This window comes from Ptychodera flava, chromosome 20, assembly GCF_041260155.1.
Source record: "Ptychodera flava strain L36383 chromosome 20, AS_Pfla_20210202, whole genome shotgun sequence".
NCBI lineage: Eukaryota > Metazoa > Hemichordata > Enteropneusta > Ptychoderidae > Ptychodera > Ptychodera flava.
The window spans coordinates 424,543-650,885 of NC_091947.1; the positions used below are offsets into that span (position 1 = coordinate 424,543).

Consider the following 226,343-nt stretch of genomic DNA (forward strand, 5'->3'; position numbering starts at 1 on the left):
ATTGTGTACAACCAGCGTGACCGCTCGCGATCAAACCCATTTGTTCACTGTGACTGCGTACGGTGCAGTAAACTCAGCGACATAATGTGCCGAGTGTAGTCTCCCAACATTCGTAGCCTTACATGAGTTTATAGATAGAAATACACCACTGAAGTTCGTTTCCGATCTTAATATTTTACTATTGCATGATGTTGAGTCTTATAAAGGCGTTAACAAAGTGGGGGGGCCGCTCCAATCTCACTCAGATTGAAGTTGAAAAGACTTATGTTTACAAAAATTAATGTTTATCAACAAAAAAATTGCGCACGCGCAGTGCGACGACCACTGCGCTTTAAATTTTTTGTGAAGCAAAATATTCTACACCATGGTTTGGCCCCAAACCAGTAGTTACCAGTGGTGATTGTGGACCTGTTTAATGGCAACTGGGCATGTATGTATTTTCAAAGAAAAACAACTTCCTGGGGTTGAGTTTTTGAGATGAATATTAACTTACACTGTTAAGGGACCCTGGCCCTAGGCCGAGTAAAAATAAACAGACCACTCTCAATCAAAGTTTTGTGTCCGCTGATTAAGCTTGTTTTTTATTTCACTGGATGAAATGAACACAATGTAAAGAGGAATGCATTGACACAAAACTCACAACTGGTGGTGGCAATGTCACATCTGCGATGATGGTATTAAACATTGTTAGGACAAAAAAAAAGTAACAAACCCTATGAAAACAACAACGTAATGAAAAAAGTGGAATAAATAATTGTTGAGATATGTGATACACTGTCTCACAACATGAATCCATTCAAATGAACCAACATCACTGGCTACTCTGTACATTTGAACAACCACGGGTTGTATTCCGTTCCTATTTACAATCTAAAGAACCGTTTTCCATGAAAATTTCCACAAGAATTCTGTTCTCTCTCCAGCTCTGGGAATTCTCTCCCCACTGCCATGAATTGTGTCTTTGCATAGAAATTTTGACTTTCAATTTCTATTCCTGCAGTTCTGATTACAAAATATTGGTTTACATTCTCTGTTTAATGCATACAGAGTAATATGAAAATTGCATGACTAACCTATCATTGCCACGTAGCCTTGAATTTGGCTTTCCTTTTTTTTTATTTACGTAATACAGGGAGGTCAAGATTAAAATAATAAATTCAAAAAAATGAACCTCACCCACTACATACTTACTACTGCCCTGTGTTGTAAATGAAAACAATATCGTATTTTTTGTTTCCAACTGGGATGAAACTACAGTGTGTAGTGATGTCTGGAATAAATTTTTGGATTCGACATGAAATAGAAAGATCGTCGCACAATACTGGTATGTGGTAAATTACACGTATCATCACACATCAGTGATGGTTTGATTACAGTACAAATAACAAAAATTTCATGTTCAAGATCAGTGTGTAGAACTCGGATGTCAAGAATTTAGCATACAGAATTGACGACTGTAACACTCGAAAGACAACTCATTTACTGACCCATTGTAGAAGTCAAATATCCAATGATATTAACTAATTAACAAAAGTAGTTGAAAATTTATGAAAATGCGTCCATTTTTGTCACTTACATGATCAAAATAAGAAAACAAGCAGATGAGCTGATTTCATTGGTAGTCTGGAAATACGGTGCTACTCATTGAGTGTTAACAAACGGTGATCAAACCTGTCCATGCAAATATTCACAGGGATTTAATTTGTCAGATATACCAAGCCAACCACCATTTCCTTCAGTAGCGAAAATCATTATTCCCTTTCTATCATATCTGTACCTGGACACTGTCCCATTTTCCAAGCTGCTATAGATTTTGCTCCAAATCAAACAGTTGGCTTTCTTCACAAAGATTAGAGCGACATAACAACATATAGGATAATTTTGACATCACATGAAAACTTGCCAGCATAATTTCAAGAAAGCTGTCATCATCCACATATGCAGTGATACAGTGACATCCACTGTATTCCTATTAAGTATCCGCTTCATGAATAAACAACATATGCAAAAAAACTTTAGAGTATCAATTTACTTAAAGAAAACTTATCACAGGGCGAGTGTTTATTATAACTTGCACTGTCTGAATCTCAATAATAGGATGATCTAAAATCAGATCGCGTTACAGAATATAAATAATTTTGATAACTACTGTATTGTGTTCATTACTGAAAGACATGACAGAATTGTTTACCTAGGGGTTCTATTTTGCAACAAGAAAATTGTTTACTAGGGGGTTCGTTTTTTCCACTAAGACTATTAAAGCACAGATACTTCTCAGGAACAAGCAAGCACCAGAAAATAAACAGACTTCCAAACCAAGTTTCATGCATATGACATGAAGCTTTCAAAATACAACTAAACCAACGAATGTTTGTGACAGACTGGTTTTAAACATTTTCCTAGACAATATGTGGAGTCATATGTAAAAATGGGGAAAAAATATTTTATCAGCAATTCATACTTGAAAAAAATTCATTTTCATTCTGTTCAACTTGTATAAACTTAGGAAAAAATGAGAAATATATCTCACAAGCACTAAAGGGAATCATTATTTTTGAGATTATATTCTTTAATCTTTCATTCAAGTCTGTCATTGTAGACTCAATCAGTGTGATACACACATTTGAAAAACAATAGTTCATTACCCCCAACACATTGCAAATGTCCTTGACTCATGCAATCATTGTAGCCATTATCAAGATAAAGGATTCTGTTGACAATGACGGAACACAAATAAAACACGGCCAGCAAATATGGCACTCATAACTCACTGGATCTCAGGATCCAAACTTCATAACAATCTGTTGCCACTTGCCTCGTAGCGTTATGACCTGACCTAATTCTGACCTGACCTCATTCTGACCCGACTTCTGACCTGACCTCAACAGCAGAACATATTTTGAGACCTACAGTGTGCATTCTTTGAAAAATCACAATATGCTTTAGAAAAAAGGAAACATTATTTCCGGAGAGGAAAAAAATTACACTCAACTCTCTTGAAATTTTTGTGAGATGAGTTTTTTGGTTTAAATATTTGTAAATTTGACAAATTAATATTAAAATATAGTACAATATCAAGGTATTTTTGCTGATTAGTGAGGAGGGTGATTAAAATGACAAAATATGGCTGCTTTTATCATTGTTCACCCTCCATTTTTGTTCCATTATAACTCATACTGAAGACTAATTTGTTCCTATCTAGTATACCTGGCTCGTAATTCTAAATCAAAATGAGTAAATATCGGTAGACTTGTTCTGCGTACACTTTCTATATGAAAACCCATCAGTAGAAATGCATCGGGGATGAAACTGATGGTTCTGCCCATTAATGCTGTGTTTACAACAGTCCATTGATGTATGCGTATTTGAGATTATAGACTCTTGGTGTTCGGGGTATAGCTTGAGTAGAGATCAGGATTAATCTGGAGTTGTGACGCTGTTTGCTTGTGTCAATGCTTCCACATCTTCCTTGGTTGCAGTGTTCCGCTTTGGTTGTTCCTCTTTTTGTGGAGATGCCGGTGTGCTATTGCCCACACCGTTACCAGCCTGGACAGTGCGCGGTGAAGATGGACTGGCGTAAAATCTTTCCTGATCTGCTATCTGTTTTGCAAAGTCCTCTTCCAAAGTCTGCAAAATAATGGATGAAAACATTGGATACACATCTTAAACTTCCTCTCCTCTGACCAAAAACTATTCTTTAAGGATGGATGTTTGTAATAAAAGAATAAGATATGCTGGCGTGAGTAGTTTTTCATTACTACATTGACTAATGCATTTCGGAAATGAAACAATAATTTACCAATGCTCTGACGACACAGGTCCTAAAATTCATTCATCTTCAATCACTGAGCAGTACACTATCCTGCTCAATGGTCTATGCACTGTACTGTGATTCATCATAATGTCTGTGGGGCAATCCTGAGCTATATGTTTGACTGTCAGACTGAAGACTGACACTATGACCGTTGCATTTTTGAATTTTCACATCCTAAAAGAGGAGTTACAAGGCAACCTAGAGCAGCTTACAAAAAACCCAGATTCCAAAGATTTTGATTCAATCTGCCAAGCTGATGCACTGAAATGATCATACCATCAAATTATGCATCCATTCTATTTTGATTTTTCTAACAATCAAAGTTTCCTTTCACTGAATTTGCACCATCTCCTGAGTGTATGTGATTTATCATAAGAAGTTACTGCATTATTACATTGTCAAAACCAAGGCAGAAAATGAAATGAAATTTGAGTGAATTTTACTAACTTGCCGACCAGATGATAAATTTGCAAGGGAAATATTGAGTTATTGTTTCTCTAGTACCAAATTTTTCAAGGTGACCCCTGATTTTTATTCTTTATTTTGAAAAGGAATGGCCCACAGTTTCCTGAGGAAGTTTGAGTATCAAGTCTTTTAATTTTAAAACAGCTGCTACCTAAACACATGCTTACACTACATATTTGAGAGGTGATCTTACAAGCTTCTTCAACACTTGCAAAAATGGAATGCTAGAGATTGGAGTTCTTTTCTCATTTAGCATTCTAGTGGATGGACAGAAGATTGCACAAAGGTAAATAAATATACAAGGAAATGCTTAAACACACCACACTACCAGAGACATCAAAGTGACCGGCATCCAATACACTCAAAGAACCACTGCATACAAAAACCCAGCTTACCTTCTTCCTAGGCCTTAGACTCTCTCTCCATTCTTTGATTTCTTTCTGGTGGTGCTCGTCTTTCTCCTTCAGTTTCTGGGTTTCAAGCTCGATCAGTGTCTTGCGTTTTTCATTCTGTGTTAAAGGGAGAAACATTCGAAATGTTTAAAAGAAGCTAGATGTATTCAGAACCATTCCATTGTTCTGTGAAGGTGAGAATACCGTCATAGTGATGTATGCTAGCTACAGGTCTACGCACTCAAAAATCACATAAAATTCCAGGACTTCCAAGGATATTTTTCAGCAATTTTCAAGGATGTTTTGAGGTCAAAAATACCATTTTCATGATCTCATTTTTACAAGATAACACTTTCATGTATCATATCATACCAGTATGTTGATGGCACAAATACAGTGATCTGATTGGTCAAGATGTGAAAATAACCATACTATATAATTGCAATGTAGCAGGGTTGGCACATGCACATGAATCAGGAAACAGATATAGGGCAATATCTATACACATGACCTCATCAGAAAATAAAACATCTACGCAAATATACAATATCATATCAATCATTTTACATTTTCACCAGAACGGTATGATTTACAAGGTGATTTCAATAATAAAGTACAGATGACGCCATCCTTACATGGATTTGTAGAAGTTCCTGCATTGAAGCTTCATGGTTACTTTTCAGTTCTTCCAACTGTCTTGCATGTTTCATTTCCAACTTCATCTGCTCTGCCTTGTATCGCTTGGTTTCACCGCTTTGGAACTGTGAAGTAATATAAACACAGGGCATGTATGTTGTGAGACACAGCACAAATCCAATGTATTGCTCTCCAAATCTCTAAGAAATTTCTTGACACTCTGCACAAATTTTGGCTTGCTTGTAACATATCCAATAAGCCTGCACTGGAATACACTGTTGCACTCGGACTACTACAGTGCTCTATGAAAAATGGAAGCTGAAGATGCTAAATTATAGCGGTCAAAAAAAAACCCCCATGGATAGATGCTTGGTATGGAATACACATATTTCTTACTCTGTTTCTGCATGTGGTTTTATTTGTACCAATGATCCATTCAAATTGAGGATTTATCGCATTGAAGGCTTATTATATTTCAACATTACCCTGGGGAGTCAGGATAAATTTAGCCCCCTAAGCAAGCCGTATTTCTATTGTAAGAAAGACTTGGTTTAGTTTTCTTTACTTGTGCTACAAATTCTACCTCAGTTCTAAAAAAGTGAAACGTATCAAGCGCAAAGTCTAGAGTGAAGGACAACCTACATTTAATGTGTGATTATTTTCAGATAGGGGTCATCAAAGATCATTTAAGAATATAACGACTCTATACCTGTCTGAGTTTGTCTCTCTCTTCATCTTGGGATATGGCATTGCCAATTTTTAAACTCTTTTTGTAAATGTTAAACCTGGTCTTTCCCTCTGCCTTCTGTGTCTTAGGGAGTCTCTTCTTTTGTTGTGTCTGTTTCAGGGCCAATTCCTGCTCTTCCTTGTCCTGCGCTCTTTTGACTTGCTCCACTTCCTGCAAAGACAGATGAGAAAGAAAGTAATCAACCTGACATACCTACTCTGTGTTGACATCATACCCGAACCTGTCTGTGATTACTATATGAGTGGACTGATTCAAGACGAAGCACTGCATAGGTCTCCATATAAATCAGACAAATATTCAGTATGACCATTCCTGGGGCCCTTCTGTTGAATTTCAAACTGAATGCTGCAAAAGTTATGTGGTGGGGTTTTTTGTAGGTATGTGATTTATTATGAAGTGTTGGGTACATGTGTGTTGTTCTAACCAATGTTGTCTATAGTGGTGAGTCAGTGCTCACCTTGACAATGAATTTATCATGTCTTGTTTTAAACATAGACACACGGATAGCACTGCTAAAGTACAGTGCATTTGTTTCCTTACATTCATAAACATTGTATCAGATAGATTTATCAAATAGAAGACTACCTTGTACAAATACACTACAATCATATGGCACTGACCAATACATGCAAACTGAGAAATAATGCACACATTCAAATGAGTGGGTACTCTTTAACAAAACAGTCATATTTTGGACACCTGGATTGAATTCAAGGCTGTTATTATAGTCCAACCATGTAAATCTTTTGTATAGACTAACCTTTTCTTGTCTTGCAAGCATATGGTGTCTTTGCAGAAAGAACATATCCTTGAGTTGTTTTTTGCTTTGTTGGTGTTTCTCATGCATCTGTTTCTCTTCTAGTTCCCATATTGCAGACTCACGGGCTGTGAAAGACACAGAATGATATGATTTACTTATGTGCTGGTTTGGAGACTCAAAGAGTTCAACAACCTTGAAAATGCAATGGAAATGGGAAGGACCATTCATGATGTGGATGGGGTGGGGGAGGTCGACCAATGACGTTCCTATGGACTAGTGAAAATGCTGGAGTGACTAGAGAGCAGAGGCTGGAGAAAGACTGCTGATTTGCAAGCATAATTCTGTCAAAGACACACACAGAGTTCATATCCGTACTTTTATCACTCAAATTCCCAGGACTTTCCAGGAGATTTTCCTGTGGTTTTTCTCGAACTACTTGAGGTCAAAAATATTATTTCCACAAGTGATTACGAAGATTAAATTATGCATCAACATGCTTTAACAATAGTAGACATTGCACACCAGCAAGGATGGCCTCAATTCCAAGATTTTTATGAACTTTCCAAGTGTGTTTGTAAAATATAACATTCAAGGTCTTTCAAGGAGCATGAGACCTCTTCAGATACTTTTTTGCAACTATGACAAGATGTAATAATTCATGAGGACTCTGACTGTATCCTACAGGTCAAGAGGTTAAACACAGAAATACCCACTTGCAAAGTAATATACGAAAGTCTTTATCAAGGACAACAGATTAATAAGAAATATCTTGTTCATGACAAATACAAACATTTGATGAATTCAAAAGCTGACACATATCTGATGATTAAGAATGATGTTATTTCAGTGTCTTTACCTCCCCTACACAGCATGCTGTGACTTCTGACTCTTTGTGTTTTTATGAGGAGTTTGAACCAACACATTTGACATAGGGGTGAAAGGATTAACGTAATTATGAATTTTAATGGACTATCAAATTTAAGTATTTCACTTTTTTACTGCTTGGTTTATCCATCAATTTCAGGTCATGTTCATGAAAACCAGAGTAGGAGAACATGATCCATTGTAAGTTAGTATGAATGACTTGACTGAGTGAAGACCACTAAAAAGATAGATAACCACCATGCTTTTCACTGACTTGTCAACTTAAATAGACTTGGTAATTTTTACTGATCTGACTTGATAGTATATGAGACAGCGATCTCCTGGATGCTTTGATTTTTATGCTGATTTAGGACAAGTTACCTTCAAGGGCAATACCAAGTTGAAGTTTGTATTACAGAATGTGTGTATGTGTGTGTCTTATATGAATGTGTTTCTGGGTACTAACAGCACTGCATTCAACTCATGAAAGTGTACACATAGTGCAAAATTCCTGACTTATGGTGGATCATAATTTATCATTTTAATAGCACAAACCTGACCTTGTACCACATTAATCAGTACTAAAAATGTCCCACTTATTTATTCAAAAAATGCTAGCATGTTGAGAGCACTTCTATTTTATACGTGTGTGTTTTAAATGTGTGCTGATGAGCATAAGCAGAATATGCGTGGAGTCAGAATGTTTTTTGTGAATGTAATGAATGAGTGTAGTTCTATTTATATATGTGAACTATTTGATATCACATAGCATATAGGATTTCTTTGTATGTGTGCATAATCTTTATACGCATGAGAGTTTGTGTATGTCTGTGTGTCTGTGTCTATGGGTGTCTGTGTATGTGGGTGTGCTTACAACTTGTGCAAACCCTTTGCCAGAATGATTGTGTCTCTGAGTGGAAATCAAACAGTGTGTACCTAATGACAGCCTATTTCTTTGTTAAGATGATCTTGTAATATACCTCATCTACACACAGACTCAGTGTTACCAGCACATTTACTTCTGTCCCTGTCATTTTCAAACATGGAGAGAGTCATATTCAAAGAATGGTTCATATGTCCAGAGATTGGTCCATGGTGTCGGCTGATAGTTTTGTCAACGTACCAAATTGTATACGTCACACTTGCATGAGAATAAAATGCAAAATGCATCAATTCTCACCTCTTAGAAGTTGATGTTTATCCATTAAGAACTTCTTTTCCAAAGAAGCAATTTTACTTTTGTGTATTTCAGACATATTTTTCATGGTGGTTTCCATATCTTTCTGTTGCTTTGCCCGGAAATCTCTCTCCTTCTCTTCCATCTTCATGTCAATTTCTTCCTTCTTCCGTTTGCTGTCTCTTCCATTGCCGCACTTTGCCTTCATTTCCTTGGATTCCTTTCTGTGATTATCCCTGAAGTGTTTCAGTTCACGCTCCTACAGGGAAGAGAAAGGAAGACAATATGATATCAGTGTCAAGTCAGAGTATTATATTTAATAACTATTGAAATTTGTTTTATACATATATCTTTCAATCATGTGTAGTGTGAGTGACATTGTTGAGGAGACTTAGAACCATGATTGTACTTTGGTTGAAAAAAGAAATGCAATCTTCATCGTAACACTATAACAGGTAACACTGAAATAGGGTGGAAGTAGACTTCTGTCTCCTCCAAAATGAAAGCTCCATATTTCTGTCCCAAGTTTACGGCGTTATCCTTTCACACTACTGTACATGGATAAATCATCTGATTTTCATCACCTGACACAACATCGTTTGTGATGGAGAAAGAGAAATCGCAATTTCACGAAGCAAAACCAATCACTGGAAACCCACATTTGACAAACCAGCAAACAAATGGATAAAAATTGTGACAGTCAACACAGCACTGCACATAATCTGTTTTATTGCTTCGGCATGTTGCCATAACAAGTCAATATTGAAATATGATACGAGCTTGCAAAAATTCAAAGTAGGATACAGATTTTATGAAATGAAATTTCAACAGAGTTGGATTGCGTCTATGTAAGGCATGTAGCTACACACAGTGAAATGAAGTTAAGCTGGCTCACAAACAGTAGACACACTGAACACAAACAAAAAATTAGATTAACCTGATCTCCTCTGACTTTCTTGGCAGCCATCTTGGACTCCAGCCCCTGAGAGATTTCCAATTTTTCAACCTGCTGTTTCTGAGTCTTGTTGAGTATTTCTACGTCTGTGTCATACTTCTTTGTCATATTCTGTTGAACGAGAACGTGATCAAAACAAAAATTATCATGAAATGGAACCTCCATTGCAAGGATTATCACCCATACATCAAGACATGACAGTTTTATTGTTGATAGAATTACTGTGTGTGCATTCCATTCAACAAAATTCATAGATATCATTTATGTGAATGGACCATACAAAGTATTAAGTCATGACTGAGTGCATCTGTTTAACCTGAATACTTCAACTGACCTTTCAGAAATATCACTCAACTATTATACACCGCACAGTTATCACTGAAAAATTTGAAAATCCTTAGAATTTAATTCTAGAAATAGTCCACTGATGAACTTCCATGGTAATCACAATCTAGGTAGTATTTCAGTCTTTCTCCAGCCTGGTTTTGAGATGTCCAATGTAGATAGTGTGTATGTCAGCTGTTTTTTTATGGTGTTCTCTGACATCTACACTGAACACTGAGTATCAAGTGATGCTGCAACAACTAATATATAATTTTACACGATTACTTGTTGAAATATAGTAGTTGAATGGGTGTGGCTGACTGGTGCTTGTGACTGTTACTTAACTATGTACATAAATGTGTATGTACATTGTATAATGAATGTACATACATACATATATACACACACACACTTACATACACACACACACATATACGTACCTACATACATACAAACATACTTACATACTAACAAACACACAAAAGCATGTATATATATATATATATATATACATAAATTCATGCATATATACATACATAAACATGCATACATACACACCAACACATACATACCTACACACATACATACACACATATATACATTTATATACATGCAACACACAGGGCGTAGAGAACAGAAAACAGTCAAAATACTAAAAAGTCAATGAAACAGATAAATGCTTGTGTGCGCAAAAGGTTGAAAACTAAGAGAGAGAGAGAGAGAGAGAGAGAGAGAGAGAGAGAGAGAGAGAGAGAGAGAGAGAGAGAGAGAGACATGGCAAAGTTAGAGAAGGGCATTATCCTCTTACCTGCATCTCAAGTTTCTGTCTGGTCAACATCTGTTCTGTCTGAAGCAGAATCTTAGATGCCAATGTATTGAATTGTTTATTCTCATCCTTCTGCATCATCTTCAGTTCACGTAGATCATTCTTCCTGTCGGTCACAACACAAACACATCAAATCCATCAAGATGGGCAAACATTTTTGTCGAGACACTTTTTAGATTCGGAAAGACATGCTGTTTTTTCCCGAACACTCCTCATTTGGTGATGGAACGTTGACAAATGAGAGAAGTAAAAAGCTCGCATAATATTGACTGTTAAAGAGACACATGTCATGGGTATCACTTTACAGAGTATATAACTAGCATTAACATTAGCGCATCCTGTCCCCGCACACGTCTTGTGACCCAGTGAAATTCATCTGTGTGACCTTTGATCTCAAGTTGACTTATGAGCTGACCTCTGACCTCATATCATCTATCAAGGAAATAAAAATAGGAGAAACTTTTAACAGCGGTTGCTGTTTTTAGGACGCTTTCACTCATCAATATTATTGTCAGTCTACACGGTTCACATCTGATGTTCTCTTCAAAGAATTCAGGCCTTTGCATCTCTCAATGTGTTCTCATTTCAACCATTGCTTACCTCTCAATGTGTTGCTGTTTAACCCTGTTTTCTTGCCCAGTTTGCACAACTTTCTGCGTTGTCAGTGTCACCACTTTCCCATCAATGAGGAACTTACGAGTTTTCTTCAGAGTTTTATACTGGCTTTTTGCTTCCTGCAAGGCAAGTACAAACAGTCACATTGTATTTGTAGCTGCCCCTATGATTCTAAAACATCATAAAGTGTACTACAGATAAAAAATTTACAGGTAACAATATTATAAGCTTGATAAATAATTGTGATTCTCTCTGAAATCTCTCAGCCTCTTTTTCTTCAGTCTTTACTAATATTACATTGACCAATATTATACACATCTTTGAAGGCATGTTATCATTTAAATTTATGATTCACGATTAGCTAGGGGAGGACGAACATCTAACTTTGGTATCAATCCTTTTGATGTGAAACTGACGCTATCATATGTGATCTAAACAGCATTGTTTAAATGACCAGCCCACTAGCTGTTACTTTTCATGATTTTTTTTCATGTCAGGCAGACTTTCTTGTTCTACTCCCCTAAGCACATTAGTATACACAGTTATTGTTGACAAGTGAATTCTGGTCTGGACTAAAATTCCAATGTGAACAATAGCACTGCATTTGACATGTTTAAGGTAGAACGCACCTCGGGGACAGACATTCGGACTCTCAAACTTTTACAATTCTCTTCTGATATACCAAATGTCGGGGTTCATTTTAAAGCTCTTGGTGAAAGAAAACTTTTCACCGGCTTAGTTTTTCGAAATTCGAAAATTTTTATTTTTCTCCATAGAGTTAACACAGGGATGGCGGCCATTTTGAATTTCTAGTATCGGTAAATCTTGGATAATTTGTTTCTCTGGTACCAAAATTTGCACGGTGACCCCCTATTTTTATTCTTGATTTTGAAAGAAAATGATTGAAAGATTCTTTGAGGAAAGTTAGAGCAAAAGTTTAAGTCTTTCACTTTCGAGGTGCATATTGCCTTAAACGCTATGTTTGCAAGCAAAATAGTAGGTATTTCTGCATGCTTTGGCAGTAGAATAAAAACTTACTATGGACGTACAAGACAAAAACAGTGATAAAAATGATCAAAAGTTAAAGCTACTGGCCCTTTAACCTTACATGCCCTGGCAACTCCAAAGAAAGTGCATCTAGAATTTCATTCAGCACCCATGAAAACAGAAATCATGAAATTTATGGATTGAATGGTATATCTCTATATCCAATGGTTCAAGGAAGAATGTGCCTTGGGGACACATATTCAGACTCTCAAACTTTTACAATACATTTTTGGCCTACCACTTGTGGGGGCTCATTTTGAAACTCATGGAGTTGATAAAGTCTTTGGCGGCTTACTTTTGTGAGAGTTGAAAATTTCATTTTTCCACAGAGTTAACACAGGGATGGCGGCCATTTTGAATTTCAAATATTAGTAAATATTAGGTAATATGTTTCTCTTAAACAAAATTGTGCACAGTGACCCCTGATTTTTATTCTTTTTCAAAAGCTAATTGTTTAAAGTTTCCATATGGTAAGTTTGAACAAATGTTTGAGTCTATCAATTTTTGAGGTGCAAAAGCTGAGAAACTGACTTCAATTCTTTAGTTTCAGAAAACATTATAGTTAATGTATTATGTTACACAGTGTTGTTACAAGGCAAATGAAGCAAGTCAATGACTCCGTGAACACTGTACTTTGCTCTACAAAATCCAACACCAATGAGATACTGTCAACTTCTTCAACCATTGCAAAAGAATGTTTCTGGATGTAAAACTTTGTGTCTAAATATAAAGTTGAAACTTCGTTATAGATTGCGATGCTACTTTGGATCATCAAATGCTACAACTGAGCTATGGCCAGTAGTTGGTAAAAATGCACGTTTCACATTGTTGAAGCTATCGTGCTATGGGGAGTTGTATGCCATTGTACATTATAGAACCCAAACGTGTAAGGCAAACGTGCATGACTAAAAACTGTAAAAGTCTGCACGTTAGACATTTTAGACACGTTAGGTCCGTACACGTTAGGTTTGCACAATACACGATAGGTTTGCATGATTGGCATGATAGAAATTGGAGTCATGTGGAGAACCTAAAATGACGTACACGTTAGACATTTTAGACACGTTAGGTCCGTACACGTTAGGTTTGCACGATACACGATAGGTTTGCACGATTGGCATGATAGATTTTGACTCATGTGGAGAACCTAAAATGACATGCACGTTAGACATTTTAGACACGTTAGGTCCGTACACGTTAGGTTTGCACCATACACGATAGGTTTGCACGATTGGCATGATAGATTTTGACTCATGATGGAAACCTAAAATGACATGCACGTTGGACATTTTAGACACGTTAGGTCCGTACACGTTAGGTCTGCACGATACAAGATAGGTTTGCACGATTGGCATGATAGAGTTAGACCTTACCGTGTTTGTAGGCCATCACGTGAATCTTGAGACATATCGTATAACGTGCCGACCTAAGATTTACGGAGCTAACGTGTCTAAAATGTCTAACGTGTATGTCATTTTAGGTTGTCCACGAGTCAAAGTCTATCATGCCAATCGTGCAAACTTATCGTGTATCGTACATATAAGCTTAACTAACGAGCACGGATCTAACGTGTCCAAAATGTCTAACGTGTATGTCAATTTAGGGTCTCCAGATAAGTTGAATGGTACAGTCATGATATACACGATAGACATTTCAGACACGTTAGGTCCGTACACGTTAGGTTTGCACCATACGCGATAGGTTTGCACGATTGGCATGATAGATTTTGACTCATGATGAAAACCTAAAATGACATGCACGTTAGACATTTTAGACACGTTAGGTCCGTACACGTTAGGCGTGCACGATACACGATAGGTTTGCACGATTGGCTTTTTGGTCACGTTAGTTCCGACCTAACATGTCAAACATGCACTACTAAAATGTAAAAATGTCTAAAATGAAAAAATCCCGACTTCTGGCCATGGATTCAAATGCTACAACTGATGCTTTGTGGGTAATCTTTCCTACTTACTAAGACATTTAATACATAATTGATAATTTAGTTTAGGGAGTAAGTGGGGCTTTAACTAGGGCTTGTAGTGTACACACACGGATACTTTCCAATTTTAGCATTTGAATTTCAGTAAGTGTAGTTGCAATAAAACATCTAGTAAGTGTAATTGAAACCAACTGAGGGGCCATACACGGAGGTTAGCAAAGAGCCATCTTCTATGAACATGAACAAATGTGGCAGCTTTTTGTTTACTTGGAAGAAATTTAGTAAATGCTGAAAAAATTTGTGGTCTTTTTGACAGAAGAGCTAAATCATGTTACTGACGATGCAGATTTTTTGTCAGAAGCTACAACAAGAACAGAAGACTCACTTCGTTTGTTTTCCGTTTGTGTCTTCTAGATTCGTTGTCATTATCTTCTTTATTCTCTCCCTTTTCAGCACTTTCTAAACTATCCATTGTTGATATACTTTCAGAATCTGAAAGTCTACTGTCTGTTGACTTGTGACTTGATATTGAGCCATATTTCTCCTCTTCCTCTTTCAATCTTTCCTTGTGAGGATCTTTTTCAATCACCACTGGTGGCGCTGCTGGCACCTCAGCTTTTGCTTCATCTCCTGTCTCTTCTTCCTTGTCCTTTTGTTTTTCCTCTTCCTTTTCTCCCTCTTTTGCCTCCTCTTTTTCCCCTTCTTTCACCTCCTCTTGATCTTTCACCTCTTCTAACTGTTCTTTGAGTTCCTCCTTTCCTAAAGAGCGATTCAACACATCCTCAATGACCTCCTTGGCAGCTTCCAGAGCCTCTGTGGACTCGGCAGCCTCTGCTTCATCCTTTGTTGTGCTTGACACAGACGTATCCCCTGAAATGTCACTAGTCTTCTCAAACGCATTGATGAGTGCCGACACTCCTTTTGCTGAGTCATTGTCTTTTCCAGGTTCCGTGGGTGACAGATCCAGCACTGCTGCTTTCTCTGTATCGGAATGATCACTTCCGTTGCCTCCGATACCTTCATCGGATTGGTTGTCATCGTGATCTTGTGATTTCTCTTGCACGATCTGAAATCAAATGCATACAAGCAACATGAGGTGGATATCACATTGGTTTGATCAGTTTGGAAAAAGCCACTTGTGTGATCTATCACACATTTTTTCTATTGATTCACACAGATTTTAATCCATTCTGGAAAATACTCTCTAGGAAATCAGACTGCTATCAAAGGAGTAACCTGAGATGCTGCACAGGTACAGCTCCAAACCACATCCAGGGACACAAAGTTTCCGTACTTAGATACACTTCATTCCGAAAAAGTGTCATTTCAGTGAGTCTTTGCACCGCTCATGAGCACGCCTAGTTTTCCTTGAAAGGTTTTTTCTGTTGGAACCTAAAACAAAGTTCACCACAGATATCTCAAACATATACGTGACCCAAATCAAACAGTTAACTACAAATATCTCAAACATTGTTACTTCCCCTATGATATTTACATTGACTATATTCACATCAACAGCTGAAGTGCCAATGCAGTGGAGACGGATGACCTACACCCTACTCTTGCTCATGTTGCACTCATTATTTCTGACCTTTAAAACATTGGAACAAACCAAGCCATTGCAAAATGGTCAAATGATGCCTATGTCACCTTCACATCATGCAATGGCTGTTACGAACACAGATACCTTTGGAGAAATCAATTTAATTTACCAAGAGAATCACTTATGGTGGCCATATGTGAAGAGTTATTCGTGTCTTGTATAGTTTGTCCTCACTGACAAAGGTGTGATTGTAACATCTGTGATTTGATATTATCACTGTGATAAATTGATCATTGATCATGGAAATGTATACATTCTTAATGTACCAACAAAAGCAAGTATCATACCAATGATGATTACAAACATCTCTGATTAAAAAAAGCCATAGAATATACACTGCGCACAAAACTGCCGTCAACAACTACTTCTCTCCATGTAGTTTTTCAGCTCAACATCTCCTAATTTCACTTCATATACCAAATAACAAGCAAATATACAATACAGAGAACCTTTGCACAACACATCTGGGAAGTTTTCTGAACAGACTGCCCGCACATGAATCAAAGCACAAGACCTTGGCATTGAAAGACTAACAATGTAAAGTACTGTACCACTGTAAGCCGTGCCCTGGTTATGCTTCTTCTGATGCGCTGTTTACATCCGATAAAGAAACCCCAGAGTTCATAACTTTCTGTGTCTTCATCAAACTCCCTATGCATTTCTGTTCACAGACAGACCTCACTTTTGACAAATGCTTTCCAACGCACAAAAATTGGTAAAATTTTGTCTGGTGCCAAACATACTCCTGCCTTTGGTAATGATGCTTTCCTCTTTTGAGCAATTATCTTGTTCAGAATTTTATAATTGAATTAATAGACTGCGTTTAAATTAGCAGAGACCTTTTAATTGACAGATTTGTAAAGGCAAAGATCACATGACATGTAAAATGGCTCTCTGATACGTACAGGCACAAATTGTAGCCAACTGACATAATAGTTTATATTGATTGGTTTAATCTTTAAAATCCGTCAATATGTTCATCCTGACAGCAGATGCAATGGTAAAGGCAAATCATACTATAACATGGGGCCCGGGGGCACCGACGTCCTTTGTGCCTCCTTACTGTTTATTATTTGCCATAAATGTGAAATTTGGCAAAAAGTCAAATTGTTTGGACATAAATGAAAGTTAATATGAAAGTGAATCAAGAATAAGAGATGGAACTCAATAGGATCAACAATATCTAAAACAGGAAACGGTGAACTTATATGATACAGAAGGGGAGAAAATTTAGCCACAAACTATTGTAATATAATGGACAATGGCTAATCTAAACCAAATTACTTAAACTGGATTGTTGGCATTGATTACACATGTATTTATTGTCCATCAAATAGAAAATAAATTTGGGCCATTGACTAAAAAACATTTGCTTGTTACACTCACCACACTTGTACTTAGTATTTGGAGTGTACACCTATCTACAATACAATGATAAAAAGTTTGGACTCTGAAGGTCAACAGTGCATCTTTAATGTATGAGACTAAATAAGCTTACCCCTCAAGTATGTATAGGCCAAAAACAATATTTAATTTTGAATTATGTAGTGCAGGGAAGGACATAGAATATGGTGAAAAGCAAACTAAATATAAAAACTGAATATACAATTATATGGAAATGTTGTTTTACAGTCATGAGTATCTAGTGTGTGCCGAGAGACAAATATTAAAATTGGACAGTATCATCCTGACCAGAGTTTGTCTGAGTGGTTGTTTCCTTCTGATTTTCTGACACGGTGATAGGTACAAAATATTATGTTATTCACCATAGTTATGCAACATAGCTTGCATTTTGTTCACAGTAGAACTGAGTTTTACATGTAAGATAACTTTCTCATAAACTGTAAATTCTGGCTTGTGGCAGCTCAAACATCGCAATACTACATTTTTTGATATGATATGGAGTGACTTGCACACATATGCAATATGCAGTGACAGTCGATATATTCATAGTAAGAGTCTACTACATTCAAGCATAGTGATGTTGACAACTACATGCATGCAGTGCACGATTTCAAAGTAGCCAGGAGGAAATTCTAATGGTCTTTTAGTGGAAATATAGGTATTAAACGACAGTGAAACAAACAACATTAGTTATCGTGACCTTGCTAAAGTGCAATCTCGGATCATGTATGATCTGATGATCATGCCAAATTACCATGTCGGATTATGCCGTGATTCTGAAGTGCGCGTAAATCGGTCAACAAAAGCACACATAGACTCTCGCCAGTCGCTTGTACTGCTTGGTCTCACGTAGCTTTCGGTATTTATACAAGCTCGTGAGTTCGGCACTCGACCTTGCGCCTTCGGCGCTCGATCACCTACGTTGGATACTACCGCAAGTGACTCCGGATCCGGTCAAAAGAAGGCACGAGGACTGTCGACAGTCCAAAGCACACACTGTCTTCAACAATGATGTCAAAATCAATGCACAACTGTCGAAATTACCCAAAATAAGCAACAGAAAACTTAAAATTATCGCTGTGTCGAAAGGACAGTACATCAACATAAAACGACGCTAGTTTGTTATGACATGGAGGTAGGAGGACAGAGCAAATTCCCTCGCTCTCACCCAGCTATTACTAACGGGCCGCCGGTGGGATTGCCTCGCTAAAGCAATGGATTCGCCGGTAACGAAGGAGCGTTTCGTGCCAAAAAAATACATGACAGCAACAAAAATACAATCACTGTGAACTTCATATTTACAAAATATCATCAATAAACGCTAAAAGCTTCAAAACGTCAAAATTCGCACAAGACCGAGAAACAAGACAGCGTCGGTTTGATTTTTCAAAGTCCTTGCCAGGAGCAGCTAGCTGGTCCTTGCAAAACAACGCTAACTTGTTATATGCGCATGCGCATATTAAGGGGAGACCCATTTGATTTCGGGGGGGGGGGGGTATGCAGGAAGTGGGCATGGGAACTTTTTTTGTCAGAGAGACAGCATTTTTTAATTTCAACTGTCACACCTGCATCAATTTTTTTTATCAAATGGAGTAGCAGTGCAATTTTTCAAATTTAAGCCAGTGTTTCACATATCACAGGATGGTTTTATATATTCATTTTACATTCCAACGAATGAAAACAAAATGGAAAGTCTAGTATATATACAACTTTAAATTATAGAACACTTTTTGGCAAATCAACAGTGATCAGTACTATACCTGCTTTTCTTTATAACAGTCAATTCCTTTTAAGTTCTCAGGGAGATGTTATCTTTTGTGGTCAGAGAAACAAGGCTCACACATTGTATTTCATTATATTTGTTGTTCCTCAATTTTTCTTTGACAACTTGTAATCTTTCTAACATATTTATGTTGAGAGAATAATATATTGGTTTTTACACTAGTTTATTGACTCCTGTCTTGTGTTTTAAATTTTCACAATGTACAGAAGTCAAATAGTCCCATCTAGATATTGCCTGTACCATTGAGATATTGCAACAGAAATCCTGAAACATGATTTCTTGGGTCAGAAAAGGGAAGGAAAACATCGAGTTCACTGAGGTGTAAAGTAGTGAATGCTTATATCATAAGTGCTGGGAAAAAAAAACACATGAGAATTGCTTGTGGTAAAAACATTTGCGCTGCCTATGGCAGCATGCTAGCAAAGAACACATGAGAATGAAGTTTCCAAAATTTTGCTCATTTCAACTGCATTATGACAATTCCTTTTTTATTTCTGTCTGTTATGAGAATTTTTTTTCTCAAGCCATTACAGGCTTATTTTTTTCTTTTATTTCACCTGGTGACAATTTTTTTTTCTCAAAATCCTCCATACCCCCCCCCCCCCCCCAGAAATCAAGTGGTTCTCCCTTAAGTGAGTCCCTGACCTATGCGGGCCAGTGGATTACTTCCTCAGTAGAACTGATATGCCTGCCGGTACCATCATTCTTCAGTCGATCAAAGGCGCCTTTCGTACCAAAAATACACGACAGCCGCAAAAGTGCATCACTGTCAACTTCATAACTATAGAACATATTGAAATACACAGTGAAACGTTCAAAAAGTAAAAAATGTGCCCAGATCGAGAAACAAGATGGCGTCCGATTCGATTCTTCAACTCAGATTTTGTCCTAGAGTTGTGCGCATGCGCAGACGGTAGCTTTAACGAAAGCGAGTCAAAATCAAGTAAATATAAAATAAAAATGGATAAAAATATTGTTTAAAAATAATACAAGGCATTTATCACCAAATTTTGAACATTTCTGACGGCATTTCAACTATACGAACACCCATGCCAAATATCACAATAATCAAATCAGTGGTTTTGAGGAAAAATTGAAAATAGTGGTTTTCACAAAAAGCTAAAAAAGTGACTTTAAAATGATTCAATCAAAAAAAAGAAAAAAGACCGTTTGAGATACATGCCAAAGTGACCACCAGACCAAATTTCAGAAAAAGTTACTGAAGCGTTTCTGAGATACCTGCGTCCACAGCATACGGCCCACTGTATGCAACAACAGAGGCCGCGTCATCACATTAGTACTTTGGGCCAAAGGCCCAAAGGACTAATAATTGATTATCGTTAAAAAGATAATATTTCACTAGATTTCATTTCCAAGTTTTGAGGTATTCCATATTACATTTCAAGAGGCCAATTTAATTTTGATACACCAGGTGTCTTGTTGTTACTCTTTTGAACAATATTGTCATAAAACTGAGAATAATGCATTTATCAGTTATGTACAAATTGTCAAGTATGTACAAAATCAATATCAATTTATGAAAAACCTGACATGAAAGCCTGACAAAATATTGACGTCCAATAGAGATAACCAGTAGTTGTTGTCAGAGCCTCTAGAGGGCAGTAATGAAATCCAAACAGACACACTCAATCAATTTACTTCTATTTTAAAGGCTTCTCACTGGCAATCCATCTTCTACTTTTCACATCTGGGGCACTGCATTGCATTTTTTCTCAAGTTGTATACTTACAATGATGGAATACATAGAATATTCCATGGCTCAGCATACAATAGAGAGCTATCCGAACACAGGCACAAACCATGAAACCCACACATAAATGTCATGGTTTACCACACAAGGAAATAATGCACATTATAATTGTTGACTACTGTGTGCCATCCATTGTTAAAACGCTTCCTGAGGGCGCTGGCTGTTCTCATGAGGTTATATGAGCATGGCAAATCACGACATCTATACACATTCCAATAACACTTCCATACATTTTGAGAGAGCTCATCAAAACGCTACGTTCAAATATCAGAAAGTTTGAAGGGTCCATTCTTCTCTGACATGATAATATCCTGAAGGCAATTATTACAGAACATGGTTATGTACATCTTATCTTTAACCCTGTAAGTGCCAAGTCTATTTTTGGTCGGCAGCAAAGAACATAACACACACAAATTTTTTCAGATCAAGACAATCATTTTTCAGATTTTCCTCAACTTTTTAATCAAAAACTGTAGTCAATGAAAATTTATGTCCATTAGGTCCAAAATTATCAAAACAATTAAAGAAAAAATCGTAAAAATTGCTAAAATGTTGCACTGAAATTTTGGAGGGAAAAATTACAGCACTAAAAGTGTTAATGCAGTCTCCACACAACAGATAACCTTGCCAGCTCAATAAAATGACACGCCACACACCAGAATGAGACATTCTTACCTGATCTGGTTTTCCGTGTATAACAATTCCAGAAGGTTCAACTCCCTCTTCCTTCTTCTCTTTTTCTTCCGAAGTCTCTGCCGTCTTTTCATCTTTTTTCTCCTTACTTTCTGTTGGTTCCGTTGGGCTTGGTTCAGCCTCTTCCTCCGTGATCCCTGGCAAGTCATTGCTACCTTCCTGGCTGTTCAAACTCTCATCGGCACTGACACTCCTCTCAATGGCCTGTCAAGTTAAGATGAAAAACAACTATTGTTGTTGCACGAGCAGTCAACTGTTATGTCCTACTGTAATATTGAAATACTGAATTCAATATTGGGGGGGGGGGGGGCGTGTAAAAACTGGTTAGTTGTCAAGAAAGACTTTTCGAGAAGTAACTTGTCTTCTTTAATATTTGTTTATGAAATTGTTCATATCCATATCAAAGTACATAAAAAAGGAAAAGATCTATTCCCTCACAGTCTTACTCTCAGACCTGACTTCCTTTACAGTGAAGTGTATCACTCGCAAAGTTTATGAAGAAGTTGAGGGATGAATATTTAAAGATTACAGTCAACTGATTGATGGATTAAGACTGATTAGAATTGAAATCTCCATGGAACAGATCACTTACAGATAATTGGTCTTCTGGTACTTCTTCTTCTTCTACCATGACTTCTGCTTTGGCTTCACACAGAAGATCTCGAAGTGGTTTGTTCTCTGTGGCATTCACGACAAATGGATGCTAAGAGATAAAAACAAACAAAACACAAGGGGAAAAATGAACAAAACAAATCTACAGAATACCCCACCACAGTCCCTCCATCGATGTGACGGACTGTGACATGTACAAACACTGTCATATTTGCAGAGTTTGCCGAGTAATGATTCTATTAAAAGTTTATTGGCAACATTATATATAATCAGCAAATTTCAGGTTCAGGGATTGCGCTTCATGACCTGTCTCTTCTTAACCTCTAAAATTTGATTTTTCACCGTGAGGTGATCAACAGTACAACCTCTATATGTATGTTGTGGTAGTTAAGTTCATCAATGTAAGGTAAGCGACATCAACCATCAACTGGTGATGGGATCACTGCATGACACCATCCACACGAAGACTGCATCCATATCCTGTATCTTGGAAATTTACATTACCACTGCATGGTTATACCGGTATACTGAAACCTAACTTCATTTCTATACAGAGATTGCTTTCAAAGGAACAGCAGACTTACTTTAAGGAGATCGGTCGCTGTTGGCCTTTTCTCAACATCTTTCGTGAGGCACTGTCTGACAAAATCATTGAAATCTTTGGTCCATCTTGAAGGGGCCAGTAGATGAGGTGGATCACCTTTAGGTATCTTGATGAGCACCCTCATAGGGTGAAGATCATGGTATGGAGGTTCCATCTGGGCCATTTCTATGCAGGTGATGCCAAGTGACCAGATATCTGCTTTGTAGTCGTATGGGTCATCTTTCAGAGTTTCACATAGGACTACTTCTGGTGCCATCCTGACACATGAAAACACAAAATACTAACATCAACACTTGTACATAAGATTCATCTGACACTTGCAAATTAAATTACAAATGCACTGTCTGTAATATTGATTGATGGAGCAACAACAATGGCAAAATATAATGTCACGTGAACGCAACTTGATCAAAAGAAGAGAAATTAGAGAGTTCACTATGTCTTTGAATAGGAAGCATATTGTGTACAATAGACCCAATTTATTGGTATTTTATGCTTGGACAAGGCTGGGCGCTGGGATCGAGGCATTCCATGTACAGCACTGTAGCTGTGGTCATAGCTGGTTCCTCAGCTTCCTGCCAGGGTGTTTTGATACATTTTTTGAAAATCAAATACATAGAGGTTCATAGAAGGGACATCACTCCACCCTTCATGGGTAAAGAACATTTTTATGTGAAAATGCCAATCAGTTTGTCTTGTATTTTTGAGCTAAAAATTAACATACTTGACATTACACATAATTTATTTCTCTCTAACTTACACGGTCTTTCTCTCTGTGTATGTAAATTTTCAGCACTTACCAGTACGGTGTTCCTATAAAAGAATCCCTCTTTTGATTGGTTTTTGAGTTCTTGGCTGAAACACCAAAATCAGCTGAAATGACAAGGAGAATAGCAATGAATGATAGACACAGAAAGTTTGCAGTCTGTCCTCCATTATTTATCACAGTATCAGAGACAGCTTTGAAGAAAAGTTCAAGTTAGGCAAGTGAAGTACTAATTCAAATCATGATGAAAATTCACAGTGTGTGGGATCCATAATAGTTTCATGATAAGAATATCACTCAATCACATGAGTAACAAACAAACTGGAGAGAGAGTTAGTAATATGAAATGGCTTTCAAACTTGGCATGTCAGATTGTAGGGACGACTTCCCTCACATGACAAAATTTGCATTTCCTATTTTTGAGGCAAGTTTCTCATTTCTGGTAAAAATATCCTTTCTCTGAAACTAACTGTAAAATAATTTTGAAATGTTATTTGTAGGTTTCTGGGAATGATCGCATTAAATGATTTCAAAACAATTAAAAAATTTTGTTAAGTTTTGGGGTCAAACTTTTTCACTTTTCGTCAAAATATCATTTTCTCTGAAATCAATTGTCTGAAACACTGGAACATATCCAGTTCACCTCAATACCTCAATACTGCTGTATTGGAATCTTTCTAAAGTACGGGATAAATTACACAGGTGTTGTTGAGATAAAAACTGCCAAGTCTGCAAACAATCCTCCTGGGATAATTTGGGTGATATAGGCATCCTGTTTTATGACTACTTGGATGATAGCAGACAAGGTCAAATTTTTGATTTTGTGACTTTCCATGGTGATCAGAGAGGGGGGTCAAATACCTATTAGGGTGATTTATGACAGTGTTTCCTCTGGCTAATTTTTTCTGTTAGCCATACTGGCTAATTAGCATCAAAACTGATTAGCCACCATTTTGCAACCAAAATGTTTCAGTATGAGCGTGACCCACAGAGTTTTCCCAGGGAAAAAATCATATAGTGGCTAATTTGCATAACAATACAGGTAATTGTTATGGTAATGTGTTTTTAATGTTTTTAATGCTCTGGGGAGAACACAGTGGTATATTTCAAAGAAAACAACATACACATGTTCACACACATATTTTTAACACAGTCATGTGAACAACGTTTTATTTCTCGTTCGTCAAGATACTGTATCCACACATTGTTGAACACTGTCCCCATACTGACAGATCATCAAGGTACTTTCTTGGACAGACCTAGAGTCAGTGATTCACTTTCACAATCCATGATCTCTCTAAAAGCATTCAGCTTTTCCACAAGTATACTTGATGATTCATGTTCATTTAGTTTACAAAGTACATCAGAACAAAATATTCTTCTGTCTTTCATATTTGACCAAACAGTGAAAGCTCTGTTTTGAAAGTCAAATTGCTCTAAAATCAGGGCCTACAATTGCAATCCTCATTAATCTGTCGACATTTTTTGCTTTGGGGCTTTACAGTTTACTGGCCAGTCTGTGCCCTGCCCTGCAGTGCGTTCATGTTTGGTGAAGTTGTCTTTTTTAAAAACTTCATGATAATGACCGACCAGATGTCAAAATATTGTTCTGCCCTGCTGATTGGCACACTTTACAGAAAAACATTTGTTTGTCTTTCTCAAAAATCAACCAAGGGAATTCGACAAACCATTCCTCCTGTAATTTACGTTTCTTCTCAACACTGCCCTTGGTCACGTTTTCTAGCGTTTCTTGCTGCTTTCACTTGTACAGGCAGTGGAGCTCGCCAGTGACTGAGAGTTTACCGGTAGCAATTCAGGGTCTCTGGCTATCGGGTTGCATTCAGCTGGCCCTATTGAACTTTGATCAGTGTCGGCTGCTTTTCTGTCCGTACTAAGAGGTCATTATGTAAGCGAGCCGTCAATGCACCACGCGTGCTATTCTAATCAATCATGGCTGGTCATTAAAAACGTTTTAGCTACGTTCAGCTTAAACCCCCTAGACTACGTTTAAAAGTCAACAGAGCGTGCGCAATACCACCCATTTTTAAACCCCTTAGGCCAAGAGGGAAAACAGTGGCAATGACTCAACACTTCCGCATTAGGAATTTGGATTCGCCAGGCTGGCGAACTGGCCTTCAAAAAAATTCGCCAAATGGACATTCCATTCGCCAATTGCCTAATTGGCGAACGGCAGCGGAAACACTGTATGAGATGTTGTCAAGGAGGTTCAAATATCTACGCTGTTGATACAATTATTGACCAATACAGAACCTGCATGGCTAAATTTCTAAAAAAAACTAGGGTCTAAGTCATTACTGGAGAATTTCAGCAATTGTCCAATTCTGCAACATAAAATCAAACCACTGAAATTAAGATGTTTTTTCTCAAAAATAGACTTTGACTATGCAGACATATTCTCAGCAGTGCTTGAAAACAGATATTTCACGTAGTAAACCAGGGCAGACACTTTGGCAGTTTTAAGACTAACACAACAATGATAGCTGATATTTCTGTTCAAATGAAAATGATCATTTTACCATTTGCAAGTTACAGGATAAACCCTCACAGCATGAAAACTGTTTATTCATCCAATCTGACACTTTATGCACCAATGACTCTGAATTCTACTTTTACACTCACTATATTCTTAAAACCCTGGAAGAAATAACCTGAACTGTGAGAGGTAAACATCTCCAGGATTAATGTCTCCTTTCTAATTTTCAACAAAACATTACTTCATTGTTTTGAAGTTTCATGAAGGGAGGGGCAGGGGAATTTTGACAAAATGGTAGATTGTCTGAAAAGAAATGGCCACTTTTGTCTAAAAAGAGATAACACCTAAATAGTAACATTTTTCAAAATGCCAAAGAACGACTGCACACTGCCAACAATACAAATACCGTTATATTATGGTTTACCTAACATTTGATACAAAACAAATCAGCTCAAGTTATTTGCCCTAGACATGTGTTTCAGCTTGTGCAGTAGAGAATTCATTTCCTCTCTCTCATAAAACTAGTAAACAGAGACAGGTTACTTGATTGATTACACTGCGGAAGTAAAAATCAATATGACTACACCCACTGTGTCAATATCTCATACACGACTATTTGAAAAATTGCTGAATACATATTACAGTATGCCGGATTAAATTTTTGTAAATCAAATGACCACACAAACAGTTGTCTTGCAGACTTGTTAGAAGATTTCACTCACAAACTGCATGCTTGCTGATACCTGCCTGTTCATTTCATCTTTTTTTCAAAATATTCAAAGCCCTACAAATAGTATAGATTACCTTCTACCGGTAACTTTAAATACACACTGAGCTCATATTGCTGAAAAACACTTCAAATTTGTTTCAATGAAAGTAAAAACATTTTTAACAAACCTAGGTTTTTACGAAGTTGTTATTGAAGGTAGTACTGAGTATTTTGAACAGAAAGCTGAATGTGAACATTTTGTCATCATTTTAGAACCTCTGAATGAGATCACCCATAGAAACCTGCTGACAAAATTTTAAAGTTATCGGAAATAATGATTTTTTTGGAAGTTGATATTTTGATTATAAATAAGAAGACCATTTTAAATTTGCATTGTCATCAGCTGTACACATTTGGGTAAAGCCATTGTAACATGTCACTATCTATGCAATGTAAAAAAAAAATTGGCCCTAAAATCTACAATTTAGTACAAGTGCAAAGTTTGTGGTCATGAGCACATAATATTATATCAGTGGTCATATAAGGGGTTAGCTCAAAATTCAGTAAGTATGCATATCATGCTAAATATGCAAGCCTTACTAACTTTAAACTTGTTTCAATTCTCCTGGCAGGTTAATCTGATCTTCAATTTTTGAGACATTATGTTCACAGACAGACACACACACAGGCAGACAGGCAAACAAACAGACAATGGTACTACCAGTACATCAGTTCCTGTGTGTGTGACAATGGGAGACAGCGTGATTTTGTTCTGCTTTGTGACCTTTGACTCCATAAGAACTGCACAACTTTGGGATACCTGGATAATAACTGCAAGTAAAGTCAACCCCAGCTAATCACCTCACAGTCAGTGAATACACCTTGTACAGATCTTGCATAACTTACAAACCAGAACTTTCAGGTTCAAACTCACTTCACTGATAAGAATCTTACATAAAACTGCATTGACAAACCATTGTGGCATCATGCTGGCCATGAGACGAGTCTATGTGGCCATTCTTACATGGTGAATGCAGGCATAAACCCTTGTATAGTGAGTGTAAGATAAGAGTTAGCATTTGAAGTATGTGCGTTGCCCTAACATTTAATGACCCCGTTTTCTTTAGACACAGACAAAAGTTTACTGAACCATGAAACCTGTTGATCCCAGACTTCTAGGCTCACTATCTCACCAAGTGTTTTTACCATACCAAGAACAAGCAGATCCTGAGGTGAAAGTGCAAATATTTCTGTAAAGCTATTTAACGTATTGAACAAGACAGAGTGCTTCTCCATTTTGTTTATAATGGGAAAACATGAACCAATCACACATATCCATTCTAAAAATCACATAATGAATTTGTAATGCACTTGTTGATTGGCCATTCTATTTTGATTGACAAAGTGACATGATAGAATTTTTGCAACAGCGTTATAAGGTTATCACTGAATATTCCTCCAACAGTCTTGATACAATTTTGCTGTTTTCAACAGATTACAGTGAACAACTTTAATACTTTTTCAAGGTAGCAAAATCCTTCCTACAAGAGTTTAGAGCGGCATTGCATAACTGCAGACTTACCTAGCCTAATCTCTCCATCCATTGTCAATAAAATGTTTCCTGCCTTTAAATCCCTGTGTATGACTTTCATACTGTGTATATATTCCAGGGCTTCCAGCATTTCCCGAGATATGACTTGGATTTGTTTTTCAGTGAGGGGTTTCTCAAGGTCAAGCATGATGTCATCCACTGCTCCACCTTCACAGAATTCTATAAATAACTGCAGAGTAAGAGAGCGGAGTTTTATTCCACATGCGACATATGTTGAAATGAAACAAATTCTATTCTGAAATAACCTTGTACAGGTGGAAATGTCACTTGGAATTTATAAACACTGTCCATACACTCACCATTTTCCAGATATCATTTTTATGATACACTTTTTATAAATCATTTTAGACATCATTTTATGATACACTTTTTATAAATCATTTTAGACATCATTTTAACAATAAAATGACTGATTATCTGGTCATTTTTGAAAATTGTGGGTGAATTATCAATTTTCCACGACTCAATTACATTTTCCAGAACTTTTCAGGAGACTTTAAAAATTCATGAACTTTCAAGGACTCTCAGGGAGCATATGGACCCTGCACATAACTGTGTAACATCACTATTTATACAAATACCACAGATTGAAGGTTAAGTCAGGGAGGCTGTCATCTTCACTGAGTTATCACAATTCTCAGTCAACCAACATCTCTGACATGATTCAAATATGATTTGGATGGAATAATTGGGCATCAAATCATAACTGTTGTGGTTTCATGTTAGCATATTTATGTCTGCTGCTGAATATTGTCATCCATGAACTGGACACTTGAGAGCACCTTGTATGATTTATGATATCATCCTTGTTGTAACAAATGAATTACTTGATTTTACTGATGTACATAACAAGTGTTGAGCTTTTCTTCATTATGACAACACTTTGCGTTTCTTTGTGGAATGTACAGCCTTGTAAAAAACACAGAGGACCTGATGTGTGAAATTGTAGAATCACATTTGAAACTGAAATCCTGAGTTTCATGATTGCTAAAGGCTGTGCTCGTGTAATTTAACATATGTAGAATTCTTTCTGCATTGCCTAATTGTGTTGTGTATAAACGGAAACAGGCATGGAATCCCGCCTTGGCTTCATTACTAATGCAAGCTTGTTGTCTAAGGATGTGAAGTGCTTTGTATGTTACTGAAAATGTGAGCAACCTGCAAACACAAATTAGGAGGTATCATTCTTTGGAAGATGTATAATCTCAAACTGAAAAATCTCTGGTAAAATCTGATAGCTAAATTTCACCTGAAATACAGAAAATGCACAGAAAAAGTTATGAAAATGCATACCGGTATAAGCTTTAAGAAAATGTTATGAAAATGCAAACTTACCGTAAGTCTATAATCATAGTAATATGCTTCTAATAGCTTGACAATATATTTATGATCACATTCTGATAAGATATCAATTTCTACAATGTAATCATCTAGTTCCTCTTCATTTTGATTTCTACTACTTTACTTGCAGATAACTTCCCTGTTTCTTTGTGTTTGCACTGCAAGAGAGAACACGGAAGAATCTGTCAAAATCAAGTGTTGAGTAAATTGGCAGGTCAAGTACAGCGCCCTCTATAGAGCAAGAGTAGGAAGGCTATCTCCCTGGGTGACCCAAAAACTAATTGCAGCTCATTGAAGCTAACTTCATCAAATTCTGATCTCACTTGCGTGTGAATTGAAAACGTTGGTTCAGGGAATTCATACTAATCAGATTCTTACCAAAGGAAACAGCAATGTGCCTGCACTGACTATCTTTGAAAACATTACATCATAATATGTGAGGAAATTCTAGACATCAAAAGAATCATTCATTGATATGCCATGGTTTACCTTATTATGCATTCAAGCGACATCTCAAGAACAATTTTTTTTCATGTTCCTGATCAACATGCCCAGACTTGCTGATCCTTTGAACACCACCACAATTATTTGTTGCTGTATTTTTGTTTTCATTCTGATTTCTAAACTTTGAAGATCATTGCCTGGACACACTGACTTTGGCAAGGAATCCAGTATTACAGCAAGCAATGTACCTGTGCCCCCAATTTGAGGAGGAACAGAAATCCTTGTAAACATTGTGGATGGAGCGGGGTCAGAACAAATGAAAAGTTACAGATTAACAAGGCCAGCCATGTGATACCAATAGCATTTACACTACAGAAGATTCCAAATAATAAATCAATCCAAAAATATTTAATCCCAGATTACTACAGCTATGATTCATGTCAGTTAATTTGATACATTTGGTGAACACCCAGTCATTACACGTGTAAGTGAATTCATTACAAATATTTACATCAATGCTTGGGATGAAATTGGAGTAGTAAGTGTGTGCAAACAATATATTCATTCATTCATACATCCTCCTCATGAAGATGTGTACAATTTCATTTTGGCATACTGTGTTTCCCATAACAACAGTGTATTTCATGGTGTATTTAGTCATTTGTTATGTTTGTTCATTTGTTTCTCAGAAGGGAGTGCGTTTGTGGTGTAGAAAATTTTAAAGTAAACTACATTGTCAACACTCGGTTCACTTTCCAGGCTACATGAATATTTTCATGTTTACAAAGAATCCTGAACGGACATATTGAAAAACTTTCTCCTTTGCACAAAATATTAGCATTTTCTTGCAGGTTACAACATGTTCTGTATATTGTCACAAAAAGTGAAGAGAAACTACAGAAATATTCTAACTGTCACTTTTCTGAGACTGTCTATATGAGATAGTGCAGAACAGAGAAAAGTGTGTGTGTGTGCACCTATACATAAATGGAAACTTGTTCTATATATTTTTTGCATTGCATATATAATGAATGCTACATTGAGAATACCTGAAGACATCTTTCACTAAAATTATTCTACATGAATGAACAGTACAATTTTTCTTTCAAGTCCTGACATCAAAATGTCCAAAAAATAAAAATAAAAGATAGGAGCAGCTTAGAAGAACTGAGCCACTTCAAACTAATCAAGGGATTTTTTAGTATTATTGTGTACTGCTTTTCCATCCATATAATGTTTGTTGTTTCTTTTCTCTGCATATTTACCTGCCAGTCACTTGTGTGCAAGTACAATGTAGTCATTCACACAGGGCTTCAGTGTACCTCAAATCCAATGCTAGTCTTGTTTTCATTCAACATCAAATTAATATCTTACCAATTTCTCAGAATAGCAGCCAACATCAAACTTATTTATTATGAAAATTATAATGATAATAATCAGTGACTATCCTTAATGGTTGAAAAGTAAAACCTTATCTGCAAGCAAAATGTGATATCCACTGACAAGATCTATTCTGGCATCGCAACTGCAATACAGCATCATCAACAACTTGGCATTTGAAGTTAACTTGGCATTTGAAGTCAACACATCACAACTTTTTTACATCCTCGTACATCTTATTGTAAAGTAAACAACTCTCTAGTTGACAGACAGTTTTGTTTATGAATCACGATACAACAACTGATGAAGGACAAATATTCAGCTTATCAGGTAGCTACACTGTACCACTGCAATGAGGCTCACACATTTTTCACCTAGACTTTGTTGGTTATATAATCACAGATTTCACAAATCCTGTGTCTGCTTGATTTGATCACACACATGAATTTGTCAATGTGCAATGTTGAAAGGTGAACGACCATCTCCACAGCAGCATCACTCATTTTCTATCAATAGCCTTCACAATATATTCTGCTTTTCAGGCCAATAGCACACACTTGTGTAAAGGAGATACATTCAAGTATGTACACGTGTATGTGAATATACGTCTATCATTCACTGACTGACAGCTGAGGATGATTTCCCGAGGTATATTAGGTATAGTAGCAGCAATGAAAATACAACTATTTATATCCGTTTTTGATACATGATTATGGGCCCTGTGTTTGATACACATGTCAAACTTCCCTATATAATTAATTTCCAGGTTTATTTATGGCAATCACGATGCATGCAGATCTGTTTTTGAAAACCAATATTGGATTGGTTAATCTAGAATTATGGATGGCAATTGTACATGAAAATTACTACACGCTGAAGCCAGCAACCATTATTAGGCAAACACTGTGTAGCCATAATTCATATAATTTATTCTACACTCATAATCTATTGTACGGGGAATACTTGACAACTGCTGTTACTATTAAAACTGCCGATAAACACTTTAAACATGGGGCCTTTGAATAACATGAATATGTTACCTACCGGTATAAAAACATTAGCATAGAGCTGACATCCAACTTCTACACATAAATACTAGTAATTTCACCAGGATTTCCATTTCAATACACAGGCTTCATTTTTACATTATTTAAAATTTAATAACAATGGTTTCAACATGCTTTTGTAGGTATAACTCCCTTGCATGTACTATGTCTATACACATGGGAAAATATTCACCTGAAAGGATCCTACCAGGGTTAACAAGCTAACTTCTCTGTTTTTCTGTTATTTTGGTTATGTCTACGCCACAAGAGAAACCCTTTATTTTGCCTCTACTTACATAAACAGAGAGGTTGAGTTTTATAGAACCACCACCTTCACGTGATTTAGTTGAGTGACATACAATGCACAGGGGATAACGGTGGAATTTTCATGAGAAATATAAAATGCATGTAAAAGTAGAACAGTTCAAATCAAACACAAAGGCAGGGGGCAATATTCTCTTACCAAAGCATAGGATACTGCATGGAACAAACACACTTTTTAACTTCCTGCACATTAACAAACAGACTGCACTGACGTCACCTACTCAATAATGGCAACTTTCAGCTGTTTGATCCTCTACAAAATACACTAACGCAAAAATTAATTTATTATTTGTGAAATATTTGGTTTAATTTTTGGAAATGACCGATGTTTTATTTAAGACACATTAAATCATGAAATGAATATTAATTTGCTAATAATATCTGCATAGATTATCAAAACAATGAGAGGCAGATGGTTTTAATCTGCCTCCTGTGCAATGTGAACAGTAATATTAAAATACTGAATAATAATTTTACCTTTCATGCCAAATTTACACCATGTTCACAAAAACAACACAACAATAAGACAAAATGGTATAAAAGTAGTTATTGTTGTTGAGAGTGTATTGTAAAAGAACGACTTCCCTTTCAAAGTTTACAACTTCCCAATTTAGAGAATGACAGTATTATGGTATGGATCGTGATGTGTGCTACTTAGCGCAGCCACAAAGTCATGCAATTTTGTCCTTAAAATATACAATTTTCAAGTATTTCTGCACTCATTCCATCTTATCACTACATCTTTTCTTGGGATGATTTTTTTCTGAACAGATTTTTTGCGGGTAAGTGGTACTACTGGAGCAAAATGATTTTGACAACTCTCATCAATGAAATAACCCGGGGTCAGAGGTCAAGCAAGAGAAAAACAAGTTAACCTCAGATGCTAAGAATAGATGAACGATATATGTATACAGAAAAAGAACCCACTTCCTAGTCAGCTGCTGTATTCACCATTTCTTTAAAATAAAATGTGTGACTAATCACTTTGATAATCCTATCATTTGCAGAGGGCAAATAACATCTATTTAATTGATTTTTTTAATAATCTTCAGGGATATAACGATCCGGCAGCAAAACAGGTGATATGTATGCAAAATTGGTGATGAAGCCGGCTTGATTGGCCTTCATCACTTCTCTGGCATGGCCTACCTTTGATGAGTGCTTCTACTCAAACACAGCCTTGAAGGTACTTGTCAACTTTATGTACACTCAGTGCTTTTCAATTCTGATTCAACAAGGGTTCCAGACAGTCTCTCGTAGGAAAAAATTCAAAAATTTATGAGCAATAACCTGATCCTATCAGCTCTATTATTCATAACACTACAGAGTGTTGTTAAACATGTCAGAGTCTGCATTTGTATTTGTAACACTGATATTCAACATTTATGAAGGCATAACAACAGGTGAAATATCATTGAAAAGGCTGCAGTGGAGTTTACCCACTCAAAGATAGCTACATCTTGTAGCTATCACTGTCCTAGGTTCAATAACAGACCCACTGACTGCATCCTTCAACCATTCAATCACTGATCAAAAATATTTCTATTTCATAAAAAGCAAAGGTCATAGTTCTATGAATGATATACCAAGAACAACTGCAGTGATTGGAAATTCACATCACAACCTAACCCCTACTTTGTAATTTACTCTGAGCAGATTCATGGAAGACAATAATCCCAACCAATTACTAATTCTGAATTAGAATGACCTAAACATTTTCCTCCTGTCCATCATAATTAAAGTGTGGAAAGAGACCTTCCACAAAAAGACCATTTTAGCCCTGGCCATGCCCTGCTTGTGTCTGCAAAATGCATACTAAACCAGCATCGCAGACACTTTAAATACAATAAAATTCTTTCAATGAAGTACCAATGGTTTTTTCTGTTTAGAGAAAGGTTTGTGCACAATAAACAAGAGCAGGTGTTTTGTGAAGTACCTGAGTTTCTGACTTGTATGAGTCAATTTGTGAATAATTACAAGAATTCCACTATGGGATGATTTCAGTATCAAGTACATACAAAGTTGAATTTCAAATACATTCAGTGATGACAAACTTTGAGACAATGGAATCAAATGTATTAGAAATAGCTGTCATGATATACAAACGTTCTTTATTTATAACTCACAAACCAAATAGATATTTATGGTGTGAATATTCATGCAATTCACCATATTATTGGTGACATGTTCTTTGACTCACCAACGTCTGTGTGTCCATGGACAAACTTTGTACTGGATCATTGATTAAACTAAAGTTTGTCTCTTTGAAAGTTTTCTTCCAAGTTGAACTGATTATTCAAACGTATAGGATAAAATGTATGATAATAAGATGAAAATACTGCAAAGGAGTCCAATAACTTTGACTGAGAGTCCAATAACTCTGGGTGTTATTGGATGCTATTTGGACTTTACAAGTTTTATGTCAACACTAGTAAAACAAGACAAGATTCACAATTTTTTCCCCAAAAAATATATATCTGACAATCAGTAAATCATGCAGTGGATGACAGCCTATAAAGAGTTTTGAGTTTATTTGAAATCCATTCTTTTGAACTATAATTTTTTCAAGGTGCACTGCACTGCACCAGTTGAATTTTCATTCTCTACGCTTAGCAGATGCACTTCATGAGTTCCTACTCTGCATATGATTGCCTCAGGCAATTTATGATATGACAGGGCATTTTGAAAATACAATACTTAGACTTGCCTTGTAAAATTCAACTTTAAAATTTGTATAATAACAAGGTTATTTTACAAAATACAGGGATTGATGTCCTTATATATAAAATGCTTTGGTATTGTCCTTGCCGCTACACATCTCAGACAATACCTTCGTTGTAAGATGTACTTGGACATAAATCCCATTTTTTTAAAAATTAACCTTATACATGTATTATTCACAACCCAAGAATAGCACAACTGTCATGCAGTTAGAGAGAAAAGCATACATTTTAAATTTTTTATAAGTGTATCATCTTTTATCCGTAAAAGTTAATGGCATAAAAGAGAAACCATCCACTGCAACCTGTACAAACAATAGGACCTTATACCCTATTCTACAACAAGAACCAGCCCTGAAGATCAGACTGCTGCCTATCCATATTCAAATAGCTGTGTAGAATAAAATGACACATACACATGACATTTGTTGCTGGAATTTATATTAATATTATTATATTATATAATGCAATTCCCATTCTGCTCACAATAATATTCACTTCAAACAAGTTCCAGTGATGTTGCAATGCACAAATACGGATGCATACAGCAGTATATGCACGTGCACCTATGGTATTCAAGTCTAGTTCCACATGTCTGTAACATGTTATTACTCTATATGTCTAAATTGTACGGCATCAGTCAGTATGCTGTTAGAAGTACAGCATATTAAAACTTAGTAACAAGCATTGCATATCAAATGGTGTTCTGTCTAAATTGAACATAACAAATCGTGAGAAGTTTAAAATGACAAATGATGATAATACAATTGCTAAGTTTTTTCTACCAGTAAAAACATTAATTCATATCACTGTCTGTGCATGTGCAAAGAAAATAACTAATTCATTAGAAGGAAATAGCTTACATGGGTGTTCCTGGCATACAAAAATAAATTTGCTATATCTATCCACTTTTTGAAAAGAAGATTTATTTGCTCAACATTTCATTAATGATTTACATGAATTTTATTTTTAATCATGACATTTTACATTGTACTCCTGCAATAAATTATATCTAATTCAGAAAATGGTTCACTCATAATAATTAAGAAAATGTTTGTCCATGCGGACAACAAAGCTGAGTGAACCAGTAGCCTTGCCTTGTTTGGCTACATTGCACCTAACAAAGGGCTGTAAAAGTCTAAGGGGTATAAATCATACGCCTCCAGTAGCATAGCCTAGAATCCTATTCCGTCCGCCTGCCTCCGTACCTCCGTGGGTCGGAGGTGCGGAGGCAAGCGGACGGAATAGGATTCTAGGCTACCAGTAGCATAGACCTTTGTGGAATGTTTAAAGGGCCAGTAACTTTTGATTATTTTTTTCACTATTTTCATTTTAACATTTAACACAATGTCATGATGAAGGTTACATTCTCAGGTAGTGTTTTCATTCCAGACAGCCTATCACCAAAAGCAGTAAATCCATCCATTATTTCCAATTATCACGTCCATTTGAAATGATCAACTGGTCTTCACTGAAGAGGTATCATTTTCATTTTAACAGCAAGTTCTTGTTCGGTTTTCCAAAGAATGTTGAAACATCAACTACTTACTTAGTAGTCTTTTACTGCAGCGCCCATACTGTAAAATGCACTGGTGTTGTTTACATTTGAATTCTAGTGCGGATCAGAATTCACTTGTCAACAATAACAATGTAGTCTACACATATGCAGGTTGCACTGACACACTGAATGATGTGTACCTCAACATACTTTGTGGAGTACAAGACAGTGGTTGAAACAAAAAAATTGTGAAAAAAAAAATCATTGACAGTTACAGCTACTGGCTCTTTATAATTAACTGGTTCAAGTGAAAGAGTTAGCAAGCCCAGAACATTAACCCAGTGAATTTGCCCAGCCCTTGGGCCCTGGTGATGACACGACATATAAGCTATAAGTGTAAGATAAAACAAAAGACAGCTGCACAATGCCAAAAACAGTGATGTGATCAGACAACAATATCACTTTAAGTTGTAATTAGAGCTGTTATGTAATTTGAATGTGCTGCCAAATGACTTCTTGATCTCATTTTCTGATGACCTCATTGTAAGCTTTCAATTACTCAAAATGTGAAAATGTCAGACCAACAGCTGCTGGACATTAGATTTCACATGATATGCAAAGAGCATATATGAACACTTTTCAGCGCTCACTAACATCCTAAAGTTGACTATGAATTTCTCGGAAGGGACATGACATTGTTGGATTTAGCATGGAATCCTATAAAACCATATCAAGATGTCTATTGTAGCTTGTGAAATCTCTGCTGAAGCTTAGAACTCTGCTTTACACTTACAGTATGTTTACAATATGCCTAAGGTATGTATAGACCAAAGATTATTTGGTTTTTGATTGCTTCCATGGTTAAATGATTGTCATGACATAGGGTAATGCCCACTGGAGGTCAAAGGTCATGCCATGGACAACATGCTACATGATGCTGAGAAGAAAGAGTTGGGATTGAGTTACAGTAACACTGTAAGACTGATGTCAATATCCTTGCATTACAAAAACAAGTTACAATTTGACATGTGCTAAACCTATCAGACACCCAATATAAGGAGGTTTCTGAAAGGTCACCATAAGGTCATATCATTGCTGGTCCATTTACTCTGCTTAAGCACCACACCCAATGTTGAACAATTTCATGAAATGTGTTCCACATCATGACAACCATGAAGTCATGCCCTGTGTATAAATGGTTAATTATTGCCTATTTAATCTTCCTACTACAAGTACATGAAACAAAATTCCTGTCTGAGGTACAGAATCACAGCAGTCTGTCTGCAGCTTTTTAATGTGGCTGCTTTCGTGGGTTGATCATTTGAAAAGAAAATATTCTAAATTGAGGTAGGCCTTTGTTATGTGGTGTGCTATGAACTGTGATAGAGTGTATGTATGTATAGAGTCACTTTTCTGTTACTTTGCTATTTCTTGTAGTGAAGTCTGACAAGGGTGCCACTGCACATGAGATGACAAGATATTCTGCAAAGAAATTTATATACAGAGTATTATCCATATAAATTATTGTCATAAATATTTATTCCTTGTCATTGGTTTTACCAACAGATAGTGAGTGATCTCTCCGAATACATACACTATGAGACTCTCCAGCCACGAATCTCCACAATCGCTGAAATTTGAGTGACAGTTTCAAACCCTGTCTCCGACAAAAACACAGACTATACAACTTACAACTGTACAGTGCAACTTACACAGGAGATACGGTATTATGAAGTGATTCACCATGTTTGATGCACAGTCTTTTCACATTCCTCAAATCTAAATGAAGAATTTATCTGATCATGGCCTGCACATCCAGGTACAAGAAAATGAACGAAAGGAATTCTCGAGAAGCCAAAATAGATAACTGGAATACACAATACATGGACTGTGTACAATGTTGCCATCAATTCTTTTTAAAAGAATGTCACAGATATGTATGGGCATGACCACGTTGGGTAAACCACCTGTATTCTGGAGCTAGATTACAAAAGTCTTTGTGGCTTCTTTTCATTCTGTAAATATTTCATGGTGCATGGTGCAGGTTTGCAAATAAAGGAAGAATGAAATTCAAAGATCATTACCTATGTAAATGCCTGAATACATCATGTTTATTCTATGTTAGCTGCACCCTTGAAATATGAGTGATGGCTTACAACACAGAAACACAAAGCAAGCTGCTAATTCTGTGTCTGTTTGTGTTATTTCGCAGGAAGTGCACGACAGCACTTCCCTCTTAGCAAAATCCGTAACCATGGAAATGACGTAGCCTGCTGTGCTTTCACGTCAGAGAGAGCTGTTGCAGTCTCACCTTTAGGCTGGTGTTTTAGCATGAAGCAGACACACCAACATTTGTACAATTTTATTAGCACCACAAGACCCCTTTGTGGGGAATAGACACCTGCCGAGAATTCCTGTTTCACAGTGCCCAATATCACAGAACAATTTCCCAAACCGAAAGAACACTTATCATCTGTTGGGGCTTTCTGTAAATCTCTGACAAAAGCCCGTCATGATAAGTGAAAGTAATATTGAGAGGTGGTTAACACAGCCAGCAATACAGATTGACCATGTATTTCAAAAAGTGAATGAAATCCTTGCAAAATATCCTTAAGTTTCCTGGTGATTTCTGACAAACAGCAACCCAAAATCTACTGAACCATGTCTTAATTAGCCTTCATGACCTACAGAAAAAATTCAATGTCCTAAAACTTTTTGTTTTTGAAGACATATGTCCGAGCAATTTTCTCTCTGGCAGAAAGTGACTGAAATTTTTTACATAAAAATTTGTAATTTTGATGTGAAAAGTTACTACCTGCATGATAGCACTTGCATTTTAAATTACTGGCACATGGTAAGTTTTTATAATCTGTGGTAAATCTCCAACAATTTCAAACAAACACTGAAACAGACAAGTGACAACATGAAATATTGTGTGATGTCTCTGCCATACACGTGTCTGGTCACTGTTCATCTTTTGTTTCAACACTGCGTCATGTATATGTAGTTGCCATTTGATAGATATCTGTTGTAATGTTTAGAGCAATCAGGGTGACTACCTGACCATATACATAGTAGTGAGGTTCACACTACACAACATGATTAGGACCCGACTGAGTGTAGGGTTTTGTTCAGAGTGGATATGCAACATAATAAACCAGGGTCCAACTAGTTTGGTCAGGGTGTGAGAGTGGTTTTGCCGACTAATATTCATGCGAGTTACATGGGCCCTGGTCTCCACTTGGGGGAGGGCACCATGTGTATCAAACTATTCACATTTATGGCAGTTCAAGATCACAAGCACTGTTGCCATGGTAATTGTGTCACGCCCTGAGCCACACTGACTTCAAGCAATCCTGTATGGCCATTGACCACAAGACCACAATTTATTCACCAAGGATTATTGTCTAGACTTCATCCAGGTAGAATAATTACATCAGTGCACAGCACTAAATCGTGCTGTCACATAGTAATGTGGTAAAACAGTTGCGGCTGAAGGTTACATGAATTTAAAAGTAAATATTTGTTCAAAATTTTGTAAATTACTTGGAGGAGCTTGGGAATAGGAATGACCGTACTCAGAAAGTGCCATAAAAATGACCAAAATTTGTTTAATGTCTGCAGAAGTTCACATGAAAGGTAATCTTCTACCTGTCCAGAAAAACACATTCTAATTTTGCATAGCGATGAACAAATGTCAAAATTCCAGCCATGTTAATGACGGCATTATTTGGTTGATAAATTTGTGTTGTCTTGATGGTTACAGGTAAATACCAACAGCATTGTCTATACTGGCCTTCTGTGGAATGATTGGACAACCAGTCTGCTACAGTACAACGAGTCAACAGTGTGTCATCTCATGGCAATAGCAGTACTGACCACAGCTGGTGTGTATTCACATGTCCTGTACACTGTGGAATGGTACGGTGGGACAGCCATATGAATAGATACAAAATCACTGATGTGCATGAATTCAAGGAACCAAACCGTCATTCGTTTCACTCCAGGAAGGAATGACAAAATAGCCACACAGGTGAAAAGAATAGAACACTGATCGTTGTCATTCACAACGTGCACATGATCGTTATCACAAATCAACACACAGAGTGGCCTGGCACATGTCAACTACATGTGAGTTGGAAGTAGTCTTATGTAGTCTTGTCTTGGCACTGTGCTTCTGCCTGGGGTACATTGTGCATCCAGTAACAAATCATTAGCAGAGGTCAGATCAATGTTGAAGGTTGTGACAACATAAACACAGGCACTGATAATGATGATAACCTTTGTACACTTGTACCCTGCATTCAGCTGAAATCTCTTGATATTTTGACATAAACCTATCTACAATAGATCACAATCTTATGGATATTCATTGAACATACACTTTCTCTTGTTTCCTCCACCATTTCCTTGTTTAGCCATATTGGCAATTATCATGTTTGTCACAATTTTTGCCTTATTGTATCAAAATATCCCACCAAAGGAGGGATTGGTTGATATGTTATAGTCCTTTGCTACATCTATAACACTGTAATTGTGACATATCTCTCATTTTATAGCCCCATTAGTTGTATCTTTTTGCATTTTCTATTTGATGAGATTATGTGAAATCAAAAGCACTTTATGTAAATAAGCTTGTCCAAGTGTAACCACAGAACAAATCAAATATTGGTGATAAATATACAGTTTATCTCTTAAAAACATAATAATTAAATACTTTGAGTTGCAAGTCATATATGGCCACTGTGAGCAAGTACACACAACCACGAGCTGTAAACAATCAACCACATCCATCGCGATGGATAGTGACATTTTGAAAGACAATATGGCTTAAGAAAAGGAATCAAAAACAACTATTTGAAGACTGGATGGCATTTTTTTGTTAAGTAAAATACAAAAAGATAAAACTAAAGGAACTTTAACTATGTCTCTTCAATCAGTCTGAAATTTACATCATCAAGATTAAACCCATCCTATTCTAACTTGTTTTCATTTCCTTGTGGATGACCAATCACTGACAGTGTTTAGGGGTTTATCCATCTACATGGATTTGAAACTGCATCTTTATTCATTGTAGGTGTATTGTATAACCACCAGGAAATCACTGATAAATAGCGCAATGGGGAATTTCTACTTTTGGTGTTGTGGTTATTAATTAACATGACAATAGTGATGGTCAATGAACTATGACACACAATGTCATTGATGAAGGTTACATTCTCAGGTAGTGTTTTCATTCCAAACAGCCCATCACCAAAAGCAGTAAATCCATCCATTATTTCCAATTATCAAGTCCATTTGAAATGATCAACTGGTCTTCACCAAAGAGGTACCGTTCCATTCTTGTATGATTCTACAACGTAAGCAGGAATTTTACATGCAACTGTATGGAATGATGCAATACACACATATACACACCCACACATACAAGGTACAGTAAAGGTTTGGGTGTGGTTGTACACTTCATTCTGACTGGCCAAATTCAGTCTACTATAGCTGGAAAATACATGCACTTTACATGTGACCTTAAAAGATATGACAAGCACTGGGAATTTGTATGATATTAGATACACTGATACATGAAGCCCAACGATGGGTACAATACTATCGACACATAAGTTCACATAAGGTCATTTTCTCCTTTGCAGACATGCAATGATGGACCAGCATTATTACTTCTTCTCCTTAAGTGTATCTTTTAAACATTAACTTGTACTTATTTAAGTGCTTCACAGTACTTCAAAACTACACAAATTTGTCACTGTGGCAATCTTTCTTTACTTCTCAACACAGAAGGCCCCATCCAATGACTGAGGAGGAACCCAAGTGAGGAAAATTTATCTGGCTGATGCGATAAATCCAAACATGAGGAATTGCTGGGTAGGCTGGTCATGGTAATTACATGCCATTGCTATACTGCTGTGTGGATGTCATTAGCAATCCACTTACAAGTCGTGTACCCTTCACTGATGTAACGAATTTGAAATTTTAAAAGACAAAAACTGCAAATGTTGCAGTCATCCTGTGAGACTGTATCAATACGGTGACTCATCCACTCTCCTGAGAAGAAAGTGTTCTGTAAGTAGCCAATTAAGGCCTGGTGGGAGACTGTTAATAAGCAATTTATGAAGACAGACACAGTACCTGTCCTTCATAAATCAGATGGAATGACACTCTGTGTTTGCTGAAATCAGTGAACTTTCCCCTTGTGATAAAGAGAAGCAGGAAATGTTTGAAGAAATATTATGGCAATGTGGACAGAGGGAACACTTCACACTTCAACCACATGTAAATGAAGCCCTGCACACAACTCATGATTGTAAATGCACTTTGATTTCATGCAAGTCTCTCAACACATAAGTAATCCTTCCAGTGGGTCATGTTTATGAAAATAATTCCAAAGAGGATGTGTCAAAATGCTGTGATCTTCACCTGAGATCAAATGTACGAGATAGCAAAAATTCAAAAATATACTGAATAAATAAATTAATTCATGAATGAATGGATGAATAAATATTGAAATGCATTGAATGAACACTGTACTACAATATATGCCATAAGGAAATTTGATGATAGAGGCAATTGTTTACTGGGTTATTCATGCTTGATCACATGGACAGGAACTAGGTATGCCGGATTGACACTTGAACAACACAGGTATGTGAACACTGAAAAGAATTCACTTAACAGGGGATAATATCAGGTATAATGTTGACAATTCTTGTGGTAAAGATAGCATGAGACTTCTCTGTTCCGTACCAATGATGAGGTCAGTGATCACACTTTGAGCGATGAAGGTCAAGAGGTACTGGTAGGCAAAGCACGACAATGTGTGTAGCAATCAGGCGCCTACGTTTACAAAAATTTGGTGTGTCATGAAGGGCGGGAGAGAATCAGCTGTGATTGGAGAACAAAGCGGAAGTGAAGTGAGATGAAACTGCTATCAAATGTGAATGCATTCAGCTATCTGGTGTACCCACTTCTTATGAATTTCAAACAAAAAAAATTTCTGATTGTTGTAACTATAGAGAAACTGTATTAAAACAACTTGATATTTTTTAGTTTCATCTCTGAAAATCTGACAAATATATGTTTGTTTCCTCAGGAGCAGCATATATTACAGTGAACTTGATGCACTCTGTGGACTAGAACATGATCTTCATTCTGTAAAGTGCAATGATTAGATTATTATTCCTTGATTTGGTCACAGTCAGATGGTCAAATGTTTACTATCTTCGCAATCAAAGAACTTGCTGAACAAAACAATGGACTAATTTGAAATCCTGAACAATTTTTAATGAAATATAAAAATATTACATTTGACTGACATCCCTGTACATAAGTAGAATTCAGTAAATTTTTGAGCACAGTCAGGGACTGGATATGTTGGATGAAGACAAATACTAAACATCTGATGTAATTAGGATAGAATGGCCAGACACCTGTTATATCTCACTCCGTCCTCCTTCATATAATTCTGATTTTATATCAGGCATCTTATGCTCTTATAAAGTCTTCAATTATAATAATAACACTGAAGTTGCCATATTTTAAGATGAGAGTTAACAATTTTTCTATTAAAAACACTTCATACTCTGAGATAATATGACGTTTTCTGCAACTTCAGAACAAGTACATATACTTTTTCAATATACATAAATACCTATGGAGATTAAAACTTTGCTCGCTGGCCTAAGTATTATGGCCTAAGTATTATTGTGCATGATTACTATCATTATGAATATGCAAAATTTGATAAGGCGGCGGCTTGAGCTATTCAAAACACAGATACAAACTGATGTAAGACCTTGCCAGGGCAGTGAACTGTTACTTTGATGGTTTGCTGAAACCATTATTCCCACCCCTGACCAGGCTAGGGTCATTTGAAATATTACTTCACTGACCTTAGCCATGAGTGGACACTGAAAGATCAGCTTCGGGACTCCATGCTTTGTAAAATGGTTGACTTGTTAACACTACACAATGTAGTAGGGGTAACACTGGTGTCCATTACCAATCAAAGCTGACCTGTTCCACTAGACTATCAGACATCTGAAAATCAAAAAGTGCCTTAACCCTAAAAGACTCCGTTCCAGTACATGGCTCCAACTCTTTGCCATTGAATGAAATGAAGCGATTCACGTGGGAATTGAGTTTCCTTGCTTAAACTTTCAGTTAACTGCAGAGTCATTATTACCGGTATCAAGTTTCACTTTTTTGTTGACACATGTTGTGGAGTGAACTAGGCCATTTTTGATTGACACTCTGGGGAAAATTATTCCAACTCTAATTTATGACTTGTGTAAACATTGTATGTAGTCAAAGGCTGTAGGCGTCTTTTAACCCTACATCACATCCTTCTATGCTATGGTACAACATGGTAATTAAGATGGACCTATGGACAAAAAGGGAGACTTTGAAACACCAGCTCAGGTGGAAAGCTTCCTCCATGAATATTTACAGGGAAAAGTTGTCATAGTGACACTCTATTTTGGATATCTTTGTTTCTTGTGTACTACTCCTGTGACTGAGAGTATCTACTGAAGAACTTCTTACAGGCAATGACATCATTGGAGCAGATTTGTGCGACATTTTGGCACTGGATTAGAGCAGAGTTTTCATAGCAATGACTAGGCATATTTATTCAGCAGAATAGACCCTGTCATTTATCACTGATAGAGGAGAACCTATCAAGCACTGCTGACTTTATCTGTCCAATGTTCAGATATATGTACCATTTAATCAGTCCTAACACTGAACTGAACTGAAAGCAGTGACACACCAGTGACACTCCAGTGACACACCAGTGACACTCCAGTGACACACCAGTGACACACTAGTGCTCTCTGCTGATACCAGTGTTATGAAGCGGCTGTGCTGACTGGTATCTGCTTTGTCAGGAGGGACCCAACAAACACTGGCCCTGAGACAAATGCAGAATACTTACTTGGCAAATGATCAAAGAATATGAACATCACCTGTGTGCTTTGCAACCTTCACAGAGTAGTGCAAATTCTCCATTTCAGTTAGGCCATCACAAATTTTAGTAAATCCACTGGTCTGAGAGATCCAGGACACTAGTTCTTGAGCTAAAATCTGAAGATTTGCAATTCTAGAGGGATAACACATCATTGGATGGTTTGTTGCAACTACCGCATGACATCATATGAGTGCAAGACATATGGACTTTACAGTTATAATATTCCTTTACACTATCAAATAAATCAGTGAATTGCTTTACCCGTGCATTATATACAATTCAATCATGTATATAAATTCCGGTGTACAATCCCTGCCTTACTAACAAAAAGGCCTTGGTCTGACTCTCCCATTCAGTCATACCGGTATCACACAACAATTTTTCAAAACTCATATCCAAGTATACATCACACCCATGTGGGCACTACGACATGAATACAGTCAAAATATTGAGCTGACCTCCTTTTTGCATTTAAATAATGGAAAGTAAAGAAATGGATAAATGTCTTATCCTCCTTGACAGTGTATTTTAACAAAAAATCCACACTACACATATCTTACCATGCTTTTACCGTGTGTCTTAATATACCACATGGGAATAAAACCTTTATTGACTTGGTAATGATTTACACAGCCTTGGACATGTACATTACAGTACTTTATGTCCTGAGACTTGGTGCTCTTAAGCACTCATACAGCTACCTACATGTGAGACCATCACAGATGCATCCAGTTGATAAAAATATACCACGTAAATATACAGAATGTACCTGTCAAGGAAAAATATCACACTAATGTATCATATATCTCTTATGATTTATTTTGATATGCAAACAATAAATAACACTACACGGAATAAAGGATGCTCATAAAAATATCATTTAAACTGATAAATTGTTAGTGGACATGTGTATAGTGTAAAGTTGGAATGACTGAGTTTTCATGTGCAAATGTGTATCACGTTGAAAACTTCAAAAGAAAGTCTCTTTAGATGCATGCACTGTGTGTCTTCCTCACCACAAGGATTACTGTGTGTCCTTCAGAAAGTATCACCATTTGAATGGAATGATGGTGACACAATAGAAATGACAAAAGCACACTGGCTACAACAATGTAAATTTGGTGACATAATCTGAATTATGCATATTATTGTGGTTGGTAATGCCAAAATGTTGGTTATAATCTGAAACATCATCTAAAAACAGCTGCCAATCCAAAGTCAGTAGTAATAAGTATTGACTATGTGTTTATCATAGAGTCCACAACCATAGTGTTGTCCCTCACATTGACTCATGTATTTTCCATGCTCTTTTTATCTTTTCATGCACATAGACATTCACGATTTGTCCTACCGGGTAATCAATTTTAACATGATGAAGTGAAACCTCCATTGTGATCCTACAAAATGACTGGCTGTGCATGAGAGACTACCACTCCTCACATTTTCAACTCAGAAACCATATCACAGTAAACAGAGTCCAACCATGTGAAATCCTTTGATATTCCATGACTCCCCATGCTAACACTGCATGTTTAATAGCAAACATACCATCACATAGAAAACAACTCCAAAAGATCTTATCCATGAATCTCCATACTGTACACTGGCAATCATGCTGGGTTTTTTTCCCATTTGATAAACTACCTCTACATATGGATAACCAATTACATTTCCCTGGATATCCACATTGCTCATAATAGTGCGGAATCTATAATTTCCTGGAAAAGTAATAAATTGGGCAAAAGAATCCCTGTAAGTTCCTCTGTAATGATATGTGTATGTTTGTTTAGGGAAGTACTTCCTCAATCAATATTGCAGGCTTCACAGTGACAGTATAGCAATCACATTACAAAATACAAGAGAGGGATTATTACATGTACATGTACACTGTTCCCTAACAAATTTCAAATGGTAAAACATATGACAATCTAGTTTCTATTTTGTTATGCATGCATTCCACTATAAATCTGTGATTTTGAAAAGTTTCTTTTGTTTCCGTACTTTCATTTGTTTTGAAACAATAATTTTATTTGCATTTCCCTTCTTTTTTATCTGTTAGTGGCCCTGGCATGGCCTTGGCAAACAAACCAACAAATAAATAAATAAGTAAATAAATAAACAAATGTCTTTGACCAATTATTATGTTAATGAGTAAAGATTAAAGTCAAATATTACCACTGAATTTTTACTGAATAGAGCAATTTTTTTTAATTTGTCAACAATGAAGGAATGAAATAACTTATTAATGTATTTAATGTTAATCAAACACAGTGGAGCTGCAAAGGCCCTATGAATGCAAAGACGTCTTGAAATGACACAGCTTAGATGTAAATCTGTATGGGGAAAGAAGCAATTAGCAGGGTTTTGAAGAATGTCAATAATGTATGCAATAATTGTGAGGTTTTCCTACCTGTTCTTATACTTCTCCCAGTGAATAGTGCAATGTTTGATACACGGTATCTCCATGTACTTGTAAATACAATTCATATTCTGAGTACTGTCTAGATTCAAAATGTCCACTATGCAGTTACCGTAGCAATGGAAAATTGATAAACAAGTGCTGCAGTGTTGTCTTGTTGATCAATGGTTCATGGGTGACAACAAAAATCTGAACTATGTAGGGGGTGTTCTTGGGAATATAGCCTCTGATTTGACATTTCTGAATAAGTGAATCCAAATATGCACCAATAATGGCAACAATATATTCAAATGGGTGTCATGGTGAAATCAATGTTACATCATTGAGAATTGTCTTTGTTGAAATTATCTGTGATATTGGACCTACAACTCTTGAACATTGACTCAGTGACCTCAGTGACTCAACCACCCTAATTTTTCTCTCAATTCAAGCTTCATGTTTTCTGATGATACAGCCCAGCAAATTACAACATCAACACTTGACTTGTTGCTATAACATTACCTGGACTCTGCAAAACAGCACTCAAAACCTAGTAAACTACCTGGTAGCGAATTCAGGTTGACAACCTAATATTTAGGCAATAACATAGCCATGTCTAATTATAAGATGTTGAAAATCTATCCTATTGACCAAAGTGCAACTAAGAGTAAACAAGTAATATCTTGATAGATAAAAGTAGCTCTGCTAAATTTAGGACTGGCCTAGAATGAAATTTGATCAATACATGTTCAGGGTACAATGCACCAAAGTAATATGACATATGAACCTAAAATAAATCAACCCCGCACAGTTCTTGGAAATCAGTTTTTGTAAAGAACTACATGTGGGTCTGTCTCTGATTGATTTAATACATTTCACAATTTGTAATGGTTTGTTTGCCCTTTAAAATGAAGACATGAGAAGTATTAAAATATTTAGTGTTTCGTATCTAACTTGGACAATAACAAACATAGTAATCTGTTTATTGTTAAAAATATCACTAACTGCAAGTGAATTATAGTACCATACATATACATTAGGGGTAATATGTTTGGTGCAATGTTGTGTAAATATGTTGATAAAAATATGGTGAGCACTGCAGGGACGGGACTGCACCCAAACTTGTACAGCTGCATATATTGTAAATTCCATTTCCACCAAGGAAGATGGATTGCATTATGAACAGGGCGTGTTAACTACAGGGGTTTTATAATACTTCCTGAACACACATATACAACTTTTATTGGTGTTTCCTAAACTTGCTACTGGAATGTAGGATATGACATGCCGCTGGAACAAAACATTGAACTTGCTTCCATTCATTGACCTAGGAATTCAACTTTGAGAACCCAGATCACACATGTTATTTTTTGTTTCCTGTGTTTACAGTGAATGCCTATGAATTTGTCAATAGTGTTGATATAATAGACAGTTATACCAAACAGTGGGTTTTATGAATCACCACTTAGTGTATGGTCCTGGTAAATTGTTTTAAGAAACAAGAGTCAGAGCTTTTGTATTTGGTGATTGAACTCTGAAATGCTCCTTTCAATTCATGGAATGTACTGTATGCACACAGCCTCTTCAAACAAGCATAGTAATTCATGTTCACAAGTGATATAAATTACCATGGTACTTCCATACTCCCTGTGAAGTAGGCTATGGTAATACAGTGCGAACATCATTTTGGTATACCACACTGACTGGAAATTTTCATTCCCAATTCTGACCGTTTGTCAATGTAGAGAAGAATACAATTTAGGATATGGAGTCATTATTAAGAGCAGCTACTCTTCTTTCCACCCTTCCTTGTTATTGTTTGAAGGCAGAGTAATAAAATTGTCAGGTTACTGGGGAGGGGTTGATTCTGTTGTAGTAATAGTATCAGTGAAACGAGGGTGGAGACAAGGTGTAGAATCTTCCTCCCCGGAACAGAAATCTGCTTTCGTCATCAATCACCCTTACACATCTTGAAAATTTGCAAGAGGGGTACACACATTTCATAAATACGCAGTATAAAGGCTGAAATTACAACAGAAGTAATGAGTACCGTTTGAAATTATTTCCATCATTAATTAAACTACGACAGTTAAAGTGGGATATTGTCTGTCACAGTGTACTTTACCTAGCACTACATGAAGCCGACAGACATAAAGGCTTCACATGAGGAAGTCTACGAAAATTCAAACCATTTTGTGTAGATGAAGCCCAATGCATGCAAACCACAAATGTTTTGTTATGGTTTACACCGTGCACTCATTACATATATACAGGTAACTTCAGCGACATTGAGCTTTCCATCTTTCATTTGTTGGTAACATTACACACCGGAAGAGACAACTGTGAATTGAGGATACTTAATGGGCTTGCAGTTACGCACATTGTGGAAAGTGGCCTCCAACCCCAGAAGTCGGGTCGCAGCTGGCCGGCCACTGTTGGCAGACTAATAATTTTCTTACCTTATAAACTTTACCGAATGCACCATCGCCGAGCTCTCCTATTCGTTCCCAGTGGGCATACGGGTCTCTGTCCCTGATCAAGTTATTGTAACTCTTCGGCTTCTTCTTGTCAGTGCCGATTCTAAAAATCTTTTTGAAGAAAATCGACATAGTGCTAAAGCTGTTCGTTGGAAGCCACGAAATAGGCTTCCTTCTTCACAGAGAACAGGCTCCTCGCAGATCGAAATCAGCGGCACGGTACTCCGGCCAATCTCGCTCAGGAATCACAGCACTTGGTTTTGGCGAGTATGGATCATCCGTTTACCATATGCTTCGATACATATGTACTTTTGACATTAAGGGCGGCATGAAAGTTGAGAAAGTGAGGTGGGCTCTGACAAATGATGAATAAAAGAGCTCCTGTCACGAGATTCAACTCGAAAGTTCACTCACTTATTTGTTGTCGGCCATATTGAAATTTTACCACGCCTGCTCATGACGTCATCTAGACCATAATACCGTATTCCCTCGCATATTTTGAACACTGGCGGCGTTTCATATCCAAAACAAAGACCCCGTCAAAGTTCGCTCGCTCGACAAAGTCACTGCTATGTAGATGCCAGTTTGTTTGAATAAATTTATCTCTTTCATAAGAAATGAACAGACCGAATAATAACATTTTAAGGGCAAAAAAGTTTTTGAATTATCATTGGAAAGTCCGAAGAAATTCTGCGTAGTACACACTTTCAACTTATAATTTGGTAGTTTATCACATTTCCTTTTTTTCAAAGTATCACCAAGCTTTTTTATTATTTCAGATGGCACAATACGGAAGAACTATTTTTGAGTACCGTATAAAAAATTATATTAAAAGACAATGTTTGAAAATTGCAGAGTTTAACACGAAAGTTTTTACACTTGTGGACAGACCCTCATTTTTGGTTGTCAAAAGTGAAGTTTTGAGTCACACTCATATTTCTTGAAAACAGATTTTAATATTAATTTTTGTGGAAATAAAATGTCTTTTTTAATCAGCGGAAAGTTTCTCTGTAAAGGTAACATTATAATTTTTGACCACTTGATTGTGCAAATCATGGCATATGATCATCAGTGAAGTGGGAAGAAACAAAGAAAATGTTATCAAGATGTTTTTAAAAGAAAGGGCTGTCTTTCTGTCAACATTTAACTGTGTATTTCAAAACACGGTCCTTTGACATGTATTAGGTAAATAGAGGAATATAATTTACAATTTAAAACAACAACACATTATATAGTTCCAACATTGAATGTCTCAATAAGTTCAGTACGCATACAGCTTTCCCAAATGTAACTGATCAATACAAGCTGAAACTGAACAGTATTGAATTCTTGTTGGATAATATACCTGGTCAGCTGTTTTGGAGAGTTTGTTTGAAAATGTAGAGTGTTTTGTATTTAGAATATCTGACACAGCCCGTGTTTGGGATAAATAAAGTTCTATTGAATTGAATTGAACAGTGACCTGGAAGGACACATTGCACTTGTGAGGTAAACTGAAAATCTAAACTAGTTAATAGGTGTTTAAACTTTTTAACATGATAAAAAATCTTCAGAGAGGTAAGGCAGAAGCTGAATGCAAAAGGTTCCTGCTATGTGGACTTTTTCAGAAAGTGTTTTGGAGGTGATTTTTATCTTATTACTGAGTGAAGTAGATAAAGATACAGAGCCTTGTCCTCGTTTACAAAATCCCATCAGTTGAATTGTAGAATCAGAGTAACTGCAAGAAGTTCACCTACAATTTCAGTAATTACTACATAATGCCTTTAAAGTGTCAGACACAACTAAATTTCAGTTATCTCATTTTCAAAGTGTATCAAGACAATAAAGTTGATCACTCAATTACATAATCAGTTATAATAAAGCTAAACTAATTTACATGTGACTCATTTATAGTGTGCAAATGGCGGTGAAAGCACTCTGAATTTAAAAAACAAAAGGTATTCAAGTTTGCAGAACTTGACAACAGAGGGCTATATGGACAAATAGGATGGGAAATACACCAGATCAGATGGAGATGGTAACCTACCCACAAAGCGTCAACAGCTTCTATGTATTGCAAAGACAATGTCATCGTTCAATTGCCTCTTTGCACACAAGGACAACTCGACTGCATCTGATATTTTTATGCTGGCGTCCCAATGAGAATTCATTTTGAAATACGAATTCCTTGATGACATGCAATGATTCCGGAGTGAAAATAAGCATATTAATTACAAATTTATATTTGAAATTCATGCGGGATACCAGTAAAAACTTCTGGAAACAATTATCTGTGTTAAATATTAAAAGGGAGCACCAACATACTGGATAGCTAGCACACAAGTACTGTGAATAGAATTACAACATTTTCCCCTACATTTGTAGTCCAAGTAACTTGTATTTCTTGATTTCACTGAAGTACATATGATCTACTTTAATAGGAGTAATCTTTAATAAAACCTGATGCACTAGAAACCTATATCCTTTGTTTGGTGTCAGTGCGCCTTTCCCAGTCTGAAATTCCTTAATGCCACTTTAGTTTACTTTACTTTATTGCTCAACAACACACTCAAGGAGTGCGGTAAGGCAAAAATTACAAAGTTGGTTTCAAGAAAACTTTGTTTTTTATATTTGGAGAAATACCAACTGGTCTTTAACACACATGTTGTGCATAATCTACACATAAATATAGACAAAGACTTCATACAATTATACTTTTTCAATATGCCAACAAATGTGGTTTGATTATGAATACAATTTTCTTCATGACAGGACACACAACACAAGCAAACCACGAGAAGATATTTCAGAAAGTGTCGCTCTATCATGATTTTTCCTAGTATGAATGTATCAACGTGTCCAAAAAAATGCTTTTTATAATTGTGCAACAGACAGATCATTACTCACGGTCATGACTTGTAGCAGTTACATGTGTTGCAATTAAATTATCATTTTTGTTACGGTTTCAGAGTCCAAATTTTTAAAATTTGTTTTTACAGCAGAATCCTTATTGTGATTTTGACACTGGCAAAACAAATTCTTTTCTATCAAATGATGTCATAGCCCAGACCTCCATAGCCAGTCATGTGCATATTCAAATTTCTAGCTGACGTGCACTGCACTGTGCAGGCTATGACGTTGCTTTGCCCGTCACTTGGTAACGATAATGTTGTGGGTCACATGTCTAGATCACATGATTGATATTGAGAATTGAAGTGTTACACAACCCCTAAAACTAAGGAATCATTTCTAGTGCAGTCAACTTTTTTGATTGATGACCCCTGTATAGTCAGAAAAAGGAAATGAATACACAAATAATACATATACAAACATACATACATAAATATATACAGGTGTTGCAGCAAGGTCTCAAATGTTTCAAACACAGCATTTTTATCAGTTTTGACCATCAAAGAATGGAAATATTTTGCTGATGCAATTGATAGGTTTCTGATTCTAGAAATGTGTGTAGTACGTCAGTGTGAACAGATTTCCTGACTTTATCTGTGAGATGGAATAAGGAAACAAGTATTGAATAAAACAAATACACAGTTACAATCAGACAAGTACAGTACTTGATAACATACAACAGAATGACCTGCATATACACAGTCAGAATATTTAGCAAAATAAAACTGACTCAAACTAATACGTAGTATCTTATAAATACCTGTAGATTTTTATTTCTTGTGCTTGTAAAACAGTCTATTCAGTTTTGATTTTTTCATCTTTACACAGAGATCAAAATTAAAATTCACACAAGAACTGCCACAGAAAAAAATTAACAGGAAACCCAAAGTGACAGAACATGAAGTAAAAGTTGGTATCTTACATGTAACAGTTTGATACAGGTGAAAACAATACCGAGGGGTGGTCAAAGCATGGATACATCTGGGAAAATTCACCTTGTCCTGATGATCTGAATTCAGTATTCAAGATTTTCATGTAGACAGTATGGCACAGGAAACCTGTAAATAGAGATCTATCAAGATTTAGAAGAACTTATCTGACTAAATGGCTATCCAAATTATGGAATCCAGGGTTTGCAGAATACACAACTGTTAAGTAAATAAAAAAATATTACATAAAAATTGTACTGGGTACAAATCCACATTTTTTCTCGCCGGGCAAAAATCACTGTAAATTTCATCAAGATCATTACTTTTACTGAGAGGCTTAATTATTGGGGACAGACAACAAAGCCTCAATTGTGAACATATGCAAAAAGACAAAATATAAGCTCTTTTGGTATTTATATTCATACCAAATATGAGCTAAAAAACAACAAAGTGTGATCCTCATGGGTAAATAAACCAGAATTGATTGTGCACAATAGAAGTAAATTTTTGGAAATTAGAGTACAAGAGGTTGTAAAGATATGTTATAGCAGATGACAAAGTCCATTTCACTATGTATTTTTTAATGCACATATTTTGAAAATCTTTTCTGAGGTTTGTGTATCAGTACCTCATGCTACCAATTGGCAATTTTTCAGAAATTCATTATTTTCCTCGACACCTTGTTACTTATGAATGTTTCCTTTAATCATTATGGAGCCACACCTTTGAAAATCAATGCAGAAAGTGTTTTGTTTACAATTTTTTCTAGGAAAAGAATGAAAAATACTGTATGTCTCTCTTTTTTTTAAAGAAGTGTCAACTGGCCAGTGTCATATTTGACATATATACATGTGTTATGCAATTGTTACATCAACATTTGCAAACTTCATAATCTCTAAAAGCCATTGCCCTACAAGCAAGGACCTAAACAAGATCCCAATACCTGAAAACATGGCTGACTTCATTTGAACAATCACTACTCCGTTGGGAATATGAAGAGGCAAAGATACAGCATCTCTGTACACAGCTACTGCAAAGCAGAAAACTATGATGAATCTTTTCAAGTTGCTTATACACTGACTTAATCAGAATAAAACCTCACCACTCATTCTCAGTGACACCTTCACCTTGTTCCTTAGGTTCTCTCAGTTTACAATTTTTTAATTTCTCACCCAGAACTCATGGCTTAATGTTTTCACAACAGAGATCTATACTTTTGCACATCAATAATTACAGTGTGCTGTTCTAAGAGTTTTTCACATCACAAACTACTTCTACCACTCATTGCTCATCACATTATTTATTGCAGATGTGTTTTTGCACTAAGTTTGCAAGGGAATGTATGAATTTTGAATGCTCAACCATGATAACTCCTCAAAACTGATCCATCAATCTCTTCAACAATACCAGCCTGGTTCAATATCACATGCAAAAGAGTAAGATTAAGTATACAACACATAGGCTGCTGTAAAAAAATTCACTGATACTCCTTATACTTCCTTGGTTTTACTAACTCTACCGTCTGCCCAAAGTGCAATGATTTTTGCAAACTATCCCCTCCATCAGGTTCCTGGTCCCGCTGACCGCCATTGACACAAATGGGATTAAACTGCTCTTGAAATAAGGGGGGCTTGGCTTGGAAATGACTGTATCGCCTTTTTTTCAGAACTATTGGTATGGCAGATTGAAATCTTTAAAGAGCAACCGGTTTTGAAATTTGTTGCACTGGTCAAGAATGAAATTCTGCTAGTTACATATTGTTGCAAATAAACAGCTGGTATCCTCAAAATAACAACGCACAATAGACAGCATTGCAGAGATGACTCTAGGTTTCTGGTTTCTGTCTGGACACTTCAACATAATAGCTGGCACAAGAACTTATGATTTGGTGAATGATTATACTGACCAGTATTTTATTGAACTTTCAAATACAGGCTTCTAAATTTCAGTTTTCACCTCTCATCATCAGGTTTTACAATTATTGTTCATGAAATCTTCCATACTTTTATCAAAGCTTGGTACGAACCCCCAAGTTTAGCTTGTTGGCGGGTAGTTTTATGCATATGAATTGCCGATTGCAGGAGTGTATTCTCATTCTGAAAACATGTTTACAAACTGTAACTTCTAAACTATTATTCAATGTTTAACCTCTTGGCAGGTAGTTTTTATGCATTTATATCAATTGCTGATTGCGGGAGCGCATTCTCATCCTGAAAACATGTTTACAAACTGTTAACTTCTAAACTATTATTCGATGTTTAACTTTTTGGCTACCATATCAAATGTTACCCCTATACCAAAGATTATCTGAATATTCATATGATCTCCCCAGAATTTTTCTTCACTAAAGGTGTACAGTAATGCAATATGGCAGTAGTTCATTCAACATGGTAAAGATGTTAAAGAATAGACGATGTGGTTTTGCGTTGAACTACAGTACTACCTGCGACAGACTACTGAATGGTTTTATCAGAACTTTCCTTTTGGTAACCCTTGCAATAAATTTATGGAAAGTATGATCAAAAATTTCGCTGATGTTCGGTTATAATTGTAGTGTCTGCAGCTTCTTGATCTATAACGATTGATCAAAGAGAAGTTACACAATAATAAAAAATGTCTTCTACTACAGTAAACAGGATATCCTTGAAATTGTAAACTAAAACCTAACATAAATGATGACCTTCAACTGGGGATGTTGATATAAAAATATGGCACTCTTGTTGCAGCGGCATATCATGCTTTGTTATTGCATAAAAAAAATTTCCTGGCAACATTTGAAGCTGCTGTGCAACTGACGCTAGGTATATCCTGACAACTTTACAGGAGATCAAACATAGACCATAGCAGATTTGCATGTAAACAAATACCTGATATAATGTAGAATCCCCTCCTTGCCATGTGCAAGCATTGCACATTGATGATATTAAAGGTATACTGTCACCTGTTCCAATTTTGCCACAGTTACCATGGAAAGAGAAAATCTAACCAATCACAGATTTTAAGCGGGTGGCCGCTTTTTAAAAACAGCGCCCTCACATGGGCATTTTGAATACCAAGGAACGTCCCTTTGACCATATATGGGCATATTTAGATTACAGGTTACTGTATACCTTTAACACACACAGCTTTTAGTCCACAGCATCCCCTGCTTGACTTGGAGCTGCATGATGAAAATAACGGTTTTTGAAAACTCCTATGTATTGCTCTAATTGAACAGAACAGAAAACAGCAATGATTATGACCTTTAACCCCAATGCTGTTGGTCAAACCATGGGGGATCTGGGAAATTCATGCAACAATACACCAGAAACAGTATGGAAACTTTCCCTAACCAAACCTGGGTTGAATAGCAATAGGAAAATGCACTACAGTAGATCTGGAAATCTGTGAGATTGGTAGTCAGCTCATCTGAGGAGTACTTTCAGCAAATGTTTCTGATGTTAACTTATAATTTGACTGGTGACAATGCTGGTATTGAGTGGCAAAGGGTTGTTTACCAGGGAATCTGCAGCTTTATGTCCTGAGGTTAGCTTTGAAAGGTACAGAGTCTAGCAAGCAAGACCAAAGGTACTACACTGATGGTATTGTTGTGTAAACTCTCATCATAGAGGCTGGAGAATATTTCCAAGTACATAAATATTTTCTGTACATTATTTTCAAGGAATGCGGGAACAGCATCATCCATGACCTGCTGATTGCCAGCAAAATGCACTCGCTCTATAACACTGACGGAAAAAAAACTGCACAATTTCACATAATGCAGGTCAAGTCACAGTCCTTCAAAAAGGGAAGGACTCTGGTTGAGTACATGACTGGGAGTCATATGACAGGATGACAAAGCTGGGTAAGAAATCGAAGAAATAAAATCATGTAGATTGACAATACAGAGTCTCATGCGTCCCTTTAAAAATAGAATTAAAAACTAAATAAAGAATGACTCTGTTCTACACACTTTTCTACAAAGACTAAAGCACAGGAACACAAATTCTGATGACACTGGTCCCAACAACATAATCAAGTAAAAACTTTCACTTCAAAAAGTGAGACACTGACAAGAAACATGTTAATCTTATATTTTAAAAATCTCCACATTTACACATTAAATACGAGAATATTGTAGAGCTCTTGGAAGTTCAGTGCCTTTTCAATTTTGAAAGGAACGTCTCTTAAAAAGAACAGTGACATTTTAATTCAACTGTTGCATCATTACAAGTTCACATAGTACAAATACAAGAGGTTGTACACTGCAATCTTTTCAAGCAAGCTTTTAAGGGACGACTGATTATTCTGGGCAAACCGTTATTGTGTAGAGGCTCATGTAAAGACTCAGAGCAACTATTCACATATCACTTTTCACATACATATTACTTTCCCAAATAAATGCGGATGGACAGGTCCTCCTCAACATTAACTGTCATATATAGGCATATTGCTGAAATGTTAACATTTTGGATCACATTCGAGACTGTTAAGCAATCGTGTCAATCAACTGTTCAGTAAATCACTTGCCTTTACCAGATGAAGAAAAAAGGTTGAAGGAGTAAATCTCCATGGAAACTATTGGTACACAAATACCTTTTGTCAAACTTCATGGTGAAACTTCATAGTTTACAAGTAATTTCTCTTTGTGTACAAACCACTTGCTTTCATATATCCACATCCGGTAATAGATAAGAACAGAAAAGTCCTTACTGCTTTACGTTAGAAGAGGATACCAAAAAGCCAAATGCACCCTAAAACGATCACCACCATGGTTTGTCCCAAATCCATTGTTTTCTATGGTAAAGTTGGACCTGTACACAGGGAACTGGGGTGAAAGGGTTAAGACGAGCCCCACTGGTTGCTTGGCTTTTCTCTGGTGTATGGGATAGTTACCGGCAGTGGGTTTCACGTTCACCCCACCATCTACGCGACAGTCTGCCAAAGTATATTGCTTCAATGTTGCAACCACCTCACCACTAACATGACAGTCTGAAGTGCATTCCTTCAATGTACTATTTTGATATCTATAAAGCCTACAGATGTACCAAAGGGCAAGTCTGCATGGACCTCTGAAAACAAGTGGTTCTGGACATCAGTAAAAGTTAGCATCATTCCTACCGGTGTTCACTCAAAGAGATTAAAGCAGAGATAGGATTTACCTAAAAAATGCTACATTTCAGCTGAGGGGAATATCTTTTCTTTATTATAATCTTAATTAGGACTGTATGGTTGCCAGCTTTTGCTAGGCTGATCGGAAAAGCTATAGAAGATGTTCAACTCCAGGAACAAACAGACCGGTACAGTATGATCATCCACTGAATAATCTTTCTTTCCAGCTAAAATCCCCCCTTCCCCTTTAACCTTGCTTTTTTTAGACTGTACATTAAAACTACATATAATACTGCATAATAATCAAAATTGTTTGAAGGGATATGTTAGCATGTTGAACTAGCAGTACACCTGGTCAAAAGTCCACTATATGGTTCTCAGCTTTCAAAGCAATGCCAATTCTGTGCCTCCTGCAATCATTATATATTATGATTGGTTGGTACAAACAAGACACAAATTATCATCCATGTCATAATAAACAAATAAATTTATAAAAGAAAGAAAATTTCTTGGCTCACTATAACATGTTAATGCTAATAGTGCCAGAGATTGACAAGTGCACAATGAACAACATTGATAAGATAATTGACAAGATTACCGTGAAACAAATTCATGGTTTGGAATTTCTCACATTCAGTTCACTTTTTCATTTATTGAATAAAGAACTTCGCTTATGTACAACATAGTATAGTTTCAGAAACTTTCAGCTTGTTCTTTTAGGATTCACATTTTATCTTGTCAAATTTCACTTTACCATTTTAATTTTTTCTTTTGTTCTGTACACATTCAACGCAGCTGAAAATACAGGGCTTCTTGGGAAATTATCTTTGACGCATGGGCTTAAATTGCTCATTTTCTTTAAAAAAGCTAAACAAAACTTATCTCACTGCTTTTAGTTTCAAACCATGAATGGTGATTTGTTTCTTCCTGACCGAAAATTTACTCACAAATTCTCCTTTCAGCATGGATAGAGGGCACAGTACATACTGAAACATCTTTCAATCCAATTGGCAAAGGAGAACTTGGTATGTGCTGTATACTTGACATAAACAAAACATCAAAAAAGGGGGCATTCTTTCAAGGATTTGGGAAAACAATATGTAAACATCTATCATAAGTCTAAATTATGCTGATTATCAATTGGAGCCTTCAATGCACATCTCTGCTCTAATGGTATAAACTTTAAAAACATGACATCTGAAAAACAGAACTTCGGAAAAACTGTATGTCCTTCTAAGCTCAAACAGCATAGTATGAGCAGGAAGATCCTACAGTACACGCTATCAGAGAATATGTAGTTTTAATATACCTGTTGTTGACTTCAAGAAATTTCAAAAATCTGTTTTTCAAGAGCTGAATCCTATTTGCTTGAGACATCACTGACATGATTACAACACTGGCACTTCAACACTTGTGGCTCATTCCGTATTTCAAAGCCTACTTCAGATATTTAACACTGCATTAAACATTAAATGTACAACACTAATTCTGTGGCTTTCACTTTGTCACTGCTCATGTAAAGAATTTAAAATGTTATTGATGTAGCAAATAAGCTACATATTACACTCTGCCTGTGCCAATATTGCCCCTTGCACAGTGATATTGCCCTAGACAGTAGAAATAATACTGGCGACAACTATGCCATCTGTTCAAATATTATTACCTTACAAGGATATAAACTTTAATAGCATTGGTCACTGCATGAATCATATTTCTGTTTTCGGTTTAAGGGCCAGACCCGATTTTTTTTCAGGAGTATCATCTAAAGCAATACTGCCCTCTCATGTCAGTATTAGTGAGCCACTAACCAATACATGTGTGAGTTTTGTTCTTTCAATATTTTCCAATCTCAATATTGTAACATTGTAGCAGTGAATTCATTCCAGTAGCATACAATGTAGCAAATACTTTTGCAACAGTGTATCAAAATCAAGACCCAAATTTATCTTTTAGGATACTGTATACTGATATGCATTGACAATATCATTTTTGTACGAGGAAAAAATTTCATTTAATACAAAAAAAAATACTGAAAATTATCTTGTGTTCAAAAGTATGTGTTAGTAGCTCTCTAATCCAACCCTAAAATGCTGCTATCAGTTACGTTACCGTACAGACAAGATGGAACTGACATATCTCTTCTTCATACCAAGCAATGTATCAGCAAACTCTTGCCTATGTTTTGGAAACCTTACCAGCAGGCCAACATAGGCATCTGCAGGACAAGCTAATCTTCCTCAAAAGCAGATGGGACTCAATTATCAGGTACATGTTTCGACTTCTTAAAAGCCAAGCAAAACAACAGGAAGAATTAATGGCTCGATTCCACCCACTGAAGCTGGTGACTTCAAAACATACTTTGTGAACCAATCCAGTTGACGAATGAATCCACATGCAAAACAATTACAGTAACTTTGTAAATAACATTGATGTGCAATCTTGCTCTCAAAATTGCTAAAAGCGGATAATATCCATAGTCTCTCCCATTCATTTCCTAAATTCTTTTTTTTTCCTGGGCAACTTCATATGCCAGAAAAGAAGTGCTTTTCTTGATCAGATATGAGACACATCAACTGACACATATTATGTCGTACTATTCACAAGACTGTAGTCATCAAAGCTGAGACCTTGAAGATATCGTCCACTGGGCGATATATTAATTTATCCACCTTAAAAATATCGTCCACTGGGAGATATATTAATTTATCCACCTTAAAAGATATATTAATTTATCCACCCAATGGAATTTCTTTGCACCTCCACAGTGAGATGCATAATTATCCACTTGGAAATTTTATCGTTTATCCCCTGGGTGATGCATCAGTTGTCCACTGGAGTAGGATTTGAAGGAGCTACGACAACTTGAACAATAAATCCCTTTGGGATCTTGGCTTCTTCTATTTTAGTTTTATCGTTAAGTAGTCTTCCTGAGAAGAACCATCTCTGGCGTGATGGTTCAATGCCTTCTTCCGTGTGAATCCTACGTTTCACTTGTTGGACAGTTTCAGTGCTCCGTACAGTCATTTTCAAATCCTTGCCTGTTGACAGACGCAGCTTGACCGTGGTCTCAACGCCGCCAGTGCTGGCTGGTTCAAGATCTGCTGCATCGGACTCACTAGTTTCCTCAATCATATTGATGGGAGGGCTCAAGCAATAAACAGGTAGTACGTAACGGTTTCCTAGTTCATCATAGCAATCTTCCAATGTTCCTGAAAAGCGAGAGCAAGATGGCACAAATAAGGGGTAAGACTGACTGAGAAGTAAATACTTGAGGTTAAATACTCAGTAATTTGGGGAAATGAAATGTAATGTAATGTACAGACCACAAACATCATGTGATCCTATAAGCGCCTATTGCTGTGTATGTGACAAATGGAAGCCAAAAATCCCAAACTCAGTAATTTGGGGAGATGACATGTAACATACAGACAAAGCATATAATGAGATCCTATAAGTGTCTTATTGCCATACATGTACCAAACGGGAGCTAAAATAGCCAAACTCAGTAGATTGGGAGATGACATGTGGTGACCTTATAATGCTGTCTGCTTGTGCTTTCTTTAGATGTAGATTTCACATGCTTTGTTGAAAGAGTCAACTTTCGTCATCCGAGTAATTCCTACTTTCGGGGAAATATTGAAGAAACGATGCATGACATATGATAAGACACTTACCATTGGGACATGTTATGTTAGCCCCATCAATGATTGCCTGAGCCAGTGCATGGTCCCCACCTTCCAGGGCTTGTGCTGCCGCTTTTAAGGCGTCCCAGATTTCTTTTCTCCCTTCAAATGCTGGGGCAGTATCCCAGAATTCATCACGTTTGCTCCGTAGTTGTCCATCAGTCAGAGGTACATCACTTTTCCACTTCGGTTTTTCTGGTTTGAGAGGTTGGTTTCTGCCAAGTGGCACTGTGCATAGAAAAACATATACCGGTAAACAGTTGTAGGAAATCTGACCAAGAAGATACAGTATGTACTGAGTACAACAGACTGTAGGTGTGTGAAGTCTGCCTGGTTCTGCTGGCTGTTTCATTTGTGAAAGATTTTTGCAAGTACAGCTACTGTGTTCATTCTTGTCTTCACTTTCTAATGAATCACTGTGAAAGACACACAATAATTCATAACTTTTGAGCTAATTTACGGTAACTCCAAGAAAAACTCTGAGTACATGGAGTTGTTCATGCTGGAGAGGCAACACAGGCAGGTAGGATACTGGACTAGATGGTCAAAGGATGGCAACTTCAAGATCATGGGGTGTGGCTGGAGTAGCAAACTCACTTTAAATGGATATAGCCTGATGTTTGATCAAGGCATTTTACTACTCATTGCTCACTTGGGTAATTTTGGGTTAATGGGTTTAAGTATCTCATCCTGTAAATGGGCTCCTCACCTGTTGGATGTTGGAGTAATAATATACGTCATGACAAATAAATACTATATTGTTCAGATGTTATTTAGAAACAATGATTCTGATCAAGTTTTGACAGAATTGCTATAAACTATATTGCTGCCTTCGGAGAAGAAAATATACTGAGTTATTGGATTGAACTTACAGAGAACATAATACTGGTAGGCGGGAAAGGAGGGGAGGCAAAGAAGGGGGATGGAGATGGGGAGGGGGAGGGAGGCACTCATTGATATATATATAGTAACCAGATTAATATTCATGCCAAAATGCTATTATGATTATCAAAATTACACAATGCATTAAATGAGGTACAGAACTTGCAGCAAATAACTATATTCACTGTGTCACAAAACTAAAACACATGCCAGTACTCATACTCCAATATAATGGTACTCAATACATTCTCTTTGAATTTTATGGAACTGAAGGTGTAGGATATCCTGGTATTGCTATGAACATGGTAAAAAATAAAACAGGAAACCTTTACACAGTTGTTTAACAAAACAGCATGTAAACCATGGTCTTTTTTTCCCTACTTTGAAAGTAACTGAGATCGTGATCAGTCTATGATGATGATTGATGGAATGCAGCCATACAGAATGGCACAAAACCAATAGGACCCTTCCAACTTTGTCTTGAAAGCAAAGTAAGATCATAATTGAGGTATGGTGAAAAACCATCTCTGATAGGCAAGCCAAACTCTGTAAAAATAATGGCACTTAAGTAAAGCACAACACTTTCTTTATAAAGTAGTGCAAATTGAAAGCATTTTTCATAATGTACTAAACTGAGTATTGTTACACAGCATGATTGGTCATTGACTTACCGGTAAATACAACTTTTTCACGCAATTTTGATCAATACATCCATTTAGAGGTGAAATGTTACTTGACAAATTGTTTGAAAGGGCTGCTGCCATGGTTACTTCAAGCAGTTGAGCCACCAACAAAAACAATTGATTCGTTCTTGCCTTGTAAATGAGAAAATGAAGTAGATGTGGAAAAACTAGAAGTAGAAACAACGACTAGTTGGAACTGTGGTAATTTGCTTTTTTGAAACATTTCTCCACCCAAAGAAGCTGCTATGGACCAAATAATCAAATTGATAAATTCCTAAAACAGAGAGTAATATTATCTCCATTCCTTTCTCAATCTCAATGATTTCAGCACATATCAGAGTGTCACATGACAAGAACACAGCACTCCAATACCTCCAATACAAAAATTAAATTCCATTTGTATGCTAGGTATCAGCAAGAAGATAGCAAAGTTCATTTGTCTTCTGACATGCAGACATCTGAAACTGAATTATGCTATTGAAGGTTAGATCATGCTATGTGAGCATGATGGCAGATCAATAGATGTGTTCAAGCATTAAGAATCGAAGGAAAGATTCCCCAGATTAGATCCAAAGCCCATATGAGTTTTCGACAAAAAATTGCCTTTATTCTGAATTGAAACTCCACAGAGAGATGATTTGTGATTCATTGCCATGACAACAATCAGAACCATAGATTTTACATTTTTACATCGGAAACTCTGTTCGATGTCATTATATCAAAACATTGGGATAAATTTTTCCTGTGGAAAATAATTTTATATATGAGCATATAATCCATGGCTTACAAGAAAATACACTGTCATACATGTTTTTATAGATACCAGAGTACTTTCAAATACAGAATGTATATTTAATAATTTTTATCATTTTACGTACAGGCAAGGATTGTAAAGCTGTATGTACAGGCTTGTATTATATTTTCAAACTTTACGGTATATGAATAAATGCGACAATTTTATAAATTACCAACATGCAAAATTGAAATTATTTTAATATCAACATGATCTACAGTTTACTTGATGATTAAATGTCTTAATCAATGAATGAAACGAGCAACTATAGTAAAACATGGACAGTGCAGGTATTAATTACTGTTTACAAAAGTTTTTCAAAAACCACCAACAACACAACTGGTACACAAGTTCAGTATGCACAGAATTTCTGGATGTGGCCACATAATGAGGATATCTAATATCTGCTGCACCGAGAAATTGTCTTGAAAGTGTACACGATGTGACTGTTGATTCAAAGAGTGGAGGGTTCATGTGTGGATGACGGTAGATGCAATAAGCCTTACATATCAACTAAGTACCACACTGCTCACAAATAACAGGAAAAAACCTACCATCATCAGTGCAGAATGCATGATTGCAGAAACCAAGATATATTCCTGGCTTCCGATCTGAAGTGATAAAGTTCTGGTATGGCATTCAGGTGACACACCAGTATACATGAGCAGAATATTCAAACCTTTTGGCTCTAAAGGTAGAATGTGCCTAGGGTACTGATGTTTTTCTCAGCGTACTCTCAGTGTGACAGTTTTCGGACGACCTCAGTTTTCGGACATTTAGTGACATGCTGTTAGTTACACTCACTTCGCTCCGTATCGATAGCGTTTTACAGGTCATGTGACGTCATATTAAGTCAGGTGACACTGTTGTCCCGTTTTCGATAGTTTTTTTTGGTAGAAGCTATTGAGTTTGCTACGAGCGGCGGTCACAAATTGTCGTCTGACACCGCGTCAGTGATACTGTCAACATATTGCCGTCAGGTCACAGTAACTGAAATTTTGAATAAAGTCCTTATTTAGCATTGAATTTCGAATGTGGGGGAGAATAATGATTTTGAAAATATTCTTTCCATTGTTCGCTACGATTGCATGTAGTTTTAACGAAAACTGCGCAGTTGTTTCTAGAAAAAAAGTACATTTAATGAACGTATGAAGTGTACAAGTTTTCGGACAGACAATATTTAGCATAATTGTGTAAACGTAGTAAGTGACTTACCGCGTAAAAACTTGACAGGTAAATAATGTCGTACGATGAAATATACTCGCTATTTGTATTAAATAATGCCTGTGCGATTCTAATACAAACAAAATATGCAATGGAAACAATTATAAGTAATACTCACTGAACAAACTTAGCGAAGTTAGCCACACCGTACGATACAAGGTGCCGAAAGCAACACACACAGAGGCAGCCCGTGTCCGATATCTAGCGCTATACACGTCGAAATATAGTTGAGTCGTCCATGGATTAAACATAACTAATTATCATGAAATATTCTTATATACAGTTTACTAAACACATCGAAATTAAAAATTGGTGGTTTGAAGTTTCAAATTATCAATACTTAGCTCCTAATCACATTCCAAACACGACGTCCGATTTCTGGGATTGCAGTCCGATTACTACGCCATCGACATGGGGTCAAAACTTTGGCAACTTTGACCCCGAAATATCACTCCCGTCGTATCAACTGAGTTTGACAATAACCACAATAAAGTTTCGAAAGGTATGGTAATAAGATTTCTTATTGCTGGTCATTTACGAAACGACTTTAGGCGAAATTTACTACCCTGTCCGAATTCTGTCACACTGAGTGTACTCTCAGACAGAAATAAGTAAACTGGTCAGCCACTAACTTGGATTTCACAATCTCTCTGCTATTACACAATCAGACTGCTTTTAATGATTATAAGAATCCTACAGACCTGGGGTATATTACAGTACACTTGATATGAATCTATTGCTTAAGGTAGAACGCACCTCAGGGACAGACATTCGGACTCTCAAACTTTTACAATTCTCTTCTGATATACCACATGTGGGGGTTCATTTTAAAGCTCTTGGTGAAAGAAAACTTTCCACTGGCTTAGTTTTTTGAAATTCGAAATTTTTTATTTTCCTCCATAGAGTTAACACAGGGATGGCGGCCATTTTGAATTTCTAATATCGGTAAATCTTGGGTTATTTGTTTCTCTAGTACCAAAATTTGCATGGTGACCCCCTATTTTTATTCTTGATTTTGAAAGAGAATGATTGAAAGATTCCTTGAGGAAAGTTAGAGCAAAAGTTTAAGTCTTTCACTTTCGAGGTGCATATTACCTTTATGCATGTTGGCTTGACTGCATAAGGTTTTCCAAATTATTGGTATTACACTGAAAATGCTGTGAAGATTGAACCAGAGTGATTGAACAGATGTACCAGTTTGAAGTGTAAAAAAGTTTCTTGATAAAAATTCCCTCAAGGACAAGAGTTTGAAGGACAGCCTGATTGGCTGAATTACTTCCATGTACCAGCACAATATTCATACACACAAATGGCTATCTACTGAACCAATAGATTTAAAACTTTAATTAGTCAAGTTTCTAAGAAATATAGGATGCATTATTGTATTCTAAGGGAGTTGTGGTAGTTAGAATGACATGTTCGTGCACTTTTGAGCCCTCCCTACAGGATGTGCATGGGGTACTACGGCCTTGGATACCAAGAGTTGACAAAATTTCTTCTAAGAGCTCTCTGTGCAACATTAGGCAGCATAATGATACACTCTAAGTTCAAATGACACAATGCCGCAGGCTGAGACAATTGCATAACATGCATGGGAGCTTCTGCCTCAGGTAAAACGAGAAACAGGACTTTTTACAGTAGATGTAATGTCTTCTGAGATCCAATATTGCTGCAACTATTGAATGGTTCATGTTATTCTGTTATAATGTTGTATATGTATGATATCTGACTGTTTCCTGGTGTACATGAACAGTAATAATGTTAAAGGGCCAATGGCTGTAACTTTGATAATTTTTCTTACGATTTTTGTTTTTTAATGAAAATGACTGTTTCTTGTCCTACTCTCCATTTGCATATTGAGATACACAGTATTCAGCTTGTGAACTCAGCCCGCAGATGTACCCACTCCTTTACCAAAACTAGCTGTTGTACCGCAGTACCATTGTACACTGTTCATATGTAGTATTTTGGTAAGTATCACCATGTCATGATTTCAACTGTACACATATCGGCTAAACCTAATTGTTTCCACTGAATGACATTTCCTGATCTCAAGCAATATGACCACAGATGATGAAGATATTATAGTACAGAAATTGAACAGAAAGACCATTTCAAATTTACGACCATATTTTGTACCAATTTGCATTTTCACTGTCCAAGCAATCATTTCAGGGTAACCGTGCATGCAAGGGATAAAACTTTATTCCATCAGCACACACTCACTGTGAGTGTGACTGTGTCAGAACTGAACATATACCATCAGCCGTAAAGTCTAGTGAATCCATTTCATTTCAAAACTACAGGGATCATAGAGTTTACCGTATATCAGTACTAATTGCATTACATGTTTCACACTTTTCATTGCTCTTATTTACGTCTGTGTGTCTTTGTTTCAACTTTCATACAGGAGCTTGGTTCAAAGGCCAACTTATCAAAATATCATTGTGAAGGAATGATTACTGTTTATACTACCGTAGTTATATAACGGGTACTACAAGATAATAGCAGTACAACACAAAATTTTGGAAACAGTCACTCACAAAGACTTGCATGCTGAATAAAACCTCAAAAAAAATCATCCTTGTTTTTACATTGAACAGTTTCCACTGTGAGAATGAAAATGAACTTCATAAAAACAAAGTATATGTACATAAACATTCTAAGTGGCATATACAATGTTTCTCATTTGCAAAGGCCATGATTTGTGATGCCAAGAAATGCATCACAACTCACCTTTCAATCATTAAAGCCAGACTCATGTGTCACTTCTACTTATAGTACATCACCCGCACAAACATAAAACCCCAAAAAATTGGCTGAAAGACGACAGACTTGATAACACTATTGACTATCACTTACAAAGTACAATTTCTCTATCACCTCTGTTATAATCATGAAAGAATACTAAGCTTGTTCCACACATCTTCCATGTGCATTTCTAACAACTTTCTCTTTAACAAACTATATTTACAAATCTCTTTCACCTTACACTGTAGTACATACTGTGCCATCAATAAAAAGAACAATTTAAAATTTGCAGCAATACCATTCTTTTGAGAAATATTCAGGCCTTGATTGCGATGAAACAAAGATCACATTTAACCCACGATAAAGAAGCAAGTGCAACAAAATATGCATGGGACATTACTGTGTGGCATACAGAAGTGTGGTTTTTATTCCATAGAAACTTAAATGCCTTTTTGCAATCCCTGGGACCGCCTTTGTTCTAGTCTGTAGAGGGATTAGGGAGGTGTGACAACCTTTTGTTTTCCATTGAAATTGTAATTTAGTGGGTAAATTTTCTGAAGAGACGATCTGGTGCCAAAACAAGCCTTTAAAACTCTATCTGGTATTAAAAGCTGTCAAAGAATTCTTCACTGAAAGAACTATCACACACTCAACAACAATTTAGTGATACAGAAGCCTAGTAAATTGTAGTTTTCTTGTGTATTCATCTCTTGCCAGTTTATCATATGGGAATTCATAAACTCATCTGTATAAATTCACTGAAGTGAAAGGAAATAGTAAGCATCGTTTCACAAGTCATATCGGAGACCCTGAGGAAAACTATGATAGCTACTGGTACATCCATGTACTGACTTTAGATGACTTATCAAGCGATAGTGCTTACTAATATTAAGTAAGTGCAGAGACCCTAGCATTACTTTGCCCCTGGTATTAAATGAAAAAATTCAGCTGCTTTACAACTGAAACAACAGCACTACATGCATCCCTATTTTAAATTAGGCAAATTGACAATTTCCACTCTTACAAGTCAGTTTGCATGAACCTCTACTTAGGGCAAGTCAATTAAAGGGGCAGGTTTTTTATCAGCTTTATCTCTGAGCAAATTGACTAACTGTGCACAACTTTCAAAGGAGAACAGAGGACTAAATTCACATATTGTCAACGACCATGTATGCGAGACCCAGGGATTCAGGACTGCTCCTTTAAACTTCTTCAATTTGTATAGTTATCTGAAATTTTGTTTTAATGGTAGGATATTACTATAAGAGTGACACGAAATTTCAATATCTTTGGAATTGATGACACAATGCAGAAATGTTGTAGTAGTGGATCAGTTGATACACAGGCCAGCTGGAAATAATTTGCCTTTAGCACTTATGTTCGAGGAATGCTGTGATGACATTTTTTTTGCAATTTCCTAGTTTTTTTTAGGTTTTTCTCCCTCTAGTGTACAGACAAATATATTTCCCCAAATTTGGTCAGGCTTTAATGAAAATCTCTCTTTGCAATCAAATGGTTTATCCTTGAGCACTGTTCTTTCACCATTGGCTTCACAATTGTTGCATCAGAATTTCTTTCCTGCTGTAGCTTAACATGGCTATGGGCACATATTCTGGATGCAGAATATTTCCATTTTGGGATGTCAATCCTGTATTTTTACCCAATATTACATATCCTACCACTGTTCAAAATTACAGTGTTCTCCATAGTAAGGTGGCATTTGCACAACACTCTCCAATTCTGATCACTCATGAACTTTTGCCATCTGCTAAAAGACTACGGATGGCTGGTATATACTGTAACCAATCACAGGTTGTACTGACTGCTGCAGATGTTGCAGAGCCTGGGGTGTGCATACAGTGTATATATATATTATTAATCTGATCATATGAAATCTGTGGTAAACTCTTAATTAATGTTTATACTTCAAAGTGGTTACTATAAATTTATGAGAATATATTTAGGTTTTGTTTGTGTTGTGAATTTAAATTGCTAGGAAATCTCAAGGACGTTTATTAGTGCACAAGTGAACAAGATATGCCTTGGGTAACTTTTAATTGCAAACCTTAATCTTGTGGGATCTCTCCTGAACTGTGAACTAGCCTTTGTATTCACATTCTGTACATGAAATCATGTCACAATTGCCATCTATTCCACCTGATCTCTCGTTGATCATTCACGACATGAAGTCATTCTGATGAGTTGCTGAGACATCAGACACCACTTCAATAGGGAATGACATGAGAGTTTACACAACCAGCACTTCCTTAATATAGTAATCAGAACGTGTTAATTCATTTTTGATGCTTTCTATCTCAATGAAAGCAGACGATCAAACTAGAGCTTTCTAGCTTTGGTTGTCTGATTATACAGTAGGCAAATAAATGAACTGAATGAGTTAAGTTGGAGATAGATGCTATTAGAGACATTCTTGATTGCACTTCATGGTGGACATTTTAGGATGATATTACTCTAAACAATGTCAGCCTTTACCATAGTGGCAGCTAAGACAATCACAGTATTGCAGCCTGAGATATCCTCACAAATAAGTGCAATTGGTTCATGATACTCTTGTTCACAGAAGATTCTACTACCTTTACATATGAAAGAGTCTGAAGATTGATTTGTGTCTTTTAGCAACAATTCAAGTGAACTGTGAACACTAGTTGACAAAAACAGGGTGGAGAGTTGATTAATTTATCCTACAAGACACGCATACACATTACATTACCTATAGTATTTCTGGTGGAGTTGAACACAGTATAACATTTGACCTTTGGAAAAGTCTGTTTTGTTTCCATACTATATTCAGACTACATATTCACACAGACTACCTGTATATGTATGCATATATTATATTGATATTTTACGTTACATTGATAGGGGTGCATTACTATATGCAAGAAAAGGTAAAAGTGGGTTGCAGTTGTAATATTTGATCATAGTCCCTCCACACATCAGTTGGGAAATGCCTGGGTCCCTATTGTTACGATGCACCTTATGGTTTGATAAGATGTCTGTGTTTGTAATTGTGGTGCTTCATTTTGGTTTGAATACAATCCACCTCCACACCAAAATAAACACCACATTTCATGTGATACCTGTCGTAAAAGTTTATTTCAGGCACAATTTAGACTTGGATTACTCAGAAGAAGGCAGGCGAGCTACCGTAACCGCCATTTTTGCTCACGTGTTGACACACATGGGCATATGTCGCAGCGATGTCTGTCTGTCTGTGTGTCTGTCTGTCTGTGTGTCTGTCTGTCTGTCTGTCTGTCCGTCTGTCTGTCTGTGTGCTCAATATCTCAAAAACGGCTCATCAGATCAGAATCAAATCTGGTACATAGATTCAGTTTGCAAATGGCAAGAACTGATTAGTTTTTGGTGGGTGTGGCTTGCTTACTTTTTGCTCATTTGCATAATTAATGATTTTAGAAAAAACGGCTATACATTGAGACCGACTGCACACAATTTGATGAGATTTGCTACAAATGTTGATCACATCAAGATATATCAGCTGTGAAAGTTATTAAGGGGTGACGTGAAAGATAATGACTAATTTGCATATTTAATGAAATCTACTAATTAGGCATATATATCTGAATTTACCTGATCAAAATTGAGGAAACTTGGTATGCATATTGAGGATACTATGATTTAACATTACTGAAAGTCAATAAGCATATTTACTTCATCCAAATCCTAATTTGCATATTTAATGACCTTTTGAAATTAAGGATATATATTTGAATTTACATGACCAAATTGATGAAACTTGCTATGTACATTAAAGATACTATGATAGAACATTATTAAATGTCATTAAGCATTTTTACTTCAGCCAATTCCTAATTTGCATATTTTATGAACTTTCCTAATTAGGGGTTTTTATCTGTATTGACGAGACCAAAGTTGACGAAACTTGCTACGTACATAAAGATACTATGATACGACGTTACTGAAAGCCATTAAGCATTTTTACTTCATCCAGCTCCTAATTTGCATATTTAATGAATTTTTGAAATTAGGGATATATATTTGAATTTACATGACCAAAATTGATGAAACTTGCTATGTACATTAAAGATACTATGTAGGCTAACATTATTAAAAGGCATTAAGCATTTTTGCTTCAGCCAATTCCTAATTTGTGTATTTAATGAACTTTCCTAATTAGGGATATATACTTGGATTTATTTGATCAAAGTTGGCATAACATGCTATGTACAGGTATATTGATGATTATACCAGGTTAAACCAATATTGAAAATCATTTCGCACTTAAGTTTTCATGTCAGCTAATTTATAGTTTGCATATCTAATGAGCTTTCAAAGTTTGGAATATATAGTTTAGTATGTAGTTGAAGGACTTGACCAAAGGCAATTACACTTGCTATATAAAGTGGTGATACAATGACAGCAGTCAAAGAAATTAACTATTTCTATTTCAGCTAATTGCGTATTTGAATACTTAATGACCTATTAAGTTCATATCTGGTTTGAAATGGTTGACGCAGGCTTCACATATTAGAGTAAATATCATTGGTTCTTGGTAACAAATGTTCAAAAGAAAAACGCCATGAAAATGGGTATGAAATACAGATGCCAAACCATAATGCGCATACAATTCCTAATCCGGTACTTCACACGTTAAAACAATAGACGTTTCCCAACTGGTGTGTGGAGGGACTGTGGTTTGATTGAAGTACAGAAAAGTTCTCTTTTTCCACTGTGAATTAGCAAACAGACATATTTCAGTGGACAGTTAAATAATCACACTTAACACATTTTCTGTGACAATGAAACGTTCTCACACCTAGGGTTTGTTCAAACCTCCACATGTTTAAATGCCTGCATTTGGATTTTACTGTCAGATCAAGTGTGGACACTGATGAAGGACAAGTGATTTGTTCAAAACATTTCTGTTTGTTAATTCACAGTGGAAGAAGAGAATTTTTATGTACTTCAATGTCAATGCCTCCATGATGAACATACACAGTATTGTACTGTTTGATGTGCACTATTTCACAGTCATTTGTAGAATCAGAATCATCTGGCATGACAATGAATGATATCAACAAACAAAATGGTAAAAGGATTAGCTGAGCAGTGTACCGTACAATAAAACGTACAAGTAGTTGTTCTTTCACTTGCAATTATAAGAAATGGAAATGATATGAACAACAGGACACCCATGAAATGAAGATCTGGCTAGCCCCATCTTCACCCCTGCATAAAGATGAGGTTTGTTTTTGTGTAATTTTAGGCATCCTCAGTCATAAGTCTATCTTTTACATGAACTCCAAGTGTTCTCTAAAGCCTGGAAAAACAGAGGGGTGGCCAATTTACAATACATAATGTACATATATTTTTTTCATTAAAATGCATTGTTCTGTAGGGTTATTGATATTTCAATAGATTGTTTGAAAAACAGAGGGGTAGCGCACCCTTAAAATTCCCTTGTAGAAAACCCTGAGCTCTTGATAGAGTCTGATGTATCTATGCAGTACGGGTGATGGTAATACATTATCACCTTGCAGCGTACATCTTGCTGGAATCTTTGCTCTTACAGCTCCAACAGTAATTGACATTTCACAATAATATAAGGTCACACTGAGGTCAGAACAATTACAGCAATGTGATCGTCTTGGCTGACTTTATCAGTTTTTAATGCCTCTAGGGAATCATTCCCATGTGTTCATACTATTTTAGGTTGGCAAAGCCTGAATGAGCCGAACTGCTGTCAATTCATACCATCTCAGTTCACAGTCAGGTTACAATGCAATTTGATATGTATAAAATCATCCATATTATTAGTTTAGATCTGTCCCTTTTGCAACATAAATTATTTACACGTAGCTAATTTAATCCATACCTGCCACCCAATTAGTAACCATACACCAGTTAATTACAAATGCAATGAGTGAATGGACTTTATGGGTGTGATGGAAAACGCCACCAATCACTTGACCTGTATAATTGCATGATGGCTGTCTCCTTTAACAGCACATACAGAAAACAACTCCCATTGTATCTGGCATTATCCAATATGGCACATTTGGACCTGTCAGTCATCCTGGGCTCTTCAAAATGCACACACATTGTGTACAATCCTGTTTTCATATGATTAAATAATAACATTGAAACGCTACACGAACATGTGCAGAACATCTGGATACACCAAGGTTTTTAGGCTGATGTAGTAGTGTAGATAATGTTCATGTAATTTTACGTTAAAGCACCTCTATACAAGCCATGTATATTGCCTTGACACCTGTTTGACACCAATTAGACTACACAACTCAAAAGTTTGAGACCTGAGGTCTGTCAAACTGATAATCAATCTTGCCGGTGGACATGGCAATTAAAACTCAAAAATACAATTTTTGTGAAGCGAGTCTAATTCATGAAACATAGAAAGCACAAGTTTGACCAAAACTGAGATTTCCCCACATCTGCATTGAGCTGTGTTCATAATTTATGATTTAATGGGAGAAAAGATACAAATGACTGAGACAGTACAGGTGATGAATTCTTAGTCAACAAACAAGAAGAGAGGCCAGAGTAAGATATACAGTGAAGAATATACATGTTCTATATATCGATGAAGGACTCTCAGCTGATGTTTTGCATGGACTGATCAGTGCGTGACAATGTGCTGGTTAATTTGCTGACTTCGTAATAATTAATATTCCCATCATGAGAGATGAGTTATTTTCAACACAGCTTGAACGACAGCCCTCCAGAATGACTTCATTTGATCTTTCTATGGATGATACTGAAGAAAGAGATATTTTATCTATGGAACACTATTCAATATGCAAATTTCATTTCCATCACAGAGGGGTCAGCTTTCATTTTCGCTCAGTGACAAGCCATGCATGCATCTCCATTGTCAGCTGTGATCAGTATTTCTCTTACTGTCACTCACCTCATGGAAGAGAAGACGGTCATCTCTCAGCAAGTGGATGGGATTAAATTCAACTTCCAAAAACTCATTTACACATAATTTCATTTTTAATCAACCAAATTTTAGGAGAGTATGCACTAACAAGTACAGCAACTAAATAAATGTTGGTATTTTTGTAATTACATTGTGTCTACTTGTTGTTAAAGTTACATGCAGAGCGATTCTCAGAGATATACAATACACTGACAGTGGGCAGTTTTTTGGGCTATTGTCATCCAAGTCTGCAGTCACTTTGAATGATAAATGTAAAACTGCAACAACTCTTGATATTACGATAAAAACTTCTGCGAAAACTATTGAACATATCAATTGTAAATTATTGAAAAAGTGATGCTAATAACATCAGAGATATTAGCAAGATGAAGATAAATTTGCTACTTGGATGAAGTGTGATATTTCACTTGAGGAAATGAAAGACCCAGATTATTGTAAATGAAGCTATTGGTATATGAACCTTCAGTCGTATTTTGTACTTATGAAACCTGAATATGAAACTGCAATACATGTACTTTCTACCAAAATGGTTGCATTATGAAGCATACCACTACAGCTAGTGATAAGAACATGACTAGTACATTTGTTGCCGGACTGACAGACTGGTACACATGTCAAGACCAGATGCTTCACACCCATGATAGGGAATCTATTGGCCCTTTCAAAACAGTGGGGTGTTGAAAATAAAAAACAAGAAATTTGCATACCCATGTGAAATGTACACATGTTGAACTGTCACTTGTTGGTTAGAGCAAAGAATTTGATTTTCTGAATGTAATATTGTTATATTTGGTTTATATTCATGTGCATTGCAATCTAAGTCATGAAAAGAATACATGTTAAATTTTGATGGCTGTTCTTGTTGATTTGTTTGCTTTATTTTCTGTATGTATCCTACACTCGATTTTAATTTTGTAAATACTTTTGTTACTTTTTGTTTGGTGCTGGCTTGTTCAGTGTTTTTTTAACCGCTGAAAAATACCTGTACCAGATATACCAGCAATGGAACCATAACTGCCATAACTTTGTGAGAAAGAAGTTTAAGTCACTCACCCATTTGATATGCTCAAAGTTATTGAGAGTGAAGCTATACCTTTCCAGTACATGTATCTTTTACTGAACATTCACCACCATATTCAATGGACTGTGTACTGTTATTTTGTGGTAGAATACATGCAGCATGGTATATGCAGCATGCAAATTTATACATGCACTTTATTTAAAATGGTGTCCCCTGTAATACAGTGACAAAACTTATCCACAAAGAGTACAAATTACTTTTTTGAACTCAAGACCTGTGCAGAGAGAATGTTTTCGGAGCTAGTATGAAGCCATACAATTTTACTGCATGCCATTTCAAAGGTCCCAGAATTGTCAAAATTGTATGAAGTGATAAAGTATATGACTCACTATAATAAGTCAAAGCTGGGAATGCTGTCGCTAAACATTTGAGTGACCAAGGTGTCGTATTTGGCCGCAATGTCATCATATCTGTCATAGAACTTTTTGAAAGTCCTCACTAGTCTTTTTGGTCCTTGTCTCACTAGTTTTGATGCCAATGAGCTGTGTCTCATCTCATTTGAAAATCAGCATAGGAATTACAAACTCTACAATATCTGAGAAGTTGCGAAACGTATACACCCTAAGCAGGTGCAGACGGAATATTACTTGACGAGTGGGGATAATTTATAATTTCAAAATCGAAATTCTCCCTTTTGTCACACAGCTTAGTTTGTAGCCCATTAGTACCTACTTGTAGGAACAGATCAAGATAGGAAGCTGAGTTTTTACCCTCGGTTTCTTTTTTTATTTCCAACCCATCGGGATAAATATGATGTAAGAAATTCAGATCATCAATATATCTGTGTGCGTAGTTAAAACACCTTGCATGTTTTTTAGACCCTGCTTTGTAGAGAGATTGTAGGAACTCTGCTTCATATGAATACAGAAATAAGTCAGCAAGAAGGGTTGCATGTTCCCATTGGTATGCTGATAGATTGTTGAAATGTCATACCACCAAACTTAATAAATAGTTGTCAATCAAGAAATTAAGCATTTTGATAATTTCTTCATCTGTGTATTTGTGCTGTGCATCCATGTTGTTAGTAAAGTAAGCTGACCTATATTTGATGATAATGTATCAGGTACCTTCTACTGCCATTTTAATGCAGGAAAGCTTGTTTCACAAGAGATGACAGCCTTGTTTTTAGTTTATGGTGGGGAACTGTGGTGTATAATGTGGAAAAGTCAAATGTTAGGATTGACCTGTACTTGTTTTTCTTGACTTTTAAATCAAGCAACAATTCCTGTGAATTTTTTAGTGTCCACATTTGATACATTTGATACACTGTCACAATATCGAAGAGGGCCATTTTTGATGGTTGTTAGAATTATAGTCAATAATTGTGACACATGTTTTATAGTAGTGCATTTGCATGATACTGCGATCATCTGTTGTTTGTAAGGGTTCTTGTGCAGTTTTGGTATCCAATACAACATAGGCAGTGTTTTGTCCTTCTCTTTCAAAGGAATGCCAAATTCAGTAAGGACAGATGAATGGTTTGACATACTGTAGAGTGTGTCTGATGGTCAGCGTTCAGTATGTACAGTATGTTTGATGATGAATGCACCGAAACCTAGGAAGTCAACGCCTCCAATCGGTTAAATTTGTAAGTCACTGCGTAATAGGTGCAAAATCCAGTAGTATGATGGGCACACATGAAGTGTGTAAGTCAACTTGTTGGTGCCTGCATGTACCACCACAAGTCACCATATTACTGCTGGCATGGCAACGGCAGTGCCAATTTGTTCTGTGCTCAGAAAGTTGACATAAGGAAAGCGAGGAAAGCTTACTTTCTCAGCTGAGTAACCCACAGACAGATAGGTTTTAAAAATACAGTAAGAAGGGAATGTATTAAATTTTTACAAAGTGAACATCATGGATAGGAAATCATGAGGATTGAGTAGTCATTATCACTAACCACTATCACACTTTGTCCTTTCCTAAGAACTAATAAATTGATACAGAAGAGCCAGGATAAGAGTATTCTAAAGTGATTACACAGGTTATTTACACACCATACATTTCTTGTTATTAGTGTTGTATGACTGTAAGACTGGTAGGATGACCATTTTTAACAGTTGACAAATACTAACCTATCAATTTCTGAAATCAGGATCATTCACCTTTGACCCCTCCAATTCGGTCAACATGACACAACTCTGATTAAAGATAAGCTAAGCTACCAACTAAAACTTCTGATGCTTAGTCTTCTGGTAAATTATGATGGTGTGGTGCAACCTGTAATAATGATTAACAGTGAGCACTCTAGAAGTTAGCCATACTTCTCCTGTCAATGCAGTCATTTTTTCTGATTAAACAGATGCCTGTGCCCTCCACAAAATTATAAAAATATACACATACCAAACGTGAGCTAAAAATTATTTTCTATGAGATACCTTTGGATTACTTGTTGCACATAAATTGATGAAATTACTTTCATCTACTAAGATATAGCAAAAGGTACAAACTCAAATGTTGGGTAATTACTGCTTCAGAACAATGCTGTGATATTTAAAGATAACTACCAACCCTTGGCACATGAAAGAAATCTTATACTTGGGATGATCATGATAATTATAACATGATGCAACATGTTACTGTTCTACAATTCAATGCAAAACAAAATTTACTTACTTTATCATATGACTTTTTTAAAGGGGCCAGTAGCTTAATATCTTTTCATATTTTAACTGCTTTGCATTTCATTTGCAATTGCAAGTGCTTTTTTTTCTTCCTAAAGTATGCTCAAAGACGACTATTTAACTTGTCAATAGTGTCTACATGTGTAAATGCACAGTTATTGTTTACGTTTCAATTCCAGTCTGGACCGGAATTCACTTGTCAACGATGATGATACAGTTTACACATGTACACACTGAGCTGACAAACTGAATGCTGTATATTTCAATCTGCTATAGGGAGCTGAACAGGAAACTACTGTTGACATTGAAAATAATAACAGGGACAAAAATCATAAAAGTAACAGTTACAGGCCTTTTATGATATACTAGACATTTGTTTTCTCTCTAACCATTAATTATACATTGAGAAACTGAATAAATTGCACTGAGGTCTACTTAATGATACGTATTAACCATGTATTATTAATTATAGAAGAGGACAGATGGATGTAGCCTGGATTGTTACAGAATGATTTTTTTATCCCGTTCTTCATGTGTGATACTGACAGCAAAATATGCATTCACGCCATACAGTAGACTGAAACATATATTATAATGACAAGGTTGGTCACAACGGATGGATATAGAGGCTTATCTGAAGGATGTAATATTCTCCCAACACAAATCAGACAGATATGTTAAATAAAACCCAAGGCAGAACATAATCACATGGCTTCCCTCTCAGGCATTGGTTATATCCTGATGAAACCATTGTGACTTGCCAATACACATGCATTAAGTATGCATGGTTTGCTTGCAGCCATGTCCTGACTGTCCACCGTAGATAAAATCAAGTTCTGATTGCAGACTGAAAATGGGTGAATGTGATAGGGAGATACCAGAGAAATCAAAGCAGCAGAGTGTCATAGCTCTCATCATCAAAACCTTAAAATGGTCAATATTCTGGTCAGCTTAACGGTGTTCAAGGGCATCAGTGAGATAACATGAACCATTTTACAGGAGATATACCTGAAGTGATGTCCCTCAAAGCTTTCTCAATGTAGTTTGTGTCGAAGGGAAAAACAGTCCCTCCGAATGACTACATTGGGGAAAATTACCCTTTCGCTATCAGACTTTGGTATATTCCTCATGTTTTTAATAGGGAGGGTGGACCTATATACCAGGATATGGGGTGAAAGGATTAAGCAAAGGACAAAAATTACTGTAACTGGCACTACACTGATACATTTTGAAAATATGGATGTCAATGACTTCGGTTTTCCAGGTGATTGAATTTGCGTCAATTTCCCATCTGGAAGACTATTCACAAGTTTTTCATGTGGAACTTCAGTTGTTGGCAAAATTTACATGATGGCACTACCAATGATGCATATACATTGATATTTAAACGTTCAACAACAATCTACCATATCATATTTGGACTTAAGAATTATTACATGTTAATACTGATGTACATGCACATGCAAACTTAAATTTCAAAATAAGTCATGCTGTTTATTGAGAACAGGATATGAACAAGATACAACGACATTGTTCTGTGAATATCTTCTTCTTTGAGAGTTGATATCCTGGTAATATGATAGAAGTCTCAGTCAATGGCCATGTGCATACAGAGGACACTTCTTGATCATAACGTTGATTCGGCAAAGATGTTGATGCACACATCTTGTCAGAGCAAACTCCATGGACTGACACACTATCAATTACTGTACTATGAAAATTACTTGTTTCAGGGTTTTACTTGTACATGTACTTGCACTTCAGAAAATGTTTGTTTTCATTCATTCCATGTAGTAAATGGAAAGAAGACTTACTTTGGGGACTGGACAACAAAAAGGATTTGTAAAAATGTGGCACTGCCCAAACACAATAAATTATAAATCGACTACAAGCATCTGTATGGTTTTCTTGCAAAAGACTTGTCGCAATGTGTGGTTTTACGAGTGCGCAATATACTTTGATTTGATTGGATACCAGGATAATTGTCGTATCGTGATTGGTCGTTTTGTATTTTATATGTTGGTTGAATGTGCGCTGAGTGTTTGTCACATTTTCATCTGACTGACTTTCATTTAGCCATTCATTGTATCCATGTAAGAGCGGAACCGTGACAGACTACATCAATTTTCGTATAGCGACTCATGAAACAACACACAGGCCTCTCATTTTGTTTTTTTCACAAGAAATTTTTTTAAAGTTTTCCATAAAAAGCTAACATTAAAATGTTGTTTCAACAGCACGCTTTAAAAGATATTTCAAATTTCAACTGCTTTAGTTTGACATCTTAAATTCCCAATGACATAAATGTCATGTAGGCATACTATCCAGAGAAATGGAATAAGCATGAGGAATTTATTACATAGATCTTTCACACGTCACAGTCCCTACTATGAAAATAATTCTGGTAATGTCTTATTGAATTCTCCCTCCAGTGTGGCTGAATTCCATCGTAATTCATTGGGTAGCTTGCTAAAGAAACATTTTGTCCTGAACTAGTTGGATCATCACAAACAATGACTATATGTATTAACACTGACAGCACACAGACCACTATCAGCATCACAAAAATTCCACAAAATGACATATCTCACAGAAAATGTTTCTGTAAAATGAAGAGTCAGTATTGCCTTAGGTTTGTAATACATTACAAGATAGTTTCAGTGTTGGCTATTTCAGAGTTCTTGAATGAGAAAATCAGACCAAGAAATTACTTCTCAACTAAATTTCATTACACCGAGACTACTGGTAAAATTTCTACCATTCAGGTTTCAAAATAATTGCTACTGATATAAGTTCCATTTATACGTTTTTCCTAGTATTCCTGGCAGTGTGATTTGAGTACTGTGGTTTCACATGTAATGTCCTTGAATGCAATTAGATGTATCCTGTGACATCTAGATACAAAGGGACAGTGTCAAGGGCATACCTTTGGCATATACTTCGATAAACGTGCAGGAGCAAATATGTGGTAACTATATAAACATGTCTACATCATAAAATTAATTGTACTTGGCCAAAGGATGAAATGGCATGCTGAGTCTATCAGATTCTTTACCAGGCAAAGGCTATTGGAGGGCTATGGGTTACTAGTCTAGCCACAGTCCCTCCAAGACTGTGGTCTAGCTGATTTTACCTCAGGCAAGGGCTATTGGACAGCTATGAGCTACATATAGTCTGGCAACAGTCACTCAAAGACTGTGGTCCAGCTGATTCCATCCCACGCAAGGGCTATTGGAGGGCTATGAGTTACTAGTCTAGCCAAAGTCCCTCCAAGACTATGGTCTAGCTGATTTTATCCCAGGCAAGGGCTATTGGAGGGCTATGGGTTACTAGTCTAGCCACACTCCCTCCAAGACTGTGGTCTAGTTGATTTTATCCCAGGCAAGGGCTATTGGAGGGCTATGAGTTACTAGTCTAGCCACAGTCCCTCCAAGACTGTGGTCTAGTTGATTTTATCCCAGGCAAAGGCTATTGGAGGGCTATGGGTTACTAGTCTAGCCACAGTCCCTCCAAGACTGTGGTCTAGCTGATTTTACCTCAGGCAAGGGCTATTGGACAGCTATGAGCTACATATAGTCTGGCAACAGTCACTCAAAGGCTGTGGTCCAGCTGATTCCATCCCACGCAACAGCTATTACAGGGCTCGAAATTAACTTTTTTCCCTGGTAGTCCACTTGGGCTACCATTTTCTGAAGTTGGTAGCCAGTGACAAGGTCTGGTAGCCCATGCATATTTTAGTTTGGGGATTTTTTTATAACAAGAGAAGAAAAAGCTATTTTCAAGGTTCTGCCCATGAAGTGAATTTCTTAGTCATTTGATGTGAATACTTGCACACCTTTATTACCCAAAAGAAAACTGGTATAATTGACGACAGTGACACTAAAAAGTTTGGTGACCTATCATTGTATTGACAACCCGTTCCATTCTCAGAGTTGCATGCCAATTTTGATAGACGTCTTGGCAATGACCACAATCTCCTGAGCAGGGCTAAAACAGACCATGAGCTTTCTGTAGTAGGGAGGAGTTTGTGATTGATACAAAATGCAATGAGAATGCGTTTTCATTGGCCATCGTTTTCTGTGTTTGTCATCCAAGTACATCGGTTGAGATACTGAAACTTTGTTCCGAAGTTCCATCGCAAGTCGTCTTTGTAATTTGCAAACAAAGTCACAGTCCGACCTTACTGTGTCAAGCTGGGTTTGACTGCATTTTAGCTCGTCCAAAAGTGAAAGACCGGACATGACACGCCGAGTACTGACTGAATTTCATGTCCCAGGGCTTTGGTAGTCCATGTGGGCTACCATTTCATGGACTTTGGTAGCCCCAGGGAAAAGTTGGTAGTCTGTGGACGCGGGACTACCGCTAATTTCGAGCCCTGCTATTGCTTGGTCTAGCTTACATATCTAAAGCAAGGGTTATGGTTTCAGTAGAATTGATTCAATCTCAAGCAAAAGCTATAGGTTAGTCTAGGGCTAGCTAGCTGATTGTATCTAAAGCAAGTGCTATGTCATGTGTTCAGTCAAGCTGATTCTAGCTAGGGGTTGGTCTAGCTGATTCTACCATATTAGCAAAGGCTGAGGGTTAGTCCAGTTGATTCCATCTCAAACTAGGGCGATGGGATACTTTTTACTGCCACATTTGTTTTATTCATGGTACACATGCCTTTGACCAATTTCTTCTGACTTGTACATAAGATATCAAACTTTGACTTGTCTTTACTGATCCTGCGGTGTCTCCTCCATCACCACTACATGTAGATCAGCAAATATACTAGGATTAGCACAATCTGTATGCATAACTCTTGATGTGCACATTTAGAGGACAACAAAGTCACCTCCTTTTTAGGAGTTATCAACATCTTCATGGTTTCTTCTATGTGACTGATCAACAACCGGTAGGACTGAGCTTCATATGCAGTGCATACTAGAAACAAAGCCCACTTCATAAATATACACTTTATAATAATACAAGTAACAAATCTATACCTATAAACTGATACTGTGTAGCAATGAGTGATAAACTGACAAAGACTGCATGTTATTCACAAAACTGATAAAATCAATGGCTTGGAGTTTGTTTCATGACATTTCCATAAAGTATCAACTACAGTACATGATGTATCAGGTATATGGCTGGTTTCTGAAATGGACATTCATTGCCACTCAGAGTCAAATTTGGTCCCATTTTAAACATGTAAAACTAAAATACTGTTGTGGAAAAGATCAGCAAAATAAGTAAAATCATCTTGTCTTCTGAGTAATACCATTTATCTTATTTTCTTGTTTTGGCATCAGAACACTGACTGCTTGTTGTTATTGGAACTAAGGCCTTATGTTCAGTAGTGAATTTAAGCCCTGTGTGCATCTCCCATGAGCTGTGTAATTTTCCACAGTAGGTTCCTGACCTGTGCCCTGAGGCAAAATAAACTGTTTTCCTTTTTTTTAATGCTGACTCAATTACATGGTTGAGAGTTACTTTGCTGTTTGTCACACGACATTCCTTCCCTATGAATACAAATTTATTTCAGAATTTTGTATGTACACGTAATTTCTTTGAGGGTCTACTTCTATATCAATTTGTTCCCAAGTGAGTAAAAATGAGTTAAATCAGAAGCTTTAATAAACAGAATGCAACTGATATATGAAATTATGGCTGTTCTAACTAGATTATATGAACATCCTTTGTGCCCTGAGTCAGACTAGGAATTGGATTATCTCCACGAAACTGCCGACTTTTCCCAAGAAACAGTATGTTCAAACTTTACACACGTCTAAGGGACAACAAATACTATATGTACATGTCTCCGCTGTGTCGTATGAGAAGAACCGAGGGTGAAAATACAATTTGAAATGCAATGTACAATTTATGCTCACTTAATGTTCCATGTATCTCTTTTGGGAAAATTTACTTGCTTAAAAACTTATCTGTAAGTTACTGTAGCTATACATGTAGCTATAATCTCCAAAGATCCTCTTTCCATATGTCTGTGGAAGCAACCGAAATGATGTCACCTGTGCTTGGAACCAACATAATATATCTTGACAGATTTTTCTAAATCCACAAGTTCATAACTCCAGCAGGTGAGTCTCCTTCAGACGGACTGATCTTGTGATAAAATTGATATGTGTCACATGCTAAAGGATTCTTGTCTTGCCAAGCTTCTTGTCCTGATCGTTCTCTACAAAATGCCACTATCTCTTTGGTATCACAAGTCAGTATTGACAGCTAGAAAAGTTACTGCTGTACATTATTCATAATTTGTAAACTGATGGCCTGTCCTTTGTAAGTGCGTGTTGGTACTTAAGAAGATACCACTACATACCAGCAAACTACTGTTATAGCAACAGGCTTATAATTGTAAGACTGTGAAATGTGTGCCAAACATTAATTTAACCCGGGCATCTAGCAAACATTGCATTAAAAAATAGAATATAACAGACTTGCTTTGATCTAAAAGGAGATATATGTATGATGAAGTGAAAAGGAGAACGAAAGTAAACTGACGGAAAAAGCTGCCAAAAAATGAAAAGATGAAAAAAAGTTGCACAAAGAGAGTTTAATATATAATATGAAAGACTGGAGTCTGCTTATTTGTAGGACACTGCTGTTGGAAGAAAACTGTGATAAGGCAGAAAGAGTTCTAGAATTTACATGTAAATGCAATCCTTTATTTGCATGGTTTTGTCCAGGATATCAAACCTGCATGCGACTACAGGTTATGATTTTAGAAAAATTGAAGTGGAGGCGAGACACACAGGGACTAGTAAAATGCCTACTTTTACATGTAATATTAATAAAATCTGTTAACTTCACCACGATTGTTCATATTACAGTAATGATTTACAGCTGGTGTGTACACTGCTCACTCAGAAAAGCTTTTTCAATATTTGCAATTCTGGAAACACAGCAACAGCAACCCATGAGTGAAATTTTATTTTATGACACACCCAAAGTGAAGGCATGTTTGCTGTAATCACACTGCAATGGGTCACATTATTTGAGTACTCTTCACTTTGTTTTCCCTGGCTACTTAAACATGAGATATACATGTGTTAACCTAACGTAACCTTCTGATACCCTGTGTGAGCATTGTACACTTAAGGTGTTGTCCATAAGTACAAAGTATACAAATACATTTCACTCTCGATTGGGAAAGATTATAGAAAGAGTACATACCCCGTAAACCGTTCATACAATGTCATTGCTTTTATATATTTTAACATTGTGCCACAAATTTGCTATATCATATATGGTGCTGAATGAAATTTTAGCAATTTTGGTCTTGAGGGATCAAAAGCAGATACTTACAAAATGAAGGAAATTCTGGTCTTATTAAAATGTGATTGACAATGCTACAAACTGACAAATGAGCTTGTTATACAATGTACACTGTATCAACAGCTGACAAACTATCACAGTAGGGTTTTGTGTTTGTGACAAGTAACTGCCACATTCCATATTTACTACAACTATTTCCTATGATGTTATCATTCAATTTCACAAGACTCCCACTTAATTGAAGACATGATGTAGGGATATTTTTGTGATCATACATAAATGAGTGAGTCTCTTTTCAGTGAGAAGCTTTGTGTTATATTAAAGCTACCTGTACAGTGTAGACAACAAACTAGTCCTGTAATGGATAGACTTTCTTTTAATGGGAAAGAAGTCACTAAGGACAGATTATTTAGCAAATAGACATTACCTTAATGGCATTTCATTCACTGTTGGCAGACATGCTCTTTTGCCGAACACATCATAGTGTACCATTGGCCTCCAGGCATCTCTGGTGTAATCAATTTTAGATATTTATCGGCACCTCATAGGGTAGGGGGACAACACAGCTACACATTTGTACAATTCGAGTGGAATCTGAACATCTTACACTGAGTACTGAATGCTAACATTGAAGTGTGTTGCAACATGGGTGTAGTAGCGGAGATCCGCCATTACTCAATACTACTCTTTTTCACCTCCATGGTTGCAACGACCAAAGTACAACAACAATGAGTATGTTCACTCCATTATCCAAGAGACTTCACAACACAAACTATTCATGAATATAAACCTAGCTTCCGGCAAAAAAGGACTTAAAAACGTTTCACGAAGTATTCCTTATACAGATAAACATATATGAGGTTTGCAAGTTCAGGTGTATTGATATTCAAATGAAAATGGATCCCACTTGTCAAGTGAAAGGTTGACTTTGAGAGTGATAAGATTTCAAATAAAGTCACAGACCCAAGACTTTCATGGACGTGCCTCCTCTTTTTGTCAAACATATCTATCAGCTTCAAAAAATTGTAAAATTCAAAATTCATTGAAATCAGTAGACAAGATGGCAGATTTTTTGCAGAAAAGAGATTGACATTTATACTATTTTTCATCTGCTTTTCTTACGTTTTGCTTGTACGACACCTTTTTAATGTTAAGCTGATTCAGTCAGGCTGATCTACTAGTATGTGGCCTTAGAATATAGCATCATAAACGGATACAGCATGATATTAATGATAAAACTGAGAATAGTGACTCATGTTTAGCTGCAATGCAATTAAAAACTATCCTTGGGGCTAAACACAAATGTATTTACTTATGACAAATGACACCTTAGGAGTAGCACATTTCTCTGTTACGAGAAGAATGGACATAATTAATACATGCATTGGAATTGTAGAAGTCTTTACATATAATACATGTATGATGATGACAAGTACTCTGCCTACATGTACTATTAAAGAAAGCGGCAAACAAAATTAATTAATGACGTCAAAAGAGTAGCCATATCTTGGTAAATATTGCAATATTGATTTTCTTCTGGAACACAAAATCACCAAAAAAGTAGTACCTCTTGTACCTCCGCCATATGTACATGATATTGCTCTCAAGTGATGGCATCTTTGGTTTACAATATTACTTGTTCATTCTGCTTCATAAGCAACAGCCGATACCAGAAAAGGTGTTCTGATCTGGATTTCAGTTTTCCCTTTGAAATGTTATCATAACCTTCTACGATGTCAAGTTGCATACTTTGTAGAATATGATTTTAGAAGCCTCCTGCCCTGCTAGAAACATGACGACACTCCACCATTAAGGGATCATGGTTGGCAGCAACATACTACTTCCATTTGAAAAACCAAAAAGCCATACCTGAATGTAATCTAACTTGGCAGAGGTAAATCACATCCTAGAAAGTTGTGTCATAATTTCTGAAATAAACTGATCATAAAATTATGTCAAAGTTTAATATACTGACAAAGTGGCAGCTATGATAAAGTTGTCTAATATCAGGGCTCGAAATTAACTTTTTTCCCTGGTAGTCTACTTGGACTACCATTTTCTGAAGTTGGTAGCCCAGTGACAATGGCTGGTAGCCCATGCATATTTTAGTTCAGGGATATCTTTTTTCGTTAACCAGACAAGAAAAAGCTATTTTTCAAGATTCTGCCCATGAAGTGAATTTTCTAGTCATTTGATGTGAATATTGCACACCTTTAATACCTTAGGAAGTTGGTGTAATTGATGTTATGCAAATTTTGATAGTCGTCATGACAACAACACGACCTCAGCACTGAGACATACTGCAGCAGGGCTAAAAATAGACCATGGGCTTTCTGTAGGGACCAGACACATTTCTATGTACACTAATTGTGATTGATTATGATGAAAATGTGACGAAAATACATTTTCATTGACAATCATTTCCAGTGCCTGTCATTCAAATACGGCAGTTCAGATATAGAAACTTTGTTGCAAAGTTCCAACACATGGTCGTTTACGTTATTTGCATAGCAAAGTCATAGTCAGGCCTTTCGGTGTCTAGCTGGGTTTGACTGCATTTACCTGGTCCCAAAGTGACGGGCCGGACATGGTCATGCGAAGTTTTGACTGAATTTCAGGTCCCAGACTTTGGTAGTCCATGTGGGCTACCATTCATGGATTTTGGTAGCCCAAGAGAAAAGTTGGTAGTCTGTGGATGTGGGACTACCGCTAATTTCGAGCCCTGAATATGAAGGTAACGCATATTTTTTTAATATTCCAAGTTGAGAATAATATACTGTGCATGGTACATCATAACGCCACTTAAATCCAGACAGCCATCCATTAAATAGGCATAACAACAAACAATTCCATTGATCTGTGAACCATGAGTTCTGCACAGAGGATTGACAAGCAGGTCAGAAGTGTACTGAAATACAGCACATAACCGAACACTATTTGTCTCCATTCCTACTTTTCAAGAATCAGATGCAAGGGATCAATTTTGAATTCTGGTCACAAGGAAAACAAAACTCTCACTTGACAGCAAAGAAGATATCTATTGGCGGCGTGAAGCCATCAGACATTCTGAAAACCATTGTTGCTATGTTTGATTTGCATGTCGATGAAGGTACACATTGGGGCCATGACACTTCATGTAGCTAATTGATTGAAGATGCAACTGGGAATTCTGTGCAATCTTTCTGTAACCATTATTCAGCTGTACTGACTCCAACATTAAAAGCTGACTTCTACAAGGAACTGTTGTAAGTTATAATGAACAGAGTCAGATCAACAGGTGGCCATTGACAGATGTGTCCTTGACCTGCAATATTTAGACTTCTAAGGATTTCAAGTCACAAACTAAAGCATTGAAATAATGTTGTCAATACCTCTGAATAGTGGAAAGAAATCATATTCATTATAAAAACATCAGTGTTTGTATCGCATCTTTTGTTGAGGATTTTAGGTTTACATGCCACATAAGGTTGTTGAGACTTAAAATACAAGCTTTAATATCAACGTTGAGTTCTGAACAGGGCCATTCACATTCAGGCTTAAACCTTTCTCTATCTACCTGTGGTTGCCTTGACATTGAATGATGTAATATCTCATGGTTTTGCTGGGGTAAACGTCACTCAAAGGTTTTCTCCAAGTGGCTTGAAGATTGAAAAGACCCTCCTCTTGTTGATAGCCTTGAGTTTGTGTTTGTTAGAAAGGGCTTCCCTGGGAATAACCTTGACTTCACAGTCAGATTTATGTACATGATGCATGTAGCTACAATTCACAGTATAATATTATACGTCAATACATTCAGAAAGATTGTTTTACACTTCATGAGGTAATTTGTAGAATGTCTTTGAGCACTATTAGTTTTTTATTTTGATGGTTTTTGTGACATTTTACACAAACAGATTATTGTTTTGTTGTCTTGATCTTTTGAATGGTATATATTTTGAGTTTCTGAAAAATTGATCTCGCTTTTATGAACAGTTCAAATCACCTGAAGAGATATTACTTCTGTTGATGGTCAAGGGTGAGAATTGTTATAAAATCTAGTGCCAGCAAATCAAATGGTCAAAGGTCCAGTACCTGTTGAATTGCTGTTTCTACTGGTATAGTGGTCCATAATATAGTTACATACTGATGAAATTGTGAGATAAAAGTGATTACAGGAACTTAACAATAATGCAGTACCACTGAATTTACACTGATACTGGTCCTGGGATTACCTTACACAAAGCAGACTTGGTTACGTAACAGTCACACAGGACTTCTAGTAAACAAGAGTTGGCTTTTGTTTCTTAATTTTCTCTCAAATCACCAAAATCTCCTCCTACACATCATGTGAGCTTTGGCAAATGTTACAAACTTGACTTTGCTGGCATAGAGACAACAAAATACACCACTCTAATCACACTTCATGGTCATTAAATCTATTTTAGACTGATACTGGACTGAGATTCCATGCAAGGGATCCTTTTTACAATTATGTCATACTGGTACGTCTATCACTCGTAAATTCAGTGACATATTCCAATCATAAATATGCTCATATGCTACATTTATTTATCTATCATTTGACAAAACTTTTCATGTGCAAAATGGACTATGTTCCGAACCGCGCGAGACATTTCAAGATATCGCGAGAATGTGTGGTTCGCAGTGGAAGTGTTCTCGCAACACAGGACAAATGCGTAAAACAGGACAAGTTGCTAATTACGTTAAACACGGCATAAAATATATGAAGTTGCAATCTTTGCTCAGTTCTGCAATTTTTCTAGTTCCATACAAAGTTTGACTTGTATTACTAAGCTGGAATCCTGTTTCTACAGGCATGTATTAAAGTCTCGCGAGATCTCGCAATCAGCGGAACATCGTCTATTGCACTTCCTATGTTAGAAACAGCTGGAGCAAGGACAAATAAAGAAATGGTGGTAAAGCATTGTTCGGTACCCACTTAGTATCATCTTGTTCAATTATGTCAATTACTATGACTATATCCTGCAAACAAAAACTGGCTATGTAATGCCTGGAGCCATATCAAAAGTTGAAATCTCTTCCTCCACAACCATTTTTGGCACAGTGTTTTGCTTCATTCACATCCCTAGCAACCATGAATTAATAAGCCATGGAAATAAAGAGGTGAAATTCAAATTGTCCAATTCACCTTGAATTCCACGTCACTAAAAGCACATTTTAGTGTTCACTTCCACACCATGCACATGAAAAATGCCAACAATGGATATTTTAATGATCTACTTCTTCCTTCGAAACACTGAAGCAGAAGTGATAATCAAACAAAATTTGTGTTTTGGCAACAAACAGTGAGGGGATACAAAATAACATTTTGGTTTTTTTCTATGAATTTGAATACCTTATTGCATGTTCTTTTAAAGGGCCAGTAGCTGTAACTGTTGATGATTGTCAACTACCATTTCTTGTTCTACTCCCAAAAGCATGTTTAGATACGCAGTATTCAGTTTGTCAACTCAGCCTGTACATTTGTAAACTGCCTTGCTATTGTTGACAAGTTAATTCTGGTCCACATTACAAATTCAAATGAAAATAATAGTAGTACATTCTACATGCATCAATATACACGCTGTCTTTTAACATGTTTTGGAGAGTGGAGCAGGAACTTACAGTCAACATAAAAAATGAAAACGGTGAAGAAATCCCTTAAAAGTTCAAGCTACTGGCCCTGTAAATATATGTTAATTTCTTGACACTGATCTTGTTTATTATTATGACCATATGATGAAATATGTAATTCTATGCAACCAACATAAGTATTGGTAATGGACCTACCTCACAATCCAAGGGGATGTCACAGATTAAGTATTCACACTCAAGTTGTGATCAAGAATTCCCAAATTTCTAGGCATGTTTGATTGAATGTAAGAGTCTGTGAGTACTGTCACGTGACCTTGTTAGTGCCAAGATCCACAAGGTACTGTAGAGGTCAGTGCCCTCACTTTTATTGTACAATTTCTCTGATCATTCATCAGGTTTGTAAGATCCAAAATCAGAATCAGAATATGCCCAAGTATGAAATAAATGTCAACACGAAAGACCAAATAACTATATCACTGCAAGGAAACTTGCTGAGATACTTTAGACTACATTGGAAAAGGTTATTTTTTATTTTAGAATCAAAGGTGAACAGTGATTAAACCTAAATCCTGCCAGGTCTGTCGAGATAGCATGGGTGTCCAGAGGTTTGCATTCAATGGTTGTTAACCTGCTAAGTCAATGAAATTCAGTAATGTCTCTACATTACAGCTAGCCAAGTGCAGTGACACACAACACCTTTATCCCTATAGGTGGATTTTTGCAGGGTTTCAAGCTATCCAGCTGATCACAGGTACATCAAACTCTTACATATGAAATACGCTAAGTAGGTGGAAATAGGTTTTGGTACAATACAACTTTTTATTGATTTGGCAGGATTGTGAGCAACATGCTGGGCAGGGAGAGGGTTGCAATGAACAGACATTTTCTATTTGACACAAGTAAGAAATCATGATGCCTCAAGTTTGACTTTCATTTCAACCGATCTGAGTGCTTTAATTAAACCAACAGATTCATTAAGCTTTGACCTGAAATTGACATAATCAGGTTCAACAATATGAAATTACTTCAAACACTGACTACAGTAATGCAAACAATGCCTTCAATATCAAAAGTGGACATAAAAGACACACTAGTTTTGTAATTGAAGGTATTGTTTTTACTACAAGAAACTAGATCTACCATGCCATTTTAAACTGACCTTATATTAGTTTCAAGAAATGCCACTGAACTGTTAGTCTGAAATAAAATTGTTTCCTGTCTTTCTGCAAGATCATATATGCTTACTTGAAACCACTCACAACACAAACTTACTCCTCTTGGTGAAATTATACGGGCCAAAGTTCACTTTTATTCCATAAGATTTCCGGGTTTATAAACCCTTCTGCTGGTGTGTCATAAATTACAATGCCAAGACATGCAGGTTAAAAAATACCTCCTTGCCAAGACGAGAGCAGGGATTTAGTGACTTGGCTTGGTCTACAAAGTTCCGTAAAAAGAGTTACCGATAAACTGATTTAGAAGATCAGTTGGGCCGCCAATAGACAATCGGCCAAGAAGGCCTTACAGAATGAGTACGAGATCTGAATAAACGAATTCAGTTCCGAGTTGGATCACCTTAATTAATAAATGGTTGTATTGCTATTGACAACTCGTAATATTGTGAACACGGCATTGTTTCGCTTGAAAGTCTTCGTTAATTTTTTTCATTTCACAAGTTTCGCACCTGTTCATGTTAGATCAGAGGCTGTATTCCTATGTAATGTAAGCAGATGATAATCACGGGACAGAAAGAAAGGTCGTCGTCTCGCGTTACACAGACTCCAAGGTGGAAATGAATGGTTGTTTGGTAAGGTAAACACACCTAGGCATAGCAGCAAATTTTTTGTATGTTTAAACAAAGAAAACAAAATTTGTTAAAAAGCCATTGAAGTGAAATTCCATCATACTTAAGTCAGCAGCATTAACTAGCAAGATAGTTTCGGTAAAATATGATGTGACAGTAAATTTAACGCTTCGTTTTTGATTCAAATATGTTAAGTCAGGACATTGTGTATCTCACCAGTGTCGGTGTGGGGTACTGAGTTTTAAGAAAGATTAAATGGTTTCTTACTTGATCCCACGACGGCATTATCGCTGGAATCTACTCCGCCGTCACTCCTGTCTTGTGATGAGCTCACACACCCCATGATGGTTTAGGGTGGACCCTCGATATAAACCCGCTCCTTTCCTATTTTTATTTTGTATCATCCATCCGCGGTGACAGAGAAATGTGTGTCGGGCAACGACGGTATCCTCTGGCCACCAAATGACGTCAGTGGCCTTCTAGCTTTGGATATAAAACAACATAAATAAATAGGGGATATAAAACTTGTCTTATTTCGGTCCTAGCTGTAATAATGATATAGGAGGTTTTTAGTAACTCAGAAATTTTCTGCATATGCTCACAGACAGATTGCCATTTCCCTATCGAGAGGAATTAAGATTTCTAAACATACATGGCAGTAAAGTTAATTCAAACTTAGAGGGTCTTGAAATCCATGGCCCAGAAACCAGTTATAACAGATAATTTGATTGGTCAAAAAAACTCATTTTCTCTAATGAAGAGTTTCATTGGGTAAGGGTGCCGGTATTTGGAACAAGGGTTTCGTGATCCTGCAATGCAGCTTCATATTTACCGCGTGGGACAAGGCAATATATTTGCTCTACAATTATTCAATCATAAAAAATACGTCAAGCTGTATCCACAGAAATGGTGTTCCGATGGTATCCTGTCGAAACTAGTTCATCTCAAGCTTAAACTCTCGCGTGAAGTTGCGTGAACCCCAACGAGATTGAATATGGCGACGTCCATGTGTGCTACGGTCGCCGAAAACTATGTCAGAGGACAACAGGAAAGCGACTTGCCAGTCATTGTTAAAGGTTTGAAAAGACATCTAAAGGGGAATTAAGCAATTTTAATGAAAAATGTAGTAGCAGTAATCTTCACCGATTTTGAGTAATTATCCATCATATCTCTGCTGCTTCGGTGTAACCACACTCCACCACAGTGCAGCTAGCTCTGCATGGCTGTGTGTTAACGGTGTTGTACGGCCTCCCACCACATCCGTACAACATCGGTAACACACAGCCCTGCCATGCAGATCTAAGTGCAGTCGCGCTCATTTGTGCCATTGTATGGAGCTATGCTCCATGGTGGCACTGCACTGTCTATCGGGCATCACTTGGCTCTAGTGGATTGTTGCAGTTCCGTATTCCACAACTATCTCCGGCGATTGGCTACGGCACTGCTGCACTACAAGTCCACTATGCGCGTAGTTGTAGCATAGTAGTACAGGTTTAATAGGGGGTGGGCTACATGTCCGTCCCTGGGGTGGGATGGTAGCGTAGTCAATGCACGCGGTTGCCTATTCTGTTGCTATGTTACCAGCGCTGAAGTTTCGGTTCGTGTAATATTGTGGCAACGTGAAATGACCATCCAATCCAATATCGTATTATTCAATGACTTTACGGCAACCGTTTTCGACGAATATTTCACGCATTGATGAAAAATAAAGGTAAAGTTACACAACATTTACTGGCTCACCTAAGCGGGCGCCATCTTAGGTTCGTGAAAGGAGCAGATAGCCGTTCTCTCGAAACTCGAATTCTCGCGTGATCGTGTAGCGGAAATGATGCCATTGAGCATGTAATTGCTGTAGTTGCACTACATGACGAAAAACGTGGCAGTGAAATTTAGCGTTGGCGTTATATTTCGACTCCTTGGACGAGTTAAAGGTAAACGTTTGCAAAAGTATGAATTTAAAGCTAAAGACTGCGGGTGCAGCAACGACACTCATGTATTTACGTCGGTATGACGTCCGAGAACATTTATATGCTATTTTTTGGAGAGTACCGGTATGCTCAAGTATGCTCAAGGGTGTTTTATGAACCCGGAAGTAAAGGTAGTTAAAGGACATAGCCAGTGCTGTTACCTTTTCCCTCATTTACATATTTGGCAGAAAAAATTTAAAAAACCGATGCCAAAGTGCCCCCAGCATGCTAATATGCAAATTAGGTTCGCTTACACTTCACTTCCACACTTCATTACAACACTTCTAACAGATGTCAAAACATTTTCTGCATAAATTTGCATAATTAAAAATGGCTGATATCCCTAGGGATGGGGTTGGGTGTCTTGATCTCAGCATGGACGTAAAAATTGTCTCAGCACAGATTTCTACTTGCTATTGTTTATTTTATTTTAATACGTTTGACTACGATATGTATTGCTGTGTCTCGGTCTTATGTTAGCATAGCTGCAAAATTGTAGCTCTACGGTGAGGTGGTCAGTGAGTTTTGTTTTTTGCGACCTCGCTCACTAGTAGCCCTGCAACAATACAATTTCTTTCTTTCAATACAATTTACAAAATACAAACACAGATAACCCTTTATGTTGACATCAAGCAACAGTTTTTAACAGTGAAAAAGTTGCATTTCATGTTCCAGATTATGAACTTTTCTATATTTTATCAATCTTTAACAGCGATCCATACATCTGAAATTAAGATACTGGATTTGGTTGAAAATTTAGGGTAAGTTTGCTGGAATGCATGTTGCTGCTTGTATTTTTGAATGTTTTGAGTTTAATATTGGTTTCAATTGTCAAACGTTAAGTACCTGTAATGATTTTAACCTCAACATTTATCTGAAATAAAACACTCCCTTCCTAGATACCATAAAACCATAGACAGCAGAGTGACACCGTAATTTGGATTTTTAAACGAGCAGTACTATTCATTGAAATCACCATGAGAGTGCTAAAAAGTAATCTTCATGCACTAAACAAAAATACTACTTCTAAACAAGGTTTAGTACTCATACGATGATACCGTGTTCCATCGATTGCAATGAAACCAAAAACTAACACAGATAATATATTGAGTCATTTTATTCATTACATGAATATTCACATTACATGAACACTTACATGTTATCAGATGTACATTTTAATTTTAGACTATATATTGTGTTTCATGCAGTATAGAATTAGAGCAGTTGCTTTGCTACATCACATGCTAGATATTTTAAAGCCAAGCAGTCCCAAGTCTAATAGATTATTTCTCGTGTTCTGCTCATCTTTGTATATACAATGTGCATTAATACTCTTCCAGTTAGTCCTCTCATAGCCTGATAGTCTGATTAGAAAAGTTAAAGGTCTTGACTTTTTTGAAAAATCAGACAATATTTAACAAGTGAAGATACCAGTACAAGATGTCGAGGAACAAGACTGCTGTCAGAAGTGTTGAACCGACTTCCAAGAGATTTTCTGAACACAGAAGAAGGTACTAGTGTGTACAAAAACTTAACACAAACCGCAATTGCCAATAAATAATAATGTCATCTAGTTTTGCCCTCTTTTTTAGCTCTTGAATAATTACTCAGATATTGAGCATGAATGATTAACAGTATTTAGACATTCTCTACAATACTTCTTTCATGTGTTCAGTTCAATGGAAAATGAGAAGAAAGTATAGACCAAACAAAGTGTGACTAGAGGACCATCATCTTCAGAATCCAGAATATGTAAAATATTTCACATATTTGTTTTAGCTATAGGTATTCTGATAAGAATATGTGGTATACAACTGATCAACAGAACAAAGAATCCAAAGTGATAATTTGCTTACTATGTATTTATATTTCAATATATCCTGGCAGTAGAAACTTTGCGGTGTATAGTTAATTACAATGGATAAAATTATAAAATAATCGGTCAATTATAAGATGACCACCATGTTCCGAGATGGATTTCAGTGCTCTTATTGAGAGATTAAACAGGAAAGAAATTTATGTTAATAATGTTCATCCTGTCTCTGAACAGCCAGGGTTTTGATAACCTTCTACTGTGACAGACTGAAAGACCACTACTCAGTGACTCCACATTCTCTGCTTGGACTGCTGGCACTGGTAAGTGTAGCAAGTCAATATCAACAGTGTTCTCCCCAGAGCTATTATAGAGTGGTGGCCGCCACTCTATAATTTTTGGTAAACAATAGAAACTCATTACCATAACAATTACATTTATTGTTATGCAAATTAGCCGCCACTCTATCAGAAAATCCTGGGGAGATCACTGATCAATTTATGGAATTGTTGGAATAAGCAGAGCACGAGAGACTAGAAAACTGTTGCGTCTATACATTGCCTATCACTATGGGCAACAAGCATGCAATGTTACAAGAGCATATCAATGCAGTGTTATGCAGAGGCAGTGGAAGTGTTTTCCCAAAATCAAGTACAGTATGGTCATTCCCCAATATACGTCATTTCACGTAATTTCTTATAGAAACACCACTTATTGACTTCAAAGTCACACATGCTACTTGTTCAATATTATAAAGAATTTAGACTGTATCAGCTAATCATGTATCACACAATAGAATCCAAACTAATCACCATCTCCTCAATGGCTTTAAGAAAGAAAGAAGAAAAGGAAACGCATTATGTATGACTTTGAATAAACAACAAATTTCTTTTTACTTTTGATTGTTGTACCTTTAGAGTAATTGCGCCAATTTCCCCAAAGGGAGTGAAGTATCAATGGTGCAGGCAATATTCAAGGAAGTTCATGTGCAAAGCATGATACAAATTGATAGAAGATCTGTCTACACCATATTTGCCAATTTCCTGGATTTCAGGCTTGATGGTGAGTTTCCTTTATGCCAAGCATTTGACAGTAACTTTGTAATGAATTTCAAACACCTTAAGAAGTTTCAAATAAAACTGGTCATTTCATGAATTATTCATCGTAGCCTGTAAGGAAAAATTTGGTAAACATGACCAGAATAATGTTTCCACATGATACATGCCGGTGAAATGGTAACCTAACTTGTAAAATATGAAGTATGATTGTTCATGGAAAATACAAAATTTACAACTATCCATGCTCTTTACTTGCTAGCATAGATTTTCATCTTTTATTTCTTCCACACACCATTACACCAAGACGTGAAGTCACATCAACTCGTATCTCAGTGCATCCTGTAAAGAGTGCAACATCTGACCTCTGTCCAACCAAAGTACAATCGTACTATTTATGTTTCAGACCTGAAGACTCTGGGTAGAGATTTTGTGTTTGGTTATATCCAGGCCATGGATGGAGAGAAAGACCCTAGGAATTTGACAATAGTATTTAGATGTATCCCAATTATTATTCAAAACTTTCCAGTAGGTTAGTACAATAATATTATGCCATTTATCTAATCGATGTGTCTCTTTTAGACCTGATTAATCAAGAACTACCAGCAATACTACCAGTCACACCTGGATATTACGGGTAATTTTTTCTTTCCTCATGATGGCTTTTACTGAACCTAAGCCTGATTCCAACAATCAGCCGAAACAGTGACTTGCTAGTCTCTACTTGTACTGTCCATGGTCAATTCGATGACCCAGTTCAAGAGGGGCATCCTTTAACACTGGAAATATGCCCCTTTTGCACTGGGCCATCGAATTATTTTCATGCAACCAACTTAAGGCATTAATAGTGGAGATTTGTGCAGAAACTTTACAAATCTGATTCTGTTTTGAACAAGAGAAGGAGATTAAAGAATTTTTACTACTCATATACCAGAAATAAATTTACTCATGACGTTAAAAATTATCCACCAACTTGAATCAATACAGATATCTTCATTGAAGAGTTGTTTGAGGTTGTATCTTGCTACTTTCCAATTGACTTCACACCACCCAGTAATGATCCGTATGGAGTTACAAGAGAAGAACTCATTCTTGCCCTGCGGAAATGTTTAGCATCCATACCCAAGTTTGCAGAGGTAGGTATGACCTGTCTAAATTCAGTATCTGGTAGAGTTTATAAAGTCACAGATGTTAGCAAAAATAACAAATGTAAACCTGTGATATGGTAGAAATTTCACATTTTTTGGCACATCTTTCTGCACAAAATATTATCATTGAAAGTAATTTGTGAAAGCAAATGTGTCGCAAATCATGAGTTCTCTTTGAAAAAACATCTTTTGGAAAGCAACACCTTTTTGTTTTTTTCAAATGTTTAATAGAACAAAATATGTCTGCCACTAAAAAATTAACACAAGATTCTATTTTTTGTCAACAATGCAACATTTCAGTGTTGTTTATCTTTCAGTTTTGTCTGCCACTGATAATGGAAAAGTTGTCCTCTGATATCCAAAGTGCTAAGGTGGACTGTTTCCAAACTTTGGCTGCTTGTAGTGAAGTGTATGGTGCTGAGGCTCTCCAAGATTACCTGCCAGCTCTGTGGACTACTATCAGACAAGAGGTGAGACAGTGAGGAATTGATAAACATGTTTGCCATGTCCATGGTTTACGGTGTAAAATTTTGCATGGCAGTGGTTTGCTTCATATCAATGTTTCAATACTGTCACATCCACAGCAGGTTTAGCATTCATTGTAAATCAGTAAGTCATTGCTGTTTTTATCTGAACAGCCCACCACTACTGTAAGTAGTCTTGGTAACACAGAGTTATATTAACAACAGATTTAGAGAAACAAATATTGACCAAACTCTGTTAAATAACCCTGTAGTATTTTCTTTGTGTCACATCACTCAGTTTTGCTTAATGCAAAGTACTAATGGTTAAAGGCACTCTTTGTCACATGTGTTGGCTGTTTTCATGTCATCTGGAGGAGACTTGATTCCACAGTGTAAATATTCATTGTGCGTTTCAAAGAGTAGGCTGGTCATGACACACAAACATTATCAATATGTGTGGGGTATGAACAGTTACAGTGAAGTTACAGTCTTACATTCCTTGATGGTAGTATATTTAAAAGACTTTGTAATTTCTGATTTCAGACATACCAAGCCTTTGATGAGGATTTTGAGCAAGCTGTTTTAAACTGTCTATGTGCAATTGTCAGGACACTTTCTAACACTATTACTGATGCCTCCAAGTCATCTGGTCCACTTGATGAATTTCTTGACACCATGTTGAAAGGTAGGTATGTCAATACAAGTTGATGAATTTCTGGACACTGTTACGTGCAGAGAAAACGAACAAAAAGGGTGAACTCAGCAGTTTTCGTTTAAACAGAATTTATTACGAAAATAAAACTAATTGCTAAGTCAGGGATAGAGTACAAGCTTTAAAAGTGTACAGACTACTTATCTCAGCTGGGACGGTAAAGCTCCAGTCTCAGAGTTGTAACAGTCAGTTGGATGAATGAACAGTCCTTGCAGGCTTGAAGATGCATAAAGTCCACAGTATAAATCCAGCGTTGGCAGTGAAGGTCTTGAAAAGTCTTGAGAATGACTACTGCTGGAGTTTAGTAACACACAAGAGACACGATCCCAAAAGTCTGACTGGAAGCTGTGCACGTCCCTTTATAAAGGCATGTAAGAACAATCTAGAACTTTTATTGACATGCTAATTACTGTTCTAAAATTATCTCCCTTACACAACTAATCAACTTTCCAGAACATTCCAAACATGACTAATTGAATTCAAGGTTGTGAGGTCATCAAGGGCAGTGACCTTGGGAATGTTCTAGACTAATTGAACTCAGGTCATGATGAGTGTGGGGGAAATGACCTACATAACACACCCCCTCTTCAAAAAAAGAAAATTTTTCAAAGAAAAATCTTTCTTTTACAAATGTAATCTTGAAAAGGATTAAGTACTCAAATTTTGTTTTACTCTAAAGTAAAATTTCTTGAAAGTGAACAACAATAAACTCTAAATACGAGAGAGACAGTCTGCAATTAAATTGTCTCTGCCTTTGATATGTCTAATGTCAAGATTAAACTCCATCTAAGCAATCTCTGATTTTTACCTTTAAATTTCTGTAGAAATACAAGAGGGTTGTGATCAATATAAACCACTATTGGCTGATTGAAGAAGTAACATAAACTTCAAAGTGCTGTAAAGCTAATATCAAAGATAAACACTCTTTTTCAATTGTAGAGTAGTTTCTCTGGGATTTGTTAAATTTGCGTGAAAAATAGCAAACAGGATGATCTATACCATGACTATCCTCTTGCAATAAAACAGCACCAGCAGCCGTATCACTAGCATCCACAGCTAATTTGAATGGCAAAGTGAAATCTGGTGCAGACAACACTGGAGCACTTTGCAGTATGGCTTTAAGTGTATCAAATGCCTGTTGGCATTGCTCTGACCAAACAAACTTTACTTTCTTCTTAAGTAAGTTAGTCAAAGGCTCAGTAATTGTGGAGAAATTTGGACAGAATTTTCTGTAGTATCCAGCCATACCGAGAAAGCGCATCAGTTGTCGTTTGCAGTTTGGTATTGGAAAACTTGAAATGGCACTGATTTTGGCATCAACAGGTTTTACCTCACCCTGTCCTACAGTATGTCCGAGGAAAGTCACCCTCGCCCAGCCAAACTCAGATTTGGCAAGGTTGACAGTCAACATTGCTTTGCTCAGTCTCTCAAAGAACTTCCGCATGAGCTTGATGTGTTCCTCCCAGGTGTCACTATACAGGACGACGTCGTCAACGTAAGCTGCACATCCGTCTAGCCCGGATATGACGTCGTTGATCATCCGTTGGAACGTTGCCGGAGAGTTCTTCATTCCGAATGGCATCACCTTGTACTGGAACAATCCGTCTGGTGTAACAAAGGCGGATATTTCACGAGCACGATCCGTCAGAGGGACTTGCCAAAATCCCTTCAGTAGGTCAAATTTCGTCACATACTTGGCTTTTCCCACTCGGTCGATGCAGTCATCAATCCTCGGGATTGGGAAAGTGTCTGTCTTTGTTAAAGTGTTGACCTTCCTAAAGTCCGTGCACATACGATAACTGTGATCTGATTTGGGAACAAGTATGCACGGCGAACTCCAGTTACTTTTACTGGGTTCATAAAGTCATTGTCCAGCAGGTATTTGACTTCTTCCTGGAGATATTTCGCTTTTGTTGGATTCAGTCTGTATGGATGTTGTTTTACAGGCTTACTGTCCCCAACATCAACGTCGTGATAGATGACGTTTGTCCTCGTTGGAACATCTTGGAACAGGTGTTTATATTCATGGAGCAGTTCTTTCACCTGTTGTTGTTGTTCTGGCTGGAGGTGTGGCCAACTTTGTAGACTCCAGCTTCTCCAGGATTTCTGAGTTCTGAAGCTTGACCGAGCCCAGCTTTGAGTTTAGAGTATTATCACTCAAGTCAGTTTCAGTATCACTATCTTCATAATGGTTTGAACTGACTGCACTGACAGGCTGAGTTATAGTAGGATTATCCCTATCCAAATATGGCTTAAGCATATTTATGTGACATAGCTGTTTTTGTTTTCGCCTGTCAGGTGTTATTATGATGTAATTTAAATCACTCAATTTCTTATCAATTAGGTATGGCCCAAAGTAACGAGCATGGAGTGGTTTGCCAGGAACTGGAAGTAGAACAAGAACCTTTTGACCTGGTTCAAACTTCCGTTTTGAGGTGCTTTTATCATATCTGGTTTTCATTGACTGCTGAGATGACTTAAGATTTTCTCTGGCTAATTCACATGCTTTAGAGAGTTTTGTACGAAAATCTGACACATATTGCAAAATATTCAGACAATCATTGTCGTCAGACAGGAATTTCTCTTTAACGAGCTTAAGTGGGCCACGGACTGTATGTCCAAATACAAGCTCAAATGGGCTAAAACCAAGAGACTCTTGAATTGACTCTCTAACAGCAAAGAGCAGAAAATGAATTCCTTCATCCCACTGCTTCTCTGTGTCAAAACAGTAGGTCCTAATCATGTTTTTCAAAGTTTGATGAAATCGCTCAAGAGCACCCTGACTTTCTGGATGATAGGCGGATGACCTATACTGTTTAATGCCTAGCTGATCCATTACTTGTTGAAAAATACCAGACATAAAGTTGGAGCCTTGATCGGACTGGACACATTTAGGGAGGCCAAATAAAGTGAAAAATTTGACTAAAGCTCTCACTATAGTCTTTGTCTTTATGTTTCTCAGTGGTATGGCTTCTGGGAACCGAGTTGATGTACACATAATTGTCAACATATACTCATTTCCTGATCTTGTTTTTGGTAGGGGCCCAACACAGTCTATTAGTATCCTACTAAATGGTTCTTGGAATGCAGGAATTGGCTGTAAGGGGCCTTTGGAATGGTCTGATTTGGCTTTCCTACCATTTGACATGTGTGACAAGTTTTACAGAAATGTGCTACATCCTGCCTGAGATTAGGCCAATAAAAGTGACTGAGAATTTTATGATAAGTTTTCCTGACTCCTAAGTGACCAGCCCAGGGGGTTTCATGGGCCAGGCGCAATATTTCAGCACGGTAGGGCTTTGGAACCACAATTTGATGTTTTATAGCCCAATCGTCATCAACCAAAACGTCTGGAGGTCTCCATTTACGCATGAGAATACCAGATTTTGTATAATAGGAAACAGAGCTATCTGAAGTTTTACCTTCATCATCTACTCTGTCAAACAAAGACAAAATATCTGGGTCTTTGTGTTGTTCTGCAATGAGATTTGATCTAGAAAATGTCTGACTTTGGTCAGCAGAAGTTTTACTGGAAGTTTCAAATCCACGAGGGATAACGGAATGATCCGTGTCAAACACCTGACTGAGAAAGGTGTCATTTAAGTCAACATCTGTGACATTATTTTTGAGAGTATTTTGATTCTCGGAAGTTTTCTTTGACATGGCTCGAGTAATTGCACATGAAGGAAATAAATCGGGTATCTCTTGTTCAATTGGCTCTGGATCCTGATCTAAACTAGGATTATCAGTCACAAGTGGATTAGTAATGACCTTGTCCCCAGCAAGGTCGTTTCCAAGAAGAAGGTGAATCCCTTCAAAAGGCAAAAAAGGCCTAATACCTAAAGCCACAGGTCCAGAAACAAAGTCCGAAGACAAATAGACATTATGGAGAGGAACAGGAATGTAGTCATTACAATCTACCCCCTTAATAAGAACTTTAGAACCTGAAAATGACTTTTCAGAAAACGGCAGGGTATCTGCCAACAAAAGAGACTGGGAAGCCCCGGTATCTCTTAAAATTTTGACAGGGGTAGCGGAAGAGAAATCACTAGAAAGTGATATAAAACCATTATGAATAAATGGCTCGAAAATACCCATAATGCTATCTTGTGAAGAATTGATCTTGACCTCATTAATTGGGGATGAGAGGGGTTTAACCTCAGAAAATGTGTTGCACACATTATTAGACTCTAATTGAGTTGATGAAGAAATAAAGCCGGTGGGCTTAGATCCACTTTGACTACTTTGACCTTCACGTTTTCTTTTCAATTTGAAACAATCTGACATTAAATGGCCGTCTTTCTTACAATAATTACAAGAAAGTGTACCGAACTGTTTGTCAGAAGGAGATTGAGACTTGGGATCTGATGATGTGGGAGTGTTACTTGAATTTTGTGAACTGTTGTCATTTGATTTTCTACTGTCCTTTGAGAAATTCTTGGATGAAAAGGAGGAGTTAAATTTACATGCATTGTTTCTGTATGAAAAGGATGGGATGGTTTGCTGAGAAAGGAAGATTTGTGGGTCAATGAATAATCATCGGCCAAACGTGCAGCAACCTCCAATGTATCTGCCTTTTGTTCATTGATAAACGTCTTGATGTCACTCCGAATGCACCTTTTAAATTCCTCAATCAAAACAAGTTGTCGTAATTTGTCATAATTCTGACTGACCTTTTCAGAAGAACACCAGCGATCAAACAGTTGTTCTTTTGTTCGAGCAAATTCAACATAAGTTTGGTCTTTCGCCTTCTCACAATCCCTAAATTTCTGACGGCACGCTTCAGGCACCAACTCATAACCCTTGAGAATTAATTCCTTCACAGAATCATAATCTGAAGCCTGCTCTACTGACAACTGAATGTAAATTTCTCTGGCTTTACCCACCAAAGCACTCTGCAAAAGCATAGACCAGGACTCCTTAGGCCAATTCAGACTCTGAGCAATTTTCTCAAAATGGAGAAAATATTTGTCAACATCCTTTTCTTGGAAAGGGGGAACTAACCTGAATGCTTAGTAATGTCAAACTTGTCCGAAGGGAAGAATTTTCCTGACTTTCTAAGCTCTAAACGTCTCATTTCTAACTGCAGTCGGTGTTCTGCTAATTCTCTTTCCTTTTCTTTTTCCTCTCTTTCTTTCTCCCTTTGTCTTTCTTCCATTTGCAATTCTTTTTCTTTCATTTCCAATTCCCTCTCTTTCTGTCTTTCTTCCATTTCTAATCTTTCCTGCCTATCTTTCTCTCTCTGTCTTTCTTCCATTTGTAATTCTTTCTCTCTCATTTGTAATTCTAGTTTCTTGATCTCCAAATTTGTCTGCATTTCTAATTCTATTTTCTGAGTTCAGAGGTAGACTCGGGCTCATAATCTTTTAAGGCAGACTCCTCAAAATGGCCTGATTTAACTAAATGTTTTGCAATCTTGAACTGTATTTCTCGCTTGCGCATAGATCGTTTAACTTCTACCTTAAGGAAATTGGCCAGTGTTATGAGGTCGTCTTTTCTGAGGGAATCAAATGTGTCCTGATCAAGGTCATCCATTTCCTCTGGTTTAAATTCCGCCATGATTAAATTTCGCTGAGTTCACAGTATACAGTAGTTTTAAAAAGCTGTCAAAATGTTGTCAAACGGCTCAAATATTCGTATCCCGGACAAGCCCCCAATTTGTTACGTGCAGAGAAAACGAACAAAAAGGGTGAACTCAGCAGTTTTCGTTTAAACAGAATTTATTACGAAAATAAAACTAATTGCTAAGTCAGGGATAGAGTACAAGCTTTAAAAGTGTACAGACTACTTATCTCAGCTGGGACGGCAAAGCTCCAGTCTCAGAGTTGTAACAGTCAGTTGGATGAATGAACAGTCCTTGCAGGCTTGAAGATGCATAAAGTCCACAGTATAAATCCAGCGGTGGCAGTGAAGGTCTTGAAAAGTCTTGAGAATGACTACTGCTGGAGTTTAGTAACACACAAGAGACACGATCCCAAAAGTCTGACTGGAAGCTGTGCACGTCCCTTTTATAAAGGCATGTAAGACAATCTAGAACTTTTTTGACATGCTAATTACTGTTCTAAAATTATCTCCCTTACACAACTAATCAACTTTCCAGAACATTCCAAACATGACTAATTGAATTCAAGGTTGTGAGGTCATCAAGGGCAGTGACCTTGGGAATGTTCTAGACTAATTGAACTCAGATCATGATGAGTGTGGGGAAATGACCTACATAACAACACCATATTGAAAGGTAGGTCTGTCAATACAAGTTGATGAATTTCTGGACACCATGTTGAAAGAGAGGTATGTCAATACAAGTTGATGAATTTCTGGATACCATGTTGAAAGGTAGGTCTGTCAATACAAGTGAAACAAGAGACTTTTGGGTGGTGTGAACAGGAGGGTTTACAACAGCACACTGAGAGATATGATAAGAAACTATAATAGGAAATAGGATATACAATACATTCATTAGCCCTTTGAGGCAAAACTCTGCTTTGGTAAGTTTGAGTACCTTACCAGGAGGTTACTAAAAAGCCCAGAGCAGATGTACATAATTTATCCATTCAATAGAACAATACTATAACTGAAACTGAAATATTTGTTCAGATGTGTAAGTTCTGACATTTTGCTTTTATCTTTTCCATTGTGTACCACTTTTTAGCACTTTTGCTCTATATGTTCCTAAGATAATATACCAGACACTGAACAAAGGTACATGTAAGTAGTTTCATGGTCACACAACATGTGTGAATCAGTTTTCCAAAACCAATACTAAGACACTAACGTGCCAAGAAGTAATCATATTGTAAAACTAGCTTTCCAGTTCAAATTATCAAAGTAGTTTCTGACACAAAGAATTTTGCCCAAAATATGAACAAACTGTTTTGTAGCCAATCTCAATGTAGTCATACTAGAAACCACTGTACAGATGCTGATTTTTGCTTCATTTTTATCAAACCCACACAAGCTGTCATCATGAATTTCGATATTGCAGATTGCAACAGACATTTACAGGAACCTGAATTAAAACTGATGTGGCCAACAGGCAAGCTGTTAGAAGCTGCAGCCAGGGCATCTGATCCAGCTTGTTGTAAAATCATTAACTCTGTGTTACCGTTGATGATTGAACAGTTCCATAAACATACGCAGGTATGGTCTTTGTCTGTCATTTGAAATAACATTTGATTCATATTTCAAAAACAGACACGTACACAGAAAACTTTTACATCCATGTTAGCAAGATTTTGTGTGTAAGGTGCACTTAATCAAACGCAAAAAAAAAAATATGATGAAAAGTTCACTGTCCAGAATTTTACAGTGTGTACATGAAATCCTACAAATATTAATATTTTCTGCTGTGCATGATGTATTATCATCAGAATTTCTTGCAAGTGATCATTGAATAAGGATGAGGAAGATTTTTCTGTGGTCAAAGTGCAGGCAAGCAATAGTTTTCAATGTATATACCAGTTCCCCATTTATTTTATTCTATGTACACCAATATGACAGACCAATTACTCAAGGACATTCATTTTGACCCACGAATATTGCACATATTACAAGTACCGGTATGGGGCTTGCTGGAGATTTCAAGAGCTCTTTGATTGATAAAAGTAGTTGAGAAATCTTAAAAGTTTGAAGGCACACGGCTCATCACATCACAAGCCATGTGCAGATGTAATGTTTGTGGAGATGAATTCCAGACTCCATCCTCATCTTTGATCTCTTTCCTTCATACAGACAGGCCAACGAGTCACAATTCTCAGCATCAGCCTAGAGTTCATCAAAGTCTGTAAAGATTTCAGCTTTACAGAAGACACCCCTAGCCCAGTGTTGCCTTACAAGGACTCCCTAGTTACTATATTCCTGTCACTTTTGAGTAACAGTGAGAGTTCGCTTAGATGCATTGGAATGAGTGGACTTGTGGGACTGATGTCAGTGACAGGACTTTTAACTGATACAGAAATCAATGTGGTTGCTGAGCACCTCAGTAACATTGTACTGTGTGATCAGGATAGTAAAGTTAGGTAAGTTTTCCATCAGCAGTCACCAATAACAATGCAGTTCACACATTTACAGGCGGAGTTGAACAAGCTGAATACTGAGTATCTCAACATGCTTTGGGGAGTAGAACAAGAAACTGTGGTTGGCAATAGAAACAAAATTGTGGAGAAAATCATCAAAGATAAAGCTGCTGGCCCTTTAACCCTTTCACCACCATGGTTTGTCCCAAATCCATTGTTTTCTATGGTAAAGTTGGACCTGTATACAGGGAACTGGGGGTGAAAGGGTTAAAAATATCCAGGTGGTCTGAAGACCACTATGACACACTGCTGTGAATTACTCTATCCCTATCAGGTCAAGTCAGTGAAAAATCACTGCGTGTATAGACATATTTAGATGCACATTGCTTATGTATGTTGTGAAAGGCTATCAAATGGTCAAGTCTGGTGAATTTTTTCACTCATGTTATGTCATTCTTGTCTGTCTTTAATTGATAGCGCCAGAGTAAACTGGCAGGATCTTGGTGACAGGTTAAGTGACGTCACAAAGAATCACAGAGGTATTCAGTGACAGTTTTTATGGTCGAATGCATACTGCCACTTTCATTACTGTGTCACATTATCAATGTGTATACGGTAACTACAAATGTTATAATTTACACCTTATTAGGCAAAACAGTTTTTCAATATTCCATTATATCATTCCACTTGCACTTTCCCTGCAATATAATCTAAATATTCTGACACAAGCTTGGATCCACTCATAATTATTTATTTCTCTCTTTCAACTTTCAGGAAAGAAGCAGTATCTGCAATGGCATTCATGTCGTTTGAGTTCCCAGCCGTGATCAAAAACAAGTCCCTCCCTCTACTGGTGAAGCAGTTAAAATCTGGTAGGTGTTAACCAGAATGCATGAATAAGAGTTTGTCTTGCTGATGAGGATCTGCACAAACTTAACACCAAGCTATGACATTGATACTCTATAGCAAAACTTATTGCTGCACTATATAAACCACTGAATTTCTGTCCTCAACACGTTCAACTGCATATTATACGTTGCATTTGCACATATTAGGATGCCAGAGATTTTCTGTGTAGAGGTTAAATGACTCTTACCTCTAATTATGTGAAATATTCAGAAACTTAATTTTCCGTATTTTTCTTTGATTACGCAGAAACATCAGACCAGGGTGATGTTGTGAGTTCCAGTCAGACGACACCAGAATTCCTGTTAAGTGTGTTGGCTGGCATTTCAACACATCCTGATATTGTAGAGACTACAGTACAGGCAATGCTTGAGTACTTGCTCCAACTGAACCAAGGTAAAGCAGCGGTAGTTTCACACGCAGAAGTAAAAACACACTTTCCATTCTAAAGCTCATAAAAGTGAGAAAAATTACAAAACAAAGGTAGCTTTTGTCAGTGATATTTTCACACCCATAGACTGATAGATCTTGTTGTGTGTAGGTCTCCACAATCTCTAACCTCAACCATAGCTGAAGACACAGTGTTGTATGTCCACTCTCCCATAAAATCTTGTTGGAACCAGTCATATTGTACAGTCTAGTTTATTGACAGCATATTGGGGTAAGAAAACTGCCCACATGGCTCCCAGAGTGAAGTTGATAATAATAAGGGGTTATTGTGTAACTATTTCCCACTTTGTGTGTTTCAGAAGGCTCTGTGTCAGTAATGGGCAAGCCTTTGTTTCCTTGAATTTACCACATTAACCGACACTGCGCATTCAGTGGTTGTTTGGGGTTGAAGTTTTTGAAAACTCCCATATACGACTTAATTTTTCAGTCTGGGTGCCCCAACAAAACATGCCGAAAATGAATCGTAGAGAAACTAATACAGAATTTTGATTTATTCTGGACATTTTATGTCGTTGACTGTAATAAAAGCCTTAGTTCAAGTTAATTTAAAGCCCCCCATAGCTGTGAATTTTATTCATTATTTCATTATTTCATTTTCAAACCAAAGTTGGTTTGTACACGTATAAATGTGCTAACTGAAGGACGTGTATAGAAAAATCACTGCTCGCTGATTTGGCCCATGCCTAGGCGTTATAACAGATTAAATAATAACTGGTGCTGCACTCATAAAATAGCGCCCTTAAAGAAAAGTACAAAAATGCAGTATTTCCTGCACATACACATTGTGATCATAAAAGAAACAAGCATAGTGCCATTTCGTTGAAAGTGCAACATATGATGGCCAACATTAGTTTTTGAAAATGGCGGGAAATCTAAAATGATGTTAACGTTTGAATTTACATGCCACTTTCGACACTTATGACAGTGCTTTACAATTTTTCAGTCTTTAATTTGTCTTATTCAATGAAAACTTTTGGAAAACTGAGGATATTTTGAGATAGGTTTATTATCCATTCACAGCTTTTTGGGCTTTAAAATAAAAATTGTAAAAACAGGACACCATTTTGTGTTGCGTTATTGCTGCGTCAATGCCCTGATGCAGTCTAATCGAGGAAGATAAAACAACTGAAATGAATTATTCTAACAGTATCTCTGTCTCTTTCTGTCTCTCTACTCTTCATCCAGGAACCTTTAAAGGTCACCTTGGTGTAGCTGTGAACTGTCTGAACTGCATCAACTCTGTTGTGAATGCCAACGTAGGAAACAGTGAATGTCTACAGATGTTCCATTCTGTGATTTTACCCCAGATATTGCGTGCAACAGTTGAACAGTCCCTTTTAGAAAAGAATGAAAAATCTATTCTGTGCGAAGATGAAATTGTAAATAGTATTGCATCTTTGTGCAGGAGTATAAGCAAGGTTTTAGATGACAGGTAAGCTGTAACTTTCTCATTGAAATTTTCATATAAATTTGGAATCTGTAGATCATTGTTTATTCTTTATATTCATTGTAGTGCTCAACTCGTGGAAAGTATCACCACTTTCTTCATGTGTTGATTTTGAAAGCAATAAAATTTAAGTAACAGCAATTGCCCTGGAAGAAAATATTAGAGAGCTTGCCAAATGAGATAGGACCAGTTTCAACCTTTAGTGATTTTATCTTAAATACAAAACATTGAATACATGTCTTTAAAGAGACAAGTAACAGATACTAATATGTTTAATTATATGTAATTGAAAATTTACAAGTCACACTGATAGTGGCCCGAAAGTCCAGTGATAGTTGTAGTTGTTGTGAAATCACATTTACTGCTTTCGGATCACAGGATAGCTTCAGCACTGGTAGAAGACATAGTGTCATTGTACTTGGAAGGTAACATGACAAAATTCAACCTCAAAGAAAGTGGAAGGAAATTTCAACCATTAGAGGTAGGTGAACAATACATTTGTAACTTTATCAGATTTGAATTTTTTGGAATCTGAAAAGCTGCCAAATATGCTTGAAAATGATCATTTGGTTGCACACACATTTTTTCTGTGCTCCCTATATACATAAGACCAATATTTATCAATTCATGTGATTTAGCAAAATTTTTGTGTTGCTCAAACATTTTCAGTAAACCACTATTTCATTTGTAACCATAAAACAGAATAGTGAAATGCTTCTGTGACTATCAGTGAACTTGGTTTTGGCAATGGAAAACAGGTAGGGTATTTTGCAATATCCTGCTACTGGTAGGAACCGAATACTCTAATTATTCTATGCTCAAGACAGAGTACAAAATTCACGTTCTAGAATTCACTTTGACTTTTTCACTTCATAGGTTTCATCACCATGTCAACAGAGTCAACTAGTCACTATTCTGACGTCAATAGTATCCTGTGTAAGAAGTTCTGTCAGCATTCCAAAGGTTTCAATCCTGCTTGACAAATTACTAGCATTGTCCCTGAACTCCGCTCACCAACCGATTTATGTGACATCGGCAAAATGCTTTGCCTGCATTGTCAACAAGTTTGCAAATGGTATGTGTATGTGGCATTGTATCATGTAACACTGAAAGTTTCTCTGGTATTCAATGGTGAATTTCCAGTGTAAATTGTGATAGTTTCCAACAGATAGAACATCGAAAAAAAATACAGGAACATACAACCAGCTAGAAATTGACAATTTTGCAGCATAGTCATTGACAAACATAGCTTTGTTAGATTCCCTCTATCTTGTTTAATAATTCAACAACAGTGTCAATTAAGGACTTTTTTGTCGATGGTGACATTCTGTTAGTGTTGTAAATATCAGGAAACTTTAGATTTTCAGGCGAAGCTGAGATATTTACAACTGGTGCAGGTTCATAATTATTTGAAACATAATTTCAAAACATAATATTTCACAGAAAGTTGAGTTAAACATACAAATATGATTGTCTTTTGTTTTGTTTGTTCTTACAACTTCATTTTCAAAACCGTTATATACTTTCAAAAAGAAGGACATATACAAAGGGCCTTATAGTTACCTGTATCTTATTCCATTCTATGCCCTCTTCTCACTTCCAAATAAACAATTTTTCATAATTATCTGTATCATTAGCTGTGAATCCAATAGCTATTGAGGTTTTCATTAGATTGTTGTTTCGATGGCACCTTATGCAAAAAGCTGTGATACAAGTTTGTGTTTAAATAAATTGGAAGCGAACAATAACACTTCAAAAAGATAGTTATGGTTTTCCACATATCATTTTGCTCTACCTTTTCATATGTAAGAAATAAACTTCCAAAAGCTTGTATATTTAGTTCATTTTATCACTGTGTGATAGAGAAAGTTTATGTTTCTTGTCGCTGTTGGCAATCAAATAGAATTGATCTCATCATTGCCCATCAAAGATTTTGACAATGTTGGTAATGTCTTTCCTTGTCACAGGCCAAGAGCTGGATCAAATACTTGAAAAATCCTCAGAATCGTCTTGGAAATTACTTCAGGATGAGATATCTGATCAAAATTCAAGTCACAGGCATCAAGCTTTGACATTTTGGTTGTGGGTAGGTATCTGGCAGTAGAGTTGATAATGTACCAATGATTTCATATTTAATACACTATAATACTTAGAGGTTATTACCCAATATTACCTGTTCCTGTGTCGTATCAGCATGAGTAGTCTCGTGTCTGATGCAGCACAAATGACACAAGGAACTGGCATTATAAGTAATAATCAATGTATCATATACCCATGCAAAGAATTTTACAAATGATAAGAAAAACCTTAAATTTTGAGGCTTTACTTTTGTTCCACCTTGTGCATAAATATTTAAATGTTGTTGTAAACAGGCTTCATTCATAAACTATGCAAGCTGGTTTTCACAAAAGTCAACACCGCATGTGATAAATCTCAGACCGTATCTAAATGAACACCATAAGATAAGATACCAAGACTCAAAAATGGTGCAATACGTTTTTGCAATTGTTACCTATCAAAAACTTTCCTCCCCTTCAAATATTGATTATTGTACTGAGCAGAGAGAGATGGCCATTTTGTTTGTTTACACTGAGAGTTGTCATGTCAACTGGTGTTGTGAGCACATTATTGCTGTCATACCATGCGCTCACTACCTGTTTGGAGGAAGACCATGCTGTTCGAATGTTTGCAAGAGCTTGTCTTAAAGCTCCATAAGCTGTATCTTTTGGCTATTTTTTCATAACTTTTGATTTGTGGTTTCCCTACACTTTCTGCATTGAATCCCTACACTGCAATTTAATGCCGAGTATTTAGCATATCAACACAACCTATATGAGTATAATCTACATTGTTATTGTTGAAAATTGTATTCAAGTCCAGACTAGAATTCATTTGTAAACAATAAACAATGATAAACTACACACATACAAGCTGTGTTGACAAAAAGAGTACTCGAAATTTCAGCATGACAAATAGATTTGAGTCAGACACTGTAGTTGATATACAGAAGCATAATACTGAAAAACTTGCTACAAGTTACAGCTTATGTCCCTTTAAAAATAACAAGAATTTTAATTGAAAAACCACGAGATAACATTACAAGATTCACCCTACTATTCCCATATATAGCTAACCGAAATATCTTTGTTCCTCAAAGCCTTTCAAATTTTTATGTTGACAATATCGCATTGTAGGCAGAGAGCGACAGCCATTTTTTGTGTTCACTTTGGTTAATATCAAATTGCAAATGTTCAGGAACACTCCAAAACTGATGATGTTTATCGTGCATATCTCGACGTTTATCATAACATATCATGGCTTATATCGGTTGTTATCAAGATGTACTTTGAATGCACATAACTCAAATGATTCTGCTTGTTATGTGCGTGCCTTGAAATCATACAGGCATTCTTTTTAGCAGACGCTAGCCTAAGTAAAAACACCTTGCACTGCAAATTTGTGTCATATTTTACTGTGGTGAATTATTTCCTGACCTTCACAAATTAACTAGTACAGTCTGCACTACTGATGCACTGCAGTATTGTAAAACCTCACTTGTGTTAGGTCATTGATAGCAAACAGTTAAAATGCTGTTCAAAGCAGGGAGAACTGTAGCATGTTAGTAAAATGCCATATATGCATGTAACTTAAATTACAAAGCCATGAGATGATTCTTTTTGGTTTTTACAGTTAACCAAATCTCTCGTCCTGAGAGCACACCCAAAGTCAACAGATCTTTCAACCAAACTCATCACAATGTTTGAAGACACTCAGCTCGGACAGATTGCAGCCGATGGCTTCTACATAATACTAAGTGAAAGCATAGATGTGTTGAATAAAGAAACGCACGCTGACATCAAACTGATGTACAGACAGAGGTTTTTCATGCAGACACTGCCAAGGATAGTGCAGGGCTTTGACAAGGCTAATACAGGTATGGATTACCAAAGGTATGATTGCAAGTATGTTATTGATCAGAACAGCTACCACTACCCAGTTTACATATTATGTCATGCCCACATGTCATGTAGCATGAAAAGAAGTGGGAAGATCCGTCACACAGCCCCTGATAAGCCTCTTTTAAGGTAATGGGTTGAATAATTTTCAATGCAACCCGCACTGTGTAACATTTGTAGGGATGAACTCTATTAGGTATAATTATCATTGAGAATCCTACCAAAGATTGTGAGTGTTAAGCAATAACAGGTGAGTTTGACTCTGTTTATTCTCACTTGAAAAATCAAACAGGTCACAATGAATCAAAGCCATGTACTTTTTAACCCTCCATTTTTATGATCCCAAATACCCTTGACATTTTGGCTATAAAGGGGCACACAACACCCCTACCCCCTATCTTTATTGTAGCATCATTGATGGAATACTGCCTCATACCATACACGTCATATGCACCCAATCAAACCAAACACTGCATATCTACATTATACTCAAGAAAGCCCTGTAGGTAAGTACAGTTTAACCATCCCCTAACAATATCACTATGGTCTATCTTTCCCACAGAAACCAAACCGCACTACCTATCTGCTCTGTCTCACCTGCTACAATTCATTCCAAAGCAAGTCCTTCTAAGTGAACTGCCACCGCTGATGCCAATGCTATTGCAGTCCTTACACTGTGATCAATCCAGTCTATATATTTCTACATCAGAGACATTTTATTCTCTAATACTTGATGCCCCAGCCATCATCTCACAGGAAGTGGATTCTCTCCTGCCTCAGCTTCTCAGGCTGTGTTCATATCAACAGAGCATGGTAAGATGTGACTTTCAAAACTGTTTCTCTCTTATTTCGTGTGTGTCAGGCCAATTAAGCCATAGTAAGCAACCTGGGCATACCAAAGTGTAGAAACGGAAAATTTTATGTAAATATCTTCAAGCAGTTTGATTAGTGATAGCAATATTTACAAATGAAAATATAATACTGCTCATATATATAGCACAGTGAAAGATGTCCTTATTGACACCTCTCTAATCAGGACATGGCTTCATTAAAGGTATACGGTCACCTGTAATCTAAATATGCCCAAATATGGTCAAAGGGGTGTTCCTTGGTATTCAAAATGTCCATATGAGGGCGCTGTTTTTAAAAAGCGGCCACCCGCTTAAAATCTGTGATTGGTTAGATTTTCTCTTTCCATGGTAACTGTGGCGAAATTGGAACAGGTGACAGTGTACCTTTAAGGACAGAGTTTTCAAGCCAAAGGTGGCAAGTTCATAAGCATTAGATGCCCTTGGAAATGGCAAGTGTATTTCATGGACAGGATATTTGAACTTGCCAGAGAAACACCCTAACCACAGCCATGAAAACCATGGATCAGTCTGCTTCAGTCAAACATGTGTAACATTCACTTAAAATGCTATCTTATGTGAAAGGATATTGCTGAAAAGCTAGGAGAGAGTATTGTTTCATGTAGCCATACTACACGTGACTTGATGAATCTGTTAATACTCTTTGCAGAAAGTAAGAATTGTAGCTTTGAAGTGTGTAGGAGTGATGACAACCTTACCCCACCATGCAGTAAGTAGAGATCATTCTGATTCACATTGAGTTTCCATATTTAAGCAATAATGCACCCCCTCCCGGCTCATAATGGACGAAAAGCAAACTTTAGCACGACATAATGTACGAGGCGAAGCCGAGTACATTATGGAGTGCAAAGTTTGCTTGAGTCCATTATGGGCCGGGAGGGGGTGCATTATTGCTATTATTTTATAGTTTTGGCAATGCCAGTGAATTTGCAGATGTAGAAAACGAATGAAAAAGGAAATGTAAACTGAGTTTGAAGCCAGTGAGCATCGCCCGGCCAAGATCGGCCCTGAATCTGTATACTGTATACATTTACACACACACTCCACATTCACTGCACTGTACTGTACATGCACGTTCATCGCACAAAAAATGAGTAGTACATGGTTCGATTTGGAAATAAAAACACGATGTATTTTCGAAGGAAATGAAAAGTGATTACATCCCTACCGTCTAAATCCAGCTTGAAACACCAACTTTCAACATCATGTCATTCAAAGAGCTCAAAACACGTGAAATGCAAGAAGGGAATTTTTCATTAATACAAACATCAACACCAACGCCTGTTGTACCGAGCTTCCATGTTATCAGCTGATCGATACGATCAGTATCACAGACAAAAAGACAGTATATTCGCTACTAGCACAACATTCAATTACAACCAATATCAACAGAGTTCAACAATGTCGTTTAAATGTTTAAATTTCATTAATAATTGCGTCAATAAATTTAATTTTCGATGGCTTCTTGAGGAGAACTATTGAATTTTGGCGAGCGGGAAAACTCGACGTACACGGGTGCTTGAAAGGTACAGTTGACAAACATACTGGAGAGGCTTTGCCGGGAACTCGTAGAAACCGATGATGAAATTTGTCGCCTATTTACAACCGATTGATCAGAAATAGGTAGCTGAGATGATAGATCAACGGAGAGCGTACGGTCGTCATGATTGTTGGCCGTAGCTGACCTTGGACCGAGACCTTGAATGGCTACAGAGTCATTTCCGTAGACGCTGCCGGACAAGGTTGATGACAGCTGCCGTTGTTGGCCCGTTGATGGCTGGTTCGAGTAGCTTTTCACGCTTGCCTCGTTTACATGGCCACTGACGTACATGATATGCCGTGTGTCAAACCCAGCATCGTCTAGAAGTTTACAAGCCGTGGCTCGGATACAGTGGTTAGTATAGATATTCGATAGTTTGGCCTCTGTGCTCAAAGTTTTCATCATGGCCCCCAATGTACTCTCTCCAACAGGCGCGTTCACGTACCAACACGATTCTTCCGAATTGAATGGAGCCTTTGGTCGCTGGAACAAGGATGTATTGGCAGGATGAAGTAAACTGACATATTTTTCGAACGATGCCACTGGACAACGGTCTGTGCTTGTGGCATACATCCGTGCATGACAAGTGTACTTGTCGTCTGCATTGCAGTCGTGGTTTTTTACTTTCTCGTTGAAAGTTTACTTGACGTATCGTTGACCGATGTCATCCTTTTCGATAGCGAATGATGATTTGGTCAAACTTCTCAGACCTTCGCGACCTCTTCTCCAAAAGTGCAACATCAAGTCAAATCAGACCTTTTGTTGTAGACAAACGTTGTGTGCAATTGAGAGCACAGGCGACACCGATAGTGTTTTCAGGTCACCACAGCTGAAAGGCGCTTTGTGTGTTGTCGTGTCTTTGCCTGATCTTTTTTCATGGTCTTGAACACGCCACGAAATACGTAGTTTGCCACTTGAATTTTCCTGTCGTGCATATTTATTTTTCAATGGTAATGGGGACCTGTAATGTGGCGATGAATAGACGCCAGCAAACCAGACAAGGAAGATTTGCCGTATGATTCGCCGTCTTGTTTTCGAGCTGAAGCGTAAAATTCTCTGAGTAACTCTGCCAGTTGATCGATTGGGAGGTCTTCAAAATTTAATGGGTAATGCTTGTAATCAAGCCATTCTACAACAAAGAAACAATAAAAAACCTTAAAAAATGATCCTAAAGTCGAACAATTTGTTTCGTTTTGGTTTTGTTTTATTCCTGGTGAAGCTGCTGTGCTTGTCAACTTATTGTGAACAGCTGATTAATTTGCATTAATTGACGCAAAAAAAAATATGTAAACATCGGCAGTCATAACTCACTGACATGTCGCGTCTCAGTGACAAGCTGTATTTTCCACTTGTTTTCGTCGCCGAAGAATCGGGGAAAAAAATAAAGAAATTTACCTCTCAATACTCGCACTCCCCATTTGGTTTGTTGCGATGTATTCTTTTCGTTTCTTGCATTTTCAAGCGTACTGAGTTCTATTTCACCTACATCCACGAAGCGAGCCATGTTGCACACTGCATTGTATGGGACGGGACTGCTGAGCGCGAGCCAGAGCAGACGACAAGTGCAGCCGGGAGGGGGCTCAAAAATTTTGATAAATCGTACAGAAAGGCATTATTATCGATATTGTGCACCATTATCAGGATTTATCTTTTAATGTATTGCATGCTTTACCCCATAATTTCCCTCCTTTTTAAATGCCCACTCCTTTATTCGTTTACGAACAAAAAACCTTGTATTGTTATGCTTGTTGTGGGGCCACGATGCTGAATAATCCGATACATTATCAGTAATAATGTGGTGGTATGACGTCACAAAATTCACTGGTATTGACAAAGCTATAATATAATGTCTAACACATGGTATTTCTTTATTGGTTGTCATATATCATTGATCCTGATGCAACAAACAAAGCAAACATTGATCGGACACTTTCTTTCTACAGAAAAAGTAATAACTTTCATCACTGTGACACTCTCTGTACTAATGTTCATTCCTTTCATCTCACAAATATTTTGGCAACTACAGCTTTGAGCTCAAGTGTTGGAGCCAGACTTCAAATCTTGCCCAAAACCAAAACATTTCTTTTAGTTTATTTGTGGTGTGCTTTCCTTTCTAAGGTGTATCCTCACCAGAAGAATGTGTTGAGACAGTTAGCTGTTGCCCTTGACGATAAGAAGAGACTTGTGAGAAAGGAAGCTGTAGTTGCTAGGGAGGAATGGTAAGCCATGTAAAGCTCTCCCTCCAGTGGCAAGTTTTGACCTATCTTCAGTTACACTCCACAGTTGACCAATGACCGGTAATGTTTTAAAATTTTCTGTGAAGAACCTGGCAGAATATTTACCTCATTTACCTAGAAAACATTTCAAATCAATGTTGTGTGTTAATCAATGAGATTCAGTATGAAGATGCCAAAAACAATTCAATCACTGACAGTCATTTGCACTCACTTCCCAAATCTTTGTGTTGTCCTATACCATGCTCATGAACTTTCACGTTTTCAGTTTTCTTGGTAATAATGCAGATTAGATTCACTGGAATATCATGATACAAACATGAGTCTCTTTTTATCCCATGAAGTCAAAGCAAAATAAACAGTGAAGTAGAGAATTCTGTCAAAACTGTATTCTGCATTACAAGTAATGGAAAGTGGAAAAAATGTTTTGACTGTTCTTGTTAAACAGATAGCTTGTTATGATATCTCCAGATTCTGAGATCTAATCTCCTTGTTATCACTAATTGAACAGTTAACATGATATGAAAGTCCTATGGTAGGGCAGGCGTCTCATTCCCTGGGGAAAATATACATTCCTGGACCACCTCTCTCATGTACAACACATGGTGCTTACCAATACAGTGTACCAGACTTACATTCATTAAAGAACGAGTAAATAAACCGTGTTTTTTACATTTTCTTCTTTTAATTTCCAGGTTTCTACTTGGTACAAGCAAGAAATAGATGAGAACACAAATACAAATATTATTTACATAGAATTCCTTCATGAAATGTATTAAACGCACAAGAGCTGGTGACATTGGTTTTTACATTTCACCTTTAGAGGAAGCAAATAAATTATTTCTTTTAAAATGCCTTTACAGGTTTCCATTTTATTCATCAAGTACACATGATTTGGCAATATTGATCCACAGAGCAGTGTTTATCATGGCTTACACATCAAACTTTCAAAACACATACTACAACATACACTGAGAATTTTTTTTATACGGTCATTTGCAGAGTCAGTTTTTCACAACTCATAGTTTAAGTCATGGTGGCAATATTAGGCTTATTTTAAAGTACTGTCAAATCCACTTTAACACGTGGAAGTTTATGAAATGTAAAAAGTATGATTTTCTTGATCATGGGAAAGAGTGCCGTGACAGCCCTTCTTCTATATGGCAGCCAGATTGCAGCATGATGCATTCTCTCAGTTTCAAGTCGCTATTTTTGTTCATGATGCACTCCAAGACAGACTCCCCCACATTTTAACTCATATTTTTCCCCTCTAGAGCATGTTTATGGCACCAGGTCTAAAAATAAAAGTATTCTTCATCCCCCTAAATTTAACAGTAGATTAGGCCAGACTTCAATCAGATTTGTTGGTCCAGGGGTGTGGAACAGTATTCCAGAAAACATTAAAACTATTCATTCAAGACACCTCTTCAAATGTGAATTGAAAAAGTATCTCTTATTAGGCTAGTTTTACCTTTAACTTGTCAAGGGTGTATTGCTTTTCTTAGAAAGTGTTGTATTGTTTTGATTCATATTTATTTTCTTATACTGTACTGATATACCGAGTCTAAAATTGTTCATCCTTATCAATTTTCTAAAAGGAACAGTGTAACCTAAATTATACCAGTCTTTTGAAAACTGTTGTACATTGAGTTGTGAGGCTGAGCCCGATTAGTTGCGGAATGCAACTATTTTTCAGTCCTTTTTCTCATTGAATTTTTGCCAGGTTTAAATGGTCTTGTATTGTCATTTTTTGTTTTGTTTCATGACCTATGAGAAATAAACTATTATTATTATTATTATTATTATTATTATGTACTGAATCAACCGTTTCACACAAATCTGTGCTTTATTCCTGTTTTTCGCCAATAGAGATGTTGAATCCATGTGTAAACTCATCAAAGTGTAGACAAATAAACAGGATCCAACACTGGAAAACTTCAGAGGCAGCCACTCATGTCCACAATAAAAAAGAAGTTATTACATGGCACTATAGTAGAAAAAAGATAAAACAACACACTATATTTTCAGGATGATAAAAATGGGCATTCAGAATAAAGTGTGATAAAAACCAGGTTTTTCTGTGCAAGCTTTCATTAGTCTGTGATGAGCAGTTGTGTGTGAAGTCTGGTTATTTTATCCAGGAAATCAAGTTTGTTGTCTTATCACTTGTGTAGATTGTTTACAAGCAATAAACTAATTCTTATCAATGAATCGAACTGCCAAATCTAAAATTAAACAAGATGTACTGAAGACCAAATAGATTTTTAAATATATTATAATTTGGCAATGTTGTTGCTTCAACAAAATCATTGAGAACAAGCACATGGTACAGGAATTGTGGGTAGTCCGACTCAATAAGCATGTACTCAGGTAATAATTACTCCAGTTTCTGAACTTTTTAAGTATTTTTGTGGGATGTGCCTGAGTTGAAGATCGTTCTCCCAAGGAGGCTCCTTCACTCATCCCCCTCAACAGAAAGTAAAATAAAAATGTGTGATATATTTTCCAGTTAAGGTATACATGCGTACTGTGGTTGAAAATGTGTTATGGAAGAGGAACTGGATCGCAATTTTCTCTACCATAGATGCGGTCCACTCCTAAACAAACATCATATCTCCAGAAACACATTCTTGCCAAAGCTGGAAAATTTTTCTGTTGATTACACAACCCAGCAAAGTTTTCTCCCATAGTCTGTTTCACAGTAGTTCTCCCGTAGTCGGTTTCACAGTACTGGAGGTATCTTATAGTTCACTGTAATTTGCACCAGCAGAGATTCCACAGTGAAGTTGGGAATGTCTCCCATATGTAGAGACACTCCAAGACTTGTCTGCTGTTTCTCAGATCCCAATTTTGAATTGTTCGGAAATCATGCTTCATTGCATGGAGAGATAGCAAATTTGTAAAATTTTCAACCTTTTTAATACAAAAAAATATTGTCTTTTTCAAATGGACATGATGAAATAATTTGACAGTTGGTCATTGCTTGCCTCTTAAAGTATTGCATTTGTGGTATCAGCAAAATTTGATATTTATGGCCATTTAGTCACAACATCAATGCTTTCACTTTCGTGTCTTAACATTTAGGGTAAATTTTTGTTTCAAATTTAAGTGAAGAACATAAAAAGTTTTTCAAAAGTTAATCTGTGATGATACAAATCAGTGTTGTGTCTAATTTCTAGTACTGTGCATTTGTCATCCACTCATTGAACATCAGGCTTGTCTAGTGACATGTCTTCTCCCAGTTTGGTACTGCTGTCTTCATTGATAGCGCCCTCTTGAGTTGGCAGGGTAGCTGAACTTTCCATACTGTCATCTATCCTTTCAGTTTCAGCAGCAAGTTGGCTGTGAGAAAAGATACAACCATTGGGCTGATTCCAAATGATGTCACAGTTTTATCATAGATATGCAAAAGATACCTTTTGTTTGAAATTTTCAAAAGGACTGAAATTGTTGGAACAAGGTCAACAAAGTATGTAATTTGTCAATATTCCTATGAAAATCGTGAAATCATGTGTCAAGTGCATCTACAATAACCTATAGTACAGTAATAAAGACAGGCAAAATTAATAAAATTTGTCTAAATTAGTTGGGAGCTGCAGATTCTGTACATGCCATATTCAGTAACAAAGCTAAAATCTCAATCAATACTATATCTAGAATGATCAATGAAAACATATGAGATTGCAAAGGCAAAAAGACCCTAAAATAAAAGCTTGGTTTGTCTTCTGGTGTTTTTACCCTGAAGAATAGCAGAACTTGATTTCCATTCATAAACTCAGAAGCATTTATATGATTAAGGAACTGATAAGTCAACTTGACCCCAGACTGTACACTTCAATATACTGGTGTAAAAACACAGAGTAAAATGTTTAGATAAATGGTCCAGTGGGGATCATCTTACGCCTGGGATAACCATACCTTGCATTTTTCTGTAACTTCAAAGCAACAGACTTGAGGATGTCCTGATGTGCAGTCTGCATATGTCGAATCAGAGTAGCCTCTTTCACATAGGTTTTCTTGCAGTGTCCACACTTCAGACTTTCAGGATTGGAATGCAGGCTTCTGACGTGTCTGTTCAGATCTCCTGCAAGAGTGGAAGTGATTTCAGCATGAAGATTCTTTGTCAAGCTTTCTACCATTGTTTTTTGTCAGAATATCCAAAATTGAGGTGCAATAACCTGATTACAAAAGATTTTCCCCTGTGGTATCGTATTTCATTTACAAACATTTGTCCATCACATTTAATACTGCTAAGTCACACAGTAACTAGTTATTACAGTGACTGCCAAGTCAAACAAACACTTATTATTTTTAAGCTAGACAGTTATCATTGCTAAGTCAGACAGCTGATATTGCTACAGTCAGACAGTTATTGGTTATTTTTGCTAAGTCAGACAGTTATTTCCAAGTCAAATTGTCATTATTGTAAAGTTCATAGACAGTTATCATTGCTTAGTCAGACCGCTATTGTTGCTAAATCAGGTAGTTATTATTGCCAAGTCTAACAGTTATAATTGTAAACTCAGACAATTATTATTGCTAAGTCAGACTGCTGTCATTGCTAAGTCAGACAGTTATGAGTTTTTGCAAATTATACCTATGCACCCATATAAGTGTTTTTATCTATACGTGACCACTTGCAAGATATGTTGAGAATTTATTTGCTACTCAAATAGATTTATTAAATGACATTAGGTTATTTACAATGACGAGGTCTTAAATGTGACACAGTTTGAAAATACATTGGGTGATCTATTTACATAACAATGCATTATTTGCATATTCTTGTTGAGAAAATGTGTCTTTAATGTATGGTTATCAACAGTTTGCTTGAAATACAGCAAGATGGACCACCCATAAAAATGCTCTTGTGGAGCATCTTTCAACAAACACATCTATCAGCTATGAGATTTCAGTCAAGAATAAAAAAAGGGACATTTACCGGACTGAGAGAAGGATTTTGGACACTGAGGGCAGACGTATGGTTTTTCTTTTGTGTGGAATCGCTTGTGTACCCTAAGATCAGATTTCCTGATGAATCCCTTGTCACACAGGTCACAACGGAATGGCTGTGTTCCATCATGGATGTGTTGGTGTCTCTTCAGATCACACTTCTGTAGGAACTTGCGATCACAAAACTCACACTTGTACCTGTGGTCATCCTTAATTTAAAAGTAGATGAAAATATGAAAACATTAGCTATATCACTGCATACTGCAATATTTTGCTGTTGAGCTTTGTTTCCTATTCTTACTGTGGTTTTACGACTTATCCGGACACCAAACTTGCTAATTACCCAGCAACTTCGCTGATGATGTTGAGACTTTGATCAGTAATTACCAAAGCACTTGGTAATTCACCTCAAACTTGATACTTGATCTGGCTGCAGTAACTCCATGGGTGGCAAAGTGTAAACACAGACACCGACATCTCAGTGCATACAGTGATAGCATAAACCAATTTCAGACATATGAGTTTGCACTCAAAGGTTTCAACAGTGTACCCATACAGAAAATTGCTGAACAAAGTGATGAAAATGGCACAGGACAAATACAACTTGCATTGCAGTAAACCTGCCCACTGCACCAAAAAGATTTCTGTAACTTCAATGGACATCATGTCTGATTGAACAGTCCTACTTAAATACTTTTTCCGCTCAATTCGTGCTGATTTAGGCACAATTATTGAACACCACTCAAACTTTCAATCACTTTCCTAAATCGACTTACACCTGAAGAAATTGTAAAGGAAGCTAGAATACAGAAAAGATTTTCAATCTCTCTATCTTCATGAACGGGCAATCCTCAAACACATTTATGCTGATAGACAACCATTCCCAAAAGGCAGCAAATTCAGCAACGATTCCGAGCTAAACTGACACAGTATTTCATATCCCTGCATCAAATGAAATTGAAAACACAATCCCATCAGTGACATTTGGTAAAATTTTCACATGAATCATATCTTGAAATAAAAAAAAGTGAAACAAAGACGTCTTGTACTTTGCCGATCAACAGCACAGTGTGAACTGTGAAGTGGCATCTGCATTGCCTGCACGTAAAAGCAACTCAGTGTACTCAGTATCAAATGGTCTGCATCTTATGAAAACAACAACTGGCAGTGAAAGTTGTAATAGTCACCGGTAAAAACTCTTCACAGATGAAAGGATAATTGCTTCAAATGAATGAAACTGCAGGTTTTAGAGGAGGAAAACCAATGGCGGATGCGTGGAGTGGGACTATTCTATTTAGGTGACGGAGACGGAGGGTCATAGGATTATAAATAAACTGGATAATGTAGGATTTTCCTCACAATGCTGTAACAGGAATTCCAATGTCAGCTTGTTTTAACGTTAGTAATCAGTCCGGGTCAGCTCCAAAATTGGAGACGCTATACCATAATATTTCCCCCCTCTCATTAGCCAATCAGCGGCCAGCGCGCCATCAGTAAAAATTGTATTTCCTGGCAACCTCCACATGCGTCCTTCGTTACGTACGCCATACTGTATCGAACTCCCGCGCCGTATTCTGTCATAATGTCGAACAGTTGTGTGGCCACTCTGTCAAAACACAATTTCAAAATCGCGTACCAGTTTTATTCTGGCTAAGACAACCAAACCCCATATATCGCTGTGATTCCTAGACTCTGGCTTGAAGTCCTGCGAAATATAAATCGTGTACCTACACAGATCGTTCAGAATACCCCATTTGTATCGGAGATGGCAGCGATACAAATTCTACCGTATGGGGAACAGTTGTGTGGCCACTCTGTCAACACATTTTCAAAATCGCGTACCATTTTTAGTCTGCGTTTGACAACTACAAAACAGGTATCGTTTTAAAGCTCTGACATTGCTCTTCTTTCTTGCAAAATGTTATACGCGTACCTACACAAATAACCTTTATAACAGTATTTCTAATAGAGATGACGAACATCCACAAAATGATTCTCGGTACTTGAGCGAAATCGATAAACTGGGGGTAGAAATGAATCGTCAATATTTCGAATATTTGTTCACTAATCGGACTCCTTGTTGGACATGACCTTCTGCAGAACACGGGATTATGTTGACTGTCGAAATTCGTCGAAATTCACAAGACAGGGGCTTAAATAAGCGGCCCAAAACTGCCGATCACACTTGGTGGGTAATTTGTGACCCAGCGTGACCTGTACTTTATTAATGATGTAATCTGGTCGATGATTGGCTGAATGCCGGAATACATTATCATAATGAGTCTCCAATTTTGGAGCTGACCCGGACTGGTAATAGTTTTCTGCTCTGAAAAATAATTTAACAAACTCTAACAACCCATCATACTCTCCTAACCTCTCCCTAGTTGAGTTTTACTACATGTAGCACGGATGAACAGCACACATGTACATATGTTGGTTTTACTGAGGAATGCTGTTCAGTGGAATGCCAACCCCTGGTCACAAATTAGTTTATGGCACTAGTATGATACTTATCAGTGACTTTGTATACACATTGTGTACCCCATGGAGCACTCATGCAGCCAGATCAAGTATCAAGTTTGAGGTGAATTACCAAAGTGCTTTGGTAATTACTGATCAAAGTCTCAATATCATCAGCGAAGTTGCTGGGTAATTAGCAAGTTTGGTGTCCGGATAAGTCGTAAAACCACAGTAATGACAAACATTCCAGAAAAAAATCCAATAACTTTTCCATCAGATTTGAACTTGCATCTGGCAGTATGAAGAGATCAGCATTTAAAACCACTCTGCCACATCCCAAACTCACGACAAGTGATTCAATAACTGTGCTAAATTTTTACAGTTTTGACCAAAATCCCTTCACAAAGCTGAATTTCAATCAGCTATGCACACATACACATGACAGATATTCAGGCACACAAACATGCTTGCAAGGTCTATCAAAGCAATTTAAACTTTCCTTAACTGGGTCTTTGATATGTAACCACCTGAAATTATCTGCCCAGGGCAGAAATTTCAGTAATTTTTCTTCTAGATTTACACTCAATTTTTGGGTTCAAATTTATCTAATTAATTTGTCAGACAACTACCTGATATGTTCTTGAATTCTAGGTAAATGAATACAGAACATTCTAATAATTCTTCAGCCAGGATATTTGACCAGCTGGTATTTTTTTACTTTCTAAAGATAGAAGATCTGAGGAGGTAATTTCTGAAGAGGTACTGGCTAATGACAGTCAAATGATACCATGGTTACTCATTAAAACACCAATGAGATAAACCATCAGGGTTTCAGATTCCCTTGAGTGATTCAAACTTCAGCAGGCATGAATGTGCACAACTAATGTGACAAAAATCAAGTGTAACGAGGTGGACAATTTTATCTCTTTGGTTGATAGTGTGAAAATTGCAAATGTTTGTCATTTGATTTCACCCGGCCTCTTTCATATGTATTACATACTCTGTATGAAATTTTTTATCACGGATGCCTGCAATGATCAATTCCTTACTCTCTTTAGAAAATTGATCTGTAAATTCAGTAATACCAAGGAAATTGGAGGAAAGTTGTCCTAAAAATAATCACATTCATAGACTTCTGTTGCAAAATATAGCATCAATCAATTCCACCATTTTTTATTCATTTCCAACTCTCTGAAAATCTGTTTAAAATCACATGTTGGGATGGCATACCCAGAAACGAGGTGACCAACAGCTTACAAACACAGCAAAGAACAAGTGGACACATTGCCACCTCTTCATCTGATTTTAATCGGATTGAGTTTCTGACACACCTGCTGGTACTTGTAATTAAAGATGCCATGGGAATGAAATGTTTGAACTATCATATAACTGAGTATTGGAGAAAACGTTATAGAAATAACGGGCGACGCGCTGACCATTAACGTTTATTTATGGGCAAGGGCGAAAGGAAAGCCAAAATTAACGGGCGAGGCTTGCCGAGCCCGTTAATTTTTGGCTTTCCTCTCGCCCGCGCCCATAAATAAACGTTAATGGTCAGAGCGGAGTCTGTTATTTCCATTATATTATCAACGAACCGAAGAAAACTTGCGAAAATTTCCGGAGCAAACGACAACTGGGCCCCAGAACTGAGTAATACGCGACAAATACTGTGTATTTGTGGTCAGTCAGGTGGTTCAGCTCGACCAATCAAAATGCGAAAGCCAGGGCATGGTAATATAATGCATCTCAACAGAGCTTTTGTATTTTTTTATTTCTCTCAGCAATCAAAACTTGTAGATTTAACCTAAGCATCACACCAGCTCACATTGACAATTCTGTCACCAATGATAAAGTTAAGATGAACATGGTGGTACTCACATTGGTGTTCACGGTGTGTATCAACCGATGCCTGGTGTAGTTCCCCATGCGATTGAAAGTAGCACTGCATAGGTCACACTTGAATGGTCTGGCTCCCATATGGGTCATCAGGTGAGATTTCAATGATGTCTGGCTACTGAAAGTTTTCTTACAGACTTGGCACATGAATATCTTCTTTGCTTTTTTAGCTAAAGAAAAACATTTTGTGACAAAGTAATCCTTGGAAGCTGTCTCACAATTCCGTATAAATATATTCCTTAAAAACTATATTTTTTCAAATCAATTTTACTTTGAAACTCAAATTTTTCAAAATTGACTGTTATTGTTTACACTGAAATAATTCTACACCACCATGACATAAGCAATACGCCATTGACTCTCACAACACTAGTATAGTTTTATTACAATTATTAAATAACCTGTCATGTACAGCATTTAATTTTTAAATTTCCTTTCATATTTCTGATGTTGCTACATGCTCTGGAGAAAGACATAAAACATGGGAAACAGGGGCGCTGAAATCCTGTGGACTTTGCATATATCACAATCTATAAATGTCACAGCGTTCAGATAAATACAAACCATGCTGTTATACATGTATGCAAAAAAGGTGAAAGGTTAGCCATAAAGTTTGTTATCAGCTGGTTTAGTTTTGGTATGCACATTGTACATTTACTTTGTGACATATCTGGCCAGTGTTTATTTGCCTACTTGTAAATGCATTGCCTGAGCCACTGATACATGCATGCCCATGTCAATTGTTGTTTTTTCCTTAACTATGCTAAAACTTTACTGACAATGGATAAAATATCATTCAAGAATAGTTAACAACATATGACGCTTAAGGGGACTAAAATCCTTAAAAGATACTTTAAAATTATTCAGTCAAAAAAATAAAAAAAAAAGGTCTGGAGATATTTACTCAAGTGTCCATAACAACAAGTTAAAAAATGTTACTGAACAGTTTATGACATATCTCTGTTCACAGCATATGGCAAACAAAAAGCCATGGCATTAGTTCATTGGACCTTTGTATTAAATAAAACATTTAGTATTCAGACACAATATTGTGAAAAGGATATTTTAATCTATACATACTACAACAATAAATTATTTGTGGTTTGAAAATTCTTATTAATTTTAATAAATCATAGTGTAATCACTGGATGACATGAATACAAATAGTTTAGAATTTTGATCCTAGCTTGGTAGCTGAATGAACTCCCAATACTGCCTACATAAGCCATCAATTAAATCTAACACTACAGTCTAACATTCAGACTTTTCTAGATTATGGTATGTACAGATACCATTGATAATCAGTTCAAAATGGCAAAAAATGCCGCATGGAAGAATAAATAAACAATAAATATTGAAGAGCATATATGTCAGCATAGTTGAGAATTATATTCTTTGTAAAAACATGATGAGGAGTTTACGATGACTATTTGTAAGAATTTGGATAGAATAGATAGATATTAGTAGCACCTTCATTTCCTCCCTTCCAAACCTGTTCGTTGGTGCAGATCTGCAAATATTAACCTTCATTCTTAGTTTGTAAATCACATTACTGGTTATCTTTATAGAGAGTCCAACTATACTCACCACACTGATTTGAGTCATCTTCACCACTGCTGTCCACAAGACCCTCACCACCTTGTTCATTTGCTGTATCAGAGCTAATGCCAGTATCCTGTACCAGTATTGCATGAACGCTCTGCTCTGCTGGCTGACTGACTCTGTCAGCAGTACTATCCGGTAAATTTATACCATCATCCTCGGGTAGACCTTGTGATATCTGGGAAGATGCCGGTGCTCCAAGAGCTGATGTGCTGGAAACACTGTTTGCGTTTACTGTTAGTATGTTTGTATTTGTGAGCAAATGCTGGGCTGAAATCTGGCCTAATGCATGTGCGTCATCGATCACACTTTGGCCATCGCTTGCCTGAAAGAGCTGAGATTGGGTAACCCCACCTAAGGAGGCATGGTCTCCAATGTCTGATTGGTTTATGGTTGTTAAGGTAATAGTCCCTTGGACGTGTGATTGGTTAATGTTGGCTTGACCAACAGTCAAGATAGACACCGCTTCGGACTGGGTGTGGAAGTCATGGTGGTGGGCTTCATTGATTGGTTCAGACAACTTAATCAGAGTGGCTGTTGTATTTGCATCAGCTATGCTGACATTAGCTTGACTGAGGGTCAAGTCACTTGGTAATTCCATGGCTATTCTGCTCTGGGAATCTGAAGTTGAGTCAGGCATGCTCAAATGTAGTGGCTCAGAAAGGACAGCTGCACAAGCTTGCCTAGGCAGTGTGGCAGTGATATCGGTCAGTACTTTCACCGTGTCTTCAGAGTGATTTGTCAGATGACTCCCTCCATCATCCTCCAATATCACTGGAAGAGTGTTCATTTGTGAATCTGAAACATTTATACATAGAAAAAAGAATTCATCAGATAACACAAGGGATAACGGGATCACCTCCCACAAAACACCTTTTATTACATAACAATGCTGTTAAAGCTTACACATACCTGCTACAGAAACTCAGAGAAATGAAATTGATAATATATACACACACACACACACACACACACACACACACATATATATATATATATATATATATATATATATATATATATATATATATATATATATATATATATATATATATTATATATATATATACCGGTATATATATATGTAAAACCTATCCATTTATAGATCCATCCATAGTATCTATCTATCCATCTATCAATCTAATGTGCATTATGATATGAGAACACTTGGGGTGTGTGCATGTAATACATGGCGTAGGAAAGGGAAACATAATATTGAAAATGTGCACAGAGACAAAGGTAGCAAGAAAGCATGTATAATTTTACTGTGGATCCATAGCCCTGCCACTCCCTGACTGTTTGTATGGAGCCCAACTCCCCCATACAAACAGTCTAGTCAGGGAGTGACAGGGCTTCGGATACGCAGCAAGTATAATTGAGAATATCAAGGTTTACAGATACCTCTGTACAATTAAAATTTGCAAAAAGCAGTGAAAGGCATATCTCATTTATCTTGGCCATTTGGATGACATCGTCTCTGTGACACCCTGGTGCTCAACACACAAAAGCATTTGTCTAACAAACGACTACATGCTATATGCTACCGTCAAGCTACAATGTACTACACGTGTGCCGTAACGATTTGGATGCTTCGGATAGCGTATCTCCAAAACACAATATGACATTTTTAGCAGTGTTTAGGGGATATATGTACGGTCACTGTCAGTTCTTGAAACTTCTGCGAAATATACAGAACGCCGAGTATTTTTTAACCGTTTTTCAGAAAATGAAATGTAAACCTTTCCTTACTTCTTTCATCGGTGTCATCTTCCCGAAAACTTTCCCCGCTGTGTCCATGCTCCGCGGAAAAAGTTTCTTCGGTCATTTCGAGAGGTATGCTCCGCGGAGGAAAATGGCGGCTTCGCGGAGAGAGGTTAAATTAGACCTGGCGTATGATTCTTGAGAAAAATAGTTCTCAAATTGATTTCCCTTCAATTGATAATGTGTCAATTTGTATACCATGCTATCTACAAATTTCCTTTAAGTATTACCTCATAAAGAAGTTTAGTCGGTTTATATCACGAAGATTTGTTTCTGTAGAGCAAACCTTATGATCACGGTGAACGTATATTTTGTTTAGTCAGGTGTTGCTAGACACTTCCGGATAGCAACTTCCTGTCACGCTTCGCACAGCCGAGGTCACAGCTCCTATGCATGGGCGGTCAATGATACCTAATCGATCGAGGTCACCTGTCCACTGCTGCGCCGCTGTCTTGAAATCTCGCCATGAGCGCTTACCGCGGTGTTTGCACGCTTAGTGGCAACGCCGGACTTCTGTTGAAAAAGCTACGATTTGCTTTTCCCACAAGTTTAGCAAGGCTGACAGTGCAACTTAGGATGGCCTCGAGTTCATCGTCACTGGACCTCAGTGGCATCATGCCACCGATTCCCACCCCTTTCGATAAAGATGAAAATGTAAGCTACAAACATCTTGAAGAAAATCTACAGCGATGGAATGAAATTCCTTTCAGAGGTATGTATCTTTCGTTCCTTACAATCACTGTATAGGTTGTAGCGTCAATAGTGACCCAACAGAACAGTCACATCGCGCATTGCATCGACGGGTGCAAATACCGGTATAGCATCTGACTCTCTGAAGTCGTGCTGTGAGTGGACAACTACATGTGTATCATCCGGTAAAGAGACTTTCACAGACTCGGGCTGGAGAGACCGGTTTGTGGCAATTGTATGCTTTCTCATATGTACATGTTTAGGCATGTCAGCTCCAATGGACATATGGGGATTAAATTACTCATATACTCTACAGCCACATAGTGCAGGGACTAAATGCCCTGGCACTTCGTCCCTGCACTGCTCTCGCGACTGTTGTCCATTTCAACCAGGTCGTGTTACTGTAAATCCGGAAGAGGGAGGATCTGCTCGAATCGATGACTTTGTTTGGATGATTGGAGACAAACCATTCGATCTTTTGAGTGGGTTTCAGAAAACAATAGGAAAAGTCTGCAAGCAAAATTTGTGAAAAATTTGTTTTGCAGCTGTACTGTTTTTGTTTTGAAAAAGTATGTGACAAGTTACTGAAAGAAGGCCAAGAATATGGGGGGGGGGAGAGTATGAATGCTCCGCCAACTCCAAAATTATGTGTAGTCATGGAAAGTGAAAGGAATTGCGAAACAACCTTCCTCTCAAGATCTACTGTCTACCACACACCGTGATATAGCTGTGAAGTAAAATGATGATATTGCAAACTGCCGAAAAATGTTGGCATTGCCAATTTGTAACATTTCTGTATTCCATGAGGAGTAAAAACAAACTTTTTTTCAAATTTCACAGGTTATGTTGTTCAGGGTTCCAACGGTGAATACACATACTTGACAGAAGAGGAACGGGTTGAGGTGGTCAGAAGAGTGAGACTTGCAACACCAAAAGAGAAACTGATTGTTGCTGGATCAGGATGTGAATGTGAGAAGTAAAATCATTCAGAAAAAGAGAGAAGACATGTGCAGTTGCCCTGAATTTTTTTTCAGCCTGTTGCTTTAGAGCACATTAGAACAAGCCAAGACAGAGCCTTTGGTCTCTTACATACATTTGTATGTGTTTGTTTGTTCTAGTGGTGTTCTAGTGGTTTAATAATCTCCATCAAACAAATCCATTAGGCACCATTGATCATTTCCACTTTATTTATTCATTTATCAATTTTGTTTGATATCAGCATACCAGTATTAGCAGTATGATTTTTTCCCACAGGATCAGAGGAGTTGTTCATATTTGAAAGAAACACTTACTCATTGACTTTCAACGGAGCATTTACATACTGATGTAGACAATACCATGCGTGCATACAAATATTGAAGATGACACCTTTCAGATGATCATGTGTATAGTTTCACTTCTTATACATGGCACGGTACAACTATAGCAGCTGCCACTGCTTATCATACGACTACCTGTCATTTGCAAGCTTGTCAGCTGATAACAATTGCATATTGTGTAAAGGTCAAACAAGGTCACAAAGAATCAGGCAGTGGTATAACTAGGTCATCATTGCATATCCAATGTGGTCATAAGTGTCTACATTATAAATTAAGAATGAAGAATGTACATCAAACTATTACTTAATGTCACTGATATAGAAACACTGGCTACACCCAAGACTTCTACCTTACTGTTGATTTTGGCAAAATGTGAAACTCAGAGCACTTACAGACCAATAAAATCGAATTTGCTGAAATTACTGAAAGTTTTACTTGTTTCAAGCCAGTCAAATTTAACTAATGTGCACGAAAACTTTGTACAGAATGTTATTGACTGAAGAATTGGTACGCTATAATTGAACAAAAACAAAATGAAGAAATCAATAATTTCACTTTAAAAATAAGAAATGTTGAACTGCACAAAATACACCATTATGTCATTGTCAATTTGAACATTTTATATTTCAGCAACAAGGGCAACCATACAACTTACGAAAAAAATGGCTGATGTAGGTGCAGATGCTGTTTTAGTGGTCACTCCGTGTTACTACAAAGCACAGATGAAAAATGCAGCAATAGAAGAACACTATAGAAAGGTATCAGTTGCTTAGCATAATCTAAATCTCCCCTAATCTAAATCTCTCTTTCATTTGCTCTGACTTAAAAGTAGTACGCATCTCAAACAATTGATTTGAAATTCAAAATATTGTAAAGTGATCAGATTGCACAATTGGAATTTTTATGAAATGTGTAAAACTTTCTCTCCAACTTCTTGACTGATGGCTAAAATGGCTCTCACTGTCCTATCAGAGTATCAAAGTGCTATCGAGGTTACAGCACAGTTGTCTTAACAATTTGTCACCAGCGCATACTGGTACGTATGTTTACATCTATATAAGAAATGCTATATTGTTTTTTGATAGTTTTGTCATTTTAATGTTATCAGCTTGCAGATCAGAGCCCAATACCGATAATATTATACAGCTGTCCTTCATGTACAGCAATTGATTTGCCAGTAGAAGTGGCTGTAAACTTATCCAGTCATCCAAACATCATTGGTATGAAAGACAGCGGAGGCAATGTAGGTCACATACATAGGACTCATCTTACTCCTTACTTACGTGAGGGATAGAATCACACAGAATAAGACATATTAGCAATAATAAGGCAAATGGGAATGCCCAAGACAACACACAATATCAGGTCTGTTAAGTCAATCGCAGTCTTGTGTCTTCTCTGGAGCATTCAGTTTTACTTCTTACAAGCTGTTCAGAATGCCTGTTCGGTATCATTTGTTGTTTCCAGGCACCCCACCATCTGTGGCTGCATCTGCGCATTCACTGTTGAACGGTTTCAAGGGACATACATATTGTACAAGTGCCAGAATATGTCTTGCGCTCTGTATGTGTAGTACACAGGCTATCCGAAAACGCATCTGTACAAGTCATTGGTTGAAGGCACCTCTGATATAATGCCATGAGTGAAATACAAGATTTATATGATTCCAAAATAAAGTGTGTTTTGATTGCAATATGGCAGAAATTCACAGCATATCATATTACTATCTTTTCTATCCACTGCCTTTTTAGGTACCGAAAATTGGTAACATAGCTTACAAAACCAAGGATCAAGACTTTGTCATGCTTGCAGGATCTGCCAGTTTCCTGTTTCCTTCATATGCACTAGGTAAGGCCAGTGTCTGCTATGCACCTTGTTTCTTATAGTAGTTGAAATCATTGATGTCAATGTAGACACTGTCAATACACATATATACACTGTAGTGGTAAATGACAGTTCATATGCAGAGACATAAGAGTATGGTTTCACATCTTCAGGACAAACTGAAGTTCGTTTGAAGGAAAGTGAAATCAATTGACAGATGCTAATGCTCAAATTTTAGAGTTTGATGTGGGAAGAAATCAAATGTTTGATGTCAGAATTCTTGTATGATATTTACCTGTTGGCATGCTAACCATTAATATAATGCAAGATCCAAGGCACATGAATACTCTCCAATCAGTGTGCCCTCTAAGCCTATTTGGCGCGCCATGACTCATGAATATTCTCTGTGACTCAAGAAAATGTTCAGGTGAATAGGAAATTATACATTGTGACTCAAGAAAATTTCACAAATTTTTCAATTGACTCAAAAGTTTCCTGAAATATCTTTTGTTAGAGGGCACACTGTAGACTCCACCAATGTGTCACAATCTCCAGATTTCCATTATGTAAAAAATACTTACTAGTACAATATGCATTCATGAATGAATATTAATATGTCATGTGTGAAGGATTAGATCTACTTGTCACTAACATGTGCAGTCAAGTTGATGGGGAGGGACAAGTTAATGTGTGAAGGGACTGAGGATTAGGCAACGATGTAATTTTAGTACATTTGACATCGATGTGTGTGCATTATCATAATCTGGTTATTTTTGTTTATCTCCGATGTACCAGGAGCTGTTGGTGGTGTCTGCGCCTTGGCCAATGTTCTTGGTAAAGAGGTCTGTGAATTGCATGACTTATTTCACCAGGGTAAGATGGAAGAAGCCAAAGTGTTGCAGCAAAGATTAATATCCCCTAATGCTGCTGTGAGTAGTAATGTCATATCTTTTGCATTGTTTTCACCATTTATGAGAGTGACATGCTATCTGAGTGACATGTCTTCATCAAAAGGCTTGGTGCATGATATATGATTACTCTTAGAAAGTGGTTAGCTCTAACCACTCTTCTTCTATTCAGGTTTACATGCCGTAAAACAAAGCATTTCATCTGCAGTAATGAGCAAACATCATCATTTTGCCAAACTGATTTTGTTGAACATCTGCACAGTTCCCAAGACATTTTAAAAGACATTACAAATTTATAACCAAAACATCTAAGAATCATAAGTTTTATTGTTGATTTTTCAAAAATAATTATCCATATTCTGTTCAAGAAGTTATCATTGAACAGTTGAGTTATGAAATCAAATAAACGAAAAATTATGTAGAAGATAATATAGACTTAGTTCAAAATAAATTTGATGATTTTCAAATAAATTTAATGTGGGAATTGTCAACTACTGTATTACCCTTGAGAGAAAGAGAATGAAATAATGCAGCCTAGACAGTAACAAGAGAAAGTAAAATTCCCTGATAAACTGCGCATGTGTGTTTAATGCCCATCAGATGCTGTTGTCAGGGTGATCAGTCAATAATTACACAGGGGCATGAGGTTCTGAAAGGTCTTTGACCCTGACACAAGAATATATATGCCATGTGTTGAATGTCAAAATAAACTTATGTACTCTCCATTGACCAGTAGCTTCAACTGCTTGATGACAGCGTTTTCATAATTTGATGCAGGTAACTGGCAAATTTGGTGTGCCAGGATTGAAACAAGCAATGGACTGGTTTGGTTACTATGGTGGTCCAACCCGGTTGCCTCTCATACCATTGACAGAAGACGAACAAAGACTCATGAGGAGTGACTTCCACAACAATGGCTTCCGATGTTGATTCTTTTCTTTGTTTTGCATTTTGTTCAGGTGATTTTTCAAAACTTTTAATTTTGAATGAAAATTCTACATATTAACAGATGGTTCTAGTGTAGATCCTGGGTCAAAAAATCCAATCAAAATGTCCATCTTCTGGAGAACATCATGAATTGTTAGCATGTTACATACTTAATTTCAGATACACAGTAAATTAGACCTAAGTTTTCATGTGGTAAATGACAAATATTAATTTCAGATACACAGTAAATTAGACCTAAGTTTTCATGTGGTAAATGACATACATTGTATTTTCTCTGAAGAATTGTTTTTATCAGCATTAAAGAGCACTACAATGATACATTTGTCAACTGTCAAAGCATAAATTCTACAACTATGCTCATAAAGTATGATAAATATATTATATATGTTTAAATGTTTAAGATGCCAATAAATATAAGTATACTGTACAAGAGAAATTAAAACATTGAAATCAATATATCTGTATGTGATCAACAAATGTTATACAGCCATGTTTAGCCACTTCTCAGTACACAGGTATTCCATATAACCCTTGGTCTTCGTCATTTTCATCTCTGAACTTTTATTGAAGAAGCATGCTGATCCATGGAGTTGTATGAGATTTGGCTAAACCTTTTCACCCTATTTTCCCTCGGTACTGATCCAGCTTTACCATATAAACAATGAACTTGGACCAAACCGGTGTGGTGAAAGGGCAGATCGTCCATGTAGCCGACACGAACACGAAGTGTCTGTTACCGGCTACCGAAAACTATGAAAATAGTAAAGAATGAGCTACAAAATCACTATCAGTTTTAAGTTGCAGGTAGAATAAGTCTGTGCCTTTGTATAAAATACTATAAAAATAGTAGAAAGTGAACAACCAGCTGAAAGTTAGTTGAGGATACCTTAACTGCATATCATTTGCATCTCATTGTCGGCTACATGGACTGTGTGCCGGTGAAAGGGTTAAAGCACGGTGTGGACTCTGAAGATAATCAAAATTCTGACACATTTTTAGCTCATATTTGGTTTTATATATAAATACCAAAAAGAGCTTATATGATGAGTCTAAGTGGCGTCTATGTCTGTATATTTGTGGGTATGTGCGGATGTATGTCCGTCACACACAAAGGCTCCCATACCGCCAAAGCTACCGTCTCAGTATTTGGTGTACAGGTAGATGTAGGGGTTGAGATGTGAATTTGTTCAAATGAACACATCAGTGTCAAAAATGTGCAAATGAGGTAAGAAAAAGCGAAATTCTGAAACAGGCTTGAAACAGGCTTACAGGTACTCCACTGACTTGAGTCATTTCCTATCATTGTCATTGAGCTGTTACATATTAACAGACCTGCTCAAACCATATGCAGTAGAGGGGAGGAAGACCGTCTATGGTCAAACTAAGGGGGGCTAGCTGCCTTTCTGCTATGCATGTTGCTAAAGTTGACCTCCAGTACCTAAAGTTTCAGACCTTAATTACTTTTGTCATTCTTGTTTTTCTGGTTTAAATATTTCTTGTTGTTTTTCTGGTTGTACTGTGCAGAAATCATTGTCATAACATCAACGTAGAATTTTCCTGCACTGAACAGATAGAAACAACATTTATTGTTGATCTTTGGTACCCATACTGGTATGTACCAATTCTGATCAAATTTGAGCGACACCGTATAATTGCGGTATTTTTTAAACTTTAAAAACTGAAAGTTTTACATGTAATGATAGATATTTTTCAGAAGAATTTTGTGTATATTTAATACTGATGTATAACAAACCATGCCAATATAGCAGTGATACTCCTCTATATATATCATATGAAGAGTACTGCAATAAAATCATTTGTGAAAAGCATACAAAGTTTCACTTATTCAAAAGTGTCACTGAAGGGAACATAGATTGTGTATCCAGCCTCTTCCCTGCTTCAACTCTGCTCTCTGTTTCTTATCCTCTTCCCGTAGTCTCTTGGCTTCAAGCTTCTCTTTCTTCTCCCTGTCAATTTCATTTTGTCTGTCAATGCAAGCCATGGCAAACATCTTGAACTCCTTGTAATCCAATTCCTTCAAGCCAGAATAAATGAGAAATATTAAAAAAAGAACCATCAAGAAGAAAGACTGAAAATGTATGTATGATTTTTAGTCTCTACTGGATGTAGTCCAGGGGATCTTGTAGGGTGAGATCCATCCTTTTGTTGGCCATTTTGTTATGTTTTCACATGTAGCCACCACACATATGCCAGAATTTGGTTTTTCCTAAATAAATGTGCAATGTACCTAACATACACAAGCATATAAATTTGTCTCATGATACATCTCAATATGGCTGTCCAGTTGCCATTGCTATTTTCAAAGAGAATTATTTCATGTTCAGAACTATTCTAGACACCCAGCTATGGATTTCATTCAATCAAACCCAACACAAGGATACTGTGGCATCCAGACACATTTTAATTCACTGTGCAATATAACTAAATCAGACCACCTTGTAGTCATTTTATAAATTTTTTTATGTTTACAGTATTATAACATTTTTTGTTTGGAGTCCACCAAGATATATCTTCACTTGTTTTGTTTGATCTTTGCAAAATTATGTGGTGCAAATTATTTCCTATGTGTAGATACTTCCTTATAGAAACTTTAGAAAGATGAAAGGTACGCCCATTCCAACTGTCTTCAAATAATTAGCAGATATTTCAATCATTCGCGGCTACCAGAAACCAAAGTAAAACATCAGATTATGAAAATTGCTCTTAAACATTGGATGTATTCACAGTCACTTGTGGTGTGATACACGCCAAAGAATGCTGTATACATACATTTCTAATGCATACAGCAGCCTTCACTGTGTAATGAACTGCAAGTGACTGTGGATGTATGCATGACTTTCTCCTGGTTAGTTGATAATCTGTATCAGATGATAGAGATGTGCTCTTTCACTAATTTCACTCATTTTCTATGTTGCTCATAATGCAGCATTTGCAAATAAAAACAGTAGGGTGATTGCTGTCAGTATTGGATTGTCGCTAAATCTACAAAACTTTTTTAGATTTTGCAAACTGTGGGGATTAAGGATACGAACTGACACAGTTTCAGCTTTCCTTTTCATCAATCACCAGAATGCTGAACTTTGACCCAAGTTGTGGCAGTGGTCAATTTCCAGTGTGTCTTCAAAGTTGCCAATTCATCTTGTAATTCATTATCAGTAGGAAGTCTAGCATTTTATTGAATTACAAGCTTAAAGCATTTTATTGAATTACAAGCTTAAAGGTCGGTGGACTCGTGATTGGAGAAACAAGCTGGGACATGGATAGGGTTATTGGTATGGTATTATACAGTATGGTAATCACCAGTGGACTAATTCGATGAATTACATTGCTCTTATTCAATGTTCACGTCTAGAGAGTAATGATAGTAATGGACATTGAGATCATGTAGTTGTTAATAATTTGCCATCATTTATTGGGAAAATGAGGCTTTCAAGAAATTTCAAGTTAAAGAAAATTTAAATTCACATTGACCTATAAGAATATAGAATGCATTGTCTCTACCATAATTCAAGAGAATCAATGCCAACGTCTGCAGAAATTAAATTACATTGACATTTTGATTGACATTTCAACTCCCAAGTGCGGGAAGTTTCCATGGAGATGCCATTAAAGATTTGCAGGGTCATGATTGTTACTGCTGACAACATTGTATGTCATGAAAATTACAAATGTATATTTTACACAAACTGTTGAATGTCAGACTGTTCCCAAAGGACAAAATGAGTAATTACCTGAGAAAAGTCTAATTTCTGTTCTTCTTTGACAGATATTGCAAAAATACTGAGCTAACATCAGATGCGATTAGCAAAAATCATACCATTGAAATTTCTGGTTTCTGACTTGTATCTACTTTTACCTACTATATATATTCTTAATTCAGCACAGCTTTTCACATGTTAATCCGAATCCAATCGATAAGAAGTAGAAACATATTTTATTCTTAAATTGTGTGTCTGAAACTGGGAGCATTGCACATTACATGAATCCAAGGACTGTGTTAATACAGCACGATTCGTGTGGTATGTGTGTAGTCCAGTAGTATGCGTTACAGCGCCACCAACGACATCTTACTGAGAGACGTACCTGATCGCCAGACACATCGAAGTCGCTGAATATTTCGTTAACTGCAGCTCCATAGAAGTTGAACAGAAACCCAAACGAGCCAAATTCTTCAGCCGAAACGGTCTGACTTCCATCCTCGTCCAACAGCTCGAAAACAGTTCGTGAATGGCGATATATAAACTGCTTTTCTTCCTTATCCTGGAGTTTAATATTGGGATGCACATTTTTATAACAAAAGAAAATATATCAAGAGAACAAGTCACTTATTTCTTTGATGCATTTTACTTTTTATAACGCGTTATAGTGCAGTAAATTTACGTAATGACGATATCAAGTTTCTAGGGTTACGGAAATGGTCAGTACCGTGGCCCCCAACATGACACATCACCTAGAAAATACCAGAGTAATGTTCCTTACAATATTCCTTGCAAAAAACACGAATTCGCTCTTAAATATGAAATATAAATGAAGTTGCGCTTGATAATCAGATGTAGACAATTCTTCATGGCGCAAGAGGAATTCGATACCCGCTAAAATAATTCATTCCATATGAAGCATTGTTAAAATTTACAGCTGTATCTTCTTGATTATTGATTGATTTTTGTCCCTCCGTTCATCCTACAGATACTTCATCATCCGAATGCGAGCCAATGTCCATTAACGACCGAGAAGCCTTACCTGTATTGCAATTAATATGCAGATGAGAAGATAAAACTCGTCAAAATCTATTTGTCCAGAACCGTCGACATCCAGCATATCGAACACTTTGTAGATACGGTGCTTGTTTAAGTCTGTTGACTGTCGCATGAACGCGTAGAACTGTATGTCTGAAAGAAGGGGAGATGCAAATGTACAACAACGATGACGTGCAATTAATTTTGCTTGACTTGCAACGTTGTACGAAAAATCATGCATCTGGTATTTTATCATGTTCTTTCTTCTGTAACCATGTCCAACAAGTACACGTTAAGAACTACTGAACGACTACAAAGACCAGATATCGGGTAGCTCTCTCTCTCTCTCTCTCTCTCTCTCTCTCTCTCTCTCTCTCTCTCTCTCTCTCTTATCATTTAATTTAATAATCAAATCATATGCAAACTATCAAAATGCCGCAAATTGACTTCAAGTCGATCAGTAGTGAAAATTACGAATTAAATTTGCGAACTTTAGAAATGTATGTGATGCTATAGAGGAAATCTTTGTTTTCCTGTGTCTTACCTTTTTGAGTTACACTTTATCGTCTTCGAAGAGTGCTATAGCGCAATGATATTTGTAATAATTTTGTTGAACTTTAAGACTACGATAGGCCTAGGCTAATAGTAAGCCTAATACATTATCGTCATCGTTATCATTATCATTATCATCATCGTTATTGTCGTTTTTTTCGTAGTTCCATATGTATATGTCATGTGCTACTGTGAAGTTGTCAATTCTCGTGTAATGTGTACCACTGTCACTCCACTGGCGGGGTGACCGTGGTACAAATGTACTTATATTTATTTATTAAAGTGTCATGTGTGGTCTTAAACAGCCTGGTTGCCACACCCAGCCCCAAGGGCTCACAAGACACCGTAACAGTAAATGAAGTACATAGATATGAATAGCTAGAAATGTAATTTAAGTATAAGAAGCTTCTTGTCTCATTGAAAATGCATGATAGACATAGAATATCAATTGGGATGACATGTCGCTCATTAGAAATTTGAGTTTCTGTTGTACATCAAATGAATCAAATACAGAGCACAAGTTTCTGGCTTTACAGAACAATTGTTTCCTAATAACATTGTAAAGTGTGCAGTCAAAAATAAAATGGAGCTCATCTTCTACTACATTTGGACAAAAATCACATGGTCTTTCCTCTTTAGGCACATTCGTGTAACGCCCAGTTTCAATTTCAGACGTAAGATACCAACTCTCAATTGTGCTTAAAGTGATCTTTTTGATCTAGAAATGGGAAATTATAAATATTTCTCCATTCCATATTCCGTCTTAAACATCAAATATGTACGCAATTTGGGCTTTTCACTCAGTTGGGATGTCCAGTTACTAATATACAGCGTTTTAATGCATCTTTAATGACAGGAATACTACAAGCCTCTAAATTGCCAATTTTTTCCTGCAAACCAATTTCTGAAAATAAATCAAACATATCTTTAGCCCAGTTTTTTATATTTTAAACTGATATCCCAAGTAAAAACTTGCTTAATCATTCTGTCATCAGGCATAACTACTAATCTATTCCAGAGTCTTACCATGTTCAATTTATTCCTCAATAGACAGGGGTCCCAACCCATATCTCCATTTATAGCAAAATATCTAATCGCTCTGTTTTGAATTGACTCACATTTTGAAGAGAAACGGTAGCCCCAAATTGCAGAACAGTAATCTAAAATTGGAGTAATACAAGAATGAAATAGAGTTGTAAAAGTGTTATATCTAAAATCCTGCAGCATTTGCTAGGGTTTCAGCAGTCACTTCAAAATTTAAGAAGTGATCCAAAACTAAACCCAAATATTTATACTGAGAAACAACGTCAAGATTTAAAGCACCAAATTGAAAAATAAAGTCTGTTTTCATTTGTCCCATATTTCGAATGTAAAGCTCGGCCGTAAAACTCCACCCCTGCACTCAAGCAAACACAGCAGACTCACCATTGAGGGCGTCTTCATCGTGAACATCAAGTAATTTGAAAAACTCTAGAACAAGTTTTACATTCTTGCTTGTCAATAGGCTGTAGCTCTTGTCAAGGTGCAGGAATTTCAAAATAGATGATTTAACTTTCATTTTTGTTTGCTTGGTCGTTTTCCAGTGATAAGTAAGGGGAAAATATTTCGTCTTTTTCGTTTTTGCAGAAACATGTGTAACGGCTATCGACAAATGAATCCTGCTGTTGTCGAACTTATCCGTAAAAGCGCGCCCACGCCCGCCGCGCGAAGGTGAGGATTTCGAAACGGCGCGCGAGACATGCCCGAACACGCAGTTAACACTGGGGCGACCTTTACCCTAACGCCACTACGTGCACTCAAATACACGCAACGGCGTTCGCCAAATGCCCGGAGCCAATGTATCCTCCGAGGGCACGCGCACTCACCTCTCAATATCACTCTTCAGTACCTCAGACTAACTGTCGATAACCATTTCCAAATCTTTTTTAAAATGTGATGAATACCTTTAAATATTTCCAAACACTCCGGTGCGCCCCTATTGTATAATACAGTCTGTATTATTTATAATAAGTTACTTGTGACTGCACTTCTTGCTCAAATCCCCACAGCGGGTGGAAGTATCCTATTTTCACTTTTGTCAGCATTTTATTGGCACAATTTCGAAAAGGTGGGCCTTAACTAAACTTGTCGCATAAGTTCAAGTAGAAGCAATAATGTATATTACAAAAGTTTCATGCATCTTGCGATCTTCGTACATATCTCTGTGCGTGTGTAGGAGTGTAGGCCTAAGTGTGTGCATCTATAGACACACACACATTATATATATATATATATATATATATATATATATATATATATATATATATATATATATATATATATATATATATATTTTATATATATATATATATATATATATATATATATATATATATATATATATATATATATATATATATATATATATATAGGCTCACACACATCACACTTGTATGAAGTTCAAGGTCACCTGGAGTAGAGTGCTCGATACCGAAGCAGAGCTGGATAAACTTCTATTTTTATATGGATAAATCACATACCCTCGAGGGTCTATGGATAAATACTACTACAAATTTTTCTTACAGTCAGCAGAGCTCGCTACACTCGTCGGGTGTTGCGTTCGATCACAACCACCCGACGAGTCGAGCCACCTCTGCTGCTATCTAAACGTGTTTATCCTTGTGAGTATATGTCCATTTATTGTATTATATATATATATATATAGATATATATATATATATATATATATATATATATATATATATATATATGTATATATATATATATATATATATATATATATATATATATATATATATATATATATTATATATATATATATATATATATATCCCATGAGGATATATGTATACTGAGAGAGAGAGAGAGAGAGAGAGAGAGAGAGAGAGAGAGAGAGAGAGAGAGAGAGAGACTTTAAAAACACCGATGTCTAAGACCCTGATGCTGCATCAGTACTGATGCATAGTACAAGACCCTGGCATGAATTCCGATCACATAGCTATAATCATTCAGGTGATATCTCGTTGTATTGACGATTATACAAGTCTGGCGCTGGTATTACCATGATGAACGATTTGCCGCGAGGTTTCCTTCCAACAGAAGGACAATGAAGGAAAACGGTCGTCGATTGGCATACACGAAAGCTACACATGGTGATTCTTCTGTTTCTGAATCACTTTCATGACGACACTTTGCATTGCTTTACATAGAACGAGCAGTGTCAGAGATGGAAATGATGCCATCGTTATCTCCTCAATATCACCTGAAGATCCAAATATCGTGAATTTGAGTTATATTTAATCGTTTTTAATAACGCGCAACGACTCGAACATAATTTGTCATTCTGTATAACAGCGGTGAAACCATGGCTTATAACTACTTTTTGAATATATTTTGCCACGAGACGATGTGTATGATATGCACAGTATGTCCTTCTAGTCATTTTACAGATCAAATCGGTTTAGTTCCGGTGCGTGTACGTACTGCAATTAAATTATTCACGTTCCAGTTATCCATTCTTGAAGGCTGGCGTTGTGAAGACTGTGACGCAACACATGTAAATCAGTATTGTGTCGATTTCTTAACAACCCTCTATTACTTTGAGAGGCACAATCGACATGCGACATATTCATCACACTTTGACGCAAAGCCTGAATGACAAGGTGTCTAACCCAGGCAGTGTGAAGATGTGATAAATATTAAGCATCATTTCAGTCTTTGGCTCCATCATACACAGCTCAAGACTAAATCCCTTTATCCCCATGATAGTTCATTATTTAATGTCCTTGTTTAGTTGGGTAAACTAATTTTCGATGCTTCAATGCATTTATCCGGCCTTGAGAACATCACGCGCGTACGAATGTGACTTCAGAAAATTTACACTGCTTGGCCGATAACAAGAAGGTATTTTTTATACCTCCATGGTCACGCTTATTCAATGTTGTCATTTTAAACGGTAATACCACTGTTTGGTTAAAAAGGAAATCTTCAGACGGAAGACGTCCTTTTTTTGCCTATCAACCCTTACCATATAGTCTGTTGTAAATTAGCCCTTGTTCAGTTCGATGGGGCCACGCGTCCACGTGCTCATCCAATGCCGAACAAGTAGGAAGGATGCTTCGAGAAAAGTGCAAACATGATGACCCTTCTTAAGTGCACGTGACTTGAAAATAAATCGTTCGAGGAAAAATGAATCAGTGATCGACAGGAAGGGCATTGCGAAACAACGTAAACGAGATAAACAAACTCCAAAATCATGTTAACCGTTCAAATCAGAATAATACAAAACAGCTAGTGCAGAGAGACCATAATCATCTTTGGTGTTATATACTGTTAGGTCATTTAATTTCTACATTTATCTATCGATATATCATGAACTTGTTTGTTATAGACGATGCGCATCAATTTGCTTTATACACTGCGCATACCGAGACTCCGCAGAACCTAAAACGATTGTGGTAGTTGTGTGAGATACAGAACGATGATGTGAATATCTCCTGCCCGGCTGTAGCCTTTACAAATATACAAAATTCCAGACTAGGAAATTTCTGCTAATATCGAGTTGTATCACGTGATCAATGTTATTATCCGCCGTGTATTAATCTTCTGGTAATTGCTATGACAACGTAGCGATTTTTTTTTCAAATCTACCTACAAATCTTTTTTGGTTCTACTTGAAAATGTTAGATATATGTTGTAGAAGCTATGCCTTCGAATCAGCCTTTTTCCTTTAATAACCAGAAAAAACCGGTTAAGCCTACTGATACACCATTTCAAAGGATATGTATTTCAGTGTAGTATTGAAGTGATAGAGACCATGAAATTAAGTTTGATGGAATTGTTTTCCCCCATAGTTTCGGAACATGTCGTCTTGTACTACGATTAAATGAATAAATACAAACAGGAAACATATACACGACAATTAGTTCACTCACCCATGCACCCCAAACCCCTCCGACACACAAACACACACACACACACACACACACACACACACACACACACACACACACATACATATATATAATATATATATATATATATATATATATATATATATATATATATATATATATATATATATAATTCTGTTTCGCTCTCCCACGTTTTCAAGTTAGGTCTCACTTTCTTAATATTAATTTATATTTAAGTCACTATATATTTCAACTCTTGAAATACTATTTACTCTGTAATGGGTTCTGATTTACGAGGCCAAAGAAAGTAGAGGATATTTGATAAATATTTACAAGAGCCGAAAACCTTATTTTTTAAATTCTAGTTGCTCAGTTTATTTGAAGGCCATTGTTTTGGTCCGTTTTTATTATTTCATGGAGTCATCGATGCTCAGGGAACAAAAGACTTTATTAGATGAATACGCAGGTAGTGAAGTTGTTGTCATCGAATGGAAGCAGACTTTCTTTGATATGCAAATATTAATAGGTAAACCTAAACAACCACAAAACGTCTTAGGCTTCCAGCTGACCATACCAGTTCAGGTTCATAGCAAGATGGTACAAAAATCTTCCGTTCGTAATGGTCAATGCTCGACTTGGTCATGGACTTTGGGCATTTACAAATTAATAAACTGTCTAAAGCGTGTCAAATAATGTCAAGATCAACTAAAAGTTAGCTCGAGTTCATTTTAATTATTTCAAAGGGCAACAATACCCATACAACTGTATAGAGATGGGTGGAGACGAGTTTATGTTAATACCTTGTAACTATGGGTGACCGACCAGTTCTCCCATCATTCATTGCGCGTTATTGTTCTCAGCAACCAGCTAAACGTCGGGTACAAGATGACTAGGCAGCAGTGATACAGTCATTTTCTACATCCCTTTTTCGACCTAAATTCGCACTATTTTTCCTAATTTGTGGACCAGCCACACCATGGCAAGTGCCAGTAGCTCAAAAGGGGAATTTCTTGTCGGAGGGAAGTACAAATTAGTGAGGAAAATCGGGAGCGGTTCGTTCGGTGATATTTACTTGGGCGTCAACATAACAAATGGCGAGGTGAGTTGCGCTAATATCCTCGATTTTCTTGTCTCGATTCGGACGAATAGCAGATCAGTTCAACCAACAGTTTATTCTTTGTCATTACAGGAGGTAGCGGTTAAATTAGAGTCGCACAAAGCGAGGCATCCACAGCTACTCTACGAGAGTAAATTGTATAAAATTCTGCAAGGTGGCGTAGGGATTCCCCACATTCGGTAAGTTCATCATGATTTAGATCGCCCGCCCGTTCATCGTTGCATAGCTTACCTTGAAAACTATTCTTTAAAGTTTTGGTAATCATGGGTAACTTGGCCAAAATTTTGATGGGAACGTGTCAGTTGTAACATTAACCATAATAGGAATAGAGTTGTTTTCAATCTATGTCGATATTCCATATCTTCTTGCAGAAAATGTGGCCCTTGTGTGACCTCATGGTAGTTCGCCATATTTGCTTTGTGATGGCCCAGCTAATTTCATGGGTGCTTGTACCCGTCGTCGCGGTGCACAGACAGAACACTGTACAGGGGAATCCGTTCACACAGTTTCTACTCGTCATATCCATGTATAATGTAACGACCAAACGTCAAATGATTTATTACTGACGGTCAAAAAAAGGAATATAGTTGTAACTTCTCCATACAAATTAAAACGTAACTGTGGAGTGTGTTGTTAGACCATGGATGTAAAAAACATCCATGGTTAGACTAATGTTAGAGAATATTCCGTAATATTCAGTTAACTTACGTTGGTCAAAATTCAAATTTAAATTATTTTTTGAAACCCCACTCAGCAAATTGAAGGAGAAAGTAAACAAAGGTGTATTTGATTTTCAACTATATTGTTAATAATTCAAACAAATGGTAATATCTGCTGTATCATTCTGTATCAAAATGTAAATTAGACTGTACAGTGTATATTACATTTCCTGTCAACACTAAAACAAAACTCAGGAAATACCTCACCATGACTAGGAAGGGTGGGGAATTCAGCTCCATTCAATACCCATCTTAAGAATCCATCTTCATATGTGGTAATGTTGTGTTCAGTATTTGGCGTTGCTTAAAATTCAGGGATGAAAAATTGTCCCTTTGCTCATGCAGTGTGTGTGTGTGACACTACTGACTATGGCAGATGTTAATATAAAATGGACGGAAATTTTGAATAATTTTAACTGTATGCCGTAGTTGCTGGATGTAAAATTTCATTTTTGTGATATTTAAAAGTGATAAATTTAGGAATCAACTGTTTGTAGTGTGGCAAATGGACACGTCTGGCGAAAAGGGATGGATTCCAATAATGCGCACAGATGACTATTCGTAGGCGGATAAGTGATGAAACAGCTGATTCATTGGTATGCCTACTTCATATTTAAATTGCATGTCAGGTTGAATTTATTCCTGAGTTCACTTTGTGTCCTCATTATGGCTCATATTGTGACTGATTTTTTTTTACAGGGTATTTATAAAATTAGATTGTTGAATATTTCCCTCAGTATCTGCAGCTCATTACAATATAACAATATATTGAATAATTGAGGTTTGTGCTGAATACATTAAATAATTTCTCTTAAAATTTGTGCCTAAATAATCATGGCAATGTGGCTAGCATATTTATGAGTTGCATCACTGACATTAACATAACATGTTCCTGACCTGAGTAATAATTTTTCTGAAAGATCCCCAGAGATTACTCAAACTTCTTGAAGCAATATGGTAAAATATTCACACTAAAATGCCACATTTTTGTGAAACTGTGTCAAGGATTTTGAAAATTTTGTTGAGAGTGAAGGAAAATTATTTCCTGTAATTCAACATGGTACAAAACTGATCTTCAGAAATGGAAATTGACACCTGACATGGAATAAGATGTGTACTCCAGAATCAAACTGATCTCCCTCGATGTGGCAGTCATGGTGTGTTTTCTATACTACATGCACTACCTCTGCTTAGGATAAATTTGATGTATTCCAAAACTATCAGCAAATGACTGAACATCAGGAGATCTGTTGAATTTAAGGGTCATGTTGTGAAAAGGCTATTTGCCAATTAATCCATGGAGGTACAATATTAGTTTCAATTGAACATGTACATGTAAATGATGGGATGTCATAATGATAACATAAAAACTGGCCCATCATGTTCTTGATGAGATATAGGGAGGATATTAATCCTCTTTCTCCCAAGTGGTATTTATTTCTATGGTTTGTCTATGGAGCCTGGTAGAAAGGATTAAATAGCGACTGTTACTTATGTCCTGTACCAACAAACAGCAAGTAACGGTGGCATCTTCTGCAAAATTACTAGTAATCCTGACATTCTGTGTAACCATATCACGTCATAGGATGAAGCAGGCTAGCCCTTCTTGGCATAAATTTGATAATTTTAAAAGTTTATGAAAAAAATTACGTCACTTGTGCAATGAAATACACCTGTGTTATAATGTGTGAGTTATTTGCACTGTTTCATACATGTAGTGAAAGCTGGTATCAACTGTTACTTAAACAACTTTTCCTTGATACTGGAATCCTCATCGTCAGCCAAAAATACAACTCTCTAAGTTAGTCCACTGTACATGAAAATTTGGTTGTCCCAGCAGAAGATGAATTCTGTGACAAATGTTGATGATAAATACATGTAGGTGGGGTTTGATGACCAAGAAAGCTTGTGATGGTTGAACATTGATCATTAGACTAGAAACTTTCACTTCAATTATAACATGATTGTACACATAGTTGATGATTCATCTGTTTGTCCTATCACCATGCATTGTTAGTTGTATGCTAATCGAAACTGTGACAGTCTTTTCGAATATGCCTTCAGTAATACCAGTAAAGTCATTTTATGACGGGAAGGAAAATCAGGGTTGCCATTTGGTGGTGGTATACTTTTGTACAGAGTGAGACTAGATTTTGCTACTCCTGCATTGGAGAATGTGATGCCAATACACATATTTTGCACTGGGAAAGGTCAGCTGGTCAAGGAGAGACCATCATGAGCTAGATCAGTCTTTCATCATTTCTGTCTTACTGCAAGGAAATCAATACACAGAATATGTTTTGAAGGTTCCATACATCACAAATGAAAATTTGTTTTTGCTGTTTTACCTTGTTACTGGTAGCTGTTTTGTTCATTAGTTGTGACGTCTTTTGTGCATTTTCACCTTGTTACTGGATGTTGCATTGTCCATTACTTGAGGTTCAAGAACACTGTTAAATCAATGATACTACAATAATCAATGAAAGTGCATGGAATAGGCATCACAGATGTGTCATGGTCAGATATTTTCACGTTTGTTGTTCGGTTGTCTTTAGCAAATGTGTATTGTATGATTCCATACTGACGTAGGCCCTCTGTCCAAGGCTCGTATTTACAAACTGAATTGTTGTCACAACATTTAACTACAACTGTTTGCAATCATAATCTCATATTATTGCCCATATGACAAAGTTACAGTCATCCTTCTGTTGGGAATAGTTCTCAAACAAGTCTCTTCTTCTGTCAGCAGCTACTCCTATTCTAGTAATTTTTCCTGTCTGGTTTCTCTGCATAGCAATTTCCATGTGATAATTTTCAGGAGTTTCAGACAAAAGCCATTATTCTACAAAACACATAGACAATGAAGATGAACTCGCAGATATTTCCAGAGATTTTGAATTTTATGTCAGGCGACACAAACAACAGGAAATAGTAGCAATGGCTTTGCTTAATTTATAACTTTTCATATCAGCTGATTATTACTCAGTAACAACTCCTGTCAAGACATTGTCAATAACAAAGTTCAACAAAGCAGGATTAATAAATCATATGTACTTTTGTCCTTTATTTTTCCACAAAACTTATTATTCTAAAACCTTGCATAGACCTGAATAATAAAAACTCAGCAAAGTGGTATTTCCTTTCAGTTGAATACAATGAAGACCTTGATATACATTTACAACTAAATCAATAAGCTGTAGTTGTTTTATGAAGGTCAAATAATAAAGGATACTATTTCATGTTTCCCTTCTTTCAAATAGTATCTTTTATACCTGAGAGGAGTGTGGCCTTAAACCAATGAGTTCCATGTTATCATAGAATCAATGTAGAAACCAAAAATATCTGAGCAGATCTTCCATTTGCAACAAGCTCAGACAAAGAATTGCATTTATCACGGTTGGCTATTAAAGTATACATAATATGCCCAAGACCATCAGAATATGACATACCAACACATGGTCAAACAAATAGTGGGCAACCATGGTTATACTAAGAGTGTCTGTTTTAGAAGGCAAATCATTTAGCTGTCTCTATTGAAGTTAGTTATTCCAACATTGGGTAGCATTTACTGTACCCTGAATTGTTGACCCATAATGGTTTGTAATATAGGCCAACCAGACAGGGTAAGATTTATGGAAATGCAGCAGAAGTTCAATGAAGGAACAAATGTAGATGTGAAAGAAAATTTGACTTTAAAAGATTAATTAATATTGGAAGAGAGGTGCCATCCATGTATTTGACTGAAAACTTCAAAACTGGCAAAGTTTGAAACTGTGAAGATTTTGATCGTAATGTTTCAGTTCTATAGTATTCCTGAAATTTATAGCTTCATCAATTTACAACGTAACATTGTACTGATAATAAATTTAACAGCAGTAGGATCATACTGTAAAACTATACGCCTTGAAAATGGCCTGGCAGGACAAGTGTCAAATGGGTTGCAATGTGTTGTCACCAAAAAAGTTATTCTCGTGTGTTTAGCATATTCCTGGAGAAATGGGTAACAGAAGAAGTGCAGGCAACACCAAGAATCATATAATCTAACAAAGACAGAGAAGTTAGGAATATGGGGAATCTAGATCAACTCTATATATGATATTCAACAACTCTTCAAGAGATCAAGCTTTATTTAACAGTTCATAGTACAATGTACCTAATACTTTATGGAAAGAGTTATGCAAGTGTTGAACAAGAGGGAAAGATATGTCACAATGAATCATAATATCAGATTTAATAATAACGCCTCTTGCATGAAAATTCACATATTTGTCGAGGAAAACTACTGAATAATAGACTAATCAGTGATAACATTTCAAGACAGCTTTGCTGTAGATCAGCTAAGATTACAGGTGTACGCTGATAAAAATCATTTGGTCTTGGTCACCATCCACATCTGTTAAATCTCAAACCAGAAAGGCAGAAGAGTATTCTACAGTCATTGCTTACATGGAAGATGATATGCTGTTGTACCTGTAATTCAGTAGAACACATGTGTGCATTTCAGGATTGTATTGTATGTATTATTAGTCCTGTGTCTGAATAATGAATAATTGATACCAACAGTGATGGTTGACTACAGTATAGTACATGGTCTTCTCATTGATGATATAATCAGGCTATTAATAAATATTATGCTATTTACATAAATAAACATTTCGACTAGGATTCCTCTGCAATAGTAACATGGCAAGTTTCGACATAGAAATGTAAATGGTACACCATGTCCCTTTTCTGGTTTAACTTATTTGCAAATTACCCTGTTACCTGAGGCTTAAAGATGTTTTTGGACAATCTTTCACATTTCTTGTTTATAATACTAGTATACTGCAGGCATCCTTGTTCAGAACAGTCATAACATTGTTGCCCTCAATAGTAGCAGTCAGTGACAGGAAGTCATTACGACTACAGGTAATGTAATGTATCACAAAGATCGTTTTAGGTTGGACCTGAGTTCAAGAAACCAACCATTGGTAAACATGTAATACACCATTGCTTGTAGCAGTACGTGTGTGAAATCCAGTTCACTCCAGTCCTGGTCATGTGACAGTCATATTGCACATATCCTATTGAAATTGCAACCCTGGGATTTAAGCATCTATTTCCATAAAGGTGTGGCTGCAATGTTTATCCATGTCAAATTCAGCTATAATAGTATTATATAGCTGTATCGTTATATACTCCTTTTCCATAGGTGTGCTGATTCTGCATGGGAAAAGTGTTAGCCTTGACCCCTTGGGTCATATCTAATCATAGCCTACCTAGCGTACCCAGGGAGTACCTGTAGAGGTCTCAGTGCAATACCAACAATTTGTGTATGCTGCATGCATACTCATAATTGAAGTCTCTTAATTTATATGCTTTAAGCATAGAATACTACATAGGTTGGTTTATGTTAATATCTCAGCTGCTGTTATGTACATTTTATGGTACTTTTCATTGTACCGGTATATCAAAAGTGAAATATTTGAAAGCAGATTATAAGTAATGTGAGTGAATAACCAGACATACAAGTTTTATGCTTTACAACGTTCAGTGTATCATGTACTTGCATCTCATTCTCATGAGTGTCTTATAAAGGTTATATTTGACTGTTAGCACATTTTCACAGATGGCATCAAACTTTTTAGTCACCATGGCCAGTGTAGGGTATTGTCTTACATAGTACCTGTATATTTGTTATCTTTTGCATGTATTGCTAATTTTAAAATTCTAAGAGTCCAGTGTCCTTTCTCTTTCATGAGACATGACAGTGTATTTAATTTTACCCAAGTGTATTTAATTTTACCCAGAACTTAAGAAAAGCACAGAGACAGAATTTGACAGACTGTTCCAGTTTCATAATGAATGCTGAAAATGAGCAATGTGAAGGAGAGGAGGAGATGATGAAGGGGATGCGAGGGATAGATAATGTAACTGTATCATGACTTGTCACTTGTACTACATGCAGGTTTCTTTCTCAGAACTGAACTGGTAGCAGATTGATTATCTTGAACAATTAAATGAAGCATGTACTGAAAATAATATATCATCAGTTGCTGAACTAGGCCCCAGAGGCCAGTATGTTTGAATCTTGATGTATATTTATATTCATATCATTTTATTTTATTTTACCTAGGTGGTATGGTCAAGAGAAAGATTACAATGTTCTAGTTATGGAACTCCTTGGTCCAAGCTTAGAAGACCTTTTCAATTTCTGTTCGCGGAGATTCACAATGAAAACAGTTTTAATGCTTGCTGACCAGGTAATATTGTAGTTTCTGTTAACTGTAGATAGAGTCGTTGGCACATGCTACCCTGTGGAATTAAATCCAGGGAGAGCATTTTTGTCATGAAAAAGGCTCATTGGTATTTTAGAAAGGACCAATGGTTGTGTATCAGTGAATTCCCATGCCATATCAAGATAAATGATCCCAGTCTTTATTGAAATAGAATTTCTAGTGAAAAGTACTTGTTATTGCATGTCAGGTAATGGCTTTCCTTTTAGCTGCACATTTGTTTTTCGCAGCACACAGTTTTTAAAATGGCCTTGCATCTTTGTTTAGACTTGTGCCCACTGTATTGTGAAACACTGGACTCTTTATGCCAACTTCCTGCCATGTCACCTAGAAGGCTTTGCTCACGGCACAGGCTGTCTGTAAGTCTGCGCAGACAGCAATAGACAGTACCTCGTCCCTCCTTTGTGTAAATGTCAGCAGCACAATTGTCATCCAAGTAGCCCTTTTTCAGTGCCAGTGTTGTCATCATGTGTTGACACCACTTGCCTTGTGTTGGTCAATCACCCATCTAGTATGTGGTGTTCTTTAATTGTAAAGTACACAACAGATACAAAAATACTGCTTTGGACATGAATCGTAATCTGAAAGCACTGCATTCATTTCAAAAACACCGTTTTTATATATTTATGAAGACTCTCACTACTGTTTCATACTGATACCAAAAGGATTAGAAATAGAGAATACATCAAAGATTATTTCTGATTTCTTCACAAAACAAAATGTTTGAATATGCATATATTACATGTAGTTTTACAAATTATAGTGGCACCACAGCGAAGTTGTATTTGATGATACAGTGTGATTAGCTTATCATTTAATGTTCCTGAGTAAGTCAATGTGTTTTTTCTCTTCATTTCTTTTGTTGTAGATGATAAGTCGGATCGAGTATGTCCACAATAAGAATTTTATTCACAGAGATATCAAGCCAGACAACTTCCTGATGGGTATTGGAAGACACTGCAATCAGGTGAGTTTGTTCAGACAGAGATTCTCATTAACATAAAGGAAACCAAATTGAATCACAGGGTTCGCCATGTGTTCAGGTGTGAATTCATCAAATATTAACATCATTGCAGGCCCAAAGATGTAAATATCCTATATAAGGTACAGTTCAGTTGTTTATGGTTTCATGGGTTGTTGTCTCAGTAAGCAATCTTTGACTTGTATTGGTAGTGATGAAAGGAGTAGCAAATGAATGATGTTTTGCAGACACTCCTGCACCAACACCTTGAACATCAATCATTAACTCTAGGAAACATTATGGTAAGGTTGTTAGTATATACCGGTGCAGGCAAAAAATATTTCAGTACCTCTTACCAACAACTGTTAGAGTCACAAGAGAAAATGAAACAGAGTGGTCCACTCCTCCTCAACAATGTTACTTAAAACCCCCAAATGCTCTCATCTCATCCATAAACCTGTATGTGTACTTGTCAAGCCTCATAAACACAAGTGGGAATGGTACAGGAAGAAATGGATTGCAACTACTGTGAGCTATTGCTCAGGACCATGACAATTGAAAAAAGTTCAGTATGAATTGCTTTTAGTCAAGACCTCTCTGTCAGATCTTACAGGTTTCAGGGTGCGTGCCTTATGATAACCAGAAAATGAGCTATTTGTTGATATTCTTCACAAATGTGAAGAGGTATGTGCTTTTTACAAAGCAGGAACAAAGTGAGACATGGCATATGCACCGTTGTGGGATATGCACTGGTAGATTTGAATTACAGTTGTTGTATCAAAGTATGTAAATGTATGTTTCAGTTGTTTCTGTAATTGAGCACTCGGTTTGGCAGTGAGGAATGCCTGTGAAAAGATACAAAATTCTGTAAATAAACGAAGGAAATGATCCAAGGACTGTGCCTGTGAGAGAGCAAAGCTAGGGCAATAAGTTTCATGCATTTAGCATGACGAATGGAAGGGAAACTGAAGGAGAACATATTTCTTCTGTGACAGTCTAGTTGTATTTGGTTGACTTTATGGCAGTTTCTTGGCCTCACATCAACACTAAATGATTGTATAAATTTAAACTCAAAAAAGTCATCAGTTGTCAGGAACCATTATGTCTTTATTTTACTCTTACCATTTATTCGTCTAAGGAACTAAAAAAAATTGTGTGGGGCAAGTGTAATAAATATTCTCACCATAGAAGGAAGTTGGTTTAATGTTCCATGATTGATGGTTGTAGTTAAAGGGGAAAGTGTATGCCATATCTAATAGCAGTCTATGCTATCTCTGTTCAAATTCATGAATTGTAGATTGTACTTTGTGATGGGTCGCCACATCTCTTCTGCATTACAAACATCTGTCTTCAGTGATTGTCAGTACAAAAGATAATCCTCAATTGGTGTTGTGATGTGAGCTCTAAAGTCTCCAGTGCCTTTCAAAAGCAATTTTGAACCATCTGTTGTAGCAGGTACAATGTAAAGCAACTAGCCATACTAATGTACAAGTTGTAAATCAGAGTGGGGCCTGTCTACAGGTTAAACAGATCACAAGTTTCATGCAGTCCACCCATCCAAACCTGCTCTGTGTAGTGATGATGTACTTTCTATATTTATAGCTGTAACAGAGCTATTGATTCTACAGTGTAGTGTAACTGGATGAATAACAGTGACAGGATGTTGATTTGGAACGGTGATAAACTAAGTACTCCATATTTCAACCAAGACATACAGAGCAGGATATGCAAGCTATTTCTGGCAAGGATGTACCATACATACCATATAGATAAACAATAAGGTTACAGGGCGTGTGATTGTCTCAGGATTTTGATGAATATCTCCAGAAATCATTATCTGTAACTTCAGAACAAAATTAACTATTATCTGAATTGTAACTTAGTGTTAAATCAATAAATTCAAATGGCAATAAATTCAAATGGAGTGAGTGCAGCACAAATATAAGGTCCAACATGACTGATGTAATGTACCCCAGTGCACTTTGAACTTTGTGTCTGTGACTGCATGGAGGTCAAGGCAATATTATTTACGAGTTGGCCAGATTCTGTCATTTCTAACCTTAGCATGTCCCACAATAGTCTTTTGTCATAATTGGGAAAATAACCAAGTAAATTTGATGATGATCAACCTACAGCCTCTCATTTGAATACGGTATATATGTACAATGGAAGAGCTGTTGAGAATTCCCCCGTTTCAGTGTATTATGCCTTACCCATGGGTTCTGCTCGAGATGTATTGTGCAGACTTCGTATTCAATTTTGATATGTAAACAAAGTTTTCCATGCAACTGAATGAATGTGAAAGTTAATTATGCATGAGCTGTCGCTTTGAAGGACTGATCATGCAAGCTTTTGTCTGAAATCCTGGCTGTACTTTTGGTCTATAAACTGAGCTTATGTATAATTACAATGGTTAAAGCATGGTTAGTTTGTGTCAACAGGCCAGTAGACAGGTGTGTGTTTGTGAGAACTGTACATATGTATATGAAGACTGGTAGTATAGTCAACATCCATCCCTGCCTGTGATTTTAAGTTGACTCAAGTACATGTATGTAAGAGTTTTGATATTGGTAATTGTGAGCTGTCCTTTTCATTGCTCATAAAATACATTTCCTTAATAATTAGGTATTAGCATGGAAATGTGTAACATAGTTGATCTATACCACCTGCTTTGAATTAGAAATTTTCTAGCACTTTTAAGGTAAGAACATAGCCCAGTTTTCTGTTCAAGTAGTACATGTAGGCTACGTAATATGACTCTGTAGATGTTATACTTTGCTACATCTTGCAAGCAGTTGAGGTCAGGTCGCTTTTTTGAACTTGACATATTTGTCACATACCAGTAAATATATCATTGTGTATAGCCAGAGATGTACCATTTCTCATAGTCTAGACAGGAAGATGGCCTTTGCCATGAACTATTACTACATGTAGTAGCCCAGTAATTTATGACACATGAAAACGTAAACCCCCTAGTAGTATTCTACATTTATTGTGTCATTCTTCCGGTCAGAGTGAAAAAAAATGTATACAGGAATGGGTAGAGGAAGCTCTACTCAACATGGTTATTTGCTCTTCCTGACCTAGTTTAAACCTAGTTAGCTGAATTGTATCAGGCTGAACTGCAATGTAAAAATTATATTAAAGTTTTACACGACTTAGACTCTGTGAAACTGAAGAAGGTTTATTATGTACGTCAGTCACTGTTGAAATTGAACATCGTCTAATTTACAAAATTTTCTGTCTAAGGAGCTCTGACTTGTACACAAGATACATACAGCACATCTTCTAGATAAATCATAGATCACATTGACATTCGTGCATTGGTGAGACATTGGTGCAGTGTCAAGTAGTGTTATCCTTGAAACCACAATGTAAGACAATGGGTGAAGGGTTCAATGACAAAGAAATTCGAAATAAAATGCTGTGTTCATCTAGGAAAGGAAGTGTGGGGGTTAAAGTAACGATTCGATGTAGTATTACAGTGAAATGCTCAAACGACACAGGAAGCAAGAATCCTTCCAGCCTCAAAGGAGTAGGAGAAACAAATGATCATGACACATCTGTCAGACAGTCAGAAAATTTATGTACAAGATTAAATTCTCTACGTGCAGTGAAATGAGTAGCAACCTTGTCTGTCATTTGTTTCAAAGTTCTGGCCACAGGGTTTTGATAATGATTTGTCACAAATGAGAGGCAACCAAGGTTACACTGATAATAAACTGACCTACAAAGTGACCTCCTTATACCAGGCTGTCATGAAATAGGTATTAACTGGTAACAGAAATCATTCTGTGAATTGTATTTGCATAAAGAGGGCAGACACCAGTTGTGTTCTTTATTGGGTTTATATTTACATACAAAGGGCTGGGTATTTGTGATGCCATGTTACTTGGCAATATTCACAATAAGTTACATAACCCTGAGGGAGTATTGATATCTCAATAAAAAAAAAGGACCCTTACCAACATAGCTACGCTGTGTATCTTTTCCACCACCAAAATTTATCAAAACTTCTATTTTTAGTATGTATGGGTGGATCTATTATAGCAAAATGCCATGTGGAGGATTAAGCACAGCATAACACACACACTGATAATTTATTGTCTTTTTTCTTCAAGTTGATGTAAATTATGTAGAAATGCCCACATTTTCAAGATGTAAAATATACCATATTTGAAACGATAGTGACAACTTTTGTTTTCCTTCTTAACGAAGAATCACTTGATGGTTCAGTGATGCTGAATGTCTATGTTTGACGATAAATATGTTAACAATTTTGTTTCTATTACAGCTTTTCTTGATTGACTTTGGTTTGGCCAAGAAATACCGTGACAGCCGCACAAGGCAACACATACCCTACCGTGAAGATAAAAACCTCACTGGTACTGCCAGATACGCCAGCATCAATGCACATTTGGGTATTGAACAGAGGTATGCAAGCTTATTGGTGTACCATTCTGTAAATATCAGCTTACAACAAATAGATTTTTTTGTTCAGTTGTCATCATCTGTAATTCACATTTCTCTGTAAAATAATTATTTGAACTGCATAGTAGATGCAACATGTAATTGTAGGTCACTGTTTCCATAGTATCTGAGCGTTTACATCATGACTTCATGTGAAGTGTGAAATGTCACATGCGTGACATTATTCTCGCAGTTTATACTTAGATGTGCCCTTTTCATAAGTATAAATTATAGAACATACAGACATCTTAATAGTTATTATGTCTATTGTCTTTTGGTCTGTTCTTGCTTTCTTACAGTCACGTTGTAGTAAAGTAGTGAAAGATAGTAAGCTTTCAAACAAGGCAGCTATAATGCCAGATTGAGAAAGTCTAATATTCATGTTTGGCTCTCATTTTCCATTTTCAGTCGCCGTGATGACATGGAATCATTGGGCTACGTGCTGATGTACTTCAACAGGACAAGTCTGCCATGGCAGGGGCTAAAAGCAGCAACCAAGAAACAAAAGTATGAGAAAATAAGTGAAAAGAAAATGTCCACACCAGTAGAAGTGCTCTGTAAGGTAAGCGAGTTGATGCATTCCACATTTCTACCCAGAAGATATTGTTTAGCATCATAGATTTGTAAGTGTGCACTGGGGAATGAACGATTTAAAAATTAATCAATGACTACAATCACTCAATGTGCTGAACATTTGCAATTCTGACAAAAACCTTCATAAATTGATGATACTTTATATAGCATATCTTTTTCCCTTATGTGAGTAAAAAGTCACTCATGTGTTGTAGCAACCATAAATAACAAAATTGCTGTTTGAATAGCAATATTATTTTTACTTGAAGTTTCATCATGCAAGGGCCATAATCCCAATACCATGTAAGCAGCGAGGTCAAGATTGCCCTAATAAAACTCTATAATGTATTTTTTCCACCCATAGGGTTTCCCAGCTGAATTTGCCATGTATCTCAACTACTGTCGGGGTTTGCGCTTTGAGGAAGCGCCAGATTACATGTATCTACGCCAGCTGTTTCGCATTCTCTTCCGCACCCTCAATCACCAATATGACTACACGTTTGACTGGACCATGCTGAAACAGAAAGCTGCCCAGCAGTCGGCTACCAACCCCAGCACAAACCCAGTTGCCACACCAACAACAGGCAACAAACATCCTGACAGTAAAGCGAAGAGCAGTCGACGTTGAAAAAAGTGTGGACAAAAACTTGTGAAGAGACCAGATTGTACAGAAAAAACCCTGTTAGAGAGGACTTTAAAACATGGATGTCTCACTATGAACAAAGACAAACTGTAGTAAACACATGTCAGAGTACGTATCCCAGATGACCAAGGGACAAAACAAAATGTTCTATCTCTGCCCATCATGGCAAGATTTAACCAGTCATATCTTGCAAGGCATTGATATTCTACCCATGTTTCCAGATAGGAAATTTGGACTTTCTTTCAACTTGTGTATACTGTAAATTTCTATTGTAGAGTAGTTACGTAACTATTGTAGCTTTCCTTATTTCATTGAAAGTGTCAACCACTTAGTGTATCAAACTAGAATATAGAAGGAGGGGTGTTGAGTCAGTGGGGGGTGGGATTAGGGAGGGTGAAGCCGAGTCTGAATGAGCTGGGTGGTTATGAAAAAAAAACTTGGGATTTGTCTACTTCCACAGACGCTTTTATTGTCAAAACAAAAAAAAAAACAAAAAAATAATGTCAGTCTTTTCAAACATATACACATCTAATAAGAAAAAACTCTTGAAGATGTTTAGTGTCACTTAAGTGAATGATGAAATTTGTTTACTACTTTGATGAACAACCATATAATAAATACATGAAACTAAGACAGTAGTTTCCAAGCCTGTTATTATTGAGAAACAACAGACTCTAAGAAACTGCTATACCTTGTCAGTGTCACATATGACTAAGAAGGAATTGAAATATGAAAGACTGTGCTATATGATCCATAATGAAAACAGCATAGCGAGATATTTACATTTTTTCAACATATTAATGCCTGGTTCGGTTCTTGCCCAGTCCAGGAATAAATCTTTTCCCCTTCAGTGCAGAGAATAGTTTCTCCATGGCAGAGAGAATGATGTAGGACCATTCTACTGCATCTTATGGGGTAGAAAGACTGTTGTAGATAATGTTAAGTTCTTTAAGTACAAGACACAAAGATGGCAGGCCAGGATAAACTGCACATACGATTGATTTCAACAAATGTTAAAATTCTTGTGGATTTTCTGACAGATCTTTGCTCCCCTTATTTATGCTAAATAAATATTCTCTTTTTGGTAAGGTAGAGGATCACTTATAAACATCAAGAATAAGGGGAGTAAAGGTTACAGTCTAAGAAGATGTACTATGTACAAAAGTAGACAGAACATTGATATTTGAAGTGTTATTTCAGATCTGTGTGGAAACTTCAAAATCTCTTCATTTTATTTCCCTACATTGATTTTTTTTTTCACACAGTCTTTTTCACGCTTTTGTAGACAAGAACGGATCCTGTATATTCAGAGAGTGGCTGTACTGATAATTACTGATTTTATGATTTCATTTTAGAGTGGAGGAATTAAATGTTGTAGGTTGTCTTGTAAGAAAATGGATTTTGTTTTTCATTGGTAGTGTGAGTTGTAGAGTTCATATGTGTGTATGAGATAAAATGCCTGTCAATTCATGGAGTGTCTCTCCTCCAGGCTTGAACTCGGCTTTATGTTGTTTCTGAGGCATTGTGATTTTCTTGTACATTCTGCCATGACACGTGTGGACTCGCCTAACGCCGCCTGCTTTGATCTCCCAACTCGGGAAAATTGGATAAAATTTCTAAATACCAGAAGTTTCCCCTCAATTCGTTATAACACATGGTATTCCAATGCTTGTGTCATATCAAAGCAAGTCATTCTTTTGATCAGCTGCCATACTTATAGTATATTCATGCAAACTTGTCCGGAAGATTCACGCAATGCGATTCAGAAAGAAAACATTACCATTCGCCATTATGCATTTTTTCAAATGATGACATTGAAATGATCTACGTTGTCATTCTACATTACTTAGCTTTGTAAAACTTCTTGTACCAATCATATCTTCAAAGGATTCACATGATGGCAACATGACGATCTCATTTATTAAATGTCACAATCTCTGTCATAGTTTGCATACTTGGAAGTCAGGAAAATCTATTTATGCATTCAAATCATGGCTTCAAAAGACTTAAGCAGTTACCAGACGATTCAGCTGGGGATGGAAAAGAACTATTCTGCATTACAAACAACCAATTTCAAGAGAGTGTTCCCAAGACTTTTCAATTTGCTCTTGAATTTCCTTTCAAAAAGCTTAATTTTGTTTTGCTTTTCTCCATATTATATTGTATTTAATACCAATGTGGCTATGGCTGCATTGTCTTTTGCCAATATTCCATATGTCTAAAGATTTGGGCCAGACCATAATAGTGTAAGTTTGAAGATAGGGTCCTTTTATGTACAGGTGTTATTGAGCTATCTCCACACACGGCTACAATCCGGCGTGGGATGGACTATTATTTACAGTCACGATAATTCTAACCTAGCTAGAGAGTCTCTGAGTCGTTGAATATAGCTCCCTAGCCAGCTTATAATCTGTGTGGAGATTGGTAATCTAGCTGTGGTGGATAGGTGGGTCTGGAAACAAGATATGAATGGCTATGAACGCATGTGGTGATGAAGTTAACCTGACATGAGTTTGCAGGTTGCATGCTATCTTGTTAGAATAGCCCACTGGACAACTACTGGTACGGGTATAACTCTGCCAACATAAGCTTTCATTTTGTATTCTGCTCAGATATACACAGTCTGCGATCACACCACTATCAAACCCAACAGTTATCAGCAGGCAGTTAAAGGTATACAGTCACCTGTAATCTGAATATGCCCATATATGGTCAAAGGGGCGTTCCTTGGTATTCAAAATGCCCATGTGAGGGCGCTGGTTTTAAAAAACAGCCACCAGCTTTAATATCTGTGATTGGTTACATTTTCTCTTTCCATGGTAACTGTGGCAAAATTGGAACAGGTGACAGTATACCTTTAATGCCTTCAATTTTAATACTAGTTCAGGCAGTACGCACCTCGAAAATAAAACTTTTGCTCAAACTTCCTCAAGCAAATTTTCTACCGTTCTATTTCAATATCAAGAATGAAAATCGGCAATCACCATGCAAATTTGGAACTAGAGAAACAAATTACCCAACATTTACTGATATTTGAAATTCAAAATGGCTGCCCTCCCCGTGTTATCTCTACGGGGAAAAATAAAATTTCTGATTTTAGGCAAAACTAAGTCTGTGAAAACTATTTACTCCATAAGCTTGAAATGAGCCCCTACAAGTGGTAGGCCAAAGAATATTTATTGTAAAAGAGTTTGATTGTCTGAAAATCTGTCCCACGGGCGCATTTTACCTTAAGATGCGGTTGCAAAGACTTTGGCCAAGAGTCTACTTTTATATCTCTATGCTTCGTGTCACAAGATCTTGACAGCTGGCCGATGCTCAGTGCATTTCTGGTGTTATGTCAGTTTGTGCACAGGGGAAATAAATGATAGTAGGAAGTTTTGTAGAGTTGCTTTCATAGTAGTCTGTGACCTCTTCTTGGCTTGGTGTATGTTCGGCTGCCCCTGAAACCTGCGAGTCAGTGTAACATACATCAAAGCTGAGGAGAGGTCCTGGACAACCCCCATAGGAGACCTAGAGGTATATGGGGGCATGGGCTGTCTCACAGGTTCCCCCTTTTCACATATGTTTGACTAAAAATGTAAGCAGCAACTTGGCAATTCAGGTATTAGCAGTGCCAATTGCCTTCAAGTTCATTTAGGGTAAAGAATATCTGAACTTTGGTATACATGTTTGATTTTTGTGCTTTGGCATACCCCACTATGCAGACTCCAATCATGGTACATCCCCCCAGTACCTCTGGAGGCTGACCCCATCAAGTGTTGTGAGTCTGGTTCAATGTATTGGAAACTGTCAACTCTTACTATAAAGGGCCGGAGATAACCCTTGGAGCGCCAAAGTCTTTTTTCAGATTTTTGCCAAAATTTTGATAAAAAGCTCTAGCAAAGGAATTGTAATGTTCTTGTGGTCCAAAATTATCAGGAAAATCACAGAAAAATGCATAAAAATTGGTAAAATATTGTACTGCAATTTTGGTGGGTAAAAATTACAGCACTCAAAAGGTTTAAAAACAACCACAATGACAAACAAAACTCATTGACTGTGTTTAGAGGGAGGGATTAAAAAATATTTCGATAAGTGTGTGCCAATTTGTTCTCAATGCCTTTGTTAAGTTATGGAATAAATGCACATGCTTGATAAGCAGTAACTGTACTTCAGATTTGTTTTGAAATGCGTGTTGTTCAACAATCTGTCAAAACTTAAAACTTCGAATGACGTAATTCTGCAATTTAGCATGTTTGACTCCCGGGTTTGACTGAAGTTTAAATCACAATATTATAATCTGATTTTTTACCTTCAAACTTTTACTTAGAGGTGGTGGTGTGGGGTTAGATCAAATACAATTACTTTTATTCACTACACATGTATGTTTGAAATCATTCATGAGCCAACTGAGGTCAATTTGAAGCAGGTGCTGTATGACCAGAGGTCAGGGAAAAACCATGTCCATCTCTACCTGCCTAGCAACAATGATAACAGCATGGTCAAAAGTATGTTTTCATAACTACATGAAGTGTGGTGCAATATTACACTACACAACACTTCACCGCTCTCAAAGTATTGTTTTCATGCCAAAGTATGTCTGAACCGGATGGACGCCATAAATAATTCTGCAAACCTGCTTTCAAGTTGGAAACTTAGCCACTTCAGTTCAAAAAACACATAATAAGTTTCCGGTGCATATCAAGTTCTGCCACTCATCAGATCTGAAGATGCAAGGAAGGTTGTTCACTCTATCCAGTTATTTAGTGTGTTTGATGTTGTCAATGGTTGGCTTAATTTGACATATCCTCTCCTGTACCAGGTCTGTTGAAAAAAGCAGTGCAGTGAATGTAGTTTGTTTGTCAGATATCAGATTTGCTAAATTTTGGCTGATGGCCAATTGATATTCTGTGATATGAAATTCCTTACCCAAAGCACATATGTGGGGAGTTCCTTCACAGAAGTTGAAGATTTCCAAAATGTAAATATATCGTGATACTGAAAAGGGTATTGAATTTCCATCGGGAGGGGAAATTCTGAATATCAAAGCTTTATGTCAAACACTATTCTGACAGATTCAGTCACGTGTGGGCATTCCTGACCCTTGACCCCAACCTCGACTGAAGTGACAGTTTGAAGAAATACAGTACTGCTCACAACTGACGCTGTAAAGAAGTTCAGAAAAAGTTAAATATTCTTTATGGCTTATCAACCACCTTCAATCACAGTTAGGTTAAACAGTCCAACAGCACACGAACATGACTGCATCTTTCCATGTCAGCAAGGAGCTGGTCCACTCAATGTTTTATTGAGGTATGGGTGTTATATGGGACGCCACACGATGTACTGTCAGCTTAAACAGAGAATCAAATCATTGGTGCAAGCTGCATCTAACTATTAGTCCGTGGGCTAGAGGGGGTCTACGTGCACCCCCCCCACAGGATAACAAACCTGTATTTTTCAGAACCCTTGGGATCTCTAGAATACGAAATGGAATTTTAACAGAAAAAATATAGGGACGCAATAGCTGTTATGGTCATGTTTTGAAGGGTACCGCAAAATCACGATTTTCCAAGCCAAATGCATTTTCGTCAAATCTGTCTTCTTGTAAGTCATGTGCTGAGCTCATTTTTAACATAACCTCACTTGTTTGGTATCATTAGAAAGGGAATTTATTCTTCTTTAAGATGACATATTGCATTATGCAATATCTTCTACAGTTTTTGTCAAATATTACCAAAACTTACCCCTTACCCCAAAATTTAACATTACAAATTACAGAAAATCTCAAATTCTGCCAATTTTTTAGCTAGGCATAATAAAAAATGCAATGCTTTGTCTGAAATCTGTTTTATTGATACAGGGACATGTCAGAAACATGAAATAGACTTTTAACAGAAAAAATATTGGGAATCTACAGCTGTAACAGTCATATTTTGAAGGGTACCGCAAAATAATAGTGTTGCAGATTTGCATGCATTTTGTTAAAACTGTCTTCTTATAAGTTATCTGCTGAGCTTGTTGCTGAATATAATCTGGCTTGTTAAGTATCATTAGAAAGATAATTCACTAATCTTTAGAATGAGATATTGTAACATGCAATATCTTCTATAGTTTTCATGATATATAACCCAAACTTACCCCTTACCCCAAAGTTTACATTGAAAATTTCAGTCATAGCTAAAATTAAATTCTACCATTTTTTTAGCTTAACACAAAAAATCTGGCCGTTTTTGCTATTAAATCTGTTTTATTTGGTACAGGGACATGTCAGAATTATGAAATAGACTTTTAACAGAAAAAATATTGGGAATCTACATCTGTAACAGTCATATTTTGAAGGGTACCGCAAAATCATAGTGTAGCAGATTTGTATGCATTTTTGTTAAATTTGTCTTCTTATAAGTTATCTGCTGAGCTTGTTGTTGAATATAATCTGGCTTGTTAGGTATCATTAGAAAGATAATTCACTAATCTTCAGAATGACATATTGTAACATGCAATATCTTGTATGGTTTTCATGATATGTAACCCAAACTTACCCCATACCCCAAAGTTTACATTGAAAATTTCAGTCATAGTTAAAACCAAATTCTACCATTTTTTTAGCTTGACACAAAAAATCTGGCCGTTTTTGCTATTAAATCTGTTTTATTTGGTACAGGGACATGTGAGAAATATGAAATAGACTTTTAACAGAAAAAATATTAGGAATGTACAGCTGTAACAGTCATATTTTGAAGGGTACCGCAAAATCACAGTGTAGCAGATTTGTATGCATTTTTGTTAAATTTGTCTTCTTATAAGTTATCTGCTGAGCTTGTGTTGAATATAATCTGGCTTGTTAGGTATCATTAGAAAGATAATTCACTAATCTTTAGAATGACATATTGTAACATGCAATATCTTCTATGGTTTTCATGATATGTAACCCAAACTCACCCCATACCCCAAAGTTTACATTGAAAATTTCAGTCGTAGGTGAAACCAAATTCTACCATTTTTTAGCTTGACACAAAAAATCTGGCCGTTTTTGCTATCAAATCTATTTTATTTGGTACAGGGACATGTCAGAATTATGAAATAGACTTTTAACAGAAAAAATATTGGGAATCTACATCTGTAACAGTCATATTTTGAAGGGTACCGCAAAATCATAGTGTAGCAGATTTGTATGCATTTTTGTTAAATTTGTCTTCTTATAAGTTATCTGCTGAGCTTGTTGTTGAATATAATCTGGCTTGTTAGGTATCATTAGAAAGATAATTCACTAATCTTTAGAATGACATATTGTAACATGCAATATCTTCTATGGTTTTCATGATATGTAACCCAAACTTACCCCATACCCCAAAGTTTACATTGAAAATTTCAGTCATAGGTGAAAACAAATTCTACCATTTTTTTAGCTTGACACAAAAAATCTGGCCGTTTTTGCTATTAAATCTGTTTTATTTGGTACAGGGACATGTGAGAAATATGAAATAGACTTTTAACAGAAAAAATATTAGGAATGTACAGCTGTAACAGTCATATTTTGAAGGGTACCGCAAAATCACAGTGTAGCAGATTTGTATGCATTTTTGTTAAATTTGTCTTCTTATAAGTTATCTGCTGAGCTTGTTGTTGAATATAATCTGGCTTGTTAGGTATCATTAGAAAGATAATTCACTAATCTTTAGAATGACATATTGTAACATGCAATATCTTCTATAGTTTTCATGATATGTAACCCAAACTTACCCCATACCCCAAAGTTTACATTGAAAATTTCAGTCGTAGGTGAAACCAAATTCTACCATTTTTTTAGCTTGACACAAACAATCTGGCCGTTTTTGCTATTAAATCTGTTTTATTTGTACAGAGACATGTGAGAAATATGAAATATACTTTTAACAAAAAAAATATTAGGAATGTACAGCTGTAACAGTCATATTTTGAAGGGTACCGCAAAATCACAGTGTAGCAGATTTGCATGCATTTTTGTTAAAATTGTCTTCTTATAAGTTATCTGCTGAGCTTAGTTTTGAATATAACCTAGCTTGTTAGGTATCATTAGAAAGATAATTTACTAATCTTCAGAATGACATATTGTAACATGCAATATCTTCTATAGTTTTCATGATATATAACCAAAACTTACCCCATACCCCAAAGTTTACATTGAAAATTTCAGTCATAGCTAAAACCAAATTCTACCAATTTTTTAGCTAGAAACAAAAAATCTGGCCGTTTTTGCTATTAAATCTATTTTATTTGGTACAGGGACATGTGAGAAATATGAAATAGACTTTTAACAGAAAAAATATTAGGACTCTACAGCTGTAGCGGTCATATTTTGAAGGGTACTGCAAAATATCAGTGTTGTAGATTTGCATGCATTTTTGTTAAATCTGTCTTTTTATAAGTTATCTGCTGAGCTTGTTTTTGAATATAACCTAGTTTGTTAGGTATCATTAGAAAGATAATTTACCAATCTTTACCAATCTTTACAATGACATATTGTAACATGCAATATCTTGTACAGATTTTTATGAAATATGACCAAAACTTACCCCATACCCCAAAGTTTACATTGAAAATTTCAGTCATAGCTAAAACCAAATTCTACCATTTTTTAGCTAGACACAAAAAATCTGGCCGTTTTTGCTATCAAATCTATTTTATATTTGGTACAGAGACATGTCAGAATTATGAAATAGACTTTTAACAGAAAAAATATTGGGAATCTACAGCTGTAACAGTCATATTTTGAAGGGTCTCGCAAAATCACAGTATTGCCAACTCGCTTGCTTTTTTGTAAAATCTGTCTTCTTAAAAGTCATCTGCTGAGCTTTATTTTTGACATAACCTGGCTTGTTAGGTATCAATTGAAAGGTAATTTACTGGTCTTTAAAATGACATATTGTAATATGCAATGTCTTTTTAGGTTTCATGAAATAGGACCAAAGCTTACCCCATACCCAAGGTTTACACAGCAAATTACTGCAAATCTGAAACTCTACCATTTTATACAATTTATTAATTTTATATACCAAAGGCAATGCTTGTATGCAATCTATGAAATATGTTTTTTTGTTAAAAAGTATGTTACAAAAATGAAATTAACTGTTAACAGGAACATAATATGATTTTGTAGCCTTTTGGATCATATTTGGAAGGGTACCCAGGTATCAGGGCAAATTTGCCGAAACACATACATTTGCAATATATGGGTTCCCCCTCCAAAAATGATCCAAATGGCTACTAAATGGCTACTAAATTGTATCATCTTAAAAGATAAAAGTTAATTTTATACTTTTGACATACTTTTGTAACAAATAAATCAGATTTTAAACAAGAATTGCCTTTTGTATTATGAGCAGCAAAAAATGGTAGAATTTAGATACGCTGTAATTTGCGATTTGAACTTTTTGGGTATGGGGTAAAGTTTGACCATATTCCAGGAAAACTATGTATGACATTGTATATTACAATATGTCATCTTAAAGAAGAATAAATTTCCTACTAATGATACCTCACAAGCCAGGTTGTGTCACAAAATAAGTTCAACAGATTACTTACAAGAAGAAGAATTTAACAAAAAAGGTGCCAATTTGCGGTACTACGATTTTGCATTTCCCTTCACAATGTATGGCAGTTACAACTATACAGTCCAAATATTTTTTCTGTTAAAAGTCTATTTCACATTTCTGACATGACCCAGTACCATATACAACAGATTTAATACCGAAACAGAGCTATTTTTATCATGTCTAGCTAAAAATTCACGGAATTTGATCACGTTATCTATGACAGTACTTTCAATATAAACCTTGGGGTATGGGGTTCGTTTTGGTCATATTCCATGAAAACTATACAAGATATTACCTGTTACAATATGTCACTGTAAAGACTATTTAATTACCTTTTCAATGATACTAAACAAACCCGGTTATAATCAATAACAAGCTCATTAGACGACTTATAAGGTGACAGATTTAACAAAAACGCATGCGAATCAGGAATACTGAGATTTTGCTGTACCCTTCAAAATACAGCTGTTACAGCTATAGAATCCCAATATTTTTTCTGTTAAAAGTCTGTTTCATACTTCTCACATGTCCTTGTAGAAAATAAAATAGATTTAATAGGAAAAACGGCCAGATTTTTTGTTTCTAGCTAAAAAATTGGTAGAATTTGGTTTTAGCTATGACTGAAATTTTCAATGTAAACTTTGGGGTAAGGGGTAAGTTTGGGTTACATATCATGAAAACTATAGAAGATATTGCATGTTACAATATGTCATTCTGAAGATTAGTGAATTATCTTTCTAATGATACCTAACAAGCCAGATTATATTCAACAACAAGCTCAGCAGATAACTTATAAGAAGACAGTTTTAACAAAAATGCATGCAAATCTGCAACACTGTGATTTTGCGGTAGCCTTCAAAATATGACTGTTACAGCTGTACATTCCTAATATTTTTTTTGTTAAAAGTATATTTCATATTTCTCACATGTCCCTGTACAAATAAAACAGATTTAATAGCAAAAACGGCCAGATTTTTTGTGTCAAGCTAAAAAAATGGTAGAATTTGGTTTCACCTACGACTGAAATTTTCAATGTAAACTTTGGGGTATGGGGTAAGTTTGGGTTACATATCATGAAAACCATAGAAGATATTGCATGTTACAATATGTCATTCTAAAGATTAGTGAATTATCTTTCTAATGATACCTAACAAGCCAGATTATATTCAACAACAAGCTCAGCAGATAACTTATAAGAAGACAAATTTAACAAAAATGCATACAAATCTGCTACACTATGATTTTGCGGTACCCTTCAAAATATGACTGTTACAGATGTAGATTCCCAATATTTTTTCTGTTAAAAGTCTATTTCATAATTCTGACATGTCCCTGTACCAAATAAAACAGATTTAATAGCAAAAACGGCCAGATTTTTTGTGTTAAGCTAAAAAAATGGTAGAATTTAATTTTAGCTATGACTGAAATTTTCAATGTAAACTTTGGGGTATGGGGTAAGTTTGGGTTACATATCATGAAAACTATAGAAGATATTGCATGTTACAATATGTCATTCTAAAGATTAGTAAATTATCTTTCTAATGATACCTAACAAGCCAGATTATATTCAACAACAAGCTCAGCAGATAACTTATAGGAAGACAGTTTTAACAAAAATGCATGCAAATCTGCAACACTATTATTTTGCGGTACCCTTCAAAATATGACTGTTACAGCTGTAGATTCCCAATATTTTTTCTGTTAAAAGTCTATTTCATATTTCTGACATGTCCCTGTATCAAATAAAACAGATTTCAGACAAAACATTGCATTTTTATTATGCCTAGCTAAAAAATTGGTAGAATTTGAGATTTTCTGTAATTTGTAATGTTAAATTTTGGGGTAAGGGGTAAGTTTTGGTAATATTTGACAAAAACTGTAGAAGATATTGCATAATGCAATATGTCATCTTAAAGAAGAATAAATTCCCTTTCTAATGATACCAAACAAGTGAGGTTATGTTAAAAAATGAGCTCAGCACATGACTTACAAGAAGACAGATTTGACGAAAATGCATTTGGCTTGGAAAATCGTGATTTTGCGGTACCCTTCAAAACATGACCATAACAGCTATTGCGTCCCTATATTTTTTCTGTTAAAATTCCATTTCGTATTCTAGGGATCCCAAGGGTTCTGAAAAATACAGGTTTGTTATCCTGTGGGGGGGGTGCACGTAGACCCCCTCTAGCCCACGGACTATATGGAGAGCACTTCCACTGGTAGATTTATGTCACAGAGCACTTCCACTGGTAGATTTATGTCTCAGGCCACTTCCCCAATTCTACTGGTAGATTTTTGTCAGGGAGTTTGCAGGGTAGGGGAGATTGAATTTTGATATACATTGTAGCAAATGACTGCCACATGACATACATTGAAGCAAATGACTGCCACATGACATACAGGTGTTTCAGCGATTCTCTTTTGAAATATCCTTCAACACGTGTGATAAGATAACACCCTTGACTGACAATATACTGTATTTTGATGTGTTAGTTCATGATGAAAGATATCAAACTATCAAAAATGTAAGACGTATTTTCTCCTTTCGACACAAGACGTGTACACAAAAGGTACCATACTTTATTAAAAAATATTTATTCCAGATAAAATTTCCATAATAGTCATACTCCATGATATTTTTTCACAATCACATCCCAAGTGTAACGTCTTAAAAATCAGCTGATTCTTTATTTTGCCAACCATACACGCTGTAATGAGGTTAAAAGCAAAGTGAACTGGCCAATCATTTTCTGCAAGAACAATAGATGGTCCATGACAATGTGTGTAAGTTTTGTCTACTTTTTCTTTTTTCTCCTCTTCTTTTTCTTACTGTTCTCAACATCTTCACTCAAAGGAAAGTAATTTGCTTGTTGCCACTCATCATGGAGTACTTGCAACATTTCCACTGACAATATTCCCTCTCTCAGAAGTTCAAAGGTCAGTCCTCCAGGACGTAAATTTGGATTAACTTCACTCAGTTGTTTTTCTACTACAGCTGACTTTTTTGAGCGCGTCTTCTTCTTCTTGGGTCTTGCCTGCTGTCCAAAGTCTCCCCTCTCCTGCTCTGCTGCCTGCTGTAGCTGTGCTTCTGTAAATTCTGAGCAGGAAGAGAGATGCAATGCACCAGTTACATTTGAAGGAAAGTACATGTATTCATTTGAAACACACCTGAGTCAATGTTGGCTGATTTCCTGAATAACACACCTATTCTAAACTCTCTGCTATGATTTGTCAATTTAAGGTCACATGGTATGTGTCATTTTGGCACTGACACATGCAAAGAGCCAGTAACAGATTAACAGTTTCCAAATCCGTAACTTGGTTAACAGTTTAGAACAACTGTTAACCCAGTAAGTTTGAAAGAGCTGCCCAAACATTGATATATTCTAGAACATACAAAAAGATGGAAGCATCATCTGCAAATGAGAAAAGTAATAGCGAAGAACTTATCGATTTTTTCAGTGACAAAATTGGATGAGATTTGTTGCAAAACACGTACCATATTGACCAGTCCTATTTGGGTAATATCATACGTTTGTTTTCCATCAGGCCTGACTGTTGCCAAAAACGGTCTGTTTCCCTGAATCCATTGCCTCGTGTGTGAATCAGACTGTTGTGGGATGACTCTAAGGCATTCTAGCAACAAATGTATGCTGTCACCCTCATGGCTTAGTCAATATGTGTATACTATTGACACAAAAAGTTGAAAGTTGTTTGATGAAATAGGGCAGAAAATTTGAAATTCAACAGAATGAATTGTAATATGAGTATAACCTTTTCTACATCACTGTCAGTGATTGCTAAGCCATTTTCATAAACAGGCCCCGCAAGTAGTGTTTAGTCTTCGTGGTGAAATAGGGATGGACTGCTGCTACTGGGTAAAACAATAGCATTTAACAAACAGGAAAACTGTAATATCTACACATATGGATCATGGACTGATGTGAAATGTTCACTGTACCTGTGAGGGCGGTCTTTCCTTTGGACTTTTTCACTGCGATGTCATCATTCACACTTGAGACACCACCCATCTTCTCACCAGATGCATGGACTAGTTTTGTTATATGGTAGACACCCTCAGCGATGATTGCGTCCAACTCTAGCTGAATCTCACGGACGTATCTGCCATCTGGGAACATGTCCATGAAACGATAGCTGAAAGAACACACATTCAACGATAAAGATCACCATGATAAATTTGCCTTTTCAGAAATTTGAAAATTGAAAAAAATCAAATCTATACATTCACTTTTCTCAAACACAGTTCACAATCAGAATACTGATATTCATAATAGAAAATTGAGATTTTTCACACATCCACTTGAAATCAGACAAAGTTTTTGAATAATATGGAAGCAAAAAATAAAGTGAACTGACGACATTCAAGGTTTGATACAGACCTAAACCAAAGGTACAGATCCATGACATCATGCACAGCTTCTAGATGCATCAAATCTTTGATGGTTTGCGGCGGTGAGAGTGGCCATCGTATATGTCTACATAACCAGTCAAAAGTCAATGCTTCATTTCTGCTGAACTGACGGGCAAACTGCAAAAAGCACCAAACAAAGTTCAAGACAAAGTTCATGGTCACTACTATCAAAAGTTTGTCAAAAAATTGGTTAAACCTCTTTGGTTCCATAGATTTCTAAAGTCATATATACATCATATCCCTCTTTTACAGGCTAGACCATATTAAGTGGAGTGGTGTCTATGGTAGACATACATGTACCAAATATAATTTGACTTCTTTGTGTCTTCATTGAGTACATTGAAGAACTGAAATTTCACCAGAATTTGGTGTCTTTTTACAGTGAGTGGGCTGCATGCACTGAAAAATGCCTAAAAGCCCTGGCAACAGTGTAACCATAGAAGCTCAAAGATTTTTGTCCATGGAAGTGTTTGGATTGCTAGAAATGATTCATAAATGACATTAGACTCTCTGCTTTGATCATGCATTAGCTTAGGGTTGAGATTTTGTTCATGATCTCTATAGCCTCAGAAAGCTGAGCAACTGTGATTATTACAGTTCTACTTTTCATGTTTAATGCTCTAGCATGAAATAAGATATTACATTGTGTAATACTTAAAAAAAATTAACACAACATCCAAAAAAGGATAATTTCTGATGAAACTCACCTTTAAAAATGATGTACAGACAAATGGATGCTTCTTGTTGATAGGGGCACAACAAAATGTATATCTGACACGGAGATCTAGCGGTATATGTTGTATCATGTCTGCCAGAAATTTGAAGTCGTCCATGTTGCATACAAAATACGATGGGTTTACTTTTGATAAATTGATGAAAATGTCCTGTAATCAAATAAAATAGAGTTTGATAAGCGTAATGTCAGTTAAACTTATCGCTGGTTTGCAGCAATTTTCCTCAATTCTTGACATAACACATCTAAGTAAGTCTTTCTTGATGCTTTCTGCATCAAAGCATTTGAAAGATTCAAGTTTGTGAATTTGAAATAAGAAGTTTAAAAATATCAGCAAGCTAAATGAGAGTTTTATCCAGAGAAATACAATTTCATAAGTTTTGAGGATGGAGAGAAACTCAATAAAAGTGTCTCTGTCTAGATCAAATTAAACTTGGAAACTAATAAACAACACCCCTCTTTAAACCCATTGTACATTAGCATGGTTCTTTTGTGAAAATATTACCAAAGATACTTAAGGATATTTGTGAACATCCTTTGAGAAGGATTTCTGAGATAATCCTAGTCTTTGCTCAGTAAACTTGCAAAGTATGTGACCATCCATCTGGCAAAATTCTGAAAATATTCAAGTTTCTGTCTCATTTCAATATGATAGAGACAGTAGAGTGCTTTTCCATGGCTGATCTCACATCTATGCAACTCAACGGGCAACATGATTGTATAGAATCAAATAGTGCTGATTGCGATTTCAGGTTTGTTACTAAATATAGCTGCACACAGGCGACATCGGACACTACTGCTTGAAATTCGGACATATTTTGTTGATGCATGCGTGGCTGTTGTTGCAGCTTGTAGTTTGAGCCATGAATCTTTTAGTATCAATTGTAACATTTGCAGGTTTTGTGTTTACTATTCTTGTGGAAAGTGCAGACAAATATTTATTTATTAATGAAAGAAAAAAGCGTCATTTGCGATCAGTGCTATTTGGGAAAAGAAAATGATTACAAATTACATGGGGAGGATTTGAAAATGAAAGATTTCCAAGTATTCTATAACTACTGTAGTGTGTTTCTTACCATGAGATTAGACAGAGATGCATCAGGCAGCTGATAAGCAAACATCTCAATTTGTTCAGCTGTTGGATGAAGACCACCAGCCTCTATAACTTCCACAGGATTGGCTAGGATTTCTTTCAAGACTGGTAAGTCTTCTCTGTACAGAGTGGTCACTTCACCATCTTGAAATTGAGAGCCGTACCGTCCAGCCCTACCTGCAATTTGTAGAGCCTGTGATGTTGTCAGTCGTACAATTTCTATCTCTCCCTTTTCATTCAGGGTTGGTCTTGTTAGTGAATTGAAGATTATTCTTTTGATGCTCCTAAAAAGTGACAAATTTATACACTTTGTCAACAAAAATAACAGCAACAATTGACTGTTTTACACTTGTTCACTGTATGACTTCGGGTATCCTTGTCAAAATACAATATTCCATTTTAAGTCAGGTACTAGGTATATGCTTTTTCATGTGTGCGACATTTTTCTTGTGAATATTGCATTTGCTCTTTTCAAAGATACTGCATCTTGTATTCCAACCTATATCAGCCCCAAAAAAGTGCACTTCACAAATTCCAATCAGAAACGTCTTACAACTTCCCTTTTCATTACCTTCTGATGGTATAATATGAAAAGAATTACATAATGTGTCATAAATGCTTAATTATCACATGATTTCCAAGTGCTTGTTTTTTATTGTTCAAAAACCCAGTCAGTAGAAGGGAAATGGCAAAACATCTACAGGTATATGACATTGCATAATTCGTTAGCATACTTCAGAATGTAGAATACTTGGTACTTAACTGGCTATACTAGATAGCTACAACTTACAGATTCAAACCCATTCCAATGGCATCTGTTGCAACGAGAATCTTGCACGAATCCTTTGGATCATTGAATTTTTTGGCTTGTGATAATTTAGTACCTGTAGGAGAAAAAATGTATATTTCATTATTTGCCAACATTGTTCTTTCCACTTCATGGTATATTCTTCTCTATTTCATTCTCAAAAACTTTATATTATGATACATTAAAAATATTACAGTATCTAACCTTTGCATCCTGCTTGTGTACATGTAGTTATATCAAACTACTCAATGGTGATCTCAAATGTCACTGGAATATAATAGCATCTTAAGGAGGTACTGTGGTCTTTCATAAAGCCTTTACAATGTATCACAAATTATGCACAACTGTGACAGGCATTCAGGTAGTATGCACCTCGAAAGTGAAAGACTTAAACTTTTGCTCTAACTTTCCTCAAAGGATCTTTCAATCATTCTCTTTCAAAATCAAGAATAAAAATAGGGGTCACCGTGCAAATTTTGGTACTAGAGAAACAAATTACCCAAGATTTACCGATATTAGAAATTCAAAATGGCCGCCATCACTGTGTTAACTCTATGGAGAAAAATAAAAATTTTCGAATTTCGAAAAACTAAGCCGTTGAAAAGTTTCTTTCACCAAGAGCTTTAAAATGAACCCCCACATGTGGTATATCAGAAGAGAATTGTAAAAGTTTGAGAGTCCGAATGTCTGTCCCGAGGTGCGTTCTACATTAACAAGTATTATTCATACTTGAAGACATGGCATGTCCTGAATGGGTCATTTCATATTTCCTTACCTGGAGGCAAACTGCCATAAATAACTGCACATTCTTTCCCTTGAGATTCAATCTGTCTGCTCAGTTTAAATATATCATTTTTGCTAAAAGCTACGATGCAGTCCCCCGGCCGAACATTGTCCAGAGTTTCTGTATTATAGACAAAAGGAGAGTTCATGTTGGATAGTTGTTGGGTGATACATGTACGTACTGGGTCACATGATGTCAAACTTACATTCAAAATGGCTCTTATATTACATGTAGTTAAAAGTGTGTAGACGTTACATTCATAAACAAAATTGAATTAAATTACTTATGCATTCCTTACATGAAGAGTGAATCAAGTACTGAGAGAAACTTGCATTCTTATTTCATATCAATCTTCTCAAAAGTACGATTGGAAATGTTTGAAAATTATAATTTTCGGTAGGCAGAATTTTAGCCTATTGCAAGATGGAAACTAACCTAATGCTGAGTCTAGGACAGTCAATGGCGTTAATCTCTCATATCTTCTGACTTCCACATCTTCATCGGTGTCTAACATTAAATTTTCAACAAGGTCAATGGCAGCTGGTTCTCCACACACATGGATTTCTTCAGCACACACACCTAAATTGAAGGTTAGAGCAGCATTGGCTGTGTAAGGAATGTTTTACCAATGATAGAATTTGCTTCAAACCCTTGACCTCTCTAACCAATAAATAAACTTGTTAACAAGTATGTACATGTAGGTTTGGGTATCTCCTCTATGAAATGATCAACGCAAGCCGTCAGTCAAAACTGTCTGTAAGTAAACAATCTCAGGATAGAATGGGAAGCAGTGTGCTGGTCCCAAACTTTTTACTTGTGTTCTCAAACAAAACCTCAAACCTGCCTGTATCACAGGATGAGAAGATTCAGACTATGAACTTGTAGACCATTAGCGCCCTCTACAGGCTTAAAACTTACCTAATAAGGCTCTTGTCCAAGCCCAACCTCGTGAATGGTCTTTGATCATTTGTATTTCATCAATAATCGCTACTTCATCTGTAAATGTATACAATCATTAAAAAACAAGAGAGAAACAGCTGAATGTACTAAACACACACTATCTGGCCAAAATGTTTCAGACAATATGAACAAGACAAAAACATTATTACCCAACTAGTCCAGGTCTGTATTCACATCAAATGATTTACGTGCAATAACTTAGTATTCATTTATACAAAATTTGTAAGTGATTAGTGTTTCAGTAATACAAAGGTGGAGATAGTGTGTCACTATCAATGGGTAATGCTAATGCATCTCAGATTGTGCTCTCTATATCTGTAAATGTGATGATTACTTCGAAAGTTTTAAAAATACTATCACCAGAACAGTTTCTTGCATACAACAGATTGTAAATCTACAGCATTGACCTCTAAGACCTGTAGCATACTTACATGGAGTTGTTGTACTGGTCATTTCAACAGTACATGCAACATGACTAGATGGTATTCCTTCAGGATGAGCATACTTCCTCTCTTCACCGGTGATCAGATCACACGCTATTCCCTGCACAAACCAGACAATGGAATTGGGAACTTTCCATGAAATGAATGAAACTTCCATACTGAAGAGTTATCTTAGTTAAAAAGGAACAGAATTAGCGTAATCGTCCAAGTATAGCCACCCCACACCCCATCCCCCCTTTAGTTCAGCATTATGAGACTGTGGTCATACTAGGGGAGGGGCTTGTACTTGCTCAACGGTGTAATTTTATCAATTAAGATATTAGATATGTACTCTTTTTTTTTCAAATGAAATACAATTATGATGTCACATGCTATACACAAGTCGTTGATTATGCTGTGATCAAAAATGGCTGGTGAAGCTAGGCCAAAATTTCTGTCGGCCTAAATCATTTGCAAAGAGCCCTCAGCAAGGGGCCCTGAAAATTTTTGAAGTCTGAGATCAAATTACTGAGGCTACCATAGTTGTTTATAACCAGCAGATAATGTTGTGCTTACCCTCTCATTGGTTTTCTGATGGATTTCATTGGCTAAGAGTTTCAATGGTCCACAGTAAACTCCAGTTTTCGCACTGGAGAACCTTTCAAGAGCATGATGGGTTTTGCCACTGTTGGTAGGTCCAGCATGAAATATTATCTTCCGTTTCATCGTCCTTGCTTCTGGATATCTTATATGGAAAAAACAGAGTGAAATTATCATACAATATGCATCAGAAAATGTACATATTTGATTGAATATTGTCACGGCATGGCAAGTTTGGATTGTAATACTGTATTTGGAAATAGGACAGCACATCAATTTAACCCTTTCACCCCCAGTTCCCTGTGTACAGCTCCAACTTTACCATAGAAAACAATGGATTTGGGACAAACCATGGTGGTGAAAGGGTTAAAGGCCAGTAGTTGTAACTTTTTGATGATTTTTCACTAGTTTTGTTTTGTATGTCAATTGCAATTTCTTGTTCTATTCCTCAAAGCATACTAACATCAACTAGTTAGCTTGGCAGCACAGCGTTTACATAAGTAATGTGCACTGTTGTTGTTTACATTTGAATTCTAATCTGGACCACAATGAACTTGTTAACAATAACAATGCAGTCTACACGTACGGTACAGGCTGAGTTAACAAGCTGAATATTGTATATCTCAACGTGCTTTGGGGTGTAGAACAAGAAACTGTAATTGACATTAACCCTTTTCCTGCCGAGCGCCCCTGTCCGTTATCCTGCCAAGTCGGTCAAAACGGCCCCCTTTTCCGTGTCTACGGAAGATAGGCTCTCCTGCACGCTTTCCTGCCAGGCATTTGGCGGGAAAATACCGCATTTTCGGGGTACGATTACCGACCATATACGTGTTAGACTTCAAAAATTTTTGCATGCCCGTATAGAGGGGCAACCGCTGATGAGGTTGTGTCCAGAAAATGATGAGGTCACGGGCGTTGTTTGCCCCGGGGGACGTGCACTTTTATGCCCTTTTCTAGCTTACTTTCGCGGAAGTAAAGCTCGTTCGCCGGCACGCACGGCCACACCGGGGAAACATCACCTCGCTCGTGGGTTAGTAGAAGACCCAGGGGTTAGTGCTATGGGTGCGGCAGCACCCTCAAACCTGTCCTGTTTCCCCTGGGTTGTGTCACTTGGCCACGTACTTTGAACGACTTGGAAGAGTCGCACAGTGCAGTCTGCTTTGACGTAGTGTCAACGACATAGCTTCGCCATTGAAGGAAGGCGTGTACGTAGTTTGGCCAGTTCAGTGCACACTTAGCTCGTTAGTGTTACCGTTTCCTAACAGGTTAGTTGTGCAGTTGTTACTAAGGTGCAGTTTTGTACCACCTTAGCTCTGGACAGTGCAACTGCTCTATGCACTAACCCAAACGACAGATGGTCGGTACAACGTCTACGTCGCACGAGCACAGCCTCCGTTGGGCTGTGCCCCTCCCACGTGATACAACGCACGTTCATCCATTACTATAGCGTCCTTACGGATCTGCCAAAAACGAAAGTGGGGGTAAAAACAAAAGAAACGAAAATATGCGATCCATAGATAGTATTTTATTCGGGAATAATTTACATTATGCCGAACAATAAATCTCGGAGTCTGTCTCGACGTCCGAGTGCATGGTCCGTGTTTCAAAAATTAAAAAGGGGGGTGGCAGATCCGTGTTACAAAAATTATAATCGGGGGAATTGTACAAAATAATCCGTCTAAACAAAACAAAACAAACGAAAATATGCGATCCATAGATATATTTTATTCGGGAATAATTTACATTATGCCGAATAATAAATCTCAGAGTCTGTCTCGACGTCCGAGTGCATGGTCCGTGTTACAAAGATTACAATCGGGGGGATTGTACAAAATAATCCGTGTTTCAATTTACAATCAGCGGGATCGTAAAGCACAAACAAACGGCACAACCGTGCTCAAAATGTGATCATGGTCCGTGTTAAGAATACAGTCAAGCCACTGTAAGGCGAAGCTATCCCCTGTCCGTTATTTACGTCGGGTTCTCTTGCTGATGGGTGTCGTCGGGGCTGTGTGAGTAGAGGTCTGCACGCCAACGCTCCTCTTACCTCGTAGCATCATGCGATGATGAAAAGCCGCAAAACACTCGCCCTCGTGAAGATGAACCCCGCACAGACTACATCCTTTGGACGTCTCACACAGTCGTCCGCTCGCAGTGGTCTTACCCTCTCTGCTGCATACTTTACAGCATTTCTGCCGCCCCTCCAAACGGCTGACAACGTGCATCGGCTGATTTTGTGGATTATGTACGAGGCAAGAGAAACGGTGGCCTCGACCTCTCTCACACTGGGCTGCGATCGCCCACAATAACCGCAAATGAGTTGTTTCCCGACACGCAGATGAAACATCTTATGGGTCAGCTTACTATCAGGGTGTACATGCTTGAAGCATATATATGCATTTACCAGGGCAACATCAATCAGGTAACATGCCAGATATGTCCACCATCTGTGATTCTTGCGCCCAGTGTGAAAGTACTTGCGCTTCTGGTTGGCTCGGTCGACACCTCCCATGTACCGGCGATAATTATACAGCGACAGAGGCACTTGTCGCTGCTCGTCTCCCTCCCCCACTGGCACGCACTCCAAGGGTGGATAGACCGTATTCAAGATCAGCACCTGAGCGTTACTATCCTGATAAGCAGTGATGTTAAGACGAGAGTCCGTTCTGGTCGTGGCTTTCATATCCCCAACAGACAGAGGAAGGCGCTTCCTCTTACCCGGCGGAATTAATTGAGGGGGCATGGTGCGACGATTACGGCGGTTAAAACTCCCGACCATGTAGATCCCGGTCTCCATCAGCTCTCTAGCAGTAACGACCGTGCTAAACAGGCTATCACAAAATAGGTGTGATTATATCCACAAAATGGCTGGACCAGCTCCATCGTAATTCTTTTCACCACACCTCGCTCCTGCCGTCTCCCATCAGTCCGATCCCGAAATTTCACACCTAGGTACGGTGCAAAGTTAGCGATGTATGCAGTGGTGGAGTCGCATAGCTGCCATATCTTAAAACCGTCTCGGTCAGGCTTATGCGGTAATCTCTGCTTAAATTTAGAACGGCCCTTGAATCGCACCATGCCCTCGTCGATGGAGATCTCTCTACCCATCTTATAATTATTTACGCACCTGTCAACTATGGGCTCCATCCATGGATGATTTTATAAAGGGGATCCTCCTGACACCGACGTCGGCGGCGTGCCTCATCAGGATCACGACGTGGATCGTTCTCTGGGTCTGCCAGATGAAAATATCGCATAAGCTGCTGAAAGCGACTGCGGGTAATCACAGTAGAAATACCCTGGTTTCTCAGAAATGGATCGCTAGACCAATAATCCTCCACTGATGATTTACGGTCGATACCCATACAGACTAAGACGCCAATGAACGCCTGCACCTCTCGGTAGTCAGCGTTACGCCAGTATTTATCGATCTTTCTAGCGATATATCGCTGGTGGAACTTGGCGTATTTATTAGTCTCGTCCTTTGCCAATCTGATCAGTGTAGCTGGAATAAACTTAAAAAGTAATCGATCTCACAGAGTGGCTGGGCAAGGTGAAAGTCGGTCCTCTCTCATGGTCAAAATCGGTCTCCTCAAATATATTAGCATCGGTAGTTTCCGACATACGCCAGACAGGAGGGGTGTCGTCCTCCGCCAACACAGCAGCAACGTCATCATCGTCGTCAGAGCTTGCCTCACCTACATACTGCCTGTCATAAAAGTCATCGTCCTCTGCCACATCCTCGTCAACCTCCGAGTCGGACTCAGCGGTGATATCACCGTCGTCTGGGCGTCTGGGCCTGAACTCGCCCGTAGCGGCATCAAGGATCATATCTGGCTCAAAATCAGGTGGGCTATCCTGATAACGAACCCTCCGCACTATCTTTTTCGGCGGGGACATCGCAGCACACGAAACTATGGCAGGAGCGGGCTGGGCAGCCTCTGCTGATGACGAGGACTCAAGCTCTTTCGCACTGGGCACAGGAACCTCTCCTGACGCAGGATGAGGGCTCATGGTGCACGCAACAGGTGGTGTCTCTCCCGGAGCAGCCGGGGGAGAACCAATGGCATCAGCCGTCTCGTTACTAACTGTCTCACTAGCAGCAGCAGACGTAGTCTGTGCAGGTGAAGTATCTCCCACAAGAGCAGCAGATGTCTCTGCAGGTGAAGTAGTCTCTCCCGGAGCAGCCGGGTGAGAACCACTGGCAACCGGTGACCCACCATCATCATCGGTAGAACGATCAGTCTTACGTTTACGCTTACCACTGGGTTTTTCAGCCGGAGATAGCTTCGCCTTACGGGCGCGTTTCTTGCCCGACTTCTTAGAACGTTTACTAGGGACATCACAACGATCGCTACCACTACCGCCCGGAGACTCTGCATCTTTGAGCTTCAGTCGTCTGCTCGCCTTCAGAAAACTTTTGCGGTCCGTCAAGCTCATGTCTGGAACAGTGTCGACAGACTAGCAGGTCCCACCCTTTTAAAGCCACAGGGAAACAAAGCCCTGGACATGATTGGACGCAGGGGTGTTTATATATGCAGCCACCTGTTATTATAATGAACCTACGGCAATCAGGCCACCAACCGGCGCTGACATTCCTACCCGTCATGTAAATTGCCTGTCCGTACCATTTGATATGCTAATAATACTCGTTTGCAATGCAAATCCCTCGAGCACTTAGCATACCATAGTCAATGTCATTAGCATCTCAACTTGACATTCCGTCCAGCTGGGTACGTGGCATGCGCACCTGCCACCCAAGGACGTTGGCCCAAGCCCATGCTCAGTACGGGTGGGAAACCCGTATCTTTAACCTCATGTCCCTTCCAAGTACGCCCGAGCAGGGCGTATTGTCATCCAAGTCGGTGACAAGCCAACCCGACTGATCGCCCATTAAGCAGTAATGGACTGGCCGTCTCGTTCTTGTACGGCAACGAACAGTGCTTCAGCGGCTTGTTTAGGTCATAACCGTTGCCTTCCGAGCGGCTTACCCAACTAAGGCGGTCAAAGATGAAGGATACCAAAATTGTCAACAGCTGTCTCGGCCTCATCCGTTGGGCAAACATGGCTCCTTCAAATAACGTGGCCAGCACGTCTACGTCATCAGCGGTGATGACGACCCGTCATTGACGCCCGAGTGCGTAAAACTCGGAATATACCGACAGGTACCTCTACCTGAGTCGGTTATACCACGGTATAAACCAAACACAGGTCTGCCAACTCCCGTTAGACTCGGCCGTTAGCCGAACTTCACAGGGACAACATAGGCGTAACAAGTCGGTGAACAACGGTTCACGCACCTAACCGCAGCCGCCAAGTCAGTGAACAATGGGATCGAATTTCGAGGCCTTGTTCGTGAATGGCAAGGCTGAGGCGGTGTGTTTCGTTGCACGGCTTGAACGTCTAGAGCCAAGTGCAGCCGACAACGTCCGACATCTGACTGGGTAGTCTTTTCGAGAAGGTAACAAGTAGGTTAAAAGCGGTGGTTACCCTTCACAAATGTCGCTCAAGTCCGTTCGGATCAGTTCCATGTCAGGGACTAATCAAGCCGAGTCCGTCAAATCCGTCCGCACTTCCCGTCAATCAGGACTAAGTCCGTGATTTTCGTCTCGCACCATTGGCAAAAATTGCATCGCCAGCTGAGGCGGTCTTAGGCGGTTGCCTTATAGATTAGCGTTGCCGAGACGGTCAATTTCGGCCGCAATCTATGTAGTGCCTCAGAGCCAAGTTAGACCAAACTCCGCTAGGATACGTCACCGTGCTAACCTGCCAAGTACGCTACTCGTCCCCCCAAAAAAACCAGTCCCCCAACGGGTAGGGGACTGGCTGGGTAGCTTCTGCACCTTTCCCTGTCCTTGGACTCCCTGTGAACCCATTTCGAGAGCAAACGCCGTTCCTCGCCAAAAACCTGTCCTCGAACGACCCCTAGCGTGAGCAAGGGTTTGCTACACGTAGTTCCGTCGACTAGGCAGGAAAGGGGGTACCAAAAAGTAGCCCGATTTCCACCGCTTAGGAGGATAACGGCCGTGGCTGCTCAGCTTCTAGCTACACCGAATTTCAAGCGGATTTTCACCGACTTGGCAGGAAAAGGGTTAAGAGTAAAAACAGTGCAAATATCATCATAAAAGTTACAGCTACTGTCCCTTTAACTACAAAGGTACTTACAAACTGGCAGGGCTTGTCAAATCACTGATTTTCTTCAGATCATCCATACAGTCAAGCATTGGGAAAACTTGCCTTGAATGTTGCATAAAATACGGGAAAATGTCATCAATATGACCTGAGCCTGACATGATGTCACTCAGTATTATGTGTAAATCAGCCGGTAGACTTTCTGATTCTATGATGAATTTTCTGAAACTGATGAAAGCTTGGTGGAACAGGTGAGCTGAAAGAGAGAAATAAAGATACATTCACTGATTGTATAAGAAGTGAAACCATGGTACGGTTAGTTTAAATGTGGCAAATATTGGTCCTTGTTGACCAGATGAATAAGTGAAACAAATTCCACTACAACCTACTGCGTTTTACTTTACTTTGAGTTTAATAAGCCCTCTTTTGTGAGCTTTGTTTCAGTTCATTTCTGATAATTTGATAGAAAATCTCAGATTTCTACTTTCAGATGGTTTTGTCTCTATATGTAAGCTTGTAAACAAATTATGTAAATTTCCTCAAAAAAAATAAGAAGATACAATTTATACTACTGATTTCCTTCTCTCCTTCCCTTGGTTTATAATTAATACAATTCCTTCTTGTGTTTTTGTTAACCAACAGTGATTTACCTCTGGTTGGTGCAGAATATGGAGTTGGATATGAATGCACACTCATTTTATATCACCTGGTCTCACTTAGTAACATGTCCTAAAATACACACTCCCTCACACTGATTTGAATATATGGTGTGTTTTGGTGTTTTATGATGTGTGTATCAAGATGGACTTGAAGACTACTGCTGTATGACATAGTACTTTACTTTATTGAGGTGTATCACTGGTTGAAAATGCACAAACTCTATTCAGTGACATGCATTGGAAGCAGTCAAATAACCATTGACATTGTGAATGAGACAGCAAACACTGATAGGACTTATTTGACAGATAAAAGGGAATAAAGGGAATACTACCTACTCACCATCTAAGCCATGTTCAATGGCCAGCCTTTGGATTTCACTTCTTCGATAAAACCCATTCAGTAGTTCCAACATTTCATCTTTGGGTGCAACAAAAAGATTGTGGTCAATAAATGCACATCTTCCCATCTATGTACCTGCACCATGGTTGAGACTCTGCATTTCAATTGCAATGGGTTACCATGACATATACTTACTGAAACTTTAAATATGAAGATGACTGTAGATGCAAGATATCAGTTAGTGGTCAACAAACTCATTGATATCTGGTAATCAATCTAACAGTAGGTCAAATTTCTGCTTTTGGTGGGACTTCTTAAAGTGTCTCCTCTCTGAAACCAATCATTTTCTCAAGGAAGAGGGGCATACTGAACCGGGCCATATCGATTGCAATCTTTGAAAGATTGGTGTTAAGGATGCGTGTAGGATTAATTTGATAAATATATATAATGTCCTGCAAAATGAATGAAAGTATTTATTGCCTTTTTGATTAAGAAAACAGAGAGAAACACAAGCAGGTATTCATGCGTTAGCATTCATATATTTCTTTGCAAGGTCAAAGCATGATGTTTGATGAAACAGAGTCACATAGCACATATAAACTGAGAAAGAAAGCTTACAGTTACACTGCCATTTCAAAGGCTAAAATGTTTTCTTCCTTCTGTGAGACTGCAACAAATTTTACTGTCAGAGGCATGAATGTTTAAACTAGCAGCAGTCTTGTTTCATGTGAGAGTGAGAATCAAAAGTATTTTTCTTTGAGAAATTAACAAATATCAACAATTTATTGTCATAAGTTCCACATCATCTGGGACATTAAAAAAAATTGCTACCGCGGGTTGTTGGCGAGTTATACACTTTACAAGACTTATTATTAACTCCTGGCTGATTAATAGTATTGACATTATTCATACCGAACTTCACACCTACATTCCACAAATTGACAATGATCACAGAAAAAGTAGTTTTTGCCTCTACTGTATGCTGTGTGTAAACTGAAATCTAGAACACAAGCTCTCTGATAAGAACTGAAATCGTGGAAACACGGCTAAGGATGTCACCAGACTGAGAGTCTGCTCCCGTCTTCTGAGATCAATCCATAATATCCACTGATCAAAAGACACTTTGGCAATGTCCCCAGTGTTGGGTCACAGACCAGACAAGGTATTCATGAAGGGTGAAAGGTCAACTTACTTTTCTTTGCTTTCAGATCAACAGACGTTAGCTCAGCACCGATGTTTATGTCGTCTGAATTACTTGTAACTTTAACGGGAACAGGCACAAATAAAGTGGTGTCCATTCCAGAATTGCTACCAAAACCTCTTCGAGACGGATGGTTTCCCGTTCGAATGCATGATCGCTGGCCATGTGCAACACATCTCGCCGGCCCTGTACGGGTATTGGAGATGTGTAAAGTGTCGCATGTCGTTCTTGCACTTAGAAGTCTTGTACCCAGGCATCTAAGGCATGTACGAACATTTGGTAAACTCATTTCTTTCTAAGATGTTCAGTTCAGCAACCTTCACGCTCGCTTACATGGGGAAGAGCTCTTGTTCAACTTCGCAAGACGTTCCTTCGCAGCTGTTCGGCCATGTTGGTTTACTGCATATCACGCCCTCAGTGCTTTAACTTTGAGAGTTCTGTTGTTTTTGTAGTTCAAACCTCAACGTTACGCACACGGCCGCGACCCCTCCTCTTTGGTTTTCATCCCAGTAACCACAATGTACATTCTTGCAAGTTTCAGGCGTGTTTTCATATCTTTGTCACTGTCGCAATGCTAAATTGGCCAAATTGGGGTAATAAAAAAAATTCATTGATTTTACACAATTTGCAAGACAAACAATATTCAAGTACTATATTCAACTACACATTTTTTCCCATCAAAGCCTCAAAAATCTTACGTGCGCAGGGACACAAAACCACTGTCCCTCCACTTTTGTGAAGTGACCGTGACAAAACAAAAAGGTCCGTCGCCCACTGGCGCGGCGCCGCCGGCGTGTACACACTACTTTTACGTAGTACGTACGTACGTATGACCACTTTTCCCACCCAAGTCTCACGAGATTGGGCGAGAAGTCCGTTAGGTCAAGATGGCGGTGATTCAAATTTCATCGCTGTTTCCTTCACTCTGACGAGATCGAGCTTAAATTTTTTTTTGCAACCTCGGTTATCGGTACGCTACTGGTAAGATGGCGAACAAGTTCACCAGATAAAACCAGTAAGTATACTGTTATCCAATTTTCTGTTTATTTTACATCTTCTGCTTTATTTTATGGGTTCCATACATGTTAAGGTGTGGGCACTGCTCTTCACACAGCTCACAGTACACTTGTTTTGAAATACCTGCGCTAGAATCAGGCCCCACCGCGCAGCTCATTCATCGTTGCACCATCTCCATCAACCACAAATTATGATTAATTAAACATGTTGCACGGGCATTTTGTGATGATATTTTGAAAACAAAATGCGATGAAATAAAACATTGCCTATCTAATTTGAGAAATTCTTTCTCAGAATTGATTAGACACGAAGTAATGAAATTATTATGATAATTTTACCCGTGACTCAATGATATGTTGCTTGTGAATGAAAATCGAGGTTTTTGTCGTTGTACGCCTAAAGTTGACCTCATGGAAATATCGTGATATTTCGTCAAGGTAATACCTGTATTGATGCATATTTGTAGCTAACAGCATATTTTCGATAGAAACGCACATGTGGCTACAAGTACAAGTGAAAAATTCATGAGAAGCGCGGACATTTAATAACACGCTTTGCCTTCTCAAACGTTCGATATGCCGTGTAATGTTTTAATTACTACTTATTTGATAATAGCATTTTCTTCATTTAAGCAAATTTTTCATCACTGTGTTGCCAGGATTTTTCTGAATTTAACCTAAATTCACTAAAATCAATGAATGACTAATTCCATAGTGTTGTGTCTGGGCATGCACAGTGTGGACTTGGCTGTAGGAGGCTGATGCAGTCTAATCCTGCTCCTAACTTGCCCTAAGAGTGGAAAAAATACCCTCGAACAGCTGCCTTGCATGCTGATCATTGTTGCTATTATTTATCATCCTGTTGGATTTATATCTGGGCACAAGCCAGATATTCCTATTCCTTTGCATTGATTGATATTCACGATTGCATCTTTCCTTACTAACCCTTTCCATGGCCATTTTTTTCATCTTTTCACATGCTGCTTACTAGAGAGAGTCAATCTTGTCAAAATTAGTTCAGTGTGTTGACATTACCTTCTTCACCATGGCTAAACAGGTATTGAAAATAGTGTTTCCCTAGTGTGATTATTTTATGCATGTTCTGTGTTGTCTTATGATGTGAGATCTAGTGTAAAAAGTCTTTAAAACACTTAAAAAAAAAAGATACCAAATGTTTTCCAGAAGTGGATGGTGTTTTCTTCTTGTGATTACAATGTACAGTTTACTGAGTGCATGATGCAAGGAATTCCTGCTTGATCAGTTTAAATCCCTGTTTCAAATTACCTTCTTTACTACATGTATGTTTAGTAAATCCCCTATTTTTGGTAACTATACCTCATTTGTGTACAATGAATTCATAAAATGCTGCCCAGCACTGCAGCAGAGGAATTTCACTATACTTTTTTGAACATTTTCCAAGTTTGTCGTGGAGATAGCACGTCAGCTTGGGAATTCTGTAACTGTCAAATATATGCAAGACCCAGCAGGTCAGCAGCATGTTTTGACATGATCAACAGTCTACATCATACATGTTGCAATTGTCTTGTTTACTGACAAGAGTGAATTGGCCAGAAGTAAACCTTCCAAATACTTAATAATAATAACATCTGAGATGGCATTCCTAACAAGACAAAGTAAAGCTGATTCAGCATTAACTTAGAGCTTACTTATTACAAACAACATTTTCTATACCTTGGCTTCTGCAGTCTATTTGACCTAAGTTTATTAACCCTTGACCCCTGAACTTGAGCAAGCTACAGTTACAACTTTCTTTCACTCTGTCAACATTTGTGTTGTAAGTTGCCATAGCAACTTCACCTGATCTGGTGTAAACATTCAAGAATGTGATTATATTACCCTAATATTGTGAGGTTTGTTTAAAAAAACACTTTGAAAATTTAACTGCAGGAAATTAGCATATGAATAGGGGCATTCAGACCCTGGAGAAACTGTAATGTCCCACATTTCAACCATTTTAGCTTCAGCAGTTATACACAGTGTGAGTAAACTGTAGCATGGAAAGGATTATACTGGTCTTCTGATTTTTAAAGTGTCTCCATCGTAAGTAATATGTGCAGCTAATTTAAGAAACTGGTGCATTGTGGGAAGACTAGCTAGGATGTATACTTGTAGAAATCGAAGCTATACATTGTGGTAGGTACAACTGTGAAGTTTTCGTAAGTGTACTCTAGTACCATTATATCCATTACACCATAATAGACAGTAGCAGTGTAGATCATATTACTGTAATGCTGATACAGCCAGTAGTGCAGCTGTTTCTTTCCTATTCAAAGTCAAAATAGTATTGTTGCTAGTATTTCTAGAGACACTGCCTTAGTTTGAAAAAAGTAAGTTTGAAAAAAAGTATATAATTTTAAATACAGATTTCAGTGATTCAACAGGTTGTTTTAACTAATAACTCTCTGTGCACTTTGTTATTAACGTTTCTTTTGAGTCCTAATCAGGTAACAAATCACTTTTTGTATATGGCTGCCTCATCAGATTGGGAACTTTCATGTACAACCAGCATTTATTGCATATTTTGTTGAATCGCTCAAAGCAGTAAAGTGCCAATTGTGATAGGCAATGGAAAATTGTGGCATCATGGGTGGTATGATTTTTGCATGTACAGATACAGCTAGGAAGTAGTGGTGGCTCTATGTGAAATCACCAACCATAGCGGAACGTGGCATTGTACTGAGCAATTAATCAACAAAGGTTTACTTTTACTTAGTGAAATCTAAACCAGCCTTTTAGCAATGAAGGGAGACAATGCGTTTGAGGTTCACCTGGCTATAATTATAAAGCAGGAATGACAGTTGGAGGTCTTAACCACTAATGGCTTGTGAGGAAATCAAAGCTGTTCAGGTCAAGATGGTGACTGCACATGACTATTGTAAAACAGACTTCAATTATGAATAAAATGTTTCATGCAAATCAAGAGAAAACCAGTTTATTGCAAAGATAAAGCAGAGGGACCATGTAAGACATGGCATTTGTAGGCTTTCCCTAGAGCATTGGTCTGACTAGCTAGGTTTCCAGTGATGGAGATCCCCTCTTTTCAATTGATGAGCTCTTTTCTTCCACAACTCATGTATAATGAGGATATGTTAATTGCAAAAGGTTTCATCAGGGGATTTTAAGGTCATGATCTATATTTCAACAACCTAACAAAAGAATGGGTGTGTTTGACAATAGAAAATGCAAACTGCATATTGATAATGATGATAAAAATTGCAAGCTGTCACATAAATTAAAAAGTCATGTAATTAATACAACATTGTAACTTGGATGTCCAAAGTTTTCTACCGTAGTTCAAGTTGAAAAAAATAAAATGTCTTCATTCTTGCAAATCTTCAATCAATTGAACATGCTTCTACACTGAATGTAATCATGCAGGATAAGCTTTGCTGAACCTTTATTGTAAATTGTAGTCTATTTTTATAAGATTGAAATCACTTTTTGCATACTCACTAATGCTGTAGATATGTTTTCACAGGATGTCTGGAAAATGAGAATAGAAAATCATATTTTATTGATATCCTGACTCTACATGAATCATAGCAGTATTGCTTATGCTCTGCAAAATATCACTTTGAGCAGTGATTTCATTCTGTGAGAGGATTAAAAATAAGCCTATTTTCAACAAACACATATAACTCCTACATCAAAACATGTGAGTGTTGAGGACAGTGGTGTGAAGGTTTCCATACATGTGCAATGAAATAGAAATATTTTAAGACAAAAAAATCTATTAGTCATTGTTGGTGCGTACACATGGAAGTAAGGAAAGGAAAAAAAGACAAGATTTCTGTTTGGTTTTGTGAACCAAATCTTCCAGCTCAGCATCATATGTGCAGGATCAACTGTACTGCACAAAACAGTTAATCTAGCCAGTGGTGATGACAGGGTTCAAGATAATTTCAAATGATATGGCGCATTTACAGCAGTCTCTTGAACAGAAACTGGCAAGACTCCAACTGTATTGATTTGCAGTATGGCCTAGCCATTGAAAACAAAGATAAGATATGGATAAAAACATCAAACAGAAAATCATATATTCAGGAAAGGTTTATCAGATGGTACCTCAAAGTGTAGAATATTCTCTCCTTTCTATACCCCAATCCAGCCAAAAGAGTTGTTTATGTTGGAAATTGGATGTTTGAATGAAAAAGCTCCGCTGAGATTGAGTGTTTTGATTGTAGAGACTTTAGTGGATTTCAAATGGGTGACCTGCTTTGTTTAACAACCTAGGGAAAGCAATTCACTGACCTTGTCGTTATTGAAAATTTACATTCCAATGAGCCAGTGGCTAGGGTGTATAGTAGCATGTCGCCATCCATTTATCCAGAATTATTTTTGGTAGACTTGATGGGCTTATGAAGTACAGTACCTAGGGTATTGGAAAGCATTACAAATACACCCAGAGCTCACCTTGTTAGATGATAGGCTGAGAATTTATATCAGTTTCCAGACATCTGTTTAGAAAGTTACAGTCGCGAATGCTATCACCTGAGTACCTTTGTACGTCTGTGTAGCTTGATAATACAGACAGCTGACAAATTCATGCATGCAATGTACAATTGCAGCTAGACTCACCGTTTACACAATTCTGATGTAAGGCAAGTAAACATGAATATTAACATACACAGCAGATGTCAGTAGCATTTATTTCCTTTCACTGTCATGAGGAACTTTACCTAAAACATGAATTACATAATTACTTTGTTCAGTTCTGATGAAAATTTATGTATCTTGTAATTTGAATGTATCATGCAGGTTGAGGGAGTGACCTGGTTTATCCTTTATCCATGAATCCGTGCAAACAATGCAATGATAAATAATAGTCACAAAGGAGATCATAGTGCTAGGAAACAGAAAATGATCTCAGATTTTTCATCTCTTATTCATGCATTGCTATTGTAATGTACTGTTACTGCCGTACACTACTAGGAGTCATTATCATATAGCCTTCACTTGTGTGTTGCACAGCAGTTCAGATCAGCCCCTTCCTGTGGCCTCTATGATGTGGTTATACATATATTGTAAAATTCTGCTGGACGTAAAATGAACTTCAAAGATTGAAGACTGATAATTAAAGAAAATGTGGAAGAGAAGTGGAATATGATGATTCTGTACCTGTATTTGTGACAGTTATGTTGAATGTGTACCAGGGTTGTTCGTTACTAACCGTGAGTTGTTGTCGGAGATTCATACAGTAGGTGCCGTACAATGCCATTGGCTCATTAATCGATTCAATGCTGGCTTTTTTGTTTGCTTTTATGATTTCTGTGATCTACAAAATACACACATTGTTTAGAATAGATCTGGTCATAAGAAATGATGCCAGTTGAATATTTTAGAAAATTAGTCCAATGTAAGAACATTAAATGCCACACCTATCCATATACATGTACATTGACTTGAAGGATGATACCTTCATGTTAATGATATTCACTCTACCCATGTTATATAGGAATTGATATTCGTGCTTTATCTTGGAGCACCCCAAAACAGGCTTGATTGTACGAATGCACTAAATGAATGGAACAGCCATGGGTAGATTTAATCTAATAAATGCCATAATTTAGCACTATGATAAGAATAATTACGACAATATGCCGATACTTGTAACACTATTTGACATTGTTGATCTGAAAGTGTGGCATTCAGCTGTATTGACATTTGATAAATTGAGACATATAATAAGGGCAGATGTTGATGCAATAGATTGCAATTCTCACCAATTTTGATTTGGAGTGGAACCCCAGCATTTTTTATTGTGTATTTAAAAAGTCATTGTCTATCACAGCAATTAAAGCAAATTTGATACTTTTGCAATTTAGAAAACAAAGGAAACAGTAATTTGTATTGGTTTCACTATTTGTAATTTCATAGGTATAGATAAGAAAACATATTCCTTCATTTCCTGTACACAATAAAATGAACCTTAGTCCCATCCATGAATGGGCTGTCTAGTTTATGGCATTATGTTATCTTTCTAGTCTAGGCTTATAGTATGCCTTTTCTGCTGTTTTTTAGACTTCTCCAAATTTAAGATTTATAAAGTATTTTCATCCATAACGTTGGTGACTGGTAAATACTTGAGTGTATGCAACACCATAATGATTATCGTATAATGATCAGTAAAGTCAAACCATGCACGTTTATTATGGAATTTTCAACTGAAACAGTTATTTCTTTCAGTCTGTGCACCAGAGTTTAGCTATGCTCAAAATGTGATGGCAAAATTTAAAGTTGATGGTTGAATTATTGTTTAGGGGAGCCAAGTGATGGAGTGTGAGGGATGAGAGGAAGTGTTCCTTTTCAAAAAAAAGTTGCTGGTACAGAAAGGCAAAGTAGCTGAATGTTTCTGCTGGCTGCTGGCTCTTTAATTTGTGCCCCTTTGTCCACAGTTACACAAATACTTCTTTCGCATGTGTATCAGTACCGGTACAAGTCCATCATTTTCAAGGTTAGCTTGATTCCATAATTTTTGAGGTGAGATGTCAAGAATTAATTTTGTAAAATAAAGGAAAATATTAGTATTGGTTTATACAATATACTGTGTATTCAACTTTGTTTTCCTATTCTTGGCAATTTCTGTTTCATGTGGTACACTGGAACCTTCAATTCCGAAAAACTATGAAAATGTTTTGTAGATTAAAGTGCTTGTAATAAGTCAGTGCAATCCTTAATCATACATCCAGATGATTCAGATGTCTGCTTCACTGAGTAATTTAACAATCTGCAGAGTGTATTCAAACAAATGCTATCAAATTCTGATTCTTACCTGTATACAATGTATTTTTTGTCTTGGTAAATTTGAAATTAATACGACATGTCCATAATTTGATATGAGTATCATATATACCTTGCCTGGATATGCATATGATATCAGGATTTCGTAACGAGTACCAGGGTGTATTCTGACATTTCTATATTCACTTTTGATTGATTTTTTGTGGGATGCTGATATCAGCTGACCAATTCAACCTACAATAATTATCATGATTTCTGAAAATGTAGCTGCAAATCATCTAGTCAAAGTGAAATAATGCCAGTCATCATAAAAGTTAGAACTACTTTCAAATTGGTGAATGTAATAGCAGAATTGTTGGTAAGTCTTATTTGACATGATGTTCTCCTTTGTAAAATCAAATGTTTTTCTTCATCTCTACATAAGCTTGCTCTGATTAGTTTTATGCTTGCATTACGATTATCAGCTGCTTGTTAAACATACATAGTGGCATTTGAAACTATCAAACAGAACCAATGGTCCATTGCAAATATGTGTTAAGATTAGCATTTTCTCAAGCGTGTTATGGTTTTACCTTGTTTCATTCTCTTTGAAGTAAGATCCAGATAAAATATAGATAGGAAAAAATAATTAGGGACAATGCAAAAGTTCACTTTAAGATATAAAATTTTATTAAATTTATTTTCCTCCCGACTCCTGAGAATGAATCCACCACCAGGATCTGTCTGTTTCAAATAATTCAAATGATGGCGTATTCAGGGAGGTCGTATTCAGGGGTCGAAGGAAATATGGAACAATATTAAACACCATACTTCACAGGAGGGAAGTTAGGATGACCCACAGGGGTCTTGCCAGGTGTAGACAGTCTGACTGTGTGGTTACTGTGGTTGTGTTGAGTTTTACCAGCGTCTGGCTGCCCCTTTCTGATTATCCTTGTTACAGAATCTTCATTTGTTCAACAGGAGTGTACGGTAAATTTAGAGTGTACATCTAAATTTGCACACTGGTCCACCCAAAGTTTGTGGCGAAAGGCAGTCTAATTTGTACCTAAATGATCACTGAACAGAGTGGTAACGGTTGCTCTTGGGGCTAAAACCACATCAGACTTTAAGTTTTCAGTCTTTATATGTATACATTTACACTCTAGCAAAAATGATAACAGTATTCTGGACTTCACATGTGCTCAATTGCTGAAAAAAATAAAATTTTGTTCACTTTGATTCAATAAAATCAATCATCTCGAGATTGATTTCATGTCATGCACTATTGTGTTTGTATTAAGACACAACTGAACAGAAGCATGTGAGTGCAACATTACATGATATTGTCATTTTTACCATGGTTTAGTGTTTACCAGTATTTATTGTACAGTTGAGAATTTGTACTTTTTGCAACCAGAGCTGATGATTTACATTTGGATGAAATGCCAATATCTGACCAACATTTCTAAGTGTACAACTTTAAAACTGCTCAACATCTTTCCAAAGCAGCAGAACTGTAGCTAATGGTTGCCCTGACATTGTTTGAAAAATGGGAAAACTAGTCAACATCACTGGAGGTACAATGCACAGAACTCATCCTGATGGACAATAAACAAACTAATATCCTTTCAGAAACAGTACGGAAATGAAGGAAAGTTGCCTATATCATGTGTCAGAAAGTTGATATCAATAATATGTTGGGGTCAGGGCCTTTTGTGGTATCAAGGAACATTATTTACAGTGCGTTTCACCTAGGTACCGCAACTCAGCATATGAGACGGACACAATCCACGCACGAAACACACGATTAGCTTGGGTATCACGGACACATTTCAAAGCCACCGACTCGTCAATTTATTACAGTAAACCAGCATGGGGCAGCCGCTGTCTAGACTGAGAGATAAACAGTTGACCAGACTTGATCTACAATGTAACTTTTTCTTGTACAATTTCAGCTAAGAGTTCAAGAGGTGAAGGTATTCTCAACAGAAACTAACTAAAAAGCCACACATTGTAGATCAAATGTATCTCTCAGTCTAGACTGAATGGCTGTCCCATGCTGGTTTACTGTAATTAATCAATGAGTCGGTGACTTTCAAATGTGTCGTGATACCCAAGCTTATCGTTTGTTTTGTACGTGGATTGTGTCCGTCTCGTACGCTGAGTTGCGGTACCTAGGTGAAATGCACTGTATCAGGGATTGAGTTTTAAATGTAAGACATGTGTCACATCTGCAAAGTTTTGAGTTATTTTGTGAATGACGAAATGGTTTCTCTAGTAAAATGGATTGAGCTCTGTATTTGGCTCTCCATGAAAAACCTTTTATGTTTAGTACTACATGGGTACATTTGCCAGTCAGCATACATGTATCATGTGTTGCTATTATTTGAGATCATAGTTTATTTCCTAAAGGTGTTCCATTCTTTAACAAATAAAAATGTGATCTACTAAAATTTAGTAGTCATTCCTTTCAGAAAATTCACATTTTCCAGTTGAAGAAACTCCAATATTTAAATTTATTGGAGTTCTAAATATATAATTACCATCTAAACAATAGTACAGAAACACTAACCAAGACAGTGGCATACATACTGTGGAGGTAATACCAATTGATCTTCATTACGGAATTGAAAACATAAGCCATCTTCCTAAACAAGTAACTTGTAGCTGAGCTTCACTGTCAGTGTTGCAGAACTTATCATTGTCCATCATGGTCCAGCATCTTATATCATACTTGAAGTTGCTCGATGGAAAACTTCCGTATTCAAAATTAGCCTAGAATTCAGGGTCATAGGGATCATTTGATTATTTGAAAACTTCCATATACTTTCTTGTATATGCATTGCAAATTTTCGGGGCTTATTTTCTCATATTTTGTCAAAACATCTCTGAAATGGCTTGTTCAATAGCTTTTAAATTTGATATGTAGTATTGAAGGGATGTCCTTATTCTGCTTTGTTAAAATTAGCATAACATTTGAATATGTTAAAAACTGAGAATTATTTGTCTGTTTTGCTCATTTTTCACCAAAATCTTCTCTGAAATTGCTTGTTCAGTAGCTATCAAATTTGATAGTAGAAATCAAGAGATGACCTCATTCAGTGATGTACAAATGATGATAACATTTGCATGCAAAATATATGTCCAGTTGTCTTAGTTTTTGGTGAAACATGTTCTTTTTTGGCATATGCAGACAACACCAGAACTTAAAATGTAAAACTGTAAAGTGCAATCATGAATGGTTAAACAAGGGAACAATGTAAATATGAAATAATGTAATTCTGCAGGCATTTTTAATTCATATGATGAAAATGACAATTAGAGGTTATTACCCAATATTGCCTGTTCGCCTGTTCTGGTAGACTGTGTTATACTAAGGGTAGAATGTTTGTTAGAGGTTGTCTAAAAAATACAAGAACTTTAACAGAAAAACTATGGGAAAACGTTGCAAGGTTCAACATGTTTTTTCGATATTTAGCAACCCGAAATATCCGTGGTCCTCAAAGCCCTTCAAATTTTTACATTGGCAACATCGCTTCGCAGGCAGAGAGCGGCAGCCATTTTGTTTGTTTATGTTGTTTACCATGAAATTGCAAATGTAGTTTGGGAACACTCCAAAACCGATGACGTTTATTGTGCATATCTCGACGTTTACCATGAAATATCATGGCTGATATTTTACGGTGAATGTCAATAGGATGAGGCGTCGCAATATGGATGTGGGTATATGATAATTTGATTTATCTATGCACGTTTGCTTATGTATTGGTAAATACATGTATTTGACTAGCTCTTCCATGATTGCACATGAGGCATGTATACCATATGATGCTCTCGTAAGGCTATTAGTAGGTGTTTATATCAATTTTGACAAATAATGTATTCCAGATATTCTCCAGACTCGCAAGTCTTTCTCTGATGTGTTATTATTCTCCCATTTATGTATTTCATAGAGTGATGATTGGTATATTTGGGAGGAAGAGGTGACCTTGGAGACTGTTACCTTGACGGCAGAGACAGTGACCTTGACCTCAGAAGCAGTTGATGTGGATGACTCCAGCTTTTACTTTGTCAGTGATAAAGACTTGATGGAATCACCCAATGACATATCTCCACCTTCAAAGGAGCTCTCAGAATTTTCATCCCTAGAAGAGTTTTCAACACTTGAGGAGCTACCATTGTCAGATAAAGAGAAAATGGCTGACAAAGAAGAAATGAAGATAGCGGTGCCTGAAGGGCCAGGAATTCGCGAAGAGGAAACACCTAGGTTTTCAGATCCAGATGATGAACAGACAGAGGAAAGTTTTGAAATACCTCAAGTGGAATATTCTGATAGCCAGGACTCAGATCACCCAGCTGTTAGGGGTTCTCATGTCGATGATAATGAGGGTGCTCAAGACTCTGATGCTGGGATCACTAGGGAAGGTTTCCCTGAGTTGACCTCAGATGACTCGGATCAGTTGATGAGTACTAGTGATGTGAGCATCCCAATGGGTACAGGGACATCATCAACACCAACAACGGACACTGAGAGTGGTGACAGAACCGCTCAGACTGTGGTAGAAATGCCATCTCAGCCAGCAGTCAGTGAAGCCATTGCAGAAATATCAGCAGATTTTGCAAGCGGAAATCTGAATGTGTCCTTGTCACAATACCCAATTGATGATGACGCTGTTGGAGGTGTAATAGATACAAAGGCCAAAGGACTGGAGAAGCCACCCCATGAACGTTTAGAGACAATCGAAGATACTGAAGAGCAAGCTGTGCAGGGAAGGAAGTCATCTGAGGGTTCTGAAATATCTGAACATCCTCTTGATGACTTTGTTGAAGTTGGAGACCAGGTTGACTCTTCTGCAGATGAAATTTCACAGTATCCACTTGAGACAGTCGAAGGTTTGGACAAGACCTTGACAGATAAGCATGAGCCTGACCTTATTCCTTTGCCAGATCAAGAAATAGAAAGCATTGCTGACAAACCAGGACATGTCCAAGGTCAAGAATTGAAAACAGAAGATGATATTGACCTTGTGGATGACTCTATTGCATATCAACAAAGTAAGGCAGGTGTTAGTATTATCAGTGACTCAGTGGCTCATATGGGCAAGAAGCCCATTGATTCCTCAACTCCCTATGTTGCAAGCAAAACTGAAACAGTTACTAAGGCTGAGTCACCTCCAGACCCAAGGGAAACAGAGCCGATGGATGAAAGAGAAGATATCTCAACTGATGCTAGTATTTCCCCAAAAGATGAGCTGGCCGTACCAGAACATGCTACTGAGAGTGATTCAAGTCAACATAGTACAGATTCGCTTGTGACAAGTGAAACTGCTAAAAAGGACAACTCAGATGTACAAGAAGTCCAGCTTCCTTTAGACCTCACAACACTGCAGCCAGAATCTAAATCGGGTAGCAAAGATTTTGAACAAGAACCAGAACAAAGCTCTTCTCAGTCAATTGAAATGAGGCCGGCATCTTTTTATATAGAATACCCTTCCGATTTGCAAAGTGGCCAGTCCAATAACTCAATTGAAGGTGTTGAAGGTGAACGGAATGATGACAGTGTTCATGTCTGGAGTGGAATCAAAGATGGTGACATCAAAAGAAGAATCGAAAAGTCTTCCAAAAGTGATGAAGAGGGTGTTTCTGGAGAGAGTAGAAAGCAACCTGCCAACAGTGCAAATCTCAGCGAGTTGTCAGAGCAAGACCCTTTGGCAAGAAGAGTGGCTTTACTGCTTGGTGAAGATGTAGGAGCTGATGTGAGAAATGAACAGAGAAGAGACCCGGGTGTATACAAGGAGGCCGATATGGAACCAGCAACGAAAACCCTCATCCAAGACATTGAATCATTCATAGAAACAGGGGAAGCAGTTGGTGGCATCATATTGCCTCCTGAGTCAAGAGAACCTATTAAACATTCTCTTTCTACTTCATCTCATGAGTTTATTCCACCTCCAGCAGAATTTGATGAGCCAATAAGACAGCGCACCATCTCCCCACCAAGTTCTGAAAACAGCACAGAGAGCTCAGATAGTATAAGCCGGCAAGTTGCAGAGCTTCTAGACCGCACTGATTCAATCGCTGGGATTGGAAATACAGACTACCAGTTCAAGCGGCCATATTCTCCTACAGGATCTGACTCGACAAGTACATCTGATGCAATTGCCCAGAAGGTGGACTATTTACTTGGTATTGCCCAGTTACAAACCAGGGATGTAGCAGAAGGTCTAGACTTGGACCTGCTGGATCAGCATGCAGCGTCTCCTAGCACTCTCTCAGAGGCAAGCACTTCAAGTTCAGTTAGAGCAATTATTGAGAGAGTCATGGCAAGACATGGCCGTCCTGAATTAGATTTTTACAATGGAAGTAGTTTCATTGACACAAGCCATGTGTATCAGTTGCCGGACAGAAGTTCACCAGCAGGATCAGCAGATTTTGAAGATGACCTTTCAACTCAGATCACAGATGCATACTCACTGACTGAACACAGACAACCAAATGATCTTGAAGTTCAGGGGATCAACGAGAGACTAGCAGTTCCTGGTGAAGTTGAAGTTGAAGATGAGGATAGAGATGAAGACACAGATAGAGAAGGATCTCCTGACTCTCTCACAGAGTGTAAGACCCCATCAACTCCTAGTCGTCGTAAGACAGATTGGACTAGAAGTTCACCTTCTCCTATAGTTTCTGCAGGGTTTTCACTTCATGATGATGTTCCTCAGGATCCTCCTCAATCAATGCATTCTATCCGAGAAAGTGATCTTTATTCTGAAGATCCCATTCAAAGGAGGATATCGGCAAACATCAGTGGTGCTAGTGCGCAAAGTTCAGACTCACTGCATAGGAGAGTACAAGTTTTACTCGCCAATACTGCATACATTGAAAAAATTCCCCCAGCAAGAATGTCTGACCCTGAAACAACACCAAGGGACTCTGATGTTCCTGATGGAGGTTATGAAGACCGAGAAATCTTTTATGGCCAACTTCCTGTAAGCCCTACACAGAGTCATTCAGCATCTGAAAAAAGCCGGCCATCAGATCAGAGAAGTGGATCAAGAAGAAGTTCAGCAAGCACTGGCAGGTCTTCTCCTTCAAGACCACTTCTTGAGAGAGATGCACATGGAACACCACCAGCTGCTCCAACAACTCCAAGACATGATATTCAACACAGTGAGGATTACGATGCATCTGAAAGAGATGACAACTGGCTAGCGCAAAACAGTGTTCAGGATCAGGATGAACTTTTTAGGCGCACAGAACCAGAAGGTAGAAGTGCTCTTGTAGGAGACCCAGTCTTGAGAAAAAGAATTGCAGCAAGACTGTTAGAGGATAGTGCAGAAGCTTCTCCTGTCAGAGAGCCAAGGCAAGATGGTTCCTCCGGGACTGCCGAAGTTCAAAGGTCATATGGAGAATTACCACCAATTGCAAGTGCACGTGTAGGTTCCGGTACAAGTTTCAGAGAGTCAACATCACATCATATTGGCAGCAGACCTGGAGAAATGACAACTTCTCAATCTGTACCTTCATCAAATATTCCATCTCCAGGTGATGATGCATCATCGCTAGCTGAGCGTGTACGTAAGATTCTTGAAAAGGAATCCCCTGTCAATCAAGCTGATCAAATAATTGACGAAGCAGAGAAAACAGCAAGGTCATCCATAGTGTCCAGAGAGGTTCAGTCACCAGCAACTTCTGAATACACCCCTGTTACACCATTTTCCTTGCGTACTGCAGTTGCTACAACAGACTCTTTGCCATATTCCCCCATATCATCAACTGGATACAGGCCAATTGGAGCATCTCATTTAGCCAAGAACCTCATATCACAGCAGCTGCAAAAAATGTCAGAGAATAGGTTCGACCAGAGTGTTGAACTGAGAGCACAAGTTACAGGCATAATTGAGAAGCATCTTGACCGGCCATCATCACCAGAACCTGCTTCAAAACTCAATCAAGAATCCAGAGAGAGGACTTACTACCAAGAAAGACAAGATGATTCTTTGGGTCCAGCTGATGATGCAGTAAGGCGAGCCATCCATGATGCCTGGACAGTAAGAGATTCTCCACCACCACAAGCAACAACAATGGGAAGGTCAGTTCAGTATGGTCGTCTTCCCCTGGAGGTGATACCTCAAAAAGGAGAGAGAGAGCTACCTGTTGGAGATGAGGAGAAGGATACATTCTATGGAATGCTCCCTCCACCTTCACTATCATCAACAGTGAAAACAAGTATACATAGCTCTCAGCCACCACCTTTCTCAAGTGGTTATCCACACTTGGGAACAGATAGAGAACACCATGTAATGTATGCTGGTACAGGCGCCCCGACAGCCTTGGGACAGACAGACAAAGGCTTCATATTTAGAAAGTCATATGAAGATGATCAGAAAAAGGAAGAACCTGTGAAGGAAAGTGATGACAATGGTGTCAGTCTTCCAATTACCCTTAGCCTTGCCAAACCATCGAATGCAGATCAAGCAAAAGAAAAACAGTTTGGTGTAGAAGACCTACCAACTCAAGCAGATGATTCCAAGGTAAACTCTGGATACCCTAGAGGTCGAAACACACCTGTCCTTAGGCCATATAGACCACCAGGTAGTCCTGACGTATATCAAATATACATTCCGGAACAAGATGATAATGTATCACCTGGAAGGAGTGATGTAAATACTGGAAGGAGTGAAGTAACCACCGGAAGGAGTGAAGTCACAACAGGAAGGAGTGATACCACATCAGGAAGGGAGATCACTTCAGGAAGAAGTGAAACTACTATGGAGAGCACACATTCAGGTATATTGAGATGAATATTTTTCTCTGTTTGTAATTAAAATGTCAATTTTTTCCACATATCTTTATTCAACGTTATTTTATTTGTAAATGTGGAATTGCTGTCACCCAATGAATCCAGGTGATGTTACTTATGAAAGGGACTGCTGCTAGCAATATCAGCATTGATGTGATGATACCAGCTATTAGGAAGATTAGGCTGCTTCCCTGATGAGAATGCCAGCTGTGTTACTGTAGATATCTTGAATCTGTACTAGCCAACTACAGCAGATATACTAACAAAAAATAAGTTTGAGAGTTTTTAAGTAAACCATGCCCATTCTTCCAGTGTTCACCAGTCAATTGGTACCAAACTGATCATCTTTGAAATGTGACATGCATGATTCATAATTTTCAGGGTATTTGTATTCTAACTTGCAAATCAGAAATTTTTCCACTACTGTATTGCTTTGCCTTATTGTTGATGTGTAATAATTGATAAGTTAATCAGATATTATTGCGTATTAACTCTTTGATATACCCATTTCCTTAACAATCTCTGTTTCCGACTTAGGTTCTGACGATGCCTGTGGTCCATATTTACATCCAAGTCAACTTGGCAGTAGGAAAGATAAACCACCCCAGCATCCGACAGGCATCTATGGCAACCGCACCCCAAAGAGTAATGGTGAGAAGAAAAAACATGTTTGGGATGTCACTGATGATACCAGCCTCATGAAGAGTAGGATCAGTGAGAAAAGCACTGAAACAGATCGTGCATCCGACAGCCTCAATAATTCAGGGGAACTGGAGACAACCAATGCCAGCACTGAGAGTCTGAGGTCAAAGCCAGCAAGGTCTTTCATCGAGTATCCTCGTGACTTAAGGAGTAAGACTCCAACAGAAGCAGCTGAACAAATAAAGTCACCATCACCTTCCTTTAGCTTGCCACCTGTACAATATCAGAGTGTGAGCAGAGTAATGGCAGATGATGCACAGAAAAATGCGAGAGACTTAGTGATGGAAGAAGGTGGACCACTAGATATAGGAGATCTTTCATCCCGACCAGCCAGATCCTTTATTGAGTATCCATCAGATCTGAAAAGTCAAAGTGCAGCTAGCTTGCCAGAAGGCCAAAATATCTCAGGAAGTCCACAGAGCAGGCCACAAAGTAGGGGCATGGAATCCTCAAAGCCCATTCCCATACCAACCAGGGACTCTGCAGGTATGAGAATAGCTAGAGAAACAAGTCTGGAGTCAAGAGAGAGGTACTTACATGAGCAACCAATGGCAACGTCACCAATACGGGCAGCTCTGTCATCCCCAGTTAGATCCCCAGTTAGGTTTTCCAACAGTGAAGAGAGGAGAGACATTCCAACAAGGGTAGTTGCATCATCTCCTTCAAGGCTTCCTCCAGGAAGAAGTGCCACAGTCACCAGGTCTCCAGTAAGAGCTGCTTCGTATAGTGAATATGGACGAGACAGGCCACCTCCTGAAGAGGTCAGAAGGGTCTATGCAATGCAGAAACCTATGACCACAGCCTTTGAAATTAGTAAACCAACCAGAGAAGAACAGGGTCGACCAGCTGGGGCAGCTTCTACGGACTATGGAATGCAGGCTGGAAGAATACCATCCAGATACACAGCCACAGAAGATCCTTACAGAAGACCTGCCATTGGCAGAGACTATGCAACCCTGCCTCCCAATTTTACTCCAAGGGATTATGCCCAGATGCCACCTCCACAGACATACTATGCAAGTGTTCCTCCATCAGCAGATGAATATGGAGCATTTCCAAGCCAACCACTTCCTCCAGATTATGTCAGTATGGAAAATAGAAACTATGCAACCTTGCCTCCTCAGAGAAGACCTGCAGAGAGAAGTTACTCACAACACCCGGAAGAGACAACCTGGGGCACTACAGAAGGAGATTTTGGAAAGATCGGTGATGGGTACACAACTTGGCCCCCAAGGGGAGAAGCAAGACATGACAGGAGAACAGGACAACCTCTACCCTTTGGAGCTTCTCAACCTGGGCAGCGGTTTACCACACAAGTCCTTCAAGAGATTCTTGAACAGGAGGATAGAGATGCCAAAAGACTTGGAGAATTGTGGGCACAGTTCCAAGAGATGCTACAGTCTCGAGCTGAAGACAGCAGTGAGAGTGTTATGTCTGACAGGATTGATAGGCTAACTAGTCTCATTCAGAATCCTGTTCAGCATACAGTCCGACACATGACAGGTACATTTTTGCTAGATACTCCTCTACATTAAGCTTTAGACCAAAACATCTAACATTATTAATTTGAAAAGATAAGAACTTCTTTGTGTTTTACATTTATTAAATACTTCATGCATTTTCTGTACTTATTATCTTCCCATTATCATTCTAATGGAACAAACAACTAGTTTATTCACTTTCAGATGAAATTCATTATCAAATTGTGATACTGTTTAACATTTTAAGTCCTTTTTATTCAAAAGTTACTAATTAGTGACAAAAATTATTAGGTGAGAAAACAATGCATTATGCAACACTAGGTGCCATAATTAACTGATCAAACTGTTGATATTGCAAAAATGCATTTAAATTTTATATACAGTTATAGTACGTAACATGAAAAAGACATGTAAATGCAAGAAAACTTGTGTGAGTAGAGTGAGTGATTGAAGAGCAAACACAATTTCCAGCCTGGCTGAACAACATTAGAAATATTTTCAGAGGATTTACAGACAGGAAGAAAGCTTAAAGAGTAAAAAGAAATACTCTGTGTTTTCACTAAAAACTAGCCAGTTAAAAGTGACTTGTCAGCTATTTTCCCCAAAGTAAAATATAATCATGTTTTTGTTGAACTGACATTATGTTATGCCTTGTATAATTTCTGAAAAAGAAAACCATGAAAATTTGAAAGTTGTCCTCTTCAAGTTAGCAATGCATTTCCACATACTGTGTTTATGTGAACTCTGTGTCCCTTTGTATAACCTTGATTGCATGATTCTAGCCAATCACAATGTATGTGGTAATATGCTATTGTTAGAAGGCATGGGCATTTATAATAGAGGAAACGTAATTGGTGCAGTGATTTGCTGAAGTGTTTTGAAGAACTGCCTCTAGAGGGCCAGGGGTGTAATGTTCTCAGAACAATCAAGAATGGTAGCTCAAAAATGAATGGAACATCGGTCATTTCTGTACAAAAACACAAATAGTATACAAAGGTAACCTATAGTGAACTATGTTTCAAAAATTCAATGTTTTTTTATTGAAGCTTGTGGTATGTGTATTGATTGTAGTTGCATAGATTGAATATGGTAATGCAGTGCATCAGACTGAGCTGCATCAGTGAGTCAGCCATACCCATGGGGTAGTCTAGCTATATCCTGTACTGTACTGGCAGACATAAAATCCAACTGATCGACACAATATACATCTCCATGATACCTGACTTAAATTATAGTTTCACTGTAAAATGAATTTTCTTTGTGACACAGAATATTAACCCTATCATATTGTGCTTGAAGTTCTAACGTGAGGGGATCTCTAAAAAAGCAAAGCATTCTCATTTGTCTGTTCAAACTAGAGTGATCTTTAGCTTTGGTTCAATATTTGTTTAAAATGTAGGAAAATCAAATAGTCTATAGTTTTCTATTATTTCAGCATGTGTGTTCAATATTTGTTAAAATTTATTTCTTGCATGTTATTTGTTGCCCTTTCTTTAGTCCATATAATTATTCAGTACTCACAAGACATTTTGATTGAAAGTTTCATGTCATCATTGATGTGATGTAATGCAGTTTTTGCATTTAATTAATAAATAATACGTGTTCAATTTATTTGCAGTTGCATGTCATTTTGTGTAGTGCATTTTTTTGTATACATTATACAAATAATAGTTTTTGTCACACAACATTATTCAAAATTTAACTTATAGTAAGTTTAACACCACTTTATTCCTAAATGAAAAATTCTTTAAAAATTAAAATTGAATAGATAAAGGTAAACTGAAATGTTAAATTAAACAAACATGCTAGGTTCATTCTTTATTTAAAAAATTACAGAAATAAAGTACAAATATCATGTAAATACCTAATTTTCATAGGAATTGATCAAAAATCACTTTTAAAAAATTCTAAGAAAAGCAGGTATGCAAGTGCTTCCAAATGATCACAATCAGATGCACAAAGATACTAAAAATCTCCAACCGAAGGAGGAGGAATCCTCCCCAAACCCTCCCCACTCAGTTGCTCCTCCCTTTGAAATACATCTGCCTCCTATTTCATTTCTGCGTCAGCGTCCAGGAGTAAAACTTGGAGATAACCCTGAATACTAGTGTGGTAAATCCAATAAATTTGTTTGATAAGCTGAAGGTATGGTGGCACTATGAAATCAACTCTTTTGTAGTAGAGTGCTAGCTTTTGAAGACATACTGTCTTCATCAGACACAGGGGTTGGGGGATGAAAGTATGAGGTAAACATTGTTTTCTGATACATTGGTTGTCATGCAAACCTTTTTATGATGATATACATCATATCTTTGCACATCTTCCTTTGACAGATCAAGTCAGGCAAGTCGAGTCACAATCAGATGCCAGCTCAGTTGGCTCACCAGGCACCCCAGGTAGGAGGAGAAAAAAGTGGCAGAGGCATGAAAGATTTGAACCCAAGCAGCAATCAGAAGATATTGAAGATACCCATGAGCCACATCAGGTGCCAAGATACAGGTATGTCAGATGTTTGAACATTCAGGTGGATGAAGATGTTTTTTGACTACATCTACCGGTACTTCAGTTTCAAATTTTAAAACCCCAACAGCAAACTATTAAATGACCTTCCATGAGCACGCTGTTAAGCAGATCTTTATGAATATTGCCTTTTGTTCGGCCTACCTTTTATTTTTGCCTATGTCACCATGTTTAATAATTTTATTTTAATGTTGTCTTGCAATTTTTGTAAAATGCTGCATGACAAAAAGCCAGTCATATTCAACATTTGAGCCACCATAAGGAAGAGTTTTATCATCTTATCTGAAAATGTCTTGAAAAACCCAAAAACATACCATACCCCATTTGCAGATAGTTGTAAAGAATACGCACATATTTATCTTGGTAGATATCAAACACAAGCCAATGAGAGTGAGTTGACCCAGTTCAGTTCGGCCAGTACCAATGACAGCGTATCAACAGAGAGAATCATGAAGATAATTGAGCATACCCAACCAGTACAGGTACAGCAGCAGCAGAGAAAGTCACATACTGAGACTGACTCTAGGAAACCGGCAGGCACTAAACCTGCAGACAAGGCTTCCATTGATGCTGCCAGAATCAGAGCCATCTTGGAAGCCGAGATGGCACCTCATTTGGCAGATCAAGACACTGCCACTGACACTTCTATGGCATCCAACATGAGCTATGAGACAGAGAGGCTGTACAAAATGCTTGGCCCCAGGGGAGTGCGGCATCTTGGAGTGAAGCTGGCTCGTCTGCAGCGGAAGATTGACAAGCAGAGGGAACGCCATGAAAGGCATCAAGCCAAGAGGGTGGAGAGACAGAAGCATTATGATAAACAAAGAGGGATAGATGAAAGTGCAGCCTCCAGTTCCACATCATTGTCGTCTGGTCAGAGTGGTATCAGTGCAGGCAGGCTTATCAATCAATTGGGTCAAGACCAGATTCAGTCATCCACACCTCAAGTATCAGCTCTCAGCCCTGTCAAAGAAGCAGATCTACGGTCAGTCTCAGCAACCAGCATTAGCACCGAGAGCACCATCACGGAGGATGTCGTTAGAAGGAAAGCTAGACCTGCCAAAGCACACAGCAGAGATGACTTTGAAGTCAAGTATGGTTACAGTGATGTGACAACAGATTCTCTGTCGGATGCTAGTTGTTGCCGTGTGTCAGACCGACCCAAACGAGCATTGTCGCTGCATGATATCGCCAACAAGAGAGAGAAACATCATGACAAAGCCAGGGATCCTCAAACATATCACAAGAAACCCGCCAAGACACGGGTTACAGAGAAGAAACCTAAAAAGTATGAGTATTTTGAAATTGACGATGAGGGCTTTAAGAAACCAAATAAACCTGCTCCTAAGAAAGCAATCACCCAGAAGGGGATAGCAGCCAACGTTGAAGTGGCACCAACCAAAGATGTTGGCACCACATTCCCGTCACCTGATGTGAAGCAGTTGAAGAAGAAACGAGGAGGTACTGCATTCACAGTGTCACTAGGGACACAGACAACACCCAAGGCAGACAAGACTGTGAAACCTCCAACAAAAAGGCAACTGAAGGTGCTTGAACCGCCAAAAGTTGAAAAGTCTAAAATTTACACACCAGAAACTCCCGACGCTGACAGTAAAGGAAAACAAGTGTAAGTATATAAAGCATTGATAATGGACGTAACATACATAATATACCACTGACATTACATATGAAACATAATGACGCAGCATGACATTTACCCTATATTAAATAGCATATTTTTATTTCATCTGTTCAAAATGAATGCATGCTGTTTGTTTAGCATATTACCTCATAGATTGCAGATATTTTCAAAAAGTGATCTGTAAGTACCATGCTAACAACAACAACACCTAATAATGTTTACCATTTCTCCCCACCATACTGTGAAGGTCGTCATTGTAATGCAATCACACATTTGATCACAACAATATGAATTAGTGAAGCAGTTACCTAATGCTTTATAACTCTTACACAGGGATGACAGAAAGAGTGTTTAAAATCTGCCGCTGGAAGTACACTTAGAAACATCACATTGACTGCATACTATAGCTTACAAAATATCCAGCAGTCGCAAATGATAATATTGTACAATATTTTGGTCTTATTCCTTATTTGTCAATCAACAATCTGTGCCCATGGTTTCAGTTGACATTTAACTTCTACTAAGTCACAGTCAATATATATAATGATATTTAATCATTTCATAGTCAGAGGTTTAACTTTTCTGATTGTTTTCAATGATTTACTGAGACCAAAGGATAAGTCAGCACTTTGGCGCTCCATTACATATAACACTGCTAGTTCATCAATTCAAAGAGTATGGTCTAAGCAATCTTGTACAATAACTTATATTCATTGCTGTTTTTATCATTTTCTTTATCCATACACAGTTCACCCGTAGCACCCCCACTTGCCTGGTTCCAACCCATCACTACCAAACAACCGTGGCAACAAGAACCCCCTAGGAAACCCTTAAAAGAAACACAGACCAAATCAGAAGAACCTGAGGAGAAAAAAGAAACCCTACAGGTCAGAAAGATCTCCTTACTTCACATCTTCTGTATGGTGTAATTTTTATTGATTGATTGATTGATTGATTGGTGCACTCCAACAGCTTTTAAGATTTTTAAATTCTTTGAGTCATCTCAGGGATTTCTTGAAATTTTCTCAAGTTAGCTTTGTACAAATGGATTGTGTAAACATTTGTCAAGTTCAAGAAGACACTTTTGAGTCAGTGGTGTGTTAATTTACTTCATCATGATACCACCATTGTTTTGTGTTGTATTTATGCCATGTCAACGTGTTTGGTGATCTGCTTGAAAAGAACTTATTTCAAGACATTTGTGACGGTTTAATTCTCTTCTCTCTCTTTTCATAACATCAGGATGCTTTGGAAAAGAAAAAGTGTGAGTTCATTTCCAAATCCAGGGAGAGAGTCAAACGGATTGAACTAGCAGCGGAAGAAAGGAAGGTTTCAGCTCACTATGAAAGAGAAAGACTGAAATTATTTGATGAGAAGCATGGCAAGAAATCCAACCCTCAAGCCCATCCTTATAGTGGTACGAACTCATTAGCAGTCATTTTACCTTAAATACTATCATCAGGTTTTTTTGCGTAATCGAAGGCAACAAGTACTTTATGATGGCACATGTTTGCACATGAATTTACATTTAGTATTGAACAGGTCTAATACCAGTAATCTATTGTACCAGAATTTGGCATAAAGGGTTTCTGAAGTACATGTTACCCATTGATTTTATCATTGATTTGCAAAAATTATGCTCCTAGTCCTACTTGCCTGTAAGAGCATTGAGGACCAAGTGTTTGCTAAGATGTATCGGGTAAAGAACATAAATTCTTTCAAAGTTAGCTTAATGCATGATCAGTCTATGAGGGAGAAATACCATGCATGCTTCAGAGGGTGTTTTTGCCTGACAAACATGTGCTTAGATATACATGTATAGTTTCTGTACATTATTTGCTAAATTATAGCATTAGCATTGCCAGATGTCAGTGTGATATTTACAAAGGTTGGACTGTGAAAAAAGACTATAACCTCTAGTATTGAATATTTGTGATCTGACAATGTTTTCAATGAATATTTGCACCCACAGATCAGCTTCATCATCCCAAGAGGCGACAGATGTCCCAGAAAGAAATGAAAAAGCAAACTGAAAAGTGAGTACAACAGTTCAAATGATATTTTTTGTGAAGTTATAATGCTGTAGAAGCATAATGCAGAAAGCATCTAACAATTATACAATTTCAGACCATAGACCCTTGAGAAAAATTGGATGCAAGGATCTATGTTCTGACCAATTTATTATTTGCATGTCATATATATACCGGAGAATATGTGTTTTCAAGTGTTGATAATATTCACTTACAGAAGACAACATTTGCTATTGTCAGGCAGTACTGTTGTTTAAATTGTGTATTGTTTGAGAATTCAGTAGCATCTTGAAAGGTGCTCAAAAATCATGGACAGAGCAGATGAGAAAAATGATGACACACTTTCTGGTATCTGTCTGAAAGACATGACAAAGGACTAAACACTGTGGACAACTGCTGTACTACAAACCAAGGTGTACTCTAGTGAAATGATGCATTGCAACTCATCATTAATTATTGGTATTTTGTTGATAGTGTCGGAATATATGACAGTTTTCTTAACATAAAGAAAAGTCCATAAGACAGCAATGTTTTGCATTTCTTTAACAGTCTTCAATTTGACAGATCTGGGCCATAAAAATTGCATAGAGGTTTTCGTTTTGTTATAAGTATCAGTATTACTCCTCCAACTGCGCTTGTGTGAAGTTACTGTTGTCAGTTGTGAATCTGATGACATGGAAAATCAGTAGAAAACTTGTATGATCTGTGTTTTGTAAAATACATGGCTGTAAGTGCCTTTACTGTCATATAGTAATGGTCACAGACTTTCAGACTTGTAATTTGTACAGAAGTCAAGTCCAATCCCTATAAAATAGAGATAATTTCCATGAAAAGGTTAAGGTATTCAAGGCTTTCAGTGAAATTCACTTGTACTGATTTGTCCAATTTTTTCTTTTTTGTAGGATTTACAAAAAGTTACCTGAAGTTGTCAGGAAGAAAGAAGAACAGAAGAAACAGCAAGCTCATAAAACAAACAGACTTAGAGCTCAAATCTATAAACAGGTAGGACAATTATTGTTACAAATACTGGTACAGTATTTTTGTCTCAGTAATGTCACTCATTAAGTTGGACATGACCGATAAGTTTGATGTCAGGCCCATTCACTGAAACATTTCAATTTATTTTGTTGTCAATTTAAAGCACAACAAAGAGGTCATCTTAATTTTTCAAACCTTTACATCTGAACAGGAGTACACAAATTCTTACGATATACTTCGCTAACAAAGACAAGAACATTTCCAAAAACTGATGCCAAGCCAGTTTTCAATAGACATTCCCTTCTTTCCAGTATGCTATCAGAATGATGTAAACAATCAATTTTAAATGTTAACAAAAGTTCCAACTATCATGCTACTTATCTGACCTTTGACCTGTCTCTTTTCCTTTCTCTATTCTGTCTATTGTATATTCTATTCCACCGCACTAACCCAGACTGGCAGGTCATACTATAGCAATGGTAGAGGCAGATTCAGCCACTACAGTGGTGGCAATGAAGGTAGATTTCCTCTGAAATCTCTATCCAGCAAAGCTGTAAACTTCCATCCTATCACTTCCTTGAAATTGCAGTCGTCCACTCTGGCATGATTGTGATTGTGTCTATTATGTTAGTGCATGAATATCATAATTATCGTAGTCAGAATATCATTTCATATTAATCCTTAATTTGGCACTAGATTAATTTCATCACATGGTATATTAAACTACATTATATTTCAGATGGGCCCATGTTTTTATAATGGTTTCATTTTCTTACAAATGATCATTTTAATAATGACATTTAATTTCTTTCATGACATTCGTTATTATGATATATTGTATTGCATGTTGATGTCAGTCCTTTGTGTGAAATTTGATTTTGTGTTCATGAATTCTTGACAATCCCATTGCATTCGGTATTCAGCTGTGGTCCAGATGTATTGCCTGTAGCATATATGTGCACCATCACTTTTTTGAAAGTTCATTCTGATGTTTGTCTAGTTACAACTTGTCATGAATACACTTGTTTAATACAAAAGAGGAAATTAATGATATCAAATCAGTTGTGATACATGCATGTTTTAAAATCTAATTATGATGATAAGAATGACCATTCTTTTATATAAATCAAGTCTTCACATAGATTTGGTACAAGTCTATGAATAAAACTTTTTTTTTGAGTGTGATGTAGTAGAGTTTAATATTGCAATGTAGTGGAGTTATTTTGAGATTCAGGCTGGAACTTATCTAGTGTGTTGACCCCACATATGAACGTATGCCAAGCTTTCATACAACTCAGTGAAGATGGTGTAGAGTCGTATTGCAGTCATCCATGTCAAAGAATTTCACATAAAAAATTACACTGATGCACAATAACTTGCTGACATTACGAAATATAGTTACAAATCACCAACTTGAACCAAGTCTAGTCTTCACATGGCTTGTAATTACATTTATCAGTACTGTAAGCCTGATTACCAAAACCATTTCAGAGTCGGCGATTTAATCTCAGTGTTTTCTGTGTTACTGTACAGTTTTGCCATGAAGTCAAAAAGTTATGACGCATAGAGAGTGCCACAGAAGTAATAGTAAACTCTGCAGAAAATTCAGAGTCAATTTACAGGCTGCGAACATTGACCACTTTCCACCTGCAGGGTGTAAACTTTTGTTAGAGTTACATTCATTCATTTAAAGTTTGAATGGACAGTAGCTTTAAGATAATAGTTGAGTTTACACATGAACAAAAAACTGTAGATAAATGATATTTTAAACAACAGCCAACATCATTACAATATACGGTACTATTTTCTTGTAACATTCAGTTCACCTCTGCATCTGTTAAGGAGACTGTAGTTCTTTAAAGGCTAATATTACATATGTCCTACTGTATTGTATTTTATTGTGCAATAGTTGTGCAACCTGAGTTCATTTCAAACAATTTAAAACTGAAAATCTCTGGGAAGAAGGTATAATTGTCACCACTTGCAGAGAACATCTATTACAGCATTGTGCTTTCAACATCATCTATGCATTGACAACATGTATGGTACATACAGTGTAGTTTAATTGGTATCCCAGTCATGTTGTCGCTGTGGTCCTGTGTAATGCTGTTTCATACTTTTAACCTTTTCACCCCCAATTCCCTGTATACAGGTCCATACTTACCATTGATAACAATGGGTTTGGACCAAACCATGGTGGTGAAAGTTTAAAGCTTCTCTCCTGTTTTGTTTTACAGAAGATACTTAATCAGATCAAAGGGAAACCATGGCCTGGAATGGTGTGAGAACTTGAAGAAACTGTAAAGGCGTGTGCATAGCAGATAATCTCAAATGTGTCACAGTTTATACTGGGCTAAATAATTGGTGGTTGCTCAGGTGTTGGAACAAGGATGTCATCCTCATTCCAAATGTATCAATGCGTGGTCAAAAAATGTCAATTTCTGTGACAAGAGTGTCAGTGTCAGAAAACTAAGTATTGATTTAAGATGCACACGTCACCGTCTGTGACGAAGACTGTCTGTTTTATGAAATGCCGGGAATACAGTGTAACAGTGTTTATTAATGGTGTTTTGTGCCTGTCAACCGTATGTCTACCTCGCTGCAGATGTGCCATTCTTTGTTTTGTCTTAGTGCACTTTCATTTTCCATTTTTCAAAAAAAGCAAACCTTGATATACAATGTTGTTCTTTGAAAATTTCTGTGAAATACCTCCAGACTTGTGAAACAAATTACAAAAGATGAATAACAATTTCAAAGTCAGTGGTAGTATCCTTCAAAGTGTAAAGTAAGAAAGTCAAAATGAGGATTTGTAAATTCCATCAGAGCAATTGTGCTAACTGTGTTTGTGAAGTATGCTAACACATGTAAAACTTAATATGTATTTACTTATGCTTTTGTATTTGTATCTTGATAAACAGTATTGTCACTGAAGAAAGTGTTCATTGCATAAATGAAGTATTAGATAGTTGAGATGCATCTTGGGATGTAGCCATCATTCTTGCACATTTGCAACTTTCTTCTTGTAAATAATATTTCTTCAGCAACGTTTGGTCACAGCAAGTCTCAGTAACGTCAAACTGTAATTGTTACTGTGTATAACATGGAAAACAATGCTCTACATTGACCTTTGAATTTGACTTTCAATTCACCTTTGGTACAGTGTTTCAATGATTACTGTCAGTATTGGCCTAATATGAATTTTGAGCTCTGTGCCGATGACCGTATCCTTTGAAAATGATGTTAGTTAGGTAGAGTAGGTAGTATCACATCAGTGGAAAATTCCTTTCAGCAGCAACCCATGTCCCCCCCTCCCTGTAAATAGCTCCACCCTGTTATATTACACATGCCAATTGGGTTGCATCTTAGTAAAACTTAATTTCCCATTATTAAGGGTAAACAGTTTCTCGTTATGTGGGCCGAAAAAATAAATGGTCTGTTTCCATCCTAGGTCTTTTACTAAAAAGATGAGGTGACAGGGGGTTTTTAATTTTGTTTTTTTTTAACAACTGAGACCCAGCTACTGACATGAAAACAAAAAACCAGGAATGATAGCATACAATGGCAAATCTGACAAATCCTGCTTGGTTACAGTGATAACTGTTCAGAACTGTTCACTACATGCACATGATCCTACAGATAATAATGCTGGGTTTCCTACCATTCATAGCACACCATCATTTTTTTATATCTATTATTTTGAAAAGAATGTATAGAAAGTGCAAAGGCAGCCAGTCGAGATCATTGTGTATGAGGATGAGAAACAAAAACTTATCTCTTTTTTTGGCCTATTGTGGCTTCTTAAGGTAATGAGCGAAATAAGATAACAATATTTTTAGACTTGTGTAACTCTTTTTAGTCAGCAATGAGTATGTTTACCTAAGCAGGTATGTCCATTTTTTAAATAAATAATGGTGTTGAAAACATTGAAGATGTCAGGAACAGAACATATTATCTGCTTAATGGGTTGCTGTATTAATGATGGGCATACTATTGTTACAAATATGAATGAATTCCATTACATACAGAATCAATCTATGGTGGAACCCCCTGTATCAAGCCCATGAGTCTTCTTGATTAGGGATTTCAAATTCGTAGTTACAATTCTGAAAATGCGATAAATGTAGGGTATAAATTCTTTCCTACCTGAAGAGGGCATTTTATACTACAGTGTAGGATGAATACTCAAAAGATATTGCCTGTTAAGTTTAGAAAATACAGATTGGCAGCAATGTTTGACTTAAATATGCTGTCAACAAGTTTTGTATGCTTTGATGTAGAAATTGATACATCCCCTGTAGTAAAACAGTCACAGTAAAGCCTAAAAAGGCAGTAATAATTTTTGTAATGTCTTCAAATGATATTGCAATCTGTAGTGTGCTTAAAATTTATTCCATCCAAATGGACAAAAAATAACATAGGAAATTTTACTCCCAGACAAATAAGAATAATAACATTGATCATCAACATTTAGAATGGATGATCAAACTTAAATCCGTGTGATTCCATTTTTTGGTCCGCATTAAATTGAGTTTGCCAAAGTACTTATTGTCTTAAGTAATAATTTATAATTTAAATTGATTGAACAACTTCTTTCCCATGAAATGATTTACATCAACTGCATCAGATACAAATTCTGTACATTATTCATATTAAGTATGATCTTTTTGAGCTGAGATAATTAATTTTGTCAAATGCCTTGGAAAAAGTTTTTTTTTCTGTATATCACCTTATGAATATTTGCTTTTGTAATCAAAGAAGTAGACTTATACAGTTTGCTATAAGCTGCTATGGAAAATGTTACAGCTTAATGTTTAGACACCTGGGATGTTTCAAAATACACTTGAAATTGTTGGAAGTTTAATTACTTCAAATCACAACAAGTTTCTGAGACTGGCAGCTGTCATTAAAAGCTTCTTCAAAGCAGGTCTTACAATATCAATTGTACACACTCACAGACACACATCAGAATAAAGATATCAGAATGAGTGCACATCCAAAAAAATACCATAATATTTAAACCACCCCATTGATATTCAGTGTATGGAGAACCCATTCCTGAAGAGCGTTTTCATGACGACTGCCAATCTCACTAAACACTGAGCTGTGATAACTTCTTCAGTAAGAATTCAGAAGGGAAATTTGATAATCTTGAATCTGTGGATGTGTGAGACTGTATTAAACTTGGAAATTTTATAGTTGTGTTGTACCTTGATGTCTAAATAATTTATTTCTGCAGTGTTCAGCATTAGACTTATGTCTTATGTGTATATTATCTATGTTCCTGTATACTTAGTCTCTGAATGTAGTATCTCTTGCATCACCAATGTAAAAATCCGTCACCGTGCCCCAACCGTGAGGGTATGACACCACCCTTTTGGCAATGGTTTAATCAATCCTTCAATGGAATGCTGGACTGCACCACTCATTTCAGGGGACAAAAGTATAGCTTAATATTTTCATGGTGATCGCTCATTTGTGATTCATTGACTGATTGAAGCAACTCGTCTAAGAATGATTTTCTCAGCTTTTTTTGAGTTTGTCTTTTGTTTGTTCTTTTGTACATTTACTTTAAATTTTTACAGTTCATAGTTATATTTCATTGACAGGGACACTGTATTTAACTACTTAATTCAGTTGTAATCATTTTTTCAGTTAATTTATTTTTGTATTACTTTGATATGAGAATATTACTCTGATCAAAAGTGGAATAAATTTTGCAACTGCAAAGTAATATATTACAGATATCTCCAGTGCCTTTAAGTTTATATATCCAGTGTGTGAAATTATGGAGGAAAAAGGTATGAATCAGAAGGATCAAGAGTATACAACCATTTTCAGTAATACAGCGCGAAGCCATTGCAGTGAACTGCAATAAAACTGCTTACACTAATTAGTTTCAGCTGTAGCCGTGGCCACTTTGGTGTTGAACAAGGCTACTTGATAAAGACCAAAAAGTCTGCTTGTACAAAGGCAAAAAACTAGCTCTGTCTGAGGCTCGAGTTGTAAATGAGAGTTTACGATTGGCACCCTGTGTTCAAGATTAAGATACAATGTAACATTACCATGCACTGGTCCATGTACAAATCTTTTTTATTTCAACTTCCCCAGACAAAGTGTCTGCATGGGACATACAATGTTGTCGACTTTGCCAGCTGGCTACAGCTGAAACTAATTAGTGTGAGCAGTTTTATTGCAGTTCACTGCGGTGGCTTCGCGCTCTACTACTGAAAATGGTTGTAATTAAACTCAAGGGCCTTCTAGAAAACTATTTGCTTGTTGAAATATGACATGTATGTTCCTAGAGATGAACTCATTCAGTTTAAGACATGTACAAATGATGACAAGATTTGCATATGAATTTTTGGGGTAAATTTTCATATTTTTTTGTCAAAACATTTATATCTGAAACCACTTGAAACTAGTCTTCATATTTGATTTAGGAAGTAAGGAGATAAAAATTACTGCAATCGGGGCGTTGGTGGTTGCAGGTTTGTTAGTAGATATAACTTCACTTATGCAGAATTGGACACTACTGCTAGGAATTTGGACAAATCTTGTTAAAGCGTTGCATAAATGGCTGGTGTTGCAGTGAGTATACGTATAAGATGGTAGCAATTATGTGGCCTTTTGTCAGGTGTGGTGATGTTTTTGTACTACCAGAGTGGTCACAACCTCTGTTTCAAAGATGGCTCATTCATTTCAGGAACCTCCCTCAAATGGGCAAACTCAACCCTCATTTCACTTTTTTGCCAGATTATGTGTATGTCTGTCACTCTCTGCAAGTAAGCACCTAGCTTCTTGACATGTCATACCCATAACCTGATAGAGGGCGCTGTAGTGCAGTGGGCAGATGGAGGGCTTGTTGTTGTAGAGAATATGACCAAAGAACAGGTCAAACATATAAAGTGGTAATCTCCCCGCAAAACAACTTGAGTACAAAATCTACTGGACATAGATTGATGAATCCTTAAAATGATATATTCATTGCAATGATCACAGAGAAAATACTGTGGGAAATGGCATGTGATTCTCTGCTGGAATCAGTATGTATCAATATAGCCTAGAGTTCAGAAGTTGGTCATCAGGCATAGATTTTGGCGGTAGGATGACAGAAGCTGCATTTTCGCTTGGGATCACAGTCTATATATATATTGATCCACCTCCTAATTCATGTATAACAGTTTGACTTCATAAAAAGCCAGTTTACATTAAGAATACTAAGTGACCATCCAAGGCCTGCCACAGAATGTTCTGTTTCAGTGGATATGACAGGCTTTCTTTTCCATTGGTTTAACCCTTT

At 37.1% G+C, this 226,343-nt stretch overlaps 9 protein-coding genes across 14 annotated transcripts; 4 read left to right on the plus strand and 5 right to left on the minus strand.

Moving 5' to 3' along the window:
* Positions 1-553: 553 nt before the first annotated feature.
* On the minus strand, positions 554-51,511 carry LOC139119685 (serine/threonine-protein kinase 10-like). Its single transcript, XM_070683530.1, is given in 18 exon segments — positions 554-3,627; positions 4,675-4,788; positions 5,307-5,432; positions 6,017-6,205; positions 6,816-6,940; positions 8,860-9,115; positions 9,794-9,922; positions 10,944-11,067; positions 11,562-11,695; positions 14,951-15,631; positions 21,802-22,023; positions 22,412-22,522; positions 23,016-23,292; positions 23,836-23,908; positions 28,587-28,785; positions 29,952-30,061; positions 30,064-30,115; positions 51,207-51,511. Coding segments are annotated over 18 exon segments (3,282 nt in total). The 5' UTR covers positions 51,357-51,511; the 3' UTR covers positions 554-3,417.
* Positions 51,512-54,859: 3,348 nt separating this feature from the next.
* Positions 54,860-95,964, minus strand: LOC139119686 (ubiquitin domain-containing protein 2-like). Its single transcript, XM_070683531.1, has 3 exons — positions 95,763-95,964; positions 63,808-64,044; positions 54,860-63,342 (listed from the first exon to the last, which is right to left on the minus strand). The coding sequence occupies exons 1-3, from the start codon at positions 95,836-95,838 to the stop codon at positions 62,954-62,956; spliced, it is 702 nt and encodes a 233-aa protein (XP_070539632.1). The 5' UTR covers positions 95,839-95,964; the 3' UTR covers positions 54,860-62,953.
* Positions 95,965-96,261: 297 nt separating this feature from the next.
* On the plus strand, positions 96,262-123,873 carry LOC139119687 (MMS19 nucleotide excision repair protein homolog). Of its 4 annotated transcripts, none has more exons than XM_070683533.1 (22): positions 96,262-96,571; positions 98,175-98,223; positions 98,870-98,973; positions 99,513-99,598; positions 100,193-100,337; positions 100,737-100,862; positions 101,318-101,466; positions 101,796-101,948; positions 102,486-102,627; positions 109,640-109,794; positions 110,386-110,672; positions 111,444-111,541; positions 111,825-111,971; positions 113,211-113,457; positions 113,851-113,953; positions 114,349-114,547; positions 115,440-115,558; positions 117,163-117,406; positions 117,991-118,241; positions 118,947-119,006; positions 121,956-122,056; positions 122,767-122,993. In XM_070683533.1, exons 1-22 carry the CDS (start codon positions 96,490-96,492, stop codon positions 122,792-122,794), a joined length of 3,075 nt encoding a protein of 1,024 aa, XP_070539634.1. In that variant the 5' UTR covers positions 96,262-96,489; the 3' UTR covers positions 122,795-122,993. The 4 variants fall into 4 exon arrangements, with proteins under 4 accessions (XP_070539634.1, XP_070539635.1, XP_070539637.1 ...); XM_070683534.1 differs by having other exon boundaries at positions 96,281-96,571; positions 113,223-113,457; positions 122,767-123,873; XM_070683536.1 differs by having other exon boundaries at positions 96,469-96,571; positions 98,803-98,973; positions 113,223-113,457; positions 122,767-123,873.
* A 25-nt stretch (positions 123,874-123,898) lies between these two features.
* LOC139119688 (uncharacterized) lies at positions 123,899-135,072 on the minus strand. Its single transcript, XM_070683537.1, has 6 exons — positions 134,732-135,072; positions 132,968-133,780; positions 131,363-131,550; positions 127,014-127,233; positions 125,990-126,155; positions 123,899-125,413 (listed from the first exon to the last, which is right to left on the minus strand). The coding sequence occupies exons 1-6, from the start codon at positions 134,805-134,807 to the stop codon at positions 125,272-125,274; spliced, it is 1,605 nt and encodes a 534-aa protein (XP_070539638.1). The 5' UTR covers positions 134,808-135,072; the 3' UTR covers positions 123,899-125,271.
* On the plus strand, positions 135,025-140,884 carry LOC139119689 (4-hydroxy-2-oxoglutarate aldolase, mitochondrial-like). Its single transcript, XM_070683538.1, has 7 exons — positions 135,025-135,455; positions 136,274-136,402; positions 137,383-137,510; positions 137,861-137,995; positions 138,504-138,600; positions 139,372-139,505; positions 140,262-140,884. Exons 1-7 carry the CDS (start codon positions 135,209-135,211, stop codon positions 140,412-140,414), a joined length of 1,023 nt encoding a protein of 340 aa, XP_070539639.1. The 5' UTR covers positions 135,025-135,208; the 3' UTR covers positions 140,415-140,884.
* Positions 140,885-142,287: 1,403 nt separating this feature from the next.
* Positions 142,288-147,337, minus strand: LOC139120511 (EF-hand calcium-binding domain-containing protein 9-like). Its single transcript, XM_070684973.1, has 4 exons — positions 147,167-147,337; positions 145,194-145,342; positions 144,537-144,713; positions 142,288-142,467 (listed from the first exon to the last, which is right to left on the minus strand). The coding sequence occupies exons 1-4, from the start codon at positions 147,297-147,299 to the stop codon at positions 142,288-142,290; spliced, it is 639 nt and encodes a 212-aa protein (XP_070541074.1). The 5' UTR covers positions 147,300-147,337.
* Positions 147,338-151,494: 4,157 nt separating this feature from the next.
* Positions 151,495-166,807, plus strand: LOC139119690 (casein kinase I). Its single transcript, XM_070683539.1, has 7 exons — positions 151,495-151,753; positions 151,844-151,950; positions 158,606-158,732; positions 159,634-159,732; positions 164,021-164,160; positions 164,605-164,758; positions 165,134-166,807. Exons 1-7 carry the CDS (start codon positions 151,631-151,633, stop codon positions 165,395-165,397), a joined length of 1,014 nt encoding a protein of 337 aa, XP_070539640.1. The 5' UTR covers positions 151,495-151,630; the 3' UTR covers positions 165,398-166,807.
* A 10,697-nt stretch (positions 166,808-177,504) lies between these two features.
* LOC139119692 (ATP-dependent RNA helicase SUPV3L1, mitochondrial-like) lies at positions 177,505-193,555 on the minus strand. Its single transcript, XM_070683544.1, has 14 exons — positions 193,125-193,555; positions 191,933-192,010; positions 190,967-191,189; positions 184,778-184,946; positions 184,211-184,322; positions 183,738-183,815; positions 183,255-183,398; positions 182,811-182,939; positions 182,018-182,111; positions 181,211-181,511; positions 180,109-180,285; positions 179,370-179,518; positions 178,931-179,124; positions 177,505-178,066 (listed from the first exon to the last, which is right to left on the minus strand). Exons 1-14 carry the CDS (start codon positions 193,420-193,422, stop codon positions 177,765-177,767), a joined length of 2,448 nt encoding a protein of 815 aa, XP_070539645.1. The 5' UTR covers positions 193,423-193,555; the 3' UTR covers positions 177,505-177,764.
* Positions 193,556-193,996: 441 nt separating this feature from the next.
* LOC139119691 (uncharacterized) lies at positions 193,997-224,787 on the plus strand. 3 transcript variants are annotated; one of them, XM_070683541.1, is made up of 12 exons: positions 193,997-194,148; positions 195,141-195,206; positions 204,844-209,677; positions 210,228-211,895; positions 214,207-214,372; positions 214,761-216,020; positions 216,784-216,922; positions 217,278-217,452; positions 218,008-218,071; positions 218,968-219,067; positions 219,498-219,561; positions 221,281-224,787. In XM_070683541.1, the coding sequence occupies exons 2-12, from the start codon at positions 195,195-195,197 to the stop codon at positions 221,289-221,291; spliced, it is 8,493 nt and encodes a 2,830-aa protein (XP_070539642.1). In that variant the 5' UTR covers positions 193,997-194,148; positions 195,141-195,194; the 3' UTR covers positions 221,292-224,787. The 3 variants fall into 3 exon arrangements, with proteins under 3 accessions (XP_070539642.1, XP_070539644.1, XP_070539643.1); XM_070683543.1 differs by lacking the exon at positions 195,141-195,206 and having other exon boundaries at positions 194,013-194,148; XM_070683542.1 differs by lacking the exon at positions 219,498-219,561 and having other exon boundaries at positions 194,025-194,148.
* Positions 224,788-226,343: the final 1,556 nt, after the last annotated feature.

What these genes read in the sequence shown, in the direction of transcription:
- LOC139119692 (XM_070683544.1), bottom strand. Translation starts at nt 193,422, where the DNA reads ATGAGTTTACCAAATGTTCGTACATGCCTTAGATGCCTGGGTACAAGA. An exon ending in CATTGAACATGGCTTAGATG is followed by an intron (nt 191,190 to 191,932) that starts GTGAGTAGGTAG and finishes TCTCTCTTTCAG; the next exon opens with CTCACCTGTTCCACCAAGCT. An exon ending in TTGGACAAGAGCCTTATTAG is followed by an intron (nt 183,399 to 183,737) that starts GTAAGTTTTAAG and finishes CCTTCAATTTAG; the next exon opens with GTGTGTGTGCTGAAGAAATC.
- LOC139119688 (XM_070683537.1), bottom strand. Translation starts at nt 134,807, where the DNA reads ATGACCGAAGAAACTTTTTCCGCGGAGCATGGACACAGCGGGGAAAGT. An exon ending in AGATGACACCGATGAAAGAA is followed by an intron (nt 133,781 to 134,731) that starts GTAAGGAAAGGT and finishes TAAATGTTTCAG; the next exon opens with ATTCACAAATGAACACTCTT. An exon ending in AGATGACTCAAATCAGTGTG is followed by an intron (nt 131,551 to 132,967) that starts GTGAGTATAGTT and finishes GTTTTTCTTTAG; the next exon opens with CTAAAAAAGCAAAGAAGATA.
- LOC139119690 (XM_070683539.1), top strand. Translation starts at nt 151,631, where the DNA reads ATGGCAAGTGCCAGTAGCTCAAAAGGGGAATTTCTTGTCGGAGGGAAG. An exon ending in CATTTGGGTATTGAACAGAG is followed by an intron (nt 164,161 to 164,604) that starts GTATGCAAGCTT and finishes TTCCATTTTCAG; the next exon opens with TCGCCGTGATGACATGGAAT. An exon ending in CAGTAGAAGTGCTCTGTAAG is followed by an intron (nt 164,759 to 165,133) that starts GTAAGCGAGTTG and finishes TTCCACCCATAG; the next exon opens with GGTTTCCCAGCTGAATTTGC.
- LOC139119686 (XM_070683531.1), bottom strand. Translation starts at nt 95,838, where the DNA reads ATGGGGTGTGTGAGCTCATCACAAGACAGGAGTGACGGCGGAGTAGAT. An exon ending in TAATGCCGTCGTGGGATCAA is followed by an intron (nt 64,045 to 95,762) that starts GTAAGAAACCAT and finishes TTCTATGCACAG; the next exon opens with TGCCACTTGGCAGAAACCAA. An exon ending in TAACATAACATGTCCCAATG is followed by an intron (nt 63,343 to 63,807) that starts GTAAGTGTCTTA and finishes CTCGCTTTTCAG; the next exon opens with GAACATTGGAAGATTGCTAT.
- LOC139120511 (XM_070684973.1), bottom strand. Translation starts at nt 147,299, where the DNA reads ATGAAAGTTAAATCATCTATTTTGAAATTCCTGCACCTTGACAAGAGC. An exon ending in GCATATTAATTGCAATACAG is followed by an intron (nt 144,714 to 145,193) that starts GTAAGGCTTCTC and finishes ATTAAACTCCAG; the next exon opens with GATAAGGAAGAAAAGCAGTT. An exon ending in TCGATGTGTCTGGCGATCAG is followed by an intron (nt 142,468 to 144,536) that starts GTACGTCTCTCA and finishes TCTGGCTTGAAG; the next exon opens with GAATTGGATTACAAGGAGTT.
- LOC139119689 (XM_070683538.1), top strand. Translation starts at nt 135,209, where the DNA reads ATGAGCGCTTACCGCGGTGTTTGCACGCTTAGTGGCAACGCCGGACTT. An exon ending in GAATGAAATTCCTTTCAGAG is followed by an intron (nt 135,456 to 136,273) that starts GTATGTATCTTT and finishes CAAATTTCACAG; the next exon opens with GTTATGTTGTTCAGGGTTCC. An exon ending in TGAAAGACAGCGGAGGCAAT is followed by an intron (nt 137,996 to 138,503) that starts GTAGGTCACATA and finishes CTGCCTTTTTAG; the next exon opens with GTACCGAAAATTGGTAACAT.
- LOC139119691 (XM_070683541.1), top strand. An exon ending in TCAAGCCCATCCTTATAGTG is followed by an intron (nt 217,453 to 218,007) that starts GTACGAACTCAT and finishes TTGCACCCACAG; the next exon opens with ATCAGCTTCATCATCCCAAG. An exon ending in GAGCTCAAATCTATAAACAG is followed by an intron (nt 219,068 to 219,497) that starts GTAGGACAATTA and finishes GCACTAACCCAG; the next exon opens with ACTGGCAGGTCATACTATAG.
- LOC139119687 (XM_070683533.1), top strand. Translation starts at nt 96,490, where the DNA reads ATGGCGACGTCCATGTGTGCTACGGTCGCCGAAAACTATGTCAGAGGA. An exon ending in CTTGCCAGTCATTGTTAAAG is followed by an intron (nt 96,572 to 98,174) that starts GTTTGAAAAGAC and finishes AATCTTTAACAG; the next exon opens with CGATCCATACATCTGAAATT. An exon ending in CTTGCTCCAACTGAACCAAG is followed by an intron (nt 111,972 to 113,210) that starts GTAAAGCAGCGG and finishes CTCTTCATCCAG; the next exon opens with GAACCTTTAAAGGTCACCTT.